At 42.3% G+C, this 288,358-nt stretch overlaps 1 protein-coding gene across 6 annotated transcripts; it reads left to right on the top strand.

The window, feature by feature from the left end:
* The first annotated feature begins 99,700 nt into the window (after window positions 1-99,700).
* rasal2 (RAS protein activator like 2) lies at window positions 99,701-268,258 on the top strand. Of its 6 annotated transcripts, none has more exons than XM_060931044.1 (19): window positions 100,520-100,631; window positions 133,906-133,928; window positions 180,920-181,047; window positions 181,580-181,706; window positions 207,579-207,685; window positions 214,950-215,062; window positions 219,030-219,183; window positions 219,422-219,520; window positions 220,348-220,902; window positions 221,054-221,198; window positions 240,033-240,177; window positions 242,184-242,420; window positions 245,532-245,733; window positions 246,668-246,867; window positions 247,032-247,881; window positions 250,907-251,038; window positions 251,287-251,489; window positions 255,948-256,035; window positions 266,461-268,258. In XM_060931044.1, the coding sequence occupies exons 1-19, from the start codon at window positions 100,615-100,617 to the stop codon at window positions 266,626-266,628; spliced, it is 3,693 nt and encodes a 1,230-aa protein (XP_060787027.1). In that variant the 5' UTR covers window positions 100,520-100,614; the 3' UTR covers window positions 266,629-268,258. The 6 variants fall into 6 exon arrangements, with proteins under 6 accessions (XP_060787018.1, XP_060787027.1, XP_060787010.1 ...); XM_060931027.1 differs by lacking the exons at window positions 100,520-100,631; window positions 133,906-133,928 and adding exons at window positions 145,459-146,254; window positions 256,250-256,280 and having other exon boundaries at window positions 266,461-266,574; XM_060931035.1 differs by lacking the exon at window positions 133,906-133,928 and having other exon boundaries at window positions 99,701-100,631.
* The last annotated feature ends 20,100 nt before the right edge of the window (window positions 268,259-288,358 follow it).

Raw genomic sequence — 288,358 nt, 5'->3', positions numbered from 1 at the left:
ATTAAGATAGAAAAATCCATCCATCCATTTTCCTTCGCTTATTCGAGGTCAGGTCATGGTGGCAGCGGGCTAAGCAGGGTATTCCAGGCGTCCCTCTCCTCAGCAATGCTTTCCAGTTTCTCCTGGGGGATCCCAAGGAGCTCCCAGGCTAGATGAGATATATAATTTCTTCAGCATTTTCTGAGTCTACCCCGAGGTCTCCTCCCAGTTGGATGTGCCTGGAAAACCTTCAAAGGAAGGTGCCCAGGAGGCAACCTAATCAGATGCCTGAACCTCCTCAACTGACTCCTTTCAACATGAAGAAGCAGCGGCTCGACTCTACCCAAAGTTCATGACCATAGGTGAGGGTTGGAACGTACACTGACTGGTAAATCGAAAGCTTTGCCTTCCAGATCAGCTCCCTCTTCACCACAATGGTCTGGTACAATGCCCGCATTACTGCTAATGCCACCCCAATCCACCTGTCCATCTCATGCTCCATTTTACCATCACCTGTGAACAAGACCCCAAGATACTTGAACTCCTACACTTGGGGCAGCAACTCACTCCCAACCCAGAGGGAGTACTCCACTGTTTTCCAGCAGAGAACTATGGTCTCAGCCTTAGAGGTACTGACTCTCATCCCAGCCGCTTCACTCTCAGCTGCAAACTGTCCCAGTGCGTGCTGAAGGTCATGCTCTGAAGAACCCAACAGAACCACATCATCTGCAAAGAGCAGAGATGCAATTCTGAGATTCCCAAACCAGACACCCTCCTCACCCTGGCTGCGCCTTGAGATCCCATCCATGAATATCACAAACAGGATCAAGGGGCACCCTTGGTGGAGTCCAACACCCACTGGAAATGTGTTTGACTTTGTGCCAAGAATATGGACACAGCTCACACTTTGATTGTGCAAGGACTGGCTGGCTCATAGCAATGACCCCAATACCCCATACTCCCGCAGTACTCCCCACAAGAGCCCCTGGGGGGGTACACAGTCATAAGCCTTTTCCAAATCTACAGAACACATGTAGACTGGCTGGTCATACTCCCATGGAACCCTCCCCCAACAACCCTGTCAGGGTAAAGAGCTGGTCCACTCTTCCACAACCAGGATGAAATCCACATTGCTCCTCCTGGATCTGAGGTTCAACAAGGAGTCTCCTTTCCAGCACCCTGGAATAAACTTTCCTGGGGAGGCTGAGCAGTGTGACACCCCTATAACTGGAGCACACTCTCTGGTCCCCCTTTTTAAAAAGCAGAACAATGATCCTGGTCTGCCACTCCATAGGCACTGTACTCAACCTCCATGTGACATTGAAGAGGCGTGCCAATCAAGACAGTCCAACAATGTCCAAGCCCTTTAGCATCTCAGGGTGAATCTCATCCACCCTTGGTGCCTTGCCACCAAGGAGCTTCTTGACTACCTTAGTGACCTCTGCCAAAGATATGAGTGAAGCTTCCCCTGAGTCCTCAGACTCTGCCTTCTCCATGGAGGATGTGTAAGATGGGTTCAGGAGTTCCTCAAAGTGCTCCTTCCACTGTCCAACAATATCCTCAGTTCAGGTCAGCAGTTCTCCTCCCTGGCTGAGCACAGCCTGAGGCAAGCCCTGCTTCCCCTTCCTGAGTCACCAAATGGTTTGCCAGATCTTCCTTGAGGCCAACCAAAAGTCCTTCTCCATAGCCTCCCCAAACTCCTCCCATACCTGTTTTTTTTTTCAGGGTTCTGGCCTCCTGGCACGTGCCTGCTGCCTCAAGGGACCCCTGGGCCAACCAAGCCCAAAAGGCCTCTTTCTTCAGCTTAATGGCTTCCTTCACTGCTGGTGTCCACCAGCAGGTTCTTAGGTTACTGCCATGACAGGCACCAATGACCTTTCCGCCACAGCTCCTATCAGCTCCCTCTACAATGGAGGTTTTGAACATGGTCCATTCAGATTCCATGTCCCTAACTTCCCCCAGGATGCATGAAAAGCTCTTCCAGAGGTGGGAATTGAAGACCCCATGAACAGAGGACTCTGCCAGATGTTCCCAGTTCACCCTCACTGCACGCTTGGGTTTGCCAGGTCTGTCTAGCAGCCTCCCCTGCCATCTGATCCAACTCACCACCAGGTGGTGATCAGTTGACAGCTCTGCTCCTCTCTTCACCTGAGTGTCCAAGACATGCCCCCAATAACACAAATCCCAGAATCACCGGGATGCACAAACCCCTCCACCACGTTAAGGTGGTGATTCTTTAGAGGAGTTAAAATACAGTAGAAAAACACTTGAAATATTTTAACTTAGGGTGGCATGGTGGTGTAGCGGTTAGCACTGTCACCTCACAGCAAGAAGGTTCTGGATTCGAGCCCAGCGGCCGATGAGGGCCTTTCTGTGTGGAGTTGGCATGCTGTCCGCGTGGATTTCCTCCAAGTGCTCTGGTTTACCCCACAGTCCAAAGGCATGCAGGTTAGGCTAAATGGTGGCTCTAAATTGACCATAGGTGTGAGTGTGAATGGTTGTCTGTGTCTATGTGTCAGCCCTGTGATGACCTGGTGACTTGTCCAGGGTGTACCCCGCCTCTCACCCATAATCAGCTGGGATAGGCTCCAGCTTGCCTCCGACCCTGTAGGACAGGATAAGCGGCTACAGATAATGGATGGATGGATATTTTAGTTTACATGTAATTAGTCTAGAATATATTACATTTTCACTTTCTTAAATAACTGATGGAAAATATTGAACTTTTTCATGATATTCTAATTGAGATGCACTAGTAGTGTCTGAAAATAGCAAGATCGAGTCCCTTTAAATGAGATCGGCTCAGAGATATTTGAGCATTTTTAGTGTTTAGTTGTGTGCTTTGACACTGTTGTTGTTTTCAACTTGTTCTTATTTCTGATCAGTTGATGAAATCAAGTCTTTCCTCACTTGAAAGTGTTTTTAGAGTAAATCTACAGCAAATGTAAATCAAGCTGTAACTGAACCTCCCCAGTCTGGCAGGATTACCTGATTTAGGCTTCCCTTTTTCTGAAGTAATCCATCATTTCCATCAGCAAATGAACTCGCAGGTTCTTCAGAGCTGAGAGCAACCATATTTCCTCCAGAAATCTCTTCGCCTTGGATACCAAATCGATTGTGGGCTGACAGAAGATCAATGACAGCATGGGAAAATGGCGTCATTTCCTCATCTGAGATGCAGTCTTCGGCCACAGGAATTAGGTTACACATCACGTACTTTAATGGACTTCCTGCTCTGTTCATACTTTACTCTCTCTTTTTTTCTCTCTTTCTTCCCCCTCTCACAAAGAAACCCTCCCATTTACATCTATTCATTCATTATTTCATTTCTTCACTGAAGGTCTGTAAGTGGTGAGGTCGCATTACATGCACAGAAAAAAAACAGGAATTGGGATAAGAGAATGATTATAATTGCACACTCATTCAGTGTCCTTGAGCACATCTGAAACTACTTTACACAGGCTGAATAGCATTTAGAGAACAAGTGGAAAACATGAACACTGCAGTTTTTACTGCATTTAATAACATCAGGCCATTTAGTTGTTATTTGTAACACTATTATCTTACATAGATGGCATTTATCAGAATTGGTCACCAATATAATTTGTATAAACCGTGCAGTAGTTTATTTGTAAATTGGATCATGTTATTAGTCAGGTAACTGACAGTGACTGCATTTTTGAATAGTGAGATACATTTGTACGGCAGCGAAATAAAAAAAAAAATCAGTTTTAACAACAGTGGATAAAAAACATCGACAAACCCCTGTTAAAATTGCATGTTTTTGTGTGTGTGCCACCAATCTCTGCTCCACATGAGCCTAATTAGCTTTGTGTTTCTGTATCATCCATATCCATAACATATAACATCTCTCTTCGTCATTAGATTACTTTAAAAAAAAACTCACCTGCATACTGTTTTCTGTAGATGCTTTTAGTATGGTGCTAACTACAGTACAGTGGATATACTGTAAAAAAAAAAAAACATGACACAGTACCAGTCAAAAGTTTATACACCCCTACTCATTCATAGGTTTTTCTGTATTGTGACTCTTTTCTACATTGTAGAACAATACTGAAGACATCAAAACTATGAAATAACACATGGAATATATGTGGAATTATGTGGTCACCAAAAAAAAAGTCCACTTTTCCACTCTGTTTGGGCTACACCAATTTGTCACCCTTCCTTTCGGGTTGTTTGGGGCCCCGGCCAAGTTTCAGCATCTCATGGACCGAATTCTCCTATCTAGATGACTGTGGCAGCAGGGGCGTGGCCAAGCGTCAGTTTGTGAATGGAGGGCAGATCCAGGGAAGGTGAGTGGCAAAGTCAAGATTCAAGATTCAAGATTTTTATTTGTCATATACACAGTAACAGACACAGCGGTTTATTATTGGGTAATGAAATTCTTATGAAAGTCAGTACACCTGTTGTCGATTAATGTGGTGTGATTTGCAGTGACGATGGAGGAAAAGGAGGGAGAGATTGAAGGAAGGGGATCTCTCCCGACCAGAGCACGTGTGTGTGTGTGTGTGTGTGTGTGTGTGTGTGTGTGTGTGTGTGTGTGTGTGTGTGTGTGTGTGTGTCAGAGAACATAACATTAAAGCTGAATATTAAAAAATAAACTCTGGGTTAACATCAGTCCTCACCTGCCACACTTCAGTATTCCACCCACATCAGGAACATACTATAGTGGTGCCTAAAGCTGGAATACTGAAGGGAACCACCCCATGGAGTCCTCCCCACTTAAAGACCTAATCCATGCCCTCACTGCCACCCAACAGAGCTAGCACCAAGTGCTGATCGCTCTCTGGAAGGAGCAGGAACAATGGTTCAAATGGGTCTATGCCAACTTGAAGCAAACCATCCTGCAGTGTGTTGGCTGCTCCCCAGAACAACATCACCAGTGCTTCTGCACATTGACACTAGAGGAAATCGGCCAGCCATTCACGTTCAGCCAACTGCTCCGGCATGCCTGCCAGTGATGGCTGAGGGTGGATGACCGCGAAGCTGAGGGGATCATCAACATGGTGACACTGGAACAGGTCATTGCACAGCTTCCAGAAGGAACAGCAGAGTGGGTCCAGTGCCACCACCTGGCATCACTGGATCAAGCCATCGAGTTGGCGAAGGAGCATTTGGCAGCGGTTCCGGCAGCAAATGGACATTCCACCTCTTCTCTTTTTCTATCCTCTTCTCCTTCCTTCTGTTTCACCCCTTCCCATCCCCACCCCGTTCCCCCACCATGGAGGCAGGGGCCGGCCCCCCCAGCCAGCTCGGCACACCCATGGTGTCCCCCTCCTGTCTTCCCCTTCTGTGTCTGTGTCTTCTCCCCCCCAGGTGAGTGACTCCCATATCACCAGTGCAGAGGTGAAGCCTGGGCTGGTATGCTGGCACTGAAGGGAACCATGGCATCTCCAGGGCCAGTGCTCTGCGATGGAGGTGGGAGCTGTAGTCCGGATCCTGATGCACCAGAGACAGCCCATGATCAGGCTGGAGTGTATTGTATACCAGTGAGTATTCAAGGGGATACATACCAGGCGCTGGTGAATTCTGGCTGCAATCAGACCACAATCCACCAAAGCCTGGTGCAAGGTGAGGCATTGGGGAGAGCACAAGTGTTGAAGGTTTTGTGTGTGCACAGGGATGTTCATGAATATCCACTTGTGTCCATCCATATCCTATTTTGGGGACAAAAGCATAGTGTAAAGGCAGCACTTAACCCAAGTCTCACCCACCCACTGATCCTGGGAACTGATGGGCCAGGGTTTAGAGGCTTAATAAAGTATGTAGGTGGGTCCTGCAGTAATATGTCATGGGGGGATCCCAGTGTGGCATTGACTGGGAAAGCTGTCCCTGAGCCGTCTATGTTAGCAGCACATCAGGGCGATACGAGGAATGGGGGGCAGCCTGCCCCTCCTCTCTCTCTTAGGGATTCCCTCAAGCATTTCCCGTTAGGTTAGCGCTGTCGCCTCACAGCAAGAAGGTCCGGGTTCGAGCCCTGTGGCCGGCGAGGGCCTTTCTGTGCGGAGTTTGCATGTTCTCCCCGTGTCCACGTGGGTTTCCTCCAGGTGCTCCAGTTTCCCCCACAGTCCAAAGACATGCAGGTTAGGTTAACTGGTGACTCTAAATTGACCGTAGGTGTGAATGTGAGTGTGAATGGTTGTCTGTGTCTATGTGTCAGCCCTGCGATGACCTGGTGACTTGTCCAGGGTGTACCCCACCTTTCGCCTGTAGTCAGCTGGGATAGGCTCCAGCTTGCCTGTGACCCTGTAGAACAGGATAAAGCGGCTAGAGATAATGAGATGAGATGAGATTTCCCATTAGAACAGATGTGAGACAAGACTCTGCGTCATGTGTTTGACCAAGTGAGATTAATCGATGGTCAACACCTCCAGCCAAATGTGACACCCTCCTTCCCGTACTTCACAATTATTAAAGATAGGCTGTACTGAGTGATGCAGAACACTCAAACTGGTGTACAGATAACCCAGTTGTTAATCCCAAAGAGCCGTAGGGAACTCATATTTTATGCAGCTCACTTTAGTCTGATAGCTGGACATTTAGGCCAGAATAAAACAATAGCCCAAATAATGGCCCAGTTCTATTGGCAAGGGATTTGCGGGGATGTCTGTAAGTGGTGTGCAGCATGCCACAAATGCCAACTAGTAAATCCAGTGGCAAACCCAAAAGCGCCTTTGCACCCTCTCCCTCTAATCAAGACCCCCTTTGAGAGAATTGGCATGGATCTTGTCAGGCCATTAGATTGGTTAGCGCTGGGATATTGCTTTATTTTAGTCATGGTGGACTATGCAACATGATATCTGGAAGCGGTGCCTCTCTGCAATATTTCAGCATGCAGTATTGCAGAGGTACTCTTCCGTGTTATCTCCCGAGTTGGGATTCCCAAAGAAATTCTGATTGACCAAGACACTACATTTATGTCACACACATTTCATGAACTGTATGGGTTATTGGGAATTAAATCCATCTGCACCAGCATTGATCACCCACAAACAGATGGATTGTTAGAACGGTTCAATCAAACATTCAAAAATTTAATTTGGAAGTTTGTAAGCGAGGATGCATGCAATTGGGATAAATGGCTCGAACCCCTGTTATTAGCAGTACAAGAGGTCCCGCAAGCCTCCATGGGATTTTCCCCATTCAAATTGTTATATGGGTGTAAGCCTTGCGGCATTTTGGATGTGCTGCAGGAAAATTGGAAGGAGGTACCTTCAACTAGTAAAAACAAAATTTAGTATGTTCTCAACCTACATGAAAAGCTCCACACCCTCATGCATTTAACCCAGTATAATTTACGGCAGGCATAAGAATGTCAAGCCCAGCTGTACAACAGGAGCACACACTTTAGAGAGTTCACCCCAGGAGATAAGGTATTTGTGTTATTGCCTACTTCAAGCTCCAAATTAGTTGCCAAGTGGCAAGGGCCCTTCGAGGTCACACAGCAAATCAGGGACATTGACTATGAGGTGAGTTGAATGGACAGGGGTGGGGCACTACAAATATATAACTTCAACCTGTTAAAATATTGGAATGAGAGGGTCTCCGTGGCATTGGCGTCAGTAGTTCTGGAGAAGGTGGAGCTGGGGCCAGAGGTAAAAACAAAAATAACCACTCAAACCACTCTGGTCCCCTGTGGAGACCACCTCTCATCAGCCCAGCTAATGGAGGTTGCCAGGTTGCAAACAGAATTTTCTGACATGTTCTTACGCCTTCCCAGCTACACCCACCTCATAAAACACCATACTGAGACACCCCCAGAGGTGTTGGTATGTAGCCGCCCATACTGCTTGCCTGAACACAAAAAAATGTGGTTCGAGATTAACTCAAGGCCATGCTCGAAATGGGCATAATCGAAGAGTCCCACAGTGACTGGAGCAGCCCGGAGGTCCTGATCCCTAAGACCGACAGGTCGGTTTGGTTCTGTGTGGACTATAGAAAAGTCACTGCAGTGTCTAAATTTGATGCCTACCCAAGTCCTCGCATTGATGAATTGCTCGATTTACTTGCAACCCGCCGTAAGTGTTTTGGACATGCATGGGTCACACGGTTTGGTGGGGGAAAGTTTGGGGGGGGAGTACAGGCAAAGTACTTGTCAAAAACAGGTTGCACACCTGACTTCCTCGAGGCGTGGGAAAAATTGCGCCGTTAGCTCGTGGAAAATTGTATGTATGTGTCAGTATGTCTGACACATGTGATCAGTGTGTTCAGTGAGTGTGGAGTGTGTGTGACTTGCACTTTACCAGTTTCTTGCACTCCGAGTTCGGGCCGTACTTGTGAAGCATGTGTGACATGTGTGATTAGCACATGACAATCACTCATAACTTGCGTATGATGCAAGCCAGGAGTGGGTATAAAACCAGCATGTCTGCAGCATTCTGCATCTGTCTTTTGACTGAAGAACATTGGATATTTTGTGGGAAAAATTTTACAATTTTAAGTTTAAAGTTTAGAAAATGGGACCCAGGAAGAAGCGAGCAAAAGTGAAGTAACCCAGCCTGAAACAGCAGAGGGGGAGGAGGAGGAAGAATTTGATGATGATGGTAGCAGCACCGGCAAGCCCTGAATGGACAGGGAGAAGTATGCCTTCAAGCCGGCAGAAGGCACAGCACCCCGCCAGAGGTATTTCCACAGATAAATACACATGCTTTAAACATTTATTTCAGTATCTATAAGCTTATGTAATTAATATTATATATGCTGGTTTTCATGTATGTTTCAGCTAACGACGCCCAGAAGTGAGGACATTGCAATCCCATCATCACTGTCAGGCCATTGTGCCATGTTCAATGATAAGGACAAGGACATCCTGACAGCCCGTCCCACCACTCAGCAGGAGTAGGAGCAGGACAGCAGCTCGGAGTCAAAGTGTGTTTCAGTGCTCAAACTGCTGGACTATTTAGTTGGGATTTTTTATAATGTAATGAAATGCGTTATTCCCTTATACTCATGTTTTATTATTTGATGTTTACATGGTAAATTAAACATATACTCAAATAAAAACAGCAAATGAGGTGGTCTTCTTCCTTTCTACAATGCTACATGCTACATGATCTGTTCCTTGGTTCCTCCCCAATATATATACCCAGAGTCTTGCCCCTCGTGTCATGTGCAGGTCGCATGCGCTGTGTGCAGGTCATGTGTGCTGCGTGCAGGTCACGTGCACTGTGTGCAGGTCATGTGTGCTGCATGCACACCACACATAGGGGTAGAAAGTGAGATGTACTTCTCTCTCGTGGGCCACACAAATAGCAAGTGTGGAATACTTGTGTAGTACTTCTGAGGCACATCACTTATACAATGACCATGCGTCACTCATGTGTCTTACTGTCATCGCAAAAAGCCCCTACTAGCCGCGCTGCTGACTTCATTCAGGTGTACAAAAGGAGTACGGGTCCCATATGTAGTGTACGCGTTCTGGATTTGTCGCAAGACCCGTAGAATTTGCATGTGCAGGACCAAAAGTCTCCACGGGCAGTCTGCGACCTTCTAAGGTGCTGAACACACGCAAGTGTCATGCAAGTCTCAAGCATGGTTTTGCCAAATTTTTTACCATAGACCGCCTGTAGCAGCACGTACGGCGGGTTGTGAGTGAGGCTTTATTAGGCACTGCTTGTTTTTATTTGACAAAGGGATATTGGCAGAGCACCTTGACTTCACTATCCTAAGAGGAAATGGCCTTTTCCACACTGTTCGGATTACACCAATTTGTCACACTTCTTTTTGGGTTATATGTTTAAAGACATGTGGTAAGGTTAACATGGGGCAGCCATGGCCTGAGGTTGGGCTGAAGTGCCCTTGAGCAAGGGCACCTAACCCACAACTGCTCCCCAGGTGCTGTAGCATAGCTGCCCACTGCTCTGGGTATGTGTGGGCTTGTTGCTCACTTGTATGTACATGTGTGTGTTCACTATTTCAGATGGGTTAAAGGCAGAGGTTAAATTTCACTGTGTGCTTAAGTGTGTGTTTGAGTGTACGTGTGACAAAAAAAGTTTCTTGGCTTCCTTCCTCATGGACAAGATCCTCAACCTCCATGCCACCTACACTGTGGCCTACCTCGATGACATTATTATACATAGCATTAATTGGCTGCAGCACCTAGAACAACTTAGGGCCGTCCTGGAGTCGCTGAGGCATGGGGGTCTCACAGCTAACCTGAAAAAGTGTGAGATTGGGTGGGTTGAAGTATGGTATCTGGGTTTCCACTTGGGTCATAGGCAGGAGCATCCCCAAATTGAAAAGACTGCAGCGACTACAGCCTGCCCAAGGCCCAAGACCAAAAAGGGGGTGAGACAGTTCCTGGGGCTGGCTGGCTATTATAGGTGATTCATGCCTAACTTTTCAGACATCACCAGCCGGCTGACTGACCTCACTAAAAAGGGGGCACCAGATCTGGTCCAGTGGATGGAGCCATGTGAACAGGCTTTTGCTCAGGTAAAAAATGTTTTTGTGCGGGGACGGCTGTTGCATTCTCCTGACTTTTCTCTCCCTTTTGTTTTGCAGACTGATGCATTGGAGAGAGGGCTGGGGGCCATTTTGTTCCAGGTGGTGGAGGGGAGGAGCACCCAGTGCAGTGCATCAGCCACAAGCTCTCCAGTACAGCACCATGGAAAGGAGTGTCTGGCAATCAAGTGGGCGGTCCTCACTCTCCAGTACTACCTGCTTGGACACCCATTCACTCTCTGTTCCAACCATGCCCCACTCCAGTGGCTCCACTGCATGAAGGATGCCAATGCATGGATCACTCATTGGTATCTAGCCCTTCAACCCTTTAGATTCAAGGTGGTCCATAGCCCAGGAGCACAGACAGTGGTGGCGGATTACCTCTCCCGCTGGGGGGGAGACAGGCCAGATGTCTGCCTGGCCTGAGTTGGGCAGTGGGGGTATGTGGCAGCGAGGGTGTGGCCGAGTGTCAAGTCAAGTCAAGTTTATTTGTATAGCGCTTTTAACAATAAACATTGTCGCAAAGCAGCTTTACAGAATTTGAACAACTTAAAATATGAGTTAATTTTATTCCTAATCTATCCCCAATGAGCAAGCCTGTGGCGATGGTGGCAAGGAAAAACTCCCTCAGACAACATGAGGAAGAAACCTTGAAAGGAACCAGACTCAAAAGGGAACCCATCCCCATCCAGGCAACAACAGACAACATGACTATAACATTAACAGTCCTAACATAAAGTCAGCTTTGTTGATGCTATAAACCCCCCACTGACGGAAACCCAAGCGCAAAACTGTTCACGACAACCGTAGTCCCAAAGTCAGCAAGTCAACTGTAGTCCTAAAGTCAGCAAGTCAACTGCAGTCCCCAGCCACAAAAGCACCACTGCAAGAGTCCAGAGCGTCCTCCAGGTGCGACCCCCAACTGTCCACATGGGGCTGCCCTCCACAGGAGTGATGCGATGAGACTCCAACCAGACACAGGGCACCAGGATGGATCAGGCAGGTTCGAGGAGCAGAAGAGGTCAGCATCTCAATCCCAGGACCAACATATAACTTAGAGGGACAGATTTGGGGGGGGAGAAGAGAGAGAGAACACAGGTTGTTAGGTATGCCCAATGTCACCTGAATAAGTAGGAACAGTATACATATTGCACTGAGTACAAGCAAGGACTCCGGCAACTAATTATGACAGCATAAATAAAAGGGGAGAGACGGAAGGTAACACAGGCATGAGGGAGCCCTGGGACATAAAGCAGCCAGCCACTACACCATCAACAAACTCGAGTGAGCAAGCAAGTGGGGACTGATAGCATCCATACATCCCAGTTTACCAAAACACTCTATGTCTGAGGACCCTCCAGATCTACACCTTTACCTCATAAACACCATTAACAAAAGGCTTGACTAAACAGATATGTTTTCAGCCTAGACTTAAACACTGAGACTGTGTCTGATTCCCGAACACTACTTGGAAGGCTGTTGCATAACTGTGGGGCTTTGTAAGAAAAGGCTCTGCCCCCTGATGTAGCCTTCACTATATGAGGTACGAGCAGATAGCCTGCACCTTTTGATCTAAGTAGGCATGGTGGGTCATAGAGGAGCAGAAGTTCACTCAGGTACTGTGGTGCCTGAGCGTCAGCTGTGAAAGGCAATGAGTCAGGTTGAACCAGTCAGTAACGTGTGACAAGGTGCACCTGTGACTGGTTGTCTATTAATCTGTTTCTCTGTGCGTCTTTCAGACAGCCAAGAATGAGAGAGAGAGAGAGAGAGAGAGAGAGAGAGAGAGAGAGAGAGCTGTGACACCCCATTGCATGTATATGTGTTGTGTGTCTACTGTATGTATAGTTTAATAGTCACTGAAAAGTGTGGTTAAAAATAAAAAGAGCACACTTTGAATTGCAGTGTCTGGCTTCGGTTCCTCATTGCCCACCCTCAAAGCTGTTAGAAACACATTTTGTCACATGGTTTGGGGTGATTAAGGTGGGTTTAGGGTTTTTTGTTTTTGTTTTTGGGGGGTTTTTGTGAGAAAAGGCTTCCATCTAGCCACCCTATCTCATAGCCCAGACATGTGAAGAATACAAAAGAGGATTGACACATGCAAGGAGTGATTAGAACTTGCCAGATAGTCCAGCAGGCAAGATCTGACATGATGTATGTTATGAATATGGATGATATATAAGCAATAAATAAGCCTACACTGTTACAGTGAAACCTTAGAAACATTCAAGCTGTACATACATAAAACAAAATGAGAAATGGGAGAGTATGAGAGCAAGAGAGAATAAGAGGCTTTACACACATTGGGCATCCAGACTCCCACTGTTGAGCCTGACTGCATTGTGTTAATGGATGCAGTGCCTGTGGAGATTGAAAAGGCATACTGCTGGGTTAGCATGTGTGTTGCAGCGTGCCATATATACAGACATCCACACACAAGCGTGACATTGCACAATGATGTCATCTCCACCAGACATGGGTGCCATACACAATCCCATAAGAGCTTGGCTAAGTGCTTGCTTACACAATAGTCATCTCAATCGGCAAAGCAAGCAGAAGGGGCCATTAATTCCTGTTATTCAAAATACTTAGCGGAAACACTTTCATTCTCATGCTCAAAGTGTATTTTCATTGCACTGCAAGTATTTACAGGATTTATAGTGTTTTGCAAAAGTATTCATCCCCCTTTGTGTTTGTCCTGTTTTGTTGCATTACAAGATTGAATTAAAATGGATTTTTGGAGGGTTGGCACCATTTGATTTACACAACATGCAGACCACTTTAAAGGTGCAAATTGTTGTTTTATTGTGACACAAACAAAAATTAAGATAAAAAAAAGGAATCTGGAGTGTGCATAGGTATCCATCCCCTTTCGTATGAAACCCCTAGATAAGAGCTGGTCCAACCAGTTCACTTCATAAGTCACATAATTAGTTGATTAAGATCCACTTGTGCAACCAAAGTGTCACATGATCTGTCACATAATGTCTGCATCGATCAACCTGTTCTGGAAGGACCCTGACTCTGCAACGCTACTAAGCAAGCAAGATGAGAACCAAGGAGCACTCCAAACATGTCAGAGACAAAATTCTGAAGAAGTATAGATCAGGGTTGGGTTATAAAAATATCCCAAACTTTGAATATCCCACGGAGCACCATTAAATCCATTATAACAAAATGGAAAGAATATGGCACCACTATAAACCTGACAAAAGAAGGCCACCCACCAAAACTGACAGACCAGGCAAGGAGGCCATTAATCAGAGATGCAACAAAGACACCAAAGATAACACTGAAGGAGTTGCAAAGATCCACAGTGGAGATGGGACTATCTGTCCATAGGACTACTTTATGCCATACACTCCACAGAGCAGGGCTTTAGGGAAGAGTGGCCAGAAAAAAAGCCATTATTTAAGAAAACATGTTTGGAGTTTGCCCAACAGCATGTGGCAGACTCTGCAAACACATGGAAGAAAATTCTCTGGTCAAATGAAACTAAAATTGATCTTTTTAGGCATCATGGGAAATGCCATGTGTGGCGCGAATCCAACACCCTGAGAACACCATTCCTACAGTGAAGCATGGTGGTGGTAGCATCATGCTGTGGGGATGTTTTTCATCTGCAGGGACATGAAAGCTGGTCAGGATTAAAGGAAGGATGGATGGCACTAAATACAGGGCAATTCTGGAGGAAACCTGTTTGAGCCAGCCAGAGGTTTGAGACTGGGATGAAGGTTCATGTTCCAACAGGACAATAACCCGAAACATATTGCTAAAGCTACCCTGGAGTGGTTTAAAGGGAAACATTTAAATGTCTTGGAATGGCCTAATCAAAGTCCAGACCTCAGTCCAACTGAGAATCTGTGGCATAACTTGAAGATTGCTGTACACCAACACAACCCCAGCAAACACAAAAACGTTTATATAACGTTGTATAAACGTTTGGCTAACATTTCAGAAATGTTACAAAATAACGTTTATAAAACGAAAATTTGTGGACAATTTTTTCGTTTTATAAACGTTTGAAAAAACGTTATATAAACATTTGAAAAACATTCTGGAAACCATCATACAACATTCTGGAAACGTTTCAGAAACGTTTAATAAAACCTAACCTTAATGCAACCCAAATGAAACGTTTTATAAACGTTTTGTGTTTGCTGGGACCCATCTAACTTGAAGGAGCTAGAGCAATACTTATGCACACTCCAGATTTCTGTTTTTTTTTCATGTTAATTATTGTTTGTGTCACAATTAAACAACAAATTTCACCTTTAAAGTTGTAGGCATGTTGTGTAAATTAAATGGTGCTCAGCCCCCAAAAATCCATTTTAATTCCAGCTTGTAATGCAACAAAACAGGACAAACCCGAAGGGGGATGAATACTTTTGCAAGACACTGTAAAAGATATATAAACAGTAACAAAGCCATGATTCCACATTTCACTGTTATATTTTCTGCTAGTTGTATTCGTAACTAATTACTCATATTGAATTAAGTAGGTCATATTGCACTACCTGGTGGAAAGTCCAAGAAATAAATCTGAAGAGTTTGGTTCCAAAATGTGATAAATCGACAGTGAAACTTTAGAAAAAATAAATTATTTTATTTCCCAAAAATATTGGTAACATGAAAACCACTATTTTCTGTTTGGAACTTTAGTATAAGTCTATAAGGCTGTAATAACATTAAAAATGCAAATCTTGATTTTTTTTTCACCTTTATTGGATAGGACAGTGTAGAGACAGGAAATGAGCGGGAGAGAGAGACGGGGGGGAAATGACCTCGGGTCGGAATCGAACCGGGGTCCCCGGATTTATGGTATGGCGCCTTAGCCACCTGAGTCACAACGCCCCCTCGATTTTGATTTTTAAAATTGTATCACAAAAAACTGATTTTTTTCCAAAATACAGTACAATAAAGCCATTACCGCAATAAAAATGCGTGTGTGTGTGTGTATGTGTGTGTGAAATATAACAAGAAACAAAGTTGATCTCCACACATGACAGCCTCTGAACTTGGACCATCTCTTGTACTGGACCACAGATTTTCCCAAATTAAATTCATCTTGTCATAGAGAAGTTCCAAGCTATTTTACACACAAAGCTCGGAGGAATGTTAATAGACCTAGACAGATGTTTACATGGAAATCTTTTTTTTTTTTTAAGAAAAGGACCAAGTTAAATTCATAGTGGAGCAGAGTGCAGCTTCAGACTGAAGAGAATATGAAAATGCATTGACCTGATTTTTGATGGCTTTTGCGACCACAGGGAACCTGATCATAAATGCAAGGCAACATATCTAATAAACACTTAACCACAGGACAACGAAATTTGTATCTTCATTTGCATAAGATAGATGGATTTTTATCCAGTGCTGATTTTTAATTTGCTTTGGAAAAAATAACATGAGATTATTTACAAACACATTTTACACTCACTGGGGGCTACGCTGTTAGGTGGTGTCTAAATGTATACTATATTAACTGACATGTCTAGATTCTAGGAGGAATCAGGTGCACTCAAAGTGGAAAATAACATTGGACCACATTCTCTATTGGAATAATAATATAAAACAAGAAGATAAGAAATGTTTGATTCCATCAAAGTTATTCATTTATTTTGTTCAAAATCTCACTCAAAGAAGGGGCTTCTCCATGATGTTCACAGTCAGTGGGAGCTGCTATGTTTCCATATTTGAATGGTGCGCTGTGATTGGTTGAGTGGAGAAATTGCATTCTGCTGAAAATCAGTAGTGATGCTTGTTGTGTTTTGGAAAGAAAGGGGATATACCATGCAGAGAAATGTAGCAAATATCGTGTTTTGCATAAAATTTATTTTGGAACTTTGAATAGTGATCAAATGCCAAAATTCTTTTGCCGGGAGCTTGATTTTTTTTTTTTTTAACTAGCACTTATTGCGTTTTGGAGTCAAACTCTTTATATATAGTTTCAATAATGTTTTAGAATAATTAATTATGCTTAATATTGAAGAAAATGGATCAGTTATATTTATGGATATTTAAATTTTTTTACAAGCATCCAGATACATTTAAGTCAATTAGCTTTTGGCCAGAAAGACAAGGATGTAATTATTCTACGTATTAAATCATTAAATTTATTCAATTTTGCTGAGTTTTAGTAGAACTAAAGAAGAGTTGGTTTGCAATCAATAACAGCTGCACTTTATTAGTATTCATTGACCTCTGATGGACCTATTTTAAATACAAGTGTGCCTTGTGTTTACACGGCTTCCTCACTGAGGATCTGCGGTGTGCTGTTCAGGAGGTGGCCCTAGGCTTTTGTGTGTGTTTGAAAGACAGAGCAGACACACACTCTGTGTCTAGAGGTCTGGGGCAGGAGACAGGGTTCTAACCTCCATCTGCCGTTCCTCCAGCTTGTCTAGAGAAGAAAGGGGCCCTGCTCCACTGCACACACAATGGAGAGTCTGCTTCTCCTGTCAGTCATAAGGAAAACTGTGCAGGTCACCAGCACACCCTTTCACTCAGCTAAACACAACTATTCAAATGTGGGCGTGTGTATGTGTGTGTAAGTGTGCACCTGTCTCAACATGACTCATGTATTGTTCAGCTCACAATGCAGTTTTCTTTTCTTTCTTTTTTTTGCACGACAAATAGAAAAAGTATCACATGCTTGATGTAATTTTTTTTAAATAATATTTCAGTTGAAGATATTTCATTCAAGATGAAATTTCAGATTGTTGTAAAATGTGAAAAGAAACATTTTGTACTTGTGCTGCTATAAAAGAAAAACAATGATTGGTGTTAATGGTAAGTTCATTTCAAGGTTGCAAAAAGTACCTCAAGAGTTAGGATGTTAAACTGGCCGGGCTGGATCTACATTTCTCATTCCTATGACTACAGATAATTCCCATTAGTTTCACTGTTATTACTAAATAATTAATAGTAGTTACTTAATAATATGTTCAAGGGCATTCAAATGGCGAGTTTTCTTCACACTGAGCAGGTTTCAAAGTCAAAATAATTTCAGTGACATGCTGTTGGCTTTTGAACTGTTTCTTGACTGACACATTCCTCTAAGGTGGTTTTATTTTTGTGCGAAGGCTTTCCTTCTCATTACATGAAAATGTCTGAGATGTAACTAACCTGGTTGTGACATATGAAAGGTATGAGATAGGCATGGGATAGAGAATGGCATGAAAAACATTGTAAGCATCGCTCAAAACCAGTTTTCATAGTTTCTTCATACTACAGGGCTTATGCAAGTGCAGCTCAACTGGAATGGCCTTGATTGCAATGTAGGAATTTAAATTCCTTGTTTCTGAGTACAAAAGGTGATCAAGTTCATCATGTACCACTTACTGTAGTGTACAATATTTATCAGCATTTATAGCATTTTCAGAATGTTGTACTTGAACTGCTAGATATATAAATATAAACTGGGTTTCTTTTTTTTCAGAAGCACATACACAAACACCATGCAAACATACACTTCATTTCCTACCCTATACTGGCATTTCTCTTCCACTCAATGCAAATGTTTTCCAACCCAGTTTGAGATGTTGAAATTTGAGCCAGGAGGAAGTGTCGGTTTAACCTATGCTGTTTTTGGCTCAAGCTGAGCCCTACTAATCTTAATGAGGTGTGTGACATTGCTATTTTTATATCACATCAGTGCTGACAAAAGGACACACACTCCTGCTTTTTTGCTTTTTATTTATAGAGGATGCCCTTGGCCATACCTCCATACCTAGAGCTTTCAATAAAACAATCAGCCATACTTCCAGATTAACAGAGAAATGGTTAAAGGCAAAATTTTCTCTAAGATCCCTCACCATGCGATGGCCATTACAGTCACGGCTGAACCTTTTCTAGTGGCTCATGGTGGCAAAACACCTGACTGATCAACTTGTATTCACTTATAAATTAGTTAGAGAAGAAGCCAACATGTGGTTAGTCTATTTAGAACCTATTTGGGTTAAAAGCTCCCTGGGTGAATCTACCAAATAAAATTGATTGGGAACATGCCAAGAGTTTTATCAGGAATATTGTTAAAAAATGAAGAGAATTTAAAATATTAAAAAATTTAAATTTGAATGTAAAAACAGCTTTCCTACTTTTTTGCTCACTGCATGACTCCATGTGTGGTATTTCATCATATTAGCATAATTATTCAGGGAAAATTTTATATATATATAATTATTACTAATGTGTATATATACATCATGTATCTCATCTCATTATCTCTAGCCGCTTTATCCTGTTCTACAGGGTCGCAGGCAAGCTGGAGCCTATCCCAGCTGACTATGGGCGAAAGGCGGGGTACACCCTGGACAAGTCGCCAGGTCATCACAGGGCTGACACATAACCTAACCTGCATGTCTTTGGACTGTGGGGGAAACCGAAGCACCCGGAAGAAACCCACGCGGACAACATGCAAACTCCACACAGAAAGGCCCTCGCCGGCCACGGGACTCGAACCCGGACCTTCTTGCTGTGAGGCGACAGCGCTAACCACTACACCACCGTGCCGCCCTACATCATGTATATTATCCCATAAATGTGATGTTATTGCCAGACTGGGCTTCTGGTAGTAAGTTAACCCCTTAAAGGGATAGTTTGGGATTTTTTACATGAATGTGTATGGCATCCCCATCAATAGTGTCGTGCAAACACACTGACTTACCCCTGACAGCATCCTGTGAGTCCAGTTCTTGTCCAGTTTTGGTCCAGACGAAAGTAGTCCGGCAAGTTTGTTGGGGTCACGAAAGTAAAACGTTTTTCGTCTCAAAACAGTATGTGTTCAAAAGAGTGATATATTTGCATCACAAAACCGTTGCCAAATAAAAAGTCAGACCTCGAAATCGCTTGGCACTATTTTCTCTCCCTTCTTATCACTGCGGGCTGCCGGCTTCATCCAGCTGCGGCTCCAGCTTCAAGGATAAGCTGGAGCCGCATAAGTAGGAGCCCCGGCGGGTGGTTTGTATTCGATTCGTTTATATCCTGACCTTGTCAGCTGTCAGATTTATGTTCATGGACCCAGTAAGCTGGTAAATAATATTTATTTTTTTTCTTTACCAAATTCTAACAGAAAACGAGAGCGCCCGAAAGGGAAAACCGAGCCGAGCCGCCTCACGGCTGTAATGCAAATTGCTTTCCTCCTCAGTATACAAGTGCGCTTCCATGGCAGGGAAAAAGAAACTACCACTGCTGCCTATGTAGTGCCCTATTTATACAAATAGGAGTCATTCAGGATTCAGCCATGACACGGAGCAAAAACATGGCTGAATCCTGAATGACTCCTATTTGTATAAATAGGGCACTACATAGGCAGCAGTGGTAGTTTCTTTTTCCCTGCCATGGAAGCGCACTTGTATACTGAGGAGGAAAGTACTTTGCATTACAGCCGTGAGGCGGCTCGGCTCGGTTTTCCCTTTCGGGCGCTCTCGTTTTCTGTTAGAATTTGGTAAAGAAAAAAATAAATAAATATTATTTACCAGCTTACCGGGTCCATGAACATAAATCTGACAGCTGACAAGGTCGGGATATAAACGAATCGAATACAAACCACCCACCAGGACTCCTACTTATGCGGCTCCAGCTTATCCTTGAAGCTGGAGCTGCAGCTGGATGGAGCCGCAGCTGGATGAAGCCGGCAGCGCGCAGTGATAAGAAGGGAGAGAAAATAGTGCCAAGCGATTTCGAGGTCTGACTTTTTATTTGGCAACGGTTTTGTGATGCAAATATATCACTCTTTTGAACACATACTGTTTTGAGACAAAAAACATTTTACTTTCGTGACCCCAACAAACTTGCCGGACTACTTTCGTCTGGACCAAAACTGGACAAGAACTGGACTCACAGGATGCTGTCAGGGGTAAGTCAGTGTGTTTGCACGACACTATTGATGGGGATGCCATACAGATTCATGTCAAAAATCCCGAACTATCCCTTTAAAGGGAAAAAGAAGAGGAAAACCAGCCATTTTATCTTGAGAATTATTTTAAGTGGTTCTGAGGCACGGTTCAGCATTGTCAGACACCTCAAACTGTCCTCACACACACCTGAATCCTACAAGTTGCATAATTTTCAGTAACAGTAGCCAGGACAAAACAGCCAGGTTGAATTAACTCAGTGTTTGAATGGGGATTATTTAACTTGTCATTGTCTGATCCTTGTGCTGATTCTGTGTGTGTGCGCGTGTGGCTCTTGCACCTGTCTAAAGGGGCTGACCTTTGCCCCTCCCATACCCAACATTGCAGCTGTTGGTTAGACCCCATCTGTCACTGACCTCCTGGGGGTAAATGGGCATGGTCTTCAGTTTCACTTGATTAACCTGAAAGATACAAGCATTCTCTGTGTATCACAAGGCACACTTTCATTTTGCTCGCGCGCACACACACACACACACACACACACACACACACACACACACACACACACACACACACACACACACACACGTTATGCTTCTTGCACAATTTGAAATAATGAAAGCATATTAATTTCAAAATAACTCAAATATTGCAAAAATATTTTTTCAGATGATTCAATTAAAAATACATGATATGAAGAGCAAATGGAAATGCTACCTTTCTGAAAAAAGAGAGCTCTGTAAGTGCTATAGTGAAAGGAGAAAACTAAGCTTTAATCACAGAACATCACAATGGAAACAGAAACCATTCATAATTGTGTTTTGTCAAAATTTTTAAAATATCACTTCTATTTTGCAAAAAACTGCAACAGAAAGCTGGCTACAGACATGGGGAGAATGTACAAAATTCCACAGAGAGCTTCTGATTTACTAAAGTTTTGTGCTTATAAAAACATATGAACAAAATATAACCACAGTTGACTGTCTTTCAAATGAGCAAAATACCATTGTATGATTTTGCATGTTTGTCTGAATGAATGAGCAATCTGGGGCATCACCTGAAAGTCACTTCAGGAATGGTGACTGTGTACACAAATTAATATGCACAAAAAAGCATGCATTATATTTGTTTATGGCATTTGAAGACAAAATAACTACATTTTAATACTGAGAATGTTGGCAAATTGTGGTTGCCCTATATCCCCCACCCACCAATCCAGCCAAAGACCGTGGTAGATTAAGTCAAGTAGTCTCAAAATGATCATGCATTTCCTTAAAATGGTAACTTGATAACACTTTAATTACATGCCGGGTACCTACACTGGGCCTTCATAACACATTCACAAGCTTTGCATAAATATTTTTTAACAATACTGGAGGATTTACACAAGGCTTATGTCAGAATTCAAAACAAAGGAGTTCATATAAGATGACTATTATAAACCTCAAGTGCCATTCTGGGTCATCTGCTTGAGGCTGTTGTGTCTGTACTTTTTTTTTTATCTTAACTCACGAGGTTTTTATTTTGTCTTTACTAACAACACATTCATAAAGTACACTGTAACCCCACTATAAGGAACTCCTTGGGGGATGTCCAAATAGTTCGTAATACTGAAATCAGCCCACTTGTCACACCAAACACTCACTCTTTCATAAAACAGGACCAACTGTGTTTGATTTATATTTACGCTTAATTCACTTACATATTTATGAAGTAAAGGAAATATGTCACTTTTGAGTAAAGGAAATAAGTCACACTCACCATCATTTGCTTCCCGCATCTTCTTTCTTTTCAGCCCATCATGCTGATTGCAGTTATAGATGAAGTCTTGGAGCTCGTTTTCTTTAAAAGTTGAAACCAAATTTGTCAGGATATCATATTCTTTAGACAAATTTGTTACTTTTTCACCATGCTTTGGATAGTCCAGGATATGAAGTTTGTCTTCGGCTGAGAGTATTTTCCATTTCCGAGTGTCATGTAATGGAGGTGGATGATGGATGTAATTGCAAGACGAATGTTTATTTAAAAACAGGCAAGCAAACAGTTGAAAAACATAAGACAAAGGCAGACTCATGGTACAGGCAATGGTTGAGCGAGGCATAAACAGAATATCAGAGGTAATCACAAAAGCAAAGTCCAAAATACAAAAGTGAGTCAAACCAGTAAAACAACACACAGCACAAAGGCTTGGTAATGTGAGACACTCGGCACATCACATATACTTTGCAAAGTCTATGTGCTTAGGGAGTCCTTATAAGTCCGCTGTGATTGTGCTCTAATCCATAAGAGGTTCATGGTAATTAGTCCTAATGGCACGCATGTGAGAGCTCAGAGTGCCAAAGTGCATGGACATAATGAGTTGCCATGACAACAATGCTTACAGAGTAAAAACTCAAGACTGAAAACTGCTTTTAGTTCATAACATAAAGTCCTTTTAAGGGATTTTGAAGGGAATCAAGCTAATGATTACCGTTCTTTATAACTGTTAGCGATTGACACCTAAGCGAGGCTTGTTAAACCTTTGTTTTATAGCGTTAACACGTATTGTAGACTGCGGATTTAATTACTTATTGTTTGTCTCTGGGGTGTAAGAGGGGCGCATGGCTCAGTGATTTTTTTTTTTGAAAACTCCGACTCATTGTCACTAAAAGCGGGGGACACAAACTTAGTTCGTTATATGTGAAAGTTCATAGTAAAAGAGTTTGTTATAGTGGGGTTGTAGTGTATCTACTTACCATAGGAGTATGGAATTTAATGGTTTTTGGGGGAAGTGCTGGTGGTCCAAAACTATTATGAAGCACCTTTCCAATACAACTCCACTTATTCATGAAGAACATGTGAAGGTCAAATGAATGATTTTAAACTAATGTATGTGGATAAGGATGTACAAAAAATATGAACACCTTAACACCATAACATAACATAACATAACATAACATAACATAACATAACATAACATAACATAACATAACATAACATAACATAACATCCAAATGAGGACCTTCTACAAACTGCTGCTACAAAGTTGGAGTCACATGATTGTCTAGGAATGGCTTAGTATGCTGTAACAGAAAGAATTCCCTTAATTAGAACAAAAGGGACAAAGTGACCTAGAACAACTAATGTCACTTTATGAGTATTGACATAAGCTTTTGCTAAATTTTCCAGCATTTTTGCAATACTCATAAATGAGTTATAAAGCCAAATAAAGTTACTAGTAACTTCCAGGTAACTTTCACTGTGTATGTGGATGAAAGTGCAGCTCGCTTCATGATTCTAGCACCTGGAAGGGAGGCAGCAATGAATGTGTGAGGTGTCAGAAGAAACTGAGGAACCTGAGGCCCGTAGGCGGTTGTGAAATGTCAGGAGAGACGCTATAATGACGCACAGAAGCTCAAGGTGTGAGGAAACCCCACTCACAGATAAACCGCTGTATGTGGCATAATACTTGCTGTTGCTATAGATACACACATTGTCACACATTTCTTGGCTCGCTCTGATTTGCCATAAACACACGCAATCGCACACATAGTCTCATGGTTAATATGCTTTATCTCAAACACACCTCAAACTGGGTGTGTCTGCTTTTTGTTTCCTTAAAGGATATGAAGTGGACAATAGCTGTGACTTTAGAAATGATGGAATTAGCCATTTTATTTACATTTACAGTTAATAATCTGTCAGACATGGAAGCAGAATTACAGTTGAAACATAACCTGTTAAAGCAGCTGACAGGTTTACCAAACAAAAATTCTAAGTAGTTATAGAATGAACTTCAGGATTGGAGGAAGTGCCAGTACACACACTAGTCACACTGAAGTCAGACTATAAACATGTTCTTGCATGCTCCCTCTACCTCTCCCTCTTTAGTAGTAACACCAGTATATCTTATCACAAGACTATCAAGAAATGTCAAAGGACTATCCATAAACAGCTCATCTACCAATTATTTTATACCTTTTATACAGGTGTAATGAAGTATAACTTGTTACATGCATTTGAAATCAGAGCTGTAAAATTTCTAAAATTCAAAGATAAGATAGATAGATGCCCTTTATTGTCACTAGTCACATGTACCGGCGAAATTAGCCGTCAACCTGTCCGTACATATACAACATACAATTGACATAGGGTAGACAGGACAGGAAGACAGGGATAAAGATAAAAAGGAAAACACAACATGAGGAGCGATAAGGGAAAAAAAAGAACCCCCCCCCCCCCCCCCCCCCCCCCCCCACACACACACACACACTATGCTCCTGTCAGGAGTACAGTGTGGGAACATTTAAAAAAACCTTTGCATAAGCACAACTACAACACAGGTACACTTTAAACACGGGACTTGAGGGGGGGAATCAGGGGTAAGGGGTAAGGAGGGGAGGAGGTAATCCAGCGCAAGCAAGCAGCCATCCGGTCCTGCAGCCATGAAGGTGCTGGTCACGCACCCGCTTGTCACACTGGGAGTAAAAATGGCGACCGAAGTCTTCAGAAGTCTTTTCTACACATACACTTTTCTTCCATAAATTAATCATTACGCATAATTTACCCTGATTAATGCAGGCAAAATTGACATTTAAGATTAGCATTGTTGTACTTGAGCTCAGTCTTGGCCTCGAGACTGATCTCAAGACCACTTTTTGAAGGTCTCAGTCTCGTCTCGTCTCAGAATCAACAGCATTTTTGCTTGGTCTTGTCAATCTCAGACATAGAGGATTTGGGATTTTATTTCAAGACCATTCACTATCACTAAATTGCCTGTGCATTGTCTGATGTATTTGTTAACATCATTACTGTGACTAGATGTAAAAGTTCCTACTTCAAATGCAAGCAATAACTTGTCTCATTGCTAATCTGAAATTTTTATTACTGTGTCAATGGCTGTCGCCCCTCCCCGTCCATTCACACATATTATTCTGATCCTGGTCTTGACTCAGTCTCAACCCCTCAAAGTCTTGGTCTTGTCTTGGTCTTGATACACTTTGGTCTTGGTCTCAGTTTTGGTGGTCTTGACTACAACACTATTTAAGATTTTTTTTAAGCTCCTGAGATGTCCATGCATATGGTATATTGATGAACCAATAACTTTAGAAAGCCACCAACAACAAACACAACATTTGTATTGATTAGATATTCAATTGTAAAAAAAGTAATCAATCTGTCTTCAAATACTGGATACTTATCCTCTATCCAGTTTACTTTTTTAGTAGCTGTCCTTTATAGTGAACTGTGATTCACACTTAGCCTGTGTTGTAAGTCTTACCAAAAATAAATTGCTTTTCCAAGATGGTGGCGGCTCCTCTCTGTTCCGACAGAATGGTGTTTTCATGTTTTTTGTGTTTTAAAACAGCGTGTATCTGTTCGTTTTTGTCGCGTCCATCAGTCTTAAGGCGCACATACTCCCGTGAGTTTCTGCTCGACATCCGCAGAACTATATTCATGGATATAAATCCAGTGGACGCGGAAGTGCTATGCGACTACGGTTTGCTCCGGAGGCCTGCTCAACCACCGACCCCCACTCCTGCATCCAGCCCACAGTGGAAGCACCATAGGCGGAACATGCAGAAGCAGAAGAGGGGCAAGCGCAGAGGTATCCGGGCTAGGCTAGTGGCTAGCCCTCACCAGCCGGCTATCCCTACCATCACTCTGGCCAACATACGCTCACTGGACAACAAGCTGGATTATGTCCGCCTACTCTGCTCATCTTCTAAGTCTGTGAGTGAGCGTTGTGTCCTTGTGTTTGTGGAAACATGGCTTAACAACAGCGTCCCAGACTGTGCCATTCAGCTAGCCTGGTTAACATGCTACCAGTCAGACAGAGCGCTAGTCGATGGGGGGAAGACTCGCGGCGGAGGACTCTGTGTTTACATCAGTGATGCCTGGTGTCGTGATGCTGTCGTGGTCTGCAAACACTGCTCACCACTGGTGGAGTTTATAATTATTAAGTGCCGGCCATTCTACCTGCCAAGGGAATTTACAGCCATATTGCTGGTAGCAATATACATCCCTCCCGGCTCCAATAACAACAGGAGTGAAGCACTGAATGAACTCTATCAGCACATCAGTGAGCAGCAGACAGCCCACCCAGATACTTTCCTCATCCTGGCTGGGGATTTCAACCATGCAAACCCCAAGAGCGTGTTTCCAAAACTCTATGGTCATATCAACTTTCCCACACGTGGAAACAATACTCTGGACAATGTTTACATCATGCATAAAGGTGCCTACAAAGCCCTCCCCCTCCCCCACCTTGGGGCCTCAGATCACTCCACTGTTATGCTAATGCAGCATACAGGCCGCTGGTTAAAGTCACCAAACCAGCTACAAAACAGGTACGTGTGTGGCCAGAGGGGTCCTCAGAGGCACTCCAGGACTGTTTTTCCACCACTGACTGGAGAATGTTCAGACAGGCAGCCACCTACAACAACTCTACAGATCTCCAGGAGTACACAGAGACCGTCACTGCTGACATGAGGAAGTGCATGGATGATGTTACAATCACCAGAACCATCTCCATTCGGGCAAATCAGAAGCCATGGCTGACAGGGGAAGTCCACAGGCTCCTGAGGGCTCAGAATGCCGCCTTCAGAGCTGGGGATGAGGTGGACCTGAGGACAGCTAGGGCCAACCTGTCACAAGGCATCAGGGTGGCCAAGAGATAGTATTCCAGGAACATTGTTGACTACTTCAACAACAGCAGAGACACCAGGAACCTGTGGCAGGGGATTCAGACCATCACAGACTACAAGCCCTCGCCGCAGACCTGTGATAACTCCACCTCTCTGCTGAATCAGTTGAATGACTTCTTTGCTCACTTTGAGGCAGACAACAGCACCATGGCACAGAAGACCCCACCACCTCCCGGCGACCAGGTGTTGACACTGTCCCCAGACAGCATGAAGAGAGCTCTCAGGATGACAAATGCATGAAAAGCCCCGGGTCCTGATAACATTCCTGGTCGTGTCCTGAGAGACTGTACCAAGGAGCTCACAGATGTCTTTACAGACATCTTCAACATCTCGTTGAGCTAGGTTGTTGTCCCCATGTGCCTCAAAGCCGCCACCATCATCCCGGTCCCGAAGAAGCTGTCTCCCTCCTGCTTCAATGACTACGCCCGGTCACACTCACTCCCATACTCATGAAGTGCTTCGAGTGGCTAGTCATGCGGCATATCAAGTCTGCCCTCCCCCCCGCCCTGGACCCTTTCCAGTTTGCATATCAGTCCAACCGTTCAACCGATGATGCCATCTCCACTGCCCTCCACTCAGCCCTCACCCACCTGGAGACAAAAGACTTGTATGTCAGAATGCTGTTCATAGACTTTAGCTCAGCATTCAACACAATCATTCCTCAGCAGCTCATTCATAAACTGGACCAGTTGAGACTCAACACCTCCCTGTGCAACTGGCTGCTGGACTTCCTGACGGGGAGACCACAGGCTGTACGGGTCGGCAGCAACTCCTCCAGCACCATCACATTGAACACGGAGGCCCCCCAAGGATGTGTGCTGAGCCCCCTCCTCTTCACTCTGCTGACCCATGACTGCACACCAACATCCAGCTCCAACCTCTTCATTAAGTTTGCGGATGGCACGACTGTGGTGGGTCTCATCAACAATGGCAATGAGACAATCTACAGGAGTGAGGTGAGCCACTTGGCCATGTGGTGCAAGGATGTGGTGCAATCTCCGCCTGAACATGGAGAAGACGAAGGAGATTGTTGTGGACTTCAGGAGAGCGCACACCCAGCATGCTCCACTAACTATCGACGGTGCTGCAGTGGAGAGGGTGAGCAGCTCCACGTTTCTGGGTGTGCACATCTCTGAAGACCTGTCCTGGAGCAACAACACCACATCACTGGCCAAAAAAGCCCAACAGTGTCTGTACTTCCTCTGCAAACTGAGGAGAGCAAGAGCCCCGGCCCCCATCATGCACACATTCTACAGAGGCACCATCGAGAACATCCTGACCAGCTGCATCACTAGGGGTGTTCACACGGCAACTTTTACTCCGGTGTAGCACCGGGGCTGCCCCGGTAGAGCTTTCACACGGTACAAAGTTATACCGGTGTAGCCCCTGAAAGCTGCTTAAACCGGTGCAAATCTAACCCTACTCGGGAGGTGGTTTAAGAAATTTACTCTGGAGTAAATGCTAGTTTGCGGGGCAGCACCGATATAAAATGGGACGTCTGAACGCTACAGGGGTAGACTCGCTACGCGTGACGAGAGTTGATTACATACGGGCATTGCATAATTTGCATCCTGGTATTTTGCGCTTCCAAAATGGCGAATATCAACAACAACAGAACTGCGTGTCTTCCAGTGTTGCCAGATTGGGCGGTTTTAAGTGCATTTTGGCGGATCTGAACATATTTTGGGCTGGAAAACGTCAGCAGTATCTGGCAACACTGGTGTCTTCATCCACGTTATTTTCCCAGTGCTTGGTGATGCCATGACAACCAGGAAAAGGAAGTACATTTTCATGTATGCGCATATTTCATTTCTGCATTATTACTATCGTATAGCACGGTCACAAAAACTGCCATGTGAACGCAAGTGGGGCTGCACCGATGCTAACACGCTTCTCTCTAGTAAGCAGGTGTGAACGCTCCACAAAATTTACACCGGTGTAAGATATACCACAACAAAATACATCGGTGCAGCATCAATGCAAATATGTGCCGTGTGAACACCCTTACTGTGTGGTATGGCGCCTGCACCGTGTCCTGCTGCAAGACTCTGCAGCGCATCGTGAGAGCAGCTGAGAGGATCATTGGTGTCTCTCCCCCTTCTCTTATGGATATCTATAACTCCCGCCTCACCCGCAAAGCCATCAGGATTGCAGGTGACCCCACCCACCTATCTCACAGCCTCTTCAGTCTGCTGCCATCGGGGAGGAGACTGCGGAGTCTCCGGGCCAAAACCAGCAGGCTCAAGGACAGTTTCTTTCACCAGGCAGTCAGGAGGCTCAACTCCCTCCCTGTTCTGCCCCTCCTCCCCCCTCTGCCCCCTGCCACAGATTCTGCCTGTACACCCCCCTGCCCCCCTTTAGCATCTGACATCATGTCACCCTCACAGTCCCCCCCCCAACACACACACACATACTCAACATTCATTCGCACAATGAACTCAGGGACTGCACATTTCACTTTACCTCGCTCATGTGCACTATTCTGCACTACCTCACCTTACCAGCTATTGGTTTATTGTTTATACTGCTTATTTCATGTTTACCTGCTATACCTCAAGTGCCCTTGACTGTTTATTTTATGTCCTTTTGCTCCAATTTATATGTGTGTGTGTATATATATATATATACACATGCGTGTGTGTGTGTGTGTGTGTGTGTGTGTATATGAGTGTTTAGTCTAAGTCTATTTCTTATCTAGAGTGTTTATACTGTTTATATTGTTTTATTTCAATTATTCTATTTTTATTTATTGCATTGCCTGTTTGCACCGTAGGTCAGAGAGGACTGAAATTTCATCTATGCTGTATGTCGAGCATGTATAGCATATTTGACAAGAAACTTGACTTGACTTGACTTGACCACAATCCAGTCTGAACTGGAGCTTTAATTGCTCATAAAGTTGTTTGCATACTCCACTCTGATTTTTTTTTTTTACTGTAGGATGTTTGATAGGGACCTTAGTATGTTTAACAGTTACCTTAATAGCTATCTTTAAATTAATTAATTAATTCATTCATTCATTCCAATTAACCACTAGATTCTGCATGGGTTGCCAGTCCATTGCTGGGCACCATACACAAATTCACACACTCATCCAAAACCTAGAGACAATTTAGAGTAGCCAACACACCAACAAGCATCTGGGAAGTGTTAGAAAAGCATAGAATCGAAGGAAATCCACACACACACTACCCCTTTTCGGGCCAACAGGCAACAGGTTCCGTTCTGATTCATGAACCAAATTCTGAACCCTTCCAAGAATTTTGACCAAAAATAAATTGATTCAGAACCTGAAAAATTGGTTCCCAGCTGGAACCAAAATATAGCTGGTTTTTCCAGCATGAGCTGTGATGACATGTGGACGTGTCATTACCTTGGAGAGGAAGCAGAGCACAGCAATGGAGAACACAATGGAAAAGAAGAAGAACAATAACTTTTATTCATCACACGTACACTTGTGAAATTCCTCTCTGCATTTAACCCATGTGAAGCAGTGAATACACACATGCGCACACACATGTGAGCAATGAGCACACACACATACCCAGAGCAGTGGGCAGCCGCACTACAGCACCCAGGGAGCAGCTGGGGTTAGGTGCCTCACTCAAAGGCACCTCAGCCTAAGGTCGCCCCACGTTAACCTAACCACATGTCTTTGAACTGTGGGGAAAACCAGAGCACTCAGAGGAAATCCATGCAGACACGGTGAGAACATGCAAACTCCACACAGAAAAGCCTCCATTGGCCACTGGGCTCAAACCCAGACCCTTTCTTGCTGTAAGGTGACAGTGCTAACCACTACACCACCATACTGCCATTTAAATTACATATACAAGTTTAATTCGTGAATGTAAAACATGACTTTAATTGTGGTTATTAAAGGTCCCATGGCATGGTGGTTTGTTGATGCTTTAAATGGGCTCGTGGAGGCTTCCGGATGTTATATCCACAGCCTTTCTCGAAATGAACCCTTGGCACGTAAATATAGCCTCCTGGGAGAAAGCCCCATTTCAGCGCTTTTCCCAGTGCGTCGTTTTGCTAATGAGAAGCAGGAGGCGGGGAAGGGTAGAGGGTGGGGGCGGGCCATGGGGGAGGGGGAGGGGCTTGACCAAGCTGCGCACACACATACTTGCTGCTATCAGCGCCTGTAGCCATGCTGCTAAGACAAAACCCCGTTCTCCCTCGGACTCCTTTCGTAAACTCAACGTGACACAGAGAACAGAGAGTGAAAGTGTTCGGAGTGGTAGTTTATGAACGTATAATACCCTAGGCTTGAACACGCACTCCATAACCAAAGAGGATAGAAGCAGCAACTACAGCAACATATCGCTTATCCAACAGAAGACATGCATTGCGGAGCAATAGTCAAACATAAGCTCATAAGTTACAGTCAATTTCCAGACTAAACTCAGTTTAACAGAGCATGCTGCATGCTCTTTAGTTTTGTAGCGCAGATTACCTGGCTAACTGCAGGAAGCGGTTAGCTGCACAGCTAATGTAGCCATTGCTAGGCTAATGCACTGATTTTAAAACACGGCAAAACGACCAGTTATGCACTTACTTGTTCGGTGTTTGTTGCTGATGCGGCAGGGATGCTTGGTACGGACCCAGGCTTCAGTGACAGTTGATGTGCAAAACCTGCCCTGTACTGTCCCAAGTTGTGGAAACATTCCTCAGGAAAATGCTTCTGACAAACATACACCGTCTTAGGTAGACTCGACGGTGTATTATTGAAGTAAATAAAATTAAGCCACTGCGTCTTCAGGGGCTCTCCCATCGGCAGTAAAAACAGACTCTTTTCTGTGTTGTCACATCCATGTACAGCGCAATTTCCATGTTTCGCTCGCTTAGGTGATGCCATGTTGTGTCCTCTATGGTCTCCTCACTACAACTGGGCAGGGCAATCCATACAGTGGGTGGGAATCCAGAGGGGGGGGCGTGGGGATCATCTCCCTTGCTGACGTAGTAAAGGGAAGAGCTTATCAACGCGCCGTTTTGACGCACCATTCTCAAATGTTGGGCATAGTTTGGTTGACACATTATGAAATTTCTAGCCACTGGGGTGACTTAAGAAGGTCAGAGGAATTCATTTTAACGTTAAAAAACTTCAGAAAGTGAAAATTTCATTCCATGGGACCTTTAAAGATGATGATGTAACTATGAGGTACTGCATGGGTTACAGTACAGATTTTACTTATTGCATAGTTTAACCACTAAATTTCTTCAAAACCTGTTCAGGAACCCTTTGCACTGATGGAAACATAATCACCTATCCAGGAACATATGGTTGTAACAGCTAGATAAGCCTAACATTTGATTTACCTTCATTTACACAGTATACATTGTCATGTCAAACACCACAAAAAGAAAGGAAAGCAAATTAAAAGCAGCTTTTATTTTTCAGTTAAAAAAAATCACCAAAATCAAACCATTTTTCTCTTCACATGACCCAGAAATAGGCGTTCATGCTGGTACATTCATTGCATCCTGGCTGGATGATTATAATGTCTTGTATGTTGGGATGAGCTAGTCATCTGTTGCATGTATGCAACTCATTTAAACTGCTGCAGCTTGACTACTTTTTGGTACAAAGAAGAAGGATCATATTGCCCCAGTTTTAGCTTCCCTTCACTGGCTTCCAGTTTAATTATTTATTCTAGTTAATTATTTTATTATTTGTTTTTAAAGCCCTGGACTGGCCCCCCTTTACACTGCAGACCTTTAAGGTCAACCACACAGCTGTTCTCAAAAACAGAAAGGTGATCATGCATTTGCTGTTTCTGCACAAGTCTCTGGAACAGTCATCTGGTATATATCACACGTGCTTCTTCTGTGTCTATTTTAAATTAAAGCTCAAAACATATTTTTATTCTATATCTTTGAAGAATGGTTGAATCCATATTATATGTGTGTGTGTATGATATGTGTGCATGTTTGCAAATGTTATTGTCTAATACATTTGAGAGCACTAACTGTTGGAAAAGTGTTTATGATCACTGACTTCCTGCATCAAAACCACAAAAAAAGCAAAACAAGTTTTGTTTTGGCTGAAGAACCTTGTGGTTGTGGTTCACTTCATAAAAAATAGTGACATTTCACACATACCTAACTGGGTGTGACACACAACAAGCAAATTTAAACAATTTCTGGCTCAACTGTGCATCAGAAGGCTGTAATGTTAACCTAGATGCAGCACTTCTCTGGAGTTACTTACGTAAATCACCCACACTAGCATATACGTCAAAGCAATCAGACGCAGCTACCTCTGTGTGTAGAGTGTACTGAAGATAAATAACACACTATAATATACACTGCTCTACACAATTATTGGGACCCTTTATGAAGATCAGTAAAAATGGTTATAAAAGTTCCACCTTTTGTTGAAGTAGCTTCATCTCACACTGAAAAAAATAAGAATCCAAACTTTAACTTTAAATTTATTGAGAAAAACAAATCCCTCATCAAGAAATAATTATTTTCAACAAAAACATGTGCCACTGTTATTGGCACCCTTCCTTTTAATATTGTGTACAACCTCCCTTTGCCAGTAAAACAGCACTGAGTCTTCCCCATAACATTTTATAAGGTGGCGATACAGAGCAGGACATCTGAGACCATTCCTCTTTCCACACTCTCTCCCGATCATCCAGGGTCTCGGCCCTCTCTTGTGCACTCTCCTCTTCAGCTCACCCCACAGGTTCTCAATGGGGTTCAGATCAGGGGACTGAGATGGCCATGGCAGAAGCTTGATTCTGTGGTCAGCGAACCATTTTTATGTTGATTTGGACATATGCTTCATATCATTGCCCTGCTGGAAGATCCAGTGAGGACCCAGTTTTAGTTTCTTAGCAAAGGCAGCCAGATTCTGATTTATCTTTTCATTATAGCCATCCTTCTTTTTACGCAAAGGCTTTTTTATGGCTGTGGCAGTGGGGGCGTGGCCAAGCGTCAGTCTGTGACCGGAGGGCGGAGTCAGGGAAGGTAAGTGGCAGAATCACTACACCTGTGGTTGATTAATGTGTTTGTGTGTCTTCCCCAGTGACCGCGCCCTATTTAAGGAAGAGAGCGAGAGTAGAAAGGGTTCGCTCCCCAACCAGACAACTGGAGTGTGTGTGTGTGTGTGTGTGTGTGTGTGTGTGTATAAGTATTATAGTTAAGGCTGAAAAGCTGTAATAAACGTGTTTTGTGAACTCAGTTCTGGCCTGCCGTCCTTCTGTGCTCCACCCACCCATCCGAATTGCTACAGTGGTGCTGAAACCCGGGACTTGGAGCGCTAAAGCAGAACAGCCCCATGGAGTCCTCCCCTTTTGCCGAGCTGGTCCACGCCCTCGCCACGGCCCAGCAAAGCCAGCACCAGGCACTAGTTGCCCTCCGGAAGGAACAGGAACAGCGGTTCGAGGCCCTGGTGCTGGCTCAGCAGGAAGAGCGACAGGCGTTCTGGCACCTCCTCGTGTCGGCGGGGTCCACCGCCGTGGGACCGTCCCCCTTCACCCTGACGAAGATGGGCCCGCAGGACGACCCTGAGGCCTTCCTCACGTTCTTTGAGCAGGTAGCAGAGACCTCGGGGTGGTCGATGGAACAGCGCGCGGTGTGCCTCCTCCCCCTGGTAACGGGAGAGGTGCAGCTGGCCGCGCTACAGCTCCCTGCCGACCACCGGCTGGACTACGAGGACCTTCGCCGGGCCGTCCTGCATGTGGGGCGCACCCCCGAGCAACAACGACAGCGCTTCCGCGCTTTGCGCTTGGAGGAAGTCGGCCAGCCGTTCGCGTTTGGCCAGCAACTCCGGGACGCCTGCGGGTGGTGGTTGAGGGCTGACAACCGCGACGCCAAGGGGATCATCGACCAGGTGGCGCTGGAGCAGTTCATCGCGCATCTACCAGCCGGAGCTGCAGAGTGGGTCCAGTGCCACCGCCTGGCGTCGCTGGATCAGGCAATCAAGCTGGCGGAGGACCATTTGGCGGCTGTCCCGATGGCAGGACAGCAGACAACTTCTTCTCCCCTCTCCTCTCTCTCTCTCTCTCCCCCTCTCCTCCTGTGTCTCGTCCTCGCCCCGTTCCCCCACCGCGGAGGCGGGGGCCAGCCCTTTTCTCCAGTCTGTCTCTCCCCCCCCTCAGGTGAGTGAGCCCCAGAGGACCAGTGCAGAGAGGAAGCCCGGGCCGGTTTGCTGGCGCTGCGGGGAGCCGGGCCACCTCCAACAGCAGTGCTTGGTAATGGAGGTGGGCGCGGTGGTTCGGATCCCCGACGCGCCAGGAGCCGCCCTCGATCAGGCCGGAGCATATCGCATACCGGTGAGTATCCAAGGGGATACACATCAGGCGTTGGTGGATTCGGGTTGTAATCAGACCTCAATCCACCAAAACCTGGTGCAAGATGAGGCATTGGGGGGAGCACAATTGGTGAAGGTGTTGTGTGTGCATGGGGATGTTCACAACTACCCTTTAGTGTCGGTCCACATTTTTTTTCGAGGGGAAAATTTATAGTGAAGGCAGCGTTTAATCCTCACCTTACCCACTCGATAATTTTGGGGCGGATTGGCCGGGATTTGGGGAATTAATGAGTCACCTAGTGAAGAGTGGGTCCTGCCGTAGTTTAATAATGGGAGGTCCCGATGTCGCATTGGCGGGAGCAGCTGTCACAGAGCCGTCTACGTCAGCTCCATGTCAGAGTGAGGAGCCGCCGGCTCCTCCTCCTTTCTCTCTTGGGGAATCCCTCACGGATTTTCCATTAGAGCAGTCGCGAGACAAGACTCTGCGGCATGCATTTGACCAAGTGAGAGTAATCGATGGTCAAATGTTTCAGCCAAACGCCACCCCGTCCTTCCCCTACTTTGCGATTATGAAGGATAGATTATACAGAGTGATGCAGGACACTCAAACTAAAGAGCAAGTCATGCAGCTTTTGATTCCGAAGAGCCACCGGGAATTGGTATTCCAGGTGGCTCACTTTAATCCCATGGCTGGACACTTAGGGCAGGATAAAACACTAGCCCGAATAATGGCCCGGTTCTATTGGCCAGGGATTCGTGGCGATGTCCGTAGGTGGTGCACGGCGTGCCACGAATGCCAGTTAGTAAATCCAGCAGCCATTCCAAAAGCACCATTGTGCCCTCTCCCATTTGTCGAGACCCCGTTCGAAAGAATTGGGATGGATCTCGTCGGGCCATTAGATCGGTCAACACGAGGGTACCACTTTATATTAGTTCTGGTGGACTATGCAATGCAATACCCAGAAGCGGTGCCTCTTCGCAATATCTCAGCAGGCAGTATTGCGGAGGCGTTCTTCAGCGTTATCTCCCGAGTTGGAATCCCGAAAGAGATTCTGACTGACCAAGGCACCGCGGTTATGTCACGTACACTAAAGGAACTGTATAGGTTGTTGGGTATTAAGCCGATGCGCACCAGCGTTTATCACCCACAAACGGACGGTTTAGTTGAACGGTTCAATCGCACCCTCAAGAATATAATTAAAAAATTCGTAAGTGAGGATGCATGTAATTGGGATAAGTGTCTTGAACCCTTGTTGTTTTCAGTGCGAGAGGTCCCCCAAGCCTCCACGGGGTTCTTCCCATTTGAATTGTTATACGGGCGTAAGCTGCGCGGCATTCTAGATGTGCTGCTGGAAAATTGGGAGGAGGGACCTTCACCAAGTAAAAATGAAATCCAATACGTTATTGACCTGCACGCAAAACTCCACACACTCACCCACCTAAACCAGGAGAATTTGCATCAGGCCCAAGAATGACAAACCCGCCTGTACGACAAGGGTACATGCCTCAGGGAGTTCGCACCAAGAAATAAAGTACTCGTACTGTTGCCCACATCAAGCTCCAAATTAGTCGCCAAGTGGCAAGGACCCTTTGAGGTCACACGGCGAGTTGGGGACATTGACTATGAGGTGAGCCGAACGGACAGGAGTGGGGCGTTACAAGTTTACCACCTCAACCTGCTCAAACTCTGGAACGAGGAGGTCCCCGTGGCATTGGTGTCGGTGGTTCCAGAGAAGGCGGAGCTGAGGCCGGAGGTTCAAAAGGGAACATTGGCATCACGTACCTCTCCGGTCCCCTGTGGAGACCACCTCTCCCCGACCCAACTCATGGAGGTTGCCCAGTTGCAGACCGAGTTTTCGGACGTATTCTCGCCCCTGCCCGGCCACACCAACCTCATAGAACACCACATTGAGACGCCCCCGAGGGTGGTAGTGCGTAGCCGCCCTTACAGGCTACCCGAACACAAGAAAAAAGTGGTTCGGGAAGAACTCGAGGCCATGCTCGAAATGGGCATAGTCGAGGAGTCTCACAGTGACTGGAGCAGCCCGGTGGTCTTGGTACCCAAGGCCGACGGGTCGGTCCGGTTCTGTGTAGACTATAGGAAAGTCAACGGGGTGTCTAAATTTGACGCATACCCAATGCCTCGTATTGATGAGTTGCTCGATCGGCTAGGCACAGCTCGCTTTTACTCGACACTGGATTTAACAAAGGGTTATTGGCAGATCCCCTTGACTCCATTATCCCAAGAAAAAATGGCCTTTTCCACACCGTTCGGCTTACATCAGTTCGTCACACTTCCTTTTGGGCTGTTTGGGGCGCCCGCTACATTTCAGCGGCTGATGGATAGGGTCCTCCGCCCCCACACCACCTATGCTGCTGCGTACCTTGACGACATCATTATTTATAGTAATGACTGGCCGCGGCACCTACAACACCTGAGTGCCATCCTTAGGTTGCTGAGGCGAGCGGGTCTCACAGCCAACCCGAAGAAGTGTGCGATTGGGCGGGTGGAAGTACGGTATCTGGGCTTCCACTTGGGCAACGGGCAGGTGCGTCCCCAAATTAACAAGACTGCAGCGATTGCGGCCTGCCCAAGGCCCAAGACAAAAAAGGGGGTGAGACAGTTCCTGGGGCTGGCTGGCTATTATCGTAGGTTTATACCTAATTATTCGGACGTCACCAGCCCGCTGACTGATCTCACTAAAAAGGGGGCACCAGATCCGGTCCAGTGGATGGAGCAATGCCAGCGGGCTTTTTCTGAGGTAAAGGCTGCACTGTGTGGGGGGCCACTGTTACATTCCCCTGACTTTTCTCTCCCTTTTATATTGCAGACAGACACGTCGGACAGAGGGCTGGGGGCTGTTTTGTCCCAGGAGGTGGAGGGGGAGGATTGCCCAGTGCTGTATATTAGTCGAAAGCTGTCAGTGCATGAGGGGCGCTACAGCACCATAGAGAAGGAGTGCCTGGCCATCAAGTGGGCGGTCCTCACCCTCTGTTACTACCTGCTGGGGCGCCTTTTCACCCTCTGTTCGGACCACGCGCCCCTCCAGTGGCTCCACCACATGAAGGATGCCAACGCTCGGATCACCCGTTGGTGTCTGGCACTCCAACCCTTTAACTTCAAGGTGGTCCACAGGCCGGGGGCGCAGATGGTCATGGCGGACTTCCTCTCCTGTCAAGGGGGGGGGAGTCGGCTGCAGGCTGGACGGCTGCCCGGCCTGAGTCGGGCGGTGGGGGTATGTGGCAGTGGGGGCGTGGCCAAGTGTCGGTAGGTGACCAGAGGGCGGAGTCAGGGAAGGTAAGTGGCAGAATCACTACACCTGAGGTTGATTAGTGTGTTTGTGTGTCTTCCCCAGTGACCGCACCCTATTTAAGGAAGAGAGCGAGAGCAGAAAGGGTTCGCTCCCCAACCAGATGACTGGAGTGTGTGTGTGTGTGTGTGTGTGTGTGTGTGTGTGTGTGTGTGTATAAGTATAGTTAAGGCTGAAAAGCTGTAATAAAGGGGTTTTGTGAACTCAGTTCTGGCCTGCCGTCCTTCTGTGCTCCACCCACCCATCCGAATTGCTACAATGGCATACCTTCCAAATAATCTGTTGGCATTGAGGTAGCATCTGATGATGGTTTTGGAGAGTTGGAAACCCCAAGATTTTACTTTTTTTTTGTAATTTGCCAACAGTGATCCTCCGGGATTTTTTTGCCTCTTTTTCCATCCTCCTCACTGTATGTGGGGGGAAAATAAATTTGGGTCCTCTTCCAAGCAATTTTGTAACAGTTCCAGTTGGTATCCACTTTTTTATTGCCCTGACAGTAGAAATGAACATTTTCAGATGAGTTCTCTTTGTGTATTCTCTTATTTTTTTCCATGTTGATGGATGACTAAGGGAATTTGGCCTCTGTGTCACCTCATATTTGTCCTCCAGTTAATCAAGAAGTCATGGATTACAGCTTGAAAGTTGCTACACACTCCAATCAACTCAAAATGTACAATTTAAATGGAAAAAATGCTTCAGTTACATTGTGTTCACTATCATTTCCAGGGTTTCCAATAATAGTGGCACATGTGTTTTTGTGGAAAATAATTATTTCTTGATGAGGAATTTGTTTTTCTCTGACTAAATGTATTTCAATTAAAGGTTGGATTTTTCTCATTTTTTCAGTGTGAGATGAAGTTACAGACATGGACAAATTTGTTGGTACCCTGACAGCTTGTTGAAACAATCCTTTATTCCTTCTTACAAGTAATGAAATTAAAAGCAATTTTCTCAGGTATACTTGCAGCTCCAGTTAGTCCAGAATGTAGCATCAAGAGCCTTTAATAGAACTAGAAAATTTGACGATATCAACCCTATCTTATCTACACTGCAGTAGCTCTCAGTAAAAATATCACATTGTTTATCTTGGTTGTCTGTTGGTCCGACAATGACATTTTCCTTTTATGGTTGACTACTTCTGCTGTGGGCTCGGAGGTGGCTCAGCAGCCCAATCCTCGAGCAGCAGGTGCAGGGACAGTGAGGGCAGGGGAACTGTCCAGGGTCATTCCGCTCCACAAAGAGGCCTTCTTTCTTCTTGTTCTTACATTGGTGATGTTTTCCCATCTTTTTTCTTCAAAGTTGAGCTGGGCTCACTGTGTTAGTGTGCGCCAGTTTGATCTGTCTAGCGCTTGTTGTTCTAGCTGTTTTGGGGCAATTCCAGCATGTGCAAGGTTGGCCTTTACACAGTCTTTGTAGCATTTTCATGGCCTGCCTTGGTTTCGCTTGTCTGAGCACAGTTCTCCGAACAGCAGCTGTTTGGGTAGCCAATGATCTTCCATTCGAACAACATGTCCTACCCATCGGAGTTGGTTTTTCAAGATCATGGCTTTAATGCTGGTGGACTCGGCTTGGTCAAGGACTTCGAGGTTTGTAACCCAGTCCTGCCAGCGAATGTTCAGAATGGACCTGAGGCTGTGCATGTGGAAACACTCTAGCTGCTTAAGATGTCATCTGTACAGGGTCCACGACTCACATCTGTAGAGGAGGCTGGTGAGGACTACAGCCCTGTATACCTTGAGCTTGGTGGAGAGCTTGATGCTGTGCTGGTTCAGGACGCGTGCACGGTGGCGACCAAGTGCTTGGCTAGCCTTGCAGATCCTAGCGCTGATCTCTTTATCCAGGCTGCTGTCATTGCTGATGGTACTGCCGAGATACTTGAACTAATCCACCATCTTCAGTTTGATTCCCTCAATGGAGATGGAAGGAAGGTGGGAGGTGGAGGTAGGCGCTGGTTGGAACAGGACCTCCGTCTTGCAGAGGCTGATGGTGAGACCAATGAGACGGGAGGCTTCTGAGAACTTGTTTACAATAAGCTGGAGGTCAGACTCCTTGTGGGCCATGAGGGCACAGTCATCAGCAAACAGAGTTTCCAGAAAAATCTTCTTCACAGTCTTGGTCTTAGCGCTCAGTCAGCGGAGGTTGAACATGGATCCGTCGAGCCTGTATCACAGGTACACCCTGAGGTCCAGGTCCCTGATGGCATGGCTGAGTACACAGGCAAAAAATAGGTTGAAGAGGACTGGGGCCAGCATGCACCCCTGCTTGATGCCGTTGCTGATGTTGAACAGCTCCGATACCTCTCCCCCTGAGAGAATCTGCCCGGTCATGTCATCATGGAACTAGCGTATGAGGTTCACAAACTTGTCTGGGCATCCGACCTTGGACAGGATGATCCAGAGGGCCTCCCTGTTCACCATGTCGAAGGCCTTCATCAGGTCTATAAAGACTGCATACAGGTCCATATTCTGCTCAAGGCGTTTCTCCTGTACCTGGCGGACAGTGAATATCATGTCTATGGTGCTGCAGTTTGGGCAGAATCCACACTGCGTCTCGGGCAGGTCTCCTTCTGAGATGTTGGTGATCAGGCGATTGAGGATGACCTGAGCCAGAACATTCCCAGCAATATAGAGGAGGGAGATGCCCCGGTAGTTGCCACAATCAGTCTTGCTGCCCTTATTCTTAAACAGGGAGAAGACCGTGGCATCCCTAAAGTCTTTGGGCAGGTCTTCTTCTTCCCAGATGCTGGTGAGGAGTGAGTGGAAAGCTTCTAGGGCCACGGGACTGGCAGATTTGAAGATCTCTGCTGGGATTCCGTCCATTCCGGGCACTTTCCCCGAGCTGGTCTGTCCGATCGCCTTCAAGAGTTCATCCATTGTAGGGGGGAGGTCGAGGCCATGGACAGTGGGTTTTTGTGGGATCAGATCAAGGGCAGAGGGGTCTACAGTGGAAGGCCTGTTGAGCAGGTTACTGAAATGCTCTCTCCATCACGAGTTGACGCTGCTCTTCTCCTTCAGCAAGGTTGAGCTGTCTGCCGACAGGAGTGGGGTGGTACATGGCTTGGCAGGTCCATAGACTTCCTTGATGGTGCTGAAGAACATTTTAGAGTTCTGCATGTCAGCATATCTTTGGACTTCATCTGCCTTCTTCTCCCACCACTCATCCTGGATTTTACGCAGTGCTGCTTGGGCCTGCTTCTGGAGGTGTTTGAAGCAATCACAATTCGAGATGGAGGAGGTGTCATTCTGCCACTCAAGGAAGGCCTTCTGCTTGTCAGCTAAGAGTTTTCTGATGCCTTCGTCGTTGTCATCGAACCAGTCCTGGTGCACTCGTTTCCTAGGGCCAGTGGTGGGCTTTACTGACTCTGTCACCAGTGATCTGAACTGCTCCCACTTTTGTTTTGGGCAGCCGGTCAAAGGTCCATGGGCAGTCAGTTGGTTGTCCAGGTCATCCGCAAACTCACTGCATTGCCATGGTTGTGCGAGATTGGTGACGTTGAACGCTGGCCTGATGACTTTCGGCATCTTGCAGTGTGTCGAGGCGATGTGTAGGGACAGGATGGACCTGACTAGATGATGAGCCATCCAGCACTCAGCTCTGCACATGGCCTTGGTGATTCTGACATCACGGATGTCTCTCTGATGGCAGATGGCAAAGTCTATCAGATGCCATTGCTTGGATCTTGGGTGCATCCATGTTGTCTTGTGTTTGTCTGCTTGCCGGAACTGTGTTTGTGATGGTCAGGTGGTACTCTGCACAAAGACTAAGGAGCATCAGACCGTTGGAGTTTTCCTGTGCCGTGTGGTCCTAGCACGCCTTTCCAATTTCTGCAGTCTGCTCCAACTCTGGCGTTGAAGTCACCTAACAGGATGAGTTTGTCACTGAAAGGGGTGTCCTTCACAAGGGCACTGAGGTCTTTGTAGAAGGCTTCCTTCACTTCATTGCTGCTGGTAAAAGTATGCGCTGATGATGGTAACGTGCCGGGTACGGTTGAGGGGGAAACAAAGTTTCATCAGACGTTCATTCACTGATGTTGGTAGGTCAGGTAATTGCTTGAGAAGCGATGTTTTGATGGCCAGTCCTACTCCATGAATTCTTTCTTCATCTTTGGCCTTGCCTTTCCAGAAAAAGGTGTAGCCGCCTTTTAGTTCAGCAACAGATCCTTCTTTGGCTAGTCTGGTTTCGCTGAGAGCCACGATGTCAATGTGGTAGCGGGCCAGTTCCCTTGCAATGAGGGCTGTTCTTCTCTCGGGCCTTGAAGAGGCTTCTCTATCCATGAGAGTGCATACGTTCCACGCACCGAGAATCATTTTCTTCTTTCTTTGGTTTCGACCACTTGAGGGGTAGAACTGCCAGCCACAGTTTGCTGGCCAGTTGGATGGGACAAGCATTTGGTTGGGACACCTTTTCTAGTCCCCTCCCTCATATGAGGGTGAGCAGAGCTGTCCTGAAGAGGCTGCTCAGTCGCCTGGGGGAACACCAAACTCTACTGTTGTCCCGAGGTCAGAAGGAGAGCGACTCTTGCCACCAGGCCGCCTACTTGCAGGGTCCGAACTACAATTGCCAGTGGTCATCTCCACCTGTTGCTTCGCCCATTCCCTATCGCAGCAGGACTTTATGGGGGTGTTGGAATTAAGAGGAAACACCTGTGCAGGAGGAGTTTAAAGTGGGAAAGTCAATGCATAGGGGTGATCCCACTCTCTCGGCCTCAGAAGCCAGGATCCGGTGGTACGGAGAAACCGTCATGACCAGGGACTTCGTCAGTTGCAGTGGATGACCATGACGTCTCTAGTGCCTTGCTGTGCTCTTGGTGCTCCACGGCGCTTGCTGTCAACGCCTTCATGACCGTTGGGACAAAGATGACCTCATCCACTCACTCCGCCGACTCTAGTCTTCACATGCTTGGGTAGGCATACCCTGTTAAATTCACCAGAGGGTTTGAGACCCGACCGGCTCCCCTTACCTGGTTCAGCCTGCCTGTCAAAGCGGTTACCAGGGTGTGGCCGCTGCGCATGCTACAGCTTCATGGAGCCACAGGTGGGAGTTGAGTGCCAAGTGGGAACCAGTGCAGGATGAGCTGTCTTGAAAAAGACATGGCAAGCCCCCCTACAGAGGGCACCAACCCTCCTTGACACCCCATACACCCCACATTGTTTATAAAATACTACTAAAGACCTATGAAGCACTGAATGATCCCACGCCACAGTAGCTCAGCAAATTTCTGGTATTTTATGGTCTGACAAGCCTGCATCAATCAAATGGCTCTTTTTAGTACCAAGAATAATGAAAACTACACTAAGGGGTTGTAGTCTTTTCTTACAAAGCCCCACAGTTATGGAACACCTTTTCAATTACTGTTCCGAACGCAGACATAGTATATGTCTAGACTGAAAATGTATTTGTTTTGATAGTATTTTTGTTAAGAGCATTTCTCTATTTCTGTTTTCCAGATCTGCCCAAATCTGGAGGGTTCATGTGCATAGAGTCTTTTGGTAATGTTTCTTCATGTGCATAGAGTCTTTTGGTAATGTTTCTGCAATGTTTCTGCATTGCTTCTGGAACGGGCTCACTAATCTTCATTGATGATATAATGAATGATCATGATGGTAGAAGAAGAATTAATTCCTAGGTCTACAGAAACATTCTGTCTGTCAATTTATAGAGAAAAGTATCCAATCTAATTGGGAGGAACTTCATCATTACATTACAGGCATTTAGCAGACACTCTTATCCAGAGCAACATACAACAGGACCCTGACATATCCACAGCAATGGGCAGCCCAGAGAGCAGTTGGGGATTAGATGCCTTACTCAAGGGCATTTCAGCCATTCCTGCAGATTCAGGGAATCAAACCAGCAACCTTTTGGTCCCAAAACTGCTTCTCTAAATTTTAGGCCATAGATAAATGTAGCAAGAGAGACCCAAACACAGTGCAAACACAAAAAAGGACTTCATCAGGGGAAAAAGTGAAAGGTTTTAGACTGACCAAGTCAATCACCAGACCTTAACCCAAATGGAGCATGGAGTTCACCTCCTGAAGAGGAGACTGAAGGGATAACCCTCCTAAAACATACAACAACTGAAAGAAGCTGTGGTACAGCCTGTCACTTGTGTCAGTGTCACCCTGAGCAAAATGTACAGGTGGTCTGAAAGGGAGGAGACAAGGATAGGAGTGGAAATACAAATAGTTTAGTATAACCACAAACACCCCTCCCTCACAAGCCCACACATCCCCTGTTGTTCAGTGAACATCTACAGTATTTATGGGTCTAACAGATGCCGCCTGAGACTGAGTGAAAGTCTTTAGGAACATGGATGACTAAAAGTGCCCAATAAAATCAATCCAATGCTGCCTTATAAGAAAGTAACCTGTGTTTTAATCTTGATTGTACAATCTGTTAAGACATACTGTAAACTGTTGAAAGATTTTGACAGGCAAGACTAAAATGTAAAATCCTGTTTGATGTGCATAGTGCCCTTACAGGAAATGAAAATATGACATATCTGAACACTTATTACCATATAAACAATATATTATAAATACATACTACCACACATAGACCATAGCCACTTTTCATATACATAACCCTCCGTTACGTAACCAGTCGAAAGTCACAAGTCACGATTTTAAGATACATGGGGAAATACAGTGTGTGGACTAAAATAATCAATTTTTAGACCCTACAATAATATCACAGTATAATGTGTACACTTTCATGTTTTTAATTAATTTTGCAGAAATCCATACCTTATAACCTTTAAAATGTGCTTTTATTTATCGGTAAATCGGCTGAGAACGCTCTGACTACAAACATGGACACCTCAAACTCCAATTCCCAAGTTTCACAGCACCCTTTGTCTCCTGATTACTGAACTCAGCCGACACTCATTTACCTAATCACCACTTTCCCCATTTAAGCCTCTCACACACGCCACTCCAGTGCAAAGTATCGTTCTGCTCCCATCAGTTCATACCAAGCCTTGTTACTCTGACTGCTTATTGTTTCCTGACTCTTTGCTTACTCTTTCTCATTTTCACCCTTCATCTCTTTTCTATCACGTTGTTCGCTGATCGCCTGACCCTCACTTGTTACCGACCATGATTCCTGTCTCTCGTTTTGGCTTCGCTGACAGTTTGTTTCATTTCTTCTTCTGCACACACATCCATAAGTGCCTGCACTCTGACATTATTGAGATGTATTCAAATCTTGGTAGAAATTCATAAAAAAGAGCAAAAAATGCCCTTTTGACTTTGTACTGTGATCACGTAATTCTGAGGATAACCCTTCATGTCTGGTATCAAAATGCATATTTGTAATATGTATCACAATTTTTAACTGTTACTCTTGTGTAGATTGGTAAAACATCACTACTTAACCTCACAGAGAAATTCTTAACTTGCCTTCCAGGCTATTAAATGTGAGAAGAATGTTACTTGGCATGTTTCCCTCCAACTGCTATTTACTCATTTGTTCCCAAATGTAAGATATTTGAAATATGCTCATTAAACACATGCTATGAGTGCCTAGCATTTCACTTTATCAGTTGGAACCACCTTTGGTAATATCTACAGGTAGAAATGATTTTCCATAGCACATGTCTTAACAGAAGAATAAACAATTAATTAAATACTGTTTTTATTTTATCATCTAATACCAATCCATTTTGGCATATCACTACAGTGACATGGCTGCTCTGACAGCTCCAGCCATCAAAGTCTCTAGGGAACATTACAGTAGTGGTTTCCCAGTGCCTTCTTTTGGATTATTATAGAGATTTTCTCCTTTCAACCATTCACACCTATGGACAATTTAGAGCCACCAATTAGACTAACCTAAATGCCTTTGGATTGTGGCGTAGACAATGCAAACTCCACACAGATAGGCCCCTGTCGACTGCAGGGCTCGAACCCAGAACCTCCTTGCTGTGAGACAACAGTGCTAACCACTACACCACCGTACCACCCTGGTACGGGTCACATGTGGTGAAGTCCCACTAGAAAAACACACACACACACAAGTCCTATTACAGCCCCCATTCCAAAAAAGTTGGGACAAAGTACAAATTGTAAATAAAAACGGAATGCCATAATTTACAAATCTCAAAAACTGATATTGTATTCACAATAGAACATAGACAACATATCAAATGTCGAAAGTGAGACATTTTGAAATTTCATGCCAAATATTGGCTCATTTGAAATTTCATGACAGCAACACATCTCAAAAAAGTTGGGACGGGGCAATAAGAGGCTGGAAAAGTTAAAGGTACAAAAAAGGAACAGCTGGAGGACCAAATTGCAACTCATTAGGTCAATTGGCAACAGGTCATTAACATGACTGGGTATAAAAAGAGCATCTTGGAGTGGCAGCGGCTCTCAGAAGTAAAGATGGGAAGAGGATCACTAATCCCCCTAATTCTGCGCTGACAAATAGTGGAGCAATATCAGAAAGGAGTTCGACAGTGTAAAATTGCAACGAGTTTGAACATATCATCATCTACAGTGCATAATATAATCAAAAGATTCAGAGAATCTGGAAGAATCTCTGTGCATAAGGATCAAGGCCGGAAAACCATACTGGGTGCCCGTGATCTTCGGGCCCTTAGACAGCACTGCATCACATACAGGCATGCTTCTGTATTGGAAATCACAAAATGGGCTCAGGAATATTTCCAGAGAACATTATCTGTGAACACAATTCACCGTGCCATCCGCCGTTGCCAGCTAAAACTCTATAGTTCAAAGAAGAAGCTGTATCTAAACATGATCCAGAAGCGCAGATGTCTTCTCTGGGCCAAGGCTCATTTAAAATGGACTGTGGCAAAGTGGAAAACTGTTCTGTGGTCAGACGAATCAAAATTTAAAGTTCATTATGGAAATCAGGGACGCCGTGCCATTTGGACTAAAGAAGAGAAGGACGACCCAAGTTGTTATCAGCGCTCAGTTCAGAAGCCTGCATCTCTGATGGTATGGGGTTGCATTAGTGCGTGTGGCATGGGCAGCTTACACATCTGGAAAGACACCATCAATGCTGAAAGGCATATCCAGGTTCTAGAGCAACATATGCTCCCATCCAGACGACGTCTCTTTCAGGGAAGACCTTGCATTTTCCAACATGACAATACCAAACCACATACTGCATCAATTACAGCATTATGGCTGCATAGAAGAAGGGTCTGGGTACTGAACTGGCCAGCCTGCAGTCCAGATCTTTCACCCATAGAAAACATTTGGCACATCATAAAACGGAAGATACGACAAAAAAGACCTAAGACAGTTGAGCAACTAGAATCCTACATTAGACAAGAATGGGTTAACATTCCTATCCCTAAACTTGAACAACTTGTCTCCTCAGTCCCCAGACGTTTACAGACTATTGTAAAGAGAAAAGGGGATGTCTCACAGTGGTGAACATGGCCTTGTCCCAACTTTTTTGAGATGTGTTGTTGTCATGAAATTTAAAATCACCTAATTTTTCTCTTTAAATGATACATTTTCTCAGTTTAAACATTTGATATGTCATCTATGTTCTATTCTGAATAAAATATGGAATTTTGAAACTTCCACATCATTGCATTCCATTTTTATTTACAATTTGTACTTTGTCCCAACTTTTTTGGAATCGGGGTTGTATATATTTCTTGTTCTTTTCCCCTCTATAATAGAACTTTCTGGACAACATGAGAGAGGCTGTTAACTTTACTTATAGCTGGCCCAGTTGTAGGAGAGAGAGAGAGAGAGAGAGAGAGAGAGAGAGAGATGGCCAATGCTGGAACACACCTAGCCATCAGGCCATCAGTGTGATCAATCTTCTCTCACTGCTGCTGGAGTGCTGCACTGTGCTACCTTAGCCTGATAGGTTTGCTAGAAAAAGTACTATAGCTGGATGTGCTAATCCACAACCACATGTCCATTGAAACAAAATGCACAGTTCATATGCTCAGTTTGTTTATGATAACACCAGTCATGTGTGTAAAACTGCATGTCTGTAACGGTTGTTTGTGAATATTACAGCCCCAGCTGTTATACATTATATAACCAAAAGTATGTGGACACCTGACTATCACGCTCACATGTGGGTCTTCCCTAAACTGTTGCCACAAGTTTGAAAGCATACAGTTGTAAAGGATGTCCATGTATGCTGTAGCATTACAATTTCCCATCACTAGAACTAAGGGCCCCAAACATGTTCCAGCATGATAATGCTCCTGTGCACAAAAAAAGCTCCAATGAAGACATAGTTTGCCAAGGCTGGGGTGGAAGAACTCCAGTGTCCTGCACAGAGCCCTGACCTCAACCCCATTGAACACCTTTGGGATGAACTGGAATTCCAACTGCACCCCAGACACCCTCACCCAACATTAGTGCCTCACCTCACTTAAGCTCTTGTGGCTGATTGAGCACAAGTCACTACAGCCATGTTCCAAAATCTAGTGGAAAGCCTTCCCAGAGAAGTGAAAGTTATTATAACAGCAAAGGGGGAATAGATCTGGAATGGCATGTTCAAAAAGTGCATATGGGTGTGATGTTCAGGAGACCTTAAATTTTTGGCTATATAGTGTATATGTTTGTAATCACAAACCACATTGTACATCACGTTGCAGCCAATATAGTATCTCACATTGTGCCTATAAATAGAACTGACGTGTTCAGCTGTGTGTACAGAGCATGTACAGGAGTAGGTCGTGTATTAGGGTTATAGTGTAAGCCAGTGAGCCCCATCTCTGTAAGCTTTATGGGAGGTAGTTGCAACTTTCCCTCATTTCTAAAGCAGTCTACTGAAAACTGAATATGAACATCTATGAACAGGTTTATTTACAGCCTGTTTGATATGGTAGCTGTTTGTGTACCGTTTCCCGCCCACATAAGTTTTTAACCAGTGCACTTTTTTTCTGAGTAGTCAGCTTCCTGTTGACTTCTGTGGTTATGCAGTATGATCAGCATTGAAGCAGCATTCTAAAATAGCAGTGTTATAGTTTTCCAACCACTATAAATTCCATCAGTACATCTTAATATCAACTTAGTGCTCGATAATGTGAGGTAGACAACTTGACATTTGGCTATGATTAATTGCAAGAATGTTTTATATCAATTCATGCTTATTAGGAACCATTTAATTAGGAGGACTACTGAGCTATAGATAAGAACAGAACATACCATTTGTATTTACACAATACTGACTGCTCATAATAAAAGACAGTTATTTATATGGGTTAAAGATAACTTGAAGAAAGTGCATAGATGTGATTCTGTCGACACAACACCTAGGAGACTATTTTACCTACAACACTGAAGAATTGAAAGTGTGCGCTGTCAGCTTACAGGAACATACACAACAAATGAATATAACAGTGTCATTCCCTAAGTAGGACTTCAAAGCTCTCAACAGGAATGAAGAGGCAGAGAAGCAAACTGCAATGAGTGGTTTGACATCACCCAAATGAGACATGAGACAAATCAAAAGCTTGCACACATTAGAATTTCCTACCCTTTGATAAGCATCTCGTTCCATAACCCTGAATGACTGTTTTGTGACATATGATATGAAAGATATCACTCAGTTCCATTACCACCTATTATTTGTTCAAACTGTGTTGCTATGGACATTATATTGCATATGCCAAAGTGTGACTATGACTGACTGCAGTACATACAGTCAATATTTCAACCTGTTCTCACAAGAGTGAGAGAGGTTTTTTTTTTTTTTACATCTCTGGAAAAATTTTACAGTGGTCTCTTAATTTATCAGTTTCTCTGGTTTTACTATTTATAGGTATGTGTTTGAGAAACATGAATATTTTTGTTTTATTCCATAAACTACTGACAACATTTTCCCCAAATTCCATATAAAAATATTGTTACTTAGAGCATTTAAAGGTGTCATTGCATTGTTTTTTCATTAATTGTGCGGTGGTCTCTAGTATGAGTGAATGCCCTGTGAGCCGGTTTTGGTGAAAAAAATGCTGTGGTGCTCCTGTTTCAGGCTGTTCAAGTTTGGTGGAGGAGTGGGTGGGGAGAGAACGACAGGATGTCAGCTCTTACTCATGAATATTCATTACATGTAAACATATCGCTTCTGATTGGCTAACAGCACTGTGACGCTCCCTCCAGTGGGTTATGGGCGAGGTCATGACTACTAATTTTCGAAGTGACATAAGTTCGTAGGGCTTTTTCTGATTCGCTTGTTTTTCCATCTATTTTCTTTTATAGGCTAATACAGGGAATGGGGGTAGAAGAACATTTTCATGTGCAGCATGCATATGCAACTCGGAGTGACCTATGGTATTTCAAAAAGAGCAAGTATTAAACGGTTTGTTGTGGAATGACACCTTTAACTGCAGAAAATGACAACTGCTCAAAATAACAAAAAAGATTAAATGAAGAGATCTTGAATAATGCATAGAAATCAAGATTAGATTAAATTTTAAACAACACAATACTAATGTTAAAACTGAGTATGAGTTCAGAAATCAATATTTGGTGGAATAACCCTGAAATTTAATCACAACTTTCACGCATCTTGGCATGCTCTCCACCAGTCTTTCATGTTGCTCTTGGGTGACTTTATGCCACTCCTGATGCAAAAATTCACTCAGCTCAGCTCAGCTTTGTTTGATGGCCCACAACCATCCATCTTCCTCTTGATCACATTCCAGAGGTTTTCAATGGGGTTCAGGTCTGGAGATTGGGCTAGCCATGACAGAGTATTGATCTTGTGGTCCTCTAGCTACACCTTGATTGACCTGGCTTTGTGGCATGGAGCACTGTCCTGCTGGAAAACCCAATCATAAGAGTTAGGAAATATTGTCAGAGCAGAAGAAAACAAGTTTTCTTCCAGGATAACCTTGTACATGGCTTGATTCATGTGTCCTTCACAAACAAAAATCTGCCCCATTCCAGCCTTGCTGAAGCACCCCCAGATCATCACCGATCCTCTACCAAATTTCACAATGGGTACGAGACAATGTGGCTTATAGGCTTCCCCAGAACTCCATCTAATCATTAGATGACCAGGTGATGGGAAAAGCTAAAAACTGGACTCATCAGAGAAGATGACTGTGGCAGTGGGGGCGTGGTCGAGCGTCGGTTTGTGAATGGAGGGTGGAGCCGGGGAAGGTGAGTGGTCAAATCGCTACACCTTTTGTCAATTAATGTGTGTTTGTGTGTCTCTTGCACTGATGACGCTCCATAAAAGGAGTAAGAGAGCAGAGGATGAGAGATTGGGACCAGAGCACGACGGTGTGTGTGTCTGAGTGTCTGTGTGACTGTGTGTGTCCCAAGTGAGAAAGTATTGTGCTGAAAAGCCAAATAAAAAAAATTTGAACGCTAACAACAGCCTGCCGTACTTCTGTGCTCCACCCACATCTGGGCAGCTTCTACAATGACCTTAATCCAGTCCTGTATGGTCCAATCCTTATGGTCTTTAGCAAACCTCAACCTGGCCCTTCTTTGCGTCTCATTGATGAAGAGCTTCTTTCTAGCTTTGCATGACTTCGACCCTGCCCAGAGGAGCCTTTTTCGAACCATCCTTGCCATGCACTTAACCCCAGCTGCCATTTGCCATTCTTTTTGTAGGTCACTTGATCTTATTTCTATGGTTGTTGAGTGACATTCAAAGTAGTTGACAATCATCCCAGTCAGTGGAGAGTCGTTTTCGCTCTCTGCCAGTCTGTAACTTTGTTGTCCCTAATGTCTGCTGCTTGACCTTGTTCTTATGAACTGCCATTTTTGAAGTTTTAAAGATGGAAGCAACCTGACACTCACTGTATTCCTCTGCCAGTAAAGTCAGAATTTAACCCTTCTTTTTCTCACTCAAAACTTTTCTTTTTAACTCTTTTGGCATGATGAAGAGATATTGTTTTATTCCAATTAAATTTAAGGTACTACTAGCACTGTTTTTGTTGAGCACAGTGTTTATGGCCCGGTCACACCGCCCGAACTTTGCTGGAGCGTTGCTTGAACAGTAGGGAGGGGGGGCCGAATTTCGACAACGCTCGTCACCGCACACAAAATGGGAAAAAAATCGAAAACACGGGCGTTGGCTTAGCGGTGCACCGCTGAAGCCGGCGTTGCTTTAGCGTTGGTTTAGTGGTAGCGAGCGGTAGCGAGCATTGGTTTAGTGGTGACGCGAGCGTTGGTATAGTGGCGTTCTGCGCATGCGGGCTTTGGCTCGGCGGGGGTATAAAGTTGGTTTAGCACCAATCATAGCAAGTCTCTCAGCATCCATGGTGATACAGTTTTACTGTAACTTTGAGCAAATTCGATATAGATGAGGTCTGAACTCAACGGCAGCTCGATTCCAAATGAGCTCCTGGTCCATTTCTCCCCGTATTTATAGCCAAATTCTGGTCCCGCTCTGACACCTCTATACCAACGCCAAACCAAAGTTCATCGCCGCCATGGATAGCTGCTTCAACGCCCGACACCGTTCCAGCAACCCCGTGTCCGCTCGTAAAACACTTACAACCGCTCCACCGAAGTTTGTGCAACGTTTAATTGCCGCCCGGGCAACGCTGGCGAAGCAGCGGTGGTCCAGCGTTCAAGATTTCTGCGTTGGCCTAGCGGACCCAAGCGTCCACGAACTTGCGTCTAGCGGTGCCAAACTTTGACTGGGCGTTGGTGGAGTGGGGGTGAACTTTGCCAGGGCGGAAAATTGCCCCCTCCTCACCGCTCGCAATATTTTGTGCAGCTCAAAACTTTCGGAGCGGTAGGAGGGCCCCTCGAGAAACATCAGCGGTGGCCGAGCATATACGGCGTTGCTTTAACGGGGGCCAACTTTTGTTAAACAGTGGTGAACGGTTACGAGCGGTGATTAATTTTTTTCACCGCTCCAGGAACGCTCCAGCAAAGTTCGGGCGGTGTGACCGGGGCCTTAACAAAGGCAAAGCTAGTGGCCTCCCCCTGCACTGTCCCTATGACTGTGCCATTGACCTTCTCCTGGGCATGACCCCTCCATGCAACAGAATCTATCCACCGTCCATTGCAGAACAAAGGACTATGGAAGAATATGTTCAGGAGGCTCTGAAACAAGGGTATATACATCCATCCATGTCTCCAGCCTCTGACAGCTTCATCTTCATGGAGAAGAAAGGGGGAGGGGGTTGTACCCCTGTATTGACTATAGGGGGTTGAATCAAATCACAGTCAAGTACCCATATCCACTTCCAATTGTACCATGAGCACTAGAACAACTTAAGGAGGCCCATATCTTCACAAAATTAGACCTAAAAAGTACATGCAATCTGGTTCGTACCCAAGAAGGTGACAAGTGGAAGACGGCCTTTAGCACCACCTCTGGGCACTTTGAGTATTGCCTGATGCCATATGGCCTTTATTGCACATCCAGCGTCTTCCAGTGCCTGATAAACAATGTCCTATGTGACAAGATAGGATGATATGTCATCACCTATATTGATGATATTTTGATCTACTCCTCTGATGAGGCCATACATCACCAGTACATTACCCTTATGCTCACCAGCTCTATGTAAAAGCAGAAAAATGCAAATTCCATGTAACCCAAATCTTGTTCCTTGGATACATTATCAGTGCCAATGGAGTAAGTATGGATACTAGCAAGGTATCGGCAGTTACCTCCTGGCCCAGACCCAGCGCTATAAAGGAACTTCAATGTTTCCTTGGATTTGCCAATTTCTACCATAGCTTTATCAGGGGTTTTAGCACCATTGCAGCTTCTCTCACTTCACTGCTGAAAAAGGGAACCAAACACCTCTTGTGGAACCCCATTGCAGGGGACACCTTTGAATGTCTCAAGGCTGTGTTTACTTCAGCATCTGCCCTCAGACACCCAGATTCCACATAGCCTTTCATAGTGGAAGTAGATGCATGTGAAATAGGGGTGGGAGTGGTTCTGTCACAATACCTAGGGGAAAGGCCAAAATTGCACCCCATCATGTTCTTCTCAAAAAACTCTCCCAGACTGAACAAAACTATGATATAGGCAACCGAGAGCTCCTTGCCATAAAGCTTGCCCTAGAAGAATGGAAACATTGCTTAGAGGGTGCCGCCCATTCATTTATCATTTTCACAGACCACAAATATTTAAAATACCTTAAAACAGCCAAGTGACTGTACCCCTGGCAAGCACAATGGGCCCTGTTTTTTACCTGATTCCATTTTACCATTTCTTACCATCCAGGTTCCAAGATCACCAAGGCTGGCACACTCTCCAAACTACACACCACAACCAGCTCCAACAGTGAACCCACTCCCATATTACCCCCTGACTGCTTCATGAATTCTATCAACTGGGAAATCAACAAAGCCATAGCCCAGGCACAGCCACACAACAAACCAGATTCCTGTCCTCCCAAACTTATGTATGTACCACCACATTTCTGAGGGCAGCTCATCACTTGGGCTCACTCATCTCCCATAACTGGACATCCAAGCAGTCAAAGAACTTACCAACTCCTCCGAAACAAGCATTGGTGGGAGAGCATGCTAATGGAAGTCAACTGATTCATTTCCTCACATTCAGCTTGCACTCAAGTGAAGGTACCCAGAGACACCCCCCCCCCCCCCCCCATGGGCAAGCTTTGCCCTTACCCATACCACAACAACCTTGGTCACACTTAGCTATAGACTTTATCACAGACCTCCCAAAGTCACAGAACAACACTGTTATTAAGATGGTCATTGATTGACTTTTTAAGGCACTGAAACTCATTCCCCTGCCTGGGCTGCCCACAGCACTCGAAACTGTCAAACTCATTTTTTCCTTCATCTTCAGGTACTATGGCATTCCAGAGGCATGAGTGACAGAGGTCTTCAGTTAATGTCACAGGTCTGGGCCAATTTCATGAACAAACTGGGGATTTCAGTAAGCTAAACCTCAGGGTATCGTCCGCAGTCTAATGGGCAAGTTGAGTGGGCTAACCAGGAAATTGGGTGTTTTCTATGAGTATTTTGTATGGTGAATCCATAGGACTGGTCCCAGTTTCTCCCCTGGGCAGAATATACCCAGGACTCCATCAAACACTCAGCCACCCAGCTCACTCCATCCCAGTGCATTCTTGGATACCAACCTCCATTGTTCCCGTGAGACGATTCCCCAACCCAAATCCCAGCCATTGACTCATGGTTCAAGAGAAGTGAAGACATTTGGGAGGGAGTTCACCAACACCTGAAGGAAGTAGCCAGCAGATACAAATGATACACAAACAAGCATAGGGGAGTAACACCAGTATATTTTCCTGGTGACCACATATGGGTATCCACCAGGGATCTGCCTCAAACCAGCACATGCTGCAAACTGCAAGTCCACTACATAGGCCCATTCAAGATACAGAACCAGATCAATGAAGTCTCCTACAAGTTGGAACTCCTGCCACGTTGCCACATGGCACCAACATTCCATGTATCATACCTCAAACCAGCAGTCCAAGGCCCACTAGCCACCAGCTCACCCGCCAGCAAACCTCCACTACCTCAGAACCCAGAAGATGATCCCATCTACCAAGTCCAAAAAATCCTCAATTCTCATTGCAGACAAGGTGGACTGGAATATCTGATGGATTGGGAGGGGTATGGCCCAGAGGAGCAAAGTTGGGTGCCAGCCAAGGACATCTTGGACCCTCTCTTAACTCAAGAATTTCACAGCCCACACCCTGACAAGCCAGCTCCCAGAAAAGGAGGATGCCCTAGGAAGGAAGTTGCTCCCAGAGGGAGCACCTGGGGGGGGTTCTGTCAGTAATAGCGCAGAGAGTGCAAGTTTAGAGTGGCCTCCAAACATGGCTGCACTGGACTACAACACCAAAGCACCACAGAGCCCTTCTTCCCTGGAATACTGATACACCTGTTTCCTGTTTTCTAATCACTTACACTGATATAAGACTCAGACAAACAAATGGACAATGTGAAGTATCATTCAATGTTCTGACCTGACTTTACCAAGCCTTTCCTCTCATTGATAGTTTCCTGTGACTGTAACCTTATTGCTTTGTTGATCCTATTTGGGGCTCCTGCTACATTCCAATGACTCATGGACAAGATCCTCTGCCCTCTCACTGCCTATGTGGCAGTGTACCTCGATGACATCATTATTTATAGCAACAATTGGCCGCGGCACCTGGAACACCTTAGGGTCGTCCTAAAGTCGCTGAGGTGTGCGGGTCTCACAGCTAACCCAAAAAAGTGTGTGATTGGGTGGGTGGAAATACAGTATCTGGGGTTCCACTTAGGTCATGGGCAGGTGCATCCTCAAATTAACAAGACTGCAGCGATTGCAGCCTGCCCAAGGCCCAAGACCAAAAACGGGGTGAGACAGTTCCTGGGGCTGGCTGGCTACTATTGTAGGTTCATACCTAATTATTCAGATGTCAGCAGCCCGCTGACTGATCTCACTAAAAAGGGATCACCAGATCCGGTCTAGAGGACAGAGCAGTGCCAACAGGCTTTCACTAAAGTAAAAGTTGCACTGTGTGGGGGGCCACTTTTACACTCCCCTGACTTCTCTCTCCCCTGTGTTTTACAGACAGAGCCATCAGACAGGAGGCTGGGGGCCATTCTTTCCCAGAAGGTGGAGGGCAAGGAGCGTCCTGTGCTGTACATCAGCCGCAAGCTCTTGATGCGTGAAAGCAAGTACAGCACTATCGAAAAGGAGTGTCTGGCCATCAAGTGGGTGGTCCTCACCCTCCGATACTACCTGTTGGGGCACCCTTTCACCCTCTGTTCAGACCACATGCTCTTCCAGTAGCTCCACTGCATGAAGGATGCCAACACACGGATCACCTGTTGGTATCTCGCCCTCCAGCTGTTTAAATTCAAGGTGGTCCACAGGCCAGGGTGCAGATGGTGGTGGCAGACTTCCTGTCCCGTCGGGGGGGATTCCACTGCAGGCCGGACAGCTCCCTGGCCTGAGTTGGGCAGTGGGGGTATGTGGCAGTGGGGGCGTGGCCAAGCATCAGTTTGTGAATGGAGGTTGGGGTCGGGGTAGGTGAGTGGCCAAGTCATTAAACCTGTTGTTAATTAATGTGTGTTTGTTGCATCAATGGTGGAGTATAAAAGGAGTGGGAGAGCAGAGAAGAGAGCCTGGGACCAGAACACGACTGTGTGTGTGTGTGTGTGTGTGTGTGTGCATGTGTATGCCCTAGAATTGAGCAAAGTGAAGCTGAAAAGCTTAAATAAATGTGTGTGAATATTATCTCCCGCCTGCCGTACTCCACCCACATCAGGGAAACCATTACACACATCAATCAACCTTAGCCTGCCCTGACTACGCTACATGGATTATGTCTTGGATTTGGTTTCCAGTTTGCAATGCACCTGCTCTTCCCTGCATCTGCATCCAGTATGTGCCTGCACCCTGACTGCCTAAATTTACCTGCCAGGGACTATAGTCTGCAGGCTACTAAACAACATGCTACACTGAAAACTGCCCTGTGTTTTAATGCTATTTTAATGCAAGTAAATAATAAATAGTATATTTTAGTTGCCATGTTAACAGCCTCGGATGCTAATTTGTTAGCAGAAGAAAGTATAGAATAACATCAGTGGTCTTATATAAAGTAGATGAAGTAACTCTCAAAGTAAAATGAAATTTCAATGGTCTTCTGAACTGTTTAATACGTTATTGCACTTGTATACATTTATAGCAGTTTCTTGTAGTTATTTTTCGATAGTTATGTGGAGTCAATATCTCATTTGAGCTAATAAAGAACTAAAGAACTGGCTTTTGTCTGACTGTAAAGGCCCCCTAAGAACAAATATTATAACAAAGTTGACAAGGGTGTGTTAAAAGAATATTGGAATGCAGCCATTGATACAAAATATAATCCTAACAGGCTCATATGGACAGAAAGTCCTACAGTGGTCCTGTTTATTGATTTAGTTCTCACCAGGGTTTTCATTCCCAAATAACCTGTCTGATGTGTATTTAAGGTGTGGGGCTTTTTGAGTGTTAACAGGTGTGGCCGAAATTTCATCCATCATGTCGCTGCTCAATAAAGGCTAAAGTCAAAAATAATATGAACAGAAATAAACATGAAACATGATCTCTCACTGACAATAAACAGGATCTAATATTAGCACAAGCCTTGTATACTGAGAACCAATCACACCATCATTGTGTTTCATTGAAATTCCCACCATCTAGACATTCCATGCTCAAATTTACAGTTGGAGGTCTCACTTTAAAGTGCTTTAAGGATCTGAGAAGAAAGATCAGGGAAGGCAAAGACCACTACAGGAGGAGAATGGAGGATCAGCTGCAGCAGAGCAATGTGAGTGGAGTCTGGAGGGGCCTTAAAACCATCTCAGGGCTTAAGGAGTCCAATAGGCAGCTTGGAGGTGAGTTGCAATGGGAAAACAACCTGAACAACTTCTTTAACAGATTTGATCAGGCACCAGCCCTCCACCCAGATCAGCCCACTGTTACTGCTACTGTTTCTTCCTGGTCATCGTCACCCAGCTCACAGACCTCCTTCTCACCCTCTCAGCACCCCTCAACCATCATACCTCCAGTTCAGTCCTTCACACCTCCATGCATAACACCGAGGACTCAGCTGTGCTCTTCTTTGTCCTTTGACAGAGAACAAGTCAAGAGGGAACTGAGTAAGATGAAGGCAAGAAAGGCTGCAGGTCCTGATGGCATCAACCCCGGGCTCCTGAGGCATTGTGTTGACCAGCTGTATGGAATAGTGCGGTACATTTTCAACTTGAGCCTGGAACAGGAAAGAGTGCCAGTCCTTTGGAAGACATCATGTGTAGTTCCGATACCAAAAACTGCACACCCCACTGATTTAAACAGATATAAACCAGTGGCGCTGACCTCTTACCTGATGAAGGCTCTGGAAAGACTTGTTCTGGCACATCTCCACACACTGAGTGGGCCAGCTATGGATCCCCTGCAGTTTGCCTACCAGCCAGGTATCGGGGTGGAAGATGCAGTCATTTACCTGCTTCATAGATCTCTCTCTCATCTTGAAAAGGCAGGAAGCACTGTTAAAATCATGTTCTTTGATTTATCCAGTGCCTTCAACACCATCCAGCCAACTCTTCTGAGGAGTAAGATGGAGAGCGCAGGGGTGGACCATCATCTTACCTTGTGGACTATGGACTATCTCACAAACAGACCACGGTATATGAGACTGAAGGACTGTATGTCAGACACCATTCTTTGCAGCACAGGGGCTCCACAGGGGACAGTCCTGGCCCCATTTCTGTTCACACTTTACACTGTGGACTTTAGATACAATACAACTAACTATCATCTACAGAAGTTCTCTGATGACTCTGCTATTGTGGGCTATATCCTAGATGGTGATAATGGTGAGTACAGAGAACTGACAAGGAACTTTGTGGACTGGTGCCAATGGAACACCCTCCAGATCAATACAAGTAAAACCAAGGAACTGGTGGTGGATTTCTGCAGGACAAGGTTCTCTTCACCTACCCCAGTGAACATTCAGGAAAAGGACATTGAGATCATTAGGAGCTACAAGTACCTGGGTGTTCATCTGAACAATAAACTGGACTGGACTCTCTCATCTTGACACACACGCCCTGTACAAGAAAGGCCAGAGCAGGCTCCACCTGCTGAGGAGGCTCAGGGCCTTTGGAGTTCAGGGTCCACTTCTGAACTCTTTTTATGACTCTGTGGTGGCATCAGCCATATTCTATGGAGTTGTCTGTTGGGGAAGCAGTATCACAACAGCAGAGAGGAAAAAACTTAACAAGCTGATTAGGAAGGCAGGATCTGTCTTGGGCTATGCACTGGACTCAGTGGTCGTAGTGGGGAAGAGGAGGATGTTGGCCAAGTTGTCATCCTTAAAGTGCATATCACAGGTAAATTCAGGAGCAAGATCAATGTAATTCTCCTATTTTATATTAAACTTTGGTCAAATATCTGTCACATTTTGCATTTTGTGCAATTTTTTTACCTTGCGCAATACCAGAAAAATTCAGTTGAAATCAAGCCATTTGAAGCGAATTGGTCCGCCTCTGAAAAAACTTGGCATTTGGATTTCCCGGGAAACATTGATTTTCATGACGTCACGTGTGGGACACCTCCCTCTGAATCCTACGTCAGCGGTGGTTTGTTTATGAGAAAACAACCTGGTGGTTTTCTGCAAATTTTTTCAACATTATCACGTAATTATTAAAATGGTTAACAGATGTATTGTAGGAGGGTGTAGCAAAACCAATCTTTTTTTTTTAAAGATATTTTTTGGGCTTTTTTCACCTTTATTGGATAGGACAGTGTAGAGACAGGACAGGAAATGAGCGGGAGAGAGAGACGGGGAGGGATCGGGAAATGACCTAGGGTCGGAATCAAACCCGGGTCCCCGGATTTATGGTAGGGCACCTTAGCCACCTGAGCCATGACACCCCCAGCAACACCAATCATGATGGGATTAGTACTCATCATTTCCCGAAAGACCAGACAATGAGACAGAAATGGGAGCGCTTGATCTACACAGGCTGTGCACTTAAACCGTGCAAGCTTGCGCAGCCTGCTGGCGTTTCTGCAGGTGACGTCATGAATCTGGCTCCAGACTCCCTTGGGATTTTTCCAGATGTGTTTTGTTATTTTATTTTTTCTGCTGTAGACAGATGGCCTTGTGCAAAATTACCCTTCTGGATGAGTGTGTAAAGGGACATAATTTCATACAACCCCGATTCCAAAAAAGTTGGGACAAAGTACAAATTGTAAATAAAAATGGAATGCAATGACGTGGAAGTTTCAAAATTCCATATTTTATTCAGAATAGAACATAGATGACATATCAATGTTTAAACTGAGAAAATGTATCATTTAAAGAGAAAAATTAGGTGATTTTAAATTTCATGACAACAACAAATCTCAAAAAAGTTGGGACAAGGCCATGTTTACCACTGTGAGACATCCCCTTTTCTCTTTACAACAGTCTGTAAACATCTGGGGACTGAGGAGACAAGTTGCTCAAGTTTAGGGATAGGAATGTTAACCCATTCTTGTCTAATGTAGGATTCTAGTTGCTCAACTGTCTTAGGTCTTTTTTGTCATATCTTCCATTTTATGATGCGCCAAATGTTTTCTATGGGTGAAAGATCTGGACTGCAGGCTGGCCAGTTCAGTACCCGGACCCTTCTTCTATGCAGCCATGATGCTGTAATTGATGCAGTATGTAGTTTGGCATTGTCATGTTGGAAAATGCAAGGTCTTCCCTGAAAGAGACGTCATCTGGATGGGAGCATATGTTGTTCTAGAACCTGGATATACCTTTCAGCATTGATGGTGTCTTTCCAGATGTGTAAGCTGCCCATGCCACACGCACTAATGCAACCCCATACCATCAGAGATGCAGGCTTCTGAACTGAGCACTGATAACAACTTGGGTCGTCCTTCTCCTCTTTAGTCCGAATGACACGGCGTCCCTGATTTCCATAAAGAACTTCAAATTTTGATTCGTCTGACCACAGAACAGTTTTCCACTTTGCCACAGTCCATTTTAAATGAGCCTTGGCCCAGAGAAGATGTCTGCGCTTCTGGGTCATGTTTAGATACGGCTTCTTCTTTGAACTATAGAGTTTTAGCTGGCAACGGCGGATGGCATGGTGAATTGTGTTCACAGATAATGTTCTCTGGAAATATTCCTGAGCCCATTTTGTGATTTCCAATACAGAACCATGCCTGTATGTGATGCAGTGCTGTCTAAGGGCCCGAAGATCACGGGCACCCAGTATGATTTTCCGGCCTTGATCCTTATGCACAGAGATTCTTCCAGATTCTCTGAATCTTTTGATGATATTATGCACTGTAGATGATGATATGTTCAAACTCTTTGCAATTTTACACTGTCGAACTCCTTTCTGATATTGCTCCACTATTTGTCGACGCAGAATTAGGGGGATTGGTGATCCTCTTTCCATCTTTACTTCTGAGAGCCGCTGCCACTCCAAGATGCTCTTTTTATACCCAGTCATGTTAATGACCTATTGCCAATTGACCTAATGAGTTGCAATTTGGTCCTCCAGCTGTTCCTTTTTTGTACCTTTAACTTTTCCAGCCTCTTATTGCCCCGTCCCAACTTTTCTGAGATGTGTTGCTGTCATGAAATTTCAAATGAGCCAGTATTTGGCATGAAATTTCAAAGTGTCTCACGTTCGACATTTGATATGTTGTCTATGTTCTATTGTGAATACAATATCAGTTTTTGAGATTTGTAAATTATTGCATTCCACTTTTATTTACAATTTGTACTTTGTCCCAACTTTTTTGGAATCGGGGCTGTATAAAAAAAACCCGAAATTGGTCCAGAATATGCACTTTAATGGCGAACACCTCCCATCCACTGCAGAAGACAGTAGCAGCACTGGGCAGCTCTTTCAGTGACCGGCTCCTCCATCTGCGGTGTGTTAAGGAGAGATATAGCAGCTCCTTCCTCCCTACTGCTGTGAGACTGTACAACCAGCACCTCATCAAGCACAGCACCAGTCACTCCTCACAATAATGAACAATACTGTCCAGATCACTTCTACATCCATTGAAACCCCTCTGAACGTATACTGTGTGCACTGACTATCAGCATCAGTACTTTACAGCGAACTGCTAGCTACACATGGTTAAAATGGCTCTTGTGCAATATACTTACTTACTTATGCAATACTACCCGGGTAATACTGTTATTAATACCTGTGCAATACTTACACGTGCAATACCACCTTTGTAATACACTTATGTTAACTAGATTTCTGCAAACCTGTTAATTTATGCAAATTTGTTAATTTTTTTATCTCTAAATTTGTAGTTTATTTCTTTTATGTATATCCTTTTTTGTCTACTTAGTACTTTTGCACTATTCCTTCACTGCCTGATCTTTTTCTCTTTATGTATTTTGCTGCTGTAACAATGTAAATTTCCCCTTGTGGGATAATAAAAGGCTATCTTATCTTATCTTTAAATGATATGAATGAATCCTGTGGGGTGGGATTGTCATGCTTTAATCACTCTGTTGGTTCTGATTATCCTTCCCACAAACATATTCACAATGTTGTGTAATCCAGCTAGAAGTCTGGCTCAGGACAGCATTCAGTGGAATTTATCCAGTAATTGCAAAAGAGCAAGAGAAAGGGAAGCAGAGAGTGTGTATGATGTCAACTCTGGATTCTAGTGTAATTAAAAGGCAGAAGGTTGCCTGAGGGCTCTTGATGTGGGATACAGTGTTTGTGTTGGGGGCGGGCTTTTCTATTTTCTGACTGCTCAAGTCTTGTTCTGACTTTTATTGCTTTTGGACCAAATACGTAGGTTCACAAGGGTTGTGTTTAATGCTCCGTGAATATAACAGATCCACAGCTTTGTGTAGAGGGAATAAAGCATAATGAGTTAGGGATTCGAGACTAAAATAATCTCAAAATAAGTGATTATATTTAACATTTCAGTCTAGTGATTAGAGGCTTAAATCTTGTGAAACTGCACAATCAAGGCAGGCATAACATAGGACTGGGATCCTCCTGTATCCACTAGTAAACCAAGGAGGAACAGGATCAAGGAGAACATAGTGTTTTGCCATTCATTCTTTATTTATGCCTGCTGCTCTGTTTGTTTGTATCAGTTCAAATCTTGGTAAGCCCAGGGACATTAGTTGTCCTTGGCTAAGCACAGATGTTGTTTTGTGAAGCACTCCAGTGGCTTCAGTGGCTCAGAGGAAGGCCAATGACAGGCTGAAGCTGAATGTTGAAAACAGAGGGGGATACAGGTGCTGCTTCTAACTGACAATTACTCCCTTTCCACTAATGTGAACCAAGTGCTAGTTCAGAGCTGGTTCAACTTGTGAAACTTCTAAGAACTTTCTAAGGTTCACTTTTCCATGGGCTAGAGAGCCAACATAGAGTCAGATCATTACATCTCCAGTTTCCCAGCAGCTAACACCACTAGCCAGATGCTCTGGACTCTTGCAGTGGTGCGTTTGTGGCTGGGGACTGCAGTTGACTTGCTGACTTTAGGACTGCAGTTGACTTGCTGACTTTAGGATTGCAGTTGACTTGCTGACTTTGGGACTGTGGTTGTCGTGAACGGTTTTGAGCTCGGGTTTCCATCAGTGGGGGATTTATAGCATCAACGAAGCTGACTTTGTTAGGACTGTTAATGTTATAGTCATGTTGTCTGTTGTTGCCCGGATGGGGATGGGTTCCCTTTTGAGTCTGGTTCCTCTCAAGGTTTCTTCCTCATGTCATCTGAGGGAGTTTTTCCTTGCCACCGTCGCCACAGGCATGCTCATTGGGGATAGATTAGGGATAAAATTAGCTCATATTTTAAGTCGTTCAAATTCTGTAAAGCTGCTTTGCGACAATGTTTATTGTTAAAAGCGCTATACAAATAAACTTGACTTGACTAGCCAGCCCTGCTAGCCCACCACACTAACACTACAAGAGCCAAGTACAGCAACAACAATGGTGGACTACATTGTCTTTTTTCTTCTTTTGCTTTGGATTATCAGACTAGACACTGCACTAGCTCTGTTTTTTTCAACTTTAAACATGGCGGTCACAAAGTTTTAGCTGCTTTTGTTGGTCACGATAATCCCACCCCTAGCCCCTGATGTAGGCAGTTCTTGGTTCTAGACCAGCAAAGAGGTGGTGCCACTCTGGAACCAGGTTTCCTGGCTGAGAGCCAGTTCTTTGGCTGCCAAAATGCAAAGAACTGGTCCAAGATTAGGCACTGGCTCCAAACCAGCCCTGATGGAAAAGGGATAAATGAGGTAAAAATGACGTGTCTTATTCTGTCTTATGTGTCTTGAGATTAATTACCAGGTTAATCTTATTAAAGGACTAGTTGCTGGTTTATATTAATCTAGTTTAAGGAAGCATCTTGAGAGACATTTTTTTTCATTGACATTTATTTAAAATCTATTTGGAGGATTTGGAGAATTTTGACTGAGATGTGCAGTACATGTATGCATCTGAAACCTGGTGCTCAAACCTACGTGGTTGTCACAAGCATTCCCTGCATTTCTCACCTCTCTCTCTCTCTCTCTCTCTCTCCCTCTTTGCCTCCGCCTGCACGTTAGTTTACAATAATTACAGTCCTGCATCTTCAGATCCTCTGCTAAGTTCCTATCAAAGAGTCTGCAATTGGAAACTCAATTACATCTAACGTTTCACTCTGATGCTACAAAAAGGATTCAATTACAGTGGTAGCTGTGGGGAAATGGCCATGAGTTGGCAGTTATATAGAGAGACTACATGTTTTTGCATCCCAGCTATACATTCTTACAGTGTTTTCATTATAAAGCACTCAATGGGTAGCATTCATATTCAACTGCTCAACCTCATTTCCAACGGCCTGAATAAAGACAGGATTATAATCTTCCATCCACAGAAAGATGCTTGTAGACAAGAAGGGAAAATGTTTTTTGTTTAGTGGGTATTACAGTAGAGTTGGAAAAGTTCACAACCTACAGTTACATTCAGATGATCTTCTAACCTTTTAAATGTGGATTTTGGTAGGCAGGTCTGGTTTTACATCAGCAATGAAGATCACCTCCTGTCTAAAGTCACTCATCCCATTACAATGTCTTTCTATGTTTAATTTTCCTCTGTCAAGCATATTTTGAAAAGCCCTATGTTTCCAACCTTATGTCCTTATGTTAGCTTAGCAGTATGTAACTGTGGTACACTTCAACTTAATTCACTTGTATTTGTACAGCACCTTCTGTCACAGAGCAGCTTTATAGAAAAAAACAATCCTCCCTGAGATGACATGAGAAAAAAAATTGTAAGGAATCAGAAAGGGAAGCCAGCTTCTTCTGGTACATCCTTTTCAGCATGACAGAGACATATAGCTAGGAGCCTTTTGGTGCTATTTATGAAGCACTCACACAAAAGCATGACTCATCTGTCCATGGACATTTTTTGGTTTTTCAACACAATGTTGCCCCCAGCTGGAGAATCTGAGCTTCTAGATAAAAATGGTGGCGAAATTTACTGTAAATGATTATATAGAAGTGTCGCAGTGAGGATAATTAAGGTTTCTGGTGTCAGTTAATCATTACTATGAATAGTCTGGTCTCTAAATAAGGAACTGCTTGAGTGTGAGTGTTAAGGAAGTGTAAAATGTCTGAGCCTGTGTGGGGATTTCTGTGTGGTCAGGAGATGCAACATCACATGGTCATAAAAAATACAATATATTGGTATCAATAACAAAGGTGTTTTAGACATACACTCAAAAAAACCAACATGGGTGTCTGGTACATGAACCTAAGTCTAACATGTAATGGTTGACATTTAGGTCACTCAACAAAATTGTTTCTGGCTAAGTTAACGCATTTTACTTGGGTGGAAATACTTTCCATAATTTTATTACGTTCGCTGAGCAAGGGTTTTTTTGAGTGTAGATGCAGCAATATGTACACTACCATTCAAAAGTTTGGGGTCACCCAGACAATTTTGTGTTTTCCATGAAAAGTCACACTTTTATTTCCCACCATAAGTTGTAAAATGAATAGAAAATATAGTCAAGACATTTTTCTGGCCATTTTGAGCATTTAATCGACCCCACAAATGTGATGCTCCAGAAACTCAATCTGCTCAAAGGAAGGTCAGTTTTATAGCTTCTCTAAAGAGCTCAACTGTTTTCAGCTGTGCTAACATGATTGTACAAGGGTTTTCTAATCATCCATTAGCCTTCTGAGGCAATGAGCAAACACATTGTACCATTAGAATACTGGAGTGATAAACCAGACATTTGCAGCTAGAATAGTCATTTACCACATTAGCAATGTATAGAGTGTATTTCTGATTAGTTTAAAGTGATCTTCATTGAAAAGAACAGTGCTTTTCTTTCAAAAATAAGGAAATTTCAAAGTGACCCCAAACTTTTGAATGGTAGTGTAACTCCTCTCACCGATTTTACCACAAATATTATCCATTGCATATCATCCAAATAAGCAGGTAATCTTTTCTCTCAACAAGAAAAAAGATCAGAAATATTCTTGATATTTTTGAAGGTGGATTTCCCTGAGGACTTTGAAAGGACATCGGGATTTATACACAGAAGCATTTTATATGATAATTGTTTTGCGGACATTCTCAGTGGTTTTGTTAAGGAAGGTCCCATTGTAGCCACTTGACTTGGATGACATCATCGAATCATGGCAGTTCACATGACCCTTCATTTAAGGTCAGTGATGACAAAACCCCAGTCTGGATTAATTAAAGAACCCAGCTGGAGGGAATGTGTCTTTATTTCACAATATACTGATACAGTCAGCAAGGAAATCACTGCACTGACTCAGTTCCCTCTTTTATATATACACACTTTCCTTTCTCTCTGATCAGCTGAGGTTTACTTTGTCTCACACACACACAGCATTATTTTATAAGACCACATGAGGAGTCACTTGATGGTTTGGTGGGCAAAATATGGACACATGACACACACAACACATGAACAGTGCTAAAATATATAACATAATGTATTTAAATAATATTGGCTGGTGTTGAGTGGTATATAAGATATACTCCATTATAGCTAGCATAATACTCAATGAGTCGAAGACGAGTTATCTGATATACCACGAAAAAAAGCCAGCCAATATTATTATTATTATACATACACATTCATTTCAGGTGTTCAACGTGTCTTTCTCTTTCAAAATTCTTTCAAAATTTTGCATATTTAATGAAGCAAACCTGGTAGCCATGTTTGTTTACAAATTGTCAGTCGCTTGCTAGCACATAAGTTTTACGTCTCCTACGTGTGACGTCATGTTGTCTTGACAACCATGCAATATCGTAAACAATATTTAATGTTCATTCTTCATTGGATAGAGTGGCGTAATAGACATAGGATAAGTGATATGCTAACAATATTGCATGCTATCAAAAGCAAATGAATGAAACCCACTAGAAGGGAATAGAATACATGTTTTTATTCCATCAAAAAAGTGTCCTGTATGAATAATAATTCTCAATATGTCACTCGTGAGGAAATCTATTAATTATTTTAATAAATGTGGGTATTTTTGTTTGTGAATGTGTATATAATATAAAGAAAATCACATGTTGGCTTGAAGATATTAAGTTTATTTTCTTGTGTTGAAAAACTTGCATTTTTCATACAAAATACATCGCAGATCTGAGTGACATATTTAAGTAATATTGGCTGGCTTTGTTTCGTGGTCTATCAGATATATTCCATTCAGCTAGCATGATATTGAACAAGTTATCAACTCGTTCAATATCATGCTAGCTGAATGGAATATATCTGATCGACCACGAAATAAAGCCAGCCAATATTATTATTATTATTATTATTATTATTATTATTATTATACACACTCTTCATATCAGCATTCTCGAAGGTTGATGCTAGCTTACCTGTGACTCAGTGTTGTTAGTGTGGCAGTCCAGTTAGCTTCCAGCTGGTGTAGCAGTTAGCAAAGGCCAAAGCTAGCTTACCTGCGATTCTGTGCTGTTAGCACGGCAGTCCAATTAGCTTCCAGCCAGCATAGCAGTAGCATTAGCAAAGGCTGATGCTAGCTTACCTGCAACTCGGTGCTGTTAGCGTGGCAGTCCAGTTAGCTTCCAGCCAGTGTAGCAGTAGTGTTAGCGAAGGCCAACGTGAGCTTACCCGCAACTCGGTGCTATCAGCGCGGCAGTCCAGTTACCTTCTAGCTGGTGTAGTGTTAGCGCAGGCCAATGCTAATACAGGCCAATGCTAATGCAGACCAATGCTAGCGCACTTAAGCCAAATATTTTTATTATTATTATTATTATTATTTTCCCTGTGTAATTTACTTAGTTACTTTTAAAATCAACATTGACATCTACACACAACAGAGCGACATGGCAACCAATATTCTCTCAAAATCTTCCACTTTTAATGAAGCAAACCTCCCAGCCATGTTTGTTTACAAATTATCACAGTCACTTGCTAGCGTGGAAGTTTTACACCATTGACGTGTCTCTTTTCCAGTTTTTTGATGTCCGTTGGTATGTTTTGCTCTTGTAAATATGCATGAAAAATATATAATGAAGTTTTGGTAGCCTTTCAGGTGTTCAGCATGTCTTTAGTTTCAGTTTATTTATTTAGTGCTTAAACCTAGCATTGGACTAGCCTCGTCGTCTCTCTTTCCCAGCCAACAAAGAAATGATTCTGCACATGTGCAGTAGAAAAGTTTTGTTATTGGATCTTCACACGAACGCCAACATGTGACGTTGTGTTGTCTTGACAACATGCAATAGTATAATATTGCACGCTCATTCTCCATTGGGGAAAGTGGTGTAATACATGGAGGATAAGTGATATGATAACAATATTGCATGGCATCAATAAACCCACTAGAAGGGAATAGAATACATGTTTTTATTCCATGGAAAAAGTGGCCCTTATGTATAATAATTCCCGATATTTCAGTCTGATGATGTTACTCCCAATGTTTTCCCACTGACTTGATGTGTGTTGTCAAAATGGCGAACCAGTTCAAAATTAAAATTCTTTTGATTAACTTACTTTTTTGTGTGTGTGGATGTGTCTATATAATATAAACAACAGTACATGGTCATGCGACGATATGAAGTTTATCTTCTCATGTTGAAAATATTTTCACTTGTTTGCTTTACTCACTCATGAAATATATATTCACCACTTGAAGATAAACTTGATATCTTCATGCAATGCAATCATGTACTATCCTCTGTATAATCTATTAATTTGAACATTTTAATTTCAATGTTTGGAATCATTGGAATTTTTATGACATTGTTACGCATATCAAATACATTAATTGCACAACCTACAATTCACAGATTGTAGGCTAAAACTAGAGAAAATCATTTCAGGTGTTATGAATCATTTTTTAAAACCACAGGCCCAAGAGGCATTACATTTTCAAACATTTATGCAAATATGAAACAAGTTTGAACATCTGCCACTGATCACAATAAATCTGAAATATCTGGACCCCTTTTGGTCCACAGTAGCTTGCATCTAGCTTTCACCAGTAAGCTTAGATGGCAAAGCTGAAAAATATAAGATGGGAAATAAAAATCTGTACTGGTCTGGTGAAAGAGAGGTGGCAATAAGAATGTGCTGACTTGTTAAATAGCCAGATAATAATAAAAATAATAATGATCATAGCAAAAAATATATGCTGATGACTGGCCAAGTACCAAAAATAATAATTGTGGCAACAGGGGCATGATCATGGGCCAGTTTGTGAATGGAGAGTGAAGCCAGGGAAGATGAGTGGCAAAGTGGAAGCACCTGTTGTGAATTAATGTGCTGTCTGTGTGTTTGTGTGCAGTGAGAGCAAGCAGATAAAAGGGGGAGAGGAGCAGAAAGTCGGGATCTTCCCTGGGCTGAAGTCATGCCAGTGCATTACACTCCCCATTATACTGTCATTCTTAGTCCTGGGTATGACTTTAAACTGTAACCGGTGGTGAGTCTCAGGTCCAGGAGGACTTGAGTACTGGGGAAAGTGGAGTTACCCCTTAATCACCATTGCTCCCAAGGCCGCTCTGACCAGGAGTGGTAGTACCTGCCTGGGTTCCAGCTATGGGTTAAATAGTACATCACCAATAAGGTGCTGGCAGCAGGGTGCTTTTCAGTGCAGTATGGCAGATGAACCCAACAGGGTCAATGGCACACCACCAGATGGCATGCAGAAGAGCCACTCAAATGGCCAAGGGATGGCATCACCCGGCAAATCAGTTGTTACTGTGGGGCAACTTCCATACGCATCAGGTCTGTGGCACTGTTGTGCACCACTTGGCATCAGGTCTGGAGGTCCAGAGAGACAACATGATGGGGGCACAACATAATTTTTCTTAGCTTACTGTGCAAGGCACTTCATTAGGAGAGGAGCTCTGGTGCGGGTCTCATGGCCCATCTCCGTTTCTGCGCATTCTAATGAAGCAGTCATCAGCTCTAGTGATGGACAGCCGATGACAACGATGACAACCGCATTAGTCCCCAACAATTTAGTTAAGCCAGCTGAAAAACGTGTTTTTGTGATTTGTGGTTTTGAAATAAAATCAAAAGTGAGCTTGATCACACCTGCCTGTTATTCAGCATCAACAGTAATCATGGAATCATTACACTGGTGCCGAAAGCCAGGATGCTGAAAAAGAACCATCGCTATGGAGTCTTCACTATTCAGAAAAGTGGTCCATGCCCTCACCACCACCCAACAGAAACAGCACCAGGTGCTGGTTGCAATGAGGACAAAGCAGGAGCGGCACTTCAAGGCTCTGCTGCAGGCCCAACAAGACAACCACCAGGCACTCCTGTATCTCACCACCCCCACAGGTGCACTAGCCCCAGAGCCCGTGGGATTCCCACATCTCATCTCATCTCATTATCTCTAGCCGCTTTATCCTGTTCTACAGGGTCGCAGGCAAGCTGGAGCCTATCCTAGCTGACTATGGGCAAAAGGCAGGGTACACCCTGAACAAGTCACCAGGTCATCACAGGGCTGACACATAGACACAGACAACCATTCACACTCACATTCACACCTATGGTCAATTTAGAGTCACCAGTTAACCTAACCTGCATGTCTTTGGACTGTGGGGGAAACCGGAGCACCCAGAGGAAACCCATGCGGACACGGGGAGAACATGCAAACTCCACACAGAAAGGCCCTCGTCGGCCACAGGGCTTGAACCCGGACCTTCTTGCTGTGAGGTGACAGCGCTAACCACTACACCACTGTGCCACCCGGATTCCCACATGTCACACATAAAAACAGGGCTGTTTTTAGAAATGTTCAAGTGATCCACGGAGGTGTGGGGGTGGCCGGACGAGCAGCAAGTGGCCCACCTGTTACCACTTCTGACCGGCAAAGTGCAGCCCGCAGCTCAGCTGGCCCGCGGAGAACCAGCTGGTGTATGCATACCTGAAGCACACAATCCTCCAGCAAGTTGGCCACTCCCCAGAGCAACATCAGCACCGCTTCCTTGCCCTGACACTGGAGGAGGTTGGCTGGCCCTTTGCCTATGGCCAGAAGCTGTGGGATGCCTGCCAGCAGTTGTTCAGAGCAGAGGACTGCAGCGTCGAGGGAGTCATCAACGCAGTGGCACTGGAGCAATTCATCACTCAGCTGCTGAGGGGGACAGCGGAATGGGTCCAGCACCACTACCCAGCATCAATGGATTGGGCCACTGAGCTGGTGCAGGACCATCTGGCAGCAGTTCCAGTGGCACGCAGACATCCAGTGTCGTCTTCTTCTTCTTCTTCTTCTTCTTCTTCTTCTTCTTCTCTTCTCTCTCTCATTCTGTGCCCCCCTCTTCTTGTCCCTCCCCTCCCTCCTGTCCCCTCTCCACACCGTGGAAGCAGAGGCCGATTTTCCTGCAGCCAGCTCCCCGAGCCCATGGTTCCCCTCTTCCCCTTATGTTTCTGTGTCTTCCCTGCAGGTGAGTACTCCTCGCCACAGCAGTGCAGAGGTGAGGCCTGGGCCAGTGTGCTGGTGCTGCGGGGAGCCTGGGCACTTCCAGGACCAGTGCCAGGTGATGGAGGTGGGGGAAGTGGTCAGGATAAGCCGACCCTGATTGAGCTGTAATGTACCACATACTGGTGAGTATTCAAGGGAGTACACATCAGGTGTTGGTGGATTTGGGTTGTAATCAGATCTCCATGCATCAAAGCCTAATTCAATGAAGGACACTGGGGAATGCATGTTTGGTAAAGGTTAAGTGTGTGCATGGTGAGATACACAAATATCTGCTAATGCCCATCACTATTCACTTCTGGAGAGAAAAGCATAGCGTGGAGGTGGAGGTGTCGGTTAGTCCAAGCCTCACTCACCCACTGATCCTGGGAACTGATTGGCTGGGGTGTAAAACATTAATGAAAAGATAGTAGTGGATGGGTCCTGCAGTATCATGTCACGGGGGAATCCTGCTGCAACATTAGCTGGGGAGGCAGTCCCAGGTCCATCTGCATCAGCACTGTGTCATGATGACACAGAGAGTGGGGAGAGCCCTCCTCCCTCTCTGGGGAATCCCTTTGGGGACTTCCATTTGGAGCAGGTGCATGACGAATCTCTGAGACACGCTTTTGACCAAGTGAAAGTAATTGATGGCCAAATCCTCCAGCCTAATGTTGTGCCTTCCTTCCTGTACTTTTGTATTATTAAGGATAGGCTGTATCATGTGACACAGGACACTCAAACTACAGAAAAGATGACACAGCTGTTGGTCCCGAAGAGCCGTAGGGAACTTTTATTCCATGCAGCTCATCATACTGGTAATCCTACGGCTGGGCACTTGGCTCAGGATAAAACACTAAATCATCTCAAGGCCCGTTTCTGTTGGCCAGGGATTCGCGCCAACGTCCGCAGGTGGTGTGCGGCATGTCACAAATGCCAGCTGGTGAATCCAGCAGCCATGCCAAAAGTGCCATTGCACCCCTTCCCATTAATTGAGATCCCCTTCAAAAGAACTAGCATGGATCTCATCAGGCCATTCAATCGATCTGCACACGGGTATCACTTTGTGTTAGTCATAGTAGATTATGCAACACAATATCCGGAAGCAGTGCCTCTCCACAATATCTCTGCACGTAGTGTTGCAGAGGCACTCTTCTGCATTCTCCCCCAATTTGGGATTCCAAAAGGAATCCTGACTGATCAAGGCACTACTTTTATGTCATGCACACTGTGCGAATTGTACAAGTTATTGGGGATTAAATCGATTAATACTAGTGTTTATCATCTGCAAACGGACAGTCTAGTCAAACGATTTAACCAAACACTTAAAAATATGATTCGTAAGTTCATTCATGGGGATGCTAAAAACTGGGATAGGTGGCTAGACCCTCTGTTGTTTGCAGTGTGCGAGGTCCAACAAGCCTCCACCGAGTTTTCCCCATTTGAATTGTTGTATGGGTGCAAGCACCGTGGTGTCTTAGATATCATTAGAAAAAATTGGGAGGAGGGGCCTTCTCAAAGTAAAAATTAAATTTAACACATTCTTGACCTGAGAGCAAAACTCCATGAACTGAGCCACATAACCCAGGAGAATTTGCTACAGGCCCAAGAACGTCAAGCTCACCTGTACAACAGAAGGGCACAGGTAAGGGACTTTGCACCAGGAGATAAAGTTCTCATTTTACTGCCCACTTCAAGTTCAAAATTGCTCGCCAAGTGGCAAGGATCCTTTGAGATCACATGGTGAATTGGAGAGGTTGAGTATGAGGTCAAACAGCCAGATGGGGCGACACATGTCAAATTTACCACCTCAAATCACCTGAAACCATGGAGAGAGGAGGTTCCTGTGGCTCTGGTGATGGTAGTTCTGGAGATGGCAGAGCTGGGACCAGAGGCAAGTCTAAAAAGTGTGACCCAATTCACCCCGGTCCCCTGTGGAGACCACCTCGCACCATCCCAGACAGCAACAGGTAATTAGGTTGCAGGACGAATTCTCAGATGGGTTCTCGCCCCTCCCTGGTCACACTGATGTCATAGAACACCACATTGAGACTCCCCCAGGGGTGGTGGTGTGCAGCCACCTGTATCGGCTCCCTGAACACAAGAAAAATGTGGTTCAGGACAAACTCCAGGCTATGCTGAAGATGGGGGTAATTTAGGAGGCACACAGCGACTGGAGCAGCACAGTGGTCTTGGTTCCCAAGACCGATGGGTCGGTCCAATTCTGTGTAGACTATAGAAAGTCAACGTGGTGTCTAAATTTGACATTATCCAATGCCTCGCATTGATGAACTGCTTGATCAGTTAGGCACAGCTCACTTTTACTGGATTTAACAAAGGAATATTGGCAGATCCTGTTGACTCCATTATCCTATGGAAAAACAGCCTGTTACACACCGTTCAGTTCACACCGATTTGTCATCCTTCCTTTTGGGTTGTTTGGAGCCCCCGCAACTTTTCAGCGTCTCATGGACCACATTCTCCGCCCCCACAATGTGTATGCGGCAGCCTACTTAGCTGATATAATCATTTGCAGTAATGTTTGGGAGCTGCATCTACAACATCTTAGAGCAGTCCTGAGGTTGCTAAGGCACATGGGGCTCACAGGGCTGTGGGCTTACACTTGGGTCATTGGCAGGTGCATCCTCAAATTGATAAGACAGCAGTGATTGCGGCCTGCCCCAGACCTAAGACCAAAAAGGGGGTGAGGCAGTTCCTGGGGCTGGCTGGCTATTATAGGTGGTTCATGCCTAACTCTTTGGACGTCACCAGCCCGCTGACTGACCTCACTAAAAAGGGAGTGCCAGATCCGGAATGTCAGCTCCCTGGCCTGAGTCGGGAGGTGGGGGTATGTGGCAGCGGGGTCATGATCAAGGGCCGGTTTGTGAATGGAGATCGAAGCCAGGGAAGGTGAGTGGCAAAGTGGAAGCACCTGTTGTGAATTACTCCCAGTGCATTACTCCCCAATAATTTAGTTAAGCCAACTGAAAAGCGTGTTTTTGTTTGACTTGTGGTTTTGGAATAAAAACGAATGTGAACTTGATCCCATCTGCTTGTTATTCAGCGTCAACAGCAATCAGGGAATCATTACAATAATGTATTACAGCAAGTAGCTGTTTATCCACTCCTTTAGCTAGCCAGCAATATAAGTAGACCTATACCTCCTTGGCTGTTAAAAGGGTTGACAGTGATATCAACAGACTCTTAAACTGGATTATTCTTGTCACATTTTTTTTGAAATACTGGTAGCTAGTTTTACTAAATTGCACCATCTGCTGTTCAGTATAGGAAATGCATTTATTTCATTCAGTGTGATGAAGCAGAGATAAAATGAATGGGGGGGATTATATCATATCATACATACATTTCACATTTAACATGAAAAATAATATGTTTAGTTTAAAAAAATTGTATTTGAGATGGCTGATGATATCATAGAATCATGGTGTTTATGTAAAAAGCTCATGACCCTTTAGTTGAGGTCAGCGATGACAGAACCCAGTCTGAATGGTTTTAAAGGACTCAGCTGGGGGGGAATGTGTCTTTATTTCACAAAACACTGATACAATCAGTAAGGAAAAGAAATCACTGCACTGACTCAGTTACTATATCTCTCCAAATGTGCCCGCTAATCCATGAAGATGCATTTTGAGTTTTTAGGCATGTAGCCTCTATTACAGAAAAGCTGAACCACGTTTCTTTTATAATGCACAGCAGTGGTTGGACCTAAAAAACAACAGAAAATGTAGTTGCAAAAAAAAGTGTGTTAAATTGATCAGAGGTAATTCAGAGGTTTGACACAGCATGGTAATCCTTTATCAAATTCGTGGAGTGAGAATTTCAAATTGAGTGAATGTTTTCTTTGGCGTTTCCTAGTTGGAGGTTGGGAATTACAAGTTGCATCTTTTCAAAAATCGAAAGCAACAAAAGGCTATGTAGAAAGCTGAATACTATTGTACTAATAAATAGGTGGAAATAGTAGGCCTATGCCACCTTGTATTTTGACTCTACACTTCAGTAGGGTAGTATATAGTTTATGGGCAATTCGGAGACCACTACCAGTATGTTCAAGCTGGGTTCTAGGCCTAGTGAACTAATCCACTGTCATATATAGTGCCCTCCATGATTATTGGCACCCCTTGTAAAGATTAGTAAAAAGGGTTAGAAAAAAAATCCACATTTTGGTGAAGTTGCTTCATCTCACACTGAAAAAAAAGAGAAAAATCCAACCTTTAATTCAAATAAATTTATTCAGAGAAAAACAAACAAATCCCTCATTAAGAAATAATGATTTTCAACAAAAACACATGGGCCACTATGATTGGCACCCCTGCATTTAATACTTTCTACAACATCCCTTTGCCAGGAGAACAGCACTGAGTCTTCTATAACAGTTTATAAGGTTGGAGATACAGAGCAGGGCATCTGAGACAATTCTTCTTTGCACAGTCTCTCCAGATCATCCAGGGTCCTCAGCGCTCTCTTGTGCACGCTCCTCTTCAGCTCACCCCACAGGTTTTCAGTGCAGTTCAGGTCAGGGGACTGAATGGCCATGGCAGAAGTTTGATTCTGTAGTCAGTTAACCATTTTTGTGTTGATTTGGACATACGCTTTGGATCATTGTCCTGCTGGAAGATCCAGTGATGACCCAGTTTTAGTTTCTTGGTAGAGGCAGCCAGAGTCTGATTTAAAATGTCCTGATATTTCATGAAGTCCATGATGCCATGTACCCTAACAAGCTTTCCAGTGCCTTTGGAGTAAAAACAGCCCCATGACATCACAGAACCTCCACCATATTTTATAGTTGGGATAGGGTTCTTTTCATTATTGCCATCCTTCTTTTTACACCAAACTCACCTTGAGTGTTTATCGACAAAGAGCTCCGTTTTTGCTATATCAGACTATAGAACATGGTTCCAGTCAAACTTGTAGTAGCGCTTCACAAACTTCAGGTGCTTGTGTTTGTGATTAACTGACAGAAAAGGCTTTTTTCTGACATGCCTTCCAAATAAATTGTTGGCATGGAGGTGTCGTCTGATGGTGGTTCTGGAGCCTTGGAAACCCCAAGATTTGACTTTTTCTTGTAATTCACCAACAGTGATCCTTGGGGAATTTTTTCCCTCTCTTCCCATCCTCCTCACTGTCCGTGGGGGCAAAATTAACTTGGGTCCTCTTCCAAGCAAGGTTGTAACTGTTCCAGTTGGTGTCCACTTTTTTATTATTATCCTAACAGTAAAAATGGACATTTTCAGGTGAGTAGCTATTTTTTTTATAATCATTCCCTAACTTATGAAGGTCAACATACTTCTCCCTCATTTGGTTTGTGTGTTCTTTTATTTTTCCCATGTTGATGGATGACTATAGAATTTGGCCCTGTGTCACCTCATATTTGTACCCTAGTTAATCAGGAAGTCATGGATTACAGCTTGAATGTTCCTACTCACTCCATTCAACTAAAAAATGTACAATTTAAATGGGAAACATGCTTCAGTTACATTGTATTCACTATAATTTCCAGGGGTGCTAGTAATAGTGGAACATGTGTTTTGCTGAAAATAATTATTTTTTGATAAGGGATTTGTTTTTCTCTAAATAAATTTATTCCAATTAAAAGTTGGATTTTTCTCATTTTTTCAGTGTGAGATGAAGAGGCTTCACCAAAAGGTGGATTTTTTAAAAACCTTTATTACAAATCTTTACAAGGGGCACCAATAATTGTGGAGGGCACTGTATATGTAGTCAAGGCTCATGTTCATGACAATATTAAACATTTATTAAAGGTTTCAATAAGTGAATGAGTATGTATGTAAACAAAAAAGTACAACATAGTCCGCCTTATTTTTTTCTTTTTCAAAATAGTTTGAGTTCATTTGAATTTCCTGATTTCTTGACATGAATAAGTGTTGCCAGGCAAAACAAACCTCGCCTGGCCTTTCCGGTGACCTTGACCTTCACCTTGACCCGATTACCCCCAAAATTTAATCAGGTAATCTACGGACCATTTCCCACCTACCCTGAAAATTTGAAGTCAATCAGTGCAACTGTCTAGAAGCTAGATTGTTAACAGAGGAACACACAAACAAACCGCACTGATTACAATACCTCCCCCCGCTTACTCCGTCATGGGTGAGGTAATAAAGCAAATACACCAACACATTATATATTTCTGAAATCTTCATGGTTTTGACGACTGTGAAGGAAAAATATTTGTCATTTTCTGTAGAAGCATGGCTTGCCCTTTGGTTATGGCTGACTGAAAACCATTTCTAATGACGTTTGGTAATTTGGGACACATTTATTGGCTTAGGCCTTTAGTTTAATCCTCAATTACATGTTTAAAACATTATTTATTTGGAGCATACTTATTAATATCAATAAATCACATTTCACACAATATTTGTTTATATCTTCTTCACTTCTCCAAATATATCATTAATTTATTCTAATACTATATGAACACAGTCGAGTAAATTGACTACATATGAAGATATTGGCCAAAGTAGCATTCTGAAATTAATTTTTTGAGCAACAACAACAATAACAGGGTTTAGGAAATCTTTTTTTTTTTTCAAATTCTTATTCACTGTTTTCTAAGATTCAGGTTTAAGTTGATAACCACCACTAAAAGATAAGCTTTTATAATTTATTACTTGCGGCAGCATTGTACATGATTTATATAAAATAAACATCAAAATCAATCTATAATGATATGAACACCGGGCACTAAGTAAAATCTTTTTACATACTAAACAAGAGTGCTCTGAGAGCACAATATCCACCACTGGCAACTATGTCTATGCTATAAGTGCTTAAAACACCCTCATGAAATTGTCAAAGTACAAGTTTGGTAATCAAGGGCCATAACTCTGGTAAAATGCAACTGAATTGAACGAAATTGGAATATGTGTATTACCAATATATAACAAAGAATTCTGTCAAGTTTCGTGAAATTCCTCCAAAAATTGTGAGAGGAGTTTATTTCAGATGGTGAGTACCCTTCCCAGGACGGACGGACAAACGGACGCACGGACATCACCATGACATAATCCCCCTTCAGGCCTTTCGGCCAGTGGGGGCTAAAAAGCCAAATAATGTTCAACTGTATATTTCCCAGTCTACCTTATTCCACTTCTGATTAAGGTGTTTCACTGAAGAAGAAAAAAAAACACCATTAATGCACATAAAATCCATCAATGCATCATTTAACCAGAGCATTAAAGTGTTTCATGCATCCATTCATGCACTCACTTTAATTTTCTCCACTTACTGTATTTTAAAATTGTCCCAATTCTCCCCAAACTTGCCGTCCCAAATTAATTTGGGACATCTTGAAAATAATTCAATTATAAACATACAGTGGTGCTTGAAAGTTTGTGAACCATTTCGAATTTTCTATATTTCTGCATCAATATGACCTAAAACATCATCAGATTTTTGCGCAAGTCCTAAAAGTAGATAAAGAGAACCCAGTTAAACAAATGAGACAAAAATATTATAATTGGTCATTTATTTATTGAAGAAAATGATCCAATATTACATATCTGTGAGTGGCAAAAGTATGTGAACCTTTGCTTTCAGTATCTGGTGTGACCCCCTTGTGCAGCAATAACTGCACCTAAACATTTCCAGTAACTATTGATCAGTCCTGCACACCAGCTTGGAGGAATTTTAGCCCATTCCTCCATACAGAACAACTTCAACTCTGGGATGTTGGTGGGTTTCCTCACATGAACTGCTCACTTCAGGTCCTTCCACAACATTTCGATTGGGTTAAGGTCAGGACTTTGACTTGGCCATTCCAAAACATTAACTTTATTCTTCTTTAACCATTCTCTGGTAGAACGACTTGTGTGCTGGTCATTGTCTTGCTGCATGACCCACCTTCTCTTGAGATTCAGTTCATGGATAGATGTCCTGACATTTTCCTTTAGAATTCACTGGTATAATTCAGAATTCATTGTTCCATCAATGATGGCAAGCCGTCCTGGCCCAGATGCAGCAAAACAGGCCCAAACCATGATACTACCACCACCATGTTTCACAGATGGGATAAGGTTTTTATGCTGGAATGCAGTCTTTTCCTTTCTCCAAACATAACGCTTCTCATTTAAACCAAAAAGTTTTATTTTGGTCTCAACCATCCACAAAACATTTTTCCAATAGCCTTCTGGCTTGTCCATGTGATCTTTAGCAAACTGCAGATGAGCAGCAATGTTCTTTTTGGAGAGCAGTGGCTTTCTTCTTGCAACCCTGCCATGCACACCATTGTTGTTCAGTGTTCTCCTAATGGTGGACTCATGAACATTAACATTAGCCAATGTGAGAGAGGCCTTCAGTTGCTTAGAAGTTACCCTGGGGTCCTTTGTGACCTCGCCGACTATTACACGCCTTGCTTTTGGAGTGATCTTTGTTGGTCGACCACTCCTGGGGAGGGTAACAATGGTCTTGAACTTCCTCCATTTGTACACAATCTGTCTGACTGTGCATTGGTGGAGTCCAAACTCTTTAGAGATGGTTTTGTAACCTTTTCCAGCCTGATGAGCATTTTTCTGAGGTCCTCAGAAATCTCCTTTGTTCATGCCATGATACACTTCCACAAACATCTGTTGTGAAGATCAGACTTTGATAGATCCCTGTTCTTTAACTAAAACAGGGTGCCCACTCACACCTGATTGTCATCCCATTGATTGAAAACGACTGACTCTAATTTCACCTTCAAATTAACTGCTAATCCTAGAGGTTCACATACTTTTGCCACTCACAGATATGTAATATTGGATAATTTTCCTCAATAAATAAATAACCAAGTCTAATATTTTTGTCTCATTTGTTTAACTGGGTTCTCTTTATCTACTTTTAGGACTTGTGTGAAAATCTGATGATGCTTTAGGTCATATTTATGCAGAAATATAGAAAATTCTAAAGGGTTCACAAAATTTCAAGCACCACTGTACATACAGTAGAATACATGACTGGAACATCCATCCATCCATTATCCATAACTGCTTATCCTGTGCAGGGTCGTGAGCAAGATGGAGCCTATCCCAGCTGACTATGGGCGAGAGGTGGGATACACCCTGGGCAAGTCACCAGATCATCACAGGGCACACACATAGAGAAAAACAACAATTCACACTCACATTCACACCTATGGTCAATTTAGAGCCACCAATTAGCCTAACCTGCATGTCTTTGGACTGTACAGAAAACCAGAGCACCTGGAGGAAACTCATGCAGACACAGGGAGAACATGCAAACTCCATACAGAAAGTCAAGTCAAGTTTGTTTGTATAATGCTTTTAACAACAGACATTGTCCCAAAGCAGCTTTACAGAATCTGAATGACCCAAGACATGAGCCAATTTTGTCCCTAATCTATCCCCAATGAGCAAGCCCGTAGCAACGGTGGCAAGGAAAAACTCCCCCAGACGACATGAGGAAGAAACCTCGAGAGGAACCAGACCCAAAAGGGAACCCATCCTCACCTGGACAACAACAGACAACATGACTATAACATTAACAGTTTTAACATGAAGTCAGTTTTGTTGACATTATAACTCTTCATTCATGGAAACTTGAGTGCAAAACTGTTCATGACAACTGCAGTCCTAAAGTTAGCAAGTCAATTGTAGTCCTCAACCATAAAAGCATTACTGTAAGTGTCCAGAGCATCTTCCAAGTGTGACTTCCAACTGTCCATATGGGGCCTAGACTTAAATGCTGAGACTCTGTCTGATTCCCGAACACTACTTGGAAGGCTGTTCCATAACTGTGGGGCTTTGTAAGAAAAGGCTCTGCCCCCTGATGTAGCCTTCACTATACAAGGTACCAGCAGACAACTTTCACCTTTTGAGCTAAGTAGGCATGGTGGGTCATAAAGGACCAGAAGTTCACTCAGGTACTGTGGTCCATACAAACTCCATGCAGAAAAGCCCCTGTTAGCCATTGGGCTCAAACCCAAGACCTTCTTTCTGTGAGGCAACAGTGCTAACCATTGTGCCACCCATGACTGGAACAAACTTTTCTATTCTTATTTTATAGTAGTTCATCTGTTGTATGCAGTACCAGGCAACAGTTTTGTTTTGTTTTATTTTCATTCATTAAAAGACACTTGATGTCTTAAAGTAAGGATGGATTGTTGTTTCTCTTTACTTAGTTGAGCATTTCTTGACATAATATGGATTATTACAGTTGTGGACTAGGGTTATTTACTGTATTTTTATTATTTACTATTTACTGTTTGGTCTCAAACTCATTAAGAAGGCAAGAAATTGCACTAATTACCTTTTGACAAGGCACAGCTGTTAATTGAAAAGCATTCCAGGTGACTACCTCATGAAACTGGTTAAGAGAATGCCAATAGTGTGCAAATTGTCATCAAGGTAAACAGTGGCTACTTTGAAGAATCTAAAATATGAAACATGTTTTATTTTTTAACACTTTTTTGTGTACAATATAATTCCACATATGTTCCCTGTGTTATTTCATAGATTTGAGGTCTTCTGAGTTAAAGAAGAGAGGGACCATCTGGCTTGTTATAGCACGCAGTTCAAAAGCCAGCATCTGTGATGGCATGGAGGGCATTAGGGCACATGGCTTGCACATCTGGGAAAACACCATTAATACTGAAGGAGATATAGAGGTTTTGGAGTGACATGCTGCCATCCAGATAAAATCATTTTCAGGGAAGGCCTTCCTTCTTTCAGCAAGACAATGCCAAACCGCATTCTGCACATATTAAAACTGCATGGCTCCATAGTAAAAGAGTCCAGGTGGTAAACTGACCTGCCTGCAGTCCAGATCTGTCTCCCATTTAAAACATTTGGCACATTATGAAGCACAAAATATCTACAAAGGAGACCCCAAAGTGTTGAGTAACTGAAATTGTATGTTATACAAGAATGGGACAACATTTTTCTTTTAAAACTACACCAATTGGTCTCCTCAGTTCCCAAACATTTACAGAGTGTTGTTAAAAGTAGAGGTGATGCAACACAGTGGTCAACATGCTCCTGTCCCAACTTTTTTGAACTGTGTTGCTGGCATCAATTTCAAAATTAGCATATATTTTTCAAAAAACAATAAAATTTCTCAGTTTCAATATTTTGTCCTTGTACTGTTTTCAATGAAATATAGGGTTTCCAAGATTTGCAAATCATCTCATTCTCCATTATCTGTAACTGCTTTTCCTGTTCAGGGTCACGGGCAAGCTGGAGCCTATCCCAGCTGACTATGGGCAAGAGGCAGGGTACACCTTGGACAAGTCACCAGATCATCACAGGGCTGACACATAGAAACAAACAACCATTCACACTCTCACTCACACCTACAGTCAATTTAGAGCCACCAATTAGCCTAACCTGTATGTCCTTGGACTGTGGGGGAAACCCACGTAAACACGGGGAGCACGTGTAATCTCCACACAGAAAGACCCCCTTTGGTCACTGGGCTCAAACCCAGAACCTTCTTGCTATGAGGCGACAGTGCTAACCACTACATCACCGGGCCACCATCATCACATTCTATTTTTAATTTTCATTTTACACAGCATCCAAACTTGGATTGGATGAATTGGGGTTGTATTCAGAGAACACAAAACTTTCAGTTCATGGTTAATGTCTGAACTGTCCCCAGTAAAGAAAGGAAAAAGACAAAAAGAAAAAGCAACAGAAGTTAAAAAACACAAAAATCTGGACAAAATGAAGAGAAATGGACAAAATTGAAGAGTCAATCTTGAAATAAACACTGACCGGAACAGGGTATGGTTTATGGCAGTGCTGAAAGGCTGGTTAATCAAAAAGAAAATGTCAACAGACACTATAGGCTAAACTTTTTAGATGGCTAGAATTATTTTTTTGTGTTCTAGTCGTAGACTCTAATGGATGATTTTTAGCAGAAGCACAAAAATAAATAAAATTGTTTTAACTCAATATTTTGTGTCAAAATATTGATTTCTTTAGTATGTACAGATGTAATATTCCATAATGTCCCTCATGTCTATGTGAAGTGTCTCATCTCATCATCTCTAGCCGCTTTATCCTGTTCTACAGGGTCGCAGGCAAGCTGGAGCCTATCCCAGCTGACTACGGGCGAAAGGCGGGGTACACCCTGGACAAGTCGCCAGGTCATCACAGGGCTGACACATAGACACAGACACCCATTCACACTCACATTCACACCTACGGTCAATTTAGAGTCACCAGTTAACCTAACCTGCATGTCTTTGGACTGTGGGGGAAACCGGAGCACCCGGAGGAAACCTACGCAGACACGGGGAGAACATGCAAACTCCCTGTGTGAAGTGCACAGAGGGAAAAGGTACATTACTTCATTGTTTATGGAAGTGTACAAACCTAGAGCAATTCTGAAGGAGTGTAATAGAATGTATAGGTCTCATAATTGGAAAGGAAGTTCTTTTGCGAGCCAAATTCTGTATATTGGGAATATACCCTGAAGACTTTGTCGTGACTCTACAGCAGTCACTGCTCATCGACTTTGGGCTTTTACAAGCCAGAAGGATAATCACATTGTTATGGAAGAGTATGGATACACCTTCTATTGGAATGTGGACAAAGGAACTAATAGCATGTCTAGCTTTGGAGAGACTAATATATATTATTCTATCCACATTGACTGGATATGAGCAATTGCGCACTCTGATCGGCTACTCTACGACTAGGCTATCAGCTCATATACCGTGAGTAGAGAAAAATAAAATGGCGGCGCGTGTTGATGAACCAACCAAGGATGAAATAAAAACTCAACATGAAAACAAAACCCCCAAAAATACAAAAAAAAGGCAATAAAATATGGAATAAAAGTATTTGATGGTAAGAATGTATCTTTTTTATTTTTCAAGAATTATTACTGTGGCACGGTGGTGTAGTGGTTAGGTGCTGTTGCCTCACAGCAAGAAGGTCCAGGCTCGAACCCCATAGCCGGCGAGGGCCTTTCTGTGCGGAGTTTGCATGTTCTCCCCATGTCCATGTGGGTTTGCTCTGGTTTCCCCCAAAGACATGCAGGTTAGGTGAATGGGTGTCTATGTGTCAGCCCTGTGATAACCTAGCAACTTGTCCAGGGTGTACCCTGCCTTTTGCCCATAGTCAGCTGGGATAGGCTCCAGCTTGCCTGCGACCCTGTAGAACAGGATAATGAGAGAGAGATTTTGCTGGTTTGTTTACATTCTAAATGGAAATGATTTTGTCTGATGTTTTGTACAAAGTTTTTATTTATTGAATTAAATAAAAGTTGTTTTGAGAAACAGAGCATTTTTTATTTTTTGCTAATCCAATAAATAAAAACTTTGTACAAAAATTATTTTGTCAGATGTTTTGTACAAAGTTTTTATTTATCGGATTAGCAAAAAATAAAAATAAAAAATGCCCTGTTTCTCAAAATTCAGTGAATGTGGATAGAATAAAACAATTATTCCACTCAATCTCATCACACATGGCTACGCGCCTCATCTGCTATCGGCTCATACGCAACTCGATTTTGTGGAATAACTGTTAATTGTTCAAAAGAAGGACAAGAACTTTGCTCAACTGTGGAGTCCTTACATAGACTTTTTGAAAATTCATGACTTTTAATTGTGATTAACCTGAAACTTGCTGTAATTTATGCACTGCTGTGATTTTATTTCTTTTTCTTTTTTTTTTTGCCAGATTGGGGGACAATATCAAGTCAAGTCAAGTCAAGTTTATTTGTATAGCGCTTTTAACAATAAACATTGTCGCAAAGCAGCTTGACAGAGTTTGAACAACTTAAAACATGAGCTAATTTTATCCCTAATCTATCCCCAATGAGCAAGCCTGTGGCGACGGTGGCAAGGAAAAACTCCCTCAGACGACATGAGGAAGAAACCTCGAGAGGAACCAGATTCAAAAGGGAACCCATCCTCATTTGGGCAACAACAGACAGCCTGACTATAATATTAACAGTTTTAACATGAGGACAGTTTCGTTGATGTTATAACTCTTCATTGATGGAAACTTGAGTGCAAAACTGATTCATGATAACTGCAGTCCTAAAGTTAGCAAGACAACTGTAGTCCTCAGCCATAAAAGCATTACTGTAAGAGTCAAGAGCATCCTCCAGGTATAACCCTCAACTATCCTCATGGGGCCGTCCTTCACAGGAGTGATGTGATAAAACTCCGACCAGACACAGGGCACCATGATGGATCAAGCAGGTCCGAGGGGCAGAAGAGGCCAGCATCTCAATCCCAGGACCAACATGTAACTCAGAGGGACAGATTGGGGGGGAAGAGAGAGAGAAAGAAAACACATGTTGTTAGGTATGCCCTAAAAATGACAAGTATTAAATCTGTGTGGTAGGCTTGCAGAGATGAGAGTCTTGACATCAGGCATAACACACAACAATGGCATGTTAATATGGTAAAAAATATATCATGACCTGCTCTGGCTGGATGCTTGATTGGGTGATGGGAGCACACTCCTCAGCAATGATGAGATGCAGATGGGACCCTTAGGGCTGGCCAAGACAATTCAGTTACATTTCACCGGGTCTGGGACATGCGACAGAAGTCTGACGGCCGATTCCCTGCAGGCTACGATAGCCAGTCGAGGTCTCCACCCTCTCCACCAAAAGATTTCCTGTTGACTCCATGTAACTCAGAGGGACAGATTTGGGGTGGGGGAGGGAAAGAAAACCCAGGTTGTTAGGTATGCCCAATGTCACCTGAATAAGTAGGAGCAGTATACATATTGCACCGAGTACAAGCAGGGACTCCAGCAACTAACTAAGACAGCATAACTAAAAGGAGAGAGCCAGAAGGTAACACAGGCATGAGGGAGCCCCGGGACATAAAGCAGCCAGCCACTACACCGTCAACAAACTCGAGTGAGCAAGCGAGTGGGGACTGACAGCATCCATACATCCCAGTTTACCAAAACACTCTATGTCTGAGGACCCTCTAGATTTACACCTTTACCTCATAAACACCATTAACAAAAGGCTTGACTAAACAGATATGTTTTCAGCCTAGACTTAAACGCTGAGACTGTGTCTGATTCCCGAACATTACTTGGAAGGCTATTCCATAACTGTGGGGCTTTGTAAGAAAAGGCTCTGCCCCCTGATGTAGCCTTCACTATACGAGGTACCAGCAGATAGCCTGCACCTTTTGATCTAAGTAGGCATGGCGGGTCATAGAGGAGCAGAAGTTCACTCAGGTACTGTGGTGCGAGACCATTTAGTGCTTTAAAGGTCAATAGTCTCATCTCATTATCTCTAGCCGCTTTATCCTTCTACAGGGTCGCAGGCAAGCTGGAGCCTATCCCAGCTGACTACGGGCAAAAGGCAGGGTACACCCTGGACAAGTCGCCAGGTCATCACAGGGCTGACACATAGACAACCATTCACACCTATGGTCAATTTAGAGTCACCAGTTAACCTAACCTGCATGTCTTTGGACTGTGGGGGAAACCAAAGCAAACCCACACAGACACAACATGCAAACTCCACACAGAAAGGCCCTCGCCGGCCCTGGGGCTTGAACCCAGGACCTTCTTGCTGTGAGGCAACAGTGCTAACCACTACACCACCGTGCCGCCCACATTAAATTTCTTATCTTTGCAATATTTCTGAGATGAAAGAAAGCTATCCAGGTGATGTTATCAATGTGAGTTTCGAATGAAAGACTGGGGTCAATAATCACTCCGAGGTCTTTTACTGCTGCACGTGAAGAAACAGAAAGGCCATCCAGAGTCACTGTGTAATCAGAAAACTTACTTCTAGCTGTATGTGGTCCTAGCACAAGTACTTCAGTCTTGTCAGAGTTAAGCAGAAGGAAATTAATAAGCATCCAGTGTCTAATGTCCTTAACACATTCCTCAATTCTATTAAGCTGGTGTCTCTCATCAGGTTTTGCAGAGACATACAACTGTGTGTCATCAGCATAACAGTGGAAACTAATACAATGTTTACGAATAATATCGCCCAGAGGTAACATATATAGAGAAAAAAGCAGTGGACCCAAGACAGAACCTTGTGGAACACCAAACTTTACCTCGGTACATCTAGAAATATCACCATTTATATCAACATACTGATAACGATCAGTTAGATAAGACCTGAGCCAGGAGAGGGCCGTTCCCTTAACTCCCACAACATTTTCTAGTCTATCCAGAAGAATGGAATGATCAATGGTATCAAATGCTGCACTAAGGTCAAGCAACACAAGTAGCGAGACACAGCCCTAATCAGACGCCAACAGTAGGTCATTTACTACTTTAACCAGTGCTGTCTCTGTGCTATGATGAGGTCTAAATCCTGACTGATACATTTCATGGATGTTATTCCTATGTAAATATGAGCATAACTGCTGTGCCACAGCTTTTTCAAGGATCTTGGAGATAAAGGGGAGGTTTGATATTGGCCGATAATTGGACAGCTGACAGGGATCAAGGTCAGGTTTTTTAATCAGGGGTTTGATAACTGCTAGTTTAAAGGATTTGGGTACATAGCCAATCATAAGAGAAGAATTTATTATTTTTAGAAGCGGTTCAATTACTCCAGGCATTATCTGTTTGAATAGATGTGTAGGTAAGGGATCTAGTACGCAAGTTGAGGATTTTGATGTAGAGATTAATAAAAGTAATCCAGTTTCTGGGGTGGCACGGTGGTGTAGTGGTTAGCGCTGTCGCCTCACAGCAAGAAGGTCCTGGGTTCGAGCCCCGGGGCCGGCGAGGGCCTTTCTGTGTGGAGTTTGCATGTTGTCCGCGTGGATTTCCTCTGGGTGCTCCGGTTTCCCCCACAGTCCAAAGACATGCAGATTAGGTTAACTGGTGACTCTAAAGTGAGTGTGAATGGTTGTCTGTGTCTATGTGTCAGCCCTGTGATGACCTGGCGACTTGTCCAGGGTGTACCCTGCCTTTCGCCCATAGTCAGCTGGGATAGGCTCCAGCTTGCCTGTGACCCTGTAGAAGGATAAAGCGGCTAGAGATAATGAGATGAATTCAGTTTCTTTTAGGGGAGTAAAACATTCTAACTGATGATCTGATACAGTTATATAGTTAACTACAAGGTCACTTTCATAGTCTGACCTTAAATTAGTAGTTTGAATTTTTTGTCGGATATTCTCAATTTTGTCATTAAAAAAATTCATGAAGTCGTTGCTACTACATACTGCAGGTGTGCATGTGTCGATAGTGGACTTATTCCTGGTTAATTTTGCTACAGTATTAAATAGGAATCTAGGATTATTTTTGTTATCTTCTATTAGGGAGGAGAAATATGTTGATCTCGCAGCACTAAGAGCTTTTCTATACTTCAGGAAGCTCTCCTTCCAAGCTAATTTGAACACTACCAATTTTGTTTGACGCCATTTACGTTCCAATTTTAGAGTGGTCTGTTTTAATGTGCGAGTGTCATCATTATACCAGGGTGCTAATTTTTTGTCTCTGACCATTTTCCTTTTTAGAGGAGCTACATTATCTAAAGTATGGCGGATTGTTGACTCTAAGCATTCAGTTGCCTGATCAAGTTCTGCAGGGGCTGACAGTGACCCAATCAAAGTTGACAGCTCTGGGAGATCATTTATAAAGCTCTGTGCAGTAGTTCACGTGAAAGTACGTTTAATACAGTAGCGTGGTGAGGTGCATATATTATTACTCAGACATAGTTTGAATGAGATGAGATAATGATCTGAGATAACTTCAGACTATGGAAGTATGACTATATTGTCTACGTTTAATCTGAATGTTAGTATTAGATCAAGGGTGTGACCACCATTATGGGTCGGTCCTATGACATTCTGCTTAATCCCGACTGAATCTAAGATGGACACAAATGCTGTTTTTAAAGGGTCTTCTGGGTTATCGAAGTGAATATTAAAATCTCCGACAACTAAAGCTTTGTCTAAGGAAATAACCAGATCTGAGATAAAATCTGCAAATTCAGAAAGAAACTCAGAATATGGCCCCGGGGGCCTGTAAATAATAAGCAATGGAATTAACTGGGTAGACTTATTTTTCGAGGCTACATACATTATATGAGTATGAAGAACTTCAAATGTATTAAATTTATAACCAGGTTTTTGTGTTACACCTAGATAATCGTTATAAATAACCGCGACGCCTCCTCCTCTGCCAGTTAGACGAGGCTGGTGTATATAACTGTATCCAGGAGGACTCGCTTCATTTAATGCTATATATTCATTTGGCTTAATCCATGTTTCAGTTAAACAAAGTACATTAAACTCCTGATCAGTAATGAGTTAATTAACCATTAGCGCTTTAGATGTAAGAGATCTAATATTTAATAGCCCCACCTTTAGATCAAAGGTGCTGGCAGCAGCTGTACAGTCAGTATGATCTAATTTTATATTGATTAGGTTACTGGAACAAACTCTCTGGAAATTTCTACCTTTTTGTTGAGCTCAGGGAACAGACACAGACTCGATGTAGTGGACCCTGAGTGACGACTCTGTGCAGCTAGCAGACAGTCGGTTTAGCCTGTTCATCTGCTCCCTGGCCTTGGCTCTGGATTGTCAGAAATTAACTAGGCCTGTTCTGAGACTATGACCTATGCTGCAGGAAATGAGAGCAGCACCTTCCAATATATTCATTTCATTTGTTAAAATGCTCATGTCTATAGTTAATACCTAACCTTCAATAAAAATACATCCACCCATCCATTATCACTTATCCTGTGCAGGGTCATGGGCAAGCTGGAGCCTATCCCAGGTGATTATGGGCAAGAGGTGGGATACACCTTGGACAAGTTGCCAGATCATCACAGGGCTGACACATTGAGGCAGACAACCATTCATACTCACATTCACACCTACAGTCAATTTAGAGCCACCAATTAGCCTAACCTGCATGTGTGAGGACTGTAGGGGAAACCAGAGCACCTGAAGGAAACCCACACAGACACAGGGAGAACATGAAACTCCACATAGAAAGGCCCCTGTTGGCCACTGGGCTCGAACCTAGAACTTTCTTGCTGTGAGGCAACAGTGCTAACCACTACACCACCGTGCCACCCTAAATTTCAATTTAAAAAATTTTTAAATCAAAAACTTTGACAATGATCAGGCTCGCAAAGTTCAGCTTCCTTATCCATCAATTATACACATGGTGAAGTTTCCAAATGGAGGATAACTGGTAGTTTAGACAACCACAAGATGGCGACAAAGTGCGTTCATACAGTGAGGTGTGCTAAAACAGGACTATCATTTTGATTACAATGAAATAAAATTCTTCCTGTAATTTAACTTCCTGTATCCTGTAGAGAACTAAAAATTGATACAGAAGAGTTCACTATGTCTGAACTTGAGAGCTGTCTGAAAGAACTCCCTAACAACAGGGATAGTGATCTAGATGAAATCCCTGGAGAGGTCTGGAAAATAGGAACCCTTAAAGCACAGCTCCTTGAAGTTTGCAACAGGACCTTTAACAGAGACAAACCAGCGATATGGTCTCTAAGTGGAATTGTCCCTATCCCCAAGAAAGGTAACCTCAGTGACCTGGAGAACTACAGAGGAATTAGTCTGACACCAATAGCTGCTAAGATTTACAACAAACTTTTATTACAACGACTTCATCCTTTTGTAGATCCAATACTAAGGAAGAATCAGAATGGGTTCAGGAAAGGAAGGGCCACTACCTCTAAGATCCTTACCTTGAGAAGAATTATCTCATTCTCATCTCATTATCTCTAGCCGCTTTATCCTTCTACAGGGTCGCAGGCAAGCTGGAACCTATCCCAGCTGACTATGGGCGAAAGGCGGGGTACACCCTGGACAAGTCGCCAGGTCATCACAAGGCTGACACAGAGACACAGACAACCATTCACACCTACTGTCAATTTAGAGTCACCAGTTAACCTAACCTGCATGTCTTTGGACTGTGGGGGAAACCGGAGCACCCGGAGGAAACCCACGCGGACACGGGGAGAACATGCAAACTCCACACAGAAAGGCCCTCGCCGGCCCCGGGGCTCGAACCCAGGACCTTCTTGCTGTGAGGCGACAGCGCTAACCACTACACCACCGTGCTGCCCGAGAAGAATTATAGAAGGAATAAAAGTTAAAAGCATCCCAGCAGTCCTAACCTTTGTTGACTTTAAAAAAGCATTCAATTCAGTTGATAGATCTAAAATGTTCCTTATTCTAGCAGCGTATGGAATCCCTGATAAAATGATTAATGCTATCTCGATCATGTACTCAGACACGAAGGCAAAGGTTTTGTCAGTAGATGGGGAAACAGAATATTTTAACATCAGTGCTGGAGTTCTACAGGGTGATACACTGGCTCCATTCTTGTTCATAATAGTTGTGGATTACAGTATATCATGAGATGCACACTTGAAGACCATGGACATCTGGGTTTTACTCTTAATAGAACAACAAGTAGACAACAGCACTTACATAGTAATACCATAACCGACATTGACTACACAGATGACCTATGTTTACTATCAGACACCATCAGAGATGCTCGATTGTTCCTAACACGGCTGGAGGAAGCTGCAGAAGAGGTTGATTTATGTGTTAATCCTTCTAAAACTGAAGTCATGTTCTTTAACACCTCAGGAGTATTAAAGTCAAAGACAGGTGACCATCTAAGAAATGTTGAGGACTTTAAATATTTAGGGGCATGGATCCTATTGTCAACTAAGGGACTTAACATCAGAAAAGGACAAGCCTGGTCTGCTGCCCACAAGTTAGATAAGATTTGGAAGTCTTTCCTCCCTAGAAGATTAAAAGTTATGTTCTTCAGAGCAACAGTTGAATCAGTCCTTTTGTATAGATCAGAAACACGAACTCTTACTAAGACCCTTGAGAAATGTTTAGATGGCTGTTATACAGTTGCATCATGCTCTTAACATCAAATGGCAACAAAGAATGTCAAACAAGGAGCTCGACCAAGATCTACCGAAACTCAGCAAAGTGGTAAGAAAACATCAACTCAAGTTTTCTGGCCATTGTTATCGAGCTAAAGCCCACCGCACACCTTCCTGATTCGCTTACGATTTTGTCGGGCCGATTAAATTGCTTGCGAATCGTAAATGTGTGTGGGGGCACCTCATAGCTGATTTCATCGGTTCTCAGTTCAGATCAAACCGGTCTTGATATTTTCAGATACGATCTCCTCGTACGCAACACAATCGGTAGTGTGTGCATTGTTGTGCCAATTGGAGTCACTCATTTTGTACTATCACGTGATATCTTGAACACGTGACGATCTATTCGGGTTGAACGTGTACGATGTCTCGCAAATGTGCGCGGGGAATTTTGAATCGATTAAATAGGGCCTGTATACTTGTAACTGATCGCCCGACACACGAAGCCCCGACGAAATCAGGAAGGTGTGCGCTGGGCTTAAGAATGAATGTATTAGTGACATTCTGTTTTGGGAACCATCTCATGGTTTGGGTGGCATGGTGGTGTAGTGGTTAGCATGGTCGCCTCACAGCAAGAAGGTCCTGGGTTCGGACCCAGTGGCCGGCGAGGGCCTTTCCATTTGGAGTTTGCATGTTGTCTGCGTGGGTTTCCTCCGGGTGCTCTGGTTTCCCCCACAGTTCAAATATATGTGGTTAGGTTAATATGGGATGGCCTTGGGCTGAGGTGCCCTTGAGTGAGGCACCTAACTCCCAACTGCTCCCTGGGTGCTGTTAGCATGGCTGCCCACTGCTCTGAGTATGTGTGTGTTCACTGCTTCAGATGGGTTAAATGCAGAGAGGAAATTTCACAAATGTGTGATGAATAAAGTTGTGCTTTCTTTCTTTCATGGCAAAAGAGGAAGAGGTAGACCGCCTGTCACTTACATCGACAAACTGGTGTACAATTCTGGGCTAGACATCCTGGATAGAAAGCTGTGGCAACAGATCTGTTATAATAACCGACCGATGCCCCTTTTCCACCAAATCAGTTCCAGGGCTGGTTCGGGGCCAGTGCTTAGTTTGGAACTGGGTTTTCTGTTTCCACTGACAAAGAACTGGCTCTGGGGCCAGAAAAAACGGTTCCAGGCTAGCACCAGCTCTTTGCTGGGCCAGAGGAAAGAACCGCTTACGTCAGTGGGGGGCGGAGTTGTTAAGACCCACAACAATAGCAAGACCGCGAAAGGTCGCCATTTTTAAATAAGCGACGAGATATCATGGATGCAGTAAAGCAGCAGTCATCAATTATTAGGGCCCGAGCCCTATGGGCGAAGGCCCTATTGTTCTTGTAAGAGTTCACTATTATTATTCTTCCGTCTTCTTCTTCTTCTTCTTTATTTTTCTCCGCTGTTGGGCCATTTTCGGGGCACTTGCCATGGGCGAAAACGCACGAAATTTGGCGCCAGTTCCGAGAATTGCCACCACTACTCAGAACCAGAAGCCCAAACTTGGCCGGGGCTCAGGGCCTCTATAGCGCCCCCTAAGTCGTTGTGATTTTGGCCTCCCGCATTAAGGTGCCTGGGTGCCATGTAGTTTGTAGTAGTGGCATGCCATTTGGTACGCATATGTATCTCACTAAGCCGGACAAAAATGTAATGCCTATGCATTAGCCACGCCCAACAGGAAGTGAGGTAATTTCACTTTTGTGCGAAATGCATGGCCACGAAGACGGCACAACTCCTCCTAGACCGTTCATAGGAATGTCACCAAAATTGATACACATCATCTACAGACATGGCTGACAAAAGTTACTAAATACATTTCACGTAGGATAAACCGTTCAGAAGTTATACGTCAATCAATTTTCGATGCAAAATTTTACATGCTTAAAAATTCATAACAAATCTTCTGATTGCTCAAAACTGCTCATACTTGACAAGCAAATCACTCATTGGGCTTCTGACATGTTACCCAATTTCTGTGATTTTTCGCCACTGGGGGCGCTATTTTTGGGCAAAAATTCCAATCTTTCCTCAAATTTGGTCAAACTTCATGACCACCCTCTTACTACCTCCCATGTCATGTACACCACGTTTTGGAAATTTTCGTCCATGGGGGGCGCTGTTTTTGGCCGACGCAATTGCTCCAAAACGGGTTTTGGGTAAATAATTCCATAATGCTTTTCCTTCACACCACTACCTTGTGATAGTGCATTGCTGTTGTAGACACTTATTTTTCCAACTCATAATCGCTCGTGTACAGCATAGCGCCACCTACTGACATGGGAAAAACCAAAAAATTTATTCTTCAAAAATCTATATCTCATCTTCTATTTACTCAATTGTCATCAAACTTCATACGCAAACTCTTCATAGCTCACCTGACATCTACGCCAAATTTTGTGCACTTTCGCCCCTGGGGGTGCTGGTTATGGCAAAAATGATATTGCAGCTTCTGATTTGTCAAACTTGCCAAGCAAACTCTTTACAAGACCCTTATTGGGGCGCTTGCCATGGTCGACAATGCACGAAATTTGGCTCCTTTTTCTTAGACTGCCACCGCTACTGAGAACCAGAAGCCCAGATCCAGGCGGGCCTCAGGGCCTCTATAGCGCCCCCTAACTCGTTGTGATTTTGGCCTCCCGCATTAAGGTGCCTGGTTGCCATGTAGTTTGTAGTAGTGGCATGCCATTTGGTACGCATATGTATCTCACTAAGCCGGACAAAAATGTAATGCCAATGCATTAGCCACGCCCAACAGGAAGTGAGGTAATTTCACTTTTGTGCGAAATGCATGGCCACGAAGACGGCGTAACTCCTCCTAGACCGTTCATAGGAATGTCACCAAAATTGATACACATCATCTACAGACATGGCTGACAAAAGTTTCTAAATACCTTTCACGTAGCATAAACCGTTCAGAAGTTATACGTCAATCAATTTTCAATGCAAAATTTTACATGCTTAAAAATTCATAGCAAATCTTCTACTTGCTCAAAACTGCTCATACTTCACACGCAGATCACTCATTGGGCTTCTGACATGTTACCCACTTTCTGTGATATTTCGCCACTGGGGGCGCTATTTTTGGGCAAAATTTCCAATCTTTCCTCAAATTTGGTCAAACTTCACGGCCACCCTCTTTCTACCTCCCATGTCATGTATACCACATTTTGGGAATTTTCGTCCATGGGGGGCGCTGTTTTTGGCCGACGCAATTGCTCCAAAACGGGTTTTTGGTAAATAATTCCATAATGCTTTTCCTTCACACCACTACCTTGTGATAGTGCGTTGCTGTTGTAGACACTTATTTTTCCAACTCATAATCGCTCATGTACAGCACAGCGCCACCTACTGACATGGGAAAAACCAAAAATTTTATTCTTCAAAAATCTATATCTCATCTTCTATTTACTCAATTGTCATCAAACTTCATACGCAAACTCTTCATAGCTCCCCTGACCTGTACGCCAAATTTTGTGTACTTTCGCCCCTGGGGGTGCTGGTTATGGCAGAAATGATATTGCAGCTTCTGATTTGTCAAACTTGCCAAGCAAACTCTTTACAAGACCCTTATTGGGGCGCTATTATTCTTAGGGCCCGAGCACCGTACAGTGCGAGACCCTATCGTTGCCATGTGTCCAATTCTGTGCTTTTTCGCCATTGCGGGAGTAATGTCTCTTGCCGAAGAAGCTGTGGAAGGTATTTCGCGGGGACGCATGCCCCCGCCCCCCCTTGGCCGCTGGCGCGAGGGCCCGTCGAGGCCGCTTGCGGCTTTAATTGTTGTTGTTGTTGCTGCTTCTTCTCCTTCTTCTCCGTGTTGCTGTTGCTTCGATGTTCGCGCCAAGGTTGCAGCGACATAACTGATGTATACAGTGATGTAATGACATAGCTCCCCTTAGCACCCTGAGCTATGGAAAAGCAAACTGGTTCTCAGCTGGCTCGCAAATACCCCTTTTCCACCAAATCAGTTCCAGGGCTGGTTCGGGGCCAGTGCTGGTGCTGGTTCACAACTCGTTCAACTTGCAAGCCAGCTGGGTTTGCTTTTCCATAGCTTGTGGTGCTAAGGGGAGCCATGTCATTACGTCGCTGTATACGTCAGTTACATCGCTGCGTTTGCATAAACCTTGGCACGAATATCAAAGCAACAACAACACGGAGAAGAAGAAGCACTGTTTCCACTGACAAAGAACTGGCTCTGGGGCCAGAAAAACCGGTTATAGGCTAGCACCAACTCTCTGCTGGGCCAGAGGAAAGAACCGCTTACGTCAGCGGGGGGGGGCGGAGTTGTTAAGACTAACAACAATACCAAGACCGTGAAAGGTCGCCATTTTTAAGCGACAAGAAGCAGCAGATGTACAAACGCGAAGTCTCATCTCATCTCATTATCTCTAGCCGCTTTATCCTTCTACAGGGTCGCAGGCAAGCTGGAGCCTATCCCAGCTGACTACGGGCGAAAGGCGGGGTACACCCTGGACAAGTCGCCAGGTCATCACAGGGCTGACACATAGACACAGACAACCATTCACACTCACATTCACACCTACGGTCAATTTAGAGTCACCAGTTAACCTAACCTGCATGTCTTTGGACTGTGGGGGAAACCGGAGCACCCGGAGGAAACCCACGCGGGGAGAACATGCAAACTCCACACAGAAAGGCCCTCGCCGGCCCCGGGGCTCGAACCCAGGACCTTCTTGCTGTGAGGCGACAGCGCTAACCACTACACCACCGTGCCGCCAAACGCGAAGTCACCCATTATTATTGTTGTTGTTGCTGCTGCTTCTTCAGTGTTGTTTTTGCTTCAATATTCGCACCAAGGTTTATGCAAATGTAGTGACGTAACTGACGTATACAGCGACGTAACTGATGTGGCTTCCCTTAGCACCGCGAGCTATGGAAAAGCAAACTGGTTCTCAGCTGGCTCGCAAGTTGAACGAGTTGTGAACCAGCACCAGCACTGGCCCCGAACCAGCCCTGGAACTGATTTCATGGAAAAGGGGTACAGCTGCTGCTTCTCATTGCTTAAAAATGGCGATCTTTCGCGGTCTTGCGATTGTTGTTGGTCTTAACAACTCCGCCCCGACGTAAGCGGTTCTTTCCTCTGGCCCAGCAAAGAGCTGGTGCTAGCCTGGAACTGGTTTTTCTGGCCCCAGAGCCAGTTCTTTGTCAGTGGAAACAGAAAACCCGGTTCCAAACTAAGCACTGGCCCCGAACTAGCCTGGGAAATCCCATGCTGCTTTGCACGATCGTTCCGATCTGAAAAGACAGCATGGAAACTATGGTCTAAAGGCTCGCCTGAGTTAGGGAGCCAATCAGAGAGTGGGGAGGGGTGGAAAGACGGTGACGCGTACTACTCGACAAACGGAAGCTTGTAGTTTATTTGGAACTGCTTACGGATCACATTTAACATGGCGGCGAGCGATACGAACCAAACTTTCGATCAAGCTTTAGACACTGTTCTGAATAGTTTAGAGCGAAAGTTTGTTTTAAAAAAAGAACAGCGTTTGGCGTTACAGTCTTTCTTCGCCTCTTCGTCGCTCTAACTACGTCACCGGGTACAACTGCCATTATTGGCCATGGGCTACGTATACGCCAAATGATAGACATTCGCAACGTCCAATAAACGGTCGTTGACAATCGTAAACCACACCTCCCCTACGAGAAATTCAATAGGCGGATTCCAGACCATATTTCACTTGTGATATGGTCTGGTGTTAACCAGACTAGCCCCGAACCAGCCCTGGAACTGCTTTGGTGGAAAAGGTGAGGTGAGTGTAACTTCATATACCGATTTTAACCAGCAGGTGGCTCAAGAATTCACTAACACACAGCTGTGTGTGTTTTACTAGTTGCAAGTGAAAACAATAATCGGATTTGGCTAGAGGGTTAAGAAAATACCCATGCGTTCTATAACAGTGGTATCCAGAAGGGTTTGATGAAAGACAGGTTCTGGATGTTTCCCTGAAACATGTCTGTGATGAATCGACTGTTTCGGATATCCGCTAATCCTCCCTGAATCCTCAGCACAGTGCCATGTGATCGAGCTGGGAAAGAGGACTGGCTTTAAACCGGAGAGGAACTGAGTCCGGGAAGAAATCAGCTTTAAACAAAGTCGCGACTTGGACAAGAGGAAAAAATGGACGAGTGTTGTGTGGATTTCTGAAGAGCTTTCATTTAATATCATCTCATCACTCGAGGAAAAACTTTAGACGGTTGTGAATTGAAAAATATTTGCATCTGAGATTGAATTAAACATTTGAAAACAATTGTTTCATCTTCCAGGATATGATTGATTGTTCATTTTGTACTTCATACTCTTAATACCATCAGTACCAGTGTAGCCTCCAGGCTACAGTGTCTTTTCTTTTCACTCTGAAAGCAAAACTAAGATGTGGGAAACTTCTAGTTAACGTTTCGGAGACGGTCAAAACTACCTCTGGGTTGGTTTTGTTTATTCTAAACATCAACAAAACCGCCTTTTTTTTTGCGGAGAAATCCATACACTGTATATCTGTGCTCCCTTTATTAACTGGATAGTCACATACAATACACTATAGCCAAGCTAACTGCTAGCTCCATTCAGGCATCTCCATGGAAATAAAGCCTGAGCGGTGAAGTCGGTGTTGGGTTTTTGTTTGTTTGTTTGTTTGTTTTTTATTATAACTTGTGTTGAAAACGCTTTTGAAAACCATCTCGTCCTGTCCGTGGATGGAGTCTCTGTCGGGGATTTACCGCGGGGGTGTATCCGCAGGCATGGACACGGACTCAGTAACCGGAACCGTGGACCCGGTGCTCGACGGCATTTTAATGGACTCGTTTTGCCAACAGCAAGGATGGATGCGCGTCTACGGTAAGTTTTCCCTACTTTTATATCATACACGCTCAGTTTTCTCTAACAGTCCCCTGGTTTTATTTTAGACCTCTTCACCTTCCGCCCCATGAAGAAAGAGGACAAGAAGACAATGCTCCGAAAAGCTGAAAATACAGAAGGCAATAAAAATATTAAGCTGAATCATGACACACAAATGCTAGCCTGGCAGCTGGCTAGTCACCATGAAGAACACAGGAGAGCAAACAAAGCAACATGTTGGAAAGGGAATACCTCTAGTATGGTACTAGTGCATCTCAAAAAATTAGAATACCATGAAAAAGTTCCTTTTTTTCATAAGGGTTGTTGTACTTCAATATCAAAAGGCTTGACTAAATAAACTTGGTTGTTTATTGTAGCCCTGTGATAACTCTATTTACCATGCAAAAAAAATGGTGATAACGTTATTTTTGGTGAATGTATGGCAATATATGTCATATTTAGCAAAATTACTCGTGTCATTTAGAAAAAGTGCTTTTTTTTTTTTTTTACCACAGGTGCACTACTGTTCAAAAGTTTGGGGTCACCCAGACAATTTTGTGTTTTCCATGAAAAGTCACACTTTTATTTACCACCATAAGTTGTAAAATGAATAGAAAATATAGTCAAGACATTTTTCTGGCCATTTTGAGCATTTAATCGACCCCACAAATGTGATGCCCCAGAAACTCAGGCCAAGTTTACATTAGACCGTATCTGTCTCGTTTTCTTCGCGGATGCACTGTCCGTTTACATTAAAACGCCTGGAAACGCCGGGAAACGGGAATCCGCCAGGGTCCACGTATTCAATCCAGATTGTGTCTGATCCGGTGCTGTGTAAACATTGAGAATACGCGGATACGCTGTGCTGAGTAGACCCCGAAGCCGCCGCCAGGCGCCGCTAAAACCGCCATTTAGAATTTGAGCCACCGCCAGCCAATAATTTTGTAAGCCAATTTGAGCCGCTATCTAATAAAATTTGGCTGAGCCACTAAGAATTGTGTACATCAAATAATGGGTTTATCCACACCATGAGCTACAAGAAAAGTGACACAAACATGATCAACTGTACACACTAGTAGTAACACAATAGAGACGTATAGGCATACACTAGAGATTTAGAACTGATATCACAGCACAGAGAGCCACCACAAGCTTGCCGTTGTGACTACCTGTCTGGCTTCCCGCCCCTCACACCGTTACCACGATACACTGGGGAACCCGGGAACCCACCCAGAGCATCAATCGACTCCGATATCGACGAGATGGCTGCATTCTTTGCCGCTGCTGAGGGAAAGTGTAAAGGTATTTTTTTGTTTGTTTGTTTCACATACTTCGAGATTGATAAAAAAAAAAGTACTCCACCACTCTACTTTCATCATAGTAAGATAGCTGCCAGTTCTTCACTGGTCATTGCTAGTGAGAATAGATAGCTAGATGCCTTCCTCGAACAATCCAGATTAGTTTATTATTAGCATTGAACTACAATCTTGCTAGATTTATATTTACAATGAAGTAAGAGACCAGGGGACCTGTGGTAATTTGCTATTTATTCCCCCCATTTGTTTGATCCGTTCGCCCGGATATATGCCACACAGTGACGTCCAGTATCAGCCATTTGTAGCCATAAATATTTTGGTGGCTGCAGCAGCCATTAAGGTTTTGGCTGAGTCAGCTAGCCAGCCAATAATTTCATCAGCCAGCCATTATCCTGAAAACAAACGGCTTCGGGGTCTAGTGCTGAGCTCTAGCTGGCGTCGTCATTGGACAACGTCACTGTGACATCCACCTTCCTGATTCGCTGGCGTTGGTCATGTGACGCGACTGCTGAAAAATGGCGCGGACTTCCGCCTTGTATCACCTTTCATTAAAGAGTATAAAAGTATGAAAATACTGCAAATACTGATGCAAATACTGCCCATTGTGTAGTTATGATTGTCTTTAGGCTTGCCATCCTTCCACTTGCAAGTGGTAAGTGACGCGCATGCCCGACATGCACTGAGATCACACACACAGCGGCTCAGTCCCAAATCACTGCTCGTGCGCTATACTCGCGCGCTCTGTGAGCTGCGCAGGGCCGGAGTGCGCACGCTCCAGAGGGCACTCGCTGTTCAGGGCGGAGTGATTTGGAGCGCAGGATGCCTGCGGAGCCAAGTGTATCCGTGTATTGGCGTTGCTATGTGCACGCGAATCGTGTATTGGCGTTGCTGTGTGCACACTAATCGTTTTAAAAACGTTAATCTGATTATCCGCTGATACGGTCTAATGTAAACCCCACCTCAATCTGCTCAAAGGAAGGTCAGTTTTATAGCTTCTCTAAAGAGCTCAACTGTTTTCAGCTGTGCTAACATGATTGTACAAGGGTTTTCTAATCATCCATTAGCCTTCTGAGGCAATGAGCAAACACATTGTACCATTAGAACACTGGAGTGAGAGTTGCTGGAAATGGGCCTCTATACACCTATGGAGATATTGCACCAAAAACCAGACATTTGCAGCTAGAATAGTCATTTACCACATTAGCAATGTATAGAGTGCATTTCTGATTAGTTTAAAGTGAGCTTCATTGAAAAGAACAGTGCTTTTCTTTCAAAAATAAGGACATTTCAAAGTGACCCCAAACTTTTGAACGGTAGTGTACATAAGGCAACAAAAATATTAAACTGAATCATGACACACAAATGCTAGCCTGGCAGCTGGCTAGTCACCATGAAGAACACAGGAGAGCAAACAAAGCAACATGTTGGAAAAGGAATACCTCTAGTATGCTACTAGTGCATCTCAAAAAATTAGAATACCATGAAAAAGTTCCTTTTTTTCATAAGGGTTGTTTTACAATCAGGGTACGCAAGCTAAAAGGAAGGGCCACTACCTCTCAGATCCTTACCTTGAGAAGAATTATAGAAGGAATAAAAGTTAAAAACATCCCAGCAGTCCTAACCTTTGTTGACTTTTTAAAAAAGCATTCAACTCAGTTGATAGATCTAAAATGTTCCTTATTCTAGCAGCGTATGGAATCCCTGATAAAATGATTAATGCTATCTCGATCATGTACTCAGACACGAAGGCAAAGGTTTTGTTAGTAGATGGGGAAACAGAATATTTTAACATCAGTGCTGGAGTTCTACAGGGTGATACACTGGCTCCATTCTTGTTCATAATAGTTGTGGATTACAGTATATCATGAGATGCACACTTGAAGACCATGGACATCTGGGTTTTACTCTTAATAGAACAACAAGTAGACAACAGCATTTACATAGTAATACCATAACCGACAATGACTGCACAGATGACCTGTGTTTACTATCAGACACCATCAGAGATGCTCGATTGTTCCTAACACGGCTGGAGGAAGCTGCAGAAGAGGTTGATTTATGTGTTAATCCTTCTAAAACTGAAGTCATGTTCTTTAACACCACAGGAGTATTAAAGTCAAAGACAGGTGACCATCTAAGAAATGTTGAGGACTTTAAATATTTAGGGGCATGGATCCTATTGTCAACTAAGGGACTTAACATCAGAAAAGGACAAGCTTGGTCTGCTGCCCACAAGTTAGATAAGATTTGGAAGTCTTTCCTCCCTAGAAGATTAAAAGTTATGTTCTTCAGAGCAACAGTTGAATCAGTCCTTTTGTATAGATCAGAAACACGAACTCTTACTAAGACCCTTGAGAAATGTTTAGATGGCTGTTATACCAGACAGTTGCATCATGCTCTTAACATCAAATGGCAACAAAGAATGTCAAACAAGAAGCTCGACCAAGATCTACCGAAACTCAGCGAAGTGGTAAGAAAACGTCGACTCAAGTTTTCTGGCCATTGTTATCAAGCTAAAGCTCAGTGCACACCTTCCTGATTCGCTTACGATTTTGCTAAAAATTTTGCTAAAAATCACATTTAACACTTATTATCTTCAATATCAAAAGGCTTGACTAAATAAACTTGGTTGTTTATTGTAGCCCTGTGATAGTTCTATTTACCATGCAAAAAAAATTTTTGGTGATAACGTTATTTTTGGTGAATGTATGGCAATATATGTCATGTTTAGCAAAATTACTCGTGTCATTTAGAAAAAGTGCTTTTTTTGACCACAGGTAGCTCCAAAAGGGATGCACTTAAATCATTCTTTATACCATAAAACAAATATTTGGTTCCATATCATTGGAAACATAGTTAAGTTTTAATGTTGATTGCCAGTAAGTTTTCAGACTATTTTGATCAAATTAGTATGTAATTGTGTCAAAAGAGACAGCTAATTTTTCAATATAAAATAACATATCTAAAATTATTATTTTCATCCTAAAATGTGGTCAAGATATTGGGACATAAATATTAGAGACAACTAACACAAAGCTTACAGCCTTATATTTAAAAGCACTATGGAAGTAGTGGATTCTGAATTGTCAAAAAAAAATTTCCTCTCCGAGAATCACTGCATTTGTTTCTCCCAGCCCTGCTTAAAGCTACACTTAATCTTCTTTATCTCGTAGCAGATTACACAAAACTACCATACACACGTCAAAAAATTACCTGAAATCTGTTCTTTAACTTGTCCTTCACTTAAAAACTGGTACAAGAACCAGTTTGAATTAATTTGAATTTTGGACCCCTGTGACACAAACTTTGTACCCTGATTGTAAAACAACCCATAATTTAATTCAAAAAGGTAAACTTTCATATATTCATTAAATGTAAAGTGAAATATTTTTAAAGCCTTTTTTGTTTTAATTTTGATGATTATGGCTTATAGCTCATGAAAATCAGAAATCCAGTATCTCAAATTATTAGAATATTCCCCAAGGTCAATCAAAAAAAGGATTTACAATACAGAAATGTCCAACTTCTGAAAAGTATATTCATTTATATACTCAATACTTAGTTGGGGCTCCTTTACCATGAATTACTGTATCAATGCAGTGTGGCATGGAGGTGATCAGTCTGTGGCACTGCTGAGGTGTTATTGAAGCCCAGGTTGCTTTGATAGTGGCCTTCAGCGTATCTGTATTTTTGGGTCGGGTGTTTCTCATCTTCCTCTTGACAATACCCCATAGATTCTCTATGGGGTTCAGGTCAGGCAAGTTGGCTGGCCAATCAAACACAGTAATATCATGGTCAGCAAACCATTTGGTAGTAGTTTTGGCACTGTGGGTAGGTGCTAAGTCCTGCTGGAAAAGGAAATCAGCATCTCCAAAAAGCTCGTCAGCAGATGGAAGCATGAAGTGCTCTAAAATCTCCTGGTAGATGGCTGTGTTGACTTTGGACTTGATAAAATACAGTCGACCAACACCAGCAGATGACATGGCACCCCAAATCATCACAGACTGTGGAAACTTCACACTGGGCTTCAAACACCTTGGATTCTGTGCCTCTCCACTCTTCCTCCAGACTCTAGAACCGTGATTTCCAAATTAAATGCAAATGTACTTTCATCTGAAAAGAGGACTTTGGACCACTGAGCAACAGTCCATTTCTTTCTCTCCTTAGCCCAGATAAGACACTTCTGACATTGTCTCTGGCTCAGGAGTAGCTTGATATTAGGAATGCGAAAGTTGTATCCCCTTTCTTGAAGATGTCTGTTCGTGATGGGTCTCGATACACTGACACCAGCCTCAGTCCACTCCTTGTGAAGCTCTCCCAGGTTCTTGAATCAACTTTTCTTGACAATCCTCTCAAGACTGCGGCCATCCCTGTTGCTTGTGCACCTTTTCCAGCCACCGTTTTCAGCAACGACCTTTTGTGGCTTACCCTCCTTGTGGAGGGCGTCAGTGATCATCTTCTGGACAACAGTCAAGTCAGCAGTCTTCCCCATGATTGTGGTTGTGTGTACTGAACTAGACAGAGAGATACACTGTGTTCATACCGTTTTACTCAAACTCGAAATGAAATATTCTAATATTTTGAGATGGTTTTTTTAAATGTTTTTGTACTGTATGCCATACTGATTAAAATTAAAATAGAAAAATGCTTGAAACATTTTAGTTTATGTGTAATGAGTCTATAATATATAACATTTTCACTTTCTTAAATAACTGATGGAAAATATTGAACTTTTTCACAATATTCTAATTTTTTGAGATGCACTAGTATTTCCTCTAAGAGTTTAATACCATATATAAATAAATATAATAGGAACTTGTTCTGGATTCTATGATTCCTGTTCAATGTAGTCTTCTGCTGTTGCATGCTGAGATGCTTTTCTGCTCAACACGGTTGTAAAGAGTGATTACATGAGTTGCCATATCCTTCCTGGCACCTCGAATCAATCTGGGGGTGGGTTTCCCAAGAGCTTCTTGGCCCCTGTCACACTTATTCGGAATTAGCAGGAATCAAGCAGAACCAGCCGGAGTGAAAATTCTCAAAATTCGTGCCACGTTCGGACGGGAATTTCAAATTGACCAACGTTCTTACAGCTTTATAAGAATGCTGTTTGAATACTTAGAATGCGCTTCGAACCTGCATCGAATGATTCTTGCACGTTCCGGGTGTATAGGGAGGGAAAGTAATCTCATCGCCCCCTACTGGATGCGTTCCAACCTCTATGGCAAAATGAATGGGAATATCTTTTCAAAAAATTACATTTCGGGTTACACTTCAAAGTTAAGACAATGGCTTCCATATGTTGTGCATGTCAGGCAGCTCTATCGATCCTGGTGATCATACTTTATTTTTTCCACCGATTTGAATTGTTTTGCATGTTTTTTAATAAGCTGATCAAAGACTACCCGGACCCGACATCGTGTATGTGACGTCACCGCAAGTCTAGCGCCTTTCCAAATGTGTAGCAGGTAGCGGCCGGCGAGTAGCCTACATCAACATGCCGATTTGTATAGCGTGGTTGGCGGAGTATTTCTGTACCAATAAGAAATGCATCCCTCATGGGGATAACTAAGCATGGGATAGCTAAGCCTACTGCTGACGTAATATGAGCGACTCTGACTAGACAGTTTGGTTGTAGTCCATTTCTGACAGGTTAGGCGCAATTTCGATCTTTTAAAAGACAGCGAAATTTCACCTGATACTTTCACAGTTAGTAGATAATCCCAACATATACAACATATTTTTTGGGGGTGTACAAGTTCCAAGTCATAACTTTGTGGCATTTTTTTTTTAAATCGGATCTATGGGATTTTCAATAGTATGGCCCTCGGCTTAGGAATGCTACCACTAGGATCGCTGTGTTTCACTTTCCCTCCCTATATCCTTCCTGGCACCTCGACTCAATCTGGGGGTGGGTTTCCTAAGAGCTTCTTGGCCCCTGTCACACTTATTCGGAATTAGCAGGAATCAAGCAGAACCAGCCGGAGTGAAAATTTTTTTTTTAAATTCGTGCTATGTTCGGATGGGAATTTCAAACTGACCAACGTTCTTACAGCTTTATAAGAATGCCGTTCGAATACTTAGAATGCGCTTCGAACCCGCATCGAATGATTCTTGCATGTTCCGGGTGGATTAGCTTTCGAATGTAGTTAAAACACAGTAGGAATACCTAGAATGCAGTAAGAATATTAAGAATGCACTTTGAGTGCCGTATGAGTGTGGTTCGATTGCTGCCCGAATACCACCCAAAGTCTGGTCGGAAGGTGCCTCAAATGCTGTACGAATTCACCTCAAATGCAGTCAGAACGCTCCCGGAATAGCCGCCGAGTATGTTTCGAACGTCTAAGAATTCAAAGAAAATGCTGCTTGAATACTTAGAATGTACTTCGAATATCCCGGAATATATGAAGAATTTTCATTCCGGCTCATTCGAGGCACATTCCGGACATTCTGGCAGGATTTGAAGTGGCTTGCCATTTCTATTTTTCCCTCTAACGCAATCAGAATGTTTCAAATAGCGTAAGAATATTTAGAATGCAGTTAGGATACACTTCGAATGCCATTCGATATTTCTCCTCTTTGAATGTACCTCGAATGTTTTGAGCATGAGCAAAACATTCAGGCCGGCCACAAGAATGGGCCCGAATGTTTGGAATGCAGTCAGAATTTTTAGAATGCACTTCGAATATCCCGGAATACATGAAGAATTTTCATTTCACCTCTAGTGTGACTACCCTATTAACTAGGAGAGTGTGTGTTCTTTGTGATGCTCGCTCTACCATTTAACGATGATCTTTGTGCTATGACGCTTTTGGGAAACCCATCCCTGTCCATTTTCCTCTTTCCTCTCTTATCAACAAGGCGTTTCCACCCACAGAACTCTCTCTCTGTGTTTTTTGTTTTTCGCACCATTCGGTGTAAACTCTAGAGACTGTTGTGTGTGAAAACCCCAGGAGATCAGCAGTTTCTGAAATACTCAGATCAGTCCATCTGGCTCAAACCAACACCCATGCCACAGTGAATGTCACAGAGATCACAATTTTTCCTATTCTGATGTTTGAAGTGAACGTGATGAAGCTGTTCATTTGTATTTGCATGATTTTATGCATTGTGCTACTGTCAAGGGATTGGCTGATTAGATAACGGCATAAAACAGTGGGTGTATGTGACTCATTAGGATCATTTTTTTTTAAAAAGGATCTCTTTCAAGGGGTTCATGCAAAAAGAGCTTGTAATTAATATAACGTGGTCTGTGGCTTCATTGTAACTGTTCGCATCTATAAGTAAGTGTGGGGTGTCATCATCTGATCTCTTGGCTGGCCTATGATGTGTGTAATGTGAAAGTGCTCAAGGGGATATATGGCCATTAGTGGGCTTTCAAGCATTCAAATCTGGGAATTTTTGCTTCTTCTTTTTTTTTTTTTTTTAATTGAAGTGACACCTCGCGGGTTGGATCTGTCAATCTTTTTCCATGAGATTTGTCTTGTAGGGATGGGTGATACCACTGATTTCCTAAGACTAGTATCCAGAGAACAGTATTGATACTTTTATTAAAAAGTCTTCGTGTGTATACACACACACACACACACACACACACACACACACACACAAAAACGAAGTATTTAATTTCCATAGTGAAAATTGGTAAATGCAGACATCAAAAGTTGTACTCGAAAGATTTGTCATTAATACAGTGGGGCAAAAAAGTATTTAGTCAGTCACCAATTCTGCAAGTTCTCCCACTTAAAAAGATGAGAGAGGCCTGTAATTTTCATCAGAGGTATACCTCAACTATGAGAGACAAAATGAGAAAAAAATCCAGAAAATCACATTGTCTGTCTGATTTTTAAAGAATTTATTTGCAAATTATGGTGGAAAATAAGTATTTGGTCAATAACAAAAGTCCATCTCAATACTTTGTTATATACCCTTGTTGGCAATGACAGAGGTCAAACGTTTTCTGTAAGTCTTCACAAGGTTTTCACACACTGTTGCTGGTATTTTGGCCCATTCCTCCATGCAGATCTCCTCTAGAGCAGTGATGTTTTGGGGCTGTTGCTGGGCAACACGGACTTTCAACTCCCTCCAAAGATTTTCTATAGGGTTGAGATCTGGAGACTGGCTAGGCCACTCCAGGACCTTGAAATGCTTCTTACGAAGCCACTCCTTCATTGCCCAGGCGGTGTGTTTGGGATCATTGTCATGCTGAAAGACCCAGCCACGTTCCATCTTCAATGCCCTTGCTGATGGAAGGAGGTTTTCACTCAAAATCTCACGATACATGGCCCCGTTCATTCTTTCCTTTACACGGATCATTCGTCCTGGTCCTTTTACAGAAAAACAGCCCCAAAGCATGATGTTTCCACCCCCATGCTTCACAGTAGGTATGGTGTTCTTTGGATGCACCTCAGCATTCTTTCTCCTCCAAACATGACAAGTTGAGTTTTTACCAAAAAGTTCTATTTTGGTTTCATCTGACCATATGACATTCTCCCAATCCTCTTCTGGATCATTCAAATGCTCTCTAGCAAACTTCAGACGGGCCTGGACATGTACTGGCTTAAACAGGATTTGAGTCCCTGGCGGCGTAGTGTGTTACTGATGGTAGCCTTTGTTACTTTGGTCCCAGCTCTCTGCAGGTCATTCACTAGGTCCCCCCATGTGGTTCTGGGATTTTTGCTCACCGTTCTTGTGATCATTTTGACCGCACGGGGTGAGATCTTGCGTGGAGCCCCAGATCGAGGGAGATTATCAGTGGTCTTGTATGTCTTCCATTTTCTAATAATTGCTCCCACAGTTGATTTCTTCACACCAAGCTGCTTACCTATTGCAGATTCAGTCTTCCCAGCCTGGTGCAGGTCTACAATTTTGTTTCTGGTGTCCTTTGACAGCTCTTTGGTCTTGGCCATAGTGGAGTTTGGAGTGTGACTGTTTGAGGTTGTGGACAGGTGTCTTTTATACTGCTAACGAGTTCAAACAGGTGCCATTAATCCAGGTAACGAGTGGAGGACAGAGGAGCCTCTTAAAGAAGTTGTTACAGGTCTGTGAGAGCCAGAAATCTTGCTTGTTTGTAGGTGACCAAATACTTATTTTACTGAGGAATTTACCAATTAATTCATTAAAAATCCTACAATGTGATTTCCTGGATTCTTTCCCCCCATTCTGTCTCTCATAGTTGAAGTGTACCTATGATAAATTACAGGCCTCTCTCATCTTTTTAAGTGGGAGAACTTGCACAATTGGTGGCTGACTAAATACTTTTTTGCCCCACTGTATTTAAAAACTATCAATTGAAAGGGCACTCGGTAGAGTGCAAACCTCTGCCAAGCCACATATCTAGATTGGCATCAAAATCAAATCAGTTGTTCCTTGGCCCATGACTTACCTTTCCTCCAAATTTCATCAAAATCCATTCATGACTTTTTGAGTTATGTTGCAAAAAGGCAAAAAAAGTCCTGGATCTGCATACACATCTGGATCATAGCTCCACATACATATCTGGATTTGGATCCAAATCTAATTAATTTTTCCTTTGCACATGGCTCACCTTTCCTCCAAATGTCATCCAAATTCGTTCACTACTTTGAGTTATGTTGGGAACAGACAAGCAAGCAAATAAACAGAGGTGAAAAACCTCTTCCAACGAAGTTGGTGGAGGTAAAGATCAGACTTCTCGATTTTGTTTTAAATTTTTAGAACAGCAACTATTCAATAACATGGATTCAGTCAGGTTCAGGAATGTCCAGCAAAGTTTTATTTACATTTGTATCTCTTTCAGGAATTATTCGTCACATAAACAGGTTCAGTAATGTTTAACAACAATGCTTTGTTTCCTTTCTGCCATTGTGCGACTGATTAACCGGCAGAATCTGTTTCTCTTTGTGCCTTTACTGTGTTTCTATAAGCAATGGGAAACAGTGAAAAGGCAGAAGGAAAAAAGTTCCTATCCTACCTAAACAACAACTTTTAAAAAATGAATAAAATGAAGTTAATAAAATCACTACTTAAAGACAGTACCTGTTATTGATTGATTTTTTTTTTCGGTTTAATATGAGGATTGATTCTCAAAACTGAAATATCAGGATTGAAAGTATTGATACGTTGGTATCGATCCACCCATCCTTATTACCTTGTCACATGTTGGATCTTCTTTCTTTGTCTTTTCCCCATAGCCAGCAAGAGCACCACTGATGACATTTTAACAGTCCATCATTGGTGTGTCTAGGGCATTTAAACTTGGCAGAGCCCCTCCCTCTCCAAGCTTGATCAATGTACGATTTAGAGTAGCCAGTGAACCTAACTGCATGTCTTTGAACTGTGGGGGAAACCAGAGCACCCGGAGAAAACCCACACAGATAAGGGGAGAACATGCAAGCTCCACACAAGAAGACCCCTCGTTGGCTGTGCAGTTCGAACTCTGAACCTTCTTGTTGTGAGGCGACAGTGCTAACCACTGCACCACCATGCCGCCCCTACGTGTTGGATAATCCCAGAAAAAAAAAGTCAGGCCTCATGTAACTACACGCCAGTCCCACATTTTCACAATTTGCAGATTGATCCTGATATGAGAATTCTTAATATCTCTGATACCTGATACTTATTTCATCATGCTGAACAAGTCTCCTGTTGGAAGCGTTTCTTGACAAGAATTGGGAAGCATCAGAAGCAGGATCTGTCTTGTGTCAAACGTAAAAAACATTCACAGCTTGAAATACTGGGTATGTTTGATCTGTCCCGATCCTGATTTATAGCCAGTATAGCGCTATACTGTCTATATGTTGTCCAAAGTATTCAATGTTTTTGGAATAATATTCCATGACTAGAGCATTTAGTTCTCCTTGTGCCTGTGTGGATTTCCACTGGGCGCTCCGGTTTCCTCCTACAGTCCAAAGGCATGCAGATTAGGTCAACTGGGTACTCTAATGCCGCTTTTCCACTACAAACGCGGCTGAGTCGGGCTGAGCCGTGCCGTGCTGAGTCGGGCTGAGCGGGGCTGTTGGCGTTGCATTTCGACTACAACCGCGCTGAACCGTGCTGGCTGGAAGTGGGTGGACACATTGGGTGGAGTTAGCGAAAGTGGGTGGACGTCAGGTGATGTCGTTAAGCGGCGCAAACAGTGACATCAGTGATCTTTTAAGCGGTAGTCTCACGACCCGAATAGTAAACAATAAACATGGAGGACATGGAGTCGTTAGTGTTGCTGGTCTTGGTTCTGTGGCTTGTTGTCACCGACAACGCGGACAGATACTGGCAAGAGCGTATGAGGCGAGGCGCATAAGGCTTCAGAAATTCTCGTAATTCGTAATTCTTCCGGGTTTGCGGTGTTTACAGATCCCAGCGCGCTCGCGGGGCGTGTGTGGGCATGTGAGGACACTCCTCCTCACCAATCAGTGCACAGGGGAGTGTCTGCTCACGCTCCCAGCCTCACTCGGCTCGCTTTGGCTCGCTTCAGCCCCACTCCAAAACGGTGCGAGTTTTAGGGGCTAAGCAGGGCTGAAGCGAGCTGAGTCGTGCTGGTTTTTGGTAGTCGAAACGCGAGCCGTGTCGGGCTGAAGTGAGCTGAAGCGAGTTGAAGTGAGCTGAAAAAGGGTAGTGGAAAAGGGCCATAAATTGCTCATAGGTGTACGTGTGAATGATTGGTTGGTTGTATGCTGATTCTTGTCCAAAGTCAGTTGGGATTGGCTCGAGCTTCTATCGTAACTCTGACCAATAAGCGATATAGATGGACAAATTATGACTAAATGCAGACAGAACTCGATGGGTCTTCAGATGCCGCCAGTTGTCAGTGTTTTGTTTAATCTCCTAGACCTACATACTGGAGGGAAGAAGGCATAATTCAAAGTCTCATCCGGAAAACAATGCTCTTAATATTATATTGAATTTTGGAGACCTTTTCAGTCATGCCAGATATGTTTTGACTACTTTTTTTGTCTTACTTCCTCACATCATATAATACTTCCATCTGTCTTTTCAGATCTGTTGTGTTTTTATGACAATAGTCTTATCAGTCTCTTTTGCAGTTCTGCCAGGGCTGATTGAAACTCGTGCAGCACTGAGCCGAGGATGAGTCATAGGCAGATCATACTAGGGCTTACAATCTCTTCCATGTTTAACTTCTCTTTAGCTGCTGTGAATTTTCCTCACACTGCAAAAAATTATGTCTTAGGAAGTGAAAATATCTTGAATATAGTTGAAACGATCTCACATTTCCTATTAGAATGCAAGACACCAATTCTGAGATTATTAAACCTAGTTCTAGATTGCAACCAACTTATTCCAAGATGTCTTACCAAGTAAAAATATCTGTCCATGCAGCAAGATAATTTCACTAGTATTAAGTAATTTTCTCCTCAAATTCAGTATTCAGGGGTTTTTTTTCCAGTACAGTGAGAAGACCCAGGAAAAGTTGCTTTATTGGGGGGAAAAATGTTCACAAAGGAAACTTAATAAATGGAAGATGGTTATCTAAGAGCATATTGTTCTTGGGGGAGATGTGAATGTCACGGAATGCCTGTTTCTATTTATAGGCTTGTTTTTGTTCCTGGGAAACTTGGAGAACAGTTTCATTTGAACATGTAGCATGATGTTTTGTAGGATTTGGTGTTTTTCGTATGCCAATGTGTTTGGCTTTAGGTTATAGGCTAGGCCTTTGTGGCACAAGTATTGTTGCAAAAGGAGAGTTGTGTTGAAACATTCCCTCTCAGCCCTGGAAAATCAGTGTGCCTGATTTATCAATGGAAAGCAGAAGGTGTTGGGATTGAAACTCGAAAGTGTGCTCAATAGTGTGCTACAGTCTAATTTAAGATGTTTTCTAGTTCTTGGCACATTCCCAGTTCTAGTTGTGTTAAAAACATGACATGGGCCAGTGATCATCTTGTGTGAAGGTGAATGCCTCTGTCTGTCCAAAGCTCCAGGAGTCTTGGTGCTGTATTTCCAACAACATTGCTCAGATGTGTTTGGTCTTATTGAGGAACGGGGGAGGAAAGTTTGTTTCGGTCCAACTGTGAATGGCATGATTGTGCAGAACTCCTGCCCTGTCGTCTCTCAAGATGTGTGTCCTTGCTGCTCCCCCCTACCTTCCTCCCATCACCCCTCCCTTCTTCCCTCCACCCACAAAACCCTATCGACCCCTCAGTTCAATGGGAGTGTCATAATCCAGGATTAAGGGCTATGATGTAAGCAGCTCATTCTGTGAATGACCTCAGTGGGCAGGAACCAATGGGCTCGTCGCTGCATTCCAGAGCTGAAATAACTCAATAAGGCCCGCACTGTAGCTTTCTCGTGCTTCCTCTCTTAATTTGTATGTCTCCTTCCTCACTTAGGAAAAGCATGGCCCACCTCTTGGCTCTTCTTGTCAACATGACTCATGTGAAGTCATACAGACATTCAAGAGGAATGTCGTGTTTTTTTTTTTTTTTCTCTCTTAACATGATTCTTTAGTTGCTAGAAATTGGTTGACATGAATGTTATCAAAGCATTGTTTGGGTTGAAATGAAAGTTTCTGTGGGGAATTCTGTTTATTTCGAAAACGTGATCCTTATTCACCAATATCAGGGTTTTTTTTTCTTTTTTTATAAAGGTTATAAAACACCAGATGGATTAGGTTATTTAGCTGGCATAAAGTTTTGCACTACTTGTTATTGAATGGCATAATATTCTGGCAAAGTTGATTTAAAGGTTAATAAGAAAAGGATGAGAGAGACCTGGCAGTCAGTGGATCGACTGGCTATAAATAAGTGTGTGAATGTGTTTGGGATTGGCACCACAACTCTACAAGGATTAACTAAAGATGAATGGAACAAAAGGATGAGGTAAGGGTTTGTCTTTTGCTTTTTCTTCTGCTTTGTTCGAGCAACCATAGAATTACAAGGGACGGTAAATGATCCAGATTATCCATGATCTCTGTCCGACTGAGCAGTGAATTCAATTTATCAAGGAAACTGGAGGTTTCCCTTACTTTTGGTCTTCGATGATTTGAAGTCAGCTGAAAGGCTTATTGATGAAAAGGCGTTGAGCACCAAGTCATTCGCCTGGAGTTTGCCTCATTGAAGTCACATGGTCTCCAACCAAGTTTAGACTTGCTTCCTCTTCTTCCCAAGTCCAGTCCCAAACTTGTCTTTGTTTCCTTTTATAACCTTCAGCAGAGCGTAGGCGAGATTACGTTTTATGATAAGTTTTTATGTGGCCTACTGAGCAGCGTATTCAATTAATCAAGGAAACTCTAAGACTTGGCTGAGTTCTGTTGAAGCGAGTCTTCTGCAGTGGCCTGTTATATGATGTGTGCTTCCTGCCTGCTTTCTAACAGGCAAGCCACCTTATCTCACAAGCCACTAAAGACCAGTGCTCACCCTTTTAATAATGCTAAATAGATTGACTGACTGGCTTTTAATTGGTTTATCTGTATAAAACACCCCTAAAGCTCAATGACTTTTTTTTTTTGTTACTCATTTCGCCTCGAGTACAGCTGTGCCCACGGATGTGCATTTATGAATCTCTGTAATGTGATCACACCAATTAAATTATACTGTTTCTCAGCTTGTGGCGTGTGCAGCTTGCACTCCAAAACGTGATTTAATATTTATGATATTCAAGGCCAACCAGTATCCTCTGAATAGTCTTCAGCGTTAAATAAAGCTTCATGAGCCCGAAGTCAAATTTGTGTCTGAATACAGATCATAGATTGTGGAATGTTTTGTAAGTGAGGACTGCATGCAAAGTCTTCACATGGCCCTGATCTGAGAATTGTATTATCAGGTCTCCGAGAATTACATCCTTTTTGACCTCTGTGTATACGGGCTTGCTTATAAAAAAAAGGAGAAAAACATGCATGCTTCCTTGTTTGTTTTTTTGTTGGGAATTAAAGAGAAGAATAATAGCCAGGTAAACCTTTGTGTCCTATTACTTTTGCTATTTGAATGTGTGTGTACATTCTGCATGTGTGTGGTGTTCATGATGCGCTCTTTTGAAGTGGCATAGAAAGAAATGAGTTTGTTAGAGATTTGAATATCGGAGGTCACCACAAAAGTTCATCCTGACATCAAATATATTCTACTGCAAAACAACCTATAAATAGAGTATGATAAATGTGCGCTATTCTTTATTATTATGCATATAGGACACTTTTTTTCGATGGAATGACAACATTCTATTCCCTTCTAGCGGGTTTCATTCATTTGGTTTGATAGCATGCAATATTGTTAACATACTGCTTATCCTATGTGTATTCCATCACTCTACCCAATGGAAAATGAGCGTTGAAGATGGTTTACGATATTGCATGGTTGTCAAGACAACATGTCACATGTCAGAGCTGATGCGAACATTCAATATGAGAGTTTTCTGCTGCACATGCGCAGAAGCATTTCTTTGTTCGGCAAGAAAGAGAAAGACGCGTTGAACACCTGAAAGGTTACCAAAATTTCATTTAAATATTCTTCACACACATTTACAACAAGAGAAAAACATAACAGATGTCAAAAAACTGGAAAAGAGACACATTGGAGACATAAAACTTCCACGCTAGTGAGTGACTGTGACAATTTGTAAACAAACTTGGCTGCCAGGTTTGCTTTGTAAAATACGGAAGATTTTGAGAGAATTTTGAAAGAGAAAGATGCGTTGAACACGTGAAAGGAATGTGTATGTATAATAGTAATAATAATATTGGCTGGCTTTTTTTTGTGGTATATCAGATTCCATTCAGCTAGCATGATATTCATCTTCAACTCATTCAATATCATGCTAGCTGAATGGAATATATCTAATATACCACTCAAAGGGACAAAAGATGGAAATTAGCCTTTTGGCTACAATCTTGTATATTTTGCATTTTTTTAAATGTTATTAATATATGCTGTCCCTTTGTTAAATAAATAAACTTTCAAAGCCAGCCAATATTATAAATTTTTGTCCGATTTTTCTCCAAACTTGATTTCCTGTTGAGATGATGATGATGATGTCTTAAATATTTTTGCTACTTTCTCTTGATTGCCTGCACCAAATGACCCCTTATTTTAAAGGTAATACACTGTATACAGTATTTAGAATATTCAATAACACAGCTTTTCATTTTGTGCTGACATGCCCATGTTGAGGAAATAATCATGAGGGTGTACTGAACCCAACATTTAACATCCATCCATTATCTGTAGCCACTACAGGGTCGCAGGCAAGCTGGAGCCTATCCCAGCTGACTATGGGCGAGAGGCAGGGTACGCCCTGGACAAGTTGCCAGGTTATCGCAGGGCTGACACAGAGACAAACAACCATTCACATTCACACCTAGGGTCAATCTAGAGCCACCAATTTCTCTCAAAACCTTCTTGCTGTGAGGCGGCAGTGCTAACCTGCATGTCTTTGGACTGTGGGGGAAACCGGAGCACCCGGAGGAAACCCACGCAGACATGGGGAGAACATGCAAACTCCGCACAGAAAGGCCCTCACCAGCTTCTGGGCTTGAACCCAGAACCTTCTTGCTGTGAGGTGACAGTGCTAACCACTACACCACCGTACCACCCCCAGCATTTAACATTCGTCAGAAATTCAGTGGGAAAATGTACACAGTAAAAACTTTGGTTAAAGCTATAATATTTGTGTTATTCCTAAACATCCATTATCCGTTGCCACTTATCCTGTGCAGGGTCGCAGGCAAGCTGGAGCCTATCCCAGCTGACTATGGGTGAGAGGCGGGGTACACCCTGGACAAGTCACCAGATCATCACACAGCTGACACATAGAGACAAACAACCATTCACACCTACAGTCAATTTAGAGCCACCAATTAGCCTAACCTGCATGTCTTTGGACTGTGGGGGAAAACGGAGCACCCAGAGGAAACATGCAGACACAGGGAGAACATGCAAACTCCACACAGAAAGGCCCTGTTGGCCGCTGGGCTCGAACCCAGAACCCACTTGCGGTGAGGCGACAGTGCTAACCACTATGCCACCATGCCGCCCCTTATTCCTAAACAGTGGCCTTTAATGGTGGTAATCTTAGAAGATGAGTAAAGCTGTTCTCGTCACTAAGAACTTGGTAGGGCCTCACTGTGCTCTCAAAACAACCTCAATTCTTCATGGCGTGGATTCCACAAGATGTTGGAAATATTCCTTTGAGATTCTGGTCCATGTTGTGCAATTCCTACAGATTTCATGATGCAAATCTCTGTTCTAACCCATCCTCAAAGTGTCAACTTGGATTCAGATCCAGTGACTGGGAAGGCCATTGAAGAACATTGAACTCCTCATCATGAAGCCAGTTCGAGATGATTGTTGCTTTGTGACCTGGTATATTATGCTGGAAGTAGTCATTAGAAGATGGCAAATTGTGGCCATGAAGGATGCATGTGGTCAGCAACAATACTCTCAGACCGTGGCATTCAAGCGATGATTGATTTGGTAGCTTACTAATGAGCCCAAAGTACCCCAAGAAAACATTCCCCACACCATTACACCACCTCCACCTTATAAAATGCTTGGTGTGTGCATACCGTATTATATGTTTTGTTTTGTTTTCCTCCCCTGAAGCTTCCTTGCTCCAGAATGTCAGACAAATATGAAATGCTGAGCAGTTTTACTGCGGTTACAATCTCCTTACTGTTCATTTAATCATCAGTTTTGATTGATTGATCTCCTTCAACTTAAAAACAAAATGGTCTTTTCTGCTTCTCCATCATCCTCATGAACATTGACGCTTGGGGAGAAAAGAGGGCTCTGAAAGATCTCTCAGACACGTCTCCATTACATCCAGATTCTCAGGTGGCAGAGGTTTTGGCCTCTAATAACATATATAATTAGGCACTGCCTAAAAGTGGATCTCCTGATGTGTATGAGCAAAATATTTGCAAAGGCACAAAATAAACCTGAATAGAATAATATTATTTAAATAATATTGGCTGGGGTTGAGTGGCCTATTGGATATATTCTATTCAGCTAGCATGATATTGAACGAGTCAAAGACAAGTTCAACATCATGCTAGCTGAATGGAATATATCTGATATACCTAAAAAAAAAAAGCAGCCATTATTATTAATAATATACATACACATTTTCTGCATATCAGCATTCTCGAAGGCCAACGCTAGCTTACCCGCAAGTTGGTGCTGTTAGCACAGCAGTGAAGTCACCTTCCAGTCGGTGTAGGGTTCATCAGCGCGACACTGAATTCATCTTCCAGAAGCTGTAGCATTCATCAGTAGCACAGGCTAACAACCGAGAAACTAAGATTTCTGTCCCAAGACTCTTCTTCCATGCACACTTGCCGCAGCATTTTTCACTCAGACTTCAGTATTCATTTCCATGTGTAATTTACTTAATTACTTTTAAAATCAACATCGACAACTACACACAACGGAGCGACCTGGCAGCCAAAATTCTCTCAAAATGTTCCGTTTTTAATGAAGCAAACCTTACGGCCATGTTTGTTTACAAAATGTCAGTCAATTGCTAGCACAGAAGTTTTGCATCTCTGATGTGTCTCTTTTCCAGTTTTTCGATGTCTGATGGTATGTTTTTCGATGTCTGTTGGTATGTTTTTCTCTTATAAATATGCATGAAGAATATATAATGAAGTTTTGGTAGCCTTTCGGGTGTTTAGCGCGTCTTTTAGTTTCAGTTTTCAGTTTATTTATTTAGTGCTTGAACCTAGCACTGGATTAGCCTCGTCTTCTCTCTTTCCCGGCTAACAAAGAAATGGTTCTGTGCATGCGCAGCAGAAAAGCTTTGTTATTGGATCTTCACATGAGCTCTGACGTGTGACGTTGTGTTGTCTTGACAATGTGCAATATTTTAACAATATTACATGCTCATTCTCCATTGGGGAGAGTGGCATAATACATGGAGGATAAGCGATATGATAATATTGCATGCCATCAAGAAACTCACTAGAAGGGAATAGAATACATGTTTTTATTCCATGGAAAAAGTGTTCCACATGTATAATAATATAGCTTATGAACCATCGGATTGTGTGGTGTCCTGTATTTTGCGTCAATAAATTGCTGCATTGTTTTGTGATGTTATTGTGATACCAATAATGAGATACATGTCTGAGTTATGAATACAGTGGTGCTTTGAAAGTTTGTGAATCCTTTAGAATTTTCTATATTTCTGCATAAATATGCCCTGAAACATCATCAGATTTTCACACAAGTCCTAAAAGTAGATAAAAACAATCCAGTTAAACAAATGAGACAAAAATATTACACTTGGTCATTTATTTATTGAGGAAAATGATCCAATATTACATATCTGTGAGTGGCAAAAGTATGTGAACCTCTAGGATTAGCAGTTAATTTGAAGGTGAAATTAGAGTCAGGTGTTTTCAATCAATGGGATGGCAATCAGATGTGAGTGGGCACCCTGTTTTATTTAATGAACAGGGATCTATCGGACTCTGATCTTCACAACACATGTTTGTGGAAGTGTATCATGGCACGAACAAAAGATTTCTGAGGACCTCAGAAAAAGCATTGTTGATGCTCATCAGGCTGGAAAAGGTTATAAAACCATCTCTAAAGAGTTTGGACTCCACCAGTCCACAGTCAGACAGATTGTGCACAGATGGGGGAAATTCAAGACCATTGTTACCCTCCCCAGGAGTGGTCGACCAACAAAGATCACGCCAAGAGCAAGGTGTGTAATAGTCAGCGAGGTCACAAAGGACCCCCAGAGTAACTTCTCAGCAACTGAAGGCCTTGCTCACATTGGCTAATGTTAATGTTCATGAGTCCACCATCAGGAGAACTTACTTTACTTAGTTAATCCTCTTCACGCATGGATGCGCATAAGGCCGCCACCAGAGCTTGCCACCGTGGTCTGTCAGAAGCACACTTCTCTAGGTAACCCCAGGTCCATCTCTGCTCCTTCATCTCCTTTCCACAGTCCTCCTCCAGGTCTCTTTTGGTCTGCCCCTGTTTTGCCGGCCGTCTGGAGTCCATCTGAGGACTGCTGTCTGTAGTGATGCTGGTGGCATGCGCAGCACGTGTCCAATCCATCTCCATCGGCGCAGTTGAACTTTTTGTGTGATGGATTTTGTCGAAGTTTTTCTGTGCAGTTCAGCGCTGGAAATAGTGTTTGGCCAAAAGATTTTCAGAATTCTTCTGAGGCAGCAGTTCTGGAAGACTTCCAATTTGTGGCTGATGGTCTTGGTCATTTTCCATGATTCTGAGCCATACAGGAGAGTGCTCAGGATGTTGCTTTTGAAGAGCCTGATCTTGGTGGTGGTGCTACTGATGTTCTTCGCTCTCCAAGTGCTTCTCAGTGCTGCAAGGTCTGGCTGGCTTTGGAAATTCTTGCTCTGATCTCCTCCTCTGCATCGCCATTCCTGCTCATTTTGGATCCCAAATAAGTGAAGTGTTCTACATCTTCTGTTTCTTCCCCATTGATGATAATGGCTGCTTCTGTCCTGCTGTTCATTCTGAGGTGCTTGGTCTCCTTGGTGCTGATCTTCAGCCTAATCTGCTCTGCTGTACTTGCCATGGTGGTGATCTTGGCCTGCAAGTCTTGATGTCGGTGGGAGAGCAGTGCCACGTCGTCCGCAAAATCCAGATCTTCAGGGCATGAGGTGATTTGTCCAGCAGATTCCTCTTCTTCCCTCTGCAACTGTCTTCTTCATGATCCAGTCCATTCCTAGGATAAACAGAAATGGAGAGAGAATGCATCCTTGCTTCATGCCGCTGTTTATGTAGAATGTCTCTGTCAGTTCCGTGTTGCAAATTACTTTTGATACAAGGTCTTGGTGCAGCATCTTCACAGTGTTCACCACCTTCTCTGGGATGCCGTACTGGCAAAGAATCCTCCACAAGGAGTCACGGTGGATACTGTCGAAAGCCTTTTCCATATCCATAAAATTGGCGTAGATGGGGCATTCCACTCCTTGCTCTGTTCTAGGATCTGCTGCAGTGTAAAAATGTGGTCTGCACAGGATCGGTTTGGTCTAAATCCTGCTTGCTCCTGTCTGATGTGACTCTCCAGTACCTGTACCAGTCTTGTGTGGATGACTTTGCTGAGAATCTTGCTGGTGATGGAGAGCAATGTGATCCCCCGTCAGCTGTTGCAATCTGCAAGGTCTCCTTTCTTGGGAAGTTTGACGATCAATCCAATCTTCTACTCTCTGGCCCAGTTTCCCTCTCCCAGATGTCATCAGGAGAACACTGAACAATGGTGTGCATGGCAGGGTTGCAAGGAGAAAGCCACTGCTCTCCAAAATGAACACTGCTGCTTGTCTGCAGTTTGCTAAAGATCACGTGGACAAGCCAGAAGGCTATTGGAAAATGTTTTGTGGATGGATGAGACCAAAATAGAAATTTTTGGTTCAAATGAGAAGCGTTATGTTTGGAGAGAGGAAAATACTGCATTCTAGCATAAGAACCTTATCCCATCTGTGAAACATGGTGGTGGTAGTATCATGTTTTGGGCCTGTTTTGCTGCATCTGGGCCAGGACAGCTTGCCATCATTGATGGAACAATTAATTCTGAATTATACCAGCGAATTCTAAAGTAAAATGTCAGGACATCTGTCCATGAACTGAATCTCAAGAGAAGGTGGGTCATGCAGCAAGACAATGACCCTAAGCACACAAGTCATTCTACTAAAGAATGGTTAAAGAAGAATAAAGTTAATGTTTTGGAATGGCCAAGTCAAAGTCCTGACCTTAATCCAATGGAAATGTTGTGGAAGGACCTGAAGCGAGCAGTTCATGTGAGGAAACCCACCAACATCCCATAGTTGAAGCCGTTCTGTACGGAGGAATGGGCTAAAATTCCTCCAAGCCGGTGCGCAGGACTGATCAACAGTTACCGGAAATGTTTAGTTGCAGTTATTGCTGCACAAGGGGGTCACACCAGATACTGAAAGCAAAGGTTCACATACTTTTGCCACTCACAGATATGTAATATTGGATCATTTTCCTCAATAAATAAATGATCAAGTATAATATTTTTGTGCCCTGTGATGACCTGGCGACTTGTCCAGGGTGTACCCCGCCTTTCGCCCGTAGTCAGCTGGGATAGGCTCCAGCTTGCCTGCGACCCTGTAGAACAGGATAAAGCGGCTAGAGATAATGAGATGAGATGAGATATAATATTTTTGTCTCATTTGTTTAACTGGGTTCTCTTTATCTACTTTTAGGACTTGTGTGAAGATCTGATGATGTTTTGCTCATATTAATGCAGAAATATAGAAAATTCTAAAGGGTTCACAAACTTTCAAGCACCACTTTACATATTTATTTATCTCTCTGACACTGCATGCCATGCACCAGAAACAACATCATGACATTTTTTATGATGTGACTCTGCTGGGTGCCTGGTGGACAGCAGTGAACCAGTGCTCTCACTTTACATCATTACTATATAGTTACAATCGAATATCAAACTTGATATGTCAAATATTTGTCTGGTTACCTCCGTCACGACCATATGCACAGCACCATTAGGACGAATTACCATGTACCTGTTCCTGAGTAGAGTGCAATCACGGCATGTGATAAGGACTCTCAGTAACACACAGACTTTGTGAAGTATATGCTCTGTACCCTGCGTTTGATGTTACCAAGCCTTGTATTCTGTGTCGCTTTTTTGGTTTTTGACCCTGTTTGTGTTTTTGGACTGTGAGTATTATATTACCTCTGATATCCTGTCTTTGCTTCACTCGACCACTGCCTGTTATTCGACTCTGCTTTGGATCTGTTTGCTAGCATGCTTTCAGTGAAACTCCTTCCTGCACTCACATCCATCTGGTACCCTTACATGACAGAAACTGTCAATTGTTCAACAAGCTAGTGCACTAATAAAACTGTTTTAACTAGTTTTACATGAAAACTATCATGAATATTTTCAATAAAATGTATTAGTAAATAATCCAATGTTATTTAAAAAAAAGCAAATAAAAAATGAGCGTGAGATTAAAAATCCATCTATCTTATGGAAATAAATATAAAAATTTCATTGTCTAGTGGTCAAGTGTTTGAGAGACTTGCACGTATGGTTGGGTTCTTTGTGGCAGAACACGTTAGTTGTTTGTACAAACGTCATACAGTCACGAAAGCCATCAAAAATCAGGTTGATGCATTTCCATATTCTCTTAAGTATGGAGCTCCACACACTTCGCACATAGGATCTTCGCTATGAATCTAGTTCAGCTCACTGATGTTCATTTTGGTAGTAAAGTACTGGTGTGTAACTCTATGCAGTTAATCTTACAAATTAGTTCTGAAGCTTTAAATTTTACAGATTGAACAAAAATTATTCCTTTTTATGCATGAGTATATTTTGTAGACATAAAAAAAAAAAACTACATTACTAAAAGAGCACTTTAACATCTGCAGCTGAACTTGGCACCTGTCCTTCATTCTAATATCGAAGGAATATAGTATAAGGTTTGAGTATAAAGTATGATTTTTCTGCCAGTGTTGTTTATTAATGTATTTTTGAAAATGGGACTCGGTGTGTTTCACATGTTCACTTGTACGTATTTGCTGTGTGTGTGGAGTTAAAGACATAAAGTGGTGCAAAGCATCAGTCGATGGCACTTGGAGATTGCTGCCAAATGATAAAATGGAAGGATGGAGACAGTCCTACTTGTAAAACAGTGTATATGTGTGCGCCTACTGCTGTAAAGCAATAGGTAGCGTTGAATAAGGGATATCCGGCAGCACAGGTTGATTACTTGATTGAGTGGTGTTTGGGGTTAAGTGATTGCCTTGTTTATAGCACTTTCAGTTTGATTGGTTGTAGGTGCAGTGAGAAATTTCTTTCTTATGAGGTGATCACTGGCACCAGGACACTATGCTTACTGCTGTGGCGCCTTTATATAAACAGACAGAAAAGAAGGAAAAGACAGGCCGTCTCGAGGCTGTGTACAGTTCCACTAGGTTACGAAATAATTTCACTGTTTAATTTTCTAATTGTTCGAGTCGCGCCATGTGCTCAAACAGGAAATGTCTGACTGTTGTGCTGAAGTGAAGGTCACATATCTCGCTGGGTTTCTGGTGCCCTCTTGTCTATTATCAGGGGTGTGCAGTTAACAGATTTAGAACAGAGCCTCTGCAGGAGCAATCAGACACACGCACTCTGTTGTCTCGCACATCCTTTTCCCATCGCATTCTGTGACCGGAGAAGCAATGCAACACACAAAGGCTCATCAGGCACTTTCAGGAAATATGAAGGCCCTTCCCTTCAGAATGTGTCTCTTATAACAATTAAACTATTTCACAATGTGGAATGCTGTTTTACCCTCCACCTGATTCCTCTTCATGAGGAAATATGGGAATCATGACTCTGTTTAAGCAGCTATTTTGTATGAAACCGGTTGCTTTGGCCAGACTGTGAAAGGAAATGGAGAGTACAGTGTGTTCCTCCCTTCACCCCGATGCAGACCTGATGGCCTCTGTGTTTAATGGGCGTGGCAGGATTTCCCTTCGCTGGTCTGTGAAACGAGAGTTTTAGTCTCTTGTATTGGTTAAAAATACACTGCCACCTATTTTTGGGAGAAAGGTTTCTCTTGTTAACGGGAAAAACACATGGTACAGTTGGAAAGATCCAGCCATGGAACTGATAACAGGTCATCTTGGTTATGGTAGTGATTACTGTGTGGAGGTCTGGATCAGGAAAAAAAATCTGTTTCACCGAAGAGATGAACATTGTTTGTTTAAACTAGATTAGATATTACCGGATTACTCTTCATTAGGAAATATGTCAATCACGACTTTATTTAAGCAGCTATTTTGTATGAAACTGGTTTGGGGGGTAGCTATGGCCTGAAGGTTAGAGAAGCAGCCTGGGTTCAAATGCTAAGGTCACGCATAGCCAGTTGATCCATGAACGCCATGGCTGGGGCTACCATGGCCATTCTGGCAGATTTTGGAGGTGATCCGTCGCATAAATCTGGGCGGAGTACATATGTAAATGAAGCAGACAGTAGCAGCGACTTATGGCCTTACGGCAATGACGGCAGTGTGTACGTTTTTTACGGCTGCAGTACGGCATAGCCAGAGCAAGACAAAATAAGCCACGTTCCTAGGTAAACTTTTCACTTTCTGTAGAATGTTCCGTGAACATTTTCAGCTCGATGGTTGAGACAGAATGCTACGGTAACCTCCGGTTGTTCTGGGTGGTGGAGGTGTGGTGAGATAAGGATCCAAAAGCAGAACACAGACAGTAATCCAATAAATAAGGTGATTTAATCCAGGGAAAAAGGGCGTGGCAAAAAAGGTAAACAGGACAAAAAAAAAAACCAAATGGTAAAAAGAGACAAAAAACTTGACAAAAACATGAGACAGGCAAAGACAAAAATGCTAGTGCAAAAAGCCATGAACAAGAAAAAACGCTTCGTGCAAAAAAAACCATGAACCAGAAAAAATGCTTGGTGCAAAAAAAACACGAACTGGAAAAATAGCTAGAACAAAAAACCATGAGACGCAAAAGAGGCACAGAAACGGCTAGAGTAGCAAATGAGACGTTCTGGCAAAGTCTGAGACCGGCCTTTAAATATGCAGCGGTGAAAACCAGGAAGTGAGTTCAGGTGAGCGCTTGGTGAACGGGGAGGCAGGCAGGTTGGAATTCCCGTCCCGGATCCGGATCGGCGCTGATGTGGGAGAACCATAATCTCCGGAGTGGATGTCCGGGGCGGAGCATGACACTGGTAGCCCACAGGAGCCTCACAGATGCCTTCACGTTTGCAACGGATGAATTCATCCAACACTTGACACACACCAATTTTCAACATGACAAAACTTTCTGGGGATGGAAACCACACCCTCCAGGTTGTCAAGGGAGCTCCCTGACTCTCACGTATTCTGATGGAAGGACCCAGAATGCGTGCCGGTTAACCCCCTGGAAGACTCAAAATCATCTATGGTGTTTACCTTTTACATCTTTGGCTGTGTCCAAAATCACTCACTACTCCTTACTCATGATCTAGGGAATTCTATATAGAGGACTATATACAGTGGTGCTTGAAAGTTTGTGAACCCTTTTCTATACAGTGCTGAGCATAAATGAGTACACCCCCTTTGAAAAGTAACATTTTAAACAATATCCCAATGAACACAATTTCCAAAATGTTGAAAAGACAAAGTTTAATATAACATCTGTTTAACTTATAACGTGAAAGTAAGGTTAATAATATAAACTTAGATTACACATTTTTCAGTTTTAGTCAAATTAGGGTGGTGCAAAAATGAGTACACCCCACAACAAAAACTACTACATCTAGTACTTTGTATGGCCTCCATGATTTTTAATGACAGCACCAAGTCTTCTAGGCATGGAATGAACAAGTTGGCAATATTTTGCAACATCAATCTTTTTCCATTCTTCAACAATGACCTCTTTTACTGACTGGATGCTGGATGGAGAGTGATGCTCAACTTGTCTCTTCAGAATTCCCCATATGTGTTCGATTGGGTTCAGATCAGGAGACATACTTGGCCACTGAATCACTTTCACCCTGTTCTTCTTCAGAAATTCAACAGTGGCCTTAAATGTGTGTTTAGTCATGTTGGAAAAGTGCACGACAACCAAGGGCATGGAGTGATGGTAGCATCTTCTCTTTCAGTATAGAGCAATATGTCTGTGAATTCATGATGCCATCAATGAAATGCAGCTCCCCGACACCAGCAGCACTCATGCAGCCCCACATAAGGACACTGCCACCACCATGTTTCACTGGAGGCACCATGCATTTTTCTTTGTATTCCTCACCTTTGCAACGCCATACAGTTTTGAAGCCATCAGTTCCAAAAACATTTATCTTGGTCTCATCACTCCAGAGTATAGAGTCCCAGTAGTCTTCATCTTTGTCAGCATGGGCCCTGGCAAACTCTAGGCAGGCTTTTTTGTGCCTGGGCTTTAGGAGAGGCTTCTTTTGTGGATGGCATCCATGCATGCCATTCCTCTGCAGTGTACGCCGTATTGTGTCACGGGAAATAGTCACCTCAGTTTGGCTTTCTACTTCTTTTCTTTAGATAACTGCAGTGAACTTGCATGCCGATTTTCTTCAACCCTTCTTGTCAGAAGACGCTCCTGTTGAGGTGTTAACTTCCGTGGACGACCTGGACATCTCTATGAGATGGTTGCAGTTCCATCTTTCTTAAACTTTTGTACCACTTTTGCTACAGTATTCTGACTGATAAGTAAAGCTTTGCTGATCTTCTTGTAGCCTTCACCTTTGTGATGTAAAGAAATTATTTTCTTTGGGGAATTCTGAAGAGAGAAGTTGAGCATCACTCTCCATCCAGCATCCAGTCACTAAAAGAGGTCATTGTTGAAGAATGGAAAAAGATTGATGTTGCAAAATGTCGCCAACTTGTTCATTCCATGCCTAGAAGACTTGGTGCTGTCATTAAAAATCATGGAGGCCATACAAAGTACTAGATGTAGTAGTTTTTGTTATGGGGTGTACTCGTTTTTGCACCACCCTAATTTGAGTAAAACTGAAAAAATGTGTAATCTAAGTTTTTATATTATTAACCTTGCTTTCACGTTATAAGTTAAACAGATGTTATATTAAATTTTCAACATTTTGGAAATTGTTTGTGTTCACTGAGATATTGTTTAAAATGTTACTTTTCAAAGGGGGTGCACTCATTTACGCTGAGCACTGTATTTCTGCATAAATATGACCTAAAACATCATCAGATTTTCACACAAGTCCTAAAAGTAGATAAAGAGAGCCCAGTTAAACAAATGAGACAAAAATATTATACTTGGTCATTTATTTATTGAGGAAAATGAGCCAATATTACATATGTGAGTGGCAAAAGTATGTGAACCTTTGCTTTCAGTATCTGGTGTGACCCCCTTGTGCAGCAATAACTGCAACTAAATGTTTCTGGTAACTGTTGATCAGTCCTGCACACCAGCTTGGAGGAATTTTAGCCCATTCCTCCATACAGAACAGCTTCAGCTCTGGGATGTTGGTGGGTTTCTTCACATGAACTGTTCGATTCAGTTCCTTTCACAACATTTCCATTGGATTAAGGTTAGGACTTTGACTTGGCCATTCCAGAACATTAACTTTATTCTTCTTTAACCATTCTTTGGTAGAATGACTTGTGTGCTTAGGGTTGTTGTCTTGCTGCATGACCCACCTTCTCTTGAGATTCAGTTCATGAATAGATGTCCTGACATTTTCCTTTAGAATTTGCTGGTATAATTCAGAATTCATTGTTCCATCAATGATGGCAAGCCGTCCTGGCCCAGATGCAGCAAAACAGGCCCAAACCATGATACTACATCCAAATGGGCAAAGGCAATTAGAATATTTGTTTGGCAGAGGTTGGCACTCAGTGAATGTTGTAGCAATAGAGAGGACACAGTTTATTCCAAAGGTACCATTTATTGAAATAGCTGACACGAATCAGCAAACTAATACTGATCAGATATCGCAACAATAGCAGCCAAGAAATAATTCAATATAAATGGTGATACAATGTATACAGGTAATAATCAGTAGTGTATATCAGCGTTTCTCAACCTTTTTTCAGTCACGGCACCCTTCAGAAGTATGCAAATTCTCAAGGCACCCCCATATAAAATATACGCAGTCATGCTGACCATACGCTGACCCCGGCAGTGACGTTGTGACATGGGAAAGGGGGCCATGAGACAAATTTTGATGATGCATGAGGCGGCGATGATCTGCATTAGTGTAACTATTGTTTTTTGGAATTTTAATTCATTTTATTGATTTCAATGTTAGAATAAATCATTTTTTGATGGCACCCCTAACGAAGCCAGACGGCACCCCAGGTTGCCGCGGCACCCTGCACCCCAGTTGAGAAAGGCTGGTGTATATGATGATAACTAAAGCACTAATGGTGATCAGAAGTAATAGGCTATATGCAAGTTTACAGAGTAGTTGTTTGGCGACTGAAAGTGCACCGTCTGTTATCTGAAGACAGCATGGAGCACAGGTCCAGGGAGAAAACAGTTCTGTTCCTTTTGCTTCTACAGCTCGTCAGCTGAAGATCTTTGGTGTCCCATTGGTCGTCCGATGATCTGGAAGGAATCTTGTTTGTAGTTCGTCGATGTTGCGAAAGGGAAAAGGGATCTGGTCACCTTTTCTCTTTAAAATACTGCGTGGGCTGCAGTAACTAACCGGTTCAGTTATTAGTACAACTATGCGAAGATCAAATACATTGAACTTTGGCTAAAATCCGGTATCAGTAGCTCGTTCTTTGTTCTCCTGTAGCACAGTTGCATGACGTCTCTTTCACGTGTGGAAACCCACCGCCAGAGAGACTGGAGTTTCGATTTCGCCACGGGTTTTAAGCACAGTCATGACGTCACTATATTTGGTATCCAGTATCGTCTCTGTATCCAATACCATTACAGGGAGTCAGAAGAATGGGCGGAGATAGAACGTAGCATCAAGTACAGGGATTGGTGTGTTCAATGCTGTACAGTGAAAGAGGGAAGATGGTTACTATGGCTACGGCATGGCAGCCCCCCCCTGACAGATGGGATAAGGTTCTTATGCTGGAATGCAGTATTTTCCTTTCTCCAAACATAACGCTTCTCATTTAAACCAAAAAATTATATTTTGATCTCATCCGTCCACAAAACATTTTTCCAATAGCCTTCTGGCTTGTCCACGTGATCTTTAGCAAACTGCAGATGAGCAGCAATGTTCTTTTTGGAGAGCAGTGGCTTTCTCCTTGCAACCCTGCCATGCATACCATTGTTGTTCAGTGTTCTCCTGATGGTGGAGTCATGAACATTAACATTAGCCAATGTGAGAAAGGCCTTCAGTTGCTTAGAAGTTACCCTGGGGTCCTTTGTGACCTCGCCAACTATTACACGCCTTGCTCTTGGAGTGATCTTCGTTGGTCGACCACTCCTGGGGAGGCTAACAATGGTCTTGAATTTCCTCCATTTGTACACAATCTGTCTGGCTGTGGATTGGTGGAGTCCAAACTCTTTAGAGATGGTTTTGTAACCTTTTCCAGCCTGATGAGCATCAGCAATGCTTTTTCTGAGGTCCTCAGAAATCTCCTTTGTTCGTGCCATGATACACTTCCACAAACATGTGTTGTGAAGCTCAGACTTTGATAGATCCCTGTTCTTTAAATAAAACCGGGTGCCCACTCACACCTGATTGTCATCCCATTGATTGAAAACACCTGACTCTAATTTCACCTTCAAATTAACTGTTACTCCTAGAGGTTCACATACTTTTGCCACTCACAGATATGTAATATCGGATCATTTTTCTCAATAAATAAATGGCCAAGTATAATATTTTGTCTCATTTGTTTAACTGGGTTCTCTTTATCTACTTTTAGGACTTGTGTGAAAATCTGATGATGTTTTAGGTCATATTTATGCAGAAATATAGAAATTTCTAAAGGGTTCACAAACTTTCAAGCACCACTGTAGTGAGGTCATTGTTAATGAAAAAAAAAAACCACTTTCAGACACGACTCCGCCGCACCGTTATTTACATCATTACTGTCGCAGAATAAAACGTCCTTGATCAGTCGGCTGGTGGGTTTTCAAAAATAATAAATACATGCATGTATTTTTGTGATAAACCCATATTATACTGAGCATATTCCCCACGTTAATAAATACAAAGTACATTGTGTCTGCTGTATCTTTCAGTTCTTTTAAATCAGAGTTGAATACTTTCTTGGGTGGCATGGTGGTGTAGTGGTTAGGGCTGTCGCCTCACAGCAAGAAGGTCCGGGTTCGAGCCCCGTGGCCGGTGAGGGCCTTTCTGTGCGGAGTTTGCATGTTCTCCCCGTGTCCGCGTGGGTTTCCTCCGGGTGCTCCGGTTTCCCCCACAGTCCAAAGACATGCAGGTTAGGTTAACTGGTGGCTCTAAATTGACCGTAGGTGTGAATGTGAGTGTGAATGGTTGTCTGTGTCTATGTGTCAGCCCTGTGATGACCTGGCGACTTGTCCAGGGTGTACCCCGCCTCTCGCCCGTAGTCAGCTGGGATAGGCTCCAGCTTGCCTGCGACCCTGTAGAACAGGATAAAGCGGCTAGAGATAATGAGATGAGATACTTTCTTCATTGCCGTTGCCTTTTATTAAATCAAATTTTGATTAATTCCTCACTCTGCATTGTAACTTATCATTTGTATTTTGTCTTATTCTATATTAGCTTATTTTCTATTCTTTTACTATTTTTAATTGTACTTGCATGTCCGTTTATAATGTGTTTCTTTCTCCGTCCATTCACCCCCACACACTTTTTTTTTTTTCCCTTTCAGCACGACCACAATGCATGATGCAGTCCGCAATGCATGATTTCTTGGTTAGTGACCATCGGTTGTACACGGTGCATTGTGGGATACTATGAGCCCACTATATATATAGGGTGTAATAATTCTCACTATATGTTTGGACAGCACTACAAAATGGCGAACTCACTATATAGTCCACTATATAGCAAGTAGTGAGTGATTCCGGCTATGTGAGACCTTAGCTAAAGGGTCGCCGATTCGATTCCCAGGACCAGCAGGAAAACTCAAGGCTGAAGTGCCCTTGAGCAAGGCACCTAACCCCCAACTGCTCACTGGGCGCTGTAGTGTAGCTGACCACTGCTGTGGGTATGTGTGTTTGCTTATTTCACTGTGCTCGAGTGTACATGTGACCAAAAAAAAAGGCTTCGACTAGATTAGAAAGTTTGCTTCCCGTAGTTCTAATGCTGATTTGATCAGGTTTAGCCTTGCATTTATCTTCTTAATGTAGTCTTTAGGTTTCTCTGCTTCACCTGACTTCGGGGACCTGTTTATAGTGAGGAGCCATTCCAACTTCCCTGTTGTTAGAGCTCAGCTAAGAGGGATTTACTGTACGTCTCACCTGGAACCAATACAGTGTGGAAAAGTAATTCTGTTAGTGCTGGATTGGCCTTAGCACAGCTTTCAGCCTTTTAAATGCAGCCTTTAACTCTGCTCTCTCTCTCTCTCTCTCTCTCTCTCTCTCTCTCTCTCTCTCTCTCTCATCAGGCTCACTTACAGGATTGTTTATGGTGAGGTGCTATTTATGTCCCTTGGTTTCCTGTACAGAACATAGCTGTGCTGAAAGCAGGTGCTGCCTCAGTGCATGCGTAGTCGTCTCATTTTTCCTCTACTGTAAAGTAAATGCCTTTTTTTTTAATGTCAGATGTACCACATATCTCTGAAGCAGCACCAACACGCTCACCTACAGCTATCAGCTTTCATAAGACTCAGAGTTCAAGTGCATAGTAATAACCCTGATATTTTATATTTCCCATCAGAACAGCATAGGTTAAGCCATGAAAAGAAAACACCATATCAAACTCTTATCATAAATATTTGTGTGAGCAAATGAATGATTGATTGATTGATTGATTGATTGATTTTTTAATTGAATCTTTGGCATTTGAGTTTATATTCTGAAAATTGATAATTGATATATAATCACAGTGTGATCCTCAGAATCAAAATTCAACAAAAGATACGAACGCACGGAGAGGTGGAGATGAGATTCAATGACGCTGGAAATGAAACGGTGAGCAAAAACTAGGTGGTCTGTGATGACTAATCCAATCCAAAACCACCTTCTGTCGTACTAAATGGTGGCACTGCATGGTGACTTCCTCTTCTTGTTGTTTAGTTCTGTATTGTAGCCTGATTTGTTTAAACAGGTGTGGTGTGTTTTTAAGTCTTAATATATTATTCAGTGCAGTAGTACAAAGTTTGTGGCTGAGCCTATTTTTCAGGCTTTGTTTGCTTTTCAGATTAATCATACTGCAACCCTAAAAAGGAAACGTGACCTTTATTCTGTCATCATTTACATCCTGTGGGATGATGATGATGATGATGATGACGGTGATGATGATGATCGTATTTGTCCTTGAGCACTTGGGGCTGGAACTATTTCAGTCCTGCAGCAGTGCTCAAGGGGTGCTGGTGTTTAATAACCACTTTCACACCCAGCTTCTGGGCACCTGGTTCATGCTGCAGATGTAACAAGGTGTTAATTGCTACAGTCCAGACACAACATCTCCTGAGGGCTGTCGGAGCACCGGAAATGCTGCAACAGGAAATCAAGCCTTTATTGGTCATTTTGTTGAATAAGATGATGCTCATGACCTGAACAATTAGGATACCTGCAATTGACGCTTAGAAGGCAGCAGTATAAGCAATCGATAAACTTTTTTTGGCGTTAATATTTTTTTTAGTATTCCAAGTCCAATTATATGGCATGTTTTTCATTCTCAGCTACATTCAACGACTTGCATTTGTGTTTCTTCCAGGGTAGCACATTCCCCTTGGTAGATGTGCGTTAGTATCTTTAAGAGGTGTAAAGTGCGTGTAAACAGGAAACTGGAGTAAGGAAATAGCTGTGTGTTCCTCACTGGGAGTCCTACATTTGCACAGAACAGCTGCTTCCATTCAGCCTGCTCTCAAGCCTAACAACAAAAAAACAGATTGGGGTCAACTGCGTTTCAGTGGGGTTTTTTTTTGTTTGTTTGTTTTTTTAATAATAATAATAATAACAACTTGAGGGCTGTATGGTGGCAGGTGGCTTTCCTGAATAGATTTTCCTCATGTTTATCCAGTTGCTTCATCAACATACTCATTTGAATGTGCTCAGGCACTGTTAATGCTGGTCACACATTGGCGTTTTAGCCTTGCGTATGTATGGCGTATCAGGATACGTGGCAGTAAGAAAGGAATGTCGCAGCATCGCCAGCTTACGTAGCTAATACTCTAGGATGCATAACACGATCTCCTTGTACGCCTGGGTGCGGCGTATTTTTAATTCCGCACTTAAAAATCCATAGCACATACGTAGCAGCTTTAATACGTCACACATACGTCACGTGTACGCCGTAAAAACGAAACCTACGTAGCGGGAACATTGCTCGAATACCTGTTACGCCGTGCGAATGCTTTAGTTGACGTGTCTGATAAAGGTGGCTCCAGGGCTGGCTAGGTGGATGCAGCTGAAGTCTTCCCTTGCCCTTCTTGGGTCTTGACTTCTTCGCTGGCATGATGCTTTCTTGACTGTGACAAATGACAACGAACGCAGCATGGGGCCTCCTTTTATACCCACCTATGAACACCGCAGGTACGCAGCAGCAACGTCACACATAAGAACAAAACGCCATGCTAACGAAACAGTTACGCCGCGGCAGCGTGTCATGCGCCACACATATGCCTCAGTACACCATAACTTTGCGTCCCTTGAACCCCATACAAACCCCAGATGCGCCACAGTAACGCCACACATATGCTGTGTACGTCACAGGACTTTAATTTTGGACAAAATGCACCTCATTTCTTGACATTTAACCCACATGCCGCTTACGTGACAAGATATGAGACAATGTGACACAAGCATAAGCAAGATAATGTGTTAACATTTCCCCCCATGATGGTGAAACTGGTATTAAAATAAAAACATGCTCTTCCTCCACATTGTTGTTTTGTAAGTAATCCTGGATTAGCATATCTGCAAAATGATTAAATGTAAATATAGAAGTAATTGCTGCATAATTCATTTACAGAAGTGAAAGGGCATTGCGTGTAATGTTCCTAGTCTGGCCAATAAGTATTGTGACAGTGAGACAAGTTTCGTAATTTTGACTCTGTACACAACCACAATGGGTTTGAAATGAAGCAGTCAAGATGTGCTTGAAGCACTTTCACAGCCTGTTGTGTCATAGTTCCTAATTATTTCTTGACAAATTAAGGAGATAAAAGGTCTGGAGTTGATTCCAGGTGTTGAATTTGCATTTGGTAGATGTTCGTGCGAACTCTCAACATGCTGTCCACACGTGTCGATGGATGCAAGTGAAGTAGGCTGTCATCATTAGGCTGACAAACAAAACGGACCTATCAGAGAGAAAGAGGGAGCATAAATTTTAGGAGTGACCAGATCAATAATTTTTTACATTCTTAAAAGGAAGGGATGCACTGGCAGCACAGAAAGGCCTGGTAGACCACAAAAGACAACTAAAGTGGATGACCATTGAATTATTTCATTGGTGAAGAAAAAAAAAAAGACACTTCATAAGATCAAGTGCACACACAGTTAGGCCACCAATCAAGAGACACCTTTATGAATGCAAATTTAGATAATGTACCTCAAGATGCTTGGTGGTAAGATTTGAACTCATGACCTTCAGATCACTAAGGCTACATCCACAGGACAACGGCAACGAGATTTTTTTTTTTTTTAAATATCGCATCCACATGGGTAACGGATCAGTAAAATATCAGGTTCATATGGCAACGCAATGCTTGCTGAAAACGATGCAATACACATGCCAAAACCTCTATGTGCGCTGTAAGACGGTCCCATCGGAGACACCAGAACAATAGAAGTAGATGCATGCGCATAACTGTGCATGCGCACAGTGACTATCCCTGTCACTGTCACACGCGCACACTTTCTCACTCCCTATCCTATGGATATAGTCCCTTTATATCACGTGCTCGTTTTTTGAATGGAGACACGGAAAGAGGAATGAACGGGGGTAGATGGAAGCCGGTACGCCAACATTCTGATATCCTCCAGAATTCTTTAATGGTCCGGAATAAATTGAATGCTACACGTTGATGGATTACTTTGTTCTTCTACACCCATCTCATCTCATCTCATTATCTCTAGCTGCTTTATCCTGTTCTACAGGGTTGCAGGCAAGCTGGAGCCTATCCCAGCTGACTACGGGCGAAAGGCGGGGTACACCCTGGACAAGTCGCCAGGTCATCACAGGGCTGACACATAGACACAGACAACCATTCGCACTCACATTCACACCTACGGTCAATTTAGAGTCACCAGTTAACCTAACCTGCATGTCTTTGGACTGTGGGGGAAACCGGAGCACCCGGAGGAAACCCACGCGGACACGGGGAGAACATGCAAACTCCGCACAGAAAGGCCCTCGCCGGCCACAGGGCTCGAACCCGGACCTTCTTGCTGTGAGGCGACAGCGCTAACCACTACACCACCGTGCCGCCCACAATAAATATTCACAGTGAAAATATTTTGTAAACGCGTTTCATGAACCAAGTTATAGGATTCGTTGACAACTCACATCGAGTTCGTTACACTTCTACCCGGCATGAAGCACATGTGGTTGTGACGTCATCGTAAACAAATCCATTCTACTCATCCAGACGACTTCGCAACAGCTCCGTTGCCAGATTTTTTCACTCTGGAACCCGTTCTCAAAAGATTTCGTTTTGGGGCACCCAAAACGCCGGTGCCGTGTGGACGCCAGGCCGAAACGATAAACAATTTTATCAGATTCACCTGAATCCGTTGCTGTGTGGACAGGGCCTAAGCTAAGGCCTTAACCACTGAGCCATGACTACCCTTATGAGTGTTTTTTTTTTTTTTTTTTAGTATTGTTGAACTCTTATCAGTGCGAGAAACACAAGCTATGTCAATACAGTGTGGTGGTCTCTTGCTGTAGATGGGCAATATCTCCTCTACAGATCATTCAGAATAACAGAGCTTGTTTCATAACCTCTCAAAGTTCTCTCATGGCCCTCCCCTACTCTTCTCAATCAAATGTAAAACTGTTATTCTTTCATTCTAGGCCTCGATGGGCTCTACACAACATTATCTATATACTTTGGCTCATAACTGGACATTAGAAAACTAAGATCTTTGTCTTCAGTGGGTTTAGCATGTCCTTCTCTGAGATCTAACACTGCTAAATACAACCCCGATTCCAAAAAAGTTGGGACAAAGTACAAATTGTAAATAAAAACGGAATGCAATAATTTACAAATCTCAAAAACTGATATTGTATTCACAATAGAACATAGACAACATGTCAAATGTCGAAAGTGAGACATTTTGAAATTTCATGCCAAATATTGGCTCATTTGAAATTTCATGACAGCAACACATCTCAAAAAAGTTGGGACAGGGGCAATAAAAGGCTGGAAAAGTTAAAGGTACAAAAAAGGAACAGCTGGAGGACCAAATTGCAACTCATTAGGTCAATTGGCAATAGGTCATTAACATGACTGGGTATAAAAAGAGCATCTTGGAGTGGCAGCGGCTCTCAGAAGTAAAGATGGGAAGAGGATCACCAATCCCCCTAATTCTGCGCCGACAAATAGTGGAGCAATATCAGAAAGGAGTTCGACAGTGTAAAATTGCAAAGAGTTTGAACATATCATCATCTACAGTGCATAATATCATCAAAAGATTCAGAGAATCTGGAAGAATCTCTGTGCGTAAGGGTCAAGGCCGGAAAACCATACTGGGTCCCCGTGATCTTCGGGCCCTTAGATGGCACTGCATCACATACAGGCATGCTTCTGTATTGGAAATCACAAGATGGGCTTGGGAGTATTTCCAGAGAACATTATCTGTGAACACAATTCACCATGTCATCCGCCATTGCCAGGTAAAACTCTATAGTTCAAAGAAGAAGCCGTATCTAAACATGATCCAGAAGCGCAGACGTCTTCTCTGGGCCAAGGCTCATTTAAAATGGACTGTGGCAAAGTGGAAAACTGTTCTGTGGTCAGACGAATCAAAATTTGAAGTTCTTTATGGAAATCAGGGACGCCGTGTCATTCGGACTAAAGAGGAGAAGGACGACCCAAGTTGTTATCAGCGTTCAGTTCAGAAGCCTGCATCTCTGATGGTATGGGGTTGCATTAGTGCGGCATGGGCAGCTTACACATCTGGAAAGACACTATCATGCTGAAAGGTATATCCAGGTTCTAGAGCAACATATGCTCCCATCCAGACGATGTCTCTTTCAGGGAAGACCTTGCATTTTCCAACATGACGATGCCAAACCACATACTGCATCAATTACAGCATCATGGCTGCGTAGAAGAAGGGTCCGGGTACTGAACTGGCCAGCCTGCAGTCCGGATCTTTCACCCATAGAAAACATTTGGCGCATCATAAAATGGAAGATACGACAAAAAAAGACCTAAGACAGTTGAGCAACTAGAATCCTACATTAGACAAGAATGGGTTAACATTCCTATCCCTAAACTTGAGCAACTTGTCTGCTCAGTCCCCACAGACTGTTGTAAATTGAAAAGAGGATGTCTCACAGTGGTAAACATGGCCTTGTCCCAACTTTTTTGAGATTTGTTGTTGTCATGAAATTTAAAATCACCTAATTTTTCTCTTGAAATGATACATTTTCTCAGTTTAAACATTTGATATGTCATCTATGTTCTATTCTGAATAAAATATGGAATTTTGAAACTTCCACATCATTGCATTCCGTTTTTATTTACAATTTGTACTTTGTCCCAACTTTTTTGGAATCGGGGTTGTAAGACCTTAAGAGCTTATTACTACAGTGTCCTGACTCCTTAGTGATAGGATAGAATGAGCTTTGGGCCCATACTCTTCATTCCACAAAACTCTAACGTTTTAACTCAAGTTTTACTTTGGCCCACTTCCTTAGATTTTTCTTCTTGTATTTTGTATCAGTTCTTTGTTTTCTAAACCGCATTGCATTTATTATTATTTCTTCTAGGCTCTCAGATTTTGCTTTGAGATTCTCACAAGTACTTGGAGTGCCATGGGTATTGCATGTGGAGTGGAAATAGCATACAGCAGTTTTGTTATGCTTGGAGAGTGCAGGTGAGGGTCAGGGACATTGCTGCGTGTAAGTGCAACAGTCACTTATCATGGCTAGATGGTGAATACTAAGTATCATAAGCTATATAATACCTCTGAAATGTGGATTCATTATGGGTTCAGATCCAGTGATCTGGTTCAGTTCCTGCTTTAGTTCAAGGCTTTGACTTGGTTCTTGGCTCAAACAGACTTGAACAATTCTGACTGAATCCCAAACTCTAGCATCTCCATTCCTCAAGAGGAAATAATCACAGTGACGCATAAGCTCTTGGCTTAGTCATAGGCCAGGCCTGTTTGAAATGAACAGCAGGAAGATGCAGATAGTGGGAGTCAGTTTGAAAGTTCAGAGGAGTGACACGGAAACGAGCACTTTGGCCTGTTTGCTTACTCACTTATTTAGCTCTTTACAGTGGACACATGGCTGATGGTTTTAGAAATGCTATGGCATTATTCAGTGCGTTTACATGCACATAGAGAAAATTGAATTTCTGCCGTAGCTCGACTGAAATCGAAGTTCTAAATGCCATGGAAACACCTTAGCTCGGCTGAAATCGAACCGAACTGGATTTCTCGTAATCGAGCTACGCGACCTAGATTATGCGATTGTAGCCGAGCTACTTAGTGCATGTAACCCTATCGAGCTACGTAGTCGAGCTACTTACTTCAGCACTGCCCCTTCCGGGAGTGACGAGACCACAAGCGGGAAACACAACAGCCTCGGTCGGCATGACAACAGTAGTAGTAGCAAGCAGCAGAAGAGGTCAGGAGGAACAAGGAGAACGAACGAAGAAGAGAAAATGGCGAGCAGAACACGGAACTGATAACTTTGTTTATACTCTTGAATAGCTCTTCTTCATGACGACAGCCGGAAGTGTACCAACACGATGGGGCGTGTAGCGCCACCTGTGGCTCGGGTGCACAATGTACCTCACACAATAGCTCGATTTCCTTGTGTGCATGTAGGATTGGATTTCTCTGGCACCCCTGCTGGGACCCTTAGCTCGATTACCGACAGTAGCTCGATTTGGATGTGCATGTAAACGCACTGACTACTGCAGAAATGAGCACTATGTTGATCTGCCTTTCTCATTTTTCTCACTTGGCCATGCTCATTTTTAGAGTCCAACAGAGCTAAAGTGGTGTTGACGGAAGCATATTGACCCAGGCTTCATTTTCATACTATAGCTCTAAAAATGGCTAGCAGATAAATGAGGAATTGCCTTCTTAATGTGTTTAAGATCAAACAGCAAATATAAAAAAAAATACAATAAATAGCCCTGTTACACAACTGTAGTAATCCATATTAGGCCACCCATTTTTTATCTTTAGGTTCACAGATTTTTTTCAACATATTTTTGATGAGGTCGGTTGAAATAAAAATAAGTGTCCTTGTCTAATTTTTTTTTTTTTTGCATGGCAAAATTTCAATGTCGGATTAAGATGATAAAATAATTTAAATTCAAGAGACACACTTTACATACATACATACATACATACATACATACATACATACATACACACATATATAGTGTGTGTGTGTTCTTGTGTATAAGTTTATAACACGGACTAGCATTCCAGTACTTACTTCTCTGAAGGTATGTGGTCATATGACCGTTGAGCTCTCATGAGCACATCGAAGGCTGATACGTTCGTGCTACTTGATTCGATAGGACTCTCTGCGGCACCATCCTCTTCTAATTCCACAGTCAGATACTTGCAGCCAAAATCGCGAACTAACGTTATGGCAGGCATATTCGGCATCGCGCTCGTTACATCACCACCTTCTTTCTGAGAACCAAAGATCGTTTTGATCTTTTCATTGTTTACTTTCAACGCTTGAGAGATGAAATCGCCCACGTTTTGGTTAGTGAGACAGTGAAAAGACTTTTCTTTACTACACTTTATGCTTACGTACAGTTGAGGCGATAGCTTGGAATCCATGCTGTCAGCATCAGCCATGGTCAGCACGAGGTTGACACTGTCGTAAAGCGGTCGTAAATACCATAAAAACGTTCAAGTGAATACTCAATGTCGTAAATAGTTTCGTTTTCGGACTCGGCTGAAGTGGATATATACAACACACATTGTTGTTTGTATTTGTGATTCTAATACTTTTTACTTAAAGAAATATGACCTAGTACCAGGGATACAGTGCTGTTACAAGAAAAATATGTGACTTTTTTTTTTTACATTTCTTTTTGTACGTTTCGGCGGTGAAAATAAAAATACGCACAGACTTTTTATTTTTCTAGCGGTAGTATTTAACCGCCGTCGGCGGATCCGTGATCCGAAAAATCTAAAATGAGTCGCCTTATGTCAAGAACCGCTCAACTAAGGAAAGACAAATGACATCCATCATTACTTTAAGACATGAAGTATCTTTCAATTCATAAAAATAAAGAAAAAAAACCCCATTGAATTTAGATGTGTCCAAACTTTTGACTGTGTGTGTGTAATATATGTTATTCCATGAAATCGGGTTTACATGAGGTGTGTAGCCGTGTACGAAGAGATTGTTTTATTCTCTCCGCGTTCACTGGAATTTGAGAAACAGAGCATTTTAATTTTTTTTTTTTGCAAATTTGATAAACAAAAACCTTGTATACAAAACGTCTAACAAAATCATTTCTGCTTAGAATGTAAACAAACCGTCGAAATGACAGTAGCAATTTGTGAAAAATGCTAAAATAATAATTCTTGAAAAATAAAAAAGATACATTCTTACCATCAAATACTTTTTATTCCATATTTTGGTGCTTTTTTTTTTGTATTTTTGGGGGTTTTGTTTTCAAGTAGAATTTTTATTTCGTCCTCAATTGGTTCAACAACACGCTCCATCATTTTCTTCTTCTTTCGGGTTTTTTTAGTGGTTGGCAAACCAACCTAAAGGCCAATTTATGCTGACAACCCAGTCCTCGCAGACGGCATCGCAGATAGTGTCTGCGTAGCCCCCCCACCTTCGCAGACGCTCTGCGCACACCTCCCAAAAATTGTGACCACCGCAGAAGCCTCGTAGACAGCGTCGCAGACAAGAGGGCTCTGATTGGTCCACTCTACATCCGCTGTACACGCACTTCCGCTTCCCTACTTTCCCAGTTTGGTTTGTTTTCACGACCGCCATTTTTAAAAACACGAGCGAAGATGGAGCAGCACGAAGAGCGGTTGATCGAGGAAGTGAGGAAGTACGTACATCTATACGACTCCAGTTCTAGTCATTATAAGTAACCGGAGGATAAACACTCCACTAACCACACCCACCAACTACTCCTAGCGATTTCGCGACTTCGCGCCCCCTTGCGTTGTGGCGGTGAATAACATCGCGCATGCCTATTACTCCCCGCTCAACGATAAATTACAACTGTCTGCGAAAAGCTATCTGCGAAAGCCTTGTCGCAAGAGCATGCAGAGGCCCTAAAGGTGCATTACCGCCACCGACTGGGCTGGATTGTGGAACAGGAGATACTGGGGGGGGGACTATATACTTTTAGCTATTTCTGTTTCTTTTTTATACTTGATAACAAAGTGATCTATCTGACTTGATGCGTTTCCTAGCACCATTTTGCTTTTCTCTACTCACAGTATAGGAGTTGATAGCCTAGTAGTAGAGTAGCCAATCAGAGCCCATGATTGCTCATATCCAGTGAATGTGGATAGAATGATGTATGCACAAATGTATACCAGGAACCAAGTAGCTAGCGGGTCTACAATTAAGTTTTATCATCATTCTGTTGTAAGCATGTTGAAAATCCTCTTTTGGACACACTCTGAAATGAATAATCACAGTGCAACTTTGAATGTGAGATGAATTATAGAAGGCTGGGCTTAGAGTTCCTCTTACTTAACCAATAGGATTGTTTTGTCAAGGTTACTGATTTCTATTTTTTTTCTAGTCTTTTTTTTTTAACACGTAACATTTGCAGCTATATTTAAAAAGTTGCCCAGCAAACTGTATATTTTATACAGGGCCATACTCAGAGCTTGTGAAGTACACCAGTATCTTCAGTGAAAGTTTATATCATTCAAATATACATATAATGAGAGAGCGCAAGTGAGCATACATGTCAACCTATACGGAATGTCCGTATTTTATACGGATTTGATTCAATAAACGTAGTATACAGGCGTATAAATAAAGTTATACGGATTCTTTAAAAAAAACTTCAGTATTTATTTAGAGCTATAATCAATTCCCACGATGATAAATGTACTTGCCAACCGGGAAGTCATAGACATATAAACATAGACGCCGCCTTCTGCGTAGAATCATACGTCATCCTTGCCGCCATATTGGATGTGGCAAAGTGGAGATTCTTCAGCCGTCTCTGGTAATAGCATCTAGACAGTAGCCGAGAATAAAAATGCCTCATTCACGTGCTGCGTTTAACTGTACCAACAGGTTTACCATCCAAACGAGATCACATGGGATTACCTTTCACAGGTGAGACTGGAAAAATACTTTGTATTCATTCTGAAGGTTTATTGTTATTAATATTGAATAAAAAGTAACTGGGATATATCATTGCTAATTATCATTCAAATTTTAGGTAAATTATTTTAATTTGCATCTTATAAGGATTTTATAAGGGAAATATGGATTTTGGAGGTTGGCTATACAGGTTTGATTGACCAAAGGTTGACATGTATGAGTGAGAGTGAATAAAAATGTTAACATACATTAGCTGCAAGCTAAATTTATGCTGTCCGATGTATTCTGGCACTGATTTATTGCAGCAAGCACTTCGTTTTTTTTTTTTTTGTACTTTTTCTTGGGATTCTTTTTCTGAAGCTAAAGTTCAGCAGAATTTCATCAGCAAAACGTTAACATAACCTCAGCCAGTGGTACTGCTGTGGGGTTATGCCATCTGATTAGAGAGTGTACGCAAGCTTCAATGTGTGTATTTACCCTGTTTCTTCTCAGGAAGCAGAGCAGCAGCACACAAAGCAGGAAGTGATAGCGGAAGCAACATGTAGTGGACGTGTTCTTTGAGAAAGCGGAGACTGAACCTTTTATTCCGTATCTTCTCGAACATTTTGTCATCGAAATAGGTCACAGTAGTTACACCAGTTGACTCTGATTTAAAACTCCAATGGAAGACAACATTGACTGAACCAGTGGTGGCGATCAGAGATTTCTTCATTTGAAGAAATCTGGCATCTGAGACTTCATCATCTTGCTTGTGTATTGAGTGGGAGCTCTCAGCCTTGTGCGTTTATCCACCTGACTTACTCGCATCCATATGAGTCTGGAACGGAGAGCTACCACTGGTGAGCGGTTGTGGTCTAGAAGAAACCCGTCTCGCTGCCTGGCTGATGGAGAAAGTCCTCATCGATGGGGCATCCTCAGCAGGCACTGGCTAAAACACCGCTCCAACTCTGCTCCCATGGAGTCTTTGAGCACTCCTGAGAGCAGTATCCGGTCTAGGCAGCCTGTGCTCCTCCAGGATCTGACCTGTTCTAACAGGAGCAGCTACACCTTACCTGCCAACCTCCCTGATGTCAGTAAAGTCGCCAGCTCAGGCATGCTACTGGAGCATGTTTCACCTGACCTGCCCTGCTCAGCCTACAAAAGAACACCATATTTACGCTCAGCCTCTGAACCAGGTCCCAGCATTGTACCAGAACCCCAGCCTCTACAGAGGAAACGCAGTAACCTTCCATTTTCTGGGATACTCTTGTCCATGTCACGGCGCATAAGTAAGATCCTGACAGCCAGAGAGGAGCCAGAACCTGTGGAAACAGCAGAAGCTGGTAGGAAGGTCTTATCATTCAGTAGTACTGCATGTTCCAGTGGGTTTGTCTCTTGGAGTCATGTTAACTTTAATGGAATTCAGAGGTTTATTCTGGTTACATTGTAGGTCATGAATTACATTAGCATTGGTAGATGTCTTAATTATCCATGGAGATATAAGATGAAACCATCAACCCATTTGTCCAAGCGACAGTACCATAAGCTAGATTCTTTCATATAGAGAACTTTTCTTTCTTTGGGCATGTTACGGTATTACACACACTGATCACAATGAAAGCTGTCCATATCAGAAGGCAGTGGATTGCTTTGCTAGACTGTCTTGCTGAAGCAAACATTTTAGAAGCATGACATGCATTCTGGCCCAATATTACTCCTATCTGCTTGTGTAGTTTATGAGAGTTTTGAGACAGGAAATGAATATTTCTTATACAGCTATTTAGATGGACTGGAATTCACCACAAATTCCACCACGTGCAAGCCTTGTCATCAGAAAATCAGGGGCTTTTTTTTTCCTTTTTCTTTTCTGATGTTCCTACACAGTGCCGTATTAAGCCAATGCGGTGCCCCTGGGCATTATACTTCAAGTGCCCCCCCTCCACACACACACGCACTGCGCACACGCGTTCAGTAACCTCCTGCACACACTCACAAACCTTGCCCTTTGCTGTCAAAAATAGTAGCATATACATAAACAATAGTACACGTCATTCTTCCTCATTGAAAATGTATTAAGTAGGCTACATCAGCCCATCAAATTCACTGAAAACAACCAACGATATGCATGTAGGCATATTGAAATGTCTTATTCAAAAATGAGCAGCATATATTTGTATGTCTCAAGGGGATCCTCGTCGTCGCCGACCCCTCGGCTAACACTGGCTGTGGTTGTAGCATCTCCCCGGCTAGTGCTAGCAGGGCCATCTCCCTCACTAGCATCGCTGATTTCACTAGCTTCGGCTTCAGCGCTGGTAGTGACAGCAGTTGTCGATGTTTTTATAAAAAAAAACGATCTAACACTGGAACATTTTTAATTGCAGCTACACGCCTGGAGTCTTTCTCTTTTTTTAATTTTCTCTTCGCACAACCACTCAATTGATGTCTGTCCATTTTTCATTTCTACCGCGGTTTTTAAAAAATTGATGCATTTCACCGTAGGTGGACTGGCTCAACTGACAGGCTGAGGAAAGGGGGGTTAATGGTCACATAGGCCACGCTTGCTCAGAATTATGATTATTGTTGTTGTTCTTATGAAATTAGTGTTCATAATGAGTTATATATGACTATTTAACAATGTCAAGTGTATAACCATTTTAAGTGTACAAACATTCACGAAAAATATTTTTAAAGTTTCTGTCATGTGGTGCCCCCCCACTGGCTGTGAGTGGTTGGTGCCCCTGGGCACTGTGCCGCAGGCCCATATAGTTAATCCGGCCTTGTTCCTACATACCGTAGACATTGCTAAGGTTTAAAGTTTAAAACATTATTTGAATCTGAATGCACACCTTTTTTTTTTGCGCACTATTAGTATGGCTATGATGTTATCATTGGCGTTTCACTTCACTCGAAGTGAGCTCTCTTCCTTATTTGACGTCAGAATGAACTGGATTTTCCCTTTAGATTTATCAGAAATAAGAAGTTCCTAAAACTGAAAATGCACATCAAACTCACGAAACTGAAAGGACTCCCAGTGTCATGTTTGATGCAAAAAAAGTTAATTAGGAGTGCTCTGGGTTCCTGAGAGTCCCTAGGAATATCGCTGAGCTTCTCTCCTGAGGTTGGCGGTCAGTTTGTGTCCTTTTCTTTCCGTTCCCCAAATCTGCTCTTTGCTCCATTTTTCTTGGAGGAGGGAGGCTGCTTTGCTCTTTTTGTATGCAAATCACTGTTTCAGCAGGCAGACAAAGAATATAGCCACACCACCTGAAGCATTGTTATATTGACAAAGAGTGGTCAGCAGAAGTCATGAGAAAAATCAGAACATTCTCAAACAGGAGGCATCTCACTGACAGTAGGATGCATGGCACTGATTTCAAGGAAAGGCTGGATGTAAAAGTGTTACTTAAGTTTTTTTTATGGTCTTTTAGCAAACACGATTTTCTCTTCAGGGATGAGTGCTGATTGGCTTCAGGAATGTCCCCATTTCCCCCAGAGTAGGTAGGAAGAGCACAATGTGAAAACTCTACTGCTGTTGGACAGAGCCAAAATCATCTCCCTGAACTTGCCATCATACCATTTGCCTTGTTTCAAGCTATATAATGGAGCCACAACACACATGAAAACCTACTATCGTTGAATCAATGCCAGAATTCCTGTACAATTCCTGATCGTGGAAGCTGGGGGAGGTGACAGGCGTTCCTACTCTGGGGAAAAGAAAGCCAGAGATATGCAAATTTGCCAGGAGTGCACAGCAGCACATTTAAATATTAAACAATGTTGCTGGTGAAGTGTTGACATGTGGGGGAAACAAAAAAGCACTTTCTCAGCCCCTGGCTTCAGCCACCCAGTCAGGAACATAATGAAGGAGGTGCGTCCCATCAGTGCAATTTATTTAGCTGAACAGATGTTTGTCTCTCTCTGAAATAACACTACTCCATGTCTATATCAAAAGTTTACTATACAGGCCCAAATCAGAAAATGTTAGAATGGTATGGAAAATGCAAATAAAAAAAAGAAAGCAGTGAGTTTCTAAATTTACCTTAATTTGTATTTCATTGATGGGCGGCACGGTGGTGTAGTGGTTAGCGCTGTCGCCTCACAGCAAGAAGGTCCGGGTTCGAGCCCCATGACCGGCGAGGGCCTTTCTGTGCGGAGTTTGCATGTTCTCCCCGTGTCCGCGTGGGTTTCCTCCGGGTGCTCTGGTTTCCCCCACAGTCCAAAGACATGCAGGTTAGGTTAACTGGTGACTCTAAATTGACCGTAGGTGTGAATGTGAGTGTGAATGGTTGTCTGTGTCTATGTGTCAGCCCTGTGATGACCTGGCGACTTGTCCAGGGTGTACCCCGCCTTTTGCCCGTAGTCAGCTGGGATAGGCTCCAGCTTGCCTGCGACCCTGTAGAACAGGATAAAGCGGCTAGAGATAATGAGATGAGATGAATGTATTTCATTGCAGACAGTATGAACCCAAGATATTTCATGGTTTGTCTGGTCAACTTCATTTCATTTGTGAATATACATCCATTCCTGCATTTCAGGCCTGCAACACATTCCAAAAAAAAGTTGGGATAGGGAAATTTAGGGCTAGTAATGAGGTAAAACAATTAAATAATGTGATTTGAAACAGTTGATGTCAACAGGTGACTGTGATCATGATTTGGCACAAAATCACTGTTGTCCAGGAAAGGCCTAGTCTTTGAGGAGCAGAGATGGGCCAAGGATCTCCAGTTTGTCAGCAGATGTGTGAGAAAATTATTCAAACGTTTAAAAACAACATTCGTCAAAGAAAGATAGGAAGGGATTTGGATACATGTGGATATTCAAGGAATCTGAAGGAATTTTGTTGTATAAAGGGGGCAAGCCTAAGCTGAACACCCGTGATCTCCATCCCTCAGACAGCACTGCATCAAGAACCATCATTGATCTGTAGCTGATATAAACACATGGGCTCAGGAATACTTTGGCAAACCTTTGTCAAGCTTGATAATACAGAGTTACATCCACAAATACCAGTTTAAACTTTACTGTGCAAAAAGGAAGCCTTATGTTAACTGTGTCCAGAAGCACCATCGATTTCTCTGGGCTCAGAGGCATCTGGGATGAACCATCGTACAGTGGAAATGTGTGTTGTGGTCAGACGAATCAGTATTCCAGGTCTTTTTGTGAAGAAATGGATGCCATGTGCTCCGGACCAAAGACAAAAAGGGCCATTAACAAGTCCAAAAGCCAGGTTGTATCATAGTATGGGGTTGTGTCAGTGCCCTTGGCAAAGGTAACTTACACTTCTGTGATGGCAGCATTCATGCAGAAAAGTACATTGAGGTTCTGGAGCAACATATGCTGCCTTCAAGATGATATCTTTTCCAGGGACATTTCAACAAGAGAATGCAAAACCACATTCTGTACACATTACAAAGGCATGGCTGTGGAAGGAGAGGGTATCTGTCCCCTCTGTCCCCAATAGAGAATATGTGGAGAATTTTGAAACGAAAAATATGACAATGTTGATCCCGTACTTTTGCACACCTTAAGACCTGTTTGCAGGAAGAATGGGACAAAATAACACCTGAAACACTTCATCACTTGGTGTCTTCAGTCCCTAAACATCAAGTGTTGTGAGAAGGAATGGCAACATTATAAAGTGGTATATACAGTTAGGTCCATAAATATTTGGACAGAGACAACATTTTTCTAATTTTGGTTCTGTACATTACCACAATGAATTTTGAACAAAACAATTCAGATGCAGTTGAAGTTCAGACTTTCAGCTTTAATTCAGTGGGTTGAACAAAATGATTGCATAAAAATGTGAGGAACTAAAGCATTTTTTAAACACAATCCCTTCATTTCAGGGGCTCAAAAATAATTGGACAAATTAAATAATTGTAAATAAAATGTTCATTTCTAATACTTGGTTGAAAACCCTTTGTTGGCAATGACTGCCTGAAGTCTTGAATTCGTGGACATCACCAGACGCTGTGTTTCCTCCTTTTTAATGCTCTGCCAGGCCTTTACTGCAGCGGTTTTCAGTTACTGTTTGTTTGTGGGCCTTTCTGTCTGAAGTTTAGTCTTTAACAAGTGAAATGCATACTCAATTGGGTTGAGATCAGGTGACTGACTTGGCCATTCAAGAATATTCCACTCCTTTGCTTTAATAAACTCCTGGGTTGCTTTGGCTTTATGTTTTGGGTCATTGTCCATCTGTATTATGAAACGCCGACCAATCAGTTTGGCTGCATTTGGCAGGATTTGAGCACACAGTATGTCTCTTGAATACCTCAGAATTCATCTGGCTGCTTGTGTCCTGTGTCACATCATCAATAAACACTAGTGACCCAGTGCCACTGGCAGCCATGCATGCCCAAGCCATCACACTGCCTCCACCGTGTTTTACAGATGATGTGGTATGCTTTGGATCATGAGCTGTACCACGCCGTCACCATACTTTTTTCTTTCCATCATTCTGGTAGAGGTTGATCTTGGTTTCATCTGTCCAAAGAATGTTCTTGCAGAACTGTGCTGGCTTTTTTAGATGTTTTTTAGCAAAGTCCAATCTAGCCTTTTTATTCTTGAGGCTTATGAGTGGCTCGCACCGTGCAGTGAACCCTCTGTATTTACTTTCATGCAGTCTTCTCTTTATGGTAGATTTGGATATTGATACGCCTACCTCCTGGAGAGTGTTGTTCACTTGGTTGGCTGTTGTGAAGGGGTTTCTCTTCACCATGGACATTATTTTGTGATCATCCACCACTGTTGTCTTCTGTGGGCGTCCAGGTCTTTTTGCATTGATGAGTTCACCAGCGCTTTCTTTCTTTCTCAGGATGTACCAAACTGTAGATTTTGCCACTCCTAATATTGTAGCAATTTCTCAGATGGGTTTTTTCTGTTTTCGCAGCTTAAGGATGACTTGTTTCACCTGCATGGAGAGCTCCTTTGACCGCATGTTTTCTTCACAGCAAAATCTTCCAAATGCAAGCACCACACCTCAAATCAACTCCAGGCCTTTTATCTGCTTAATTGAGAATGACATAACGAAGGAATTGCCCACACCAGCCCATGAAATAGCCTTTGAGTCAATTGTCCAATTACTTTTGGTCCCTTTAAAAACAGGGTGGCACAAGTTAAGGAGCTGAAACTCCTAAACCCTTCATCCAATTTTAATGTGGATACCCTCAAATGCAAGCTGAAAGTCTGGACTTTATGTCCATGTCCATTAGATAACTATAACCTGAATATGTTTCAGTAAACAGGTAAAAAAAAGAAAATTCGTGTCAGTGTCCAATTATATATGGACCTAACTGTATTTTAACATCCCACCATTTTTTGAAATGTGTTACAAGGATCAAAACTGGAATGTGTTTATTTGGGGGAAAAATCAAGAGGTTAAAACCTCAAGTAATGTGGTGTTGTATTGTTTTGAGTGCAATACAGATCAAAGATTATTTACAAATCATTTTCAGCTTTAATTTCAATTTCAACATGCCGTCCGAACTTTTTTTGATTTGAGGTTGTAGTTTACTCCAGTATAGATGCAAAACACCTAATATTCACAAGCTGTACTGTGTGTGTGTGTAAGATTGTTCCTTTATGAAGAAATTGGAGCTGGCTGGCCTCCCCTCCTGTGCTGTCTTCTCATGACACACCTCTCTACTACACTCCAGCAGCCTGTGACACCAAACTCAATTATAAATGATGCTGTTCTCTCCTGTAATTCAGATGGCATGGACCCAGAGTATTCCAGGTCCACACACACTTGCACTCTGTCGGGCTGCTTTGACACCAGCTGAGCTGAAGGAGACATGACAGTGTCCACCGAGTTCATTGATTAAGACCGACTTTTTTTTTTTTTTAACGGTGGTCCTTTATGCTAATACTAATACAGCTAAGATGAAATACATTAGCTTATTTAATGGCAGTCATTTGAGGCCTTATATACAAGTGGATTATCGTGTCAGTTTTCTTGAGATTTTAACTCTGGCTATGAGTTTGTTCACATCACCTACGGTATTGTCACTGAACTATGCTACAGCGTTCACCACAGGAGCAAAAGCACCCATTTGAAACCCCAACCCATTTAAATGTCTTGCTCCACATTTGTGGTCTGTTGGTGTTCTTATGCTTTGCATCAGCCTTTCAGTGAAATATTACCCACAGCACCGTCTGTTAGATCTGCCCCTTTCTGTTACAAAGAACAGGGTGCTGCAGATTAGTGAAAGCATCAAATAGCCTGAACTTGTGCAGTGTCTCAATCCAGGTATTCCTGTTTAGATCTAGGCATGTAACGATATATCGCACAATGATAAATCACTATACAAATTTGACAGTTCAGTTTGATGAAATAAAAAAAATGAATCATGATTATTATCAGGCTGCATAATCTTTTAGCTTTTCCTGGCTGTAATTGTAATTGAAGGAGACATGACAGTGTCCACCGAGTCCATTGATTAAGACCGACATATTAAGGCTGTAATTGTAATTGAAGGAGACATGACAGTGTCTTAATAATAATTGTAATTTCTGCTGTTTAAACAGCAGAGGGTGCAATAATGTACAATAGCGGGAGTCCACATGACTTCACCCTAGGAGGAAGTAACGCAGCTCTAATACCGCAACAACACCTAAAAGAACGGATCTAAAATGGAAAAGAGCTGTTGTCTGATTGACTGACTGTACAAATAGATTTAACAAGAAATCAGAGCTGTCTTTTTACAGACTGCTGAAAGCCAAAGAAAAGGGAAGAAAATCGAGGTAGTACAAATGTTCATAAAAGTTTATTAAGAAAAGGGGTATTTGTTTTTAACTTTTTCATGTTTAATAAAAGGAATACTTTACATAACAGGCTATTATATCTTATTCCAACCTTTACAAATGTGGGTAAAACATTATTATTGGGTATTAAGAAAACGAGACTGTTTTTTTTATTTAAAAAAGGAATGTTTAAGTTGAAATTTTTCCATTTATTGGAAATAATTTTTCATCTATTTTTTTTTCTTTTCAAAAAATTTTGTGGGAAAATTGAATCGTGAACCCAATATCTTAAATCCAATCAAATCATGAATTGGATGAACCGTTACATACCAAGCTAGTAAACTTCCTTGTAGTACAGTGTAGTGCATAGATTTCGACAGGTTAACGTTGTCTCAAATCAAACAGGGTAAGTTGTGTACTTAGAAGAATAACAAAATCTCATCTCATCTCATTATCTCTAGCCACTTTATCCTGTTCTACAGGGTCGCAGGCAAGCTGGAGCCTATCCCAGCTGACTACGGGCAAAAGGCGGGGTACACCCTGGACAAGTCGCCAGGTCATCACAGGGCTGACACATAGACACAGACAACCATTCACACTCACATTCACACCTACGGTCAATTTAGAGTCACCAGTTAACCTAACCTGCATGTCTTTGGACTGTGGGGGAAACTGGAGCACCCGGAGGAAACCCACGCGGACACGGGGAGAACATGCAGACTCCACACAGAAAGGCCCTCGCCAGCCACGGGGCTCGAACCCGGACCTTCTTGCTGTGAGGCGACAGCGCTAACCACTCCACCACCGTGCCGCCGAATAACAAAATGACAATTGAAATATTTTGCATCACTCGCCAAAAAAAAAAAACCTTTTTTTTTTTTCACACGACATGGAAATTACATCTGTGTCAACGACATGCCCTCCTCCAACTGTCTGAAAATAGGTTGGTGGTCCCTCCTCTTCCACTACATAGCCAAGATGACGATCATCGAGGGTAGGAAGTGTCCAGCTTTTCACACTCAACTCTTTGACTGTTATGAGTGCACAGTCCTGCTACTCATAGTGCACTGCATATTACCATTCTTGTCAGTGTGAACACATTTATGCACTCAAAACAGCAAGTGTACGTGAGGGAGAATGTGAATTGAGACACAGCATTATTTTTCTGTGTTTTTAGTACATCAGGAGTTAATAGTGCACTATGTACAGTACTGTGCAAAAGTCTTACGGTAGGCACATGTCAAGAAATGCTGTAGACCAAAAGTGGCTTAAAAATAATGAAACAAAATGTTTCAACATTAAAGAAATATTATAAACAGCAGTCAACCATAATAAATGAAACAAAGTCAATATTTGGTGTGAAACAACCCTTTGCTTTAAAACATAGTAGTCTCCGGTACAGTGAGTGCAGTTTGATGCGGAAATGAGCTGTAGGTTTTACTGAGCATCTTGCAGAACCAGCCACAGTTCTTCTGGACACTTTGACTGTCACACTCGCTTCTTAATTTTGTAGCAAAACACAGTAGCCTTCATTATGTTTCCTTTTTTAATCTGAAAAGTGGTCTCTTATGTCAACGTTTCTCAACCTTTTTTCAGTCACGGCACCCTTCAGAAGTATGCAAATTCTCAAGGCACCCCCATATAAAATATACGCAGTCACGCTGACCATACGCTGACCCCGGCAGTGACGTTGTGACATGGGAAAGGGGGCCGTGAGACAAATTTTGATGATGCATGAGGCGGCGATGATCTGCATTAGTGTAACTATGTTTTTTTGGAATTTTAATTAATTTTATGTATTTCAATGTTAGAATATATAATTTTTTGACGAGACCCCTAACGAAGCCTGACGGCACCCTCACCCCGGTTGAGAAAGGCTGTCTTATGTAATATAATGCTCAGATGCAAACTTTTTTTCTGTAATATTTAATTTTGTGCTGTAAAACAAGCGTTTGGAACTCTAAAATGTAGAAATCATGAAATAGAAATTTATAACAAAGTTTGTATGGAAAAAAAAATAAAATAAGGTGCCTAAGACTTTTGCACAGTACTGTAGATCTCTGTGTATCGACTACCCAGACATATTTCCACTGCTTTTGTTTAGCACCAGTAACATTTCCAATATTATTTAATCTGATCCGGGCGGCGCGGTGGTGTAGTGGTTAGCGCTGTCGCCTCACAACAAGAAGGTCCGGGTTCGAGCCCCGTGGCCGGCAAGGGCCTTTCTGTGCGGAGTTTGCATGTTCTGTCCGTGTGGGTTTCCGCCGGGTGCTCCGGTTTCCCCCACAGTCCAAAGACATGCAGGTTAGGTTAACTGGTGACTCTAAATTGACCGTAGGTGTGAATGTGAGTGTGAATGGTTGTCTGTGTCTATGTGTCAGCCCTGTGATGACCTGGCGACTTGTCCAGGGTGTACCCCGCCTTTCGCCCGTAGTCAGCTGGGATAGGCTCCAGCTTGCCTGCGACCCTGTAGAACAGGATAAAGCAGCTAGAGATAATGAGATGAGATGAGATTTAATCTGATCCTGACACTACTACAAATGAACCCAGTTACTAGTTTGTATAAAATTAAGTTTGTAGCATGTTGCTGTCTCCAAATCCTAGTTTGGGTCTACAGTAATTATAAAGATTACTGGAGCCTTTTTTTAACAGAATTGTCATCTGAACCTCTAAACACCTTTTCAACACACCTCGTACTGTTTGCCTTTATAGTCGTTGTAGAAGAGTAATAGTGAGTAATCTCACTATCTATCTGGTGTCTCACTAAAGCTGCTTTGTGACAACGTCTGCTGTTAAACATTCTGTATAAATAAAATGTAATTGAATTGGTTATCTGTTGCTCTGTTCGCTTACTCGTGTGGATGCAGGATAGTGTGTAACGTGTAGCACCCTGGCGCTATACAGATCCCCTCCCTCTATTAGTTTACTGATTAACCAGTCTGCCTATTGCTTTCAGTCATGTCAAAACAAATCCCAGCATCCCTAAGCATCCTCCAGCTACAGCCAGCTCGCACGCACATGTCCTCAGAGAGCTGCAGCGATCTCCTCCTGATCTGTTAATTGCAGCTGTTTCCTTACTGTATAGACAGTGGCTTTCCCCTTTTCCCCAGATAGCAATTAAAGCTGCAAACATACAGCACTAATAAATAGCCGTCTCTAAGTGGCCTCATGATGTCCAACTCTGTAGTCAGCATCTGTGTAATTAAAGAGGTACACCAGCTACAGATCCTTAACTACTTCGGATGAGAATATGGAAAGTCTCTAAACTGATTCCTTAATTTAATTGACTCATTCGTGTCTTTTGCTAGCAAAAGCCAAAGTTGAAAGGAATTCAAGGTTTTTTATAAAGCGCAAGCTTTGTGTTCCTGTCCCTTCAGAATTCCCATGAACATGGATCACAAACAAATTGGTAGATACAGTTAGGTCCATAAATATTTGGACAGAGACAACATTTTTCTAATTTTGGTTCTGTACATTACCACAATGGATTTTGAACAAAACAATTCAGATGCAGTTGAAGTTCAGACTTTCAGCTTTAATTCAGTGGGTTGAACAAAATGATTGCATAAAAATGTGAGGAACTAAAGCATTTTTTAAACACAATCCCTTCATTTCAGGGGCTCAAAAGTAATTGGACAAATTAAATAATTGTAAATAAAATGTTCATTTCTAATACTTGGTTGAAAACCCTTTGTTGGCAATGACTGCCTGAAGTCTTGAATTCATGGACATCACCAGACGCTGTGTTTCCTCCTTTTTAATGCTCTGCCAGGCCTTTACTGCAGCGGTTTTCAGTTACTGTTTGTTTGTGGGCCTTTCTGTCTGAAGTTTAGTCTTTAACAAGTGAAATGCATGCTCAATTGGGTTGAGATCAGGTGACTGACTTGGCCATTCAAGAATATTCCACTCCTTCGCTTTAATAAACTCCTGGGTTGCTTTGGCTTTATGTTTTGGGTCATTGTCCATCTGTATTATGAAACGCCGACCAATCAGTTTGGCTGGATTTGAGCACACAGTACGTCTCTGAATACTTCAGAATTCATCCAGCTGCTTCTGTCCTGTGTCACATCATCAATAAACACTAGCGACCCAGTGCCACTGGAAGTCATGCATGCCCAAGCCATCACACTGCCTCCACCATGTTTTACAGATGATGTGGTATGCTTTGGATCATGAGCCGTACCACGCCTTTGCCATACTTTTTTCTTACCATCATTCTGGTAGAGGTTGATCTTGGTTTCATCTGTCCAAAGAATGTTCTTCCAGAACTGTGCTGGCTTTTTTAGATGTTTTTTAGCAAAGTCCAATCTAGCCTTTTTATTCTTGAGGCTTATGAGTGGCTTGCACCGTGCAGTGATCCCTCTGTATTTACTTTCATGCAGTCTTCTCTTTATGGTAGATTTGGATATTGATACGCCTACCTCCTGGAGAGTGTTGTTCACTTGCTTGGCTGTTGTGAGGGGGTTGCTCTTCACCATGGAAATTATTCTGCAATCATCCACCACTGCTGTCTTTTGTGGGTGTCCAGGTCTTTTTGCATTGATGAGTTCACCAGTGCTTTCTTTCTTTCTCAGGATGTACCAAACTGTAGATTTTGCCACTCCTAATATTGTAGCAACTTCTCGGATGGGTTTTTCCTGTTTTCGCAGCTTAAGGATGGCTTGTTTCACCTGCATGGAGAGCTCCTTTGACCGCATGTTTTCTTCACAGCAAAATCTTCCAAATGCAAGCACCACACCTCAAATCAACTCCAAGCCTTTTATCTGCTTAATTGAGAATGACATAACGAAGGAATTGCCCACACCAGCCCATGTAATAGCCTTGGAGTCAATTGTCCAATTACTTTTGGTCCCTTTAAAAACAGGGTGGCACATGTTAAGGAGCTGAAACTCCTAAACCCTTCATCCAATTTTAATGTGGATACCCTCAAATGAAAGCTGAAAGTCTGGACTTTATGTCCATGTCCATTATATAACTATAACTTGTATATGTTTCAGTAAACAGGTAAAAAAAAAATTGTGTCAGTGTCCAAATATATATGGACCTAACTGTACATGCTCTACGGTGGTGTAGTGTTTAACCTTGTCGACTCACAGCAAGAAGGTTCTGGGTTTGAACCCAGCGGCCGACAAGGGCCTTTCTGTGTGGAGTTTGCATGTTCTCCCCGTGTCTGTGTGGGTTTCCTCCCACAGTCCAAAGATATGCAGGTTAGGTTAATTGGTGGCTCTAAATTGACCATGAGTATGAATGGCTGTGTGTGTCAGCCCTACGATGAGCTGGTGACTTGTCCAAGGTGTACCCTGCCTCTCGCCCATGATCAGCTGGGATAGGCCAGCTTTCCCCCTGCAACCCCGCATGGGATAAGCGGTTACAGATAAAACAAACAACATGCTCTACATTCCTGTCAGTCATGTTGCCTGTCGGAGCATTTAGATGGTCCAAGACAATAGCATGCATACTTTGGTCAGGTCTTCATCCGTCTTGTGACGGGTCTCCCTGCTCATAATCTCTTGATCATTGTTTGGCGGAATGTAGAATTTGGTGCCATTTAGCTCGATCCAATGCACACAGCTTCCTCATTGCAATATCATAATCCTCTCCTAGATACGACTCAAGATCATTACCCAGCATCTTCAGGATGTTCAGTCTTGGGCATCCGACACCTCTAGAGCCATAGGCGGGAACCCAATCTAGCAGGAATTTAGGGAGCCTACCATCTGACATTCGTGCCACATGCCCCAAATAAAGGAGACAGCAGTAGCTAATTCCCAGGCTACAGCAACCAGTTCTCCTTCTTCTCTCAATGTTCAAAATGTGATCGTAGAACCATACCTTTAGGATTCTGTGCAGGCAGTTACAGTATGATGGAAGGCATCCAGTTGATGTAACTGCTGCTGTTTAAGCACCCAGGTGATGCAGCACATGTCCATTTATTCTACTGTACTGTAACGACATCATGATATGTCATGTAATGAAACGATGATAGAAAAATGTGTCCAAGATGTGTCTGTGAAATAGACAGAAGCATATTGCTGCCACACCAGAAAAAGAAAAGCGCATCAGTATCACGTTATAACATGAACGGTTTATTGTGATATGTTTTTCACATTATAAGATATTTTCACATTATTACGACATACAAGCTTATCACGTTATAACAAGATACAGTATATTGTTATAACAAGAAAGGTTTCTTGTTATAACATGAAAATATCTTGTCCTCACAATCTTTTCCTGTTATCATGTCATACTGATCTGGTTTTCTATTTCTGCCATGGCAGCAATACACTTCTGTAGAACAGATCACAGATGGTAAAATGAGTTAATTTTTACTTCCCCCCTTAATCAGACTTTACAGTCTGATTAATCACTATTTCTTAAAAATGGTTTAACAACTGAACTGTGTCTAGCTAATAAGTTTGTATGGCATAAGCAAACTGTGTTAAGCTTATTGAGGGCAACAGGCAGTAACGGGCATTAAGGAAGTATCACCACGCCTTGTCTTGTGTGTACACACACACACTATACAAGGAGCCAATCCTCTCACTGTATTATTTACCTTCTGATATCCCCCACCCCCGCCCCAGCACACTCTACTCATGATGTAAGAGCGCTGTCATTGGATGAGCTGTTTGTGTTTGTAGGTTGTCGTGACAACCAGCCAGTTGCATACAGGACAAAGCATCTTCTGTTCTCTTATAAGGGTGTGTGTGTGTGTGTGTGTGTGTGTGTGTGTGTGTGTGTGTGTGTGTACTTGTACTTGCTACGTATTGAGGACCGGTATCCGGTTGTTGTTGTTAACACATTTTTTACCAACAGAGTTAGGACATTTTTGGGAAGTGAGGACATTTCAGTTTGTCCTCACTTTTTCAAAAAGCTGTTTCAGGGTTAAGACTTAGTTTTAGGGTTCAGGTTAGAATTGGGGTTAGGTTAACCCTCTGGGGTCTGAGGGTATTTTCTGGCACTCTAATGATTTTGGCATGCTCTGATTTTGTTGTCCATTTCAACAAATCTAAGCAGTATTTTCAGTGTCATATGACTTTTTTGTATTCAGCACAAGTTCAGCTACAATATCTGTGTAGTACATATGTCATGATTGTACTTTAAAAAAATAACAGATAAATGAAGATGTTATAAAAAGCAGTTTTAGAACTGTGTTGGAATGTGTGAAAAAACCTGGCCTTACCCATTGTGATGAACCGTTTTGGTCACTTGAGGTGATTCTGATCAGTCTTAGGAATATATCAAGCACAAACATTTAAATTTGCTCCATTGATTTGGACAATTAACTGGCCATCAAAAATTATGTCCTATTGTTTTGGGATAAAGGGTTGGCAGTGGGAGGGGTATTCAATGAGAAGTGGGAAAAATTTCCATTCCATTCAATGAGAAGAGTGAAAACCCCTCCCACTGCCAACTCTTAATCCCATCAGGTCAAGTCATAATGGGTAAGGTCGTGCTTTTTAACACATTCCAACACAGTTCTAAAACTGCTTTTTACAACAGCTTCATTTATCTGGTATTTGACTTTATTTTGGTATTTGACATTTTTCAGTGCGTCTTGAAATTAACTCTTGTACTATTTTACTCAGTTCAGAGCCACAACCAACTCTGTTACACAATTACTCTGTAATTTTGTTCCAACTCCAAATTTTACTCTCAAAACTCAAAATAGATTAAAATTAACTATTTTTGAGGAAAATACTTTTAACTCAGGAAATATTGCTCAGTCATTTTTCCTGTGTATGCACTACAGCGCAAGCATATCAACCGATCTGCTTATAATAAATAGAAGAAATGTTTACACTTACTTGAGTTGATCTTCAGCTGGATCGAGTCGAAGTTAAAAAAAAAAAAAAGGCACCGCTCATCATCAGTGTCACAGTTGTTCTCAAGTTTGAATTGATTTGCTGTCCTGAATCATGAACTGAATCATGACTTGAATCACTGTCCTGAATCATCCGAAGCGCATAAAATCCGCATGCCATCTCGCAACAAGTTTTGCCTCCAAATAGCCTAAACTATGGTTGACAGATTTTATCCTGTTTATGGTGGGCGTTCCCACCACGAAAGAGAAACCAATCAAAACCGATATAGTGAAAGTGATGATCATTCTGTTACCATGTGAATAGTCTTTTATGAATGCGTAATTGCGCGCTCAGCCCTCTGACTCCGGTGTGACTGAGGAAGATGACAAGTTTTTTGTTTCATCTAATTTAGGTAATGTAAAAAATGTAACTTTATTTGGCAGTAGGCACATAGGAAAGTATAAAATCTCTGTCAATATGTTTATCATGCTTGTATGATTTTTAAAAAACCTTGAAGATATTTATCTCTTGTAAATACATGACCTACTCATTCTAAACCTGTCGAGCTTCACCGGCGAAGCTCTCAACCCCAGAGGGTTAAGGTTAGGGTAAGGGGCTAAGGAGTGCATTATCATTGAGTGTCCCCACAAAGTTAGAAGCACGAGTGTGTGAGCGTGTTTACTTGTACTTGCGACATATTGAGGACTGGAATACTTTTTTAAAAAAATTTTATTTTAACCAACAGAGTCATGACATTTTTGGGAAGTGAGGACATTTCGGCTGGTCCCCACTTTTTCAAAGAGCTATTTGAGGGTTAAGACTTAGTTTTAGGGTTCACGTTAGAATTAGGTTTAGTTTATGGTTATGGTTAGGGGCTAGGGAATGCATTGTCAGTGAGTGTCCCCACAAAGATAGACGTGAGAGACAGAGTATGTGTGTGTGTGTACTTGCTACATATTGAGGACTGGAATATGTTTGTTTTTTTTACCAACAGTTTGAACCTTTATGGGATGTGAGAGCATTTCGGCTGGTCCTCACTTTTTCAAAGAGCTATTTGAAGGTTAAGACTTAGTTTTAGGGTTCAGGTTAGAATTAGGGTTAGGTTATGGCATACCTGTCAACTTTGAGGTTTGAAAAAAAGGGATATTTCCCAGATTTTTAACTCAAAATAAGGGAAAATTTCGGAAAGTCATACCCTTCACCAAAAGTGGGTGTGTAGTTGAATGGGGGGCAATTTTCTATCTAGTATTTGTGATTTCCTGTACTCTGGTGCATGTTGGTGATAGCCAAGACCCAAACTCAATATGCTTATGGTTTATAGAGTGCATTTGTGAATAAACTATACATTTATTTTTATTTGCTTTCAGTGGTACCAGTTATTTCCCAAATTAAGGGCTAAAATACGTATCTTATGTTAAAATAAGAAAGGTCATTATATAACCAGTCAATAAATTCAATTCCATTGCAATTTATTATGGTTTTACCATAGTCATGGCCTCAGAACGATAGATAGATAGATAGATAGATAGATAGATAGATAGATAGATAGATAGATAGATAGATAGATGTAATAAAGAGAGATTAATATAAGATATTAAATCAAGAGTGATTTAAAATGGGTAAGTTTCAGATAGAAAATAAAATAGACAATGAGTGGATAAAACAGTTAATACACCAATTAGTTTACACTAGGCTATTTATGAGGTCTTAGCCAGGACATACTTAATGTAAACATGTGTAGCTTACCTTTGATTATTTGGGAGGCTTTCGTTTTCCCCATGGAAAATTTCTTTGCGATGGAAGAGTCTGGGAACATTCCAGCCACGCACTTGTTGAAATCATCAAAGAAAGAGAGGCTAATGTTTTTCTTAGCTATTAGCATCGCCATCTTCACCTCAGACCTAATCAGTGTTGCCAGATACTGCTGACGTTTTCCAGCCCAAAATATGTTCAAAACCCGCCAAAATGCACTTGAAATCGCCCAACTTGGGTGGGAAACCGCCCAATCTGGCAACACTGGACCTAATCACTTGCTCAGCCTCGCCTCCGGACGGAGTTATGTAATTACTGATGCCTGAGAGGGCGGGGACGTGAATTCATGGTCCGACTTCCTGCTGTAAACTCCTGTCAGAGGCGCGTCATGAATTCTGGACCTACTGACTTTTTTATATTGTGAAAATATGGGGCTTTTATATAATGTGAAAATATGGGATATTTTCGGGAAAATAAAAAAACGGGAAGACAGCGGGAAATAAGTCAAAATAAGGGATTTCCCGGGAAAAACGGGAGAGTTGCACGGATGTGAAATCTCCGCGTTTCCGCGGAAATCCGCGTTTTTCAAATTGCCTTTCCGCGTAAAAAATCGTTTTCCGCGTTTTCTAAAATTTAAAAAAATATATATATATATATATTCGGTAAAGTCTGGCGCGAAACTTTTCCGGATTTTACTAAGCGGAAGTGACGAAAGCTCCTTACAGCGATCTGATCATTATCGCTGTGTGGAGAGGAGTCGCTATTGTACATGCACTGCTACGAGTATGAATGAAAATGGCGGCGTTGTCTGTGAAGTCCGATGTCACGAAAATAGATTCTGGCATTGAAAATAAGTGGCGTTGGGACTGGTTAGAGCACAAAGCTCCCGATGGAAGTGTTTTTAGTTTGGTTTTTGAAAAACTCAACAAGAAAGGAATCGCACGTTGCAAATTGTGTTGCTGTGAACTGAACTACGGACGGCGTGGATTTGTGACTCTCAGTGGACACGTGAAAAGCGAAAAACACAGGAGTCGAGTTGAGATTCAGAAGACTAACTATGCATTGCCAGGTAGGCATCAATAATAATAATAATAATAATAATAATAATGTTTTATCCTACGTATTAAAAACATTACCTTCACTGTTACTTTTTGAATGAAATTTTTAGTTCTCTGAAAATAATGTGATAATTCCAATCTAATTTATCACTAGCACATTTAATATTTACAGATACATTTGAACAATGATTAGGTTTAATCTGAAATTATATTGCAAGTATAAACTTCACAGAAAGTGTGGAATTTTATTTAGCCATTAATTTTTCAGGTGTTAGGTCTGATTGAAGAGAGTAAGTACATGTACTATGAACTGGTGGCAGGGTTTAAATTTTATTGCTAGTTATGTAAGGCCACATAAAATTATATTCTTGTTCCTCATAATCATTACAGCCCGAGCCAAAAAAAATTGACCCACCATAAACATTTTTTTTTTACACTGGTAATTTAGCGTCATGCCTCTGAAACCAGAGTCTGCTCCACCCATTCCAATTTTTCGTGTTTTATCCCCCACATAGCAGAAAAATAAAACAAAATAAAATAAAAATAAAATAAGCCCGTCCTACCCATTTTGAGGAAAAATAGTGATGAGAAACAAGAAATTATTTTCATATGGCCTAACATGACATTTGTAGTGGTGGTAGTTTGGTATCAATGGTAACATTTTTCAGACTTAAGGCCAGACACGGCACCCCAAACCTGAAACATGACACTTTTTTCTCATTTTCAAAATTTTTTTGTAAAGTTCTGAAACATGTATCACTAAAGCACCATGAAATTTGACCAAAACATTTTTTAAACTGAAATGTGCTAATAAAGTCATACTTTGAATGTTACGTGTCAATTACAGTTCAGTTACTGTTAGAAAATTGTAAAGACTTAAATATGATGGATTTAACTGCACAAATGCAGGAACTTTAATGAAATTGTCTGAAAATATTCCAAATTTTTTTGGTGGAGCATACATCCAAACCTAACACCAGCTTGAAACTTGACTTTCTGCAGGTGTATTATGTTAGAAATTTTACATTTTATGTGCTTAAAATGTCACCATTTTAAGTCCTTTTTACAAAAATTTTCGTGGGGGAGATCCCCCAGACCCCCACCAATGGGAGGGCGCACCCTCCCATACCCTCCCCACGACAACTTCGGGGTCGTCTGTTGAGCCTAAAAATTTTCCTCTTTTTTTAAAATTTGTCACTCACATCCCTGGAGTTGACAGGTATGGGTTAGGGTAAGGGGCTAGGGAATGCATTATCAATGAGTGTCCCTACAAAGATAGGAGCACGAGTGTGTGTGTGTGTGTGTGTGTGTGTGTGTGTGTGTGTGTGTACGCACCTGGCAAATACTGTAGGAATTTGGCATAGAAGGCTGGTGAAACTAAAAAGGCTTGAACTCAGTCGGCCAAATATAGGACCTAATTATGAGTTTGTGTTGACTATTTTTAGACTTGCATAGAAATATGAAGACAAATAATGTTTTTCAGTGGAAAACCACTTATTTGTAGGCCTTAGGATAATGGTGATAATCAGGTTTATTTTGTGTGTGTGGGGAGGGGGGAGCAGAAGGGATTGTTAGCGCCATATAGAAACCTGGCTTGTGGCTATCAGGTTGTAAATAGGTCCTTTGACCAGCAACAACATCCATATTTTAAGTTCCCCAACAGCTGTTTCTTCCCCGTTGTTGAATTGTGTGATACTTCTTCTTTCATTGGTTCTCACGCACGCTTTGCTATCTTTCTGACTCGTTTTTTGACAGAAAATGAGTGAGAGCTTTTCATATGTAAGTACCTTCAAACCACTGTTTCTGATGCAACGCTCTGGTGTTTAGTTTATTGTTTGCTATTTGGCTCAGGCAGCAGAGTGTCGGAAAGGATTGCGTTAGTCTGGTATAAATAAGATGGACAGTAATAAAAGCTTGACTGCTTAGCCATGGAGCTGTGTGTGTGTGAGGGGATATTGTTGAGCTCGTGCTGTTTCGGTGGTGATTAGCAGGCTGACGCATTCTGAACTGTGAAACCCCATCCCAGACAGGTGGCACAGCCTCTCCCCAAGAAAGAGACATTCCAGGCGGGACAAGATGCACATACTGTTCCACACGCATGGACCAACCTCTGGGGCCTTATCACGAGCCTGGGAAAGCATAGAGATGCACCGGGTGTCTTTCAGGGTCATACACGGGCATTCTCTACATTCATAAGCAAGCACACACATACAGGTGAATGTGTGTCTAGTTGCTTGTACAAATCAGCTGTGTATGCAGGAAGGGGAAGTTGGTCAGCAGATGAGGTTTTGCAGTAGAAGTTGAGATTAAATGCAAAATGTGATGCACTGAGGTTTTACAGTTTTTGTTTCACTTGATAAATAAATGTGAAAATATGTTTTAAAAAGGGTGGCACGGTGATGTAGTGGTTAGCGCTGTTGCCTCACAGCAAGAAGGTCCGGGTTCGAGCCCAGTGGCCGGCGAGGGCCTTTCTGTGCGGAGTTTGCATGTTCTCCCCGTGTCCGCGTGGGTTTCCTCCGGGTGCTCCGGTTTCCCCCACAGTCCAAAGACATGCAGGTTAGGTTAACTGGTGACTCTAAATTGACCGTAGGTGTGAATGTGAGTGTGAATGGTTGTCTGTGTCTATGTGTCAGCCCTGTGATGACCTGGCGACTTGTCCAGGGTGTACCCCGCCTTTCGCCCGTAGTCAGCTGGGATAGGCTCCAGCTTGCCTGCGACCCTGTAGAACAGGATAAAGCGGCTACAGATAATGAGATGAGATGTTTTAAAAAAACACGTTAATGATTTCTTATCAACATACCTCAATGCCATTTTACTCTGGGCTTCTCTTGCTTTGTTATATTCTATTTCTTGATGATAAAAAGACAGTGTTCAAGGAAGCAAATGTTATTTACAGCACTCTTATTACATGTGCTTCATTATGCAGCACAACAGACTAGTCACTGTGGACCAGTTAATCAGCTCAGACCACAAAAGGTCCACCTTTAAGCACATCCATATTGCTGACTAGTCTAAAATACTAAGATAGTATTGTCTACCCCCTCACACACAGTCAGTCCTTTTCCTGCTCTCCCTGATGCAAGCTATTTGTGGATTTCAACCCCCTCCAGGGTCACAGACTGGTGGCTCTTGTGTTGAGCTGGCACACACACACTATTCCATAATTGTTTTCAGGCAGCACAGCCATACAGATACAGTCAGTAGCATTCAGCAGTGTTCAGGACACCAGTGTAGGTGATTAGAACCTCAGCAGAGCTGAACAACCACAGAACATGCCAGGCTGCTGTTGCACCATCACCTTCAGCACTTAAAGGAGATACGCAGAACCTTTATTTTTAAATACATTTTTGAGTGGATAGTATCTCCATCCTTGACTCTTGTATGCTGCATAAATGGGAATTAGAGTTAAAATCGACCACAAAGTTGGCATTTGAGCTGCCCCGCTGAGCCAGCCAGCCCCGAGTGGGTGACGTCACAGCAGGAACCAGTTTTAAGGCCGAGGCCTTTGACGGCTATAGGCCAAAGTAATATAAATAAAAAATTTATGGTGAAAGTAAGAAATCCCGTTACCGACTTGCTCAACTAAGACTGATTTGACTTCATTGATTGTGGGTTGACTCTCATTAAAACAGGATAGGTGTTATAACTTATGCAACACACATGTACATGCATGCATTTTCACTGATAAAACGTAAAAGGCTCATTAAATAATCAGATGAACTGAGACAATCACGTTCTGAAGCAAATTAAATAATCTTATACCGCTAACTTAACCACACAATACAAGTTACATGTATTAATCTAAATGCAGGTAAACGAGTGGTGGTGTTTTTGTTGTTTTGTATCCAAATGAGAGTCGCATCTTACCCGCCTGTGTTCTCGCTTCTTGAAGGCCGACCTTGTGGCCGGTTGTTTTGAAACGATCTGACCTTTCAGATGTTTGTTCAGTTCTCCGTTCATTCGCTTCTTCCACGTAAGGGCGAGATATTGCTGCTGAGGCGAGCATATCCAGCGGAGAAATCAGACGGCTGGTCCACTCATTCTCCATTTTCTCTATTACTGAGTACTCCGCCATTACTGCTCGGCTCAGGCAATTACTAAAACCTGGGATGGGACATCACCGGTTTTAGCAACAACCGCGGGGAGGTCACTGCCTGAGCGATAATATGTCACGTCCCGGTCCATCCTGGGTTTTAGCTACAACCCTCGGCTCACACTCCAGGAGAACTGGTGCAACTGAACTTACTTTCCTTTTCTTGTAGTTTTCTTTTCCTTTAATTGTTGATACTGCACCCTCTTTCAATCCGGGCTTATAGCCAATGCTCCTCAACAGATCAGAGGTTCCATACGAGTTTTCAGTAAAATGTGCAGAACAGAGGAGAGACCACTTCGTAGACGCCCAATGTGCCCGTGAACTTCTCGCAAAACGCGTCCAAATCTTTGCAGTTTGAACATTCTTGGGCCATGAATGCAATGTAAATCCACTTTCTGTCATGTTGCTGCACCCATCAGCAACACATCTACGTGGCATGGCAATAAATTAGCTCAAAATGGAAAATCGGAGTTGCAGTCAGCTCTGTGTTTTAGTATAGCGGAACTGGCGACAAGACCAATAGCCTTCCTGCTGTGACGTCACAGATGTCAAAGTCATTCACTCAGACTGCTACGTATATGAATAATTTTAATTGTAAAAATTACTATATTAGATTTATTGTTAATGATTAAAACTATTCCTATGCCATTCTTGAGGTCTCAAGGCATTTATAAACAAAAAGTTAGGCCATGGTTCTGTGCATCTCCTTTAAGCATTACGCACTGCTACACAATGGTACAACCTTAGGAAAAGCAAGAAAAAGGCTTACAGGTCATCTGACAGCATCTGACCAATCAGCATGCAGCTCAGGGACAAGTGATTAAAAACGAAGCATGTGGACACAGTGAAGATCGAAAAATTTGCCTTATTACTGAGCTTAGAACATTTTCAGCACAGAGCACAAAATCTAGCCAGTTAGCTGATACAACTGGAAAATAAGTGTTATTGTGAATCTGTTAGCAGAGTTTTTAGTTATGGATTTATGGAAAGAAAGAAAGAAAGAAAGAAAGAAAGAAAGAAAGACTTTATTCATCACACACTTGTGAAATTTCCTCTCTGCGTTTAACCCATCTGAAGCAGTGAACACACATGTGAGCAATGAGCACACACACATACCTAGAGCAGTGGGCAGCCATGCTAACAGCGCCTGGGGAGCAGTTGGGAGTTAGGTGCCTCGCTCAAGGGCACCCCAGCCCAAGGCCGTCCCATATTAACCTAACCTGCATGTCTTTGGATTGTGGGGGAAACCGGAGGAAACCCACACAGACATGGGGAGAACATGCAAACTCCACACAGAAAGGCCCTTGTCAGCCGCTGGGTTCAAACCCAGAACCTTCTTGCTGTGAGGCGACAGCACTAACCACTACACCACCGTGCTGCCCACTGCCGATATTGTACTCATGGGTTCTGCCACTTTCTCTTGGCTGTGGCTCTCACACCTTTCTTTTAACACGTGTCTTTTAGACCTGGTGTTTATTATGTATGCTTTCCTAATTGTGATTTTTCCATCTAAAATCATCATTTGCAGAACAATTGGATCATTTACCATTTTATTGCAGAGAAAATAACAGAATTATTTATTTATTTATTTATTTATTTATTTATTTATTTTTTACATATTTTAAGTGATAACTTGTCCTCGTGTTTCCTTTGAGTTCCACCTCCAATCAGTGGTCAGGGGAGACTCTCTTCTTGGGTTGGAGCATACTAAATGTTCTGCCATTTCTAGGGTAATTTTAATATAGTCGTCTCTCTTCCCCTTCAACATCATTTTTCTTTTCCCTTCATGATTAGTCAGGGGAGAGCACAGTTGAATGAATGGCATTGATTCAAGTCGGTTTTATTTCCATAGACGAAAACAAAAGAAAAATATTTGGTTAGCAAAAGGGGGAACAAAGGGAGACACGCTCTCTGTGGGTCACACACTTTCCACAGCCTCAAGCCCTAAGTCCAGTACCCGTAATGCAGTGCACTAAACATTTACTTTTAACCTTTATTCTCGAACACTAATATACTTGATGTATTTACAGAGGACCAATGCAAAACTGTTGGCTAGTCTGTTAATCGGTCACTGGATATCACGTCAGTCCCGTAGGCGTAATGATGTTCTTCTTCTTTCGGCTGCTCCCATTAAGGGTTGCCACAGTGGATCTGTTTGGCATAGGTTTTACACCAGATGCCCATCCACAACCCTTCCCAATCTATCCAGGCTTGGGACTAAGTATGCACTGGTTTGTTCAACCTCAGTGGCTGGGTATTTTACCTAATCTCCACCCGGAGGAAGCCCACACAGACACAGGGAGAGGGAGAACATGCAAACTCCACACAGAAAGGCCCCCGTTGCTCATGAGGTTCAAACCCAGAACCTTCTTGCTGTGAGGCAACAGTGCTAACCACTGCACCACTGTGCTGCCCTGTAGGGGAAATGATGACATTGTTAAAATGGACACCAGGTGGCATGGTGGTGCAGTGGTTAACCTTTCTGTTTGGAGTTTGCATGTTCTCCCCGTGTCTGTGTGGGTTTCCTCCGGGTGCTCTGGTTTCCCCCACAGTCCAAAGACATGCAATTAGGCTAATTGGCCATGACCAAAAGCAGTGCAGCAGATGAATGGCTAGCCGGCTGGACTTACTTAGCCAAGAAACCCTCGGAATGGGACCCAACCCAGAACACACTGGATGGGCGGAGAAGAAGAAGCTGAATGACCACAAATCCCCACAGCCATGCTCCAAAATCTAGTGGAAAGCCTTCCCAGAAAAGTGGAGGTGATTTTTAATAATGAAGGGGGACTCAATCTTGAATGAGATATTCAAAAAGCACATATGGGTGTGATGGTCAGGTTTCCACAAACTTTTGGCCTATATAGTGTATCTAGAAAGTTTAGCTGTCATGGGTTGGCCTCATTGGACTGAAAACAGAATTTCTGAAGTGGAGTGGAAGGCCCTTTGATTCATTTGATCTGCTGGTTAGGAAACATCGTGATTAGTGTTCACTGGCCTTGAAAGAATTCTGTGAGAGAACCTGCAATTTGTACATCATCTGTGAAGAATTCTCTATTCTCTTGAGGACATTGAGGAAGCGGACCTTTCTTTGGAACATCATTAAAAATAATCAACCTTGAAATATCTCTCCTCTGCTCTGCCAAGCTCACATGTGATCTGAAACAGTAGCGTGTCATAGTGGTAATATAACATCTCATTTATCATGGACAAAATCCCTTTGAATGTCTCCTTACAGAGCCCAGGTTTATTAGCATTCCAAAGGTACGTCACCCGGCTACCAGCTGTTGGACAATCTGAGAGCAGTGTTTCAGGAGCTCACTGTCCTGTTTCCACGCTGATTAAGGACAAATGTGTGACATCAGTCCAGGAGAGTGTTGGCACCAGAGCTGTGGACTGCTTCCTTAATCGTTTCACACGTCTGTGAATGCCATATGATCTGTCTCAGGGAGGCTCTTTATCTGACGGTGCCATATGCTGCTCTGGCATGAAGCTGTACATAAGCCAACATAAGCTAGCATCTCGTGCAAAGAACAAGTAAATCAGCCTCCCTGGCCTGTTTCCATTTCTCCCACACCTTTCTGTCTCCTGCTCTGTCAGAGTGCCTATAAAAACGTATGTTTACTTGGTTATTATTTCCATGTTTACGTAGCAAAAGATGGAAAAAGCAGTAGATGGGGAAAAAACAGCTTGTGTGAGCGCCAAACTGGAGCACCAGCTTTCTTAGTATCCTTTTCATGCCTACTCAGCCTTTCCACTTCCCTGTGTGTCTGTGTTCTGGGATTTCAGTCTTTATCTTTCTTTTTGTCTCTCCTCTCACTCTGTCCTGTCTTTGAATCATAGTTTATTCCCTCATTTAGTACGTTCACATGCACATTTAATATCATTCATCTCATTATCTCTAGTCTACAGGGTCGCAGGCAAGCTGGAGCCTATCCCAGCTGACTACGGGTGAAAGGTGGGGTACACCCTGGACAAGTCGCCAGGTCATCACAGGGCTCAGCGCTCGAAACTAACGGTGTCCCGATGTCCCGGGGACCATAAAAAATGTCATCGGGACACAAAATTATCATATCTGGGACAATCCCGGGACAATGGAAAAAAAACAGATCTAGAAAAAAGTTCTACATTAATATTATTTACAAAGCCGTAACACATACGTAGACATTCACCTAATTTGTCAATTTTAATTTTAAAACGTTAACAGCGAAAAATACATAGTAGCTACACTTTCGATGCACCTGCATCCGTAGGCTACAGAGCAGCGCATTCTGTTCTAGAATCTTCGGCCGGAGTCCGCATTATATGGACTTGGAATGGAATTGCTAGCGCACACGCTGCGCCGACTCTTGCCAGAACAAAAATGCTGAAGTGGTTGAAGCGGACCAACCGCGGGGAAGAAACTGAAAGCCCAGACATAACGTCTCCGGGACCTTCAGGATCCAAAGTGTCATCGCCTGGTCTGCAGGCAACGCTAGCAACTGAATGAACTGAATGAACACTGTTAGACACGTTATAAAATACAACAGGAATGATGTGGATGATATTGACGGAAGATACCGTTCAACAGAATAAGTGAGTTTTCTTGGTGTCTTTCTAGTTCAGAAAGTTTAGTCAGTCAGCAGCACAACTAGGCTCGGACCTGCCACTATGTTGATGTTGCTAACATTTGCACCCACGTTTCGGCAGCGAAAGTTCATAAAATGGATAACGGAAAGTTCATAAAAATGGATAACGGAAAGTTCATAAAAATGGATAACGGAAAGTTCATAAAAATGGATAACGGTAATGGTGAAAATTATAAGTTGGCCTTATAAGTACCAACAGATATTCAAGGTATAAGTAGATGAAATGAACATAAAAGGGGTCTTATTTTCAACTAAAGTGTACTGCAGATGTAGGGAGTTGAAACATTTTCTGAATGAGCTAGTTGGCCCCTTTAAATAAACGGGTATCTATTCATACAGTGAGATCGCCAAAGTTTAATAAACTGAAAATGCAATAACTGTAATTTTGAAGTAGATGATGTATAGGACATGTGTCGCTTGTGTCTTGTGACTTATTGTAAAAATGATATAAGGGGTTCAAAATCGCATAGTTACAAATATAATAGTAACTTCATATGATGGGCGGCACGGTGGTGTAGTGGTTAGCGCTGTCGCCTCACAGCAAGAAGGTCCTGGGTTCGAGCCCCGGGGCCGGCGAGGGCCTTTCTGTGTGGAGTTTGCATGTTCTCCCCGTGTCCGCGTGGGTTTCCTCCAGGTGCTCCGGTTTCCCCCACAGTCCAAAGACATGCAGGTTAGGTTAACTGGTGACTCTAAATTGAGCGTAGGTGTGAATGTGAGTGTGAATGGTTGTCTGTGTCTATGTGTCAGCCCTGTGATGACCTGGCGACTTGTCCAGGGTGTACCCCGCCTTTCACCCGTGGTCAGCTGGGATGGGCTCCAGCTTGCCTGCGACCCTGTAGGGCAGGATAAAGCGGCTAGAGATAATGAGATGAGATGAGACTTCATATGATAATATTAACCACTGGTTATTTCAGAGAGGAAAAAAATGGGGACGCTATTGCTTCCATTCGGGACAATACAACACAGAATTCGGGACCACTGGGGGACACAAAGAAAAAAAGTTAATTTCGAGCCCTGACAGGGCTGACACACAGACAACCATTCACACTCACACCTACGGTCAATTTAGAGTCACCAGTTAACCTAACCTGCATGTCTTTGGACTGTGGGGGAAACCGGAGCACCCGGAGGAAACCCACGCGGATACGGGGAGAACATGCAAACTCCACACAGAAAGGCCCTCGCCGGCCCCGGGGCTCGAACCCGGACCTTCTTGCCGTGAGGCGACAGCGCTAACCACTACACCACCGTGCCGCCGGAATGGATGTATATTAACAAATAAAATGAAGTTGACCAGACAAACCATGAAATATCTTGGGTTCATACTGTCCAATGAAATACAAGTCAAAGTAAATTTAGAAATCACTGCTTTCTTTTTCTTTTTTCAATTTGCATTTTTTTATGCTGTCCCAGCATTTTCTGATTTGGGGTTGTAAACAGGAATATGAGTGGAATATTTGTTTCCATTAGCCATGCGGACAGCTTTAAGGCCAATTTATGCTGACAACCCAGTCCTCGCAGATGGCGTCGCAGATAGCGTCTGCGTAGCCCCCCCACCTCCGCAGACGCTCTGCGCGCACCTCCCAAAAATTGTGACCACCGCAGAAGCCTCGCAGACAGCGTCGCAGACAGCGTCGCAGACAAGAGGGCTCTGATTGGTCCACTCTACACCCGCTGTACACGCACTTCCACTTCCCTACTTTCCCAGTTTGGTTTGTTTTCACGACCGGCATTTTTAAAAACACGAGCGAAGATGGAGCAGCACGAAGAGCGGTTGATCGAGGAAGTATAAGTAACCGGAGGATAAACACTCCACTAACCACACCCACCAACTACTCCTAGCGATTTCGCGACTTCGCGCCCCCTTGCGTTGTAGCGGTGAATAACATCGCGCACGCCTATTACTCCCCGCTCAACGATAAATTACAACTGTCTGCGAAAAGCTGTCTGCGAAAGCCTTGTCGCAAGAGCATGCAGAGGCCTTAGTCTTTTTCCGAATGAGTGCATGTAAATGTAGTGACTGTTTAAATGGCACTGTGACTCAGTAGCTTTAGCCTTGCTTTGCAATAGGCTGAATATTTGGAACTGGAAAAGACCAGTGGACCTAACGTGCTAGAGACTATGACAGTCCCACCTACTCTCAAAGAGATGGACTGTGCTATTTGATTTTGCCATGAATTTATCTGCACCATTCATGATTAGGTTGTCTTGTTAATAGGCCACTCTCATGATCAGGAGTGACACCAGGCAGCTCACCTCTGAGCTCAGCCTCCTGAGCTGTTGAATTTATAAAATAAGGCACTCAAATGTACTAAATGTCAGTGGATATTATTTGCTCTTGCACCATTAGCCGCGGACCTTCTAGCTGATTGTGGTGGGCATTTTCTGAGAGCGTCTGACATCATCTTCTGTTTGTGCCTCTTTCCTCCCTTTGTGCTCCCGGGATTGTTGGTGTTAAGTAGAAAAGCTTATTTTTAGTTAATTGTCCAATACAGCCCCCTACAGATCATATTGTATACACTCACTCCCACGGATGAAGTCAGTGTGACTTCATTTTAGTGTATGATTTGATTCACTTTACGATACTTCGTGATACGATTCAGTTCAGCTCTCAGTGTATTTTGAATGAAATTTTGGTAGAAAAATTATGACCTGAAATGACCCCTTTTTATTTCAGTATAATAATGTAAATTAAATACATTTTAAAAATGCTATGAGCAGAGGTTTAAATATCTCCTCTCATCTCATCTCATTATCTCTAGCCGCTTTATCCTGTTCTACAGGGTCGCAGGCAAGCTGGAGCCTATCCCAGCTGACTACGGGCGAAAGGCGGGGTACACCCTGGACAAGTCGCCAGGTCATCGCAGGGTGGTTTAAATATTGTAAAAAAAAAAAAAAAAGCACTACGACTTCACTGTATTGCATGAAGCAGATGCTGTTATCCAGAGCAATGTACAACATACCCAGGGCAGCCTGAGGAGCAGTTGGGGGTTAGGTGCCTTGCTCAAGGGCACTTCAGCCATTCCTGCTGGTCCAGAGAATCAAACTGGTGACCTTTTGGTCCCAAAGCTGTTTCTCTAACCATTAGGCCATGGCTTCCCCCATAGCTTACAAATAGATAAATTGAGGCTATTACACGGTGTTAGAAAGATGTAAAGTTTATCTTTGAGTGGTGAATATATTAGGGCGGCACGGTGGTGTAGTGGTTGGCGCTGTCGCCTCACAGCAAGAAGGTCTGGGTTCGAGCCCCGTGGCCGGCGAGGGCCTTTCTGTGCAGAGTTTGCATGTTGTCCGCGTGGGTTTCCTCCGGGTGCTCCGGTTTCCCCCACAGTCCAAAGACATGCAGGTTAGGTTAACTGGTGACTCTAAATTGACCGTAGGTGTGAATGTGAGTGTGAATGGTTGTCTGTGTCTATGTGTCAGCCCTGTGATGACCTGGCGACTTGTCCAGGGTGTACCCCGCCTTTCGCCCGTAGTCAGCTGGGATAGGCTCCAGCTTGCCTGCGACCCTGTAGAACAGGATAAAGCGGCTAGAGATAATGAGATGAGATGGTGAATATATTAGGGCTGTCAAAGTTAACATGATAATAACACGTTAACGCAAATTCCTTTGAACACCACTACTTATTTATTTATTTATTTATTTATTTTGACGCGCAGTTAACGCATGCACATTCTGAGCCCCCTCTCCTGTAGTTTGGGAAATCAGGAAGTGACGTAGTGCGAGCGAGCGATATAGCGAGTAGCTGGTCAGCGTAAGTTGTGATAAAGTGCACTTATACGGTATACAGAATCAACTTATATTGTTGCACTCTGACTGTTTACATAAAACGTGTGTATTTTTATATGTTTTTGATGCTTCAGAAGGGAGAAAAGATGTGTTAAGGTCCGTGTGTGTGTGTGTGATAGAGAGAGAGAGAGAGAGAGAGAGAGTTTGTTTTATTCTGAGAAATTTATGAGTGATGTAAAAGTGTTTATAAATGCAGTTTTTGCTCATGAATGTACTGTCTATTTACCAGTAAGTTATTGCATTTTACTGGAAAACATCTTGATGAGCTGTGTGCCTTAACAAATGTTTTTATTTTATTTATTTAAAGATAGCCACTACTGTTGTCCAGAGTCCACATCACCTAGTTTCTTTAGTTTATTTTATTGCATAGCTTGAAGCTGGAAGTTAAGTATAGAACAAGAGGAAAATACGATACTGTTTTGTTCACACTGAATTCTGCGAAACCCTCCAAATTATAACGTTAATGGGCAATTCCATGTAAATGTCAACCTCACCATGCAAAAATAAAGCAACATGTAATACATCAAAACCACTCCCAGAGATATCACCTAGGCCTGTATTTTACAGATGTGAATAAGTTGAACCAGTTTGTAACCAACCTAATACGTCACTGTCAGTCTTTCTTTCTTATAATGTAAAACCCAAGCTAAAATCAACTTTGATCATGTACAATTCTATATTATTGCCACAAGCCACAGAAATGTATGCTAAAATCCACAAAACAGCAAAACAATAGCCATCCTAAATATTATTTAAGAACTTTGATAGTTTTAGCTGATATTTAGAGAGTTTTTCAAAGGGTTATGGTGGTTAAATTGCTGATTTTCTAAACATATGCCATGTCTATTTCAGACGCGTCACATCCATAACGGAATTTCGTCACATCCATAACGCTGACTTTTCCTTCCGAAACTCTGCATGAAATACAAAACATTTTAAACAAAGATTTTTTTAATATTCACCTTGGACCCCTCTATCAAATGGATATCTCCATTTCGACATTAGGTTTACAATTTCACAGAGTTTGATAAAAATGTACAGTCACCCAAGAAAAGTGATACTTTTTCTGTCACATCCATAACGCATCGTTTATTGGCATTTTCTGGCATGTCCGAGATGCACTATGGGAATTGTTCTTGTTCTATCACTTCTCCAGTATGGTACAGCCTTAAAATATGCAACACCTGTTTAAATACTGGGAGACAATAAAACATGCACTGGGTCATTTGTTGCCATTTTGAGTTCAAGTGTCACGTCCATAACGCTGGAATTGCTCTAATGCTGATTTATTTTTTAAACGCAGTGGGGGAATAAAATACCCACAAAAATAATTTTTGCCGTGTCCAGCCTTATCCTTCCTGATCTGGCCACATACATTTGCATAAAGCAAGCATATTTGTCCACTCCCACTCCCCAAAAAGTTGAAAAGTATCCCTTGAAGGTACATTTAAAACAGATTTTTTAAAATGTGTGATTAATTTGCGATTAAATATTTTAATCGATTGACAGCCCTAGAAGATATATCACAAGTGAAAATATTTTCGACACAAGAAGATAAACTTCATATCTTCAAGCAACATGTGATTTTCCTTTTTATGATATCGTCACATTAACAGAGAGCACATTTTGGTTTTAAAACAGTTAAAAATCACTGTTTTAAAACTAAAATGTGCTCGGTCACCTCACAACAAGAAGGTCCTGAGTTCGAGCCCAGCTGCCAGCGAGGGCCTTTCTGTGCGGAGTTTGCATGTTCTCCCCGTGTCCGCGTGGGTTTCCTCCGGGTGCTCCGGTTTCCCCCACAGTCCAAAGACATGCAGGTTAGGTTAACTGGTGACTCTAAATTGACCGTAGGTGTGAATGTGAGTGTGAATGGTTGTCTGTGTCTATGTGTCAGCCCTGTGATGACCTGGCGACTTGTCCAGGGTGTACCCCGCCTCTCGCCCATAGTCAGCTGGGATGGGCTCCAGCTTGCCTCGACCCTGTAGAACAGGATAAGCGGCTACAGATAATGAGATGAGATGTTGTGTGGTTTGGAGGCCTCTAATGTTCAAACGGTGCAACTGCATATGATGTATAATTAATAAAATACTCCTGTATCCTATAATACAGTCCCACATTTTGCACATCAAGCATGGTGGGGTTTTTTGTGTTTGTTTGTTTGTTTGTTTGTTTGTTTGTTTGTTTGTTTGTTTGTTTGTTTTTTGCATCAAGATGCATAATGTCATGATGTATCATTACACACCCCTACTTAATTGTCCTACCATGATGAAAGTTTTGCATGTTTTCGAGATTAGGTGCATTTTGTTTCAAATTAAATCCTGTAAATCTGGTGGGATATACAGTGGTGCAGGATAAGCGGCTACAGATAATGGATGGATGGAATATGCAGTGGTGCTTGAAAGTTTGTGAACCCTTTAGAATGTTCTATATTTCTGCATAAATATGACCTAAAACATCATCAGATTTTCACACAAGTCCTAAAAGTAGATAAAGAGAACCCAGTTAAACAAATGAGACAAAAATATTATAGTTGGTCATTTATTTATTGAGAAAAATGATTCAATATCTCATATCTGTGAGTGGCAAAAGTATGTGAACCTTTGCTTTCAGTATCTGGTGTGACCCCCTTGTGCAGCAATAACTGCAACTAAACGTTTGCGGTAACTGTTGATCAGTCCTGCACACCGGCTTGGAGGAATTTTAGCCCATTCCTCCATACAGAACAACTTCAACTCTGGGATGTTGGTGGGTTTCCTCACATGAACTGCTCACTTCAGGTCCTTCCACAACATTTCAATTGGATTAAGGTCAGGACTTTGACTTGGCCATTCCAAAACATTAACTTTATTCTTCTTTAACCATCCTTTGGTAGAACGACTTGTGTGCTTAGGGTCGTTGTCTTGCTGCATGACCCACCTTCTCTTGAGATTCAGTTCATGGACAGATGTCCTGACATTTTCCTTGAGAATTCGCTGGTATAATTCAGAATTCATTGTTCCATAAATGATGACAAGCCATCCTGGCCCAGATGCAGCAAAACAGGCCCGAACCATGATACTACCACCACCATGTTTCACAGATGGGATAAGGTTCTTATGCTGGAATGCAGTGTTTTCCTTTTTCCAAACATAACGCTTCTCATTTAAACCAAAAAGTTTTATTTTGATCTCATCCGTCCACAAAACATTTTTCCAATAGCCTTCTGGCTTGTCCACGTGATCTTTAGCAAACTGCAGACGAGCAGCAGTGTTCGTTTTGGAGAGCAGTGGCTTTCTCCTTGCAACCCTGCCAAGCACACCATTGTTGTTCAGTGTTTTCCTGATGGTGGACTCATGAACATTAACATTAGTCAATGTGAGAGAGGCCTTCAGTTGCTTAGAAGTTACCCTGGGGTCTTTTGTGACCTCACCTACTATTACACACCTTGCTCTTGGAGTGATCCCTGTTCTTTAAATAAAACAGGGTGCCCACTCACACCTGATTGTCATCCCATTGATTGAAAACACCTGACTCTAATTTCACCTTCAAATTAACTGCTAATCCTAGAGGTTCACATACTTTTGCCACTCACAGATATGTAATATTGGATCATTTTCCTCAATAAATAAATGACCAAGTATAATATTTTTGTCTCATTTGTGTAACTGGGTTCTCTTTATCTACTTTTAGGACTTGTGTGAAAATCTTATGTTGTTTTAGGTCATATTTATGCAGAAATATAGAAACTTCTAAAGGGTTCACAAAGTTTCAAGCAGCACTGTAGTTATCGTTGTCTCCATCTGTCTGTCCGTCTGTAAGCATTTTAGTTTCCGGAGCATAACTCAAAAATTATTAGGAATTTTTTTCATGAAACCTGACAGTGACATTAAGTGCCTAGAGGAGTTGTGCCTTTTGACATTTTGGGATTTCTGGGATTTTTCTTTTTTTCTGTATTTCCATGGCAACCAATTCAACTTCGGAAAATTTGGAGTGGGGGCTGGGGGGCATATGTCATCTTCTGATGACTCTTGTTTTTCATAAACTTAAGCTCTGTTGCAAAGAGCATTGTTTTCCAGTAGTGTATTTGGTTTCCCACAATGCATCATGGTGTATTTCTGCTTACCAAGGAGTCTCACTCATTTTGTGCATCCTTGTGTGCAGATGTGAAGGGGCCACCAAGCCACCACTTTTCCTGTGGCCAGTCACCCTTCTCCAAGCCCAGCGTCTGGGAGAAGAAGTACTGCATCCTGACCGACAACCAGCTCATCCTGCTCAACCGTGAGGAAGAGGTGAGAGCTTTTTTTTTGCACTCCTTTGTTTGTAGCTCCTTTCTTCTCCCACTTAGAGGATAAGGGAGATGGTGAGGAAGGGGATACTGGGACACTGAGGCTTTATTGTATGTTTCTCTTTTAAAAGGTGAGGTGGTGCTCTTTCTCAGGAAGCAGTTTATTGGGGTCATCTCCTTTAAGGCAATGCTTTGTGTGCTGTTCTGATTTAACTTCCCAGTCGGAAGTCGGGTTAAGTCGCATAAGACCGCTACTTCTTAGTGTTAATATTCATATTTTTAAAGAATGTTACAGTAAAAAAAATTGTTTATGTAGTGTTATGTCAGGAAAATCGATGGAAAAGAATATGGTTATGATTCTGCTGAGACAACAAGAGAACAAATCTGCCGTGCTATGATTTTTTTTTTTTTAACTTTAATCTGTGGTGATATGCAGCATCACCTTGAGGTGATATTGGACTGACCTTTTCTGCTGTGCCTGTAAAAGTGCACACCCCTCGTGACCTCTTTTTAAAAGACCTCTGAACTTTTCCCAGATGCCTGCAGAGGTGCATGAAAGCCCCACAGTTTCATCGTCCAAAGGCCGCAGCCTGAGGAGAACAGTCAGTGTGCCCTCTGAAGGACAATTCCAAGAGTATCCAGCAGAGGGAGCATCCATATTGGGTGAGACACTTAAGAAATGTGCAATGTCTTGGGAATCTATTCAGGTATATTTGGCTAGCATATTGAATTGTAGATTTTAGTTACAAACTTTTGGTTTTGCTTCATTTCTTTTGGCCTAACTGTTGAATTATAGCAATGGTCCAGATCAGTTTACGGTATTTGTACAACTCCAGTTCCAAAAAAGTTGGGACACTGTGTAAAACAAATAAAAACAGAACGTGAAGATTTGCAAATCATGGAAACCCTGTATTTCATAGTACAAAGACAATAAATCAAATATTGAAACTGAGAAATTTGATTGTTTTTTGAAAAATATATGCTCATTTTGAATTTGATGTCAGCAACACATTTCAAAAAAGTTGGGACGGGGCAACAAAAGACAGAAAAGGTTGTGTAATGCTGAAAAAAAAAAAAATTTGGTTAATTGGCAACAGGTCAGTAACATGGTTGGATATAAAAAGAGCATTCCAGAGAGGCTGAGTCTCTCAGAAGTAAAGATGGGGAGGGGTTCACTGCTCTGTGAAAGACAGTGCAACAATTTATGAATAACATTCCTCAAAATTAAATGATTAAAGAATTCGTGGATCACAGCATCTACAGTACATAATATCATTAAAAGATTCAGAGAATCTGGAGAAATCTCTGTATGCAAGAGACAAGGCTGAAAACTGACATTGGATGCCTGTGATCTTCAGGCCCTCAGGAGACACTGCATTAAAAGCAGACACGTGTCTGTAGTGGAAATCACTGTATGGGCTCAGGAACACTTCAGAAAACCATCGTCTGTGAGAACAGTTCATTACTGCATCCACAAATGCAAGTTAAAACCAGATATAAACAATATCCTAAAACACCGCCACCTTCTCTGGGCCTGAGCTCTTTTACAATCAACTGAGGTAAAGTGGAAAATTGTCCTGAGGTCTGACGAATCAAAAGTAAAAATTATTTTTAGAAATCATGGACACCACGTCCACCAGGCTAAAGAGGAGAGGGACCATCCGGCTTGTTATCAGTGCACAGTTCAAAAGCCAGCATCTGTGATGGTATGAGGGTGCATTAGTGCACATGACATGGGTAGCTTGTACATCTGGGAAGGCATCATTAATGCTGAATGATATATACACGTTTCAGAGCAATGTGCTGTCATCTAGACAAAATCTTTTTCAGGGAAGGCTTTCCTTCTTTCAGCAAGACAATGCCAAACTACTTTCTGCACATATTAAAACTGCATGGCTCCGTAGTGACAGAGTCCAGGTGCTAAACTGGCCTGCCTGCAGTCCAGACCTGTCTCCCATTAAAAACATTTGATGCATTATGAAGCGCAAAATATGACAAAGGAGACACCAAACTGTTGAACAACTGAAATTATATCTCAGACAAAAATGGGACTGTATTTCTCTTTCAAAACTACAGCAATTGGTCTCCTCAGTTTCCAAATGTTTACAAACATGCCCCGTCCCAACTTTTTTGAAACGTGCTGGTGACATCAAATTCAAAATGATATATTTTTCAAGAAACAATAAAATTTCTCAGTTTCAACATTTGATACGTTGTCTTTGTACTATTTTCAATGCAATATAGGGTTTCTATGATTTGCAGATTATCACATTCTGTTTTTATTTATGTTTTACACAGCATACACAGCATCCCAATTTTTTTTGAATTGGGGTTGCCTTCATTAGGTTATTAAAGTTCGGTCTGAAACTTGTTCTCATGACTGATATGAGTAAAGCTGGATTTGCACTGTGTGATTATTACATTTCACACTGTACAAGATAATGCTAATAAGAATTCTGTGCAATAATGTGTGATTTTCATGTCAGATTAAATGACGAGTGCGATTATATTCTGCCATACTTGTGCAGAGACGCAGCACAGGTTTATTTATTTTCGTAAATAAAGTCTATGAACGGTGCGTTTGTGTGATAATTAGTTCGCTACCACGGGCGATTGCTCTAAGACAACGAGGGAGGCTCAGCCTCCTCTAAAAATGACGAACATCGTGTAGGATGAATTGCGCTAGGCTTATGTTATAGCCGACCTTATAACATTGCTATTTCAGATCCAGAATCATAGAAATATATGTGCTCAACCCACTACAGTGCGAAATCATTCCCTTATAACTTTAATGTGTGCGTGAGTTTTTCCCCCTCGTGACAGCGCGATGCAGCCCAGCTTCAGTAGACTTCAATGGCATTTGGGAGCTCTGCGCTTTTCAATCTCAAAATGCAAGACGATTATTGGACAAATACTGCGAAAACGCCTGCCCACGGACTCCCAGCCTCACATGGGAGGGACATGGCAGTTTCCGCGAGGAGACTGGTGATTGGTGAAAGCGGCCGGATATTTTCTTTGATTGACAGCTCGTTTCAAATATAGACAGGCAGCGGTGAATTTCAGTTCAGTCCCATGCAGATTCGCAAGTGGTGTGGTGTATTGTAAGAGATCAGCTTACATTTCGATTTCATTCATTACATACGGTTTCTACCAGCTTTTTTAGTTTGTATATATTTTCATTGTAAATAAAGTGTAAATATAGTGTTGTCAAGTTTGCTATCTTAGTTCCAGAAATTTCGTTTATTTGAGTGACTGAACTTGAACTTGAGGGGGCTAGTCAGCTAGCAAGAAAGCTGCGCACGGATGCCAAGCATTGCTGATTTAATTCTGGCGAAGCCATTTGCCAGTCTTCCTTTCGAGGAAAAAATTTAAATTAAAGAGCAGGGTAGACCAACGCCTCAAATTGACTTGGTGAAAAAGGTAGGGAATAATACTCATTCCTTTCAGCTCTCCTGGTACGAGAAAGTGAATTGGCTAACAGCAAGTGACCCACATCAACAACAGTAAATAGGCTACTTTAGTAATATGTCATGGATGGACCAAAAATATAGAATCTATTTAAAATGTTTATGCTGAGTATATTATATTGGAATATATATTTTTCTGGATATGAATTAAACAGGGCGGCACGGTGGTGTAGTGGTTAGCGCTGTCGCCTCACAGCAAGAAGGTCCAGGTTCGAGCCCCGGGGCCGGAGAGGGCCTTTCTGTGTGGAGTTTGCATGTTCTCCCCGTGTCCGCGTGGGTTTCCTCCGGGTGCTCCGGTTTCCCCCACAGTCCAAAGACACGCAGGTTAGGTTAACTGGTGACTCTAAATTGACCGTAGGTGTGAATGTGAGTGTGAATGGTTGTCTGTGTCTGTGTCAGCCCTGTGATGACCTGGCGACTTGTCCAGGGTGTACCCCGCCTTTCGCCCGTAGTCAGCTGGGATAGGCTCCAGCTTGCCTGCGACCCTGTAGAACAGGATAAAGCGGCTAGAGTTAATGAGATGAGATGTTTGTTTCAAGATTGATGAAAAAAAATGTTTAACAAGGTGACTGATTTTCTGTTGGGGTCCCATAACTCAGATTTGTTGCAAAAATATTTCAGCAAGTTAGTCACTTCTTTGTGTGTCTATCTTTGCCTATCTGTACATTTGCATGCTTGTCTCAGATGTCTGCCATAATTATGAATATAACTCTTACAAATTGTAAATAACTAGTGAATCTATTAGTTATAGAGTTACTGAAATGTCTGATGTCTGATGCTTATCTGTCCATACAGAACAACAGACAGTTCAGCAGATACAGAGGAAACTGACATTGTCTAGTTGTGAAAGTGACATTGTTTACTTTTGAGAATTGTCCAGTGGATGTTCTGGTCATAATATGCGTTACCAATAACTGCTTTTATCTTCGTGTTTTGTGTCATTAACTGTTATTCTACGAAATCAAGTCGTACATGAGCTGATAGCTGACAAGGCACATAGCGTTTTTATCCACATTCACTGGATTTTGAGAAACAGAGGATTTTTATTTTTATTTTTTGCAAATTTAATAAATAAAAACTTGATATAAAACATCCAACAAAATAATTTTCACTTACAATGTAAACAAACCGGCAAAAAAAAAAAAATATATATATATATATATATATATATATATATATATATATATATATATATATATATATTAGGGCTGTAACGATACACCCAACTCATGATTCGATTCGTATCGCGATTTTTGACTCACGATTCGATATGCCCACGATTTTTTTTTAAATGTTTTTTTTAAAGTAGTAAATTTGACTTATTAACATTTACTTACTTACATTAACTATTTAATAACAAATAATTCAGACCACTGCAGAGAATGAGTAATATGTATGCAAAAATGAACAAATGTATATCCAAAGACTGTTTTATTTCTCAAAATAATACTGTTGAGCCGGAAGCTCTGTTTTTTCGGTTCTGAAAAAGTCATTTTTCCAAATCGTGTAAATCCGTTAAGATTTTTTTGGGGGGTGGCTCTCTCACTGTCTCACTCTCATAGGGCCAATGATTTTCTGTGATCGCGGAAAACAGATGGAAATTACGGAATTTTTATGGTGAAACATTGCTCGCGTGTCAAAATGTAACTGCCGCAGAAGGCTACCACCCAAGCAGACATGCCTTCAGTGTTGCCAGATATTGCTAACGTTTTCCACCCCAAAATATGTTCAAAACCAGCCAAAAAGCACCTAAACCTGCCCAATCTGGCAACACTGCATGCCTTTCCGGTCAAGTGATTGTGATTGGCTTGTGGCACACCTAGCCAGCCAATGAGCTGCTTGTTTACAGATTCGCTCCCCGCGTCGCAACCAGAATGGCGACCGCTTAAAAGAAATGAATGCTCTGCCCGTGGCGAGTGTGGACGTTGCGTGACTCGCAGAAGATTGTCGCAGGTCGGCAAAAAAACGACTTACTAATAGATATAAAAAATAAAAGTAATTTAAGTAAGTTTAAAATGTAATTTAAATAAAAAGTAAAGTATTCATAAATTGGAGTTTGGAAGCGCCTCTGTTTTTGGGCTGAGGAGAAGTTTGAAAGGGTGTACCGCGATTCTGCCTTCTTGTATTGCAATACGGATCGTAGCTCTGCGTATCGCGATTTCGATTTCGATACGCATATCGTTACAGCCCTAAAATATATATATATATATGTGTGTGTGTTTGTGTGTGTACAAAATTTACCAGCTGGGAGGTCCGTATCATGAAATACTGTGACCGAGGTCTTGAAAATACTGACCGAGGGCTCTGGGCCAAGGTCAGTATTTTCAAGACCTCAGTCACGGTATTTCACGATATGGACCGACCTTAAGCTAGTAAATAATTTTTTTTTTTCTTTACCAAATTCTAACATAAAATGAGAGCGCCCGAAAGGGAAACCATACAAACCTGCTACAAGACGTGAGCGAGGACGGCTCGTACACCTCGCCATTTTTCTTTGTAGCGGACATGAAAAAGTTGCACAGCAACATGTTTAGTTCTTCGCCAGGTATGTCTTCCACCTTTCGACCTTCATTTAGGTTTCGACAGCACTTCCCAAAGACATTGAGGTTGTAGGTCGTCTTTTTTGTTGTATTTTCTGCCCTTTGCTCCTCAATAAACTGCTGGATTTGCTCAGCATTAGCAACAGCTGCAGGTTTTCGGCTTTCTCCTGAAATGTTTTCTTTTATTTCGTCTTCATCAGGGTCGTAAAACTCGCTTTCGCTGTGAACACTGTCGTTATCGTTATCCATGCTGTAAAATTAATGCTATTATACTGAGATATGCGAAAATAAATGTTGACAAAAAATTGCTACTATGTTGTTTGTTGTTGTGAATGAGGAAGTCGCCAGAGGTCTGTAACCGGGTCCGTATTGTAGGATTCTGGACTGCTCGCGAGCCAATCAGAGCGCACGATTTGATGGAAACCAGACCGCGAAAAAATAACTTATTTTGTATTTTTAGGGTTTTGTTTTCGAGTAGTTTTTATTTCATCCTTGTTTGGTTCAGCAACACCCTCCGCCGTTTCGTTTTTCTCTACTCACGGTATATGAGCTGATGGCCTAGTAGTAGAGTAGCCAATCAGAGCGCACGATTGCTCATATCCAGTGAATTTGGATAGAATAATTAGAATTATACCACCCCCTTATCTGAGTATCTCCACTCCTGGCTTGAGAGCTGCCTTTGTGAATGAATATTCATGAGGAAAGTGCCACCTGGTTGGCTTCTGATTTGCAGTGGCTCATTATCATTTAAAGGAGCAGGCACTCAAACCTGGCATTTTGAACAGGGCTGTCTAGACAGGGTGAGAAGGATGATGTGGCGCTTTATCTGGTATTTTGATCAAAGCATATCAGAAGTATTTCATCAAGATTTCAGGGAACTGTGTCAACTTGTGGAAAAGGGGTATAAGATGTCACCCTTAAAGCAAGGAAATGGACTTTAAAAGCCTTCCAGCTCTACTATGGATTACCAAGTGTTTTTAAAAACAAGATCCTTTTTTTTTTTTTTCAAAGTAGCTTATGAACTGGGCGGCACGGTGGTGTAGTGGTTAGCGCTGTCGCCTCACAGCAAGAAGGTCCGGGTTCGAGCCCCGTGGCCGGCGAGGGCCTTTCTGTGCGGAGTTTGCATGTTCTCCCTGTGTCCGCGTGGGTTTCCTCCGGGTGCTCCGGTTTCCCCCACAGTCCAAAGACACGCAGGTTAGGTTAACTGGTGACTCTAAATTGACCGTAGGTGTGAATGTGAGTGTGAATGGTTGTCAGTGTCTATGTGTCAGCCCTGTGATGACCTGGCGACTTGTCCAGGGTGTACCCCGCCTTTCGCCCGTAGTCAGCTGGGATAGGCTCCAGCTTGCCTGCAACCCTGTAGAACAGGATAAAGAGGCTACAGATAATGAGATGAGATGAGCTTATGAACTGAAGTTGTAAACAGGGTAAACTTGGCTAAACATTCCCCTCTAAACTGGATGGAGTCACAAACATGTGGGCTGCTGGATAGTTGCAAGTAGGGGTGGGTTTCGGAATTTGAAAAGAAAATTGTCGTCTGTCTTCGATGTGATATCAGTCTCTGTCCCTCTCTCTCCGTCACCCTCCCTCTTTCACTCTTCAAGTGTGCATGCCTCGTTATGGCCACTGACCCCGTGGGTGCAAAACAAGGCACTGGGCATTGTAGATGAAGGCAACGGCTGCAAAAAAAAAAAAAAAAGCCTCAAACTCCTGCATGTGAGAGCGCCATTCATTTCTCCTGACCTTTTCGGGTCAGAACAGAGGGAGAGGGTTATTTAGATGTTAATGTATGTGCTGCTTAACAATGAGTCTGAGAGAAAGGAATGGATTTTTTTGTGGCTATTCATACAAGTAATATGGTGAGCCTCTTGATAAAAGGAGGAAAAACTTCACACGGTGGAATTTTCCGATCAGACAGTGCACGATTTATTCTTTTACGTTTTAAAGGTCTGATTCAAACACATGGCAATGGATCAGGGGAATGCAGGTGTGTGGTTGCAAATACTTCTGTTTATTATATAGCTCAACTCAACATTTGGCACATAAGTATTGAGTGTCTGATTATTTTACTTTGGAAGCGATCCTGTTCCGTGAGCATGTATTTAGTGTCCATTATTTGGTCACGATACAGCTGGGCCTTTTGATTTATGCAGCTGATTCAATTAAGCCTCCATTCGATTTCCCCAGTTTGTGCTTGTTATTGTCTCATCAGCACAGTGTAATTAAACCAGAGACGGAAGGAAAGCAGTCGGGAGACACAGTGACGTAGTGCTACCACGTCACAGCTCCAGAGTCCTGGGTTCGATCCTGAGGACAGATTACTGTTTGAAATTAATGAAAACCATTTACTGAGCTGTATTAAGGTTATAAAAGCTACAATGTGCTAGTGTAGCTTTTTGTTTTTTTTTTTGTTTTTCTTTCTTAATTACTGTCGTATCACATCAGCATTCAACTCATTGAACTCAGCATCTCTGGCTTTTATTTGAAATTTATCCCAGGTTTCCGACATTCAGTCGGAATACAACCCCAATTCCAAAAAAGTTGGGACAAAGTACAAATTGTAAATAAAAACGGAATGCAATGATGTGGAAGTTTCAAAATTCCATATTTTATTCAGAATAGAACATATGCCGCTTTTCCACTACAAACGCGGCTGAGTTGGGCTGAGCCGTGCCGGGCTGAGTCGAGCTGAGTGGGGCTGTTGGAGTTGCATTTCGACTACAACCGCGCTGAACCGTGCTGGCTGGAAGTGGGTGGACACATTGGGTGGAGTTAGCGAAAGTGGGTGGACGTCACGTGATGTCGTTAAGCAGCGCAAACAGTGACATCAGTGAGCTTTTAAGCGGTAGTCTCACGACCCGGATAGTAAACAATAAACATGGAGGACATGGAGTCGTTAGTGTTGCTGGTCTTGGTTCTGTGGCTTGTAGTCACCGACAACGCCAACAGATACTGGCAAGAGCGTATAGATGAGGCGAGGCGCATAAGGCTTCAGAAATTCTCGTAATTCGTAATTCTTCTTCTTCCGGGTTTGCAGTGTTTACAGATCCCAGCGTGCTCGCGGGGCGTGTGTGGGCATGTGAGGACACTCCTCCTCACCAATCAGTGCACAGGGGAGTGTCTGCTCACGCCCCCAGCCTCACTCGGCTCGGTTTGGCTCGCTTCAGCCCCACGCCAAAACGGTGCGAGTTTTAGGGGCTAAGCAGGGCTGAAGCGAGCTGAGTCGTGCTGTTCTTTGGTAGTCGAAACGCGAGCCGTGTCGGGCTGAAGCGAGCTGAAGTGAGCTGAAAAAGGGTAGTGGAAAAGGGCCAATAGATGACATATCAAATGTTTAAACTGAGAAAATGTATCATTTAAAGAGAGAAATTAGGTGATTTTAAATTTCATGACAACACATCTCAAAAAAATTGGGACAAGGCCATGTTTCCCACTGTGAGACATCCCCTTTTCTCTTTACAACAGTCTGTAAACGTCTGGGGACTGAGGAGACAAGTTGCTCAAGTTTAGGGATAGGAATGTTAACCCATTCTTGTCTAATGTAGGATTCTAGTTGCTCAGCTGTCTTCGGTCTTTTTTGTCGTATCTTCCGTTTTATGATGCGCCAAATGTTTTCTATGGGTGAAAGATCTGGACTGCAGGCTGGCCAGTTCAGTACCCAGACCCTTCTTCTACGCAGCCATGATGCTGTAATTGATGCAGTATGTGGTTTGGCATTGTCATGTTGGAAAATGCAAGGTCTTCCCTGAAAGAGACGTCGTCTGGATGGGAGCATATGTTGCTCTCGAACCTGGATATACCTTTCAGCATTGATGGTGTCTTTCCAGATGTGTAAGCTGCCCATGCCACATGCACTAATGCAACCCCATACCATCAGAGATGCAGGCTTCTGAACTGAGCACTGATAACAACTTGGGTCATCCTTCTCCTCTCTAGTCCGAATGACACGGCGTCCCTGATTTCCATAAAGAACTTCAAATTTTGATTCGTCTGACCACAGAACAGTTTTCCACTTTGCCACAGTCCAAATCTAAATGAGCCTTGACCCAGAGAAGACGTCTGCGCTTCTGGATCATGTTTAGATACGGCTTCTTCTTTGAACTATAGAGTTTTAGCTGGCAACGGCAGATGGCACGGTGAATTGTGTTCACAGATAATGTTCTCTGGAAATATTCCTGAGCCCATTTTGTGATTTCCAATACAGAAGCATGCCTGTATGTGATGCAGTGCCATCTAAGGGCGCGAAGATCACGGGCACCCAGTATGGTTTTCCGGCCTTGACCCTTACGCACAGAGATTCTTCCAGATTCTCTGAATCTTTTGATGATATTATGCACTGTAGATGATGATATGTTCAAACTCTTTGCAATTTTACACTGTCGAACTCCTTTCTGATATTGCTCCACTATTTGTCGGCGCAGAATTAGGGGGATTGGTGATCCTCTTCCCAGCTTTACTTCTGAGAGCCGCTGCCACTCCAAGATGCTCTTTTTATAACCCAGTCATGTTAATGACCTATTGCCAATTGACCTAATGAGTTGCAATTTGGTCCTCCAGCTGTTCCTTTTTTGTACCTTTAACTTTTCCAGCCTCTTATTGCCCCTGTCCCAACTTTTTTGAGATGTGTTGCTGTCATGAAATTTCAAATGAGCCAATATTTGGCATGAAATTTCAAAATGTCTCACTTTCGACATTTGATATGTTGTCTATGTTCTATTTTGAATACAATATCAGTTTTTGAGATTTGTAAATTATTGCATTCCATTTTTATTTACAATTTGTATTTTGTCCCAACTTTTTTGGAATCGGGGTTGTAATAGCATCTGAACCTACTGTGTTGTGCAGTTGGTAACTATTTCAGGCTGGGCTTTGTGTTTTTATCTGTCTAGGTTGATTCCTGGAGCCCAGCTTTACTGAGGTGCAGGTTGCATGCTCATATTGAACAAAGTGCTGCGTTTTGCCCTTTCGCGCATTAACGCTGCTTTTGTTCAGCTTGTTTCAGTCGTCTGGCAAAGTTTTACTGATCCGGCATGCCGGCCGGCTTTTCTGCATTCCAGCGTAGGGTGAATGAGAGAACAGCACAGAAAAACACAGTGGCTCTGTTAGTTACCCAGTTACAGTACTGGCTTTCGTCTGGTCTGAGGGATGTAAGCGAAATGTTGGACTATCAAGGCTGATATGGAGTATATGGGTGAGTTTTCAAATTGCCCTGTTCGGAAAACTGCTGCAAATTCTTCTTGACCACTGCAAGGTTGTATCTAAACTGCGTTTTGTGTGTGTGTAGTATATAACATAGTCGAAACAAATATTTTCGCAAGGCACTAAATGTGCGACATTAGATAATCTTATACACAGGCTGGATCATTAACTGTAATCACGTGAATGATTACATGGTATTATTTATTTGTTGTGTAATTATGTATATATAATTTTCCAAATTATCTTGATACTTAAAGACCTTGGAGCATGTTGGTGTGTACCCTGCCTTGAAATTCTTTCAATCTCCAATAATTATTTATTTTTTAATTTTTTTTAATGTGCTGCCAAACAGAAGAATTTAATCATTCATTCATTTGTCCAGGTATCTGAGTAGAATATCCCTCATCAGATTGGCGATATTGTGTGCATGTTTGGTCGCTGATTTAAGGATAAAGGCATGAGTGTACTGTGACATCAAATTCCCTACATCACTTTGGTCTCATGTCGAGATCTGTTTACGGGCAATTCCACTAGAATTATTAGATGAAATAAGTAACAAGATGTAGGAGGACAAGATTCTACTGAGCAAAAATTCAATGAGGGCTGCAATATGAGGCTTTTCCTGTAAGTCATTCAGTCTGTGGTTCCATCGAGAGAAATGGAAGCTGTGCCGGGTAGAAACCTCAGTATGGGTGGAGGATCACAATCACCTCGGCTGATGTCCTGGGGAATATAAATAATTAATTCGCGCTGTGGTACGTTTTGATATCGGTTATTATCTCGTAACGAACGCAGAAAGCTGGCCTTAGGAATCATGTCTTTTCAGACATCATATTGAGATTGAAATTGGAACCTTGCTGGGACAGTGAGGATCTTTCTGAGCCCCTCTTTCCCTCGTGGCTGATGTGAATAATAAACTGATGCACTTGGATGGTTTCTCAGTTTGTATGGAATGCTTTAGAATGTTTTTAGAAGGAGGTAACGTTGGTAAGATTGTATTCAGGAGAAAAGTAAGTCTTTTCTTCATGGAATTAGTAATGGTAGTGAAAGCAATGGCGATGCGAAAAAACCTAAAGCCGAGTTCGGACCCTTTCAGTATTTCTCTCCCTGTTCATCCTCTTTCAGCCTTTCAGCCCATATGGCAGTGGGCTTTTGGACCCCTCTGTCTTCTCCAGTTCTGTATCGATCTGATTTAGGCCATGGCCAGATCGATTAGTAAGTGGCTTTTCAGAGGTTAGAGGCTTTGTTTAACATGAAGGGAGCTCAATGCTGTGCCATCTTGAGTGACATGGAGGGAGTTCACTGACTTTGACTTACTGCACAGCATTCAAGAGCCACTTATGCAGGGGAGAGGGAAAGAAAAGCGCTAAGAGGCATGCATTTTACAGCTAAGGTAGATACAAAAGCAATAGAGTTCTATACAGATGGCTGGCAGCTTCAGTGCAGCATTGCGTCTACAATTATCACTGTATATGTACCAATAATAACGAAGACAGTTGACACGTGTTGGCTGCTGTTGTCGATTTAAACCTCGAGGAGCTTCTCCAACTGTCCATTAGAGGGAAACTGTGCCAAACTAAGGCAAGACCTTGAGTTCTTGAGGGTGCACAGGTTTACTGAGTGTCTGAGCAATGAAGTCACAATTCGGTTTTCAATGATGAGCTTTCATAGGCTTATGGAGCCGAGTTCGGAGCGAATCAGATATAAGTGAGGGTACTTTCCTTAACCCTCTGGAGGTTTTTTCCTGGTATTTTCTGGCATTCTAATGATTTTAGTATGCTCTGATTTTGTTGTCAATTTCAACAAATCTAAGCAGTATTTTCAAAGTCAAATGACTTTTTTTGTATTCAGCACAAGTTCAGCTCCAATAATGTCTGTGTAGTGTGTATACATGATTGTACTTTTTAAAAAAATAACAGGTAAGTTAAGATGTAAAAAGCAGTTTTAGAACTGTGTTGGAAAGTGTGGAAAAAACAAAACAAAACATGGCCTTACCCATTGTGACGAACCGTTTTGGTCACTTGAGGTGATTCTGTTCAGCCTTAGGAATATATCAAGCACAAAAACTTAAATCTGCTCCATTGATTTGGACAATTAACTGGCCATCAAAAAATTTATGTCCTATTGTTTTGGGATAAAGGGTTGGCAGTGGGAGGGGTATTCAATGAGAAGTGGGAAAAATTTCCATTCCATTCAATGAGAAGAGTGAAAACCCCTCCCACTGCCAACTCTTAATCCCATCAGGTCAAGTCATAATGGGTAAGGTCGTGTTTTTTTAACACATTCCAACACAGTTCTAAAACTGCTTTTTACAACAGCTTCATTTATCTGGTATTTGACTTTATTTTGCTATTTGACTCTAGTCAGTGTGTCTTGAAATTAACTCTTGTACTATTTTACTCAGTTCAGAGCCACAACCAACTCTGTTACACAATTACTCTGTAATTTTGTTCCCACTCCAAATTTTACTCTCAAAACTCAAAATAGAGCAAAATTAACTATTTTTGAGGAAAATACTTTTAACTCTGGAAAAATTGTTCAGTCATTTTTCCTCAGCGCACACATATCAACATAAATGGAAGAAATATTTACACTTACTCGAGTTGATCTTTGGCTGGATCAAATCGAAGTTAAAAAAAAAAAAAGGCACCACATCGCAATTCTCAAGATTGAACTGAATCGCTGTCCTGAATCATGAATTGAATCATGAATTGATTTGCTGTCCTGAAATTGAATCACTGTCTTGAATCATGAAATGAATCATGAATTGAATTGTTGTCCTGAATCATCCGAAGTGCATAAATCCGCATATCATCTCGCAACAAGTTTTACTTCCAAATAACCTAAACTATGCCTGGCAGATTTTATCCTGTTTACGGTGGGCATTCCCACTGCGGAAGAGAAACCAATCGAAACCAAAAGAGTGGAAGTGATTTCCATGCCGTTACCATGTGAATAGTCTTTTATGAATGCGTAATTGTGCGCTCAGCCCTCTGACTCCGGTGTGACTGAGTAAGGTGACAAGTTTTATGTTTCATCTAATTGAGGTAATTTAAAAAATGCAATATTGTTTGGCAGTGGGCACATAGTGTAAAGTATAAAGTTTACACTATGTGTACACTATAAAGGCACATAGTGTAAAGTATAAAGTTTACACTATGTGTACACTATAAAGGCACATAGTGTAAAGTGTAAAGTTTCTGTCAATATGTTTATCATGCTTGTATGATGAAAAACTCGCAAAGATAATTATCTAAATACATGATCTACTCATTCTAAACCTGCCGAGCTTCGCCAGTGAAGCTCTCAACCCCAGAGGGTTAAATATAGCTGCAAGCAGCAATGAGGGGACCCATCAGCCCAGCAGGGCAGAGTTACCATGGAATCTTCATGTCATTTTGTCATGGCTGTATTTTGTCAAGGGCATAACTGTATGCAATCACAGCCAATTTCATATCAGTTGAGCCAAGATGAGCTCACTTCCTGTTTGGTGGCATCACCACCAATTTCGATAAACTGGAATGGATGAATAGTTTTAAAAATCAAAAAAAAAAAAACTGTCCAGTACCTTTTGTGAAGCTTTGTCTGAAAATCATCTGCACCAAATTTGGTGAAGATTCAACATAGTATGTGGATGCTGAAAACTTTTTAAGGTTTTTGATTAAATTCAGTATGAGTGTCACAAAAGTTTGGTCGACATGACAAGTTGTCAAGTCCCATCCTTGGGGCTCTTAAGATATTACTAGATATAACTACCACTTTTATAAGGTTAACACATTAAAAGATATTAGGAAAAATGGATTTTTGCTTATTGCAGCACCCCCTCAATAGTCAAATGGCACAATCCTCAGAAGGAGAAGAAACCTTTATTCGTCACATGCACACTTCAAGCACAGTGAAATTCATCCTCTGCATTTAACCCATCTAAAGCAGTGAACACACGCACACACTCAGAGCAGTGGGCAGCCACACCAGAGTGCCCGGGAAGAAGTCAGGGGTCAGGTACCTTGCTCAAGGGCACCTCAGCCCAAGGCTGCCCCACGTCAACCTATAGTAACTGCATGTCTTTGGATTGTGGGGGAAACCGGAGCACCCAGAGGAAACCCATGCAGACACAGGGAGAACATGCAGACTCCACTCAGAAAGGCCCTTGCCGGCCACTGGGTTCGAACCCAGAACCTTCTTGCTGTGAGGCGACCGTGCTAACCACTACACCACCGTGCCACCCAGGAAGTGATCCCAAGTCCATACACCAAGTTTGGTGTCAGTACATCATAGCATTGCTGAGATAGGCCCTCATTTTGATTGGTGGTGACAGATGAACAGTTTCAAAAATCCAACTGATAAATTTTGTGAGGCTTGGTCCAAAGATCATCATCAGAAGATGTATAGCTGCAGGCAGCAATGAGGAGGCCAAGCAGACCAGCAAGGCATGGTTGCCATTGCAGTTTTGTCAAGGGCATAGCTGTATGGACACACAGCAAGTTTCATGTCATTTGAACAAAGGCTGGCCAAGATATGAACTCACTTCCTGTTTGGAGAATTCAATAGGCTGTAATGGACAATTTGTTTTGAAAATGCAAAAACCTGATCATTTTCATGAGATCATTTTCATGTCTAACAGTCATCAATGCCAAATTTGCTGATGATCTGGCTTTCTGAAAATGGAGTCACGAGTCTTTGTACAAAGTTTGGTGTCTATACATCAGAACGTTGCTGAGATACGACCTCACGTCCTGTTTGGGATCTTCACTGCCGATTTTGATTGGCTGTGATGGACGAACGCTTTTGGAAATTAATACCTAAGCCAGCAAATACCTTTTGTGAGGTTTGGTCCGAAGATCGGTCCTAAATTTGGTGGAGTTTGGACAAAATATGTAGCTGTGAATAACTTTTAATCCTTTTGATGAAAACCAACATGGTGGCTGCATCAATTATTGGGATCAATTAGGACAAATTGTCATGGCTCAGCCTTGGGATCTCCTATTGAGGTATTTCACCTGACGTCACAGGGTCACGTGACGCCCCGGTGTCCGCTATTTTGGACGGCAAGCTACATACTAACGCTGCAGACAGAGAGGGAGAACCAGCTTGAAAAAAAACATGTTACAGACACCTAGAATAGATTAATTTGTCAGTAAGCACTCTATAAATAACCATGGTGTTTGCTTGTTGTGCTGTGGGCTGCCACAACAGACAGGGACAGCGTGCAGGACTCTCCTTTTACCGGTTTCCTACTGACCCAGACAAGAGGGCCAAATGGATTGCAGCTATGAAGAGACAGGATTGGGAGCCAACTTGCGCTTGTCTCAGAGCGCGGATCTTTTTTTTTTTATATTGAAAGTATCAAGTCATTACAAAACAAGTAGATAAAGTGACAGACATAAAACGCAATAACAGAGGCTAGAAAGAAACAGGACAGAAAGAAACAGGGAAATTACGTAAAAAGAAAGAAAGAAAGAAAGAAAGAAAGAAAGAAAGAAAGAAAGAGGAAAAAAAGAAAAGAAAAAGAGCGCGGATCTCCAAACACATGAGAAGCCTATCATATGCACATATCACGCGGACTCCACACCTCCACACACGCATCGCGTCTGAAGTCATAACTCATCAGGGGAAATCGTGTCCGCATTGACATGTTCAAAAAACAACCTCGCGTCAACAATGATACCACACACAAGAAAAAAAAAACCAGTCAGGCTCCTCAACAACCAACCTGGCAGCAGCAGTCGTTGTCAAGTAAACACAACACTTCGGATATGCAAATGCTTCCCGTTACACACGATTGCTATGTCAATAAACATCATTTTGCCAATATTTTAGAGACCCCCCAACATTTCCCAAATCATGTTTTCAAAGGATCTCATGTCTGTTTCAGGGGATCTCGGATCCCCCGAGTAACAAGACAGTGTTGTGAACATAGCCTACCTTGTACCGTTTCAAACTGCTGGGGTCATCCTTCATCAAACTGTTGACTTCTGTCGACAACCTTGGCTCCATACCAAGGCTGGGTACAGTGTTTATGATAAAAGACAGATCCAATTTAACACGAATCACAGCTTACTTTCTTGTTAAAACGCACAAAGGTCTCCACCATCTCATACCGCCAATGCACTGAAGGACTTAAGCGTGCCGTCCAAAATGGCGGCATCACGTGACTTGGTCACGTGAGTGAAATACCTCAATAGTATTACTTGACAAGATATATTTTTTTTAAAGGCAAACACATGAACAGCTATTAGCCAAAATACATATTTGCTTATTGTAGCCCCCTCCTCCCCTCTCCCCAGTGGTCAAATGACGAATACTTTTTCTTGCTTTTCTCAAAATGAGGTCCCGAGTCCATTCCACGTACCAAATCGAAAGGCCAACAAATAACTTTTGTGAGGCTTGCTGAAATGATTGTGTCTGCAAAATCTCATAAAGACTGGGCAAAATTTGGCCTGTGAAAACTTTTCTTTGATAAAATCCAATATGGTGGAAAGGTGGTACATTGAGCCAAATAATCCAATCGTACCTCTTTTTTTTTTTTGAAAATCGGGCATACAGTTCAAAAGTTACAGTACATGCACAAAGACACCTGCAATGTTGAGTTTGGTAGCGATGGAGCACTGGAGATGCAAACATGAAACTTGGTGAAAAGAATCAGGGGACAGTGTGCCAAATTTCTATACTTTTGACCATAAGGTTCTAGGGGCTGCCATAGACACTCCAGCCAGAAGATGATGATGAATAATAAGAAAAGGTAGAATCACAATAGGTGTCTATGCAACTTCGCCCCCAAAACACGTGCAGGTGCTTCACATTACAGGCATTTAACAGACACTCTTATTCAGTGTGACATACAACACACCCAGAGCAGCCTGGGGAGCAGTTGGGGTTAGGTGCCTTGCTCAAGGGCACTTCAGCCATCCCTGCTGATCCAGTGAATCAAACTGGTGACCTTTTGGTCCCAAAGCTGCTTCTCTAGCCATTAGGCTATGGCTTCCCCATGCCAAAGAACAATTCACCTGTTTGTAGCTGCTGTGGCTTGACTGTGCTGATTCTATCATAGTGCCTTATTGAAGTGCTGCCACTATTGGCAGGACTGTTTCTGTCTTGTTTATGAGCAATTCCAGCGTTATGGACGTGACACTTGAACTCAAAATGGCAACAAATGACCCAGTGCATGTTTTATTGTCTCCCAGTATTTAAACAGGTGTTGCATATTTTGAGGCTGTACCATACTGGAGAAGTGATAGAACAAGAACAATTCCCATAGTGCATCTAGGGCATGCCAGAAAATGCCAATAAAAGATGCGTTATGGACGTGACAGAAAAAGTATCACTTTTTTTGGGTGACTGTACATTTTTATTAAACTCTGTGAAATTGTAAACCTAATGTCGAAATGGAGATATCCATTTGATAGAGGGGTCCAAGGTGAATATTAAAAAATCTTTGTTTAAAATATTTTGTATTTCATGCAGAGTTTCGGAAGGAAAAGTCATGGATGTGACGAAATTCCGTTATGGATGTGACGCATCTGAAATAGACATGGCATATGTTTAGAAAATCAGCAATTTAACCACCATAACCCTTTGAAAAACTCTGTAAATATCAGCTAAAACTATCAAAGTTCTTAAATAATATTTAGGATGGCTATTGTTTTGCTGTTTTGTGGATTTTAGCATACATTTCTGTGGCTTGTGGCAATAATATAGAATTGTACATGATCAACGTTGATTTTAGCTTGGGGTTTACATTATAAGAAAGAAAGACTGACAGTGACATATTAGGTTGGTTACAAATTGGTTCAACTTATTCACATCTGTAAAATACAGGCCTAGGTGATATCTCTGGGAGTGGTTTTGATGTATTACATGTTGCTTTATTTTTGCATGGTGAGGTTGACATTTACATGGAATTGCCCTTATGTAGTATAGAGAAATCAGGATCCTGCTTCATTCCATTCCAGGAGCATATTGGTTTTCTAAAATTGCTGTTGAAATATGGTACTGAGCGACAAATGAAATGTATTATTTTGTGATGTGTAAAATGTGGATGTAAAATTTAGACTTGAACACAGCTTGCCTTGTCCTGAGCCATTCACAGAATGTACAGTTGTGATGAATTCAGATAGTTAAAGTTAACTGGTCCAGCAGTACTCCCCACTCATTAACTCTTCTGTAGCTATAGTTCCTATCGCTTGTGTGTGTGCGTGTGTGTGTGAGGCTACTGCAACAACAGCCTGATGCATAAGGATAAAGAGAGGGTGGGAGAAAGCCTTTGCGAGGTAGGCTGATCGAGGAGCAGAGAGAAAGGAAGTGCTCACAGTTGTGCTGAAAGGAACAGGGGAGTGAGGTTACAGCGATTGATTAAATAAATGCGGTAAAATCTCTCCTGCTGGTGGGCCAAAAAGCGAAATGAGGAGAGGCCAGTGGACTGAATGCTGGAACTCCAGCTGAGAGAGATGCACGAGAGTCTTTGCAAGAGTGAGTAAGACTTCGTTTGGGAGGAAAGAGAGATATGGAGATCTAGAGAGAGTGGGAGAAGAGATAGAACATGCCAGAAAGGAGAGACAAAAGGCAGAGGCTCTGCGAAGAGGCTGCTCGTAAAGAGACCAGTGGAATAACGGGTAATTAGGAAGAAAGCACTCCAGCTCGCTGGATGAGGCACGATGCTCACGTTCTGGCTAGTGTGATGCTGACCTGGTACATTTACTGAGCAGGTGATGGGAAACAGCTGCGATAGAGGTATCTTTCTCTCTCTTTCCTTCTCTCCTCTGTTGTTTCGAATTAGATTTCTGTCCTGCTCCATTCGACAAAGGACATTTATGCTTTCTTTTCTGTTCAGTGCTAGTTGCTTATTAAGTTGCGTGGGTCGTACTGCAGAAGTTGAACTTCTGTGCCATCTGCATCACTGACTCTGGACTTCAGTGGTGTCCATTTTATTCATAAGCCCTGCAAGTATTTGGCATGTTTCGTGCTGAGTCATATTGCTCATCTCTTTTTTTTTTTTTTCAGGTTATGCATAACTGAGAGTGTAGACACATAGATAGACACATGCGCACGCACCCACACAGTCGACAGTGTGGGAGTTCTCTCTGCAGAGTGCGCAGACGCTGAGAATGATACAGCAGGCACTCTCGGAAGTACGACAATTCGGACAGCTCACTTTTTGCAAAGTAGCCCTTCAATAGTGCTGACTGCTGCAACACCACTCTCTCTCCCCTCATCACTCTGAATTTAAATGTGAGCCATGATTTTCCCCAAGGAAAGAAGAAAGGAGAGTCAGCTTGGCCAAGTTTCTGCATCATAAAACTAAATGTGTGGAAGTAACATAAAATGGCAGGCTACCAGGTATGGAAGGATGACCGATAACTAACTAATGGGTGTCGAGAGACATTACACTGTCAGAAACAGGGGTACAGTAGGAGTCCATTTCTGTCTCCCAAGGTACAGTCTACACTAATGTACCCCCGAGGGCTCATTCTTAGACCTCAAGGTAATAATGTGTACCTTTTTAGGGCCGAAAAGATACATACGTGCTCCCAAGTACAAATAAGTACCTTTTGAGGGAATTGCCCCAGTGACCAGCTGTTGTACCCCTAAAGGTACAATAATGTGCTTTATTTTCTGAGAGAGTACATGGACTTCTGCAGTAATCTGCCCGTACTCAAAAAGCTATGGCAGTGAATGAACAGAGCACCACTGGGATGAGCTCCAAAACATCCGAGCATTGTGTCAGGCCATTGGGTCATGGAGACTGAAACTCCAGCCGCCCCATGGGCTTGAGGCACCAAGCCAGTAGCAGCTGCTTGTCTTTAGCATTCTGAGCACACATGGTCCATTGCAGCTTCTGATCACTAAATACAAAACAGGCCACGGTGCCTGCTTGTGGAACTGGACCCCAAATTAAAAAAATTGAATTCAAGCATAGTAGGTCGAAGGAGTAAAGTGATTGAGACCCTCATTGTGGCTTTAAATCTGCACTGATTGCTCCAGGTTTTATAAACTGGGCTGGATGTGGTGCTATGGAGCTGCTGCAGGGAAAATAGTGCCGATGTAGGTTGTGTCCCTGTGTATCCTTGACACACATACAGTGGATATCTGCTTCCAAAAAAAGATTTGACTGTCAGTAACCTCTTTAAAGATGTTGCTGATATCCCCATATTCAGGAATACTAGTCATAGACAGATTCAGAACAGTTTGGCATCAGGGTTAAGCCATTGTCCTCGGTGTCCTGATCATTGTCCAGCTTGTCTGTCATGTTTTTATGAAGTATATAACTCCATCCTCTTTAGTTGAATGAGTGGGCAGTGCTGCAAATAGCTGTATGAAGTCTGTCTACTGTACAGCTATCGCATGAGAGCATGTGGGTGTGTGGTCTGTGCACATTGCAGTTTGTTCATTATTCTGTTTTTCAGTTGAAATGAAAACGTAAAAACAAATGGTTGTTTTTTGTTGCTGGTAAAGAATATTTGAGTCCCTTTCAAAATATTTGGAAATGTAAATTCAATACGGTCTCTCTTTTTTTTCTTTGTTATTAATTAATTTGCCAAAATCATAAAACATGAGGCATGTAACATCTCATCTCATCTCATTATCTCTAGCCGCTTTATCCTTCTACAGGGTCGCAGGCAAGCTGGAGCCTATCCCAGCTGACTACGGGCGAAAGGCGGGGTACACCCTGGACAAGTCGCCAGGTCATCACAGGGCCGACACATAGACACAGACAACCATTCACACTCACATTCACACCTACGGTCAATTTAGAGTCACCAGTTAACCTAACCTGCATGTCTCTGGACTGTGGGGGAAACCGGAGCACCCGGAGGAAACCCACGCGGACACGGGGAGAACATGCAAACTCCGCACAGAAAGGCCCTCGCCGGCCACGGGGCTCGAACCCGGACCTTCTTGCTGTGAGGCAACAGCGCTAACCACTACACCACCGTGCCGCCCTAGGCATGTAACAATTCACCCAATTCACAATTTGATTTGATTGATACTGGGTTTACGATTCAGTATTCCCATGATATTTTTTGAAAAAAAAATTAAATGAAGGAAATTTTATTCCCAAAATAACTCTAACATTTATTTTCCTATTCTTTATCACCTTAAATATTCCTTTTGTTAAATAAAAAATAATAATTGTTTTATTATAATAATTACTTACACACATTTGTAAAGGTTAGAGTAAAATATAATAACCTATTTACTAAAATCTTCCTTTTTATTTAAAATTACAATAACAAATAGGTCTTTTCTTAATAAACGTTTATTTGCTTCCCTTTTCTTTAGCTTTCAGCAGTCTGTAAAAAGAGAGTTCTGATTTCCTGTTAAATCAATTTGTGCAGTCAATCACACAACAACTCTTTTTCCATTTTAGATCTGTTTTTTGTGGCATTCAAGCTGTGTTACTTCCGCCTGTGGTGAAGTCACGTGTATTCCTGCTATTGTACGTTATTGAGCCCTCTGCTGTCTAAACAACACACTTACAGCGAGGAACAAATAAGAGATTACACAGTGTGATGACAATCACAGTTCATTTTTTTATTTGAACGTTTCAAATCATCATAAATTTGTATACAAAAATGAAAATGCAATAATGAAAAAAGAAAATCGATTCTACTAATTTGAGTGGCATGGTGGTGTAGTGTTTAGCACTGTCGCCTCACAGCAAGAAGGTTCTGGGTTCAAGCCCAGTGGCCGACGGGGGACTTTCTGTGTGGAGTTTGCATGTTCTCTCCATGTCTGCGTGGGTTTCCTCCAGGCGCTCCGGTTTCCCCCACAGTCCAAAGACCTGCAGGTTAGGGTAACATGGGGTGGCCTTGGGCTGAAGTGCCCTTGAGCAAGGCACCTAACCCCCAGCTGTTCCCCAGGCGCTATAACATAGCTGCCCTCTGGTCTGGGTATGTGTGTGTGCTCATTGCTCACTTGTGTGTGCATGTGTGTGTTCACTGCTTCAGATGGGTTAAATGCAGAGGTTAAATTTCACTGTGTGCTTAAGTCTGTGCTTGAGTGTACGTGTGACAAATAAAGGCTTCTTGGCTTGGCTGCTTCTGCTTCTATTTTCCAGACTGCACTGGCACCCTGGAAGTAATTTAGGCCCCTAGCCCTGGCTAGCTACGCTGATGGAAATATGAATACGTACAACTTGTGATCATGTCTCACTTCATTTGTATGCCGGTGTCACCCGAAGACATGGGAAGGCGTTTTACACTGGAGTGCTGGAATTTTAAGTGCCATACATGTGGCAAATGCTATGAGATCACACCAATTTACTATTCAAATAATTTCTCTTTTAACAGAGACTGTGTTTTGATTACAGTGAGATAAATGCGCTGAAATTCTCAAACCTAAAGGTGTGAAAATCGAAGGGTTTTACCACAGGTTTCTACAGTACCAGCTCCTTCACAGGGACTTGTATGGCAGGCGCTGCACATAAGCAAGTTAAAATTGTGCGTAATTGTTGATATGGTGAAGTTTTCTGTTAGGAAACTTTTATTTAACATTTATGGAAAGAGTCCCAAGTGTAGGGGTGGCACGGTGGTGTAGTGGTTAGCGCTGTCGCCTCACAGCAAGAAGGTCCGGGTTCGAGCCCTGTGGCCGGCGAGGGCCTTTCTGTGTGGAGTTTGCATGTTCTCCCCGTGTCTGCGTGGGTTTCCTCCGGGTGCTCCGGTTTCCCCCACAGTCCAAAGACATGCAGGTTAGGTTAACTGGTGACTCTAAATTGACCGTAGGTGTGAATGTGAGTGTGAATGGTTGTCTGTGTCTATGTGTCAGCCCTGTGATGACCTGGCGACTTGTCCAGGGTGTACCCCGCCTTTCGCCCGTAGTCAGCTGGGATAGGCTCCAGCTTGCCTGCGACCCTGTAGAACAGGATAAAGCGGCTAGAGATAATGAGATGAGATGAGAGTCCCAAGTGTAGGCACTTTGTCAAAGTCAGTGGGTTTTCCGAAAAGGAAGTTAGTTCTTGTTACATTTTGGGAGATTTATACAGTTGTTCCCTCACCAGGCTCTATTTTTTTTTCATATTACTGGGAAACAGGAACACACAAACTCCTCTGTCCTGTAGATTTGAGTCTCGTGTACAATCCACAGCTTTAAGCAGTTAAAAAGCACAATGTGTCATTCATTAGCCAATGAAAAATTGTGATTGTTTTGCAAATCACTGTGGTATAAGAGGAGTACTGTCTCTAACATGCCAACTGAGAAACTACTAAAAAGACTCAATTTAAAAATAAAAAAAAAATTCAATTTAAAAAAGCTGGTGCAGTTGCAATAAGTTTGGGTCCTTCAAGTAGGTCAAGACAGATGCCATTAAACTAAACATTTTGAAACTTGGTATAAAGAAAAAAAATTAATCGTATTTGTTCCTTTAAGTACTGTAATTGGAAACAAGCTTAAGTGCTGATTCCAGTAACTGGACAATTGCTTATCATCAGTGCCGCTAACCGGCCTCCCCTCAATACCAACAAAACACTCCATTTTCTGTAACGAGCGGTTTAAATTTGGCAAAGTTGGCGAGCTAGTTAGATTAACTATGCATGTTAATGGTAGCTAGGTCACTATACGCTATATACACTAAGCTAAACAAATTGTCTGCGACATATGTGCCAAGGCATTATGTTTAACATTGTTTTGATGAATATTAATGAACATTTGACATCTGATACAGATTTGCTGGTTATAACTACAAATCTGCCAAGGCTACACACTGGCTACTTTTAGCTTGCAAATAGCATCACAAACGTTTGTGTCTGTTTTTAAAGCTTGATCAAGTGATATTGCTGTTTACTTCCAAGACCAGAGATAATCTCATCTCATCTCATCTCATTATCTGTAGCCGCTTTATCCTGTTCTACAGGGTCGCAGGCAAGCTGGAGCCTATCCCAGCTGACTACGGGCGAAAGGCGGGGTACACCCTGGACAAGTCGCCAGGTCATCACAGGGCTGACACATAGACACAGACAACCATTCACACTCACACCTACGGTCAATTTAGAGTCACCAGTTAACCTAACCTGCATGTCTTTGGACTGTGGGGGAAACCGGAGCACCCGGAGGAAACCCACGCGGACACGGGGAGAACATGCAAACTCCACACAGAAAGGCCCTCGCCGGCCCCGGGGCTCGAACCCAGGACCTTCTTGCTGTGAGGCGACAGTGCTAACCACTACACCACCGTGCCGCCCAGAGATAATTAAAGATTAAAAAAAAAAAAAAATCATACAAGTGCCACAGTTGTGTTTTGCTGACCTAACCTGAGTTCAGATCTGTGTATATTTTTCTTGGGGCTTCGATCCGATCAAAACCAGTGATCAGCGTATTTGTAGGTGTCTCTTCTCCAATTGCAGAAAATATGCCGGGTACAAGGGAAAGGTCACATGACCTGAAATAGCTCTATTTGTTTTTAATCTACAGTTGTTACCTCTTATGTCTGTTAAAACAAAGGCCCAATCCCAATTCTAATTTCTACCCCTTCCCCTCCGCCATCCCCTTGGCCCTTCCCCTTGAAACTGAGCTACAAGGGATAGGGCTTGAAATTCAACCCTTACGTATTGGGATAGCCCTTCAACGATCGCATACGTCATCGCGTACCTCCGTCAGCGTTTACGTTAGCAAAACGCGACCAAATGCGTCATTGGCTGCGACCAGCCGCTACAGTCAGAGCCAGAGGCAGAAATCTCTGCTGGCAGGGTGTGATTTGTTAACTAACACCACTGAATGGGATATCTTTGGCGCTTCGTGCACCACATCCGACAGAATGAGGTGTCAGAACACTCATGTAAACAATAAAAGCGAGAATAACAGAACAAAACGTACGCAGTCAAGCAACCGAAAACAATACTCACTCCCAAAGCTTTTTAGCAGCAGCTTGGATTTCAGAAATCGCTGCTCATTCTCAGCTCGAAAGCGAATCAAGCGGCGTGTTTCCTCTGGATAACAACTTAAAACACGTAAATAATGGAGAAAATACATTTATGACAATCTTTCGCCGCGGGAACCGCCATCTTTCTGAAATCCGCATGAAATCTCGCCGAAATCCGCATGGCATTGTGGGAAATCACTCAAACCCCTTCGTTCGGAGTCTGCTCCAGGAAAATCTCCGTTTGGAGGGGTACAGAAGCCCTCCCCCTTCCCCTACCCCTCCGCGTTAACTGGGATTGGGATACCCCTACCCCTTCACGTGAACGCGCAAAATGGAGGGGAAGGGCCAAGGGGTTGGTCCAAGGGGTGAAATGGGATTCGGCCAAAGACATGACTTTCCATCCTCTGTATATAATTTCTGATTCCTTCACATTTTCCTCAGTCCAGTCCTTATGTTTTTTTTTCCATTCTCTCTCCAGAAGTATCCTCAGATCGCTCCCCCAGACGGAGGAGCATCTCTGGTCTTGGCAGCTCAGACAAGAACATCACAGTCGATGGACCCAACTCCTCACCCTTCAAAGTGCCAGTGAGTAGCACAGTAGCCCACTTTAATCAGACCAGAATGGTTCACAATTTTATGAGCTGGAAAAGTTGATTTCTCTTTACAGAGAAGGTGCATGATGAAGTAATGATGTGTTGCTGTTTCTCCATTGCAGAATTCAAAATTGCATCTTACTGTACTAAATATTATGTTGCATCAGTAAACCACCAACTGTGAGAATCTCTGGTGCTGAATTAGAAGCAGTACATTTTGGGGAAAAGATTTTATCATTTAAATATGAACCCTAACACTATGCCACAGAGGTAGACGCCATGATTCTGACACTTCCTCAACCTCAGCTACATCTCTCAAGTTCATAATGATCTCAGCTAGACATTTTTTCCCCTCCATCTCTCCTTTACACAGTTATTATTTTTGTTTGTAGTTTCTCTGCATGCTTGCGAATAGCTTTGTGCACTCAATTCACAGCACTTTGCACACTCACTGTTAATAAGCACGCTCAGTGACATCACTCAGGTTGACCATCATCAATTTTAATAACTTGACCAAGTTTAATAAATAATACTATATATGGTAGGGCGGCACGGTGGTGTAGTGATTAGCACTGTCACCTCACAGCAAGAAGGCTCTGGGTTCTAGCCCAGTGGCTGACAGAGGCCTTTCTGTGTGGGGTTTGCATGTTCTCCCCGTGTCTGAGTGGGCTTCCTCCAGTTTCCCCCACAGTCCAAAGACATCCAAGTTAGGCTAATTGGTGGCTCTAAATTGACTGTAGGTGTGAATGGTTGTTTGTCTCTCTGTGTCAGCCCTGTGATGACCTGGCAACTTGTCCAGGGCGTACCCCGCCTCTCGCCCATAGTCAGCTGGGATAGGCTCCAGCTTACTCGTGACCCTGCACAGGATAAGCAGTTACAGATGATGGGTGGATATATCTGGTAGCTCTAAGCTACAAACTTTAATTCCTAACAAATTCCAAATTCACCAGCGTACATTAAACCATAGAATGGAGGTGGTGGCAAAGGAGAAAATACACATTTTGGTTGATAAAAATATTAAACTGCACAAACCTTACTGCAGTGTCCAGCTTTGGGGCTCCAAAGGAAGTAGGTTACTCTAAGGGGCAACATCTAACTTCTGATGTAATCTTAAACCTGATTGGTTGAAAGTAATTTATGGGAATACAAACTGTCCCAAGTCTCTCTGCTCTCCCCAGCTGTTTTTTAAACACCATACAGGACATAGAAACAAAGTGTTTTAAATCGGTGTTTCTCAACCACGAAGTGCCATCTAGTGGGCCGCAAATTTTTTTTTTCCAAGTTGAAGCTAATTTTTAGCCATGTACAATTGCTGGGTTGCATCTGACATCACATCTGCTTCATTAAATATGCAAGACATGAAGTGGTGGTCAGCTCAGCTCACTGTTCACGAAGCAGTACTAGCACTGGGGCGCCTTGCTAGTCTTTAAAACGCCCTACTCGGATCAACAAACTGATGATAAACTGATAAGTTTCTTTGGAGTTCCCCGTGAAGTGATAAAGGGTGAAAGAGCAAAGGATTTTACCAAAAGGCAATGAGAAAGGTGGCTCTTGAACCTTTCGCTGCAATGGAAGGGAGCTGAGTCGAAGGACACTCGAGTTTGCAGTGGTCACTTTGTGAAAGATCTGTAAATTCCTCTGATTTATTTCATTTGGATTCGCAAATCACTTCTCGCCATTTTCCGTTATTTCGTGATGTTTTGAAGTTCAGGAGACGATTCAGTCCTTAGATCCATTTTTGTTTACTGTTTGATCATGTTTGCCATATTGTAAACTAATGCGTATATAATACCTGTAATACCCAGGTCTTGAAAAGTGTTTCTGTGGATCTTTGTGAATGATTTACCCAGAAGAGAAAAGCAGGGAGGATTGAGAATCAAGGAGCTGTGGTTTGTTTACACCCGATACTAAAACTTATAGCATCCTAGCAATCATCGCAAAGACGTCTAAAAAGCCACAAAATGCCTACTTACCTGGGCAGAAACAATAAAGGGTTTATCTTGTAGTCTCCTCATCCCCAGATCTTTAACCCAGCCACATATAAAAAGTTGTACGCCTCCATGCTCTTCCAGGTTTTCATCTGTTTGACCGTGTAGAATGACGTCTGCAACACCAGGTAGTTTGAGACATCGGGGAACTCAACGGATGGATAATTTTTCAGCTCATAGGAAAAATCCTTCTTTATTAGCATGTAAGGATCTAATCCCACTGAGTGGTCTCTCTATCCATTTCTTTTGAGTGGACTTTTGGTTTTAATAACTTGCTTGTTTGCTGAACACAAACATGGCAATAAGTTCTTGTGTTAATCACCCAGACTCCACTTTTGGATCACTAATCCCTTTTGACTGAGAATGCCCTGCATGCATGGTTTTATGTTGGCTTCTGGCACATCCATACAGTTTTAAATACAATACCTATGATTAAAAACAGTTTGTTTTTATTGCATTTATTTAATTCCTGGGCTCCCATCTGAAATAGGGAGTGATGTTGCATCCCATTAATACACTTGACAATAGATTATTAGATTCTAATAGAATAGAGGTGCGGAGTTTGCATGTTCTCCCTGTGTCCGCGTGGGTTTCCTCCGGGTGCTCCGGTTTCCCCCACAGTCCAAAGACATGCAGGTTAGGTTAACTGGTGACTCTAAATTGACCGTAGGTGTGAATGTGAGTGTGAATGGTTGTCTGTGTCTATGTGTCAGCCCTGTGATGATCTGGCGACTTGTCCAGGGTGTACCCCGCCTTTCGCCCGTAGTCAGCTGGGATAGGCTCCAGCTTGCCTGCGACCCTGTAGAAGGATAAAGCGGCTAGAGATAATGAGATGAGATGAGAATAGAGGTGCCAAAATAAGTGGGGATCTTTTTTTTTTTTTTTAATTGTATTTATGGAAGGCACCTTGGCCAAACACGGTAATCATAAATAAACTCACGATCTATAATCAGACAGACTTTCAAGACAAAAACACTAGGCACATAAAATGGAGGTCATTAGGAAATAGTAAATGCAAATGTAAATGCCAAGTCTAGTGCAAAACATCAGAAAGAAACAAACGCTACAAGGACTATAGAGTGACATCATAAGGTAAAGGAAACTACACTCCTGGGCAAAAAAAAAAAAAAATTGGGTCAAACCCAGTGTTTTCAATTGGGGTTTGGCTCTTTTCTTTGCCCAGAAGTGGAGACACTGGTGAAACTGTTAATCAGGGGTGTAGCTGAAGTTGGAATGTAGCAGGAAGTTGAGCGACATGCCGATCTGAATGAATCTTGCATGAGGTTTATACCCTGCCTACAGTCCACCCATGGCAAGAGCCAAAGGAAGAGATTTAATGAGGAGGGATTTGATGTTGCGAAATGGAATTTGTTCCTAGTGTTGGCAATTGTTACAGAAACAAGTCAGTCAAGGACTGACTGTCAGATATTTCTTCACATCACTCTATAAACATTTGGGAACTAAGGAGACCAATTGTTCTAGTTTTGAAAGAGTAATGTTGTCCCATTCTTGCCTGATGTACAATTTCAGTTGCTCAACAGTTCGGGGTCTCCTTTGCCATATTTTGCACTTTGTAATGGACCAAAAGTTTTTAATGGGAGACAGGTCTGGACTGCAGGCAGGCCAGTTTAGCACCTGGACTCTTTCACTACGGAGCCATGCAGTTTTAATATGTGCAGAAAGTAGTTTGGCATTGTCTTGCTGAAAGAAGGAAGGCCTTCCCTGAAAAAGATTTTGTCTGGATGACAGCATATTGCTCTGAAATGTGTATATATCATTCAGCATTAATGATGCCTTCCCAGATGTACAAGCTACCCATGTCATGTGCGCTAATGCACCCTCATACCATCACAGATGCTGGCTTTTGAACTGTGCACTGATAACAAGCCGAATGGTCCCTCTCCTCTTTAGTCTGGAGGACGTGGTGTCCATGTTTTAAAAAAATAATTTCTATTTTTGATTCATCAGACCTCGGGACAATTTTCCACTTCGCCTCAGTTCATCGTAAAAGAGCTCAGGCCCAGAGAAGGTGGCGGTGTTTCTGGATATTTTTTATATCTGGTTTTAACTTGCATTTGTGGATGCAACAATGAACTATTTTCACAGATGATGGTTTTCTGAAGTGTTCCTGAGCCCATATAGTGATTTCCACTACAGACACGTGTCTACTTTTAATGCAGTGTCTCCTGAGGGCCTGAAGATCACAGGCATCCAGTGTTAGTTTTCAGCCTTGTCTCTTGCATACAGAGATTTCTCCAGATTCTTTGAATCTTTTAATGAAATTATGTATCACAGATGATGTGTTCTTCAAATTCTTTGCAATCTTGCATCGAGGAACGTTATTCTTAAATTGTTTCACTCTTTGCCCACACAGTCTTTGACAGAGCAGTGAACCCCTCCCCATCTTTACTTCTGAGAGACTCAGCCTCTCTGGGATGCTCTTTTTATTACGGATCGACCAATATGTTTTTTTTCAGGACCAATACCGATACCGATTGTTATGGAATTGGGATGCCGATAACCGATATGTGCAACCGATAAATGTAAACATTATAATTCACATGAAATTAAACATAGCACACACTGACACAGACCTTCATATCCATGAAATGTATGTTTAATTGTAAAATTGAACATGAAATTTTGTGCAGGGAGATGCCAGCAGCATTTGTACAATAAAGTCAAACATTAGTTAGAATAAAATGAGAAATAAAATAATAAAATAAATATTCACCAATAAAAAAATAAATCCCTCCCTACTATATTACAGCTCACCATTTTCAGTGGAAAATAAATGAAAATACACTCTGGATTCTTTTACACTAAGAACTAAGTAAGACTTACAACTTCAGGTAGTTTTTAAATAACAAATCAAGTGTAGGGAGCTGCCTGCAGCATTTTTTAAAAAGTAAAATCAAACATAAAGTAGGCTATCACTCCCTGTTATGTAACAACTTAACAAGTAACCATCTACATTCTAATGCTTTTAATGCCCAAGCCTAATATTCCCAATTTAGGAGGATTATATTGTAGTGAAGGAAGCACAGTTGCTCTGCATGTTGTCCACTGAGGCGGTTTCTGTTTTTTTTATAAATTGCAACATTTCCAGATGGGGATTTAAAAATGACTGCAGCCTACGTTATGCTGGGGACTGCTTACTATGGACAACATTACATGTAGTTTCAGCGAGACTAGTTGGTTGTAGGCTAATTCAAGTGCTTCCTTCTGTAAGCTAAGTTTGCCTGGCTACACAGATGCAAATGGACAATTTTAACGAGTAGTAGATGAAGAATGTAAACATATAATGATGTGCTTTTGCAACTTGTATGTTTGTGACATTGCGGCAAAAGCAGCGTGTCCTTACCTTGAAGTGGGATCTGCTTCTGGCCGAGTGCCCATACGGCCGCCTTGAAACAGTTCACAGCGTGTAGCTACGCGTGTTGATTGGCTGTATCCCTTGTGCCGCTTCTGCCCAAGTGCTCATACGGCCGCCTTGAAACAGTTCACAGCGTTTAGCTACGCGTGTCGATTGGCTATATCTCTTGTGCCAAACAAATCAGATGTTGTGGTGGGCAGGACCGTGTTCTTGAACTCAGAGAGGCGAGTGCAGGAAAGGACATGCAGTGACAGTCGCGTTAGGAACGAAATGGCTGCAAAAAGGCATGTTATCGGCATATCGGTGGAAATTATGGCCGATACCGATAACCCTAAAAATGCAGAGTATCGGCCCGATATATCGACCAGGCCGATTATCAGTTGACCCCTACTTTTTATACCCAATCATGTTACTGACCTGTTGCCAATTAATCAAATTAGAGTTTCGGGGGGTTTTAGCATTACACAACTTTTTTTAGTCTTTTATTGCCCCGTCCCAACTTTTCTGAAACATGTTGCTGACAACAAATTAAAAATGAGCATATATTTAAACAAAAAAATACAATACAATTTCTCAGTTTCAACATTTGATATGTTGTCTTTGCACTATTTTCAATGAAATACAGGGTTTCCATGATTTTGCAAATCTTCACATTCTGTTTTTATTTATGTTTTAATGTTTTGTGTAAGGTCATAGTTATTTGAATCGTAGATCATGACAACAGTCACAACGACTGCACAAAGTTTTAACTTTATAACCTTCTAGTGGATGTCGTATTTAATCCTCCTGATGTACTCATGTGAGTATGTGAGCGGCTTCTGCACATGCATGTAAAATCATGTGTCAAGTATAAAAACCAGCCGTATAAGTGCACTTTGATGAAGAAGAAGAAGCCAAGCCAAGAAGCTATTATTTGTCATACTTACACTCGAGCACAGACTTAAGCACACACTGAAATTTAACGTCTGCCTTTAACCCATCTGAAGCAGTGAACACATACATGCACACACAAGTGAACAATGAGCACACACACACACACCCAAAGCAGTGGGCAGTTTTGTTACAGTGCCCAGGGAGCAGTTAGGAGTTAGGTGCCTTGCTCAAGGGCACTTCAACCCAAGGCTGCTCCATGTTAACCTAACCCAAGTGTCTTTGGACTGTGGGGGAAACTGGAGCAACCAGAGGAAACCCATGCAGACACGGGGAGAACATGCAAACTCCACACAGAAAGGTCCCTGTTGGCCACTTGAACCCAGAACCTTTTTGCTGTGAGGTGACCGTGCTAACCACTACACCACCGTGCCACCCGATCACTGTTTGAGCTGTTTTGTGGTAGTTCTCATGCTGCAAATTCACTTTGAGGGCCATATTTCTTTAAGCAGACATTTAATTACTTCACTTCTTGGCTGGAATGTTTGGCTTAGTCATCAGGAAGTGCGTCAGATATTACTTCAGTTCTCAGTGTTTTTTGTTTTCCCTAGGACAGTGATTATGTAAAATTCAGACAGGTGAAAAGGTCAAACATTGTTCATCAGTTGTTCATCTTCCCATACAGACTGAGCTAATTCTGTCCGCATGTTCTCAGCTAATCTACAACGTGTGCAAATTTTTAACCCACACGTCATAAAGAAAACTAATAATGACACATCTCATTTTTCAGACCCGTGTCTGCGCATTGCCATTTGAACTACCAAACTCTGTTACTGATTAATTTTTTTTTTTTATTATTTTGCTCCTCACGTGAGGTGTTGCGCAAGTCCCACATTGTTGGGTGATAGCAACTTAAGGTGCACAGACAGACCAGGTGACCAGTTTTATTAGCCTGGAATAGGTTAGTCTTCTGCCTTTTCTCAGCACTGTTTATGCTTTATTTATTTCTCTCTCTCTTTCAGGGTTTTTTCAGTAAGCGACTCAAAGGGTCAATCAAGAGGACAAAGAGCCAGACCAAGCTGGATCGGAACTCAAGCTTCAGGCTACCGTCACTGCGGCCTACTGAGAACGAGAGGTACATCATTTGCTTGGTCCACTGTTTCAAGTGACTATTTGTTTGAGTTCTCCTGTTCTATGTCACACTCTGCATTTAAAGAAAACATACTTTAAAACAGCCATGTCAAACCTGTTTCTGATATTAGACCTGAAACATGATTGGGCTTTTAAAAATTGTTTGCTACATTATACTCCTTTACTGAAAGGAATATGATTACAAACCTGTCACTTGTTGTGACATAAAATCATTTTTTGAGCTCCTGGATGAAAGCTGGTCTGCTTTACTGGTTTGGTTGGTTGGTACTCAGAACAATATGCTCTTTTGTATTTCTTTCAACTAGATGATCCTGGAGATATTGTAGCTGAAAAACTACTTCAGAAGACTATGACTACTAAAGAGAGTTGATCTTGAAAGCTTTTTTGAGCTTGAGTTTGATCACCCCACTGTTTTACTGCCACCTTGTGGATTGAAGTCAGCATCAGTTTAAGCTGTCAGTGTTGGAGTTAGTACTGTAATTCTATAATAATTTCCTTTTATTTTATGTTCATCACTGTGTGAACCATTGAAAAATTTTGGTAGTAGAAATATCAATTAAAAATCTCACTAGAGATTGTCTTAAACTAGTTCTAATAACCATCAATTTGATGGCATTACGGTTTCTATGATTTTCTTAATCACAACATTACTAGCTGACATAGATGAGGCAAGTTATTATTTGTTAATCAATTCTGTATTATTTGGACAGAAACCAAGTCCATATTTCCAAGTGTATGTACACTACATGCCCAAAATTATGTGGCTATCCGACCATCATTAGCTTGTTGGACATCTCATCTCATTATCTCTAGCCGCTTTATCCTGTTCTACAGGGTCGCAGGCAAGCTGGAGCCTATCCCAGCTGACTACGGGCAAAAGGCAGGGTACACCCTGGACAAGTCGCCAGGTCATCACAGGGCTGACACATAGACACAGACAACCATTCACACTCACATTCACACCTACAGTCAATTTAGAGTCACCAGTTAACCTAACCTGCATGTCTTTGGACTGTGGGGGAAACCAGAGCACCCGGAGGAAACCCACGCAGACACGGGGAGAACATGCAAACTCCACAGAGAAAGGCCCTCGCCGGCCACAAACCCGGACCTTCTTGCTGTGAGGCGACAGTGCTAACCACTACACCACCGTGCCACCCTAGCTTGTTGGACAGCTCATTCCAAAACCATAAGCATTCATATGGACTCCCCTGAGCTAAGAGGCCCAAATGTGTTCTAACATGATGTTCCTGTGCACAAACGAGGTCCATGAAGACATGGCTTGCCAAGGTTGGTGCTGAAGAACCCAAGTGGCCTGCAACGAGCCCTGTTCTCAACCCCACTGATCACTTCTGGGATAAATTGGAATAGTGACTGCACCCCAGTCCTCCCCACCCAGCATAAATGCCTGACCTCACTCATGCGCCACACTCTAAAATTTAATCCATAGCAGCAAAGAGGGGGACCAACTTTGGAATGGGATGTTCAACAAACACATATGGATATGACAGTCAGTTGTCCACTTGGCCATATTGTGTATCTGTGGATACAGAGTTTGGAGTTCTCAGATAGTTCTCTGACCTCTGCATATTTTGATTTTGGCATCTTCTTCCATTCCTCAATACAAATTTTCTTCAACCCCAAATTAGATGGTGATCGTTGGTGGACAACAATTTTCAGGTCATGACACAGATTTTTAGTTGGATTTCAATCTTGGCTTCTTTCCTTCAAGCCCTTTCTTTTCTAAGTTTTGCCTTGGACGCAAAAGCTGACTGGAATGGGTCATTCTCGAGAATTTGCTTGCATGTGCTCCGTTCATGTTGCCCTTGATGGCAACAAGATTTCCAGTTCCTTCTGCTAAAAGTAACCCAGAGCACAATGCTACCACCACTATACTTGATGGAAGGAATCGTGTTAGCTGGGTGCTGGGCTGTATTTGGTTTGTACCAAACATAACGCTTTGCTTTTAGACCAAATGGCTCAAATCCTTTTTCCAAAAGAGCTCAGGTTTTGTCCTTCTAGCAAACTCCTAGCATTTTTTTTAATGTTATCCTTTCTCAGAAGTGGCTTCCTTCTGGCCACTCTCAGACAGAGGCCAGATCTGTGAAGAGTCAATAATATTGGTGATGTCTGCACAGATTCTTCTATTTCATCCAGTGATCTCCGTAACTCCTTCAGCACCGTAGCTGGTCTCTTGGACACTTCTCTAACAATTTCCCTTCTTGCCTGGGTGCTCAGTTTGGAAGAAGTGCCAAATCATGGTAGTATCTGCACTGTCAGAAATGGGGCTACAGTAGGAGTCCATTTCTGTTCCCCAAGGTACAGTCTACACTAATGTACCCCCTAGGGCCTATTATTGGATTTCAAGGTGACTGTGTACATTTGTAGGGCCAAAAAGGTATACATCAGCTCCCAAGCAGTATATAAAGGGTATAAATAAGTACCTTAGAGGATACTGCTCCAGTGATAAGCCATTGTACCCCTAAAGGTACAACAATGTACTTTATTTTCTGAGAGTGTGGGTTGTACCATGTTCTCTTCTCCCCCCCCCCCTTTTTTTTATAATAGATTTCACAGAGCTCCTAGGATGGTTCAAAGCTTTGCTGATCTTTTTATATCCTTCTCCAGATTTCATTCCTCCTTTTTTCAGATTTAATTTGTATTTACATCCAAATTGGGTCGACAGTGTAGGAATGACAGCACTTTTTATATGCGGTCCAACTCTTTTCATGAGATTATCTTTCCTGGAACCTTAAATCAACAATCACTAATTCAGAATGACATTTATATGCATAAACAATAAGAAACTGTAGTTCTGGTCAAATACGGTGACTTAAAGACATCTATTTTACACTTGTTACAGTAGAAGCAAAAGAGGCAGTCATAACTACTGACACAGGAAATCTCTGTTTACAAACACCATAAAGTTCATGCAAGTCTTTATTACAGGAAATACCAGAGTAGTGATTCAGGTGGAGATATTTTTTAAAGAGAATGAGTAAAAGCAGACCGAGATTTCGTTGAGGTCATTATTGTTAAGTCACCAGTGCTATTATTGTATGATGTTTTGACGAGGCGGAGGCTTTTCTTTAATAAATGGTGAGGATTGAATGTGTTGTGTAACAGCAGCTGGCGCTTATACAGGTATGGTTATACGGTATGTTTGTGTCTGTGTGTGGTTGTACGTGACAGCATTGTTGGAGATGTTTATGCACACAACTCTTTTCAGGCTCCTTGGCCACAGCTCCTCTTAGGGGCATCCCCATAGCGACACTCTCCTGGGCTTCAGGAGCATTTCCCTTGTTTATCAGCTGAATGGTGAAGTCTAGTCACCTCCTGCCACACCTTTATTGCACGGTAGATTCCGAGTGATATGGAGCGGCCAGCTGAAAGGCATTTATTTCTGTAAAGAAGATTGTGGATTCCACAGACGATATGAGCCACTGATATGCTCTGGGGAGACTCCCTCAAGTGGATCTTTAGTTGCTTTTCGTAGGTATTAGCTTTCTCTTCCTGGAAAACAGTAAGGATCATGATATATTCCTGAATTTCCAGATGTGTGACTGATATTTGATGAAACAAGGAGAACGCTTGAGCATTTGAGAAACGTTTAAAGATTAAGCATGTCAGGAATATTTGTGTTCCTCTCTGAGGACTCTCTCCATTTTCCTCTTAGTCATGTAGTTGCTCGTGTCAAGGATTTTGTTTTGTAACCAAAGAAGAAGGTACATCTTTTGTACAAAATTGGACACTGCTAATAGTTTAATAAACCATGTTTTCCTTTTCACCATGAGTCTCTCATGACTATTTACAGGGACAGGAAGCAGGATCTGATCTGAGAATTGGATGAAAGGATTCAAATAATAATGTACAATACCATTGTTTTCGCTATTTGTCAGAGTATGGTTCATTTCAAACAGACCGGTTGAACATGTTTGTATCGGCTATAGGTCACGAGGCCTGCCCAAGCTGAAAGAGTCCTGTTCACATGAGTCTTTGCTCAGTCCGAGCAGCGCTGTGGAGGCACTAGACCTCAGCATGGAGGAGGATGTGTACATTAAACCGCTTCACAGCAGCGTGCTGGGACAGGAGTTCTGTTTTGAGGTACAATCTGCGGGATTTTCTGCCATTGTATTATCATGTATGCTTTTTATAAGTTATTGTATTTCATTAGGTCTAATTTACTCTCATATACTCTGTTATTTCAGTTATTCTAACAGTTATCTCCAGCTCATATCATGTGGCATGACTCATTTTCAGACATGGATTACACCTAAGCTTGATTCTTACCTGAACACTTAATTTTTGACTATGAAGTCCGCTATTTTGCTCTTTTCTGTAGGTGACATACTCAGGAGGCAGTAAGTGCTTCAGCTGTTCCTCAGCCTCTGAGAGAGACAAATGGATGGAGAACATCAGGAGGACTGTGCAACCAAATAAGGTACCTGCTGTTTTAGGGCCTGTCTTCTTTGCTTTTTAATTCAATTTTTTAGCAGATGAAAACCCATTATTCTATCCACATTTACTGGATATGAGCAACCGCACGCTCTGATTGGCTACTCTACTACCAGGCTATCAGATCATTTACCATGAGTTGAGAAAAACAAAATGGAGGCGCGTTTTGCTGAACGAACTGAAGATGAAATAAAAATATCTTTTTAAAATTATTTTTCAATAATTATTATTACAGCGTTTTTCACAAATTGCGACTGTCATTTCGCCAGTTTGTTTACATTCTTCATCTTTAAGCATTAAAATTTGTTGAATTTTTTTGGACTGGTTGAAAAGCTCAAAGAAGTTTAAAAATTACATAACTGAAATGTCCAAAGAAGAATTAAATAAATGTCGAAAGCTATTCTATACCTCAGCAAGACGGCACTTTCTACAAAAAAACAGCACTAAAGTCAATTTGTGCAGCCATCAATAGGTTTTAAAGAAGTCCGTCTAAGCGGAAATTATTTTGTCGGACGTTTTGTATTAAGTTTTTATTTATGGAATTTGCAAAAAAAATAAAAATGCTCCGTTTCTTAAAATCCAGTGAATGTGGATATAATAAATGTTATTCCACTCCGTCTCGTCCTACATGGCTTATAGCCAACTCGGCGCTATGCACCTTGTCGGCTATCAGCTCATGTACGACTCGATTTCATGGAATAACTGTTAAGTGTAGTTCTTATCTCTATATTTTGTTTAGTTGGGATTATACCTTTGTGTTGTGATTAAACCTTCCTGAACATATATATTATATTGTGCATCAATGATCCTTAGGACAACTGTCGGCGTGCAGAGAATGTCCTACGCCTGTGGATCATTGAGGCCAAAGACTTGCCGCCCAAGAAGAGATACTTCTGTGAGCTGTGCCTAGATGATGTACTTTACGCACGCACCACCAGCAAGGTGCGCTCAGATTGCTTATTCTGGGGCGAGCACTTTGAGTTCGGCGGTCTGCCTGCCATCAACAGCATCACTGTGCATGTGTACCGCGATGCCGACAAGAAAAAGAAAAAAGACAAGAGCAACTATGTCGGACTGGTGAACATCCCAGTGCAGGCAGTGAGTGGACGCCAGTTTGTGGAGAAGTGGTACCCAGTAAGCACGCCCACCAGCAACAAGACGAAAGGCGGTGGCCCCTCCGTCCGTATCAAGTGCCGCTTTCAGAGCGTTGCAATCCTGCCCATGGAGCTGTACAAGGAGTTTGCAGAGTTCGTTACGAACAACTACACCATGCTCTGTTCAGTGCTCGAGCCTGTAATCAGTGTGAGGAATAAGGAGGAGATGGCCAGTGCACTCGTGCATATACTGCAGAGTACTGGCCGGGCAAAGGTACACGCCCTTCATTCTCAACACTTGCTTTACACTGGGTTTCCTTACAGAAATCTTTAATTGTTTATCAGGTGATAAAGGTGTTCAAGTGACTAGGTTTGTTGCTTGTTTGTTTGCCTTCAGTTTGTAATCCCTTGTCATTTTGCCTCAGGACTTTCTGACAGACCTGGTCATGTCAGAGGTGGATCGATGTGCAGATCATGACGTGTTGATCTTCCGGGAAAACACGCTGGCCACCAAGGCCATAGAAGAGTACCTCAAACTTGTGGGTCAGAAGTATTTACATGATGCCCTAGGTAAGGATCTTATAAATGTGTTTATTTTTTTTGCGGTCCAAATCCTGCGCTCTGACTGACTGGCGAGTGGGTCCGTATCCTACAGTACGGACCCCGGTTACGGGCCCCGGTCACGGACCTCTGGCGACTCGCTCGTTCACAACAACAACAAACATAGTAGAATTTTTTGTCAACCTTTATCTTTTTTTTAATGAGATTTATTTATAACAGGGCTTTTCAAAGTGTGGGGCACGCCCCCCCGGGGGGCGCCAGAGTTCTTAAGGGGGGGGTGCAACGTGAGGAAAAATAAACCAGAATAAGTTACTATTGCGGACATTTAGCGAACTTCAGCTAGCCTTTACCAGAGACAAAATGGATCGATTTTTAGTACCTAAAGCTACAGTGAGTGAGGAGACAGAGTCTGAGCCAAGCAAAAAAACCAGACCTTCCAGGTTGTTGCGATTTGCAACTTCAACGCAAATTCAACCAATCCCCGCAAATTCAGGGCAGTGTTGCAATTATATCCAATCACCGCAACTTTCCTGCAAATTTGACCAATCGTTGGCGTCGTCTTGAGGTGACGTCGACAAACTACCTTCCGCCTTACTTCCGTGTATACATTCAAGAGAAGCAGCATGCGCGCAGTGTTGCCAGATTGGGCGGTTTCAAGTGCATTTTGGCGGGTTTTGAACATATTTTGGACTGGAAAACGTCAGCAGTATCTGGCAACATTGCATGATGTGCGAGTCAGTGTTTATATAGGCTTAAATTCTGTTACTGAAAGTGTGTTATGTTTACAGTGAAGGACTGTGTGCACTTTACATTATTTTTTTTACTTAATACAAGAAATTAATGGATGCCAACATTTTTGCCAAAATGGTATTTTATTTTCCATTGTTTAGGCAGCTTCAGCATCATACTGTGAGATTCTGTTCAAATTGTTTTTTTTTTCTTCTATGAAGCCTGAGACATTTATTTTATTAGTTTATAATTATTGTTTAATTTAGTCTTCAGGAGAGACTACCTGCACACAGTACTAGTATTAATAGTTTTTTTTTTCTTACATGAAAGCTGAGGCATTTATATTATATTTTAAGGTAACTTCATGTTGTGCTGTGAGGTTCTATGCACTTTAACTTTAGAACCAACAGGTGCATTTGGATAAGTAAAGCCTATTTTTCTGCATTTTTGTAGTCCTGGTAATCTTTTATATTGGTAAAGTTGTTTATAGGACCATTTCTCAGTGTCTGTTTTTTTAAATCAATAGTTTTTCAGTAATAACTTAATATTTAACATATCACTCAATTTTAATCACAAAAAGAGAAAATCGCAACAATTTCTCGCAACTTTCACTTCCTCCCGCAATGTAATCGCAACAAAAACCTAAAAAACACCGCAACTTTCATCGCAATTTTTTGGAAAACCCCCGCAACATCAGACATTTTAGCCCACAACAATCACAAAAAAGGCCCACGAAATCCTGGGGGACTGGAAAAAGAAGGAAGTATGACCACGATTATTTAAAGTTTGGATTTTCATGGACTGGATCTGAAGATGCTCCACTGCCACAGTGTGTTGTCTGCCAAGAGGTGCTATCTAACGATGCTATATGTTTAAAATGTGTAAAACAAGATGTTTTAAAAAGCACAGATATTTAAAATGTGAAAAAGAAAAAAATCAAAATGTGTACAACAACCATTTTTTAAAAATACGAATGGAACATTAAGTATAGCAACAACAAAAATTGTAAGGGGGGCGTTGTTGTTTATTTGCTCTCTGAGGGGGGGCTGACTCTGCCACACTTTGAAAACCCCTGATTTATAAGATTATCAAAAATCTTATAAATTTTTGCCAGCATTTCTCAGGAGAATAGCATTAATTTTATAGCATGGATAGCGTTGACGACAGTGTTCACAGTGAAAGCGAGTTTTACTACCCTGAGGAAGAAGAAATAAAAGAAAACATTTCAGGAGAAAGCTAAAAACCTGTAACTGTTGTTAACGCCGAGCAAAAACATGGCTGAATCCTGAATGACTCAATTTTGTATAAATAGGGGACTACATAGGCAGCAAAATGTAGTTTTTTTCCTGCCATGGAAGTGCACTTGTATACCGAGGAGGAAGCCATTTGCATTACAGCCGTGAATGAGGATTCAAAATGGCGGCTCGGCTCGGTTTTACCTTTTGGGTGCTCTCGTTTTCTGTTAGAATTTGGTAAAGAAAAAAATAAATATATTATTTACCAGCTTAAGGTCAGTCCGTATGGTGAAATACCTTGATCTCGGCCTTAAATACTGACCTCGGCCCAGAGGGCCTCGCTCAGTACTTTCAAGACCTCAGTCACGGTATTTCACCATACAGACCGACCTTAAGCTGGTAAATAACATATATATTCCTTCTAAATGGATTCTCAGTACTTACAATATTGGATTTGAATTAAATCCTTTATAAGAATGACATTTTAAATTACATTATTTATATTTACTGATTTATAAATGTTGTTAAAAGCTTTGTTGAACTTGAAACAAATGCGTGCCGTTGTGTTTTCGGGTTGTCCGTCCTCCCATCTGAGATTCTCCTTAGTGTGATATCTCAAGAACGAGGAGTTGAATGATATGGTGATATCACTGTAACCAGCAGATGAACTGATTAGATTTTGAAATTTATCCAAACAGAGTCAAGGTTACTGGCATATAAATTAATAACAAGAAGGACTAGACTTGTGGCAGAGGCATGCCCATCAATGCCATTGGCCAAATGTAATACAAATTATACTATCCACATTCACTGGATATGAGCAATCGCACACTCTGATTGGCTACTCTGCTACTAGGATATCAGCTCATACCGTATACTGTGAGTAGAGAAAAACAAAATGGCGGCGCGTGTTGCTGAATCAACGGAGGACGAAATAAAAACTCTACTCGAAAACAAAACCCCAGAAATACAAAAAGAGCAACAAAACATGGAATAAAGTATTTAATGGTAAGAACGTATCTTTTTTGTATTTTTCAAGAATTATTATTATTATAGCATTTTTCATAAATTGCTACCGTCATTTTTGCCCATTTGTTTACGTTCTTCATCTTTAAGCATTAAAATTTGTTGAATTTGTTTAGACTGGTTCAAAAGCTCAAAGAAGTTTGAAAATTACATAACTGAAATGTCCAAGGAAGAATCAAATAAATGTCGAAAGCTATTCTATACCTCGGCATGACAGCAAGACGGCACTTTTTACAAAAAAACAACACTAAAGTCAATTTGTGCAGCCATCAATAGGTTTTTAAGAAATCCACCTAAGCGGAAATGATTGTCAGATGTTTTATATAAAGTTTGTATTTATCAAATTTGCAAAAAAAAAGAATGGTCTTTCTCAAAATCCAGTGAATGTGGATATAATAAAACAGTTATTCCATTCAATCTTGTCGTACATGGCTTATAGCCGACTCGGTGTTACGTGCCTCATATATACTGTACGACTCGAATTTGTGGAATAATTGTTCAATATAATGTAAGACAAGAAGAACATGAGGAAACAGAAAACACTGTAGTTAAATGAACGTTTCATTTATTGAAGGAAAAAGATTATGCAACATCTATATAATCACTCGTTTGAAAAGGTAATTTCCCCCAAAACTTAATAACTGTTATCACCTTTAGCAGCACCAAATATTTACGATAATGGAAATGGTGAAATGATGTTCTTATCTTTGGGATTCCGTGTTAGCTTTTTGCCAGATGTAATGGGACTCATGTCTTCCAAAAAGCTCCAGTTTTGACTCCTCAGTCCACAGAACATAATCCAGAAAGGTTTGAGGGTCATCAAAGGGTTTATTTTTTAGCATGTTGGTGCACCAAATCACTGATGTCCCCCTCCAGTGTTCCTCTTGGTTAGCAGTGGTCAAATGAGCCCTGCAGTTCCTTAGCTGTTCATCTTGGTCTTCCTGGATGAGTGGTCAATATAGTCTTAGAGGAAGTTTGGTAGGCCGGCCACTTCTGGGAAAATTCATCAGTGTTCCAAGTTTTCTCCTTTTGGAGATGATGGCTCTCACTGCAGTCTAGAGGAGTCCCAGAGCTTTAGAAATGTCTTTGTATCCCTTTCCGGACTGATACATTTCGAAAACTAACTTTCTCATCTCTTCCGGAATTTCTTTTGATGGCAGCATAATGTGCTGTGAGTTGAGAACTTTTAACCTACTTCGCATTACTGGAAAGTTCTATTTAAGTGACATTCAGACTTAACATGAATCAAGCCTGGTTGTGTGTGTCTAGTCTAACGGAACCCAGTTATCAATTAAATTTGGTTAATTGTTTGATTGAATAACTATGACAAATTAAATTTAAAAACCATATTTTGTGTTTACTCAAGTTGTCTCTGTCTAGATTTAGTCTGAAGATCTGAACTAAGGCGGCACGGTGGTGTAGTGGTTAGCGCTGTCGCCTCACAGCAAGAAGGTCCGGGTTCGAGCCCCGCGGCCGGCGAGGGCCTTTCTGTGCGGAGTTTGCATGTTCTCCCCGTGTCCGCATGGGTTTCCTCCGGGTGCTCCGGTTTCCCCCACAGTCCAAAGACATGCAGGTTAGGTTAACTGGTGACTCTAAATTGACCGTAGGTGTGAATGTGAGTGTGAATGGTTGTCTGTGTCTATGTGTCAGCCCTGTGATGACCTGGCAACTTGTCCAGGGTGTACCCTGCCTTTCACCCATAGTCAGTTGGGATAGGCTCCAGCTTGCCTGCGACCCTGTAGAAGGATAAAGCGGCTAGAGATGATGAGATGAGATCTGAACTAATCAATTGTGTAAAATATGCAAAAAATAGAAGAAAACAATCAAAGTACATCCTGTTCCAGGACTTAGTCTTCACAGGCAGTCTCCCATCCAAGCACTAACCAGGCCTTTAAGGCATATTGGGCTGTGCCGATCTCCGTTTCAGTAGCCCTCTGCCTCTCACCTATGACGCAGCTAGGGTTACAGTGGGGGGCTGGTCCTCTGGTAACCGCGAGAGTTTGACCCCCTACTCACATCTGTGTTGTGGCGTGCCTCACCAGAGAGTAGTAGGTACCATTTTTATGATGGCGTGACCCAACCATGAGTAGAACTCACAAGCTCCCAGTCAAGGGGCAGACACCCTAACCACTAGACCAACTCGCGGTACAATGAAAACAGGAAGGAGGCAAATACTTTTTCACAGTGCTGGATGTGTAGAGCAAGAATATGAGTCAGCTACTATTTACTGAACTTTCCCAAACCACTAAAAAGCCTGCACTCTCTTACTCAGGCTTTGCTCAGGCATGGATAGTTCGCCTGAACATTATTTTACTGATTTGAACAGTACATTCTTTAGTCATCACAAAAATGTGATGTACTTCTCTAGTAATGTGTTTTGTTTTGGTTTTTTGTGCAGTAATTGTTTTGAATTACTGAATGAATTTGCTGAATTGGCACTAGTTATGTTCACTGAGAAGTTATTGTAAAATTATCTTCTTATGCAACAACTATCCACATATAAAACACTAACCAGTTATTTTCTTAACTTTGTGCACATGTATATGTTCCTTCACAATAAACTCAACATCATATCCCCCACGATTCTCTGAAATTAATCCCTAAAAATACTTTAATTCAAGATCAGAATTTCACGTAATGTGCCTCAACTAATCCAGACTTCTGAGTGAGACTTATCACTCAGTCAGGCAGTCTAAGATGTCGCATTGTTAGTAATACCAAATCGTACACCTTTCCAAGCTACAGAAGACCATCGTGGATACAAGCAATTAGGAGGGATAATTTTCGTCCAAGGAGTGCCATCTTTGCGGTGCCCATTTCATCTTTGCTAAGTAGCAAGGAAGTTGGTCCCTGCTACTAAGAATTTAGTTTGCTAGTTAGCCAACATGCCTAATTTACTTTAACAAAACTAGCTCTCCAAAGCTCTACACTACCGTTCAAAAGTTTGGGGTCACTTTGAAATTTCCTTATTTTTGAAAGAAAAGCACTGTTCTTTTTAATGAAAATCACTTTAAACTAATCAGAAATCCACTCTATACATTGCTAATGTGGTAAATGACTATTCTAGCTGCAAATGTCTGGTTTTTGGTGCAATATCTCCATAGGTGTACAGAGGCCCATTTCCAGCAACTCTCACTCCAGTGTTCTAATGGTACAATGTGTTTGCTCATTGCCTCAGAAGGCTAATGGATGATTAGAAAACCCTTGCACAATCATGTTAGCACAGCTGAAAACAGTTGAGCTCTTTAGAGAAGCTATAAAACTGACCTTCCTTTGAGCAGATTGAGTTTCTGGAGCATCACATTTGTGGGGTCGATTAAATGCTCAAAATGGCCAGAAAAATGTCTTGACTATATTTTCTATTCATTTTACAACTTATGGTGGTCAATAAAAGTGTGACTTTTCATGGAAAACACAAAATTGTCTGGGTGACCCCAAACTTTTGAACGGTAGTGTACATCAAGAATCTACCTAACCGTAGATACCTAGGTCACATTCTTATAGAGGAGTTCCTTATAATGGAGATGTTTAACTAGCTAACGTTATTCGGCTTACAAATGAGTCCTTGATACTGTAATCATAAACCATTATGTGGCCACAAACAACAAAGGTAATGTATTAGAATAATTGGATTGCGTGCCTTCAATTTCCCTCTAGTATAAATGGAGATTTTATGTTATATGCCTGGTCACTGCAGACTAGACCACCACTTACGATCATTTAGCTACTGACAAGACACCAAGCTATGAGAATCTTCTCAAATTACACCATTTGAAATGGTTAGTTTATCCAAACAGCACATCCTGTCTTTTAGTGCTAATCCTTAATAGCAGAGCTCCATACTTAAGAGAAGCTGGAAATGCATCGACCTGATTTTTGATGGCTTTCACGACCGTATGACATCCGTACGAACAATGTACGCGTGCCACCACAGGGAACCTGATCGTAAGTGCAAGGCAACATATCTCATAAACATTTGACCACCAGACAATGAAATTTGTATTTTTATTTACGTAAGATAGATGGGTTTTTATCCAGTGCTTATTTTTGATTTGCTTTTTAAAAAATAACATGGGATTATTTACTACCACTGTAGCAGCCCTTGGCATTAAGAACAACAGTAGAGAGTCTCTGATAGGTACATATGCATTTTATTCCTCTTGAACACTGGACATCAAACACCATACTCTGTACATCAAGCTCCATGAAAACTAAAGAAAACATCCATTCCATCATCTGTAGCCGCTTATCCTGTTCTACAGGGTCGCAGGCAAGCTGGAGCCTATCCCAGCTGACTGCGGGTGAAAGGCGGGGTACACCCTGGACAAGTCGCCAGATCATCACAGGGCTGACACATAGACACAGACAACCATTCACACCTACAGTCAATTTAGAGTCACCAGTTAACCTAACCTGCATGTCTTTGGACTGTGGGGGAAACCGGAGCACCCGGAGGAAACCCACGCGGACACGGGGAGAACATGCAAACTCCACACAGAAAGGCCCTCGCCGGCCACGGGGCTCGAACCCAGGACCTTCTTGCTGTGAGGCGACAGTGCTAACCACTACACCACCGTGCCACCCCCTAAAGAAAACAAAACAAAAAAAAAATTCACATAACATGGTTGTAAACAGGGCAGCATGGTGGTGTAGTGGTTAGCACTGTTGCCTCACAGCAAGAAGGTCCGGGTTCGAGCCCCGTGGCCGGCGAGGGCCTTTCTGTGCGGAGTTTGCATGTTGTCCGCATGGGTTTCCTCCGGGTGCTCCGGTTTCCCCCACAGTCCAAAGACATGCAGGTTAGGTTAACTGGTGGCTCTAAATTGACCGTAGGTATGAATGTGGGTGTGAATGGTTGTCTGTGTCTATGTGTCAGCCCTGTGATGACCTGGCGACTTGTCCAGGGTGTACCCCGCCTTTCGCCCGTAGTCAGCTGGGATAGGCTCCAGCTTGCCTGCGACCCTGTAGAAGGATAAAGCGGCTAGAGATAATGAGATGAGATGAGATGAGATATATATATATATATATATATATATAAAACGGAGCACCCGGAGGAAATCCATATATATATATATATATATATGGATTTCCTCCGGGTGCTCCGTTTTCCCCCACAGTCTAAAGACATGCAGTTTAGGCTAATTGGTGGCTCTAAATTGACAGTAGGTGTGAATGGTTGCTTGTCTCTACGTGTCAGCCCTGCGATGATCTGGCGACTTGTCCAGGGTGTACTCCGCCTCTCGCCCGTAGTCAGCTGGGATAGGCTCCAGCTTACCCTGCACAGGATAAGTGGTTATGGATAATGGGTGGATGGATATGAGTGTGCAGCCACCACTTTCAAGTCAATTTTATTTGTATCGTGCTTTTAACAATGGACATTGTTATAATGCAACTTTACAGAAATCTGCATATAAAATTTTTATTTAAATTTTTAAAAATGTACTTCAAATCAGAAGATTATGAAAGCGATTTGAAAACAGAGTTAACCCAATAAAAAGAGCCAAACTGAGGTAGGATATCTAGTTCATGTCCAGTAGCAACATTCTAATCCTCCCCTCCTCCCATGTAACTACTAGTAACATGGCTAGTAAGTTTGCGAACACAAAGGTATATAATCGCGTAAGATTGCTAGCTGACGTTGTGGTAGCTACTTGTGTTACATTACATTTAATGGCATTTAGTAGACACGAAGTACAACATACCCAGAGCTGCCTGGGGAGCAGTTTTCTGCTTGGCCTCCGAAACATGTACAGGTTCTTTGGTGCATTAATGGCATTTAGCAGATGCTCTTATCCAGAGTGATGTACAACATACCCAGAGCAGCCTGGGGAGCAATTAGGGGTTAGGTGTCTTGCTCAAGGGCACTTCAGCCATTCCTGCTGATCCAGGGAATCAAACCACGACCTTTTGGTCTCAAAGCTGCTGCTTTAATCATTAGACCATGGCTTCCTTGTTGCTATCTTTCTTTTATTTGGCTCAGTGTAATTTTAAGACATATAGCTGCCCTCTGCTTGCATTCTGTTGGTCTCCTCACTTGCATAAGGCTGGGCAATGGAGAATTCATATTTTGAAACAATGTATATCATGATATATTTTCTCTAAAATTGATGAAATTCTCTGTCCAAATCAACTGCATGCATGTCTGCATGATTGTTCTGTGGCATACCTGACACATGACTGTTTTCTGGTCAGTGTCTGATTTGTTGTACCCAAACCATGCCGAAACGACAGAAGTACCGTCCTTACCTCGTCTTTTAGTTGGGCTCGTGTCTGTTCTGTGTCGGAGTGTTGTGGGGAGTTTCGCTCTGTGTCACACTCCTCCTCCATGCTTCTTTGTGTTTTTGTTACAGCACACCACTTGTAGATCAGCTGTGTAAAAGTAGCTTTCATGACATTGGGAATATACACTCACCGGCCACGTTATTAGGAATACCCATCCACCTGCTGTTTTATGTAGTTATCTAATCAGCCAGTCCCTTGACAGCAGCACAATGCATAAAATCATGCAGATACAAATCAAGAGCTTCAGTGAATGTTCACTTCAAACATCAGAATGGGAAAAATTGTGATCTCAAAGTGTGACTTTCACTGTGGCATGGGTGTTGGTGCCAGATTGAGTATTTCAGAAACTGCTGATCTCCTGGGGTTTTCACATACAACAGTCTCTATAGTTTACACAGAATAGTGCGAAAAACAAAAAAACATTGAGTGAGCGACAGTTCTGTGGGTGGAAACGCCTTGTTGATAAGAGAGGTTGGAAAAATGGAAAGATTGGTTTGAGCTGCCAGGAAGGCTATAGTAACTCATAGCAACTCTTTACGACTGTGGTGAGCGGAAAAAAATCTCAGCATGCAACAGCAGAAGACCACATTGGGTTCCACTCCTGCTAGCCAAGAAGAAGACTCTTAGAATCAAGACCAAGTTCCTATTAAAGTGGCCAGTGAGTGTAGATGGTATAGAAAAATATCTGTCAATAGACAATAGCTCAAGCATTTATGGGTAGATGTCACTTGTGTACTCCACTTGCTCCATTACAATAATGGCCCTTTTCCACTACCCTTTTTCAGCTCACTTCAGCCCGACACGGCTCGCGTTTCGACTACCTCAGAACAGTACGACTCAGCTCGCTTCAGCCCTACTCAGCACCCAAAACTCGCACGGTTTTGGAGTAGGGCTGAAGCGAGCCAAACCGAGCCGAGTGGGGCTAGGGGCGTGAGGAGACACTCCCCTGTGCACTGATTGGTGAAGAGGAGTGTCCTCACGCGCCCCGCGAGCACGCTGGGATCTGTAAACACCGTAAACCCGGAAGAAGAAGAATTACGAATTACGAGAATTTCTGAAGCCTTATGCGCCTCGCCTCATCTAGATGCTCTTGCCAGTATCTGTTGGCGTTGTTGGTGACAACAAGCCACAGCACCAAGACCAGCAACACTAACGACTCCATGTCCTCCATGTTTATTGTTTACTATCCGGGTCGTGAGACTACCGCTTAAAAGGCCACTGATGTCACTGTTTGCGCCGCCTAACGACATCACGTGACGTCCACCCACTTTCGCTAACTCCACCCAATGTGTCCACCCACTTCCAGCCAGCACGGTTCAGCGCGGTTGTAGTCGAAATGCAACCCCAACAGCCCCACTCAGCTCGACTCAGCCCAACTCAGCACCGCACGGCTCAGCCCAACTCAGCCGCATTGGTAGTGGAAAAGCGGCATACTTTACTTCCAAAGTATTTGCTTATTAGCAGCACCAGCTAAATTACCGTTATCTAGTGAGCGCCATCCCCCGTTCCTTCTCCCATCCAAATATTCACCCATTAACTGTTGTAGTCTTTCAAATTTTGCGTCAACTTCAAAGATACAGAATCTGTACATTTGTAAGCTTGAGGTGAGTTTGCTTGTGTAGGCTCTGTTAGCTCCATCTCTCTCTGGCTCACAGTGTCACTGAAAGGACAAAAACACATAAATAGGGTGGCAGTAATAACACCCAGACGAGAATCATCACACATTACCTGCCAGTGTAACACCACCCTCCTCTGTGGCAATGGCCGACCCCTGACCATACCCTCACTTCCACAGTAATGCGCCATAATCTTTGACTACTAAAGCGCCCAAATTTCCCTTTGGGATAACTCATTCAATTTCTTTTGTGAAAATTTTTTAATGATTTAGCTCCAATATTGTGCATTTGACATGACACTGATTTTAGCACATTTATGAAGTACATTTTGAAATTAATTTGGTTGTGGTTTGTTTTCTACGGACAATGACGACTCATTTTTGGATGCTCATGAAACATGGAAGAGGGAAAGTCAAATAAAACCATAAATACTAAATATGAAGCCAACTACTGTTTTTGTCCATGGATGACATAAATCACATTACTGTATTCTATTCATCTTTTGTTCTTAAAAATTATGTATGTGTTAGTTTTTGATCTGTCTGTACCAACAGAATTGACAAAGTATGAGCTAGGAATGTAGACCTCTGCCACCTCAGAGATTCTACGTCACGGATCGATCCGGGAACAAACAGTCACTGACACAGACGCAGCTGTTCAGAGATGTTTCTCAGTTTATTGTAGGACAAACATGAGCATATATTCACATTCAAGAGTGTGCTATAGCTAGGTGATTGGATGATGATGATTTAATTGATGAAGCTAAGTTGTCTATGTAAAACATAAATGGGTGATGAACCATTACATCACTGGTTTAGACTACACTACTGTATGAAAGAAGAGAGACATTACAGTGGTGCTTGAAAGTTTGTGAACCCTTTAGAATTTTCTATTTCTGCATGAATATGACCTAAAACATCATCAGATTTTCACACAAGTCCTAAAAGTAGATAAAGAGAACCCAGTTAAACAAATGAGACAAAAATATTATATTTGGTCATTTATTTATTGAAGAAAATCATCCAATATTGCATATCTGTGAGTGGCAAAAGTATGTGAATCTTTGTTTTCAGTATCTGGTGTGACCCCCTTGTGCAGCAATAACTGCAACTAAACGTTTCCGCTAACTGTTGATCAGTCCTGCACACCGGCTTGGAGGAATTTTAGCCCATTCCTCCGTACAGAACAGCTTCAACTCTGGGATGTTGGTGGGTTTCCTCACATGAACTGCTCGCTTCAGGTCCTTCCACAACATTTCCATTGGATTAAGGTCAGGACTTTGACTTGGCCATTCCAAAACATTAACTTTATTCTTCTTTAACCATTCTTTGGTAGAATGACTTGTGTGCTTAGGGTCGTTGTCTTGCTGCATGACCCACCTTCTCTTGAGATTCAATTCATGGACAGATATCCTGACATTTTCCTTTAGAATTTGCTGGTATAATTCAGAATTCATTGTTCCATCAATGATGGCAAGCCATCCTGGCCCAGATGCAGCAAAACAGGCCCAAACCATGATACTACCACCACCATGTTTCACAGATGAGATAAGGTTCTTATGTTGGAATGCAGTGTTTTCCTTTCTCCAAACATAACACTTCTCATTTAAACCAAAAAGGTTTATTTTGGTCTCATCCGTCCACAAAACATTTTTCCAATAGCCTTCTGGCTTGTCCATGTGATCTTTAGCAAACTGCAGATGAGCAGCAATGTTCTTTTTGGAGAGCAGTGGCTTTCTCCTTGCAACCCTGCCATGCACACCATTGTTGTTCAGTGTTCTCCTGATGGTGGACTCATGAACATTAACATTAGCCAATGTGAGAGAGGCCTTCAGTTGCTTAGAAGTTACCCTGGGGTCCTTTGTGACCTCGCCGACTATTACACGCCTTGCTCTTGGAGTGATCTTTGTTGGTCGACCACTCCTGGGGAGGGTAACAATGGTCTTGAATTTCCTCCATTTGTACACAATCTGCCTGACTGTGGATTGGTGGAGTCCAAACTCTTTAGAGATGGTTTTGTAACCTTGTCCAGCCTGATGAGCATCAACAACGCTTTTTCTGAGGTCCTCGGAAATCTCCTTTGTTCGTGCCATGATACACTTCCACAAACATGTGTTGTGAAGATCAGACTTTGATAGATCCCTGTTCTTTAAATAAAACAGGGTGCCCACTCACACCTGATTGCAGTGTTTTCGTTAACAGTGACGATGACGAAATGATTTCGTTAATGCACCTTTTTTCATGACTAAAACGAGACAGTGATGAGCTAAACATAACTCTTTGATCACGAAAATATGATGAGACGTATCTGTTGTTTTCGTTGACGAGACGAGACGAAAATGTTAGTGGGTTGGCTATAGGAATATAAAAATGCATGGCGTTTCCTCCAACGGTGCGTGCAACCTGTCTGCCAAATGCTGAAAATATCAGCAATGCACTGCATCCTGTCCTTGTTTGGCCATGCCCACCAGGCGCAGTGCACACCGGGGCAGCCACACAGTTCATGGACCATGGTGGCGGCAACGCCAGCACAAGGGCTTGGTGGGCGGAAAAGACGCGATGATTTATGGACATACTTTACACATAATCCAGCAGAAAATAAAACGGAATGCCTTGTAGTGGAAGACAGAGGTACACGCTGTGGCTATAAACTACGTAGCAAGAATAGGACCAACCTCAAGAGGCATCTAAAGGCTCACCATTTCTGCGACGGTAAGTTAACGTTACAAGAAGTCCTGTTAACAGATCATGCATACGTTTGCTAGCTGTGGTTAATGTCACTCAACAATCGGGCTGTGATGAATTTCCTATGAAGTTTTCCAAAACACCGTGATCTGGCGAAAATGAACGGGACCGCTAGCTTCATGCTAAAGTTGGCTTGGTTAAGCTAACTTAAATTCAGTTAACATGTCATGAGTAAAACTTGTCCTGCAGGGATTTTTGGTGGGACAGCAACTGAATGCTTTGTCATATATTGACCCATATTTGAGTTACTGTGAAACATACGGGGGGAAATGTAGCTTTTCAGACCTGTTGCTGTGCCTTAATATGTCTAAATGAACAGCAGCACACCTGGCTACTCTAACGTTAGCAGCATGTTTAGCCATCATATTTATATTAACGGACAGCGTGGTCATCTTCTAGTTGTGTGTTCATCATGACATGTTTGTGCTCTATCAGCGCATTGCGACATGTTAAACGGAGGCAGAAACACGAGTCTGTGAACAATGGAGTATAAGAAACTAATTTCAGGGAGGTGTCGTGACGCATGACTTTTTTCCCATCAGCGGGGGGGGGGGGGGTCTAGCCTGGGCCCGCCCATCCTAAGTGTGACGCAACACGAGGGCCTGTTGCGAGCTTAGTCTGGCAAGGCAAGCTATCTCCAGCTCTTCCAAGCTCCCGAAAAATCGGGAGCCAATCAACTTTGAGCATCTCCAACGGCCCTGGGTAGAGGCGTGTTCAAGGCAGTGACGTAGTAGAACTGCGACCGGAAGCCATAGATTGTTTACAGAATCTATGCCGGAAGCGCTTCATTCACTAGAAACATTACGAACATGGAACAGCGGCAAGCCTTTGACACAGCGGTAGATGCTGTATTGAAAGCATTCAACGGGAAGTTCTCATTGAAAACGGAGCAAAGAGCAGCCCTGGAGGTATTTATCTTCTTCCTGTTACTCAAGCAGTTTCCGTCGCGTCACATACGTCAGAGGAAAGAGTGATGTGATTGGTTTAAGCTTCGTCACAGCCTTTTCTGGCTTCGACCAGTAGCAAACTGAGGCATTTCAGGGAGGCGGGTCAACCACGCCTTTGGGAAACGGTTGGGTTTAATATCTTTGCCAGACCAAATGCTCGCAGAGCTTTGAAGTCATGTTAGCCAGACTAGGGGGAGTCATGACACCTCCCTGAAATGAGTTTGGATGTCTGTAAACCAATCAGGATGCTCTTTGTCTAGCATGCGCTACATGAACTGGTACACACGCAGACTCTCTCGCTCTCCCTCGCGCACTCCGTCATATGCGCAATACAGACATTAATGTTTCACGTGCACGCTCTTGCTTGCTTGCTCTAGATTCCGGGAGATATTCTCCAATTTGTGGGCATCAGGGAGCCACTATCAATATGCGGGAGACTCCCAGAACTTCCGGGAGACTTGGCATGTCTGCACTATACAGTGTTTATGTAGAGAGCATGCACACTTCAATCAATCAATCTTTTGTTTCAGTTACATATAAACATATAATAGACTACACGAGTCTGCAAATAGCGCACTGCTAATCAAGGCAGACTCATGTTTACAAAGAAAAAAAATATTTAATATGAATTAATATGGTGGCACGGTGGTGTAGTGGTTAGCACTGTCGCCTCACAGCAAGAAGGTCCGGGTTCAAGCCCCGTGGCCAGCGAGGGCCTTTCTGTGCGGAGTTTGCATGTTGTCCGCGTGGGTTTCCTCCGGGTGCTCCGGTTTCCCCCACAGTCCAAAGACATGCAGGTTAGGTTAACTGGTGACTCTAAATTGACCGTAGGTGTGAATGTGAGTGTGAATGGTTGTCTGTGTCTATGTGTCAGCCCTGTGATGACCTGGCGACTTGTCCAGGGTGTACCCCGCCTTTCGCCCGTAGTCAGTTGGGATAGACTCCAGCGACCCTGTAGAACAGGATAAAGCGGCTAGAGATAATGAGATGAGATTTAAATATGTATGAAAAAGATAATAAAACATACTTGACAAATTAACAACTATTTGGTAACAAAAAGAAAAAGAGGAGACAATACTTGTTATTCGATATAAAGGTACAGTAATATATCATTCAATAACATTGAAAAAATATATATATATAGAGAGAGAGAGGTATACTTGTCATACTGATAATAATAATTCATGCATGGTATTAAATAATATTTAAAGTTAAAACTAAGATAAATATATCTTAATTATATATATTAGGCGGCACTGTTATTGGAGCCTAGCTCTGTTGTGTTTGCCTTGCCATTTATTAAGTTTACTAAGTTTTTTATTACATAATTTCATTTTATATCTTATTTTTATTGTTAGTTTATTTGTGCAATGGCAGAAACTTAATAAAAAAAAAAAAAAAGAAATAAAGTTATGTAGAAAGAAAGAGTTTGGAGATGTCAACATCATATCCATATCTACTTAAATCAGAAAAAAGGTGGTGTCTGACTTTTTTCTTGAACGACAATTTAGATGAAGATCTTATAGAAGTTGGAATCTGGTTCCATACCCTAACACCAACACGGGAAAATTAGTTCTTTTGTAGATTTGTACAAGAATACTGAGTATATAAGTTCTTGGAGTAAGATGACCTAGTGTTATAAGAATGGATACTAGAAATAGAAGAAAATAATTTACAAATGTTTGAGGGTGCACTTTGATTAAGAATGTCATACATTAATTTAGAAATACATTCATAGAAAAGAAGATTTACTGGTAAAATATTGGTTTTGGAAAACAATGGAAGGGCACTTTCTCTATTATCAACAAAATGGATTAATCTTAAAGCTCATTTTTGTAGGATTAATACTTTGTTTATATGAGTTTTACAAACCTGTCCCCAAGAACTAAGACCATATGTTAAATAAGGTTGAAATAGAGAGCGATATAATGTCTTAAGGGTATGTAGTAGAATAAAATGTCTAAGCTTGGCCAAAAGGCCGACAACCTTGCTTATTTTGTTGCAAATAAAATCAATATGAGGCTTCCAAGAAAGATTGTCATCGATTATTAAACCCAAATATTTGACATACTTTTTACTTTCAAGTGAAACAAGTTTGTTTTGAGACACTGTTTTGAGAGTATGTTATGCACAACCTGTCAACCTTGATTACAATTTCCTATCTCTGTATTGGCCTAATTTAATGTTTTAAAGTAATTATTTTTTCGACTAAAATGAATGACTAAAACTGGACTAAAACCCTTTTAGTTTTCGTCGACTAAAACTAGACCAAAAGTGTCAAGGATGGAATTGACTAAAATGTGACTAAAACTAATAAGCATTTCATCCAAAAGACTAAGACTAAATCAAAAATGGCTGCCAAAAACAACACTGCCTGATTGTCGTCCCATTGATTGAAAACACCTGACTCTAATTTCACCTTCAAATTAACTGTTAATCCTCAAGATTCAGATACTTTTGCCACTCACAGATATGTAATATTGGATCGTTTTCCTCAATAAATAAATGACCAAGTATAATATTTTTGTCTCATTTGTTTAACTGGATTCGCTTTATCTACTTTTTAGGACTTGTGTGAAAATGTGATGTTTTAGGTCATATTTATGCAGAAATATGGAAAATTCTAAAGGGTTCACAAACTTTCAAGCACCACTGTATGTACCATTACGTCACCCATCAGGATCATAATCTTATGAAAAGAGGAAAGGCATCACTGGTCAACATAACCTTCATTAAGCAGAGAACAGAATGTGTGAGTGAAGATAAATCCCAAGGATTTAACTAACCAAAACAAGATGCACTCAAAACAGCCTGTACCAGTTTCAAGCATGCCAAACAGATATTTTTATCACAATGGAACACTGGTTAGTTTTTGGAAAAAATGTTTTCCCAAATTCTGTCGATTGACTACCTGCCCTTTTCTCACCCCAAGCGTGACATCATTAGCCATATAGTTGATGCATAAACATGGTTAGTGGAGCTAGCAAAACTGTTAGGTTATACATGTAACCATGTTCTATGAGCTCCGGATAACCACCAACCCTCTAACCAGTGTTAAAGTGAACACCAGTAAGATGTGCTCTGATACAGATTGTAACGATATGGATATCGTGATAAGACCACAAATAGAAACAGTCCCAGCAAGAGACAAATTAAACATGAAACTAAACTTAATGCAGTTTGAACGTGTACTATTAATTATTTACTATGACGCCACAGGCAACTTGCTGTACAAAATGTATCTAATGTTGAATGTTACCACCTATGTGAGAGATAAAATTAGCCAACAGAGCTGGCTTTGCTAAGTCTATGGACCTTTAGAATGGCAGTCAAGTGGCACAGCAAGTGTTGAAACATCACCCCTGGTGGTCAGACTGCATGATGCACCGCAAGTGAATACTAATGATACTATTGCTGGGAACTTTGGGATGTAGGTAGTTAAAAATAATAATAAAATAAACATTGCTTGTGGAGGCGGCACGGTGGTGTAGTGGTTAGTGCTGTTCGAGCCCTGTGGCTGGCGAGGGCCTTTCTGTGTGGAGTTTGCATGTTGTCCCCGTGTCCGCGTGGGTTTCCTCCGGGTGCTCCGGTTTCCCCCACAGTCCAAAGACATGCAGGTTAGGTTAACTGGTGACTCTAAATTGACCGTAGGTGTGAATGTGAGTGTGAATGGTTGTCTGTGTCTATGTGTCAGCCCTGTGATGACCTGGCGACTTGTCCAGGGTGTACCCCGCCTTTCGCCCGTAGTCAGCTGGGATAGGCTCCAGCTTGCCTGCGACCCTGTAGAACAGGATAAAGCGGCTAGAGATAATGAGATGAGATGAGACATTGCTTGTGGTTTCCATAGAAAATCTTTCACAGAAGATTATTACAATAAAGGGTTGAATATGGGTAATATGAAGAAAAATGTCATTCAGAGTCATGATATCTCCATGGGTTTCCTTAGTCTGGTCTATTTGAATCACTAAAATCTAGAAAATGAATGTAGCTTTATGTCGGTCACATCTTACTGTAGCTATCATACAGTTCATGTAGATCACCGTTCACACAGGGACATAAAAATGATGTCAATTACTTTTGTGTTTAAAACAATTCCATATGAGGGATTGGCAGTGTTTTTCCTTTCACATGCTTCAAACTAAAATATCAGAATTGGTTGATTCGACTGATTTCCCTGAAATAAATATTTGATTGTTTAGATGTGTGCCTGTTGAGAGATACCCAGTACCTATTGAGACATAACCCATTCCATTTCTCTGCTTTTAAGGAGAGTTTATCAAAGCTCTCTATGAGTCGGATGAGAACTGTGAGGTGGATCCATCGAAGTGCCCCAGCAGTGAGCTGCCTGAACACCAAAGCAACTTAAAAATGTGCTGTGAGCTCGCCTTCTGCAAGATCATCAACTCCTACTGGTAAATTCAACTCAACAATCCAGACTTTGTATATGCTGAAGAATTTTGGTCTGTGTGCTGAATTTTAGACATACATGAAACGTTTTGTCCTGGAAGAGAGGACAAGTAGATGACCATTTCATAGAAATGGCAGTGGCCTGGCCGATAAATGAGGTCAATTTGTTGAGCCTAGAATATCGTTGTGGTTAATATATACAGTACTGTGCAAAAGTCTTAAGCTAGCCGCACACTATGCCGATTTTCAGCGTACCGAGCCAACTGAAGTCGCGAGTCAGGCGTAAAGACTAGTTTTCGATGGTACCGACTCATCTCACAGCCGATTCGAAAAACTAATCGGGAGCCAGACTGATCGGCGAGAGTCGCTAGCAATAGCCAATCATATCTTTCGCATATAACACGTGACATCATTAAACACAATTTCTAGCGCGAGAAATACGTGTTGGTAGCACCTAATGCAGGTATATACTGTAATTCCATAGACTGAAGCTTTATCCATAGACACAGTGGGCTGGAAAGCCACTCTGCTCAAGTTGTGTGGCTGAATTCCAAATTGCTTTAACTCCCCTATATAAGTGCACTATTTACGGTTGGAAATAATAGCTCATGCAGCCTAGATAGTGCGCTACATATTCCATGTTGTGTCATGTGTAATTCAGCCTGTAGCATCTTCAAGTGTTGGATTTAACAGTAACTATAGCCAATAGCCAATCACAAAGCTATTAAGTTGTCATGTGTCGCTTCAATCGTGACTGCACTCGTCAACAGTCAGGGGATATGTGCGTGCCCTGTCGGGAGTCGGCTCTGAAATGGGTTGGTTCGGTACCGCGTGGATTGCCGTAGTGTGCGGCTAGCTTTAGGTATATGTAAAGAAATGCTGTAGACCAAAAATGGCTTAAAAATAATGAAATGAAATGTTTCAACATTAAAAAAAAACACTATAAACATCAGTAAGCCATAATAAATGAAACAAAGTCAGTATTTGGTGTGAGATGACCCTTTGCTTTAAAAAAAAATAGTAGTCTCAGGTACAATTAGTGCAGTTTTATGCGGAAATGAGCTGTAGGTTTTACTGAGCATCTTACAGAACCAGCCACAGTTCTTCTGGACACTTTGACTGTCACACTCGCTTCTTCATTTTGCAGCAAACCCCAGTAGCCTTCATTATGTTTTTTCTTTTGTAATCTGAAAAGTGGTCTCTTATGTAATATGTTGCTCAGATGCAAACATTTTTTTTTCTGTAATACTTAATTTTGTTCTGGAAAACGAACGTTTGGAACTCTAAAATGTTTTTGTACTGACTCAATAATGTAGAAGTCATAAAATAGAAATCGATAACCAAGTTTGTATGGAAAGTAACAGGGTGCCTAAGACTTTTGCACAGTACCATATATACAGTATTCCCACATTTATTGACTTAGCCACTGATGTTTCTCGGAGGTCGTCATCAGCTTGTCATTTCCTTCTCAACTTGTGATCAAAACCTGCATAAACTCATGGCTGAATATTTCTCTTCACTGACTTGAGCCAGATAGGCAAACATATGGGTGCATGTAAATCCATCAGCAAACATTTTTGACAGTTGTATGCATGTATAGCTCCAATGATGCCATCTTTCCATCATATTTCAGCTACAGTATTTTGCCTGCATTGTCACTGTTCAGATCCTCAAATCTTCCCCTTCTGGTGATTTTTTTTTCCCCTCCATTCAAACCATACATTTAAAAACTTTTTTTCTTTCTTCATATTTCTCATTTCCAATGGGAAATGGACTATGAGGGAATTCAGGATGTGAATGCTTGTAAAGTATGAAACAGTTTGTTTTGTGGAAAATGTATTTAAAGAAAAGACTTGTTTTTGTTTCATTTTATTATTATTTATTATTATTATTATCTCAAAGTGGCTATGAATTGAACAGATGATACACAGATTTACACTGGTTATGAAAGCCCCTTATCCTGCTTTCCATTGATTTATTTCTCTCCTATATTTTGTGTACTTTCTCTCAGTGTTTTTCCACGTGAGCTGAAGGAAGTGTTTTCCTCATGGAAGCAACAGTGCCATGCCCGGGGGAAGCAAGACATCAGCCAGCGACTAATTAGTGCCTCACTGTTTCTGCGCTTTCTCTGTCCAGCTATCATGTCACCATCCCTTTTCAACCTCATGCAGGAATATCCTGATGACCGTACCTCACGCACGCTTACCCTCATCGCTAAAGTCATCCAGAACCTTGCCAACTTCACCAAGTATGCAACGCACTTCTGCATGTTTTAAGTATTTATATTTGTACGGTTTCAAATTCTCACATATCATACTGGTCTAGAACTAAATACACTGCAACCTTGTTCTAACAGACTCTTTTAGTACGAACTTCAAAAAAAAAAACCATCACTAAGCCATGCGCTCCTCTTCCCCCCCAGAGACAAATAATTAATCAAGTCTGCAGTCAAGTTAACAATACGTGTTAATTCTATAAAACAAAGGCTTAATAAGCCTCACTTAGGTGTCAGTCGCTAGCAGTTATCGAGAATGGCAATCATTGACTTGATTCCCTTCAAAATCCCTTGAAAGAACTTTATTTTAGCAGCTAAAAGCAGTTTTACTCAAGTCTTTACTCGTTAAGCATTGTTGTCATGGCTACACGTTGTCACGTCCACACGCTTGGCACGCTGAGCTCTAAGTGCTCACGTGCGTGCCATTAGGGCTAATTATCATGAACCTGTTACAGATTAGAGCACAATCACAGCACGTGCTTATAAGGACTCCCTAAATGCACAGACTTTGTGAAGTATATGCGCTGTACCGAGTGTCTCACATTACCAAGCCTTTGTGCTGTGTATTGTTTTACTTGCTTTTTTATTTTGGACTTTGCCTTTGTGATTACCTCTGATATTCTGTTTGTGCCTCACTCAACTATTGCCTGTTCCACAACCCTACCTTTGTCTTATGTTTTTGAACTGTTTGCCTTCCCGTCTTTAAATAAATGTCGGCCGTAAGGCACTTTTTAACCCTTTAATTGACAGCAAATGCCCAGGACACAGAAGGATCACAAAAACAGAAGTTTAAAAAAATATATATATGCTTTATTTAATAAATAAATAACTAAATTGTCCTTTAAAAATAGCACCAAGCTACGAAGAAGAAAAAAATAAAAAATGAACAAAATAAAATTGTCCCATCTCAGCAGTGCACAGTCCGCGCAAAGAGGAATCCCAGTCCCAGAAGCGCTGAAATCGTGGAGAAGCCTGGTGCGCGGGGAAGCCCTGCGTGTGACGTCACAGCTCCGGCGTCCAGGTAGCAGCGGGGGATTCCCGAAGACGTCTGTGGCTCGCCCGGAGTCGGCGCACACCTCGGGCAGTAAAGGAGGAAGCGTCAGACAGTGCCAACATACACAACAACAACAAGGCAAAAACAGCAGGGAAGGAGGAGTCTTACATCCCTTTGCCCTGTCGTTAGCGAGCGTTGAATTAAGTACAGTTGTCTCCAGATTCCTGTTGGCTAGGTCGCGATTTCCTAAGTCCGCAGCCGACGCACCTCGGAAGGAAGGCAGCAAATCAGGGAAACAGCACAGCACAGGCAAAGAAAAACTGGAAGGGCACACACACACATACACACAGATATGCTCACGTTCCTTTAGAAGGACGTAACGGGCGTTGAATACAGCTGCGGTCCGGTTCGTCGTCCCTCAGGTTCGTTCCTTCATCAGTCTGCCCGCTGATCTTCCACTGGTAACTGCGTGTCTGCTGCGGCGTCCGATCCCTGCCGAATCTCTCGTAATACTGAAAAGGTCCCGTTTTTATACCCCACCCCTTCGTCTTTCAAGTGCTTCGATAGGTCAGGTAATAATTGTCCAGACAGCTGGTTCATCTCAAGCAATTGGAGGATATTAGAGAGCCGCAAATACAAGGTCAGTGTGGGTAGCAGTCAACTGGCAGCACCGGTAAAATCACAGCAATCAACCAATTATGTGAGCACACCAAAATCACAGGAAGTCTTAGGCCAAGTTTACATTAGACCGTATCTGTCTCGTTTTCTTCGCGGATGCACTGTCCGTTTACATTAAACCGCCTGGAAACGCCGGGAAACGGGAATCCGCCAGGGTCCACGTATTCAATCCAGATCGTGTCAGCTCCGGTGCTGTGTAAACATTGAGATACGTGGATACGCTGTGCTGAGCTCTAGCTGGCGTCAGCATTGGACAACGTCACTGTGACATCCACCTTCCTGATTCGCTGGCGTTGGTCATGTGACGCGACTGCTGAAAAACGGCGCGGACTTCTGCCTTGTATCACCTTTCATTAAAGAGTATAAAAGTATGAAAATACTGCAAATACTGATGCAAATACTGCCCATTGTGTAGTTATGATTGTCTTTAGGCTTGCCATCCTTCCACTTGCAAGTAGTAAGTGATGTGCGCTGGGATCACACACACACACAGCGGCTCAGTCCCGAATCACAGCTTGTGCACTTCACTCGCGCGCTCTGTGAGCTGCGCAGGGCCGGAGTGCGCACCCTCCAGAGGGCACTCACTGTTCAGGGCGGAGTGATTTGGAGCGCAGGATGCCTGCGGAGCCGAGCGTATCCGTGTATTGGTGTTGCTGTGTGCACGCAAATCGTGTATTGGTGTTGCTGTGTGCACACTAATCGTTTTAAAAACGTTAATCTGATGATCCGCTGATACGGTCTAATGTAAACATGGGCTAAGTGACACAGCAACCCAAATAAATCACAGCAAGCCAAATAAATCACAGCAAACCGTCAGCAAAAATAAAAGTAAGATCCCCACACAGCAAGAGGCTGACATAAACACTCTTCATGCAATTACATCCATCATCCGCCCCCATTACATGACACTCGTAAACGTAAGACAAACTTCATATCTTGGACTGTCTAAAGTATGGTGAGAAAGCAACGAATTTGTCTAAAGAATATGGTATCCCAAAAAATTCAATTTCAACTTGTAAAGAAAACAAGCTCTGAGACTTTGTCCATGACTGCAGTCAACATAATGGGCTGAAAAGAAAGGAGATGCGGGAAGCAAATGACAATGTGACTTATTTCCTTTACTTTGTAAATATGTAACTGAAATAAGCATAAATATAAATTAAACACAGTTGGTTTTGTTTTACATAAGAGTGCATGTCTGGTGTGACAAGTGGGTCCATTTGAGTATTACGAACTTTACGGTATTACGAACTATTTGGATGTCCCCAAGGAGTTCCTTACAGCGAGGTTGCAGTGTATCATGGTGGTGTTAATTTCTGATTAATACATTCTAGAAATGCATTCTTTCTACAGACCTTTCAGAAATTCTTAAAGTGTAAAAAACATGTTTATAAATCCCATGTTGTCCTCAGGTTTGGCAACAAAGAAGAGTACATGGCCTTCATGAACGATTTCCTGGAGCATGAGTGGGCAGGCATGACCCGCTTCCTGCTGGAGATCTCCAACCTCGAAACTATCTCCAACACACCAGGTTTTGAGGGATACATCGACTTAGGCCGTGAGCTCTCTCTGCTGCATGCCCTGCTGTGGGAGGTGGTGTCGCAGCTGGACAAGGTACAGAACTGTCAGTTAAGGTACTGCAGCAGTACCTCTGGAAACTTGTATTTGTCAGGTCTTTCTATTTATTCAGTTTATTTTATTTTTCAAATCCACAACTCACCATGGTCAAGAAGAGGGCATTTTTTTCTGTGGGAGGGGTCTCAATTTGTCTAATGATTGTACACTTTCTTTTTTATTAATTTATTGAACTTCTCAAGCGGTCTTTGCAGCCCTACTCATGTTTGGACTACGTGCCAAATGCTAGAGCATGGGGATGTGTTTGTTTGAGGTTTTCCCCATTGAACTAATTGTAATGCACTGACATTTTCCTCCAATTCTTAGCTTTCATATTGGGTATGATTTGTGAATTCCTTGTTTTCGTGTTTACATTTGTACACTATTGCATATAAGACAGGTTGCAGTATGTTGTTGGTTAAAGTGCTCATGTAAACAGGATCAAAATGGGTGGTACATTCCTGGTTCCCACACCTCTAACCCAACTCTAACCCCTGCTGGTCTTGGGCCTCAACCTTGTAGCCTGATTATGTTTTGACTTCATTAATCCTTCCCTGTGATATGTTTACCTTTGGTCATTAGCCCTTCCTACATCACACACATTCAGACTTGATATTTGGCCTTGATGCATGCACTGCATTTTACCTTTCAATCCCACCATTTAATTGATTTATTTTGGAATGGCTCATAATTTTTGTAAGCATGTGTTATTTTTTCTATTTATTCTTAATTTTATTCTTTTTTTTTCTCTGTGTCCTCATCCCCATCTTCTGCTTTCTCTCTCTTTTCCACCTTCTTCTGTTTGCTCCTTCCATTTTTCCACCCGACACAATGCGTCTCCATGGTTCTGCTGTACCACCACCAATGCATTATGGTGTCTTTTGGCCATCTCCTTCCTTAAACTGCTTGGGCTGAAAAAACACTTCAACCCCAGGGTGACAATTCCTTCCTGCAGGCGACGGTAGCCAAACTGGGGCCTCTGCCACGTATCCTGGGTGACATCACACGTTCACTGTCCAGCCCCACACCAATCCAGCAGCAGCTCAGACGTTTCCAAGACCACGGCTCCACCCACAATATCACTGGCAGTGTCTCTTCAGGACTGCAGAGGATATTTGAGGACCCAAACGACAGGTAGATAACCTTCTCTCTAAGCACATCACTGCTTCTGCTACTGAGATTTGCCAGCCTGAGAGGATTTAGAATTGTGTTTAATAGCTTACATATGCCATGGCAGCTGAGCAGTTGGTTTTCTGTGAGCCTTATGGGATTTTCCTTATGCTTTTTATTTTTCACAGTGAAATTCAGAATGCCAAATCTCCAGTGCAAGAACATACAGAAGTTCTGTCACGTGGAAAGCCCCCTTTACTGTCCCAGCAGCCATCCCTGCACAGCATGAGCTTCTCCGACAAGGAGCGAGAAAGCCACCTTCCTAATGGGCGGAGCATCTCCCTGATGGACCTGCAGGACTCACACCTTCTTCATGAAGTCCCACCGAGAATAGGACGCGTAGGTTCCCAAGTGTCCATCGGTCCACTGCCTCCCCCTGTTCTTCACCTTCATCACCACCATCCACAGCAACAGCAGGCCAAAGTGGTCACGCTAAGGGAAAACATACCTCAGAGTGCACCACAGGTCCGCCGGCCTCTGCAACCATCTTTAAGCCAGCAGCGCAGCCTACAGCCACTCTGCTTTCAGAACCCTGTATACCAGCTAAGCAATATGCATGCACTGCGCTCAGCTCAGACGCCACTTCAGGCCCAATCCAGCTCAGAGAACCTGAGCACAGCAAGCTCGCACAGTGCCAGCCCCAGCACTACACCCAGGAAAAGGATGCCCTCCACCACCAGTATCGAGGAAGAGGAAACACCTTCTTCCTGCTGGCATACAGGCCTCGTTGATGCTCAGTCAGGGCCACAGGTACTGGCTATAGCCAGGCAGAGTGGTGCAGGGACAGCACATATTGTAAAGGTGGAACAGCAAAGTAGATCAAATGGAGGGGTGCCACGCTCACTGCCACATAGCACCTCACTACGCAGCAGCAGCAGTGTCAATACAGACCCACAACAGCAAAGTGAAACTAGCTCCAGACAGCAGTCGATCTGCTCACGAGACAGCCCCATCCACAGCAACAGAACGAACAGACAGGTATGCACATTCATTTGGATCTACATTATATGGCCAAAAGTATGTGGACATCTGAGTATTGAACGTTCCATTCCAAAACAATGGACGTTAATGTAGTGTTGCTCCCCCTTTGCTGCTATAATATCCTCCACTCTTTTGGGAAGGTTTTCCTCTAGATTTTGAACTGTGCTGCTCTGGAAATTTGTGCCCATTCAGCCACAAAAGCATTAGTGAGGTAAGGCACTGATGTCTGGCAAGAAGGTCTGGCCCACAGTTGGTGTTCCAGTTCATCCCAAATGTGTTTTACTGGAGTTGAGGTCTGTGCTCAGTGCAGGCCACTTGAGTTGTTCCACATCAGCCTTGTAAACCATGTCTTTATCAACCTCAGTTTATGCACAGAGGCATTGTCATGCTGGAACAGGTTTGGGCTTAGCCCCATCATTCTAGTGAAAGAAAATCTTAATCCTACAACATACAAAGACATTCTGTCAATTGTCACTGTTATTCTGATAATTGTTGGGTGTTTCCAACTCTGTGGCGGCAATTTGAGGAAGCCACTCATATGGATGGTATTGTCAGCTGTCCACATACTTTTGGCCAAAGACAGTATAGATATTCAGTTTACAAACACACAGCCATGACTCAAGCAGCAGTACAAACATGCACACACAGACCAGAGACCAGTCTCAGTATAAACCTGGAAGGTGTGGTTAATAGTTTGGCAAAATAGAACAACTTCACCTTACATGATGGGTTATGCTGGTATACTGTGGTGTCCCAGTGTTAGCAGAACAGAGGTGAAGGTCTCTGCCAACCTGTGAACCTTGGCAAACCATGTCTTCATGGACCTCACTTTATGCACAGGGGCATCGTCATACTGGAACAGGTTGGGGCTCAACCCCTGAGTAAAATCTCAATGCTACAGTATATAAAGACATTCCAGAAAATTGTGTGCATCAAACACTGAGCAACAGGTTGAGGAAGACCTACATTATGAGGTGCTGGCAAAAGTCTTAAGCACACGATACAAATTTTGTTGTAGATGTTTATTTGAAGAGTGTATTAGTGAGTCGGTAAAAAAAAAAAAACACACAACTTTCCAAACATTACTTTTTCAAAACAAAATGTTAAATGTTGTAGAAAAAGGCATGATTTTTTTAACCATCATATCACGTTATATAACTGACCTTTTTTAATAAAGGCTGCTGGGTTTTGCATGCAGAAAAAAAGAAGTAAGGGGGACGGTCAAAGTCAAAGACAGAACTGTGGTAGATTCTTCAAGATGCTTAGTAAAACAAGCCAGACAGTTTCTTTATAAAAGTGTGCAAATTGTAAAAATGCTTCATTTTTATTTTTGAAGGAATCTTTGCTTTACAGCAGGGGTTCTCAACCTTTTCTGCTTTGAGGCCCACCTATTCATACTTGTAACGAGTCGGGGCCCATTAAAAAAGATCCTGTAGCAGTTCGTAGGGGTGGAGCACAGAAAAGACGGCAGGCCAGAATTAAGTTCCACGAGAACCTCTTTATTTTATGTCTTTTCAGACTTTAGATACTCTATCTATCCACACACACACACACACACACACACACACACACACACACCAGTCGTCTGGTTGGGGAGAGAGATTCCTTCCTCTGCTCTCTCTCTCTCTCCTTATAGGGCGCGGTCACTGGGGAAGACACACCAACACAGATTAACCAACATCAGGTGCAGTGATTCTGCCACTTACCTTCCCTGACTCTGCCCTCCGGTCACAGACCGACACTTGACCACGCCCCCGCTGCCACAGATCCCCAATTATTTTGGCTCATCTATTCTATTAGAATCTAATAATCTATTGTAAAGTGTATTAATGGGATGCAACATCACTCCCTGTTACAGATGGGAGCCCAGGAATTAAATAAATGCAATACAAATAAACTGTTTTAATTGTAGGTATTGTATTTAAAACCGTATGGATGTGCCAGAAGCCAACATAAAACCATGCATGCAGGGCATTCTCAGTCAAAAGGGATTAATGATCCAAAAGTGGAGTCTGGGTGATTAACACAAGAACTTATTGCCATGTTTGTGTTCAGCAAACAAGCAAGTTATTAAAACCAAGAAGTACACTCAAAGGAAGTGGATCTAGAAACCACTCAATGGGATAGATCCTTACACACTAACAAAGGAGGATTTTTCCTATGAGTTGGAAAATTATCCATCTGTTGAGTTCCCTGACATCTCAAACTACCTGGTGCTGCAGACATCATTCTACACGGACAAACAGATGAAAACCTGGAAGAGCATGGAGGCGTACAACTTTTTATATGTGGCTGGGTTAAAGAGCTGGGGATCAGGACACTAAGATAGCTGGCGGTAGATGGATCTAAGTGCAGGAAGAGTGTTTATTAGCAGGTGTGATATTTACAAAAGCAAAACAGAAAGCAAAATATTTAAACAGCGTTATAAACATGGCTCGAAACAAACGTGACAGTGATGACGATAATACGTCGCAAAGCCTCTGTAAAAACAGTGTCCGTATCTGTGCGTGCTGATTGCGCTCAGTATCAGGTGTTTCCTATAACGACTGGGTCCCAAGCGCGTGCACAACGCACTCCGCGAGCACGTGCGGCCGCTCGAGCTGCACCAGGCTCAAGCGCGCAAAGGCACGACAGTCAAGTGTTCTCGTGCTGTGTGACCACAACTTTTAGCTCACGTGCATATCGCTATGCATCGCCACCGAAATGCCTCATTTTCATCGATAACCCATCACAAAGCATCACGAGCTGTAGTGTGCCCGTAGCTTAACGAGGCGGATGTGACGTCGGCTGCAATCCAACAATTGTACCCTACTACAAATAAAAATTAACTTCAACTTGGAAAAAAAATTGTAGCCCACTAGATGGTGCTTCGCGACCCACTAATGGGCCGCAGCCCAGTGGTTGAGCAACACTCCTTTACAGCATTTCTTTGCATGTGTCTAAGACTTTTGAATAGTGCTACATACAGTATATATATTCAGGTGTGTGTGTATATAATATTTGCAATATTGTGTGTATGCAGGTGCACACTCCTGTCGAGTCGGTCACCATGTCTCCTGTTGAGCGGACAGCAGCGTGGGTGCTAAATAATGGCCAGTACGAGGAGGATGAGGAGGAAGGCCAGAGCAAGAAGGAAAGCAAGCATGTGGAGAAGGTACCTGCCAAAGCATCAAGAGACAAAACTGCTCCAATAAAAGACCAAAAACTGAGTTTTTCCAGATATGATAAATAGACGTGACTTTTGCAAAAGAATGTTTACTTAGTACTGTATTATGACACTAAACCAACTGTACAGTAAATCATGAATCACTATAATTTCCACCCCTATATGTATGAAAATGTATATCTAATGTTTTCCTTTCCTTCTTACTAACTATTCTTAACACATGGTCCCTCATGTAGTATGAGCAAGAGATCACAAAGCTGAAGGAGCGGCTGCGCGTGTCTGGCCGCCGTTTAGAAGAATATGAACGGCGACTTGCGGCACAAGAGCAGCAAATGCAGAGGCTGCTGTTGGAGTACAAGACTCGCCTGGAGGACAGCGAGGAGCGCCTGCGGCGGCAACAGGAGGAGAAGGACAGCCAAATGAAGAGCATTATCTGCAGGTATGTGTGTGTGTGTGTGTGTGTGTGTGTGTATACTGAAAGCAATGCAGAGTGGATGTCAAACTCAATTTCCACCTAGGCCACTCTGGCTTATTTATGTACCCTCAAGGGCCACAGGTATTTAACTTGGAATAAATACATGTATTATGTGTGTATATTATGTATCTGTTAAGAGCAACAGAAGTAACTCTTTTTGTTTGCACTGAATGATTACATGTGTATTATTGATTAACAGTTTCAGTTTCTTCTGTTTTTCAAATATCAAAATATTCAACATTAAAAATATGTATTTATGTGCCTATCATACCTGGAGTCTCATTAATTAAAGTGTGTGTTGAATAAGTTGTACATTTGTGCACAGGAATTGCCAATACGCACATAAGAAAATAGGTAATTACAAAGTGGGCATTGAGAAATCCCACACATCACATTCCTAATTGATGTGCTCATGCACTTCCATGCTCATTGGCATAACCCCCGCCCCCCACCCCCAAATCTCCATATATAAACAACTGCCCTTTAAAAATCCAAGCAATCAGCTCATGGCACTGCTTGTTACAGACGATATAAAGCATATCTAAGAAGACAGACTTCACCAAGAATGAAGTAGAATTGCTTTTGCATAAAGTCAAAGTCCCTCCAATGCCAGGACCTGGTCTTCCCAGGCAGTCTCCCATCCCAATACTAATCAGGTCCTTAAAGGAACAGTCCACCGTACTTCCATAATGAAATATGCTCTTATCTGAATTGAGATGAGCTGCTCCGTACCTGTCCGAGCTTTGCGCGACCTCCCAGTCAGTCAGACGCAGTCAGACGCGCTGTCACTCCTGTTAGCAATGTAGCTAGGCTCAGTATGGCCAATGGTATTTTTTGGGGCTGTAGTTAGATGCGACCAAACTCTTCGGCGTTTTTCCTGTTTACATAGGTTTATATGACCAGTGATATGAAACAAGTTCAGTTACACAAATTGAAACGTGGCGATTTTCTATGCTATGGAAAGTGCGCACTATAATGACAGGCGTACTAACACCTTCTGCGCGCTTCGGCAGCGCATTGATATCTGAGCTCTGTATCAATGCGCTGCCGAAGCGCGCAGAAGGTGTTAGTACGCCTGTCATTATAGTGCGCACTTTCCATAGCATAGAAAATCGCTACGTTTCAATTTATGTAACTGAACTTGTTTCATATCACTGGTCATATAAACCTATGTAAACAGGAAAAACGCCGAAGAGTTTGGTCGCATCTAACTACAGCCCCAAAAAACACCATTGGCCATGCTGAGCCTAGCTACATTGCTATGAGGAGTGACAGCGCGTCTGACTGCGTCTGACTGACTGGGAGGTCGCGCAAAGCTCGGACAGGTACGGAGCAGCTCGTCTCAATTCAGATAAGAGCATATTTCATTATGGAAGTACGGTGGACTGTTCCTTTAAGGTGCATTGGGCGGCGCTGATATCCGTTTTTGTAGCCCTCAGCCTCTCACCTATTACAACCCCGATTCCAAAAAAGTTGGGACAAAGTACAAATTGTAAATAAAAACGGAATGCAATAATTTACAAATCTCAAAAACTGATATTGTATTCACAATAGAACATAGACAACATATCAAATGTCGAAAGTGAGACATTTTGAAATTTCTTGCCAAATATTGGCTCATTTGAAATTTCATGACAGCAACACACCTCAAAAAAGTTGGGACAGGGGCAATAAGAGACCTGTTAAAAAGTTAAAGGTACAAAAAAGGAACAGCTGGAGGACCAAATTGCAACTCATTAGGTCAATTGGCAATAGGTCATTAACATGACTGGGTATAAAAAGAGCATCTTGGAGTGGCAGCGGCTCTCAGAAATAAAGTTGGGAAGAGGATCACCAATCCCCCTAATTCTGCGCCGACAAATAGTGGAGCAATATCAGAAAGGAGTTCGACAGTGTAAAAGTGCAAAGAGTTTGAACATATCATCATCTACAGTGCATAATAATCATCAAAAGATTCAGAGAATCTGGAAGAATCTCTGTGCGTAAGGATCAAGGCCGGAAAACCATACTGGGTGCCCGTTATCTTCGGGCCCTTAGACAGCACTGCATCACATACAGGCATGCTTCTGTATTGGAAATCACAAAATGGACTCAGGAATATTTCCAGAGAACATTATCTGTGAACACAATTCACCGTGCCATCCGTCGTTGCCAGCTAAAACTCTATAGTTCAAAGAAGAAGCCGTATCTAAACATGATCCAGAAGCGCAGACGTCTTCTCTGGGCCAAGGCTCATTTAAAATGGACTGTGGCAAAGTGGAAAACTGTTCTGTGGTCAGACGAATCAAAATTTGAAGTTCTTTATGGAAATCAGGGACGCCGTGTCATTCGGACTAAAGAGGAGAAGGACGACCCAAGTTGTTATCAGCGCTCAGTTCAGAAGCCTGCATCTCTGATGGTATGGGGTTGCATTAGTGCGTGTGGCATGGGCAGCTTACACATCTGGAAAGACACCATCAATGCTGAAAGGTATATCCAGGTTCTAGAGCAACATATGCTCCCATCCAGACAACATCTCTTTCAGGGAAGACCTTGCATTTTCCAACATGACAATGCCAAACCACATACTGCATCAATTACAGCATCATGGCTGCGTAGAAGAAGGGTCCGGGTACTGAACTGGCCAGCCTGCAGTCCAGATCTTTCACCCATAGAAAACATTTGGCGCATCATAAAACGGAAGATACGACAAAAAAGACCTAAGACAGTTGAGCAACTAGAATCCTACATTAGACAAGAATGGGTTAACATTCCTATCCCTAAACTTGAGCAACTTGTCTCCTCAGTCCCCAGACGTTTACAGACTGTTGTAAAGAGAAAAGGGGATGTCTCACAGTGGTAAACATGGCCTTGTCCCAACTTTGAGATGCGTTGTTGTCATGAAATTTAAAATCACCTAATTTTTCTCTTTAAATGATACATTTTCTCAGTTTAAACATTTGATATGTCATCTATGTTCTATTCTGAATAAAATATGGAATTTTGAAACTTCCACATCATTGCATTCCGTTTTTATTTACAATTTGTACTTTGTCCCAACTTTTTTGGAATCGGGGTTGTACATATATAGGGTTACAGTGGAGGGCTGGTCCTCTAGTAATTTGCACAAAGTAGGACAAAACAAAAATGGTTTATTTGGCACTTTTACAAGTGGTTTGTCTAAAAAATAGATACGATTTTTTTTTAAATCAATGGTGTGAAAATTCATTTTCGCTGTCTTTTTTTCTTCTGCTTTTGGAAATGCAATACACTGTGGCATGAGCAATATGGGGAATTATTATGGTGATTATAGGGAAATGCCAGACTGTTTTCCAGTTTCTCTTTGAAACATGTATGTGGCTAAATCCTCTAAAACTGACATCAACTGAAACTGCACCAGGCAAGTGAACTTGACTGGCAATCCCTTCCTTAGTCTCAGCATAGAGTTTCCAGGGGTCCCCAAAAACACATTCCCCCCACCGCAAAACTGCATGAAGCAAATCCTCAAGCGAGGCATAATCCAAGTGAATCGTTAGATTTGCCTTTTATATGATTTTACTTTACAATTTATATGTGTGGCCTCTTTGCACTGTTTTGTGAGCACTAAAATCAGTAATTAGTCTCTCTTATGCGGATACATCTGATAGTAAGTGGGCTGGAAGTTGACTTGCTGTTACACTTTTGCATCACTATGGGTTCCTGCATACACATGGTCAGGATTGTACTGAAATGTACGCACATCCTCAGGTGCAAGCAAAACTTGATAAATCACATTCTCTGCAAAGAAACATGCTTATGCATGGTTTATGCACAAATCTATAAGTATGCACACTTGATAAATGAGACTGAACTCTTTTTAATCTTTCAGGTTTTAATCAGTTCCTGACTGTCAGCCAGGTTAGCATATTTAGTTTTGTGTCATAACGGTGATGTAAATTGTATTCTATTAAGGATGGAGCACTTTTTTTTTTCATGTTCTGTCTCCCACCCCTGTTGAAACTATCTTCAGTTTCCATTTCATTCCATTCCAGCCTTTTTTTTTTTTTTGGACATCCTTGTAGGTAGCTACACTGACATTGAAAATAAAAACAAAAATGCTAGGTGTTGATGCTGTTGCACACATTCTACTGATAGAACTGAATTTGGGTTCATTATTTTGTGTTAATTCTGCTTTTAATGTGAATATTCTGGGTACTAGTATAATGCAGGCTGTTTCAGAATTGTTTTGTGCAAGTTTATGTGGGTTAAATTAGTCCGCCACCTGTGCCTTTTGACAAAAAAAATATGGTCTGACCATATTTTTGTTTTTGTTCTCATTTTTCTTGTGATATTTTTGCATTTGCCTGAATTCTCATTTTAAGAACTGATTAGCATCCAATAAACTTATTGCTTATGGTGTGCTGTGGGTTTTATTTTTCTTTTTTTTCTTTTTTTGCACAACAGGTTGATGGCAGTAGAGGAGGAACTGAAGAGAGACCATGCAGAGATGCAGGCAGTCATAGATGCAAAGCAGAAGATCATAGATGCACAGGTACAACAAGGCCAAATCACAACTCATGGACACTTGTCGCCAGTTTCTGCACATTCTGTGTATTCTGTGTTCTTATAATTCTAAATATTGGCTATGTGAATAAAAGCTGTGTGGCCTATGGATTATTGCGGTAAAGGCAGGAGCAGTGTGTTCATCTGTGGCCTGAGAGAGGCTGCTGACTGGCTTGTTGTAACTGTGTCCCACTGAACTGCAGGTCTCTGAAGGAGCTGAGGTTATACAAGCAGGCAAGTATGAGCAATGTATCACATTCTGGAGATGCTACACGACGGCTATGCTTGTGTGAGCACCACCCAAACCCAACACCCATGCCTGGCTACCACTTCACTTTTTTGTTTCCAGGTTTTAACCCCCGAGTGCAAGAGTGAGAATATGCAGTACAGTTTTAACAATGGAGATTGCTATAAAGCAGCTTTACAGACATACACATTCCAGATATAAATTTCTAAATGATTATATTTATCCATAATGAGCAAGCCAGAGGCAACAGTGACAAGGAAAAACTACCTGAGATGACACAAGGATGAAACCTTGAGAGGAACCAGACCCACTGGGTCATCCTAATCTGGGTGACATTGGACAGTGCAATTGTTAATGATTTCCCTTATATAACTATATAGTCAAAAAGTGCAATTGAGTAACCAGGAACCTATGAGCAACTTATCAGCTGTTGATAACTTCTGATGGAGACTTGCGAGCAAAACTGTTTATAGCAATTGCAGTTGTGACGCTCCAAGGAAGAGCATTTACAGCCATCTTTTTGAGGGTTTTTTTTTTTGGTTTGTTTGTTTTTTTGTGGTTTTATGCACAGTAATCTCATTGATCTTTAGGCTGTCCATGTGGGGCCATCTTCAGCAACAGCAAGTGATTTTTAAGAAGATGAAAACTCCCACCAGAAGCAGGGAATCAGGATGGATCAGGCAGGTCCAGAGAGCAAAAGGGTTCATGGTCACAGCTATCTCAGGAGTAGCATGTGGAGAGGGAGATTGAGGGAAAGAGAGGGAGGGGGAGAGAAATATAGATTATTAGGTAGGCACATTGTCATCTAATGGTTAAAGAAAATGTATACTGTGTGCAGAGTGCAAGCAGGGACTCTGGCAATACTAGCTATGACCACATAACTGAAAGGGAGAGCCAGAAGGTCACAGAGACATGAGGGTGTCCTGTGACATAAACCAGCCAGCCTGTCCAATGTCAAGAAACCTGAATTAACGTGGGGGTGGGGTGGCAGCATCCCAGTTCACGAAAACACACTATGCCCATGAGCCCTCCAGATCTGCTACTTTACTTAACAAAAAAATTAAAGATTTTCCCAATAACTCAATAAATATTAAAGTCTAGGCTGAAAATAGAGACTGAGTCCCCAACACTAATTAGAAGACTGTTCCATAACTATGGGGCTTTGGAAGTGAAACCTCTGCCCCCTACTGTAGCCTTCACTATTCGAGATACCAACAAAGAGTCTGCACCTTTTGACTGAAATAGGTGTGGCGGATTATAAAAGATCAGAAGTTCACTCAGGTACTGTGACACGAGACTATTCAGTGCTTTATAGTAAATAGTAGTATTTTATAATCAGTACAAAATTTGATTAGGAGTACAATCAGTGTAGTGCAGTTGCAGTGTGAATAAGATAGAGATGTGGTCATATCTTCTGGTTCTAGTCAGGATTCTGGCTGCTGCATTCTGGACTAACTGGAGCTTGTGTATGCACCTACCAGAACATCCAGACAGTAAGGCATTACAATAATAGAAGTAACAAAAGCATGAACTAGTTTTTCTGCCTCATGTAGTGACATTAGATTTCTTATCTTAGCAATATTTCTGAGATGAAAGAAGGCTATCCTAATAATAATATGTACAGTGGATATAAAAAGTGTACACCCCCTGTTAAAACGATAGGTTTTTCTGATGTAAAAAAAAAGACCACGATAAATAATTTAAAAACTTTTCCCACCTTTAATGTGTCCTATAACCTCATCTCATCTCATTATCTCTAGCCGCTTTATCCTGTTCTGCAGGGTCGCAGGCAAGCTGGAGCCTATCCCAGCTGACTACGAGCGAAAGGCGGGGTACACCCTGGACAAGTCACCAGGTCATCACAGGGCTGACACATAGACACAGACAACCATTCACACCTACGGTCAATTCAGAGTCACCAGTTAACCTAACCTGCATGTCTTTGGACTGTGGGGGAAACCGGAGCACCCGGAGGAAACCCACGCGGACACGGGGAGAACATGCAAACTCCGCACAGAAAGGCCCTCGCCGGCCACGGGGCTCGAACCCAGGACCTTCTTGTTGTGAGGCGACAGCGCTAACCACTACACCACCGTGTGACCTATAACATGTACAATTCAATTGAAAAACAAACAAATCTGTTAGGGGCAAAAAAATTTAAAATGTACAATAAGCTGGTTGCACAAGTGTGCACACCCTTAAACTAATATTTTGTTGAAGCACCTTTTGATTTAATTACAGCAATCAGTCTTTTTGGGTTCACACCTGCCATCAATTAAAATGACTCTGATTAACCCCAAATAAAGTTCAGACATTTACTCCATTGTATCCTCCAGCAAAAGCCAGGGTTCACAGAGAGCTTACAAAGCATCAAAGGGATCTCATTGTTGAAAGGTATCAGTCAGAAAAAGGGTACAAAAAAAATTCCATGGCATTAGATATACCATGGAGCACAGTGAAGACATTCGTCAAGAAGTGGAAAAAATATAGGACAACAGTGACATTACTGAGAACTGGACGTCCTTCCAAAATTGATGAAAAGACAAGACGAAAACTGATCAGGGAGGCTGCCAAGAGGCCTACAGCAACACTGAAGGAGCTGCAGGAATTTCTGGCAAGTACTGGTTGTGTACTACATGTGACAACAATCTCCTGTATTCTCCATATGTCTGGACTATGGGGTAGGATCGCAAGACGGAAGCCTTTTCTTACAAAGAAAAACATCCAGGCCTGGCAAAATTTTGCAAAAAAAATACATCAACTCTCCCAAAAGCATGTGGGAAAATGTGTTATGGTCTGATGAAACCAAGGTTGAACTTTTTGGCCACAATTCCAAAAGGTATGTTTGGCGCAAAAACAACACTGCACATCACCAAAAGAACACCATATCCACGGTGAAGCATGGTGGTGGCAGCATCATGTTTTGGGGTTGTTTTTCTTCAGCTGGAACAGGGGCTTTAGTCAAGGTGGAGGGGATTATGAACAGTTCTAAATACCAGTTAATTTTGGCCCAAAACCTTCAGGTGTCTGCTAGAAAGCTGAAGATGAAGAGGAATTTCATCTTTCAGCATGACAATGACCCCAAGTGTACATCAAAATCAACAAAAGAATGGCTCAGCCAGAGCCCAGACCTAAATCCAATTGAAAATCTGTGGGGTGACCTGAAGAGGGCTGTGCACAAGAGATGCCCTCGCAATCTGACAGATTTGGAGCACTTTTGCAAGGAAGAGTGGGCAAATATTGCCAAGTCTAGATGTGGCAGTCTGATAGACTCCAACCCAAAAAGACTGAATGCTGTAATTAAATCAAAAGGTGCTTCAACAAAGTATTAGTTTAAGGGGGTGCACACTTATGCAACCAGCTTATTGTACTTTTTTTTTTTTAAATGTTTTTCCCCTGAACAGATTTGTGTTTTTCAATTGAATTGTACAGGTTATAGGTCACATTAAAGGTGGGGGAAGTTTTGAAATTATTTATCGTGGTCTTTTTTATATCAGAAAAACCTATCATTTTAACAGGGTGTGTACACTTTTTATATCCACTGTACATGAGCTTCAAATGAAACACTAGAGTCAATAATCACATCAAGGTCTTTACTGCTGCACATAAAGAAACAGAAAGGCCATCCAGAGTTACTATGTAATCAGAAAGCTTACTTCTAGCTGTATGTGTTCCTAGTACAAATACATTTGTCTTGTCAGAATTAATTCAAAGGAAGTTAAGAAGCATCCAGTGTCTAATGTCCTTTACACATTTCTCAGCTTTATTAAGCTGGTGTCACTCCTCTGGCTTTGCTGAAACATTCAACTGTGTGTCATCAGGATAACAGTGGAAGCTATACAAAGAATTTTACCCAGAGGTAGCATATATGGGGTGTGTCACCACAAATTGAGTCCAGTGTCGCAAATGTTTTACCAAGATATACAGATTTGAAACGAGAGCGCATTAAAAAAATTATCCACATGTCGTTTTTCTGATTTTGCTGTAAATACTTTCCTTAATCTATAATGTATCCACCTCCAAAATATTATACTGTAAAACAACCTATAAACATGACTTTGTAGGACAAATAAATGTGTTATGCATTAATTCAAATTTATACATCAGAGTTTGCATTTGATTTTCTCCAAATTTGATTTTCTGTTAAGATGGTGATGTGATGATGATACATTAAACATGTTCCCCAATTTCTCTGCATCAACTGCACCAAATTTAACAACTGACCCCTTGATCTAAGTATAATCAGTTTAGATTTAGACAATGCAATAAAACAACTTTTGATTTTTTGACCAGCTGGACTCAAAACATGAAAAAAAAAAGTTTTGGTGGTGATGCACCCGTATAGAGAAAAAAACAGTGGGTCTACAACAGAATCTTCTGAAACACCAAACATTACCTTTATATGAGAAGTATGAAAATCAGCATTTACATCTACAAACTGACAACAATCAGTCAAATAAGACCTGAGCCATGAGAAGCCAGTTCTCTTAACTCAAGCAACATTTTCTGGTCTTTCAAGAGAATAGCGTGATCAGTGGTGTCAAGAGCTGCACAAAGGTCAAGCACCATAATCAAAAAGACACAACCCTGATCAGAGGTCAATAGTAGGTCATTTACCACTTTAACCAGTGCCATCTCCATGCTATGATGAGAACTAAATCCTGACTGATACAGTTCATGAATGTTATTCTTATATAGGTATGAGCATAACTGCTGTGCTACAACCTTTTTTTTTAGGCTCTAGATTAAGGGGAGGTTTGATATTGGCCTATAATTAGACAACAGAGGTCGCCGATAAGTTTTTTTAATCAGGGGTTTGATAACTGCTAGTTTCAAGGATTTAGGTACATAGCCAGTTCTAATGGAAACATTGATTATTTTTAGAAGAGGTTTGATTGCTTCTGGTACTTTCTGTTTGAAGAAACATGTAGGTAAGAGATTTGGTACACAAGTTGGTGATTTTGATGAGGGAAAAATAGTAAAACAAATGTTTTACTCTCTTGAAGGAGAGTAAAACATTCTAAGCACTGATCTGATTGAGCATATTATTGTCTGCAAAGTTAAATCAAATTGTCTGGCTTTAAATTAATAGTCTGAAATTTTTCGCTTGATATTTTCAATTATTTCATTGAACAAATTCATGAAGTCATCAGTACTACATATTGATGGCGTGCATGTTTCTGTGGTGGTCATCTTTCTAGTTAAGTTTGCTACAGTATTGAATAACAATCTAGGATTTTTAATTTTTTTTTTTTGTCTTCTGTTAGGGTGGAGAGATATGTTGATCCAGCAGCACTAAGAGCTTTTCTATAGTTCAGGTGGCTCTCTTCTCCATGCTAATTGGAATAGTACCAATTTAGTTTGGCACCATTTACATTCTAATTTAGAAAAAGTTGTATGTATTAAGGTGCATGTTTGATTGTTATACTAGGGTGCTAGTTTTTTCTCTGTAATGATTTTCTTCTAATTGGTACTGCCGGAACTCTGACAGTCACCTGATCAAGTTCTGCGGGGTCAGATGGTGATCCAATCATAGTTGATAACTCTGGGCGATTATTGAAAAAAAAACCACACACAGTAGCTGATGTGAATGTACGTTTGACACAGCAGCATGGCAAGCTGCATAGATTATGACTAAGACACATTTTAAATGAGATGGGGTAGTTTCAGGGATAGTTTCTATATTTTCTGTATTTAGTCTGAACGTTAGTATTAGATCAAGAGTGTGACCACCATTATGAGTGGGTCCTATGACCTTCTGAGCAACCCCTGCTGAGTCTCGACTGGACACAAATGCTGTTCTCAGAAGGTCTTCAAAATGAATTTTAAAGTCTCCAAAAATGTATGCTATGTCAAAGAAACAACCAGCTTTTATATCCATCCATCCATTATCTGTAACCACTTATCCTGTACAGGGTCTCAGGCAAACTGGAGCCTATCTTAGCTGACTATGGGCGAGAGGCAGGGTACACCCTGGACAAGTCGCCAGATCATTGCAGGGCTGACACATAGAGACAAACAATCATTCACACTCACATTCATATGTACGGTCCCCTATTATATTATAATCTGTACAATCGTACACATGAAGTTCCATAGCATTTTTCCTCGTCTCCGAAGGGTTTCTAGAGGTTTTTTCCTCTCAACCATTCACACCTACGGTCAATTTAGAACCACCAATTAACCTAACCTGCATGTCTTTGGACTGTGGGGGGAAACCGGAGCACCCGCAGGAAACCCATGCAGACACAGGGGGAACATGCAAAACTCCACACAGAAAGGCCCCCGTTGGCCGCTGGGCTTGAACCCAGAACCTTCTTGCTGTGAGGCAACAGTGCTAACCACTACACCACCATGCCGCCCCCAGCTTTTATATGAAATCTGCAAATTCACAAAGAAATTCAGAACATGGCCCTGGGGTCTGTAAGGGGTCTGTAAATTATAATTAGTGGAATTGACTGCGTAGACTTTTTTTTTTGGCTGCATATGTTATGTAGAATTTCAAACGCATTTAAGTCCAGGTTTTTGTGTGACGCCTAGATTATCATTATAAATAACTGTGATGACTCTTCCTCTGCCAGTTCAACGAGGCTGATGTACAGTTAGGTCCATAAATATTTGGACAGAGACAACATTTTTCTAATTTTGGTTCTGTACATTAGCACAATGGATTTTGAACAAAACAATTCAGATGCAGTTGAAGTTCAGACTTTCAGCTTTAATTCAGTGGGTTGAACAAAATGATTGCATAAAAATGTGAGGAACTAAAGTATTTTTTAAACACAATACCTTCATTTCAGGGGTTCAAAAGTAATTGGACAAATTAAATAATTGTAAATAAAATGTTCATTTCTAATACTTGGTTGAAAACCCTTTGTTGGCAATGACTGCCTGAAGTCTTGAACTCATGGACATCACCAGATGCTGCATTTCCTCCTTTTTAATGCTCTGCCAGGCTTTTACTGCAGCGGTTTTCAGTTGCTGTCTGTTTGTGGGCCTTTCTGTCTGAAGTTTAGTCTTTAACAAGTGAAATGCATGCTCAATTGGGTTGAGATCAGGTGACTGACTTGGCCATTCAAGAATATTCCACTTCTTTGCTTTAATAAACTCCTGGGTTGCTTTGGCTTTATGTTTTGGGTCATTGTCCATCTGTATTATGAAATGCCGACCAATCAGTTTGGCTGCATTTGGCTGGATTTGAGCACACAGTATGTCTCTGAATACCTCAGAATTCATCCGGCTGCTTCTGTCCTGTGTCACATCATCAATAAACACTAGTGACCCAGTGCCACTGGCAGCCATGCATGCCCAAGCCATCACACTGCCTCCACCGTGTTTTACAGATGATGTGGTATGCTTTGGATCATGAGCTGTACCACGCCTTCACCATACTTTTTTTTTCCATCATTCTGGTAGAGGTTGATCTTGGTTTCATCTGTCCAAAGAATGTTCTTCCAGAACTGTGCTGGCTTTTTTAGATGTTTTTTTAGCAAAGTCCAATCTAGTCTTTTTATTCTTGAGGCTTATGAGTGGCTCGCACCGTGCAGTGATCCCTCTGTATTTACTTTCATGCAGTCTTCTCTTTATGGTAGATTTGGATATTGATACACCTACCTCCTGGAGAGTGTTGTTCACTTGGTTGGCTGTTGTGAAGGGGTTTCTCTTCACCATGGAAATTATTCTGCGATCATCCACCACTGTTGTCTTCTGTGGGCGTCCAGGTCTTTTTGCATTGATGAGTTCACCAGTGCTTTCTTTCTTTCTCAGGACGTACCAAACTGTAGATTTTGCCACTCCTAATATTGTAGCAATTTCTCGGATGGTTTTTTTCTGTTTTCGCAGCTTAAGGATGGCTTGTTTCACCTGCATGGAGAGCTCCTTTGACCACGTTTTCTTCACAGCAAAATCTTCCAAATACAAGCACCACACCTCAAATCAACTCCAGGCCTTTTATCTGCTTAATTGAGAATGACATAACGAAGGAATTGCCCACACCAGCCCATGAAATAGCCTTGGAGTCAATTGTCCAATTACTTTTGGTCCCTCTAAAAACAGGGTGGCACATGTTAAGGAGCTGAAACTCCTAAACCCTTCATCCAATTTTAATGTGGATACCCTCAAATAAAAGCTGAAAGTCTGGACTTTATGTCCATGTCCATTATATAACTTGAATACGTTTCAGTAAACAGGTAAAAAAACAAAATTTGTGTCAGTGTCCAAATATATATGGACCTAACTGTATATAAGTGAATCCGTCGATGACAACTAGCTTCATTTAATGCTATATACTCATTTGGTTTGTTCCATGTTTCTGTTAAACATAGTACATTAACAATAAGCGTTTTAAATATAAGAGATCTATTATTTAACTGTCCTAGCTTCAGATCAGTGGTGCTGGCTATGCATTCAGTATGAAAAAAAATGTATGGTAATTAGATTACTAATAACATGCAAAAACATTTTCTCCAGTTTTGCAAAAATATCAGTGCATGTTCATAGTATTTATGTTCTGCTTTGTGTCTGAAATAGCTTTTCTTCTATAGCTTAATTCCTGTTTGTTATACAGAGATGTTACTTACACAGTCATAGTCAGGAACTACTATATGCATTACATGGGTAACTTTCCTTTCAACGACTATTGTCACAGTTTTCCATCATGTAACTAAAGTCCCAGATTTCATCTGTTTTTGCATTATTTATAAAATGCTCAAGGGGATAAGTACTCAGTCTAGACACAAAATGCAACATGGAAATCGGTAAAAGTTCATAGAGACTGATATTCTTAATGAAACTGCATTTAAAATATTGAAAGCGTGCATCTTTCAGAAGTTTTTCCATATAAAGTCCTTTCGCTTTTAAGCATTTAGGCCATTTTATTTGCCACAAACACACTGAAAAATACACTTACATCCATTGATCACAAAAATGACTGCACGGCAGTCTGAGCTTGAGCAATGGGACATAGATTCCCAAGCCTGGTTTTCTTTTGAGCAGAAATCATGTCACTGATGAATACAGTGGATCTGGTGTCAGGCTTCAAATGTATCAGGAAAAGTATGTGAACCCTTCAGACACATTGATGTTTTCCACCTCTGGGTTTATGAAATTGACGAAATAGGAGTGAATTGGGTTAGTGTTAAAATGCTCTAACAATGATATCAGTGACCGTTAAAGTGAGACGGAATTCAGTCCACACCAGCTGACACAGAGTCGCTGCCCTTCATCTGTTCCCCCCACACACACACACACCACTTGCATGTGAGTGAAACAACATCACCCCATAGGAGGGGTGGAGGAAACATGGGATAACAGAACATTGGTAAACAAAATAAGCACAAATATACACTGATTATTCACTGTCCTACTGTCTCATGTCATGTCTTTTGGTGAACAGTTTTGTACAGCTGGCAGATCGCTCTGGCAAAATGGACTCCTTGCCATTAATGTGAGATCTTGACCTTCTTTTGGCATTTTGGGTGCTTTACATACAGTCCATTATATCACTTCATAACAGTATGACAATTGTTTAAGTAGTAAATGTGCGAGTTCACTTGGTGTAGCATGGTTTTCGGGGATTATTTTCTTGAACTAGGCTTATTCCATATAGTATTCTTACTCTGTCTGAATATTGATGCATACTTAGTTGTAACTGTGAATAATACAGCCTGATAAAACGCTGACCTTAAGGAATGTGTGTTGAATGGGGTGCTCTTAGTAGTTTCACTAGCTGGTGTGTGTGAGCTTGAGCTTTGGCTGCTTTCCCAGAGAACCCCCCATCCTGCCTCTCCCACCCCCCTCTCTGTAATTTGCAATGAATCCTTAATCTTGTTCTTGTTTATTTCTTTATGTTTAATTATTATGTTTGCACATTATGTTATGATCCCTTTCACTGCGCTCACTACCGGTGGTATTCAGACTTTGTGACATTCTCACAAAGCACCTCTTGTTTTGTGCTGGACCAAGAGAGTTTTCTTTCGATTGTTTTTCTGTCAGCAAAATACATTTGCTTGAGAATACAATCTTTTTAATAAATGCACTTAGGCTGTGACCAAACACTACTCCTTGATGTTCTGGTCATTATTTAGTTTATTCATTTTGTGATTAAAACATTGAGTTTTCCAGTCTTGTGTCTATAGGGACTGACATGTCTGTGTCTGTGTTTTGCAGGAAAAGCGGATCAGCTCCCTTGATGCAGCTAACTCGCGCCTCATGAGCGCCCTCACTCAGGTCAAAGAGCGCTACAGCATGCACAACCTTCGCAATGGCCTCTCTCCCACTAACCCCACCAAGCTCTCCATCACCGAGAATGGAGAGTTCAAGAACAGCAGCTGCTGATTAAGCCGCTCGTACCTGTCGAACTGTGCTTGTCAATGCTCAGACACAGGATCACCGGCACCAGTTTGGACTAAGATACAGTGTTGGTGGCCATGTTCTCTGACTACTACATAAAATCTTATGCAAGGAATGTCTGGTTACAATGTATATAGATTGTATCTTGCATTGAGCTTGTACAGAAAGAAGTAAATCAGTTTAGAAGAGTTTTAAATTGGTTTAGAGCTGTACTGTCGTACTGCGTCGGTGATTTTATGTTTTAAATACTGATAATACCATACACGAGGGTTATGATTACAGTCTCAAAGATTTTAAGTATTGTTAAACTAAGATATGATATATTGAGGATATGTACATATCAGATAATGGAACTCTTTTAAAAGAAGATGCTATGAAAGCACATAGAAGAGGTTTATAGCTCTTACTAATGTGGGCAAACAAACAGAAGGCAGTTTTATGCACTCAATTTTATAACTCAAGTTTTCTATGTTTTTGACCTCCAATTTGAACTATTTTATTTGAACAGTTTTTTGTTTGTTTGTGTTTTGTTTTGCTTTAATATCGCCTGATTTAAGGTCATGTTCAGCAGACAAACTGGCTGGCTGCTTTTGGGGTTGGGGGATCATATCAGCTTTACACCAATGAAACAAAAAAGTCACTGATAATTTGTGACTGAAAATAATGCAGAAGTAAATTCATCAATAATTTTGTTGTGCTACATTACATGGCTTAAAGCTTGCGGACATCTGACTATCACACCCATATGTACTTTCTGAACATCCCATTCCAGACGTAGTTCCCCATGTACAGTAATTTGCTGTTGTTATAACTTCCACTCTTCTGTGAAGGCTTTCCACTAGATTTTGGAGTGTGGATGGGCTCACAGGAGCATTAGTGAGGCCAGGCACTGATGTTGGAGCACAGTCAATGTTCTAGTTCATCCCAGTGGTGTTCAGTGGAGTCTCGGTCAGGTCTTTGTTCAGGACAGTTGAGTATTTTCCACTCCATTTTTGGCAAACCATGTCTTCATGTTCCTTGCGCAGTGTCATACTGGAACAGGTTTGGACCCCTTAGTTCCAGTGAAGGGGAAGTATAATTCTACAGCATAAAAGACATTCTAGACAATTGTGTGCTTCCAAATTTGTGGCAACAGTTTGGGGAAGAACCACATATGGGTGTGATGTTCAGGTGTCCACATGCTTTTGGCCATAGTCTGTGTATGTATGTTTTTGGCTTTACCCCTCTGGTGTAAATGTACACATAGTGAAGTCTAGGGTCTTGAACTAGCACCAGTGTTTCCCATTCATAGCCTAATAACTATCTTGTCAGACCTAACTAATCAAAAGTTAGCACTCTTAACTTTATGCTGCTTTAAACAGTGGCCCAGACAGATATTCTGTCGGATCATCAGTTACTTTCAAATCTCTGCTTTTTTCCAACCTTATTTAACGTTTGCCAATGACTACTGTTAAACCACACTGTTTTGCCATAATGGCCTCACTCTGATCTAAACAATATTTTGTAGCAAAGAGACGCTGAATGCATTTTTGCCGTTGTCACTGTTCTGTAACATTATGAAAAGATTGTGAAAAATAAAGATGGTTGAGACTCCATTTTAGCCTTTCTATTTTAAGTTGAGTTTGAATTCATTATTTTTTTAAATGAGGTGCTATAACACTTTTCCAAACCCACTGAATTCCCTCCTTATTGCAGTTAGGTCAGGTCAGAATTATCTCTGTGGAAGCACACAGTGGTTCTTGTTAAAACAGCATACTCTTGAGGGGACTTCAAAAGGTTCTCAGCCTCACCTGGAAACAAGGGGTGTAACTCCCACTTTGGGGCATAACTGTATACTATCCATCCATTATCCATAACCACTTATCCTGTGCAGGGTCACGGGCAAGCTGGAGCCCATCACAGCTGACTATGGGTGAGAGATAGGCTACACCCTGGACAAGTTGCCAGATCATTGCAGGGCTGACACATAGAAATAAACAACCATTCACTCCTACGATCAATTTAGAGCCACCAATTAACCTAACCTGCATGTCTTTGGACTGTGGGGGAAACCGGAGCACCCAGAGGAAACCCACACAGACACAGGGAGCACATGCAAACTCCACACAGAAAGGCCCCCATCGGCCACTGGGCTCGAACCCAGAACCTTCTTGCTGTCAGGCGACAATGCTAAACACTACACCATCGTGCCGCCCATAACAGTATACTATAAAGCCTTATATCACTGTCCACAAAAACTCAACTGAAAGAAGCAATCAAAGAAAAAAAGGAGAGGAAAGCTTCAAGCTGATGTGCTGTTGCTCCAGGACAATGCGCCCGTCCACACAACACAGGTGGCAGTGGCAGAAGCAGCCAAATGTGGCTTTGAACTGTTGCACCATGCACCTTCCTCACCCAGCCTGGCACCATCTGACTTCTATCTGTTTCCCAAACTGAAATCCCACTCACTCACGTAGTCACCATTTTCAGAGTGATGATGAAGTCATCCATGCTGCTGAGGAGAATCTGGAAGCTCAAGATGTGACCTTCTTCTTTGAAGGGATAGCGAGGCTTGAACATTGGTGGACCAAGTGTATTTAAGTTAAAGGAGACCATGTTGAAAAACAATGCAAGAACAATCTTTCTCCTGTGATGTTTTCTGTGTGAGGCCGAGAACTTTTTGAAATAACCTCCTAGATGGCTTAGTTCTGATCACAAATTGAGTTTACACAAATTCCACCAACCGTGCCATTTAATTTTTATCATTGCATAGTTTCTGAGATTATTACATAATGTCATATCTAAACACTAAAAGGCCTACCTTGCCATACCTTTTTACCTTCTGGTAGTCTGTTTATCAGTGTTTCATTAAGATTCTTTCATATTTGTTTATTTTTGTTATCTCCCATTATAGACTTTCAGCATATTTCTTCCTGAACATCCTCAGTTACAACTGTGTGGTACAGTTTGCAAAACTGAGCTGTATGTAAGCATTTATAAATAGAGCTTTCACAAAACCTTACCTGAGCGTAAAATGATTGCATAGCTATTATTTTTTAACTAATGTCTTGCAAAAGTTTCCTCCCCCTTGGTGTAATTTGTCCTGTTTTGTCGCATTACACTGCAAAAAATTGAAAACTGAATTTGAGGAGAAAATTCCTTAACACTAGTGAAATGATCTTGCTGCATGGACAGATAATTTTACTTGACAAGACATCTTGGAATAAATTGGTTACAATCTAGAACTAGTTTTAATAATCTGAGTTGGTATCTTGTATTCTTCTACACTGCAAAAATGATATCTTAAGTTAGAATATCTTGAATATAGTTGAAACAATCTAGCATTTCCTGTTAGAAGAATACAAGACACCAACTCTGAGATTATTAAAACTAGTTCTAGATTGTAACCAACTTATTCCAAGATGTCTTGTCAAGTAAAATGATCTGTCCATGCAGCAAGATCATTTCACTAGTATTAAGGAATTTTCTCTTCAAATTCAGTTTTCAATTTTTTGCAGAGTACAAGCTGGAATTAAAATGGATTTTGGTGGGGTTAGCACTATTTGATTTACACACCATGCCTACCACTTTAAAGGTGCAAATTATTTATTATTTTTATTGTGATACAAACAATAATTAAAGTGAGATTGTCTTTCGATTTCATAAAATTGGTGAAATTTAGTTCCCTCTGAAATTTGGTTATTTGGGATGTATGTTTATTTCTGTAATATCTCACAAAATATCAGGCCATTCTGTGGCTGGGAAGTTTTTTTAATTTGAGGGGATTCCCTAGTAAATAATGTGCATGCAATTGCCCGTTTTGCACAGTCAAGCAGACAGAGGAAGTCCGTGTGCACATGCGCAGGTTCATAGGCGCCAACTTCATGTCAACATTGGGGGGTCAGAATTATGTTCTTGCACCGTGACATCATGACATCGGCAGTGTATGTAGTTGAATATCAAAGACTCAGTTGTAAGTCATTTTCATTCATTACTATTCACCATTGCAAGTGGGAAGCGCCCATTTTAACGATAACTTATTATGATGCATTAAAAAAATCTCACGACTTTAAACATTATATGAAACACAATTTATTCAATAAACAAATTTAGTTTCATGCAATTTTCTGTGAGATGAATTCGGCAGACAACTGTACATGAATGTAGTTTCTGTTAAGAGTTAATGGATATGACAAAGTTAATTTTAATCTAAACTTTAACAACACATCTCTTTCATGGCCACGGAAATTAACAAGTAGGCAGTGAGAAAATCATATTCATGAACATGAGAAAATCATATTCACCCTAATAGCCCATCAGCCCTAAAACTTCGCAAAAACATCACTCCTTCTGTCACAAGCGCTGAACTCATTGGTAATTTTTTTCAAATCAATGTGGTCTGTATGTTCCTTGTGTGTGTAAAGAACAGCCAAGTAATTCAGTCTCGGAGCAGTCATGGTGCTCCGCAGGTAGGTCTTAAGTCTGCGCAAAGCACTAAAGGACGTGTAAATTTTGCGTAGTGCAACCTGTCAATCACTCACTGCCAACCATTGGAATATTGCAAGCGGAAAAGGGGGCGGGTCATGTCCGATCATAACATTTTAGGTGACGTTTCTATAGATTACTTATTTTGCATTCAAAGCTAGGCTATTATTTGTTTAGGTGGTTTCAATCGTCAGTTAACATGAGTTCATCTGTACTGTTTACTACTTTTTTCATTATTGGGGTGTTTTTGCCCCCCCAACTTTATCTTTGGGGGGTCAAAAAGGTCCGTGCCCCCCGCAGATGGCGCCAGTGCGCAGGTTTACCTTGACTGTGCACTGATACTTGCATCATTCTGTCGCTAAACAAACAGCTGATCATGCCGAGGTGCTCGCTGACCGCCAATATTTATTAGTTTGGTCCTGCATTTCCTTTCCTTCTGTAGAGGAAAATTGCAGAGTAGTGATTTTTAGAGAAGTCATGTTACAGAAACACTGTGTTTCATGTTTATATAAGATAAGGTGTTTCACACTGTTCTGTTCTGTTCTGCAAGGTTATTGTAAGCATGTGTACGTGTAAAGATAGCAAGGATGTTGAGGCCAAACACCCTGACATTAAGAAGATATCTGATATGCAAGTCATATTATTGGGACTGTATTAAAAACTGTATGTGAAAACAGGAAGTGCTTCTCTGGGTGAAACGCTCTGGGATTCAGTGCTGGAGGCCTGCTCTTGCAAGAGTATAATAAAGTTGGATTTCTGCTTGCTTCTTCTAACAGTCTCAAGGTGTTAAATTATTACTTTTTCCACCACAATTTCATGGCGTTGTCAGCAGGATATCACAAGTAGTGGGAATTTCCAGATCCTTTGATGAGTAAACATCGTTATCAAGTCTGACAAGCTTCCAGGAGACAGACCGATTGATAGACGACAGGGGATCCCCCGCTGCCGCTGATATCCAATGAACTTGTGGTGAGGAAAAGTTTTCTCTCCTGTTCTCGTAAATGAATGGCAAATGATTGTGTTGCAGTGAACTGTAGTAGATGCACATGTAGATAGGTGGACCCATCAGTGAACCATTTTTGAAAGGGTAAATACGTACCAAGCTGAGAGAGGAAAACCCTTTCTGCTCTTTTTAAGTAAGGTTTTGGGCAGACTAGAAACCTACTGTACCTGTTATTGACGAATAGTAGTAAGCAATCATGATCACAACATGTTTGGGATAAATGTGAGAGACAATATGTTTTTGGGTAAAACGTGAAAGTAAAACACAGTCTTTGCAGTTCCTCTGTGACATAAGTAAGATGGGACAAAAAGGAACAAAGCAACCAGAAACTGAGATAACTCCTGAAACCTACCCCCCTTCTCCAAACGTTAAACTTATGTTAACTAATTATGGACCAGACTCATGTAAGCAACTTAGGATGTTGGTATGTGGTTTCCCAGAGGGAGGCAGTTTAAGTGTGCATCAGATACAGAATCTCAAGGAAAGGTTGAAGCAAATAGAGGAGGATGAAAAAGGAAGAAGAAATATAGAATACAGGTGGACTGGGGTGATTTTAAAATGTGGCAAACGGAAGCTATGGTAAGAGATCAACAGGTCAATTCACATACACGTCAGGGTCAGTTAGAATGGCAGGGAACGAACCAGATTTCTAGTGCTTCTGTTCCTGCAGCTTCAGCATAGCAGCCACCAACCGCTCCGCCCCCCTATGTGCCTGGAGCCTTGCAGAGGAAGACAGACATGACACCTGCTGGCATTTACCCAAAACTCAACCCAATGCAGGATTTGGATATGAGCTGCTATTCATTTGCTCCCCCTCTTCCTCTGTCTTCTCCTTGGCCTCCAGAAACAGTGCCTGTGTCACCCTCTGCTGGTCAACAAGTTGAGGGTGTCGAAGCGAGCATAGAACTCGTTCAGCTCATCTGGTGATGTGTTGTGGTTGGCTGTGACCCTGCTGTTCTTCTGCTGGAAATTGGTGATGTGTTGCAGGCCCTGCCACATGCAGCTGGAGTCTGAGGTGTTGTAATATCCTTCCAGCTTCAGTCTGTACTACCTCTTGGCTTCCCTGATGGATCTGCGTAGGTCATATCTGGCCTTTTTATATCCATCTGTGTCACCAGAGGCAAAAGCGGTGGAGCGTGCATGTAGCATGGCGCGTACTTCACTGTTAATCCAAGGTTTTTGGTTAGGATATATTTTGCAGCGCTTTGTGGGGACAATGTCATTAATACACATACTGATGTAGCTGGTGACCACAGATGCATATTCCTCTAAATCCACAGAACAGTCTTCTCTCAAAGCAGCAGTCTTAAACACATCCCAGTTTGTAGAACTGAAGCAGTCTTGGAGCACCAGATCAGTCTCTTCATTCCAAACTTTAACAGTTTTACTCACTGGGGGGGCTTGTTTGAGAAGGGCCTTGTAAGCTGGGTAGAGGAACACAGAGATGTGGTCAGACTGTCCAAAGTGGGGGCGGGGCACAGCCTTGTAGCCATTTCTCACGTTGCTGTAGACATGGTCCAGAATGTTGTGGTCCCTTGTCAGAAAGCTCACATGTTGATGGTACTTCGGTAGCACAGTCCTGAGGTTGCAATGATTAAAATCCCCGGCCATGACGAACACGGCATCTGGGTGTGTGGTCTTGTGTTTGCCAATGATGTCATGTAGTAGTCCTAGCGCTGTAGTGTGGTCAGCCCGCGGCGGGATGTCTCATTGTCTCTGTAAAGAGAGACGTAGTGTTAATTGGTGAAAAAACTGTGCCAAGGATGTGGTCAGGATGGCAATTTACTAAACTTCAAGTTGACTCCCCATGTTTAGTGGAGGTTCCTAAACAGCTTTGGGCACAGGGCAAACATGACGTAGGGCTGATAAAGGGTATTGAGCCAGTAGTGATCACCCCAAAATCCAATTTTAGACCCTGTAAGTCCCTCTCCTGAAACCCAAAGCCATAGAGGAGATTAGGCCCATGTTCAATTTTCTAAAGGCAGCAGGGGTAATTGTAGATTGTCCTAACTCCCCCGTGCATACTCCCATTTTTCCAGTTAAGAAACATACTTGAGCCAGGCTAATCCACTGAGTGGAGATTTGTACAAGACCTGAAGGTGGTAAATGCAGCTCTAAGAGCTCAAGCTTCCAATGTTCCTAACCTCCATACTATTTTTTCACAAATACCACCAAATAGTACATATTTTTCCATCGTAGACCTTGGGAATGCATTCTTTAGTGTGCCAATTCATCCAGAAAGCCAGTTCTGGTTCGTTTTCCAGTTTGATGGTTGACTATACACTTTTACATGCCTATGTCAGGCCACTATTTACAATGAAACATTGAGACAAAGCCTCAGTTCTCTTGTGTTGACAGAAGGCTCCATCCTAATTCAATATGTGGATGACTTACTTTTGGCTGCACCTTCTGAGGAGTAGTGCAGAGCTGACACGATTTCCTTGTTGAAACATTTGACTGCGGAAGGTCATAATATTAGTCTACATAAAATTCAGTTCATCCAAACAGAGGTAAAGTTTTTTGGACACACTGTCTCAGGCTCAGGTAAGTCTCTGGGATCAGAAAGAATCACAGCCATACAAAATATACCAAAACCTCTAACCAAGAAGCAAATGATGCCATTTCTGGGTATGTGCTCATATTGTCATGCATTTATCCCTAATTATGCTATTCTTGAGGCTTCCCTCAGTTCACTGATCCATGGCAAGGGCCTACGACCTCATGACAAGGTGACATGGACCACTGAGGGGGAAGATACATTTGTTGAGCTTAAGTTAGCTCTCCAGAGCACCCCCACACTGGGGATCCCAGACCCTACTTGTCCTTTCGTCCAGACAGTCGATGAGAAATCAAGATGTATGACGTCAGTTTTACTACAACAGCATGGAGGTAAGTTACGATCAGTTGCATATTATTCTGCTAAACTTGACTCCGTAGCAGTGGGACTACCGCTGTGTCTCAGAGCCGTTGCTACAGCTGAAAAAGCCATGGTAGCCTTGTAAAACATAGTGGGCATAGTATTCAGAGCTAACGTTATTGGTTCCACATGCTGTTTCTGCTCTTCTCCGAGAACAAAAAATAATCTCATCTGTCAGCCACTCGCTGGCTCAAATACAATGCTGTGTTACTTGAAATGCCTAACATCACAGTGAAATGCTGGTCTATCTTAAACCCCATGATGCTGTTAACCACTGAGGACGACGGTGAGCCTCACTGTTGCGTGTCCACCATTTCCCAGATTTGTTCGCCTCGCTCTGATCTCAGTGAGGTTCCTTTGCAAAACTTTTTTTTGCATTTTTTTTTTTTTGCATTGCATTAGTTATCCAAGATGGGCGGCATGGTGGTGTAGTGGTTAGCGCTGAAGGTCCGGGTTCGAGCCCCGTGGCCGATGAGGGCCTTTCTGTGTGGAGTTTGCATGTTCTCCCCGTGTCCGTGTGGGTTTCCTCCGGGTGCTCCGGTTTCCCCCACAGTCCAAAGACATGCAGGTTAGGTTAACTGGTGACTCTAAATTGACCGTAGGTGTGAATGTGAGTGTGAATGGTTGTCTGTGTCTATGTGTCAGCCCTGTGATGACCTGGCGACTTGTCCAGGGTGTACCCCGCCTTTCGCCCGTAGTCAGCTGGGATAGGCTCCAGCTTGCCTGCGACCCTGTAGAACAGAATAAAGTGGCTAGAGATAATGAGATGAGATGAGTTATCAAAGATGGCGGCGCCCTGTTTGGCTGTGGCTGCATGGGCTCATGACAGTTACGGTTTTCTCAATCAAAATACGCCGCCTAGTAAGTCAGTAATACCTCTCAGTAAGTTTATATATAGTCACCAGCACTTGCTGGAATTACAATCATCCAGTGATTTCGGCTTCGTAGACACAACTACTCGGGAATGTTTGCATAGCCTCGGAGTGCTGCGCCAGATAAGGTGTTTCCCACTGTTCTGTTCTGCAAGGTTATTGTAAGCATGTGTACATGTGAGGATAGCGAGGTAGCAATACAGAGTATGTTGAGGCCAAACACCAAAGAAGATATCTGATATGCAAGTCATGTTATCGGGACTGTATTAACCCTCTGGGGTCTGAGGGTATTTTCTGGCACTCTAATGATTTTGGCATGCTCTGATTTTGTCAATTTCAACAAATCTAAGCAGTATTTTCAAAATCATATGACTTTTTTGTATTCAGAACAAGTTCAGCTACAATAATATCTATGTAGTATGCACGTCATGATTGTACTTTTAAAAAAATACCAGATAAATGAAGCTGTTGTAAAAAGCAGTTTTAGAACTGTGTTGGGATGTATGAAAAAACATGACCTTATCCATTGTGATGAACCGTTTTGGTCACTTAGGTGAATCTGTTCAGTCTTAGGAATGTATAAAGCACAAAAACTTAAATCTGATCCATTGATTTGGACAATGAACTGGTCATCAAAAAAAAATTATGTTCTATTGTTTTGGGATAAAGGGTTGGCAGTGGGAGAGGAATTCAATGAGAAGGGTAAAAATTTCCATTCCATTCAATGAGAAGAGTGAAAACCCCTCCCACTGCCAACTCTTAGGACCATCAGATTAACTCTTAATCCTATCAGGTCAAGTCATAATGGATAAGGTCATGTTTTTTCACACATTCCAACACAGTACTAAAACTGCTTTTTAAAACAGCTTCATTTATCTGGTATTTGACTCTAGTCAGTGTGTCTTTAAAATTAACTCTTGTATTATTTTACACAGTTCAGAGCCACAACCAACTCTGTTACTCTGTTACACAATTACTCTGTAATTTTGCTCCCACTCAAACTCCAAATTTTACTCTCTAAACTCAAAATAGAGCAAAATTAACCATTTTTGAGGAAAATACTTTTAACTCTGGAAAAATTGCTCAGTCATTTTTCCTGTGTATGCACTACAGCGCACACATATCAACCGATACGATCATAAGAAATAGAAGGAATATTTACACTTACTCGAGTTGATCTTTGGCTGGATCGAGTCGAAGTAAAAAAAAAAAAAAAAGGCACCGCTCATCAGTGTTGCAGTTCTCAAGATTGAATTGAATTGCTGTATTGAATCATGAATTGATTCATGAATTGATTTACTGTCCTGAAATCGAATCACTGTCCTGAATCCTGAAATGACTCATGAATTGAATCACTGTCCTGAATAATCTGAAACACATAAAATCTGTGTGCCATCTTACAACAAGTTTTACCTCCAAACAAACAGTCTAAACTATGACAGATTTTATCCTGTTTACGGTGGGTGTTCCCACCGCAAAAGAAAAACCAATCGAAACCGAAAGAGTGAACGTGATTATCATTCTATTACCATGTGAATAGTCTTTTATGAATGCGTAAGTAGGAGCTCAGCTCTCCGACTCCAGTGTGACTGAGTAAGGTGACAAGTTTTATGTTTCATCTACAACCCCGATTCCAAAAAAGTTGGGACAAAGTACAAATTGTAAATAAAAATGGAATGCAATAATTTACAAATCTCAAAAACTGATATTGTATTCACAATAGAACATAGACAACGTATCAAATGTTGAAAGTGAGACATTTTGAAATTTCATGCCAAATATTGGCTCATTTGAAATTTCATGACAGCAACACATCTCAAAAAAATTGGGACAGGGGCAATAAGAGGCTGGAAAAGTTAAAAGGTACAAAAAAGGAACAGCTGGAGGACCAAATTGCAACTCATTAGGTCAATTGGCAATAGGTCATTAACATGACTGGGTATAAAAAGAGCATCTTGGAGTGGCAGCGGCTCTCAGAAGTAAAGATGGGAAGAGGATTACCAATCCCCCTAATTCTGCGCCGACAAATAGTGCAGCAATATCAGAAAGGAGTTCGACAGTGTAAAATTGCAAAGAGTTTGAACATATCATCATCTACAGCGCATAATATCATCAAAAGATTCAGAGAATCTGGAAGAATCTCTGTGCGTAAGGGTCAAGGCCGGAAAACCATACTGGGTGCCCGTGATCTTCGGGCCCTTAGACGGCACTGCATCACATACAGGCATGCTTCTGTATTGGAAATCACAAAATGGGCTCAGGAATATTTCCAGAGAACATTATCTGTGAACACAATTCACCGTGCCATCTGCCGTTGCCAGCTAAAACTCTATAGTTCAAAGAAGAAGCCATACCTAAACATGATCCAGAAGCGCAGACGTCTTCTCTGGGCCAAGGCTCATTTAAAATGGACTGTGGCAAAGTGGAAAACTGTTCTGTGGTCAGACGAATCAAAATTTGAAGTTCTTTATGGAAATCAGGGACGCTGTGTCATTTGGATCAAAGAGGAGAAGGACGACCCAAGTTGTTATCAGCGCTCAGTTCAGAAGCCTGCATCTCTGATGGTATGGGGTTGCATTAGTGCGTGTGGCATGGGCAGCTTACACATCTGGAAAGACACCATCAATGCTGAAAGGTATATCCAGGTTCTAGAGCAACATATGCTCCCATCCAGACGACGTCTCTTTCAGGGAAGACCTTGCATTTTCCAACATGACGATGCCAAACCACAAACTGCATCAATTACAGCATCATGGCTACGTAGAAGAAGGGTCCGGGTACTGAACTGGCCAGCCTGCAGTCCAGATCTTTCACCCATAGAAAACATTTGGTGCATCATAAAACGGAAGATACGACAAAAAAGACCCAAGACAGTTGAGCAACTCGAATCCTACATTAGACAAGAATGGATTAACATTCCTATCCCTAAACTTGAGCAATTTGTCTCCTCAGTCCCCAGACGTTTACAGACTGTTGTAAAGAGAAAAGGGGATGTCTCACAGTGGGAAACATGGCCTTGTCCCAACTTTTTTGAGATGTTTTGTTGTCATGAAATTTAAAATCACCTAATTTTTCTCTTTAAATGATACATTTTCTCAGTTTAAAATTTTGATATGTTATCTATGTTCTATTCTGAATAAAATATGGAATTTTGAAACTTCCACATCATTGCATTCTGTTTTTATTTACAATTTGTACTTTGTCCCAACTTTTTTGGAATCGGGGTTGTAATTTAGGTAATTTAAAAACTATAATATTATTTGGCAGTGGGCACATAGGAAAGTGTAAAGTATGAAGTTTCTGTCAGTATGTTTATCATGCTTGTATGATGAAAAACTGGAAGATATTTATCTAAATACATGACCTACTCATTCTAAACCTGTCGAGCTTCACTGGCGAAGCTCTCGGCCCCAGAGGGTTAAAGAGTGTGCGTGAAAAGAGAAAGCGCCTCTCTGGGTGAAATGCTCTGGGATTCACTGCTGGAGGCCTGCTCTTGCAAAAGTATAATAAAGTTGGATTTCTGCTTGCTTTTTTCTAACAATCTCAAGGTGTTAAATTATTACTTTCCCCACCACACTTCGCAACATAATGTCTTTTCTTCTCGCTTTCCATGACTGTAGTTGGTCTTTCACGTTTTATTTGCACATTCACATCCTCCATTTGTATGTCCTGTTTCAAATTTGTATCCACAATGCCTTGCATGAATGGGGAAAGCTTACCACGTGAAGCATGATATAGTATCTTGAATTGGGTCATACTGAAGCAGGCAAAAATAGCGGATAATTTAGGGTCACATGGCCCTAAATTCATTAATGTTTCTATTTCAAAAAAACTAATAAAATTGGAAGACTGTGATTCAAATGCAGTAGCCTTCGGTCCACGAAACAAAAATAATTGGGTGTCAGGGAAAATTCTTTTTATGACCTACACTTGAAAAATCTGAAAGGCAGTCTACCATTAAGATGAAAAAACAGAAATCTGGAATGTGCATATGTATTCACCCCCAAAGTCAATATTTTGTAGAGCCACCTTTTTCTGCAATTACAGCTGCAAGTTTCTTGGGCTATGTCTCTATTAACTTAGCACATCTAGCCACTGGGATTTTTGCCCATTCCTCAAGGCAAAACTGCTCCAACTCCTTCAAGTTAGATAGGTTGCATTGGTGTACAGCAATCTTCAAGTTATGCCACTGATTCTCAATTGGATTGAGGTCTGGGCTTTAATTAGGCCATTCCAAGACATTTAAATGTTTCTCTTTAAACCACTCCAATGTAGCTTTAGCAGTATGTTTAGGGTCATTGTCCTGCTGGAATGTGAACCTTCATCCTGGTCACAAACGACTCAAACAGGTTTTCTTCCAGAATTGCCCTGTATTTAGTGCCAGCCATCTTTCCTTCAATCCTGACCAGCTTTCCTGTCCATGCAGATGAAAAATATTCCCAAATCATGATGCTGCCACTGCCATGTTTCACTGTAGGAATGGTGTTCTCAGGGTGATGGGAAGTGTTGGGTTTGCGCTACATATGGCATTTCCCATGATGGCCAAAAAGTTCAACTTTAGTCTCATCTGACCAGAGAATCTTCTTCTATGTGTTTGGAGAGTCTGCCACATGCTGTTAGGCAAACTCCAAATGTGTTTTTTAATTTATTTTTCTTTAAACAATGGCTTTTTTTCTGGCCACACTTCCATAAAGCCCTGCTCTGTGGAGTGTACAGCTAAAAGCGGCCCTACGGACAGTTACTCCCATCTCCGCTGTACATCTTTGCAGCTCCTTCAGTGTTATCTTTGGTGTCTTTTTTGCATCTCTGATTAATGCCCTCCTTGCCCGGTCTGTGAGTTTTGGTGGGCGGCCTTCTCTTGTCAGGTTTATAGTGTCGCCATATTCTTTCCATTTTGCTATAATGAATTTAATGGTGCTCCATGGGATATTCAAAGTTTGGGATATTTTTTATAACCCAACCCTGATCTATACTTCTCCACAACTTTGTCTGTGACCTGTTTGAGGTGCTCCTTGGTTTTCATGTTGCTTGCTTAGTAGTGTTGCAGAGTCAGGGTCTTCTTCTTGGCATTTTATGGCAGTTGGCAAACAACATTATGGTGCATTACTGCCACTAACTGGTATGGAGTGTGCATTGGGATATCTAACTATCCTTGACTTGCAAGTGACGTCAAAGCAAAATAGAAACACGGATGTCGGCCATGTTGGTGGGTATACAAATGCGGAGTCAAGTGACATTCCATACAAAGCATAGTCACGAGTGCACAACTCTCTTTGTTTTTCCACTGCTTTAAGCATTCTTTGATCTATGCCATATCTTTGTGCTGTATATGGTTGTGGTCACAACAGTACTCGTGACCGTGGCATGTTCTGATTTTTTAGAATTCTGTCTGTGATTCAGAAAGAGGGCGAGGAAACTCTGAGGCTTAGTACCGAGAGGAGACGAGGGGCTCAGGACACTTCGTCCAATGACCATTTCATCCAATAGTTAAGACATTTTGTTCAAAGCCTTTTTCATATGCACTATCAATTATTCTATATTTCAGATATTCCAGTGTTCGTGAACGAAAGCCCCGCAAGAGCATTGCGAGAGCGCCTGAAGATTTAACATGATCCAGTCGGCTTTAAAAATTAATATCTCGGCCAGGGGAGCCCACAGTGAAGCCAAATTTAACAGGCACCTCCCTCTAAACCTCCCCCTTCGAAAGAGCATGCTCTCGGGTCGGTGGGACTGTGCCTCAGCCCAGGATTCGCGAAGGAAGCCCCTGCAAGAGTGCTGCTTGGTGCCTGAAGATTTAATATGATCCAGCCAGAAATAGTCAGGTGGTATTTGTTTATATTAAGAGGCTACTTTGCAAAATTTGCCAAGTCTTGTTTTTGGTAATAATATACAAGTTCAGATATAAATTCATAAATCTGGACTTGTTGTAATGTTTGTAGGCTGCTGTTTCATAGTTAATTATGCAGGGGAACTTTGCGCATAAAAAGAGCCCTGAAACCACATATAGGAAATTGGTATAAAAGTATTACATCATTAATATGCAATTATTATATTCATAATAGGTGTTATTTGTGGCACATAACCTTTTTACTTAGATCAAAAGCATGGTTCATACATTAGATACCCATTTAACCCTAAAAGGACCTAAGCTACTGAGTGGGATCAGTTAGAACCTCAGAGGTGGTGTGCTGCTCAGTCTATTCACACTGCAAAAAATGTTAAACTGAATTTGAGGAGAAAATTACTTAATACTAGTGAAACTATCTTGCTGCATGGATTTTTACTTGATAAGACATCTTAGAATAAGTTGGTTGCAATCTAGAACTAGGTTTAATAATCTCAGAATTGGTGTCTTGTATTCTTCTAATAGGAAATGCGAGATCATTTCAACTATTTTCAAGATATTTTCACTTGCTAAGATATATATATATATTTTTTTTTTTTGCAGTGCAGCTGACATAACTTTTTGCTTTTAGGAGTTTGTTACTCTATAGATTCTTTATCTAAAAGTATGTTTGTTTCAAGATTGATGAAAAAAAGCGTTTAACAAGGTGACTGATTTTCTGTTGGGGTCCCATAACTCTGTGAGATTTGTTGCAAAAGTATTTCAGCAAGTTAGTCACTTCTTTGTGTGTCTATCTTTGCCTATCTGTATGTTTGCATGCTTGTCTCAGATGTCTGCCATAATTAAGAATACAACTCTTTCTTACAAATTGTAGATAACTAGTGAACCTGTTAGTTATAGAGTTACTGAAATGTCTGATGCTTATCTGTCCATGCCCTCTCCATACACAACCACATACCACAACAGATTCCTCATCCTTGCACCGATCCTGTAAATATGCTTTGTGCTAATATGCTAATGCTTAATAACAATGTGTCCACATACCAACTCTTCAGTAAAAAGCTGGGATAAGTGATTCCTTATTTGAATAAAATATTTTATAAGACAAAATTTGAAACCTGCACATGTCAAATATAATATATCGAATTAGAAGTATCATTCGTTTTTTACTTATTCATTAATATGGAATATCAAATGATGAAGAGTTCATTGCATCATAAACATGTGGACACATTTGAAGGTAGCTTAATATGCATGCTCTTAGAAAATGCTCATTCTGCTTTATTTCAGAATGAAGGTCTGTAGATGCTAACACTAGACATCACCTGATCCCTGAGCATATATAAACCAATATCATGGATGACAATTGTGTAATTTGTAATAAGCCAGATGATGGCTCTTTCTCAGTGGCAAGTGAAAAATAATTTATGAAGATCAAAACATTTTGTGAAGATTGGTCGAAAATAGGCAAATACACAGAAGACTGGCAAAGATTAAAACATGTGACCTTTTCTGCTGAAAGAAAATTCCAGTACCACAGAGCATGTTACCAAACTCTATCATAAAGGAAATTTAACCCTGGCCCAGAAGACGTATGAAAAAGATGTAGCTTCTGCTGCAGCTGAGAAGACACGAGGGCGACCAAGTGATGAAGCCATGCCATTCTTTGAGAATTACGATGGACTCTATTTGCTCAAAAGGGAAAAGAAGGTGCACAGCTACCCCCAACTCTGGGATCATTAATACCACACACATCAAGAGCATACTACATGGCATTAGTCTAGAAGTCCTCACAGAAACCCAGTCCACAACTTCCACTACCCACAAGCTACTGCTGGGAATCAGTTGAAGAAAAACTGAAGCTAGTCTTCTGTCTTAAGGCTCCAGCTCCGGAAGCTCTACTTGAGCTCAGGAAATGCAACTGTAAGACAGATTGTACAAGAAGGACCTGTGGTTGCCAAAAATATCAACTGCCATGTACAAACCTTTGTGGATGTGGTAATGCATGCCAAAACAGAACAACAGACAGTTCAGCAGATACAGAGGAAACTGACATTGTCTAGTTGTGAAAGTGACATTGTTTACTTTTGAAAATAGTCCAGTGGCTGTTCTGGTCATAATATGTGTTACCAATAACTGCTTTTATCTTCGTGTTTTGTGTTTGAATCCTTAGACAAAGTGTAACTTCTTGATGTAGTTTGGACATAAAAAAAAAAAAAACAGAAACTGCTAACAGCTTAGTAATAAATGTATCACAGAAGTTTCTGAAATGAGAGATTGTGAGCTGAGTTCTGAAATGTAGATAAGCTATAAATATTCTCAAGTTCTGTAGCAATAGTGTAAAATATTTCTGGCTTTTTAATGTTCTCTATGTACTTAAATGTCTCATTTTAAACTTAACTTGATATCATGTAAATATATTATTTTTATTCACATAATTAGTAAATGGGTCATTTAAAAAAATACAGATGTTATAATGGACTTACATGATATGGATGTATGTGGGTTTTTTTTTACGTTTTTACATGCGATATTTAGCATGTCCTTTTTTTGGTGAAAATGGTGATTGCTGACATTACAACAAGTAAAAATAATTTGTTTGGGATGTAAATAAAAGGTTAATACTGAGAAACCAGACTTGGCAAATTTTGCAAAGTAGGTTGCATATGCTCGCTGACTTATGTCAAAAAATGATCTGGAAAAACTTATACATGCCTTCATCACTAGTAGGGTTGACTATTGCAATGGCCTTTTCACAGGCCTGCCAAAAAAGACCATCAAACGACTTCAGGTGATTCAAAATGCAGCGGCTAGGGTTCTCACACGAACAAAAAGAACAGAGCACATTACTCCAATTCTAAGGTCCTTTCACTGGCTTCCAGTAAGCTACAGAATTGACTTTAAAGCATTGTTGCTGGTGTACAAATCTCTAAATGGTACAGGGCCCAATTACCTCTCTGATATGTTGCAGCGGCCTAACCCAATCAGATCTACCAGATCGCAGCAGCAAAATTTACTGGTAAAACCTGTTGTTAAAACAAAGTGTGGTGAAGCAGCTTTTAGCTACTATGCAGTACAGCTATGGAACCAACTGCCAGAGGACATTAAAAATGCCCCTGCTGTTGGCAGCTTCAAATCTAGATTAAAGACCAAGCTGTTTTCAGATGCTTTCTGCTAACTGATAAATATCATCTTTACATGTTTTAAACTTTACTTAACTTTTATTCTATTTTATTCTGCTGTTTTTACTGAACTTTTACTTCATTTTATTATTTTATGTCTACTATTGTTTAATTCTTATATTATTTTTATTTTTCTCTCTTCTTCCCCCTTTATTTTATGTAATTTTATTTTCTATTGTTTACTGTTTTGCCTTTACCTCTGTAAAGCACATTGAACTGCCACTGTGTATGAAATGCGCTATATAAATAAACTTGCCTTGCCTTGCCTAAAACATAGACATGCAAGCAAGCAGCCTACAATGACAAGGGAGTTAACTCATCTCAGGGTCAGCAAGTGGCACAGGCCGACGTGGTTACTCCCCTTTGTACACTCTTTAGTGTCGAAGCGCACACGCTATGGCACTCATTTGCTTTACAAAAATGTGTTTTGCTTTGGTCAAATTCCATTGAGAATTCCTCCTTTTTTCAACCAAACAAATACCTGAAATATAAAATAATTGATAGTGCGTATAAAAAGGCTTTGGACGAAATGTCTTAACTATTGGACAAAAAGGCACTGGACAAAATGACCTGTATTCATATTCGATGGTCGGTAGAAGCGTCTTATTTTCAGAAAAGTCTGAATTTTTAAAATAATATGGGTCAAAACCACACATACTGTATCTATCTTCGCTCGATTGTTCAAAACGCTTTGAACAATTGAGCGAAGATAGATACAGTATGTGTGGTTACCACACGGTAATACTGAGAAAATTCAGCATTGTTTATACACACGCTTTCAGTGACTGCCATCCTAGTTGCATCATGGTGGACGCTCATGACGTTGCACATTTTGATCACATGGTTGCAAGTCATCTATAGCTTGTGCTGGGGAAAATAAATGAATAAAATTCTCTCCATCAGTTTTGCTCTTCTTAGATACTGAAACAAAAATAACTGGCATTTCTCTCCAGGATGACTTTGTAAAAGATCCTGCAAATCCAAATTTAACTTTAGTTTTTCAAGGTTCAGTCTCAGTTCCCTTCTCACTGTTTCATATTTTGGACAGTAATTCATAACATGTTCTATTGTTTCTTTTTGACCACAAAATTCACAACTTCCTGTATTATGTTGCCTTATTGTAACTAAGTTGCTATTTTATCCTGTATAACCAAAACGCAGCCTAGATATGATAGTTTCTTCTCTCCGTGCTCTCCTTGTGTTTCTCATCACACCTACTTTTCTTTGAATTCCATAATACCATATTCCTTTTCTCTCTTTTTCCCATTGTTTTTGCCACCTTTCTTTCAATTTTTGCTGAATTAGTCTTCATTTCTGTTTTACTGAAGGGTACTGTGATGTCAATAGATTAGATTAGATTAGATTAGATTAGATTAGATTAGATAAAACTTTATTGATCTCTTTGGGCGGGTTCCCTCAGGGAAATTAAGATTCCAGCAGCATCATTACAGATAAACAGAGAAAATAAATAGAGAAAACTTCTAGATAAATTATTTACATATACAAATATAAAAAGAACAAGATATGGGGAAGGGGGGGAAGAGAAAAGGGGGGGGGGCGGCGGCAGGAGAGATATTGCACTTTATATTGCACATTATATTGCACATTGTCCGGTATTGCTTATTGTTAGGCTAGGCTACTGCTCCTTCCCATCCTCTGTCCTCCTGTTACACCCCCCCCCCCCCCCCAGAGAGGAGTTGTACAGTCTGATGGCGTGAGGGACAAAGGAGTTTTTGAGTCTGTTCGTCCTGCACTTGGGAAGGAGCATTCTGTCACTGAACAGGCTCCTCTGGTTGCTGAGGACGGTGTGCAGAGGGTGACTGGCATCGTCCATGATGTTCAATAGTTTGTCCATAGACCTCTTCTCTGCCACTGTCACCAGAGAGTCCAGCTTCATGCCGACCACAGAGCCGGCCCGCCTGATCAGTTTGTCCAGCCTGGATGTGTCCTTCTTGGATGTGCTGCCCCCCCAGCACACCACGGTGTAAAACAGGATGCTGGCGACCACAAACTGATAGAACATAGGAGTTTCCTGCAGATGTTAAAGGACCGCAGCCTCCTAAGGAAGTATAGCCTGCTCTGTCCCTTCCTGTATAAGTGATTGGTATTGCAAGTCCAGTCGAGCTTGCTGTCCAGCCACAGCCTGAGGTACTTGTAGGAATCCACAGCCTCCACCTCAACTCCCTCAATCAGAACTGGTTGTGACCTTGGTCTGGACCTCCCAAAGTCAATGACCAGCTCCTTGGTCTTCGAGATGTTGAGTTGCAGATGGTTCCTGTTGCACCACACAGCAAAGTCCCTCACCAGACTCCTATACTCCTCGTCTCTGTCATCACTGATACACCCAACGATAGCTGTGTCATCGGCAAACTTCTGAATGTGACACAGCTCTGAGTTGTAGCAGAAGTCCGCAGTGTACAGGGTGAAGAGAAGAGGGGCCAGCACCGTGCCCTGGGGTGCTCAGGTGCTGCTAATCACAGTGTCAGACGTGATGTCCTTCAGCCTGATGTACTGCAGCCTGTCAGTGAGGTAGCTGGAGATCCAGGTGACCAGGCAGGGGTCCACTCGCATCCTGTTCAGTTTGTCCTGAAGCAATAGGGGCTGGATGGTATTGAAGGCACTCGAGAAGTCCAAGAAGAGGATCCTCACTGTGCCATTTCCCTTATCCAGATGCGAGTGGGCTCGGTGTAGCAGGTAGAGGATGGTGTCTTCCACACCGACACCTGCCCAGTACGCAAACTGCAGACAGTCCTGGGCATGTTGTACCTGGGGTCTGAGGAGGCTGAGGAAGAGCCGCTCCAACGTGATGATTTGTTCTTGTGGCTTCCTTTGCATGTTTGTCCGCGGTTTCATTTCCTTTGAGTCCTATATTTGCTGGTACCCAAACAAGTGTCACATTCAGTCCCATCATTTGAATCCTGTATAGTGTTTGTTGTATCTCTATTAAAACATCTGATCTGCTATCTGAATGACTGTACTTCAAGCTGGTTAATGATGCACTGGAATCTCAATGGTCTCACATCTTCCACCCACTGTAATGCTATCAAAATTGCCAGCATCTCCCCCATATATACAGATAGTCCATCACTGATTTGTTTCCATCCATCCATTATCTGTAGCCACTTATCCTGTTCTACAGGGTTGCAGGCAAGCTGGAGCCTATCCCAGCTGACTATGGGTGAGAGGTGGGGTACACCCTGGACAAGTGGCTTGGTTATCACAGGGCTCACAAAGAGACAAACAACCATTCACACTCACACCTATGGTCAATTTAGAGCCACCAATTAACCTAACCTGCATGTCTTTGGACTGTGGGGGAAACTGGAGCACCCAGAGGAAACCCACACAGACAAGGGGAGAACATGCAAGCTCCACACAGAAAGGCCCTCACCATCCACTGGGCTCGAACCCCAGACCTTCTTGCTGTGAGGC

Source organism: Neoarius graeffei, chromosome 1 (assembly GCF_027579695.1).
Source record: "Neoarius graeffei isolate fNeoGra1 chromosome 1, fNeoGra1.pri, whole genome shotgun sequence".
NCBI classification, from domain to species: domain Eukaryota; kingdom Metazoa; phylum Chordata; class Actinopteri; order Siluriformes; family Ariidae; genus Neoarius; species Neoarius graeffei.
This window is presented reverse-complemented; position numbering and strand designations above follow the sequence as displayed.

Excerpts from the sequence above, each read along its gene's own strand:
- rasal2 (XM_060931010.1), top strand. The coding sequence starts at position 145,744 with ATGAGTCTGGAACGGAGAGCTACCACTGGTGAGCGGTTGTGGTCTAGA. Across the intron at positions 246,868-247,031 it reads TTTGAGGACCCAAACGACAG|TGAAATTCAGAATGCCAAAT; the intron begins GTAGATAACCTT and ends TATTTTTCACAG. Across the intron at positions 251,039-251,286 it reads AAAGCAAGCATGTGGAGAAG|TATGAGCAAGAGATCACAAA; the intron begins GTACCTGCCAAA and ends TCCCTCATGTAG.